Genomic DNA, 274710 nt, shown 5'->3' with positions numbered 1-274710 from the left:
GACAAACAGACAGACAAACAGACAGACAAACAGACAGACAAACAGACAGACAAAGAGACAGACAAAGAGACAGACAAACAGACAGACAAACAGACAGACAAACAGACAGACAAACAGACAGACAAACAGACAGACAAACAGACAGACAAACAGACAGACAAACAGACAGACAAATAGACAGACAAACAGACAGACAAACAGACAGACAAACAGACAGACAGACAGACAGACAGACAGACAAACATCCTGTTACTTTATTAAAAGGATATGCAGGGAGGGAGGTAACAATGAACTGTAAATTTGAGGGGTACTAAAAGTTTTTAAAGTATTCGTTGAACTGCAAATCCAATCTACAGTAATTTTGTTTATCATAATCGGGGGGGGGGGGGGGTGGGGGGTGAGTACTTATCCCTTAATACAAATGGGTAAGGGTCTTAAAACGCCAAATGTTGCTTAATTTAGAATTTTAATATCACTTTTATCGTGACATTAGTTTTAAGAAAGAATATAGGAATTTCAAAAATATAACTAATCAAAAATAGCTAGAAAATCTGAGATTAAAATAATCAAATCTCAGATTATCGTCAATTATCTATGGCTTAGCTATTTAAACCAAAAATATGGGAAAATATCAAAATATAAATAGAATATGAGTAATAATCTTGGAAATTTTTAAATACATATACTTATTTTGTACCTTTAAATAATAAATTAATGATTATCCAGATAAATAAAATTCAAAAGAAGAAAACATTTACAGGATTTATAGGGATAATAAAATGGCCGATAAATTGATGTACATCCCCAATGTTGATACATAAAAATATCCTTTCTGTAGATACCAGTAGTAGAGGAAACATTTGGACACTCAACTAAATGAACCAACCAATCTAAATAAAAGTTCCCAAGGTAGTTGAGCAAACGAACAAGATAACGTTATTGTAAGACTTTGGGAACTATTGTAAACAACCCAATTTTCCCTTCCTCCCTGCGATATTTATTAAAAGAAGTGACACCTTTTCTAAAAATGCCTATGTCTGTCATTAACGCCTACGTCACTTAAAATTTAAAAAAAATAAGTAGTTAGTGCAGTCAAGAAAATTCAATAAAAATTTCTGAGGCAACCCTTTTTAACAAACTTCCTTTCTATTAAAATCAAGCTTTAAAGGAAACAATTTTATATGGCTTCAAAAACGACCATACCATGAATTAGAACCAGCTCTCAATCATACTAAAAATCTTGTATAGCATCGTATTACATACAATTTTCCACAAATATTGAAATAAAATTAATACCATTTTTGTTAGCCCCTGCCTACAGTCTCTCGGGTCTAACAAAACTGTTTTTATCATATCCTATATTCTATAATACGAAATGAGGAAGTGGTGAAATTGCCACATAACAGGAATGGCCACATCCATCAAAACAAAGCTAATAAATTAGACGGAAAAACAAACATTAACAATCATAGAGTTGCTGAGCGTTTAACATTAAATTAAAACTTTTCAAAATCCAAACAGAGAAGCTTTTCTTGTTACATGGTTCCTAATTGTCTTAGATTTCATCCTTCCAAAACTTATGATCCACTAAAATTAGTTTCAAAATGTCTACAGGAATTAAAATGTTTACAATGGATATTCTGGTAATTAATTATGGAGTAGCAGCTTTCTAAAATGCATTAGGTATCACGTCATGTTCAAAATCGATAGGACAATACCTAACAAAACAAAACATTGCAAGTCATTTAACGAAAACCAATCAATTATAAGCAGCAGAAACCACAACTACTAGATCTGAGCACAAAAAGTGACACAAATTTAATCACTGAGGGGTTTCTTTTCCTTGCAGTGCCTTTACTTGCAGTGCCCTTGATTGATTGATTAGCCTCTAGAGCTTCATCAAGTCAGTTTTGTAGAATCATCTGTTTAGGTTATGCCCTCGTCAAGTTGTAGAAAATCTGCCGCCATTTTTGGTTGGGTCCATCCATAGTGATAAAACATTAAGGTTGGTTGGGTTGTTCGGGCATTCAAACAGATGTGTTGAAGTGTGAGCTGATTGGTTGCATAATGGGCAACTATCGTCGGGTTTTTCTTCTAGGGATGTCGAGGAATGAGACGAACCCCAAACTGTCCCACTTTGAGAAAGACGATTCCAGTGACGTCATATACGTTTAGGGAAGGGGGGAAAGAAATCTCTTCCCTTTCCTCCCATCTCTTTTGAAGAGATTTTCTTCCCCCCTTCCCTTTTTCTTTCCCGAAACGTATATGACGTCACTGGAATTGTCTTTCTCAAAGTGGGACAGTTTGGGGTTCGTTGGGATGATCCTGTACATCTACCTGAAGCAACACACCACAACCTGCCCCAGCAAAGTCTTCTACCTTACTCCTCTCAGAGGATCTCAAGTCTTGCAGTGCCCTAACCCTGTTTGGCTACCGAATACCCAATAACACCAAACACAACCTGACCTAAAGTAAATAATACAAACAGGCCGCCCCCCCCCCCCCCCATTAAATTTTATTCAAAAGAGGGGGGGGGGGTTGAGGTTAACATCAGTGCTCACCAGGGTACTTTATGTGAAAGCCTTATATCCAGTTTGAAAATTACTAGAATTTCCTCTCTAATATTACTGTTTCCAACATAACATAGTTTAAATATAATTACAGTAAAGTAAAATTCTCGAGCAGTCAAAAATTTATTGTGAATTTGTTGTATCAAGCAATTCTGAGACATGAATATAAAATTGTATTGCTCTCTTAATATTTTGGTTTCATATCTCTGATTTCACACCTACCGTTTTCGGTGTTTCTGCGACTCATCAAATAAAATACAATGCTCTTTTTTTTAGATCCGTATAATAAAGTAACAGGATGTCTATCTGTCTTTCTGTACCGAAGGATCTCGAAATCCCCCCAAAAAAGAAATAAAATTATTTTTATAATACTAAAATTGAAAATAGGAGGTTGTTCGACCTAGCCCCTCCCCCCACCCACAAACAAATCCCCTTTTTTTACTTTTTATTTTTTTTCTAAAATAAAAATTGGGTTATTGAATTTAACTCCCCACTTCTGAAGTTCCCTTGGGCCTCTAGAGGCGTAACCGCTAGTGTCGATCTAATAAGGCTTTGGGTGTGCGAAAGGGGGTTTTAACAGATAGTCATTAACTCCCATAAACTTTTAGATTTATATAATACTCATACCTATCTTAGGACCTTGGTAATATTTTATTGACCAACAAATATAATAAATACTCAATTTGTTATCTAAATTCTCTATTTTGTGGAAACTTTTCTAAACATAAACGTTTTTTATACTGGAATCTTCTAACTCTTTTAGTCCTTTTTATCTTTAATTCACCTCCCCCCTGCCTTAAAACCTTCCCCATTTTACACCCCGCCACTTTACATTATTTCCCGCCACTTCCCCATATTTCCCGCCAATTTTAGGTATAAATAATGTGAGTGCCATGAGTTTGTTGCGGAGTAATTAAAGAGCTGGTATGGTAACAGGAACTAGAATATCAGGCACAATATCAATATTATGGACTCTTTTTTATTATAATATATTTAAACTAGCGGCTTCGCCCCTAGCCTCTAGGGGCTTTGCCCAAGAGGTGATAAAAAAAAATTATTGCGAGAGACCATAAAGGACCATGGAAACTCCTTCAAAAAAAAAAAAAAAAAAAAAAAAAAAATGGGGGGGGATTTTTTGGTTTTTGGGGGGGTTGGGGGTGTCCCACCCCCCGAGAAAATAGCTTAAAACCACCACAGGACCAATAGGTAGATACCCTGAAGAGTAGAATCCGATCGGTTCAGTGGTTACCGAGATCTTAAGGGACAGACAGACAGACGGACGGACAGACGGTCAGACGGACAGACAGACATCGTTCTACTTTGTATTATAGATAGACATTTACATATTACAAATTGGGCTTTTTGAAATTAAAAAAAATTATCTATTACCTTTTTCATAGTGATTTGTTATCAATAATGAGTATGATTTAAGTTTTTTGTTCAATAAGTTCAAATTATTAATTTACTCACCTCTTAGTATCTTCTTAATAACAATTAAACAAAGGGAGTCAGTTATTATGTTGCGATAACGTAATCCAAGAATCGAGAAGATTTATAACTATCCTAGCAGGCTAAAAATCCTTTTAGAACTTTATAGAAACACGATTTAGTTAGCCTTATTTATTGAATTTAAAAAAATTATACTTCCAAAAAATTTTGTCAAATTTAAATTTCCATATCTTATGTTTTTTTTAACTATGTAATATGTTTCTTAATGTACTAAACAATGGCGTACGAGGGATTTTTGTTTCTGGCAACAAATATTTGGATTATGAGTTCGCTATTTGTAAGCTGTCTCTCTGTAAACATATCGCAAAAAAATATTCATGACACTTTGACCTTAGAAAAGCGTTTGATTGTATTCATCCATAATATTCATTATTATCAACAGGAATAAGAGTTTTGTCATCAGTAACATGTCTTATTTTAATCATATCAATAGCTCAAGGTGCATATAACAGAAGGTGGGTAAATTTAGTAGCTCATCGTTGCTTTATAATTATGGTCTGTACGTCAGTCAATCATAGGCGACCACCTTTGGGGTTGGAGGGAAGGGTGCATGCAGGGGGGTAAAAGAATTCGACTCAGTTCATTTAACTAGAAAGCAATGCGTTGAGTTTTAAATGCAAAGGGTTTAATAAATTAACTTTATTACAAAACGTGATTCTATCAATTTAAATGCTATATGCTATTATTTAAATTAGCAAGATTATTTTTTTATTTCTAAGATTTGAAATGGTTTTAGGCTTTTTTACTTTCCTCTTTGAATATGAAACCTCTAGATGCTATGGTATATTAGTTTACTAATATAAGACATAGTCAATGACAATAATCATTTAAGATATATCGACGCGATGTTTCTAGATTTAATGGGGAATTTCTAAGCACCTAAGTTTAGCGGGGTAGCTATCTATAGTCACAGTGCCCTAGTAAAATGGGGATAGATGTCACTTCTTCTGGCATATCTATTCTATTGACGTCAGGAAATACCTTAAATATCTTTCTTTCCCCCTTCCCTTTCTCTTTCCCTCTACTATGACGTTAATAGAATAGTTAGGCCAAAAGCTATGACATCTATCCCCATTTCCATGGGGCACTGAACACAGCTACTTAGCAGTTGTACAGAAACTCTTAAACGATTAGAATTAAGAAGGCTTGAATAAAGCGAAATATATTTTCTACTTAAAAGTGTGTTCTTGTTGTGTAGTATAGCTCTAGCCGCGCGTTTTTAAGGAATGTTTTGTTGCAGGTCTGTTCCCTCAAGCAGGGAGATAAAGTCTCCCAGTTCCTCTGACCTCTATTCCCAGTACCGCAGGATCCTGGGCAAGCGGGCCGCCCAAGGTAAGTGCCAAACCCGCGGCATTTGCGCAATTGGTAATCTACCTGGTTGTAGTCGTCGTATCAACTAAATTAAATCATACTAAAGACGTTATATGGGCAACTATGAAACGAAGAAAGTAGCTCAAAATAATTATGACGTCATAAAAATGAGGAGTGGGGAGAGGAGGTGTGGGAAAGAAAATCCCTGAAAAAGAGATGGATAATCCTCCATTTTTATGACGTCAAATGCTGATTTTTTGAGGGACTTCGTAACTATAGAAGGTACAAACTTGTGACATTAATGATAAAAATTGGGGAGACATTTGACCAAAACAAGACGGTATTACTCCCCCTCCTTCTGAAAACCCACCAATCTTAATTAAATAAAGTAGTAAGGTTTTTTTCTCTGTAGCTTAAGATTTCAAAAACTACAAAACCGATTGATTTCTTCATTTTATGGAAGCTTTTCATAGGTCCCTGGATTATTTTCTGGCTATTTAATTCGTATTCTAAGTTTTGTTTCAGGCTATTTAGATTTTAATCCTTATATCTACGGTTTGTTTTAGGCTATTTTCTTACTTTCCTTACCCTTTCAAATACAGAGCCCCTAGATGCTAGGAGCGCAGTCGCTTGTTCAAATATAAAGAAATTTGTTTTTAGATTCTAAGCCCAGTTCAAATGTGTATTCTGATTATCGGCGGATAATGGGCAAAAGATCACCAACATTTCTTGAGACAGGTACAGATTTATAAGAATATCTTTTTTTAGTATCGAAGCTACTCTATAATTCACTTTGTCTGTCCTCTGTGGGGGGAAACGTGACTCTCTCTGCTCCTATACAAGATAGACAGCTGATACTTTTTAGTGAAGATACCTATGACATATGCCCTTCTAATCTATACATTGTTTTGTCCATCTGTCTGTTAATTGGGGTGCTGGATCGATTCCTAGATTTTCAAGTGATTTTCTCAATTGATTTTCAAGATAGAGGACTGAAATTTTCAGGGATTATCAATATTAGATTTTACTTTTTTTTACGAAGTTTTGATAAGATTTGTCTATTAATTGGAGTGCTAGATTGATTCCTAGATTTTTAAGTTTTCGTGATTTTCTCGATTTCTATTCAGGATTAATTGCTGAAATTATCAGGAATTAAATATGCTCATATGTTACATATTTCCATCAAGTTTCATTAAGATTTGTCTATAATTTGGAGTGCTAGATCGATTCCTAGATTTGTAAGTTTTTGTGATTTTAAAGGTTGCGTGATTTTACAAATTTTATCATGTTTAATGTTGATTATATGACACTACTCTATTGTAAATTTTTTCTTGATATTCATTCATAATTTTTGAGCTTTGCTACTCATGGATGTTGTCATCCTTGTTTTATTTATGCTTGAAAGGAGAAAAAATATTGCTCAAAAATATCTTTTCTAATAACAGCAGGCAGGTATTCAAAAAAGAATTATTTTCAGCACACTATTCTAAACCATTTCATTACTCATTACAAGACCAGTGGTTTATTTAAAAATGTTAAAAGCTCATCCTTTTCAAAATAAAGCTTCAGAAGATATTTGTTTTTAGATTCTAAGCCCAGTTCCAATGTGTATTCTGACTACCGACGGATAATGGGCAAAAGATCAGCAACATATCTTGAGACAGGTACAGACTATTTTTCCTCTAACTTTTACTCCGATCATAATCTTTTTAGTATATATTATATTTTCGTTTATGCTAAAAAGAAGAAAAAAATATTGCCTAAAAAATCTAATTTCTACTTACAGCAGGCTATAAATACATTATACAAAATGGTAACTGGACAAAGTGTCTCAAAAATCAGCCATGTGACGTCACAAAAATGAGGAAGATGAGTGGAGAAGTGGGAAAGAGAACCCCTAAAAAAGAGGTGGATAATCACTCATTTTTATGACGTAACATAGCTGATTTTTTTGACACTTTGTCGAGTTACTAAAAATAATGCAAAAAAACAACAATCTCGAGCGAAATGATAATAGTTTTCTTGCTAGAGATTGTCTGGTTTTTACTGGTTTAAATATGAATTCAAAATGAAATATACATTCCCATATAAACAACCCCTTAAATAGTGGATGTAAATATTCATTTATTTCCCGGAGGTAACCATTCATTTCCCCGAGGTAGATATTTTTAGAAGATTTTAAAATTTTTTTGGAAGATTTTTGAATTTTTATTGATTATTAAAAGAAACTTGATATCAGGGATAAAAATGATCATAGCCGGGTAATAAATGAAAATTAAAAACCAAAATTAAACCACATTTTAGCATAAAAAAATTAGTTTTTTGTTTAAATGAGAATGATATTCCTGTCCAGTTTTTTGTTTAGGAATGAATATTTCTTACCCGAGGGAATAAATGATGGACCCAGTCCATCATTTATTCCCTCGGGTAAGAAATATTCATTCCTAAACAAAAAACTGGACAGGAATACCCCATTTTTATTTAGATCAAATAGAAGCTTTGCAAGAATTATTAAAAGCTCAGAGTTTAGATTTGAGACAGGTGAATTTTATTTTTAGGATGCTGTGAGTATTGGTGCAAAAAATATGACGTAACAAAGAAAAATTAGCCAATGAGAGGCCACTATAAATTTTACCATTGGTCAATAACGGTCTCTCAATGGCTAATTTTTTTTGTTACGTCATATTTTTTGCACCAATACTCACAGCATCGTTTTTAGAAGAACAGACGGACAGACACAATTATCAAGTAGTGGATGATCATCTATAATTTTATGTACATTAAAATCTCAAAATAAACCGGACTGATAAGGTCTAAAAATTTTGGTAAATCTGTATATTATTTTGACACTAGCAGTATACATTTTTATTTAAAAAAATCTTCTTATTCATCTAAATTCTAAGTGTTTGAGAATAAGATCTTTATTAACAAGGATGAAAACATCCATAAAAGCAAAGCACTAAAACGGTAGGACAAACGGACGTTAACATTTGTATAGTGGCAGAACTGAATAATCAGAATATAAATGTATAAGAGTCAAAGCAAAATTGTAAGTAAATTTGTTGAAAAACTGCTTGATTCAGGATAATATTTATGGACATACTTACATTTTTAGGACTTGATTATAGAGTTGCTTCGCTGATTACATTATACTTTGTTGTCCCAGCAATCAATATACCAAAAATCAGATCAATCGGATGATTAGATCACATAAAAATTTGTTGTTAAAAAAAAGTAAAAAAATCAACATGTTTAAAATGGACGTACGGACATTTTGGTGATGATTATAGAGTTGCTACGCTTTCTAAATCGTACCTAACTATTAAAGAAATCACCATGCAAAATTTGAAATCGATAGGTCAATTCTAACATGCCTAAATTAACGAAAAAAGCTATCCGTTAAGGACGTACAGACGGACGGACGGACGTACGGACGGACCGACCCTAATTATAGAAAAGCTTCGCTTTTAAAAATATAGTGGATTGCTGTTAAAGTTAGGGGAGTGGATACCAATAAATTGAATATAAAACACTTACTTAAAATCAATATTTATTGCAATTTGGAAGAGAAAATAAAACTTGAATAATTTTAGTATGAAGCAGAGTCCTCTAATCCAGGCGTGTATCGCAAAAAGCCATGCAGAAAACTTCGCCAGGTATAAAAACTAGCAATGCAAGACAAAAGTGATGATTTCAGAGGTTTTATAATTCCCCAAAAAAGTTTTACGTTTACACCTCTATACATGCCTTACCTTGAAGCCTTTTACTAAAACACAGCCTCAAATATGTACTATGAACAATATGGTGAATGATTACATCTTATATTCAACATTTAAGACAAAAAGTTGCATCTGAATAAACCATTTTCTTTACATTTTACATTATACATCAACAATTTTAATACATTTCAGTTGCATCCCGAAAATGTAGTTCCAATCATAGCTCAACTCCACCAAATGTACCAAAATCAGAACCATTACGCCAGACTTCGACGGTCAGCCGTGCCCAAAGAGAGGCTTCGCTCTGCATCACGGTATGTAAAGGACGAGTCAGACCCTCAGGCCTGGTTTGAGGACATTGAGCAGCACCGTTTCCCGCCAACTGTTCACTCAAAGTCGTCTTCACAACAGAGTTTTGTTTTGGCGCCAAAAATATTTGCTGATGAATCTTTAATTATTGATTTGGATCAGCTGAACAAAGGAGCGGACAGAATGACTGAACAACAAATGGACAGACAACGCAAATAAAAGGGCTGAGAAAAAATGTGCCTACTCTTAATGAAACCAGCAAATTGGAACTACCCACTTATTTTTAAATTTCCCTAATTTTTAAAATAGCCCGTTTGTGAACTTTATTATTTTAAATCATAAATGTAAATCTATGAAAATTATTGATAGTGTACTTAAACTAACAAATTGTGATGTATCATAATAAAAAATACAGTTCCTTACATATCTTATTTTATAACAATTTAACGATATATGTTACTAATTAAAATATATGTAGCAATATTTGAAAGTTTTTGTAATATTATTGGAGGCTGGATTGTGTATACTAGTAGTAATCAATGGAATATTTTATAAAAATGTGAGTATCTCTAGCATATAGTAATCAAATAACAAACAATGTTTTTTATTAATATTATTATTTCTTTATATAAAGCTGAAAAATGTGATCAAGATTTATTACAATAAAGATTTAAATTTGAGAGGCAATTTGACTTTTATAAAACATTTAATATTTTGCCATATCTTACTAGGTATCGGTACATTAACCATCACATACAAACAAGGATGACAACATCCATAAAAGCGAAGCTCTGAAACGATAGGACACACGGACATTAACACTTGTATAGTGTCAGAACTGAATAATCAGAATATAAATGAATAAGAGTCAAAGCAAAATTGTGAGTAAATTTGTTGAAAAACTTCTTGATACAGGATAATGTTTATGGGCATACTTACATTTTTAGGATTTGATATTTGATTATAGAGTTGCTTTGCTTTTAATATTGTACTTTGTTGTCCCATGAATCAGTATACCAAAAATCAGAACATTCGAATAATTAGATCACATAAAAAATTTTTGTTAAAAAAGTAAGAAATCAACATGTTTAAAATGGACGTACGGACATTCTGGTAATGATTATAGATTTGCTACGCTTTCTAAATTATGCCTAACTACTACAGGAATCACCATGCAAAGTTTGAAATCGATAGGACAATTCTAACATGCCTAAATTAACGAACCGTCCCTAATTATAGAAAAGCTTCGCTTTTAGAAATAGAATCTAATTTTTCCGGGTCAATAACAAATTTCTATTCCTATTTTTATTGTCTGAAGCTTAAGAGTGTAATAAAACTAACGAGTTATCTTTTTAGGGAAGCTTCACATAGATCCCATGTTGGTTTTGGGCTATTTCATTCTTGAATTTAGTCCTATGACTTGTTTTAGGCTATTTTGTTGGGTATTTTAAATGCCTAAAGTTTAAAATAGTTCTCATTTTAGTATATTGATTATCTGCATTTCACTTGTGTTGGTCAATAAACAGATCTATAGTATAGATGTATATACAGACAACTACCTCCCTTCATTTTTTTAAAGACCTCTTTCGTCTGCTTCTAAATTATTTTCTGCTACTTGGTTGTGTTAATATAAGCGATACCATTGGTTGATTTTCAATGGCCCAATAGAAAGGTTGCACAAGACGGTTGCGATGGGGAGATACAGTTATTCATCCCTTTCTCCCTCTAGTGTTTTACTCTAATGGCTAATATCTTAAGTACATTTAAAAATATGTTAAATAGGATCTCTAAAACGGCTGGAACGACAAATAACTATGGAAGGCACTAAGATAGTCCAGGGCAGGTTGTCAGTTATTTCAGTTACCGCCCTCAACCCCCATTTTTTCCACAAAGCCACAAGCAACATAAAAACTGGATTTACTGGTATATTTCTGGATAAAATAGACAAAACATCAAAAAGATGATAAAAATATATTAAATATAATTCTATTATTATTTCACAAAGCGTTATTAAATGCGAACTTGACACAGAATTGAAAATACAGGGTGCTACTTTTATTAAGATTTTTTATAAACTATTTATTTTTAAATTTTAAACTATTTCATGTGAGTAAACATTTTTATTGTAATGTTAAAAATAATGCTAGGGGCACACAAAAACATAATGAATTTACGTAAAAAAATAATAATTAGAAATAAGAATTTTTTTTAAATTAAAAAAAACTTTCCCCAAAAATTAGAAACACCCTGTACTTCATATGTAAAAATAAAACTATTTATGGCACTTAAGTACCATTTTATGGATATTACAATAAAAGATCTGGAATATTTTTTTAAATCATAGAAAATTATTTTTCATAAATATAGAATTTCTGCTTTAAAAATAAGTTAACTTTAAAACTGCGATGAAAGTAAATAACAGAAGTTTAAAAATGATCTTACAGGTTTAAAAGAATGTTTAGTATATTTTCTTTAAAATAAAAGGTCTATATTAAAGAATATATTTTTGAGTTGAATAAAGAAAGTAGTTAAAAACAATGTTTCAGATCTTTACTTTGAAAAAAAAAATCTTGAAACTAAAGATAAAAAAGTCTGAGTGATAATATATATTGACTACAATACTTATGTATTTCAGGGAGTAAGGGAAGGGACAATGGATCGAATATTCAATTATTTAGAGTCTTAAATTTTGGGTACCTGCCCAAAGTGTTTGTAAAGGATTTACTAAGATTATGGGGACTTTGGGTACTAGCGCGCATTTGCCGCTGAATTTGTTATATTCCTAGTAGACGAAAATCAATTAAAATAAGTTACACAATTTCTAGTGAACAAAAAATCTATATCAAAAAGAATTAATTCGACTGGTTCTAACAAATTTTTTCCAAAGAAAATGTCATTTTCTATATAGTAAATCTACTGTGATATTTGTGTAATAAACAATCTACACACTTATTTAAATTCAAGCTTTATTGAATATCAGTTAATAAAATAGTAGTAGGGTCATTTTTTTAATAATTAAATACAGAATTATACTACTTTTTGAGTACTGTTTACCTAATTTTTAAGTAAATGCTTTATTTCTTAAAACTAATTATTTTCTTAATTAGATTACCATGAAAACTTTACTATTTTCTTCAAATTTTCTGGATAATTCTGGTTTTTATTGCCTTTCAGCGAAAACTCTAAATTGAATAAATTGTCCATTGTCCCCTCCCTTACTCCCTGTATGTATTATCTTTAAACTAATTATATTAAATAAGTATATAAAATTTCGTTGTAAAAATCACAATTTCACTGAAGATATTATTTTCATTATAAAATGGCATTTTGAGATTATAATAGTATAATTTATCACTGAGGTTTAGTCCGATTTTCAAATTATAAGTTTTCACAAATTAATGCTCAATAAACTAATTTTTTATAAAAAAAGGTAGATTGAAACATTGTCTGTATTTTTTTTTAAAAACCCTTTTATATAAGATTTCCATATTTTGGATCCGTATTAGGTCTGGGTGGTGATTTTGAAGCGTTTTGGCTAACATTTGCATCGCCATTTGTGGTTCCATTTGGCGACCCTGAAGTGGCACTTTGTGCTGAGAACCCTGTTTTAGAATTAGAACCAGTTTTGGTGTTATTATTATTGCTACTCTTATTACTCACTATTGCAAGATCACTGTATGAAGCGTCAGGGTTGTAACTATCATTGGGTGCACCTTCCGCCATTTTGAAATTGGAAGACGACATTGTATTCATAGCATAGGAAGAATTATTTTGCTCCGCGGCACCATTTGTGCGCGCAACCAGGTGAGGCTTTTCTCCGGTGCCCACAGTTGAATCCTTTTTGCGCTTCCGCTTGGACCGGCGATATTGACTAGACCGATCAAAGCTGTTGCGCTGCATGGTATTGTTCTGATCCCCGCCATTTGCCGCCTTGGAGGGGGTAGCAGCTGTTTTGGCGGGAGAATTGTTGTTCACTGGAGATCTGGACTGGTCGTGCCTGGAGGAAGGTCTGAAAAAGTACAAATATGTGTTATAAAAATAAAAAAAATTCAAAAGTGCTTTGATCAGCTCGCTAAATGAAACCTATGTGCGACATAGGGCTAAAGATGCCGACATAAGTTTATTTATGTATTGATTCTAGTAATATTGGAACTTTTTATCTCATAAATAAAAATTTTATATTAAATTATTAAAATTTTTATGTTATAATGTTTGTCAGTAAATACAAGAAAACATTACTGTACTGGCTAAAAGTCTAAAAATTAAACTCCTTTTTAATAGTCTTTGATTTACTATAGTCTACAGTACTATGCTGGAATTGTTACTATCAAAACAAAAAATTTCAAAACTGTTTTTTTAGGAAGACAAAACACGAATTACATTCGTTTATTCTTTAAGAGATAATTGATTTATAAATTTGAACTTTTAATAAAAAAATTTAATAAATTTTTAATTACAAATGTTTTATATTTTTAAAGAATTACCTATTTACATTATTTGAAGAAGAAGATTTGTCCCCATCTTTTCTCCTTCTAAATAGAAATCAAATATTAAATAAACTAGGATGACAACGTCCATAAAAGCGTTGCTCTGGAACAGTAGAACAAACGAACATTAACACTCGTAGAGTATAAGAATGAATAATCAAAATATAAAAGTCAACACAAAATTTAAGTAAATTTGTTGAAAAACTGCTTAAATACAGTATACTTATATTTTTACGACTTAATTGTAGAGCTGCCTCGCGTAAAAAAATGTACTTTGTTGTCTTAGGAATCAGTATTCCAAAAGTCAGATAAATAGAATAATTGTTTCACATAAAAATTAGACACTAGGAAAAATAAAAATTAACATGTTTAAAATTGACGTGCGGACATTCTAGTAAAATTTATAGAGTTGCTACGCTTTTTAAACGCACTTAACCACTATAGGAATCACCATGCAAATTTTGAAAGCGATAGGACAATTCTAACATGTCCAAATTTACATACATTTTTGTTTAGACTTATACATAAATATATTCTGCAGTTCTGAAACTCTTCAAGTTTTAATGTTTGTTTGTCCAACCGTTTCATAGCTACGCTTTTAGTTTTAAGGATGTTTTTTTTATCCTTGATTGGGCCTTGCCACCTTCACAAGATGAGTCATCACTTTGGTACATTGAGAGACAAAATAAAACACAATTGGTTCATTTGGATTTTAATTAGCTTGTCAAATGCCTTTTTGCAAATCTTTAATAAGCCGAGAGGTTAATAAGCATAAATAACAAAAAATATATAAGATTACTAATATTTAGCAGAGTCAAGATAAAAAAGTTTTGATATGTCCAAAATCATTTTAGCTATGTCCCGCCTAAATCCAAAGGTGGATTACAAAAGGACAGAAACTAACATGTAAAGAGTAACTGCGATTAATTCTTTTTCTGGGTTATGAAACTAAACTTTAATTTATATTTTTTTTGTATTTTGAATTATTCATCACAAAAAAACTAATGTATCATACACAAGTGTTTTCTGTTAAATTTAGATGATTTATGATTTTAAAAAATAAAATAATTTAAAAGGGAATTATTATCAAAAAAGATAATGAAATAAAAATGAGAAGAAAGGGTATATAGGCTTATAACTATCGCAGACAACCTGCCCTTTGATTGAATAATCTTTGTCTGGAAACCTTAACTGTATTCTAACTAATAAGTCTTGCCTTTTTGGACCAAGACATTTCCCCCTAGATTTATAATTAACGTTGCGCATATGAGAAAGAAGCAGTGTGTACAACATTAGAGTAAATTGATAGAGGGAAGAAAGAGTTAAATAACTGTATCTCCCCATCGCAACCACCTTGTGCAACCTTTCTATTGGGACATTGAAAATCAACCAATGGTGTCTCTTATATTAACACAGCCTAGTAGCAGGAAATAGTTTAGAAGTAGACGAAAAAAGTGATTGAAAAAGTAAGGGAATTAGTTGTCTGTTAATACATCTATACTATAGATCTGTTTGTACATCTTATAAAGTCTATAGTTATGATGCGAAGATTTAAACCAATCACATCCCCAACAACTAGTGGATGCTCTACATGTTACGCTAGTGCCCCGCGGGTGAAGTCCTGAGCTTGATCTTTAAATCGTTTAGAGGTGATTTAAACCGGGGCGATTCATTCAGCGCACCATCAAATTATTAAATACCAATCTTTATATCGAATTTGCATGGGCGATTTGGCGCGCCCAGTGGCGCGGTACCGGCGCGGCAATGCCACTCACCGAGTGGCATTGCCGAACCAAATTGGGGTGATTTATTTAATAAATAAATATGTTTTTTTATTTACTTTAATATTTCATTGCAAAACATTTATATAGTTATTTTTAAAATAAATTATATATTAATGTTTTATATAAAATACCATACTGACACGGCATTTTATATAAAATACCTTACTGACACTGCTTAAGTAATAAAGTTGTACTGGCGCGGATCGATATTTTAGTGAGTGCGGAAGCGATTTAACAACACCGCGCCGAAAATCTTTTAAAAATCAGGTGTGCTGTGGCTTACCACCAGCGCACCTACGGTTCACCTCTGAATCGCCCCGATTCAGCGCACCATAAAAACGATTTAAAGATCAAGCACTTATTTACCTGTCCATGCTTTGAGACCACCGGTCCCCTGAATGAATTCCATTGTTGGTTGTCTGACTCTTGGGTAGTGTACTACTAGAGATTAGCTTTTCCTGTAAGCAACCAGAAAAAAAGGTCAGCCATTTTGTATTATGAGGTAGGCCATTTTCTTTTTTAAAGAAGGCCATTTTGTTTTTTGAAGAAGGCCATTTTGTATTTTGAGAAATTAGGCCATTTTTTGAAGGAATTTAGCCTTTTTTAATTTAGTAATTATTTTTCAATTCTGCCTAACCCTAAACCATGCGGGGCTTATTTCTGCAGTGTCATAGCCCTGCTACCTAACTTAACCCAACCTAACTTGGTCAAATTTAGTTTATCAGTAATGGTTTTATTATTTTAAATATGACAAAAAAAATTATAAAAAGTTAAATATTTTTTCCTTTTACAGATAAGCTATTAGATATTTTGGTAATTTAAGTCCTAATTTTTCAATAAAAACGTTTTTTAATATCTGATAATTTTGTATACCTTAAATTCTTACTAGATAATTCTAAATTGAGAAATAATAGCTTTACAAAAAAAGGTTTATATCAGACTTTCTAAATTGGAATTGATCTTAGATTAAGGATTTATTTAAAGATATTAATGATGGCTATTTTTACTATTTTAAACCCTAATTCACAAGTTGTTATTTAAAATCAACTAAGAATAACCTATTAGTAACATAAAATTTATGGAGAATCTTTCTATTTATAGTCATAATGCCATTAAAGATTATCAAAATTGCCAATATTAAGTTTGTTACGGCCACTTTTACTTTAAGCCAAAAAGTCGACATAAAGAAGATGATTAAAGTCCCTCAACAGATGATGACGTCATACGATATAATAGCCAATGAGAGGCTAGTATACACTGTAATTGACCAATGGTAAAATTTATGCTGGCCTCTCATTGGTTATTTTATCGTATGACGTCACAATCTGTTGAGGGACTTTAATAATAACCATCTTCCGACTTAAACTATAAAATACATTGTATATTAATGGAATTTCAAAAGTTTTGACTTTGTAGGAATACAATATAACCTATAATGAAAGAACCTTTCCATGCCCAAAATAAATCTCTTATATAATTTGAACATCCTATCAATCCAGTCGTTTAGAGATCATAAGTAACATGCATAACAGATCCACCCTAAGGGACTTTAGCCGCTAGAAAATCGCATTTGATTTTTAAAAAAATGTTTTTTCTTCTGTTCCTGGTTGTTTTTAGCAGATTCGTAGCTTGAGTTCTGACCTCTTCTAGCTCTGGAGCTTGTGTCATATCCATCCGAACTAACAACTTTTGTCCTGAAAAGCATATTATTGAAAATTACTTAAAACTTTATATATTTCATAATTTCTAGGAAAATAGACTTTTAAAAATCATGTGATTTGTGTATTTCTATTTCTTTAATGCACACAAACATAATATGATTAAAATATAGCCATCAAAACACACAAACAACCATTTTATTCATTCATAAACAAGCCTTTAACCTTTAACTAAGTCCTGCCTGCTTGACGTAAAGTACTGAAATTAACTTTCACTTTTACCTAATGAAACATTTAAAATCTTGACTTCTTGCTTCTTGCTTTGCTTAACTTTCATTATTAAAACTTTTCTCCGTTTTGGGAGAGTTTTTTACTTGTTTTTTCTTGTTTGCTCTAACAGTCCTTATAATAAAGTAACAAGATGTTTGTCTGTCTGTTTGTACCGTAGGATCTCGTTATCCCCTGAACCTATATGTTTCTCCTTTAGCTTCTCATAGGTTTTGGCAAGGTTTATATATACTATAACTATAACTAAAATTATACCTGGAGAGTGTGTGTTGACCCGGCTGCTGGCTGGTGGCATAACCTGGAGGCGGATATATTGGTTGCACACCTGGAGCTGCTGGAAATTTTAGGTCCTGGAATGTTTTATGCATTAATATCTAGTATCCTTTTACTTGTATGTAAGTAAGTAACAGGATGTCTGTTTATCCAGGAAAGTTTACAACAATTTTAGTGAAAGAGAAATCCCCCTTAGAATTTTATTCTATCCAACCCTTTTTAATACGTTTAAAAAATTAAATTGGACCTACTTTAGGGGCGAGCCACTTGTATATAATGAAATAACAGACAGGCTAAATCTTTTCGTAGTCAGTCAAAATAAACATTTCTCTTTAAAATTAATAATATTATGTCGATTTAACATTATTTTCATGTTTCAAGTATCAAGAGAGGGGATCAAATGCTTTGTTAAAGTTTTATTCGTCAGGTTATTTGACCATTTAAAACAAACCCACAGTAGCATAAATAGGCTTTAAGTTCATTTGCTGAAAGGAATTAAAAAGAAAGTAATAAAAGGTGAAGAGCGGATGTAATGAGAGAAAATATACTCGAGACTTAACAAGGAATGTTTTACCTTTCTTGGATTAAATTCTGAAGAAGATTGAGGTCGTCCTTGTCTGTATACGGGATCTTGTCCTGTGTCATCATACCTGGATATACATAAAAATAGATAGATAGATATTATGGATATCCTTGTCTGTACACTAGGTCCTATGTCATCATACCTGGATATACATAAATATAGATAGATAGATATTATGGATATCCTTGTCTGTACACTAGGTCTTGTGTCATCATACCTGGATATACATAAATAATAGATAGATAGATATTATGGATATCCTTGTCTGTACACTAAATCCTGTGTCATTATACCTGCATATACATAAATATAGATAGATAGATATTATGGATATCCTTGTCTGTACACTAGGTCTTGTGTCATCATACCTGGATATACATAAATATAGATAGATAGATATTATGGATATCCTTGTCTGTACACTAGGTCTTGTGTCATTATACCTGAATATACATAAATATAGATAGATAGATATTATGGATATCCTTGTCTGTACACTAGGTCTTGTGTCATCATACCTGGATATACATAAATATAGATAGTTAGATATTATGGATATCCTTGTCTGTACACTAGGTCTTGTGTCATTATACCTGGATATACATAAATATAGATAGATAGATATTATGGATATCCTTGTCTGTACACTAGGTCTTGTGTCATTATACCTGGATATACATAAATATAGATAGATAGATATTATGGATATCCTTGTCTGTACACTAGGTCTTGTGTCATCATACCTGGATATACATAAATATAGCTAGAAAGATATTATGCATATCCTTGTCTGTACACTAGGTCCTGTGTCATCATACCTGGATATACATAAATATAGATAGATAGATATTATGGATATCCTTGTCTGTACACTAGGTCTTGTGTCATTATACCTGGATATACATAAATATAGATAGATAGATATTATGGATATCCTTGTCTGTACACTAAATCCTGTGTCATTATACCTGGATATACATAAATATAGATAGATAGATATTATGGATATCCTTGTCTGTACACTAGGTCCTGTGTCATCATACCTGGATATACATAAATATAGATAGATAGATAGATATTATGGATATCCTTGTCTGTACACTATGTCTTGTGTCATCATACCTGGATATACATAAATATAGATAGATAGATAGATATTATGGATATCCTTGTCTGTACACTAGGTCTTGTGTCATCATACCTGGATATACATAAATATAGATAGATAGATATTATGGATATCCTTGTCTGTACACTAGGTCTTGTGTCATCATACCTGGATATACATAAATATAGATAGATAGATAGATATTATGGATATCCTTGTCTGTACACTAGGTCCTGTGTCATCATACCTGGATATACATAAATATAGATAGATAGATATTATGGATATCCTTGTCTGTACACTAGGTCTTGTGTCATCATACCTGGATATACATAAATATAGATAGATAGATATTATGGATATCCTTGTCTGTACACTAGGTCTTGTGTCATCATACCTGGATATACATAAATATAGATAGATAGATAGATATTATGGATATCCTTGTCTGTACACTAGGTCCTGTGTCATCATACCTGGATATACATAAATATAGATAGATAGATATTATGGATATCCTTGTCTGTACACTAGGTCTTGTGTCATCATACCTGGATATACATAAATATAGATAGATAGATATTATGGATATCCTTGTCTGTACACTAGGTCTTGTGTCATCATACCTGGATATACATAAATATAGATAGATAGATATTATGGATATCCTTGTCTGTACACTAGGTCTTGTGTCATCATACCTGGATATACATAAATATAGATAGATAGATAGATATTATGCATATCCTTGTCTGTACACTAGGTCCTGTGTCATCATACCTGGATATACATAAATATAGATAGATAGATATTATGGATATCCTTGTCTGTACACTAGGTCTTGTGTCATCATACCTGGATATACATAAATATAGATAGATAGATATTATGGATATCCTTGTCTGTACACTAGGTCTTGTGTCATTATACCTGGATATACATAAATATAGATAGATAGATATTATGGATATCCTTGTCTGTACACTAGGTCTTGTGTCATCATACCTGGATATACATAAATATAGATAGATAGATATTATGGATATCCTTGTCTGTACACTAAATCCTGTGTCATTATACCTGGATATACATAAATATAGATAGATAGATATTATGGATATCCTTGTCTGTACACTAGGTCTTGTGTCATCATACCTGGATATACATAAATATAGATAGATAGATATTATGGATATCCTTGTCTGTACACTAGGTCTTGTGTCATCATACCTGGATATACATAAATATAGATAGATAGATATTATGGATATCCTTGTCTGTACACTAGGTCTTGTGTCATCATACCTGGATATACATAAATATAGATAGATAGATATTATGGATATCCTTGTCTGTACACTAGGTCTTGTGTCATCATACCTGGATATACATAAATATAGATAGATAGATATTATGGATATCCTTGTCTGTACACTAGGTCTTGTGTCATCATACCTGGATATACATAAATATAGATAGATAGATAGATATTATGGATATCCTTGTCTGTACACTAGGTCTTGTGTCATCATACCTGGATATACATAAATATAGATAGCTAGATATTATGGATATCCTTGTCTGTACACTAGGTCTTGTGTCATTATACCTGGATATACATAAATAAAATAAATATAGATAGATTGAGCGTTGCCGCCAGTTTTTAAAAGCGAAGCTTTTCTATAATTAGGGTCGGTCCGTCCGTCCGTCCGTCCGTCCGTACGTCCGTCCGAGATAGATAGCTTTTATTCGGTAATTTAGGCATGTTAGAATTGTCCTATCGATTTCAAACTTCGCATGATGATTCCTGTAGTAGTTAGGTACGATTTAGAAAGCGTAGCAACTCTATAATCATTACCAGAATGTCCGTACGTCCATTTTAAACATGTTGATTTTTCAAATTTTTTAACAGCAAATTTTTATGTGATCTAATTATCCGTTTGATCTGATTTTTGGTATATTGATTCCTGGGACAATAAAGAACAATATTTTAAGCGAAGTAACTCTATAATCAAATCCTAAAAATGTAAGTATGTCCATAAACTCAATAAACATTATCCTGTATCAAGAAGTTTTTCAACAAATTTACTTACAATTTTGCTTTGACTCTTATAAATTTATATTATGATAATTAAGTTCTAACACTATACAAGTGTTAATGTCCGTTTGTCCTACCGTTTCAGTGCTTCGCTTTTATGGATGTTGTCATCCTTGTTATATTATGTATTAATATTTTAAAAACCTACCTTCCCCCCCTGGATTTGTATTCACTGTTGCTACGTCCATTTGGATGCTTCACTACCTGAATATAATATTTTTTTCTCGTTTTCATTTGAATCCGGTGGATAGGAGCCAGTTCTCATCCATACGAAAAAACTATGTCTAGCATAAAAATGTACAATTATAAGATTAAAACCAGTTTTTTTAGCCTGTGCCTTCGGCATTTCGGGGCTAAAAAAAACTAGTTTTAACCTTATAATTGTACATTTCTATATCCGCGGAAAGCCGTTTATAATACGATGCGAGAAATAACTATTTAACGCATCATAGACGGCTTTAAGTGGATGATAAAATGAAAAATAAAAGATTAAAACCAAAACTGGTATTGTTTTTTTTTTAATTTTAATAAAAAATTGTCTGTAATACGATGCTATACATGATTTTTCTGTATGGTTCTAATCCATTTATTAATCGATTTCGAAGTCATATTAAAAAAAATATAATCAGTAAATTGGCTGTTTTACTATTTTTTTCATTTGTATATCTTTTCATATATGTTTCTATAATAAATGATTAGATTTAAATTGTATAAAAACTGAAAAGCAATTAATTGATCTATCTATCTATCTATCTACCTTTGTATTTTGTCTGGTGGCCCCTGGGGGTTGATGACGGCCCCGGGGGTCGTTGGTTCGACCCCCACCCTTCCCTCGAGAATCTTTACTCTCTACACATCCCATTTCTGAAAAAAAACATTTACAAATTTAAATTGTTTGCTTTTACTTAAATAAAAAAAGTGTAGATCCGATATAAAGCTCTTCTTGTAAAGAATTTTTCAGGGCTATAGGAGGTGAGGGGTGATGGGGTTCAATCTCATATTAATTTCTTCAAGAGGATATCGGTTTGCCTACTCTTATTCAAAAGAAATTTGTCACTTTGTATGTCTTGATATGATATCTTCCCCTAAACTGATATGGTTCATTTATGGTGTTTCTGAAAGAAACCCTCCAATAAAATTAACCCCCCCCCCCACAATAAAAGAATATATTAGATGATAAATAAGGTGGTGGGTTGACCCCCTACTCCCTCTCGCTTCAAGGTTCCCCTAGAAGCTAGGGCGCAGCATCAAAATATTTTTATTAAGTATATAATTGAAATAACAATTTAACATATGAACACACAAACAACCTTCAAACAACTGATATAAATAAAAGCTAAGCCCTATAAATTACTCAATATTTACTTTTAGATTTAACAATTACATACAATTAAACATTTATACCTTTTATTTACAGTAACAAGGATGATTTTATATGAAAATGCAAAGCATAGCTAAACGTAATTAATAGTATTTTTTTCAAATAAATTAACAATTTAAGAAACGTATTTTAGAATATTATCATAGCTTAGGTAAAATCTTCCCATAAATTGATGTACATCCTCAATGATTATACACAAAATTACCCCTTCTGTAGAGTAAATTTAGTGGTTGAAACGTTTTAACACTCAACTTAATAAACCAACCAATCAAAATTCACTAAAGTCCCCAAAGTTGTTAAGACAACGAATAATAAAATGTTACAAAAAAAAAACTTTGTGGACTAGTGTAATAAACAGTCCATTGTCCTCTCTCTCTTTCTGGCCTTTATGGATTTCTTCTTTGTTAAAAATTGCTTACAAAATCACTCTCACATTAAAACTCACAGCTGTATTTATATTTAACTGAAATTGATTTCTATATAAGTAATAGAATACTACTTAGAAGTAAAATACATATATATTATACAGATGCAGTTATATATATATTTTGAGATAGAATCGCACTAACTAATCTTTCAATATCTTACAGAAAGAGTTGTAAAGTAAAATTATCCCACATAATATTGAATTTAGCAAAAAAGTAACTATTATTTTCATGAAAAATTGATTTTTAAATAAAAGTTATGTCTACTATTTTAAAAAATTTAATAAATCTTAAAACAGTAAAAGCTAATTAATTTAATAATAAATTAAAACTTTTAAATTGACATAAAATTTGAGAGGTCAAATATAAATCTAGAATCATATGTATATGTTGAAATTTTTAAAATCAAAAGGTAAAGGTTTGACGTTCTATAAACTTTTCTAAATATCTATTAAGAAAAGGCAATAATATCCAACTACAAGGATGACATCATCATTAAGTAGCAAAGCTTATTTTAAAAAATACTGTTATTTTAAATTAAAATTTGTGACATTGGGCTGTTTGTTACACTAGTCCCCAAAATTTTTATCGCTGGCTACAGAAAGGGTAATATTGTGTTTCATCATTAGGGTTGTTCATCAATTTATCGGCCATTGACTTATGTCTTTAGGTCTCTTGATCGTCTTTTTTTTTTCTTATATGAAAGTTTGCATTTTCACTTCCCTTTACCCCTTTTCCCTGATTTTGTAAGTTCTCCTTTTTCTGGGTAAAAGCCTATTAATCAGGGATCTTAAGGGATAAGACAATGGACGATTAATTGATGTACATTCCCAACGATGATGCACAAAATTACTCCTGTTGTAAAAGTGTAAGTTTGATTCTGAAAATTATTCCTTGAAGGATCTAAAGTGAATTATTTAGTAGCTTAATTCCTTAAATCTTAAACTTTAATGTTAATCTTCAACAATTATACTTTCTTTAGAAAAATGCAAATTATTAATAGGTCTGATTTAACATTACAGGTAGTTATGAAGGAATAATTGTTTATAGGCTGATAAGTTGATAATATAGAAATTCTTTATCAAAGTAGGAGCATTCAATATTATGATATCTAAGAAATAAAAGGCTATATAATTCATATGAAAAATTTTTGAGGCCTACAGCGGCACTTGAGGTATAGGGAATTTGAACTCTCCTCGTTAAAAAAATTTTAAGGGGGAGAGGGAGGGGGAAAGGGACATTTTTTCTAGGGGCGATGTTTCTTGTGAGGGTGGTGGTGGTACCCTCTCCTTAATTAGCTATAAACCTTTCATGACCTCTGAGAAGGAGGAAAATTTGGTTCAGCAGTTACCGAGATCCTTCAGTAGATACAGACATTTTTATTTAAGAACGCATACATAGAAATTTTAATAATTATAAAAGTTGTTTGAAGCTGAGAACTTTAATAAAGTCGCTTTGATCTGTAAAAGGTAAAGAGTGTAATTAAACCCAGGGCAGTGGGGATAGGTAACTTTATGATAATAGATATTTATTGTTACTTGGATCTTACACCAGATTATAATGTACTCTAATAAAATTAACTTGTAATGAGCTAAAATAACGATCTACTCCTTCCCCTAGCCTTCCCTCCTACTGAATGAACGAACTGACCAAACTTTATGATGCATTCAAACTATTCTGTCAATACAATTAGTATTTTGTAGTCATACAATTTCAATGTTTTTCGTTGTAATTAACAAAAGTGGCCATGGTAGACACCCAAAACCCTTGTGATGATATGTTAAAAAGAATGATAACTTTAATTTAGTGGTTTAGCGCAGCCTAATCTAGGATTTTTACTTGGTTGACCAAAAGGGCACCCCCCCCCCTTTTGGCTAGGCATATGGAAAATGAAATCTATTAAACATTCTGGCGGCTAAAATTTTCATTGTGGCTTTGGCTTGATTTTCCATTCCCATATAAATGACCCCTTAAATAGTGGATGTAAATATTCATTTATTTCCCTGGTATCTCATTTATATCCCTGGTATGATTTTAGAAGATTTTTAATTTTTTTTTGAAGATTTTATAATTTTTATTAATTACTAAAAGAAAGAAAATAATCTCCTTTTTTCATATTTATAATATTTTTTTGAAAAGAACACTTATTTTCAAAATATATAATTTAGCACAAAAATGAGTTTTTTGTTTAAATGAGAATGATATTCCTGTCCAGTTTTTTGTTTAGGAATGAATATTTCTTACCCTCGTGAATAAATGATGACCTATCGGCCCATCATTTATTCCCTCGCGTAAGAAATATTCATTCCTAAACAAAAAACTGGACAGGAATACCCCATTGTGTCCCTTGAATCTTCTTAGCCTTTAGTGTGTAGACTTTTGGGGGGTAAAGAAAGAACTTTTTGTCTTATGTTTGTTTTTCTTTTAAGTAATAGGATGAGATGGAGGAGGGGTCGGGGGGTTAAACATCGTCAATAAATTATTGGAAGGACTGTACCAAACTTGCAAGTAAATACCTATTCCTATATCCTTTATAATTTTAGTTGTTAACAGATGTTTTGATAAGGAACTCTATACCAAATTAGTTCTCATATAAAACGGTAAAACGATTATTTTATTTAGATTTTGATAAAAGTATTTAATATCAAAGACGTTATTTGTATACTTTAAGGTATGTTCTCCTTGTTTGAACCATGCCAATAAATATTGCTGATAAAAATGATAGGTTGAGAGGGGGTGGAAGTAATGTCTTGGTCTTTAAACAGGGTAAACTCATAAAACTAAAAGGGTTGGTTGTTTAATAACCTAGATCTAAAATATTCCTATTTGATCCTACTCCAAAAGAATTACTCATACAAATTTTTGTTGTCTTTAATAAGCTATGTGTGTGAGTGTTTGTGTGTAGGCTAATTTAGACGACGACGTGCAAAACTAATTAGTATTTTTACAATACAGGGAATCATAAAAATTTTAAAAGACCACAATATTAAGGTGAAAAAAACCTTTAGTTTGTACAATTTTTTTACATTTCAGACACCATAATATGGGTTTTACCACTCCTCCCTTTTGAAAAGAGGAGTTTTGGCATCCTTGCAATTTTTTTTGCTATTTCCATTTACATGCTGTAATTCTGTTTCATATTTGTTAATTTGATAACGAAGGTAGGTAACGGGGTCGCTTCTTTGAAAAATCCGAAAATAGAAATGGCGCAAATGAGTACAAAATTTACGCAAATTCTGATGTCAATTTTAAAAATGCAACATATAATAATAGCTATTAAAACAATTTTCAAACATAACTTTTATCCTATTAGAATAACAATTATGTAAGAAAAATATTTTTACCATATGCAATTCGTGATCAAACAACTAATTGAAAAGACATAGCTTTTATTTACAGATAGACTAGAGGCAACGCCCCCTAGAAGCATTAGGTGTTCTTAAGGTGGGATGAGTAGAAGTCAACCGCCCTTCTACTTTTTAATTTGAGTTTTAATAAGAAATATTAAAAAAAAAATTGGGGGGGATTTTAAATTGGGAGGGTGGAGATATGCTCACTCAAAATAGTTAAAAACCTTCCCTGTACCTAAAAAAAGCTTAATAGCAAAAGAAAACCAAAAAAAAATTGGTGCATTTGTATAAACACCTATATATTTTCTAGAATTATCCAGTAAATAGGGAAAGGGAAAAGAGAAGGGGTAATACAGGATTGAAGAATTCTAAAAATATCTATGAACTCCAACTTCTTCCACCGGTAACGGGTAGGGAAAAGGGGGGGGGGGATCGAAGTAAATATTAGTATAAAGTGAATGGTTTTTATAAAATAAATGAATACAAAATATCAAAGTTGAATAAGAACCCAATAGTGTTGGAGACCTGCAGGGGTTGGACATGAAGTTTAAATTTAAATCATGAATTTTTAAGAGGGGAGGAGTAAAGAAGTGGTGATGTTTTTTTTTGGAATATAAAACTTCTTAATAAACTACTAAAATTGTATTCTATCATTATTTTTATTTGGCAGGTATATAAGTGCTAATTAGATGTATTTATTAATTTTAATTTTGCTTCTCATTTCAATTAAATTCAACAAATCATCAGACTTATATAAAACTAACATAAGTGTCTGTGTAAGTCTAGGGGCGAAGCAACTAGTTAATCTACACTTATAATGAAAATTGGTACTTTGTCTGTCCAGATGAAGCTTAAGATCTCGTTAACCGCAAGAATAATTTTTAGAGAATTACAATACTGATAAATAAATAGTTTTCGAAGGGGAGAATACATTCTCTCCCCCCTCCCAATAAAATGGTTAACCAAAAACGATGCTGCTAATGATTGTTTTCAAAAAAATATTTATGACTAGCGGCTACACCCTTAGACCCCTCTAGGGGCGCATGAGGGGGAGGGGGGATTGATTTGACTACCAATTTTTTTTAGTGAGTAGGGGGCCTTTTTTTGGTGGGGGGAAGGGGAGTCGACCACCCACCCACCTATTTTTAATTTTAATTTTAAAAAGTAAAATTTAATCATATTGGTTCAGCGGTTAGCGAGGTCATTCGGTACAAACATACAGACATCCTGTTACTTTATTATAAGGATTTAAATTTACCTGGTTTAAAGTTTAAGTTGCCAAGATCCTTTCAAGTCACTTTCTACATGGTAAAAAATCTGAAATAGATATATTGATAAAATGAAAGTAGTTAAACTTGATAACAATAATGTTTCAAAGTTAGTAAGTAATCCTAAACTTTTAAAGCATTTAAAATCGATATAATATTTCTTGGATGATGCACCAGATTTTCATGTACTATGAAAAAATGATGCTTGCAGCTGGCTAAAATAATGATAGATCACACCCCCCCCCTTAACCCATCTCCTACTGGATGAACGAACTGGCCAATAAATGAGGTCCATATTAACAATATTCCCTGTCAATATGTCCATGTATATCTTATATCCATTGCCTTTAGATAAAATCTATTTCTATCCATATATCCTTAATATTTTATTTTAACAATACATGAATATTAAAAAAACTGAAAATATATGTACTCATCCCCAGGGGCGTCCAAGCTTTTTTATTTGGGGGGGTAAAATTTAGAAAATAAAAATTTTGGGAGGTGCCTACGGCACCTCCAAGCTCATTTTTTTTTGGGGGGGGGGTAATCTTTATTTCATAGAGGCATTTTTTTTTATTTGGGGGGGGGGGGGGTGCAATCACCCCTTTACACCCCCCCCCCCCTTGGACGTCTATGCTCATCCCTAAATCCCTGAGGATATACTAGACATAACGCTTACAAAACCGTCTAAAACAGTTACGGACTTGGATTAAACGTTGTAAAATGAAAGTATTTTTTTCGTTGGCAAAAAATTGTCAATTCCTTCCAATGATGTTTTTTTTTCTAGGGATAATTTCTCTTGGAAGGTAGGTGGTAGGTACCCTCCCCCAAAAATAGTTACGAGAAGCTACTTGTAAAGGAGAACCATTTTAGTTTGGCGGTTAGCGAGATTCTTCGCTACTGAAATAAAGTTGAAATAGACCTATGAAATTAAATATCAATAGAATTGGAACAATTTGGTTGGAGTTTTTAAGTATGTAGCTGTTTAATCTACAACTGTAGTATAATAAAAATATAGTTATGTCAAACTTATATATTATGAAAATCTTATATATTTTTTTTTTACATTTTCAATTTATTTTAACTTTATTGCTGTTCTTATATCAACAAAGCATAGTCTTTGGGATAATGTATGTTACTATTTTTTTATATACTAGCAACTATGTCCCTAGAGGCCTCTAGGGACACTTGAGGAGCTAAGGAGAACCATAACGTTTCAGCAGTAAGCGAGATTCTTCGGTACAGACAAACAGAGGGACATACAAATAGACATCCTGTTACTTTTTTTTATACTGAATAGTTGATTTAAAAATGAAATTGTATGCTTTTATGATAACTTCTTATGAAGATTAAAAACAATGGTGGAAGAGTTTGTACACTGTTAATTTGTACAACCCAATCGGGATCTAATAAAACCCATTAAAGTTTTTAAGCCAACGAATATCAAAACGAGTTTAAACTTCAGAGCTGGATCTTTAAATCATTTTAGTGGTGAGCCAGATCGGGGTGCGCCATATTTCAGCCAATCACAGCGCGGCATTTCATACTATTCTGTGCTCTCATTGGTGGAAAGTTGGATCTCCCCGATCTGGCGCACCACTAAAATGATTTAAAGATCCAGCTCAGGTGTCAGCATTAATCCCTCCCTCCATGATTATTTTTGATTCAATTGTCGGGTCATATACAGAAAGATAACTGACGTTTTTCAGAAACAACTAAATTTTAGTGCTAAAAACATATCATTTTTAAAAGCGAATCTTTTCTATAATTAGCAATGTTTATGTGCATGTAATTATCCTATTCATCTATTTTTTGGAATACTGATTCCTAGGACAACAAAGTACAATGTTATAAGCGAAGCATCTCTATAATCAAGTTCTATATTCTGCTTATTCAGTTCTGACACAAGTGTTTATATTCGTCTGTCTTTTATTTTAGAGCTTCACTTTTATGGATTTTGTCATCCTTGTTTTTTTCACATGCTACTTAAAATTATATAGATTGTAAGAACACACACACAGATAATACTTCCAAAACTGGAGTATAATTTTTGACCAAATATGTACATTACTATCATACTATCTGTTTATAATTCTCTATATCTATCTATCTATCTATCTATCTATCTATCTATCTATCTATCTATCTATCTATCTATCTATCTATCTATCTATCTATCTATCTATCTATCTATCTATCTATCTATCTATCTATCTATCTATCTATCTATCTATCTATCTATCTATCTATCTATCTATCTATCTATCTATCTATCTATCTATCTATCTATCTATCTATCTATCTATCTATCTATCTATCTATCTATCTATCTATCTATCTATCTATCTATCTATCTATCTATCTATCTATCTATCTATCTATCTATCTATCTATCTATGGTTTTGTTGTCTTTGCAAAATTATTTGAGTTACTATCTGAACGGTTGTATTGTGCTTTTCAGGGAACAAAAGTATGAACCCCAATGTTGTTTTTAGAAGCGAAGCTAATCTATGATTCGAAATGTCCGTCCGTTTGTACTAGTTTTCTCAGCTCCCATTAAGGATACACGGCTGAAATTTTAACATTCCCATTATTATTGATCGTAATCTATAATATAAAGTAGTATGATGTCTGTCCGTCAGTCTGTCTGTCTGTCCGTCTGTCTGTCCGTCTGTCTGTCCGTCTGTATGTCCGTCCCTTAATATCTCGATAACCACTGAACCGATCGGATTCTACTCTTCAGGGAATACACCTACTGGTCCTGTGGTGGTTTTAGGCTATTTTTTTGTGGGGGGGGGAACACCCTCAACCTCCCCAAAAATGAAAAAATACCCTCTCAATTTTTAAAAATTATCTAAAATTTGTGGGGGCATCTCCAGAGGTAATTATTTTTTTTCTTTAATTACCTCTTGGGACATAGCCCCTAGAGGCTAGGGGCGAAACCGCTAGTTAACTATAAAACATCAATGGCAGTCGGACTGCTTTTGGCAAGTTTTGCTATTTTCTCATTTTTGCGTATTTCTCTGGTGTTTTTAGTCCGATTTTAAATTTTTTTGATGTAAGGGTATCAAAATTAAATTGTTTTGGTCTATTTCAGTGGTTTTAGGGACGCTAGGGGCCAAGTCAAAGATTTGTTGTATTTACCCGATAATAATTGTTTAGTGATAAAAAAATATTTTGTAGAAATATTTTTTTGTGGGATTTAAAAATTGTTGAGGCACACCCCGTAATGAAATGATGATTAGTGCATGATGATATGCTTAATTTGTTTCAAAATGCATTTATATCTGGATTGTACACTGTAATATTAACATAGCTAAATTTTCATCACCTAGTATTATTATTTCCCCATATTACTTTTTTTAATACTTAATACTTAATAAATGGTAAATTTTAAAATTTTTCCTTATTTCAAACACAGGTTGATATAAACCTATACACATCAAAAATAAAAAATAATAAAAGATGAATTTAAAATAATTAAAATTTAATATGAAAGCCAAAAAAGCCTTTAACATTCTAAAAAATAATTATCATGTAGGATTAATTTTTTTCTGAGGAAATATTCCAAAGGAAGTTGTCCTACTCCCCTTCTTAAATAGTATAAAACCTTCCCTCCCAATGACCAATATTAAACTTCCCTGAAAATTTGGGCACAATCGTTTCATTAATAAGACTCTCTATTATAGAACTAGCGGCTTCGCCCCTAGCCTCTAGAGGTGATCAAAATATTTTGGCGAAATTCTTAAAAGGACCAAGAAAATCTCCAGCAAAAAAAAAGAAATAAAATGGGGGAGGTATTTTTTTGTTTTTGGGGAGTTGGGGGTGTCCCACCCCCCAAGAAAATAGCCTTAAACCACCACAGGACCAGTCGGTAAATTCCCTGAAGAGTAGAATCCGATCGGTTCAGTGGTTACCGAGATCTTAAGGTACGGACAGACAGACGGACAGACGGACAGACAGACAGACAGACGGACGGACAGACATCATTCTACTTTGTATTATAGATTAACAGAAATTATAATTATTGGGAGAATTTTTGTCATACAGTAAATCTAAATGACAAACTTTTATATAAATAACTTTGAAATAATATGAGGAGGAGGTAAAAATGTCTGATTAACGGGGCCTTGAAAAAAATCTGAATATTCAGATCAACGTTTATGTAAAACCACCATTTTTGAACATTTTTTGGGGATTGGAAATGAAGAGATTCTTCTTATTATGGGTGTAATGTCTCCCCTAAACCCGCGACTGCGGCATAAAACGTCCTATTTCTGCAAGTCGCCAATTAAGGACTTGCAGGCAAAGGTTGTGTAATAAAAGAGTGTTGGTTGCCTATGAAACGTTTAGACACTCAATCATTCACTTAATTTCCGTAAAATACAAACCAATCAGTTGAGCCATTTTATAGACATTAGGTACAACTTTTAAAAAAATATCTCAAGTATAAAATATAGATTTTCAAAACTTAAAATTCTCTCAAACTGAAAATAGATATAAATTCTTTTTTTCCACTAAGTAATTTTGTTGCATTATAAAAACATACTTTTGGATAATTTAAACTTTTTAAGAGACATCAAAAAAGATATATGCAGAGAATAAGAAAATACAAAATTGCGAAAATAATTTTATTTAACAAAAATGAATATCCTAGATATATGTAGATTACAGATAAGCCAAATAAAATGTTTTTTCTCAAAAAAATTCATTTCATTCATATATAGACTCAAAATTGTACGATTGTGAATTATTAAAGGGCCATTAGCTTTTTTCGGCTTATAAACGAAATGTTTATAATAAATTTATCATCTTTCTCCTTTATTCAAAACTACCAAATGCAGAATAGTTTACGTTACTTTTGGGAGGAGATTTAATTTTCGTACATTGTCCTTTCCTATATGTCCGCTGGTCGTCAGGGAGGTGACAGGTCGAATCTAGGCCAGTCAATGCGTCATTACAAAAGATGGTAAAAATGGTTCCTACGGCTGCTATGTCAGATGCACGACATAAATAGTTAGAATACAGGGAATGCCTTGGCCCATAAACAGGCGAAATTCATTACCAGGCACAGTTAGGACTTCTCGGACAAAGGTCGTGTAATCAAAGGGTTGGTTGCTTAACAAAATATCCTTGGGTGTTAGAGTATCACACGCAGATGATGCTCTGGATTATCTTTAATGGTAAAAGAAGAATCCTACTATTGCGAGGTAAAGTATGATATAAAACAAGGATGACAACATCCATAAAAGCGAAGCTCTGAAACTATATGACAGACGAACATTAACTTTTGTTGAGTGTCAGATTCTGGTAACGATTATAGAGTTGCTGCGCTTTCTAAATCGTACCTAACTGCTACAGGAACCATCATGCAAAGTTTGAAATCGATAGGACAATTCTAACATGCCTAAATTAACGAAAAAAGCTATCCGTTACTGACGGACGGACTGACCGACCCTTATTATAGAAAAGCTTCACTTTTAAAAAAAACATAGGTACAAATTTACGTTAAAAGTATCCCTTGAAAATAAGTTAAGTGGGAGGGATAAAGGGCATAGAAGAAAAGATTTAAAGATAAATAAACAAGGATGACAACATCCATTTTCGACTTTTAAACAATGTATAGTTTCATTATGCTGAAGAGTATAGCACTTTAATCTTTTTACAAAGTTTAAAAATTAAACAATTAAAAGGGTTGAATTCCTGAGGTGGATTCTTAAAAAAAATTTGCTCCACTAATCGCTTAGTGGGGCAAAATTATTTTCGTGAAATATCCTACAAAATCACATTAGAAATCTACAAAAATTTAATAAAATCTTATATTCATAAACCTTCTATCATTTTGTTTAATTTTTGTAGATTTTAATTGTGATTATGGTGGATTTTTCTCGAAAACATTTTTGCCCCACTAAGCGATTAGTGGGGCAAAGTTTTTTTAAGAATCCACCTCTGGTATTAAAAACTTAACCTATATAAATCTATCTAAAAGCTCATTTATCAAATTAACTTTTTCCTTTATTTCACATGTACGTACAGACGGAAAGACAGACAGACAGGCGGATAGTCAGACATATTTTATTGTATCGTAAAAATACCAAAACAGTGCTAAAAATTTGCAACCAATGTCTGAGATATTTAGGGGATATTCGCAAACTTTGAATTATTTTTATTTTCATTAATAAGAAAAATTAAAAATAATAATTTATTTATGAAATTTTACCGTTCAGTAATATAAACAGCATAAAAATATCCATAAAAAATCAATAGGATAATTCAAACAAAAAACTTCAATTCTAAGAGTATCCCTTTGTAGGTGCTAAATATTGACATTTTAATAATTATAAATCCTAAAAAGGTTTTACTATTTTACCATTGCTAGTTGCAAAAATATTTTTAATTTAGTATCAAAGCTTCTCTATAATTTACTGGTGGTTGTGTGTATGTAAGTTTGCTTGCTTTAGTTTTTAAAAACCAGAAGGAGAAGATGATTTAATTCTTCCATTTCAAAGGCATAATTTCCAGTATACAAATAAGAGTAAAAGTTGATTTCCAGTATGGCTACGAAACCGATAAATATTCGCTGGATTAGAACTGGTTCTAAGGCATACAAAATGATCATGTATAGCAGCGTATTACATACATTTTTCCACATATGATAAAGTAAATAACACGATGGGATAAATAACTATTATCGTCATCTGAATAGCACATTTTTTAGCATGGGTAAAACATTTTGCAAATCCTAAACCGCAAATGTGTTGGCACATTTGAGTAATTGTTCTTACTTAAAACAAGAATAATTATATCCATAAGCAACAAAGCAACTCTCATTTATCTTTATCTCTTCCGGAGGTTTATGGTTGGACAAACGAACATTGCAAGTGACAAGGTGCATGCTCATTAGACAGATATTTCTAACAATTTCTATCATCTATTTTTACTAACAGCCAAGAAAATTACATTTTACATTAACATAAAAATGTAGCTGGTAAAAGTGTCTAAAAAAACAGCCTTGTGACGTCATAAAAATGAGGAATTATCCATCTCTCTTTAGGGGTTTCATTCCAACTTCTCCTCACCTCTCCATCATTTTTATGACGTCACATGTCTGATTTTTTATTCACTTTCTCCAGCTGCATAAAAATCTAAGTATTGGAAAAATAAATGTAGACATCTATCTTATTTAGCTGCCGAGTTAATCACATTTACTAAATGTTACGAAATTAGGGACACTTATAGAGTAGCTTCGCTACTAAAAAGTATAAATAGCAATAACACTTATTTATGTTTATAACAAACCACTAAACAGTTGAAATAATATCCTAAAGTCATTCATAATTTTAGTAGCAAAGCTACTCTTCTAATCACTCGTGTAAGTAATTTGCCTTCGATATTAATTTCTTGAGCACTAAAATCGGGAGGGGAAAAATACGCCCCTCCCCCCTTTTCAATTTAAGATTTAAAAAGAAAATGAAAAAAAAATGGTGGGTTTAATTTTTATCGAGACGGTGGAGATATTCTCCCCCAAAACAGTAAAAATCTTTCCTGGACTTATAAGGAGCTATACTGTAATGGAGAACCATATCGGTTTAGCGAGATCCTTCGCTATATACAAAAAAGCTTAATAATTTATATAATAGATAGAAAGATAAAGTTTTAATTTATATATTGTACAAAATCAAATAAAGATATGTATTTTTGAAGTATTTTAGAGGCTAATTACCTTTAAACATTATTGATTTTCTGATTTAATTGTATTTTTTTTAAATGCTTCGCATCTATTGCACAAATTCATTCTTGTTAAACAAGAACAAAACTATGCAAAAGTAATGCAGCTATGAAGTTTTAAGCTCAATACACACATTCCTATATTAAAGTAAGAGGAGGCTTGTTTATCGTTGTGTTGGGCTTTTCAAGAAAGGATTATTTGCTAAATTACTTTCTAGTATGGCTTCGTAACCGATTATTAACCGCTGGATTATAACCGGTTCTGGGCCATACTAAAAAATCATGTATCGTATCGTATTAGTCAATTTTCTAAGAATAATAAGAAAAAAATATAAGAAAGATACCAGTTTTGTTAGCCTGGAACTTCGGCCAATCATGGCTAACAAACTTGAATTAATCTTACATTTTTTAAATTTTACTAACCACAGAAACCTGTCTATGAAACGATGCGACGAATAAGTATTCTAGAAATAAATAATATTAGAAAAAACTTCAAAAAGCTCAGCAACATTACATTTATGCTATAGATACAGTTGATTAAATATAATAAAACTTGAAAGGCCAATCATACCTAATTGTAGAGTAGCAGCGCTTATAAAAACTACTATAAACAATATTAAAATCATGTAATAGCAAACGGAAAAATGAGTCAATGACTAACAAAACTATAGAAAATCTTTGCTTTTGAAAATATCAGTTACTAAAATGTTCTCATGGAAAAAAACTGTGGTTCTTTTAATTAAATGTTTTGAACCAAAGATAGCTATAGATAGATAACCAGGTAGTCAATTCTATCAAAGTAAAACGATGTATGTGTGTCTGTCCGACTGTCCATTTGTCAGTCTGAAGCTTAATATCTAAACCCAGCCAACATCCCCCCCCCCAAAAAAAAATTGTAATTTTTTATCATTTCTAATTTATTTACGTTTTGAATTTTTTTATATATTTTTTTTCAAATATTTTCTTCTTCTAATTTTTTTTTAAAAATTCAAAAGATTCATTCATTTCAAAACTTGAAGGAAAAATAAAAAAATATAAATATATATAAAATAATATGAAAATAAACATGTTTGATATGGACGTCCGTACATTCTGATAACGATTGTAGAATTGCTACGCTTTCTAAATTGTACCTAACTACTATAGGAATTACCATGCACAGTTTAAAAGCGAAAGGACTATTCTAACGTCCCTAAATTAACAAAAAGAGATAACCGTTACTGCCTGCTGGACGTACGGACGGACCGACCATAATTGTATAAAAGCTTTAATTTAACTAAATCTTAAGTAAGTTAATATTAAAAAAAGTCTAAAACTATTAATTAAAACAATTTATGTGGAATTTTTTATTGTATTGTTCTGTATAATACATTAATTAGAAAGAAAAAGCTATTATGAATTTAATACTGGAATATAATTTTTTTCGCAAAAGGATTTCTTTTTATGCTGTAGTCTACCAGAGAGAGAAGGGACAATGGGCTATTTATTACACGAGTCCCCAAAGTTCAAAAATAACGCTTTCTTATTCGTTCGCTTAACAACTTTGGGGACCTTAGTGAGTTTTGATTGGTTTATTAATTAAGTGTTCAAACGTTTCAACAAATAATTCTAAAGGGTAATTTTGTGAATCATCATTTGGAATGCACATCAATTCATCGGTCACTGTCTTATCACTTTAGACTATATATCCTACAAATTTTCTATGGTTTTAACGCTTACTGATTCTGATATAATTTTCTCACTAGAGAATCCATGCAAATGTTAATTTATAAAAGCAGGGCTTTCCTACAGTTGAATTGTGTCCGTCTATTAATTCGCCTGCAACAGATCTTATCTTAAATTCAGGCTTATTTGAAACCTTGTATGAAATGCCTGTAACGACATGGTATAATCACTATTCATAGGATCTTAATAACTAAATATGTTAAGAGATTTTTTTTTCTCAATTAGACTATATTATTGAAATAATATATGTACTTTGCAATAATTTATTTCTACGGGTGTATTATCCTTCCTTGTTGATTAATAGGGATTATTTTACTATTCTAAAAGTGTAGAGGCCAATTAAACAAAGTTTTAAATAACTTTTCCTTAACCTTATACAGCAACAAACATAAACAAGGATGACAACATCCATAAAAGCGAAGCACTGAAACGGTAGTACAAACAGACATTAACACTTGTATAGTGTCTAAACTGAATAATCAGAATATAAAAGTATAAGATTCCAAACAAAATTGTAAGTCAATTTTTTGAAAAACTACTTGATACAGGATTATGTTTATGGACATACTTACATTTTTAGGACTTGATTATATATAGAGTTGCTTAGCTTATTTTATTGTTCTTTGTTGTTCCAGGAATCAATATACCAAAAATCAGATCAAACGAATAATTAGATCACATAAAAATTTGTTGTTAAAAAAAAGAAAAATCAACATGTTTAAAATGAACATACGGACATTCTGGTAATGATTATAGAGTTGCTACGCTTTCTAAATCGTACCTAACTACTACAGGAATCATCATGCAAAGTTTGAAATCGATAGGACAATTCTAACATGCCTAAATTAACGAATAAAAGCTATCTGTCTCGGACGGACGGACGTACGGACGGACCGACCCTAATTTTCCGTTGAAATTAGGAAATGCTTTGACAATATTCCCTAGTGGATGAGCTGAAAATGGATTGCCTATTTCTCATCTAATTTCCAAATGTGTACAGCAGATAACCCAATTATGGCGAACGCTATTTTCAGCTACCCCGGTCAAAGGGAAAAGCGATATAATGTATAAACGATTTATACATTATACATTCAAAATTTTAATTTTTAAAATTTAGATTTTTTTCTGAAGGTTTGACGCTATTTTAGCTAGTAGTAAATTTTGAGATAGGACGCGGACGCTAGGTACACTTTCGGAAACTAAAATTCAGTTCATCCCCTAGTGATAAGATGTAAGGGGATAAGGTTTGTTTATTTGAGAGGGATGGATTGGGGAGGGGGGTAGGTTTTGGTCCACTAAGCTTTAAAAAGGACTGTGCTAATATTTAGGGGTTTAAAGGGATAAGACAATGACCGATAAATTGATGTACATCCACAATAACGGTACACATAATTATCCCTTCTGTAGAATAAAGTAATGTTTGAACACTTGACTTAATGAATCAACCAATCAAAATCAAATCAAAAGTCCCAAAGTTGTTAAGCCAACGAATACGAAAAAGTTATTACAAGACTTTGGGGTCTACTTAATAAACAGCCTATTGTCCCCTCCCTCTCTTTGGCTAATAACTATTCAAACATATTTTAAATTGATTTGGTGTGGAAAAGACAACTCAGTAAAAATAAAATTTAGCCCCAAGATATCTCATTTTATACCCAAATATATTATTGAAGAATGTTTATTTGATTTTAATAAAAAGTCAAATTTTTAAAGGAATTTGAATTACAAAATAGATTTTCCAGGCTATTCTGCAACTTATAATGGTATAGAATATAATACTATCTTCGTTTCTGTGCAAATTTATAAATTTACTAGAGCTGGTTTGATTCCTAGCGGAATTAATCAGATTGTTTGCCGCGAGAGAATTTTTTTTTTTAAATTACAGTTTCACATACACGTTTTTTATGAAACATTTTAGTTTTTCAAATTTAAAGATTTTCAACAGTTTTTGTACTTTAATTGGTTACTGGAAAAAGTGTCTCAAAAATCAGCCATGTGACGTCATAAAAATGAGAGAGATGAATTAGACAAGAAGAAGGAAAGAAAACCCCTAGAAAAGAGATGGATAGTCCCTCATTATTATGATGTCACATGGCTAATTATTTAGACACTTTGTCCAGTTAACAATTTTTTTATGAAATAGTATTGAAATTTATAATATTGTCAATTTTCAAATATCTTATATATCTAATTGATTGTTCTTATTTTCTTATTTTTCGACTTACTGCCTTTTAAAAGAAAAGAGACTTCTAAACATCCGGTGGATTATAACCGGTTCTCAGCCATACAGATAAATAACATCTAGCATCGTATTATATCCAGTTTTCTACGAATATAAAAATGTACAATCATAAGATTGAAACCTTAATCTTATAATTGTATACATTTTTATAACCGCGGAAAGCTGATTATAATACGATGCGAGAAATAACTATTAACATACAATAAAATATATTAATTTAAATTGTTGTCATGGTTGAAAATTGAATGTTTAAATATTAAAGTCACTGAAAACTCGTAAGAAATTAATCAGTTTCAAAACAGGTTAGAAAAATTTCTAAAACTTTGACCTGTGGCCACTTTTCAAACTCATTTTCACATTCACAAAAGCAAGTACTTTTTAAGTTAATATATTTTTAACTTGATATTTGATGATAACATATATTTTATTTATTCTATTTTATCACTGTTTTTAAAAAATGTGTATAAATTGACATTTAAATAATAAAAAATGGGCTGTTGATTAGCAGGCTATAACAGAATGTGTGTATGTATAGATAATAATAGCCATTCTCACACACACACACACACACAGGCCCTGAGAGATATCTCAGCTGGTTTTAGGGTATTTCCTAGGCAACTCAATAACTTCCCCCTTTGTACCATTTCCCCCTGCTCCCCCTAAAACTCCCCCACCCCTCAGACAACCCACCCCATTTTCTCCTTTTTTGTATTATACAAAAGTTAAAGAACTATTTTTTGTTTTAGAGTCTTAAAAGCTAGGAAATAATAGTTTTTTTTGCCATGAAAAATTAACTAAAATACTAATTTGTTTTTATTTTTTGTATAAACACCTTTTCATCCCTCTCCCTTTAAAAAAATTCCTACACCCCATCTCTATTTGCGATTTTGCTTTACTAACCCCCCTCCCCTCCCCTTTCCCTGAAACCAACTTCTTCGACCATATACCTTGAATGTTAGGCATGTGCACAACGCGCTAACAAGATTAATGGTTATTTCTACAATAGTCTATTGTACCAGGGATCAAAAGGGATAAGACAATGGCCGATAGATTTATGAACATGATGATACAAAAAATCGCCCCTTCTGTAGATTATGATTAGTGATTGAAACGTTTGAACACTCACCTAAATTAACCAACCAATCAAAATTCACTAAAAGTACACAAAGTTGTTAAGGCAATGAATAAGAAAACGTGGTTATAAACCTTTATGGACTAATGAAATATAGGGTGTATGGAGATCTTAAAAATAGATTAAACTGATAGAAAAGGTTTAATTAGACTGATTCTCATGTACCAATCTAAGAATTAACCTAAGAATCCTCATATAATAAGCAACCAATGACTTTTGCTCATTTCCAAAATTGCACCCTTTTCTATTTATCCTTGTAACAAAGTAACAGGATATGGTTCTCCTTTACAGGTTAGCTTCTCATAGGTCCTGGGAAGGTTTACTACTATTTTGGGGAAGGGTACTACCCCCCTCCCAAGAGAAATCGCTCATAGAAAAAAAATTACCCTCCCCCACCATTTTTTTTTACTTTTTCTTTTTATATAAAAAAAATGGGTTATCAAATTTGACCAAAGTAAAAATATTTCTTATTTATTCTCTTTAGATGTTGTTGTGTAATTTATGAATTTATACTTTTTGGATTACACAATGCATTTATGTATTTCTGTTGAAATCTACTTACGTTTCTAAGTGCTGGATAAAGAAATTAATTCTTATGTATCAATTTCTATGAACCCCTCAAGCTAGTTTTATTAAAAAGATTCATGTTACGTATGTCTAAAGTTACCACTTCATTTTAAAATAAAATATCATAAAATCAATGTTTGTGATATGATCATATGTTTTTAAAATTGCAAGTATAATAAAGGCGTGCAAAAAAATGTGAAATGTTTCAAATTGTAAGAGCCCAGCTCCTAGTTATAGTACAAAAATGACCCTGAGATGCTGAAGGCACAGGATAAAAAAAAACTGACTTTAATCTTATAATTGTACATTTTAATATTCGTAGAAAACTGGATGTAATACAATGCTAGACATAATTTTTAATATGGATGAGAACTGGTTCTAATTGACTGGATATTAATTGGCTTCAAATGAATATGAGAATAGTTATTTCTCGCATTGTATTATAAACAGCTTTACGCGGATATAGAAAGTACAATTATGAGATTAAAACTAGTTTTTTTTAGGCTAAAAAAACTGGTTTTAATCTTATGATTGTACATTTCTATATTCGTAGAAAGCTGGATATAATACGATGCGAGAAATCGTATGGATGAGAACCGGTTCCTATCCACCTAATTGGAATGAATACAAGAAAAGGTTTTCCTGATGGTTGCAGGAGAAATTTTTGATCTAGCATAAGAACTTATTACTTTGACTTGTTTATTGTGAGTTGATAAAGTTAGTTTGAGCAAAAACATTATCAGAACTATCATTATTTAAAATTGTACCTTTGGAAAATATATGTACATGTACAGCTTTAACTATACATTATTATGAATTTAGGACAAAAGTTATGCAATCAAACGGAATTATTAAGGCTATCAAGAAACCTTGGCAGGTTATAATTTTCTTGGAAACTCCATAAGCTTGGCTAACTTGAAATATTTTTGTCCTACTTTTTAAAAAATTTTATGAATGTCTCTGGTTATTTAATAGTTTTGTGATTTTAAAGCATAATTAACGATTCATTCATAATGATGTTATTAAAAACCATATTGTCGTAAATCTATGCAATTAAGAATTTTCCGGTATTATCCTTTTAGAAATTTTTTTTTCAATATTGAAAATTTGAGTACCCCCCCCCCCCCCCCCCCCGACAGCAAACTATGAACTCTGGCCGCAGCGCTCGGCTCCCTAGCCTGCCTAGCCGCAGCGCTCGGCCCCCTTGCCTGCCTAGCCACAGCGCTCGGCTCCCTAGCCTAAAACCTAACCTAACCTAAAATAGTTGTTCGTCGGTAGTCAGGGGGGAGGGGGAGGGGGGGTACAAAATTGAAAAAAATTGAAAAAAAATTTTCTAAGAGGATAACGCCAATTATCCTACACACAAACGTAGCGCATAGTGAATGACTTGAGCTATGAAAAGGGAAAGGGGCGCATAGGATGGATGGTTAATCTTGCCTTATAAAGACAAAATTGAGGGGGAAGCCAAAGTCCAAGAAGGGGAAATGGGGTTTCTTTAAATTACATTGTTAACAAGAGATAGGGTAGGGAAGGAGTAATAACAGGGGTTAGGAGAGAAGGCATCCGCCGGCGATGAAAGTTGCATTTGGGGGGCTGTATACATCGAATAAAAGGGAAGTGGGGAGATTTTGGTTCGGGGTGGTTTTAAAATGGTTGCTCCTCCGTCTCTATGCAAAATTACCAACCCAATAGTTAAAATATATACCGTAAAAATCAACTATTTATACAAAAAATATTTTTTGCATGTAAAATGGTAGGTATATCAAATTTTTTTTATACTCCAACGAAGTAATTTTAAGAGGGAAGGATTTCTTGATAATATTGAATATTAAATGAGCTGTAAATGTTCGTTTGTCTCGTGTGTCTGGCTGATTTGGTCCACACCCAAAATATTAGGTTGGCAACTTGATTGAGTGGTAACCAGGTTCTTCATATGTGGGAATTCAAATCATGTCACGCGCCTACATTACAGCAGACAATATAATTTTTAGCAACAATTAGTAATCACAGCGCCGTTATATGTATATTAGGAGTGATAAGCTTTATAACTTTACAGACGGGCATTTCAAATTATAGAGTAGCTTCGCTACTAAAAAATTAAAGTTTTTCTTTTTTAAACAAAAAAGTTTGGTTAGTGTAAGGTTAAAAAGTTTCCCATAGGTTTAAATATATAGTTTTTCTTAAGGTTTCTTTTATGAATATTAGAAAATCTACACAAATAGGACTGATTGCGGTTTTGACTCTAAACTTTTTGAATTTACTATTTCAGACCATTTTTTTCTGCTGAATTGTGATACAACCAATTGAACCAATACTACGTATGTATATGTCAAGGTGTACTAATTAGCTGATAGTTAAAAACATATTATATATAGATAGATAGAAACATATATAGATAGATAGATAAAAATATGGATAGATAGGTAGATAGATTAACATCATATTATGTAAAGAATTTTTTTGTGTGGAAAGCTTAAGATTCCAATAACTACTACTAATGATAAATCTCCTTTATAGGGAAGAATTACATAGGTCAAGGGATGGTTTTAGGCTATTTTTATTTCTGGTATTATATCTACCTTTTTGACTAAAGAGCCCCCTAGATGCTAGGAGTGCAACTGCTAGTATATAAATAAATCACGGGAAAAAATGTGGATTGAAATGTACTAGTCAAATGACGTAGAAAAAGATAGATAAAAGACAGATGGAAAGATAGAAATATTGTAAGAAAGATAAATAGATAGATTGATAGTTAGATGATAGATTGATAATTAGTAGATAGATTAATAATGAGTAGATAGATTGATAATTAGTAGATATATTAATAATGAGTAGATAGATTGATAATTAGTAGATAGATTAATAATGAGTAGATAGATTGATAATTAGTAGATAGATTAATAATGAGTAGATAGATTGATAATTAGTAGATAGATTAATAATGAGTAGATAGATTGATATAAAAAAGTTGATAGATTCATATACAACAAACTACGCATAATAGACATATAGAAAAATTTATTGAAGTGGTTATGTATAGTTTTATTCCAGTATGGCTTCGAAACCGATTAATATCCAAGGATTTAGAACCTGTTCTCAGCCATACTGAAAAATCATTCATAGCATCGTAATAAAGACAATTTTCTATGAATATCAAAATAATAATCATAAAATTAATACTAGCTTTATTAGCCCGGGACTTAGGCCCCTCGGGGCTTACAAAACTAGTTTTAATCTTAAATTTTTCATTTTATATCTGCGGAAAGCTGTCTATAGTACGATGCGATAAATAACTATTATCAAACAGGAAAACTAAATACAAGAAAATGAAATGAAATATTTTATATATATAAGAAGATAAAAATATCCTTATACTAAAGTAACAGGATGTCTGTTTGTCTGTGTGTTTGTACAGAAGGATCTCGCTAAACGATGAACCGATCGGAGCTGGATCTTTAAATCATTTCAATGGTGATCTAAACCAACCCGCGCGAAATTTCAGCCAATCACAGCGGCTGATTTTTAAAATACGCCGCTGTGATTGGCTGAAATTTTGCGCGGGGTGGTTTAGATCACCATTGAAATGATTTAAAGATCCAGCTCGGGTTTTCCTTAACAGGGTAGCTTCTCATAGGTCCTGGGAAGATTTATAACTATTTAAGGGGGGGGGGGGTGTACCATCACCCTCCCAAACAATATCACCAAAAAATCAAATTTTTCTTTGCCTACAGACTTTAACGCAACATAAAGAGGTATCGTAGAGACTTGATCGCAAATAGATAGATAACTCAGATACTAGAACCAAAAAAAAAACCATTTAAAGTGCCACTAGAGGCCTCTAGGTGCGTAGCCGCTAAATAGACATGTAACGTAGAGACTTGAAAAAAAATATTTAAAGCGCCACTAGAGGCCTCTAGGGGGCGTAGCCGCTAGTAAGAATACAAAGGTCCAATATGGCAATTACTATTATTAACATGCATGACGTCGTACACAATACTTTGCTTCGCCCACTCTATCGGAATAAATATATGTATTACAAAATTCTTTCAACTCTTGTTTAATATTAGCAGAACAGCTGTATGATATACCTGCCCCTAGAGGCCTCTAGTGGCAGGTAATACGTTTCCCTTTAATCTATGTTAAGATCAGCTGTTATCAAAATTTCCGCCAAGCAGTGCTTTATATTTATATTTTTGCAATTTGTCTTGGGAGGGTGGTGTTATCCTCCCCCCAAATAGTTATAAACATTCCCAGGGCCTATGTGAAGCTACACTGTAAAGGAGAACCATATCGGTTCAGTGGTTAGCAAGATCCTTTGGTACAAACAGACAGATAGAGAGTTTTACTTTATTATAAGAATAAATTATGCTTGTCTAGATCAATGAAAGCACGTTAAGAAAAGTGTAAAACAAAAACATTTAAAAGTATACTTTGCTATGTTTAATATTATACGTGATTTTCAGCTGTTATTTTGGGGGCAACATATAATAGTATTGGCGCCTTTTTTTGCCCTTCAAATATTGATTTAGATTTATTTCGCTGGTGGGTTATTATACCTTATTTTTGAAATTATCTTGTTAATTGTTGCTGCGCTATATATTTTACATGGTTTTCCTTGTTATTATTATAAGTGGTCGGTATCAGGGAGTAAGGGAGGGGACAATGGGCAATTAATTCAATTTTAGAGTATTTGCTGAAAGAATTTGAAATCCAGATTAATCCAGAAAATATGTAGGAAATTTTAGAGGGAGAGTTAATACAATACAGATAACAATAAATTAACAAGAAAGTTTCAAAAAAAGCATTCATTTGAAAATTATATTACCAGCACATCAGACTGACGTAACCATTATGTAATTTAAACTAGAAAAATCTCTCTGGAACCCATTCAACCCCATAGCCCCATAACCAAAAATTTAATTAGATTCTTAAATTGTTTATTAAACAAATATCACAATAAAGTTTTTATCTATGAAGTGATATTTTTGGAAAGAAAAAATTTAAAACCAGCCACATCATAACAAATTAAGTTTATTGATACTTGTCTGCAATATTCAAAACTAACAAACAAGTTAGCGGCATTCTGTGCACTAGTACCCAAAGTCAGTCAGAAAGTGCTAAATTATTGCAAATTCCCTTTAAGCCAGTACCCAAAGTCTGAGACTCCTAAAAATTGAATATTAGATCCATTGTCCCCTCCCTCGGTATTGTATATATTTTCTACTTATTGTGTATATTCATATAATATAACTAAATTAAATATGACTCAATTTTGAACTCGTGTAAACAAATAAAATATCAGGAAACAAGTAAAATACGTTCAATAGAAGCAAAGCAATTTAAAATTATAAGCTAAACTTAATTGAATAAATAATAGAATAAAGAGACTTGAATTATAAACAAACTATAAATTAGATATAAAGTAAAGTTAATAGGTAACAAATGGACATAAATTTTAATGGCAATATACCAGATTCGTAATTAATTTTCTCGTATTCATTTGAATCCGGTGGATAGGAACCGGTTCTCATGAATACGAAAAAACTATGTCTAAAATCGTATTATATCCAGTTTTCTACGAATATAGAAATGTACAATCATAAGATTAAAACTAGTTTTTTTAGCCGGTGCCTTCGGCACCACGGGGCTAAAAAAACTAGTTTTAATCTTATAATTGTACATTCTATATCCGCGGAAAGCCGTTTATAATACGATACGAGAAATAACTATTATATATTTTTTCAGCAGTTTTGAAAAAACAATTGAAATGTCTACTTAATTATAACTTAGCAATTGTATAATGATTGACGGTAAGCCATCAAAGCAACAAAATTTATTCAACAAAATAGCAAAAATTACTAATTTATTTTTCCTTTACTTAAGAGGTCTGTTTAATCTTGATTTTTTTGGGGGGGAAGGGGTGTTTTTTTATTGGGAATTGGGAGTGTCCCATCCCCCCCCCCCAAGAAAAAAGCCTAAAACCACCACAGGACCAGTAGGTTTATTCCCTGAAGAGTAGAGCCCATTCGGTTCAGTGGTTACCGAGATCTTAAGGTACGGACAGACAGACGGACAGACAGACAGACAGACGGACAGACAGACAGACAGACAGACAGACAGACGGACGGACAGACAGGCGGACAGATAGACATTATTCTACTTTGTATTATAGATTAACAGAAATTAAAATTATTGGGAGAATTTTTGTCATACAGTAAATCTAAATGACAAACTTTTATGTAAATAACTTTGAAATAATATGAGGAGGAGGTAAAAATGTCTGATTAACGGGGCCTTGAAAAAATCTGAATATTCAGATCAACGTTTATGTAAAACCACCATTTTTGAGCATTTTTTTGGGATTGGAAAGGAAGGGATTCTTCTTGCGATTAAAGCATAAAATGTCGCACATCTACCATTGTCATGTAGCTAGGTGACAGGTTTGAATCTTGGCACATAGCCGCATCTAACATAAAGACATTTAAAATGGTATCTATTGCTGCAAATCGCCAATTTAGGACTTCCAGGCAAAGGTTATACAATCAAAGATAGTTGGCTGTCTGTGAAACGTTCAACCCCTCAATCATTCACTTAATATAAACTGAAAATAAATATAAATTCTTTTTTTCCCCTAAGTAATTTTGTGTCATTTTAAAAACATGAATTCAGATAATTCAAACTTTTTAAGAGACATCAAAAAGATATATGCAGAAAATGAGAAAATACAAAATTGCGAAAACAATTTTATTTAACAAAAATTAATATCCTAGACATATGTAGATTATAGATAAGCTAAATAAAATGTTTTTCTCAAAAAAATTCATTTCATTCATATATAGACTCAAAATTGTACGATTGTGAATTATTAAAGGGCCATTAGCTTTTTTCGGCTTATAAACGAAATGTATATAATAAATATATCAATTTTTATTCTTTATTCAAAACTACCAAATGCAGAATAGTTTACGTTACTTTTGGGAGGAGATTTAATTTTCGCACATTGTCCTTTCCTATATGTCCGCTGGTCGTCAGGGAAGTGACAGGTCGAATCTTGGCCAGACACTGCGTCATTACAAAAGATGTTAAAAATGGTTCCTACGGCTGCTATGTCAGATGCACGACATAAATAGTTAGTGTATAGGGAATGCCTTGGCCCGTAAAATCATTACCATGCACAGTTAGACTCAGAAAAACGTCTTGCAATTAAATGGTTGGTTGTCTCTTGGATGTTACTTAACAAAATATCCTTGGGTGTTAGAGTATCACACGCTGATAATGCTCTGGATTCTCTTTAATGGTCGAAGAATAATCCTACCATTGCGAGGTAAAGTATGATATAAAACAAGGATGACAACATCCATAAAAGCGAACATTAAATTTTGTTGAGTGTCAGAACTTAATATACAAAATATGAAAATATAAGGTTTGACAAAATTATACGTAAATTTGTTGCAAAACTTCTTAAATACATAGTTCTGTTTAAGGACATACTGACATTTTAAAAACCTTATTATAGAGATGCTTTGCTCATAATATTGTAATAGGAATCAGTAATCCAAAAATCAGATCAATCGGATGATTTTATCGCATAAAAAAATTGTTATTAAAAAAGTAAAAAATCAACATGTTTAAAATGGACGTACGGACATTCTGGTAACGATTATAGAGTTGCTACGCTTTCTAAATCGTACCTAACTGCTACAGGAACCATAATGCAAAGTTTGAAATCGATAGGACAATTCTAACATGCCTAAATTAACGAAAAAAGCTATCCGTTACAGACGGACGGACTGACCGACCCTAATTATTGAAAAGCTTCGCTTTAAAAAAAACATAGGTATAAATTTACGTTAAAAGTATCCCTTGAAAATAAGTTAAGTGGGAGGGATAAAGGGCATAGAAGAAAAGATTTAAAGATAAATAAACAAGGATGACAACATCCATAAGAATTAAAACAATATTCGACTATTGAACAATGCATATTAGGGTTCCTACGGATTTCATAAAGATGGAGTACATAATTCTGCAATAGTTCTTTTTATTTTGATGTCCAAAAGTAATTTTGTTATATGCCTCTTGTATAGCACTTTATCCCATTATATGAAGTAGTAAGGGTTTTTTATCCAAAGCTTAAGATCTCAATAACTACTGAACTGATTGGATTATCTATTTTAGGCTTTACATAGGTCATGTGGTGGTTTTAGGATATTTATTTTCAGATTTAATTCTTTAGATGGTTTTAAGCTATTTTTATTTTTGTTCCTTCGAATACGGTGTCCCTAGTAAACAGATTAAGCAAATTACCTTTTCCCTTTATTTCACATGTACAGACGGAAAGACAGCCAGACAGGCGGATAGTCAGACATATTTCATTGTATTGTAAAAATACCAAAACAGTGCTAAAAATTTGCAACCAATGTCTGAGATATTTAGGGGATATTCGTAAACTTTGAATTGTTTTTTTTTTAAATAATTGAATTAAAAGTGATAATTGTTCACCTAATATGTAATATAAACCATTGATAAACATCCATTATAAATTTTAAATCAATAGGACAGTTCAAACAAAAACTTTAATTTTAAGAGTATCCCTTTGTAGGTGCTAAATATTGACATTTTAATAATTATAAATCCTAAAAAGGTTTTACTATTTTACCATTGCTAGTTGCAAAAATATTCTTATTTCGGTAACAAAGCTTCTTTATAATTTACTGTGGTTGTGTTTATGTAAGTTTGCTTGCTTTAGTTTTTAAAATTCAGAAGGAGAAGATAATTGAATTCTTCCATTTCAAAGGCAAAAATTTCCAGTATACGAAACCTGATTAGATCTGGTTCTAAAGCATACTGAAAAATCATGTATAGCATCGTACATACATTTTTCAAAGAATAAAAAATAAAAGCTGGCTTTAATCTTATAATTCTTTATTTTAATACCCAGGGAAAGCTGTCTATAATACGATGAATTAATAACCTTTTTCGAAACAAAGTAAATCTGCCATTTCTTAGCATGGGTAAAACATTTTGCAAATCCTAAACCGCAAATGTGTTGGCACATTTGAGTAATTGTTCTTACTAGCAACAAGAAAAATCACATCCATAAGCAACAAAAAAAATCTCATTTATCTTATCTATTCAAAATAGTAATGGTTGGACAAACGAACATTGCAAGTTACAAGGTACATGGTCATTCGACAGATACTTCTAACAATTTCTGCCATCTATTTTTACTAAAAGCCAAGAAAATTACATTTTACATTAACATACAAATGTACCTAGACAAAGTGTTTAAAAATCAGCTTTTTAACGTCATAAAAATGAGTGATTATCCATTTCTGTTCAGGGGTTTCTTTCCCACTTCTCCTCTCATCTCCCTCATTTTTATGACGTCACATGGCTGATTTTTCTCCAGCTACATATATATCTAAGTATTGGAAAAATAAATACAGACCTCTATCTTACATAGCGGCCGAGTAAATCACATTTACTAAAAAAAAGTAACGAAATTAGGGACACTTATCTTGAGTCATAGAGTAGCTTCACTACTAAAAAGTATAAATAGCAAGAACACTTATTTATGTTTATAACAAACCACTAAACAGTTCAAATAATATCCCATAGTCATTCATCATTTTTAATAGCGAACCTACTCTTCTAATAACTCGTGTAAGTAATTTGCCTTCGATTTTAACCTCTTGAGCACTAGAATTGGGAGGGGAAAAATACGCCCCTCCCCCCTTTTTCAATTTAAGATTTAAAAAGAAAATGTAAACAAAAAATTGGGGGTGGCCTTTTTATCGGGAGGGTGGAGATATTCTCCCCCAAAACAGTAAAAATCTTCCCTGGATATATAAGAAGCTATACTGTAATGGAGAACCATATCGGTTCAGCGAGATCCTTCGCTTACTACTTTACATAATAGAATGAAAGAAAAAGTTTTAATTTATATATTGGACAAAATCAAGTAAATGTATTTTTGAAGTATTTTAGAGGCTTGTTGCCTTTGAACATTAAAATTGCTTTTCTGATTTAATTATATTTTTTCAAAGGGTTCGAATCTTTTGCACAAATTCATTCTTGTTAAACAAGAACAGAACTATGCAAAAGTAATGCAGCTATGAGTCGTTCTATGCTCAATATACATTCCTATATATAAGTAACAGGATGCTTGTTTATCGTTGTGTTGGGCTTTTCAGGAAAGAATGATTTGCTTAATTACTTTCTAGTATGGCTTCAAAGTCGATTATTAACCGCTGGATTATAACTGGTTCTAGACCATACTAAAAAATCATGTATCGTATGGTATTAGTCATTTTTCTAAAAATAATAAGAAAAAATTATAAGATAGATACCAGTTTTGTTAGCCTGGAACTTTGGCTCCTTGCAGCTAACAAAACTTGAATTAATCTTATATTTTTTTATTTTACTATCCGCGGTAACCTGTCTATGATACGATGCGACGAATAAGTAATCTAGAAATAAATAATATTAGGACAAAACAACAAGTAGCAAAACACAATTAAATATAAAAATACTACTTTGCCTGAGTTTTGTAATCATGAAAGACCAATCAACCCTAATTGTAGAGGAGCAGCGCTTGTAAAAAGAGAACTAAAAAAATATTAAAATCATGTAATAGCTAACGGACAAATGGGTCAATGACTAACAGACGTATACAAAACTATAGAAAATCTTTGCTTTTGAAAATATCAGTTACTAAAATGTTCTCATGGAAAAAAACTGTGGTTCGTTTAATTAAATGTTTTGAACCAAAGATAGCTATAGATAGATAATCAGGTAGTCAATTCTATCAAAGTAAAACGATGTATGTGTGTCTGTCCGACTGTCCATCTGTCAGTCTAAAGCTTAATATCTAAACCTAGCCAACATCCCCCCCAAAAAAAATTTTTTTTAACGTTTTGAATTTTTTTAACTATATTTTTTAATTTCAAACTTTTTTTTTTTTTTTTAATTTAAAAAGATTAAGAATCATTCCTTCCCCTATAGAAGCAAAGCACAAAAAAGAAAAATTAAAAAAAAGGAACAATAAAAAAATACAAATAAATATAAAATAATATAAAAATAAACATGTTTGATAAAGACGTCCGTACATTCTGATTACGATTGTAGAATTGCTTTCTAAATTGTACCTAACTACTATAGGAATTACCATGCAAAGTTTAAAAGCGAAAGGACTATTCTAACGTCCCTAAATTAACTAAAAGAGATAAAGAGACTGCTGGCCGGACGGACGGACCGACCATAATTATAGAAAAGCTTCAATTTAACTAAATCTTAAGTAAGTTAATGTTAAAAAAAAAATAGTCTAAAACTATTAATTAAAACAATTTATGTGGAATTTTTTTATTGTATTGTTCTGTATAATACATTACTTAGAACGAAAAAGCTATTATGATTTTAATACTTGAATATAATTTTTTTCACAAAAGGACTTTTTTTATGCTGTAGTCTACCAGAGAGAAGGGACAATGGCCGGGCTGTTTATTACACAAGTCCTCAAAGTCCTAAAATAACGTTTTCTTATTCGTTCACTTACAACTTTGGGGACCTTAGTAAATTTTGATTGGTTTATTAATTAAATTGAGTGTTCAAACGTTTCAACAAATAATTTTAAAGGGTAATTTTGTGCATCATCATTGGGTATGCACATCAATTTATCGGTCACTGTCTTATCACTTTAGATCCCCAGTAGTCTACATAACCTATAAATTTTCTATGTTTTTAACGCTTGCTGATTCTGATATAATTTTCTCACTAGAGAATCCATGCAAATGTTAATGAATAAAAGCAAAGCTTTCCTACAATCAAATTGTGTCTGTCTATTAATTCGCCTGTTAGAACAACAGATCTTATCTGAAATTCAGGCTTATTCCAACTCTGTACGAAATGCTTGTAACGACATGGTATAATCACTATTCATAGAAACTCAATAACTATGTTTTTTTTCTCAAAAAAGTTTGAGGTCAAATTTTGACAAGAAAGCTAAAATGCAATTAGACTAAATATATTATTGAAATAATATATGTACTTTGCATTTATTTATTTCTACGGGTGCTTGTTGAAAAATATATTAGTCCAAAAAAGGTTTAGTCAGTTTTCCGTTGAAATTAGGAAATGCTTTGACAATATCACATAGTGGATGAGCTCAAAATGGATTGCCTATTTCTCATCTAATTTCCAAATGTGTACAGCAGATAACCCAATTATTGCGAACGCTATTTTCAGCTACCCCGGTCAAAGGGAAAAGCGATATAATGTATAAACGATTTATACATTATACATTCAAAATTTTAATTTTCAAATTTTGATTTTTTTCTGGAGGGTTTGAAGCTATTTTAGCTAGTAGTAAATTTTGAGATAGGACGCGGACGCTAGGTACACTTTCGGAAACTAAAATTCAGTTCATCCCCTAGTGATAAGATGTAAGGGGATGAGAGGGATGGATTGGGGAGGGGGGTAGGTTTTGGTCCACTAAGCTTTAAAAAGGATTGTGCTAATATTCAGGGGTTTAAAGGGATAAGACAATGGCCGATAAATTGATGTACATCTACAATAACGGTACACATAATTATCCCTTCTGTAGATTAAAATTATTTTTTGAAACGTTTAAACACTCAACTTAATAAATCAACCAATCAAAATTCCCTAAAGTCCCAAAGTTGTTAAGCCAACGAATGCGAAAAAGTTATTATAAGACTTTGGGGTCTACATAATAAACAGCCCATTGTCCCCTCCCTCTCTGGCTAATACCTATTCAAACATATCAGAAATTGTTTGGGTGTGGAAAAGACAACTCAGTAAAAATAAAATTTAGCCCCAAGATATCTCATTTTATACCCAAATATATTATTGAAGAATGTTTATTTGATTTTAATAAAAAGTAAAATTTGTGAAGGAATTTGAATTACAAATTTAAAATACAGTTTTATATACATACACGTTTTTTATGAAACATTTTAATTTTTCAAATTTAAAGATTTTCAACAATTTTTGTACTTTAATTGGTTACTGGAAAAAGTGTCTCAAAAATCAGCCATGTGACGTCATAAAAATGAGAGTGATGAATTAGACAAGAAGTAGGAAAGAAAACCCCTAGAATATTAATATCAGTTCTCAGCTATACGGATAAATTACATCTAGCATCGTATTATATCCAGTTTCTACGAATATAAAAATGTACAATCATAAGATTAAACCTTAATCTTATAATTGTACATTTTTATATCTGCGGAAAGCTGATAATAATACGATGCGAGAAATAACTATTAACATACAATAAAATATATTAATTTAAATTGTTGTCATGGTTTAAAATTGAATGTTTAAATATTAAAGTCACTGAAAACTCGTAAGAAATTAATCAGTTTCAAAACAGGTTAGAAAAATTTCTAAAACTTTGACCTGTGGCCACTTTTCAAACTCATTTTCACATTCACAAAAGCAAGTACTTTTTAAGTTACTATATTTTTAACTTGATCTTTGATGATAACATAATTTTATTTATTCTATTTTATCACTGTTTTTAAAAATGGCCAAAATGTGTATAAATTGACATATGAAAAACAAAAAATGGGCTTATGATTAGCAGGCTATAACAGAATGTGTGTATGTATAGATAATAATAGCCATTCTCACACACACACACACATACACCCACACATACACATACACATACACACGCACACACAGGCCCTGAGAGATATCTCAGCTGGTTTTAGGGTATTTCCTAGGCAACTCAATAACTTCCCCCTTTTGTACCATTTCCCCCTGCTCCCCCTAGAATACCCAACCCTATTCAGACAACCTACCCTATTTTCTCCTTTTTGGTATTATACAAAAGTTAAAGAACTTTTTGTTTTTGTTTTAAAGTCCTATAAGCTGGGAAATAATAGTTTTTTTTGACATCAAAAATTAACTAAAATATTAATTTCTTTTTATTTTTTGTATAAACACCTTTTCATCCCTCTCCCTTTAAAAAAATTCCTACACCCCATCTCTATTTGTGATCTTGCCTTCCCATCCCCTCTCCCCCCTACCGTTCCCTGAAACCAACTTCTTCGACCATATACCTTGAATGTTAGGCATGTGCACAACGCGCTAACAAGATTAATGGTTATTTCTACAATAGTCTATTGTACCAGGGATCAAAAGGGATAAGACAATGGCCGATAGATTTATGAACATGATGATACAAAAAATCGCCCCTTCTGTAGATTAAGATTAGTGATTGAAACGTTTGAACACTCACCTAAATTAACCAACCAATCAAAATTCACTAAAAGTACACAAAGTTGTTAAGGCAATGAATAAGAAAACGCGGTTATAAACCTTTATGGACTAATGAAATATAGGGTGTATGGAGATCTTAAAAATAGATTAAACTGATAGAAAAGGTTTAATTAGACTGATTCTCATGTACCAATCTAAGAATTAACCTAAGAATCCTCATATAATAAGCAACCAATGACTTTTGCTCATTTCCAAAATTGCACCCTTTTCTATTTATCCTTGTAACAAAGTAACAGGATATGGTTCTCCTTTACAGGTTAGCTTCTCATAGGTCCTGGGAAGGTTTACTACTATTTTGGGGAAGGGTACTACCCCCCTCCCAAGAGAAATCGCTCATAGAAAAAAAATTACCCTCCCCCACCATTTTTTTTTACTTTTTCTTTTTATATAAAAAAAATGGGTTATCAAATTTGACCAAAGTAAAAATATTTCTTATTTATTCTCTTTAGATGTTGTTGTGTAATTTATGAATTTATACTTTTTGGATTACACAATGCATTTATGTATTTCTGTTGAAATCTACTTACGTTTCTAAGTGCTGGATAAAGAAATTAATTCTTATGTATCAATTTCTATGAACCCCTCAAGCTAGTTTTATTAAAAAGATTCATGTTACGTATGTCTAAAGTTACCACTTCATTTTAAAATAAAATATCATAAAATCAATGTTTGTGATATGATCATATGTTTTTAAAATTGCAAGTATAATAAAGGCGTGCAAAAAAATGTGAAATGTTTCAAATTGTAAGAGCCCAGCTCCTAGTTATAGTACAAAAATGACCCTGAGATGCTGAAGGCACAGGATAAAAAAAACTGATTTTAATCTTATAATTGTACATTTTAATATTCGTAGAAAACTGGATGTAATACAATGCTAGACATAATTTTTAATATGGATGAGAACTGGTTCTAATTGACTGGATATTAATTGGCTTCAAATGAATATGAGAATAGTTATTTCTCGCATTGTATTATAAACAGCTTTACGCGGATATAGAAAGTACAATTATGAGATTAAAACTAGTTTTTTTTAGGCTAAAAAAACTGGTTTTAATCTTATGATTGTACATTTCTATATTCGTAGAAAGCTGGATATAATACGATGCGAGAAATCGTATGGATGAGAACCGGTTCCTATCCACCTAATTGGAATGAATACAAGAAAAGGTTTTCCTGATGGTTGCAGGAGAAATTTTTGATCTAGCATAAGAACTTATTACTTTGACTTGTTTATTGTGAGTTAGTTTGAGCAAAAACATTATCAGAACTATCATTATTTAAAATTGTACCTTTGGAAAATATATGTACATGTACAGCTTTAACTATACATTATTATGAATTTAGGACAAAAGTTATGCAATCAAACGGAATTATTAAGGCTATCAAGAAACCTTGGCAGGTTATAATTTTCTTGGAAACTCCATAAGCTTGGCTAACTTGAAATATTTTTTGAAACACGGATCAAGGAGTTTAACAGGCGGACAAATAGAACCCAAGTAGAGGGTTGGTGTGAAGGGAAGTCAAGTGGGAAACCAAGGCATGTGGTTTCGTTGAAGGCTTGCTATAGTAGTAGCGGCAAAGTCAGATTGAGTGAATCTGTTAAGACCCGAAAGATGGTGAACTATGCTTGATCAGGGTGAAGCCAGGTGAAAGCCTGGTGGAGGCCCGTAGCAATTCTGACGTGCAAATCGATTGTCAGAGTCGAGTATAGGGGCGAAAGACTAATCGAACTATCTAGTAGCTGGTTCCAGTCGAAGTTTCCCTAAGGATAGCTGTAATTCACAAGGATAGTTTCATCTGGTAAAGCAAATGACTAGGAGGAATGGGATTGGAACGATCTCAACTCATTCTCAAACTATAAATGGATGAGAATAGCTTGGCGCTTAAGTAGAAGGCCTTGCTAAAGTCGGAAGGAATATGAAAGGACGTGTGGGCCATTCTTGGTAAGCAGGACTGGCGCTGTGGGATGATCCAAACGCAGAGTTAAAGTAACAAAGTCATAGTTCATAAGATACCACAAAAGGTGTTGGTTTCTTAAGACAGCAGGACGGTGACCATGGAAGTTGGGACCCGCTAAGGAGTGTGTAACAACTCACCTGTCGAAGAAAGCAGTCCTGAAAATGGATGTTGCTAAAACTATAGAAGGACTTATACTCCAGCTGTGCCTAGAGGTTGGCTAGGCACAAGTAGGCTGGTAATAACGTGGCAAGAAAGGGCCAGTTAAAGTAAAGTCGGGAGCAACGTTGTGTGCAGATCTTGGTGGAAGTAGCGAATAATCCAAGGAGGGATTGGATAGTCGAAGTGGAGAAAGGTTTCGTGTGAACAGTAGTTGAACGCGAGTCAGGCGGTTCTAATCTAAAGTTGAAGTATGTACAAGGCACAGGCAAGTGCAAGCGGAGAAAGGGAAACTTGTTAGAGTTCAAGTTCCTATACCAGTCTCATCCTAGCATATAGGCCTGGGTAACCAGGAAAGTGGATTGGGATTCCTTCTAACCCCAGAGAGAGAGTTGTCTTTTCTATATAAGCGAAAGGTCACCTTGAAACACTGTCAGAGTGAGTAAAGGTAACCCTAGCTAAGAACACGTCCGTTCAAGACGTGTCTCTGGTGGAAGCTGGACCTTGAAAACCAATCTTAAGGCTATGGTTGAACTGGTGTAGGCCGTACTCATATCCGCAGCAGGTCTCCAAGGTTAAGAACCTCTGACCAATAGAATAATGTAGGTAAGGGAAGTCGGCAAAATGGTTCTGTAACTTTGGGAGAAAGAATGGCTCTGAAGGCTAAGCTAGTCGGGTTTAGCGTGGAAGTGCCCTTGGATTGGAAGGACTGGATGTGGTTCGGACCTTTAATCTTGAAGGCATGGAAGCGCTAGGCTTCATATACTTACGTATATACGTCTAGCTATCAATAGCTTGATCAGAACTGACACGAGCAGGGGGAATCCGACTGTTTAATTAAAACAAAGCATCGAGATAGTCAAAGGGTGACATTGACTCGATGTGATTTCTGCCCAGTGCTCTGAATGTCAAATGGAAGAGGTCCCATTAAGCGCGGGTAAACGGCGGGAGTAACTATGACTCTCTTAAGGTAGCCAAATGCCTCGTCAGATAACTACTGACGCGCATGAACGGATTAACGAGATTCCCACTGTCCCTATCTACCATCTAGCGAACCCGCAGTCAAGGGAACGGACTTGTGGATATTAGCGGGGAAAGAAGACCCTGTTGAGCTTGACTCTAGTTTCGCTTGGTGGAGAGGAATACTTGAAGTAGGATAGAGAGGAGGTGTAAAAGCCAGTCTTGAAATACTCTCACACGTATGTCTTCTCTGCTTAAGAAGTCGGAAGGGAAAGACAGCTAGGCTTAATGCCTTGCTTCAGTTGTAGAAGGAAGTTGAAAGGGCAACCCTAACCTCAGAGAGAGTGAGGCAGGGAGTTTGACTGGGGCGGTACATCTGTCAAACGATAACGCAGGTGTCCTAAGGTTGGCTCCTCAAGGAAAGAAACCTTGAATAGAGTAGAAGGGCACAAGCCAACTTGAGTTCTCCTTTCAGTACAAGGAGAACCTTGGAAACAACGGCCTATCGATCCTCTTTAATTCGTGGTTTGAAGGAAGAGGTGACAGAAAAGTTACCACAGGGATAACTGGCTTGTGGCTGCCAAGCGTTCATAGCGACGTAGCTTTTTGATCCTTCGATGTCGGCTCTTCCTATCATTTTGAAGCAGAATTCAGAAAGTGTCGGATTGTTCACCCGTCAAAAGGGAACGTGAGCTGGGTTTAGACCGTCGTGAGACAGGTTAGTTTTACCCTACTAATAGGGAGGACTAGTCTTGAGTAAGGCTCTTTAGTACGAGAGGAACCAGAGCCTGGTACCGCTGGTGTTTCTGTTGTTTGACTTGTCAGAGCAGATGCGCTAAGTACTTTGGTTAATAGCTGAACGCCTCTAAGCTAGAGACCAGTCTTGAGAGCTATCTAAAATTAGTGAGATTGTCGGGAAAGGAGCAGCTAGGCGCAAGCCTGGTAGAACGAAAGCTATATCTATCTATCGCTCCCAATCACTGTGTCCCAAGGACACGACTTAGGAGGAAGGCCCCGTTGTTCATCATTAGACTCATACAGAGTCGAGTGACTGAGACGGTGAGCTGTTCCTGACACCCACCTGACGACTTAACAGGTGCCCACCAACCTTTGACACTCGGCAGATGAAGCCGTTGTCACCAGCTTGGGAGACTGGATTTTAGCGCTAGAGAGAGCGCACCTGGAGGGAGACCCCTACCGCTGTGTAGGGTGAACCCTGAGAAAGGTGCCCTCTCTGCGCTAAAATTCGTGTTTTTTGAGCTGGTGGTGGGGGATGAGGGATCCTGGTCATATTGATAAATTATTTGGCGTTTTTGCGCTTAAAACTTGCGCTTAAAGTCGCGCCCTTTTGGGCGCGAAGAATAGGCAACAGTCAGAGAGCCAAAACAAGCTTTGCAGCCCTGCCGGCGGCACCGGACTTTTTGGTTTTTTGAGAGGCCGAAAATATTGCGTGGTCTGTGTTAACTCACGACTAGAATGCGCCTCAAGAGGAGATGAACCTGTTTTTTATTGGTCGAAAATTGTGTGTGTGCAAGAAATTTTGTGAAAGTGAGCCTAAATGTGCATGCACTTTTTGGCTCACTATTTCTCCCTAGGGTTTTTTTGATTTTTTTTGGGGTTAAACGCAGATTTTGCGCTGCGACAGGCTGGCGCCTTGGGCCGAAATAGACAGTGAGCCTCAAGATGCATTGCACATTTAGGCTCGAGCCAAAAAGTGCATGCACTTCGAGGCTCACTACTTACAAGTCAAGGCTCAGTCCTAGGAAAAAAGAGGCAGTGAGCCTTGAGATGCATGCACTTTTAGGCTCGAGCCTAAATGTGCATATGCACTTCGTGGCTCACTAACTACAAGTCAAGGCTCAGTCCTAGGAAAAAATAGATAGTGAGCCTTGAGATGCATGCACTTTTAGGCTCGAGCCTAAATGTGCATATGCACTTCGTGGCTCACTAACTACAAGTCAAGGCTCAGTCCTAGGAAAAAATAGATAGTGAGCCTTGAGATGCATGCACTTTTAGGCTCGAGCCTAAATGTGCATATGCACTTCGAGGCTCACTAACTACAAGTCAAGGCTCAGTCCTAGGAAAAAAACATAGTGAGCCTTGAGATGCATTGCACATTTAGGCTCGAGCCAAAAAGTGCATGCACATTTAGGCTCACTAATTACAAGTCAAGGCTCAGTCCTAGGAAAAAAGAGGCAGTGAGCCTTGAGATGCATGCACTTTTAGGCTCGAGCCTAAATGTGCATATGCACTTTAAGGCTCACTAACTACAAGTCAAGGCTCAGTCCTAGGAAAAAGAGGCAGTGAGCCTTGAGATGCATGCACTTTTAGGCTCGAGCCTAAATGTGCATATGCACATTTTGGCTCACTAAACATTATAAAATGTAAAAAATATAGATAAATTTGAATTTTATTGTTAAAATAGAAATTTATGTTAAATATTTAATTTTACAAATTAACTCTAGATTCTTAAAACCTTCACCAAAGTAAGTAGGAATCAACGTAGACTTTTCAGGATAGACACACATCATAGTGCCCCTAAAAATCAATCAATAGAGGAATTATATGGCGCAGACACTTGTATTTAAGACACGATTAGACGGATTATCTTAGGGTTAGACGTATACTTTGCGCTGCTACAGGCTGGCGCCTTGGGCACCCTATAAGGACACTACGAACCGTAAGCGAGGACACCAAGCCTGGACACCACCCAAACCGAAGATAGAGGCAATTTTTTAGCATTTTTTTGATATTTCACTCTTTTATTCTCTATTATCCACTCTATTGGTACCCTCATTCCTATGTCCCGCTACGATTCTACGCAGTCGGGACATTAGAAAGCGGGTCAAATCTGCTTACGGTATGAAGGTTCCCTTATACCCGCTATAAGGACACCAAGCCTGGACACTAGCGCTCGTATAGGAAGCCTATATTCTTGTGGTTAGACGTAGACTTCGCGCTGCTACAGGCTGGCGCCTTGGGCACCTGGGTAGAATCTTTGAACCCCCGTATCTAAGGAACGGGTAGACGGATTTGAACGAAAATCTAGGATGACTCTTGTATATAGACGTCAAGTTTGCGCTGCTACAGGCTGGCGCCTTGGGCACCCTATAAGGACACTACGACCGTAAGCAAGGCACCCAAGCCTGGACTCTAGCGCTCGTATAGGAAGCCTATATTCTTAGGGTTAGACGTAGATTTTGCGCTGCTACAGGCTGGCGCCTTGGACACCTGTATACCAAGCCTATATGTTAGGGTTAGACGTAGATTTTGCGCTGCTACAGGCTGACGCCTAGGCACCCAAGCATGGACACCAACCTTGGTATACCAAGGGCTTATGTTAGGGTTAGACGTAGATTTTGCGCTGGTACAGGCTGACGCCTAGGACACCAATCCAAAGACAGTGAGCCTTGACTTGTAATACAGGGTAAGGCTCACTGTTACAAGTCAAGGCTCGAGCCTAAATGTGCATATGCACTTCAAGGCTCACTGTGTTACAAGTCAAGGCTCGAGCCTAAAAGTGCATGCATCTCAAGGCTCACTACTTACAAGTCAAGGCTCAGTCCTAGGAAAAAAAAGACAGTGAGCCTCAAGATGCATTGCACATTTAGGCTCGAGCCAAAAAGTGCATGCACATTTAGGCTCACTACTTACAAGTCAAGGCTCAGTCCTAGGAAAAAAAAGACAGTGAGCCTCAAGATGCACTGCACTTTTTGGCTCGAGCCTAAATGTGCATATGCACTTCAAGGCTCACTAACTACAAGTCAAGGCTCAGTCCTAGGAAAAAAAGACAGTGAGCCTTGAGATGCATATGCACTTCGAGGCTCGAGCCAAAAAGTGCATGCACATTTAGGCTCACTACTTACAAGTCAAGGCTCAGTCCTAGGAAATGAAAGACAGTGAGCCTCAAGATGCACTGCACTTTTTGGCTCGAGCCTAAATGTGCATATGCACTTCGAGGCTCACTACTTACAAGTCAAGGCTCACTAAAGGGCACCCAGGCACAGCAACCACGGTGCCTTGAGATTCTGCTGGACCCCTAGATTGGTCATAACGTGCAACAGTCACCCGAGCGAAGCGAGGGTAACAGTAAGGGGAGATAGGAAGGTAGGGAGACCCGTAGATAAGCCATAACGTGTCCGTGCCAGGGGGAAGCCGAGCGAAGCGAGGCTTCCCCTAGTGTCTTGAAACCCGAGCGAAGCGAGGCGTGATAGTAAGGGGAGATAGGAAGGTAGGGAGACCCGTAGATAAGCCATAACGTGTCCGTGCCAGGGGGAAGCCGAGCGAAGCGAGGCTTCCCCTAGTGTCTTGAAACCCGAGCGAAGCGAGGCGTGATAGTAAGGGGAGATAGGAAGGTAGGGAGACCCGTAGATAAGCCATAACGTGTCCGTGCCAGGGGGAAGCCGAGCGAAGCGAGGCTTCCCCTAGTGTCTTGAAACCCGAGCGAAGCGAGGCGTGATAGTAAGGGGAGATAGGAAGGTAGGGAGACCCGTAGATAAGCCATAACGTGTCAGTGTCACCAGTCTTGAAAACCCAGGTAAACCACCTCGTTGACAGGGTAAAGGAAGGCATCCATCCAAAACCATTTCAATGTCTGAAGTGCCTTCAGTTGCAACCGTTTTAGAGGGAGCCCTTACTCGCTCCGCTTAAGAAGAAGCTGCACTCGTGGTCACCCTCTAAAACGGGTGACTGAAGGCTTGCTTCAGAGATTGAAAGGTTGATGGATGGATAATAGCGTTGTCCGTGTCCCCCCTATACACGTCGCTTCGCTCCGGTTAAAGACACTTGAGGTATGGGACCCAAGCCAGCGTTACGTCGCTTCGCTCCGGTTAAAGACACTTGAGGTATGGGACCCAAGCCAGCGCACACAAGGTCTGTGTCTCGCTATTGCTCGAAACAGACACCTCACTGCGTTCGGGTTTCAAGACACTTACGGTATGGGAACCTGTAGTACAGTCACCCAAGCTGACTTAAGGGCACCTTGACTACTGTAGAGTGTTTGACAGTCAACTATACCAAGCTAGCGGGCACTTATACTCGTCTAAGGGGACCCTAGTCCAGTCTGAAGACACTTAGACACCCGTAGTCTACCCTACTGGCGCCCTTTACCAAGCCTAAGTATCCTTAGTCAACCGTAAGCAAGCCTAGAGTAACCCTTGTCAAGCGGGAGAAGGTTACCTTCCTCTATCCTGGTCTACTGTCTACTTATACCAAGCTAGAGGGCACTTATACTCGTCTAAGGGCACCCTAGTCCAGCCTGAAGACACTTAGACACCCGTAGTCTACCCTACTGGCGCCCTTTACCAAGCCTAAGTATCCTTAGTCAACCGTAAGCAAGCCTAGAGTAACCCTTGTCAAGCGGGAGAAGGTTGCCTTACTCTATCCTAACCTTCCTCTACTTATCCCTACTTAAGCGCCCTTAGACTGCCCTCTACTACCCTGAAGACAGTCTTACTTAAGCCAGGACACCAATACCCACGTTAGCTAATACCCAGCTACCTGTAGGTGACCCCCAAGTAGCCCTCTCGAAGCTAGAACCAAAGATAATTAACCGTTGTTAAGTTATAACCAACCGTTGTCCACTTATAAGCCTTCTATACTTCGCTATCTTCCCTCTATCTGCCCTCTATCTACCCTCTATAGGGCCTATTTACATCGTAGACTGCCTTAGTAGACACTTTTGTGTTGCCATTAGACACTAAAACCTCCACCGAGTCCATATAGGGTCTACGTAGACTTTCCGGTGAAGACGCACATCATAGTTCCCCAAGAAAATACACTAGAGTTCAAAATTACACTTATAAATGTTTAAAAACATTAAATACCAAGTTGACAAAATCCATGTTTCTTCGATAACTAGCGAACGGATTGAGCTAGAATCAATGTTAAGGTGTCTAAATGACCGTCTCGACCCCAGGAACTCACTCACAAAGTTTGAAGAGTCTGGGACAATTTTAAGATAGGCGGACCAAACCGTTTGTGTTTTGACTTGCACATTTTGGCTCACTTTTTTATCCAAAATTTATAAAAAATCAGTTTTTCCTAGGAAAACTTTTTTGTTTCTTAACCGATTTTGGACTTCAAGGTGGCAAAATGTCCGTCTTAATATGCTGGATTCACCCTATCAATTTGACGGAGCTAGTCCAATTTTAAGGGGGGCGGACCAAACCGTTTGCACTTTTGGCTCACTGAAATAGTGAGCCAAAAAGTGCAAACGGTTTGTCCCGCTATCTAAATATTGTCCTAGCTCCGTCAAACTTTGTGAGTGTGTTCTACTCATTGAGACGGTCATTTAGACACCTTAACATCGATTCTAGCTCAATCCGTTCAGAAATGGTGAAGAAAACTTACTTTTTTCAAATACGCGAGAGGCCGAAAATCTTAGGATAGTGAGCCAAAAAGTGCAAACGGTTTGGTCCGCCCCCCTTAAAATTGTCCTAGCTCCGTCAAATTTTGTGTGCTTATTCTACTCATTGAGACGGACATTTTGCCGTGTTTAAATCTTATGTAGCTCAAAAACTGACTGGATGGTGGACAAAACTTGGTTTTTTGAGCGGCACCCCTCGATACTTGAAAAATCCTTATTTTGTCCACCATCTGGACAGTTTTTGAGCTAGACTCGATGTTAAGGTGTCTAAATGACCGTCTCAATGAGCCTAAGACACCCACAAAGTTTGACGGAGCTGAGTCAATTTTAAGATAGGCGGACCAAACCGTTTGCACTTTTAGGCTCACTAGAATATCAATTTCCTAGGATTTTCGGCCTCTCGCGTATTTGAAAAATCAAGTTTCTACTCTCATTTCTGAACGGATTGAGCTAGAATCGATGTTAAGGTGTCTAAATGACCGTATCAATGAGCCTGACATATTTTATTAAAGGTTTTGGAAGATTGGGGCAATATTTCGATACGATATACAGGGTAAGGCTCACTTTGCACTTTTTGAAAAGTGAGCCTTACCCTGTATATCGTATCGAAATACTGCCCCAATCTTCCAAAGTCTTTAATAAAATATGTCAGGCTCATTGAGACGGTCATTTAGACACCTTAACATCGACTGTAGGTCAATCCGTTGAGATATGAGGGCAGAAACTTGAATTTTCAAAATACGCGAGAGGCCGAAAATCTTAGGATTTTCAGATTTAGTGAGCCAAAAAGTGCAAACGGTTTGGTCCGCCCCCCTTAAAATTGTCCTAGCTCCGTCAAATTTTGTGTGCTTATTCTACTCATTGAGACGGACATTTTGCCGTGTTTAAATCTTATGTAGCTCAAAAACTGACTGGATGGTGGACAAAACTTGGTTTTTTGAGCGGCACCCCTCGATACTTGAAAAATCCTTATTTTGTCCACCATCTGGACAGTTTTTGAGCTAGACTCGATGTTAAGGTGTCTAAATGACCGTCTCAATGAGCCTAAGACACCCACAAAGTTTGACGGAGCTGAGTCAATTTTAAGATAGGCGGACCAAACCGTTTGCACTTTTAGGCTCACTAGAATATCAATTTCCTAGGATTTTCGGCCTCTCGCGTATTTGAAAAAAGTAAGTTTTCTTCACCATTTCTGAACGGATTGAGCTAGAATCGATGTTAAGGTGTCTAAATGACCGTCTCAATGAGTAGAACACACTCACAAAGTTTGACGGGTCTAGGACAATTTTAAGGGGGGCGGACCAAACCGTTTGCACTTTTAGGCTCACTGAAATAGTGAGCCAAAAAGTGCAAACGGTTTGGTCCCGCTATCTAAATATTGTCCTAGCTCCGTCAAACTTTGTGAGTGTGTTCTACTCATTGAGACGGTCATTTAGACACCTTAACATCGATTCTAGCTCAATCCGTTCAGAAATGGTGAAGAAAACTTACTTTTTTCAAATACGCGAGAGGCCGAAAATCCTAGGATTTTGATTTTTAGTGAGCCTAAAAGTGCAAACGGTTTGGTCCGCCTACCTTAAAATTGTCCTAGACTCTTCAAACTTCGTGGGTGAGTTCCTGGGGTTGAGACGGTCATTTAGACACCTTAACATCGAGTCTAGCTCAAAAACTGTTGATATGGTGGAGAAAACTTGGATTTTTCAAGTGTATAGTGAGCCTCGACTTGTAAGTAGTGAGCCAAAAAGTGCAAACGGTTTGGTCCGCCTACCTTAAAATTGTCCTAGACTCTTCAAACTTCGTGGGTGAGTTCCTGGGGTTGAGACGGTCATTTAGACACCTTAACATCGAGTCTAGCTCAAAAACTGTTGAGATGGTGGAGAAAACTTGGATTTTTCAAGCCTATACTGAGCCTCGACTTGTAATTAGTGAGCCTAAAAGTGCAAACGGTTTGGTCCGCCTACCTTAAAATTGTCCTAGACTCTTCAAACTTCGTGGGTGAGTTCCTGGGGTTGAGACGGTCATTTAGACACCTTAACATCGAGTCTAGCTCAAAAACTGTTGAGATGGTGGAGAAAACTTGGATTTTTCAAGCGTATAGTGAGCCTTGACTTGTAAATAGTGAGCCAAAAAGTGCAAACGGTTTGGTCCGCCTACCTTAAAATTGTCCTAGACTCTTCAAACTTCGTGGGTGAGTTCCTGGGGTTGAGACGGTCATTTAGACACCTTAACATCGAGTCTAGCTCAAAAACTGTTGAGATGGTGGAGAAAACTTGGATTTTTCAAGCCTATAGTGAGCCTCGACTTGTAAGTAGTGAGCCAAAAAGTGCAAACGGTTTGGTCCGCCTACCTTAAAATTGTCCTAGACTCTTCAAACTTCGTGGGTGAGTTCCTGGGGTTGAGACAGTCATTTAGACACCTTAACATCGAGTCTAGCTCAAAAACTGTTGAGATGGTGGAGAAAACTTGGATTTTTCAAGCCTATACTGAGCCTCGACTTGTAATTAGTGAGCCTAAAAGTGCAAACGGTTTGGTCCGCCTACCTTAAAATTGTCCTAGCTCCGTCAAACTTTGTGGGTGTCTTAGGCTCATTGAGACGGTCATTTAGAGTACTTAACATCGAGTCTAGCCCTCTCCGTTCGCTAGTTATCAAGGAAACTTGGATTCTTCAGTATACGTAGTGAGCCTTAGTAGGTATTACAAGTCAAGGCTCACTAGTGTACCTCAATACTCGCTTACGTACATCAATACTCGCGTTCATACTTCACTCCAACCCTTCTCCCCCGTGTCTTAGGCGCCCTATACCGTGTCTTAGGCTTGACTAATTTTTTTTGTTAGAGATTTTCTATTTTGGGGGGGTATTTACCCCCCCAAAATTGTTTAGGGGGGGCAAATACCCCCTCCTAAATGGTTGGGGGTGCCTACGGCACCCCCAGGGTAGGGGTAAATTTTAAATGGGAGGGGTAATCGCCCCATTACCCCCCCCCCCTTGGACGCCTATGGCTAGCTAGTCTGTTGGTGTTTTGGTGTCTTATTTTTCTTGTCACTTGTAATTTTTATTGTTCTCTATTCAATATCTTCTCCTATTATGCTGTTAGATTTTTTATATTAACATTTTAAATTATATTATTTTTAATTAACGATTCATTCATAATGATGTAATTAAAAACCATATTGTCGTAAATCTATGCAATTAAGAATTATCCGGTATTATACTTTTAGAAATTTTTTTTTCAATATTGAAAATTTGAGTACCCCCCCCCTCCCCCCCCCAACAGCAAACTATGAACTCTGGCCGCAGCGCTCGGCTCCCTAGCCTGCCTAGCCGCAGCGCTCGGCCCCCTTGCCTGCCTAGCCGCAGCGCTCGGCCCCCTTGCCTGCCTAGCCGCAGCGCTCGGCTCCCTAGCCTAAAACCTAACCTAACCTAAAATAGTTGTTCGTCGGTAGTCGAGGGGGGGGGAGCGGGGGGGGTACAAAATTGAAAAAAATTGAAAAAAAAAATTTTAAGAGGATAACGCCAATTATCCTACACACAAACGTAGCGCATAGTGAATGACTTGAGCTATGAAAAGGGAAAGGGGCGCATAGGATGGTTAATCTTGCCTTATAAAGACAAAATTGAGGGGGAAGCCAAAGTCCAAGAAGGGGAAATGGGGTTTCTTTAAATTACATATGTTAACAAGAGATAGGGTAGGGAAGGAGTAATAACAGGGGTTAGGAGAAGGCATCCGCCGGCGATGAAAGTTGCATTTGGGGGACTGTATACATCGAATAAAAGGGAAGTGGGGAGATTTTGGTTCGGGGTGGTTTTAAAATGGTTGCTCCTCCGTCCCTATGCAAAATTACCAACCCAATAGTTAAAATATATACCGTAAAAATCAACTTTTATACAAAAACTATTTTTTGTATGTAAAATGGTAGGTATATCCAATTTTATCCTACTCTAACGAAGTAATTTTAAGAGGAAATGATTTTTTGATAATATTGAATATTCAATGAGCTGTTAACATAGGCGTCCAAGGGGGGGGGGTAATGGGGCGATTCCCCCCCCCCCCCCCAAACGAATTTGGCGGTGCCGTAGGCACCCCCAAAATTTTTTTCATTTTACCCCCCCTATTTAAAATTTACCCCTACCTTGGGGGTGCCGTAGGCACCCCCAACCATTTAGGAGGGGGTATTAACCCCTCCCACACAATTTTGGGGGGGTAAATACCCCCCCCAAAATAAAAAATCTGTAACAAAAGAAATTTTTAATACTAAATTTTTAATAAAATTTAAATTACCCCCCCCAAAAAATTTTACCCCGGGGGTAAATTTTGGGGGGGGTAAACAAATTTTACCCCTGCCAACAGATTTCAGGGGGGGTAATTACCCCCCCCAAGCAAATTTTACCCCCGGGTTAAAAAGGGGTAAAAAAAATTTGCGGCACGCTTCGCGCGCCATTTTACCCCCCCCAAAACCGAATTACCCCCCCCCTTAAAAAATTTTTACCCCCCCCAAAATAAAAAGCTTGGACGCCCCTGGCTGTTAATGTTCGTTTAAGAGGGAAGGATTTCTTGATAATATTGAATATTAAATGAGCTGTTCGTTCGTTTGTCTCGTGTGTCTGGCTGATTTGGTCCACACCCAAAATATTAGGTTGGCAACTTGATTCAGTGGTAACCAGGTTCTTCATATGTGGGAATTCAAATCATGTCACGCGCCTACATTACAGCAGACAATATAATCAGTGTATTTTTAGCAACAATTAGTAATCACAGCGCCGCTATATGTATATTAGAAGTGATTTATAACTTTACAGACGGACATTTCAAATTATAGAATAGCTTCGCTACTAAAAAATTAAAGTTTATCTTTTAAAAAAAAAAGTTTGGTTAGTGTAAGGTTAAAAAGTTTCCCATAGGGTTAAATATATAGTTTTTCGATAGGTTTCTTTTATGAATATTAGAAAATCTACAAAAAAAAGGACTGATTGCGGTTTTGACTCTAAACTTTTTGAATTTACTATTTCAGACCATTTTTTTCCTGCTGAATTGTGATACAACCAATTGAACCAATACGTATGTATATGTCAAGGTGTACTAATTAGTTGATAGTTAGAAACATATATAGATAGATAGATAGAAATATGGATACGATAGCTAGGAAGATAGATTGACATCATATTTTGTAAAGAATTTTTTGGCGGAAGCTTAAGATTTCAATAACTACTAAATTGATAGAGATCTCCTTAATAGGGAATATTTGCATAGGAAAAGGGATGGTTTTAGGCTATTTTTATTTCTGGTATTATATCTACCTTTTTGACTAAAGAGCTCCCTAGATGCTAGGAGTGCAACTGCTAGTATATAAATAAATCACGGAAAAAAATGTGGATTGAAATGGTCAAATGACATAGACAAAGATAGATGAAGGACAGATGGAAAGATAGAAATATTAAAAGATAGATAAATAGACAGATTGATAGTTAGATGATAGATTGGTAATGAGTAGATAGATTGATAATTAGTAGATAGATTGATAATTAGTAGATAGATTGATAATTAGTAGATAGATTGATAATTAGTAGATAGATTGATAATTAGTAGATAGATTAATAATGAGTAGATAGATTGATATAAAAAAGTTGATAGATTCATATACAACAAACTACGCACAATAGACTTATAGAAAAATTTATTGAAGTTGTTATTATAGTTTTGTTCCAGTATATCCGCTAGTATATAAATATACCATAAAAACACAAAGGTCCATGTGGCAATTACTATTATTAACACGCTAAATGTCTTACACAAAACTTTGCTTCGCCCACTCTTTTTGAATAAATGTATGTATTACAAAATTCTCTCTACTCATGTTTAATATTAGGAGAACAGCTGTATGATATACTAACGGCCACGCCCCCTAGAGGCCTCTAGGGGCATGTAATACATTTCCTTTCAATCTATGTTAAGATCAGCTGTTTACCAAAATTTCCGCCAAGCAATTTCTCTTGGGAGGGTGGTGTTATCCTCCCCCCAAATAGCTATAAACATTTCCAGGACCTATGTGAAGCTATAATGTAAAGGAGAACCATAGTGGTTTAGCGGTTGGCGAGATCCTTTGATACAAACAGCAAGATAGAGAGTTTTACTTCATTATAAGAATAAATTATGTTTGTCTATCAATGAAAGCACTTTAAGAAAAGTGCAAACAAAAATCATTTAAAAGTATACTTTGCACTGTTTAAGATTAAACTGCTAAATAATCTAAGCTCATACCAACAACAACATTAATAAATCACTAAACCTATATGTGATTTTCAGCTGTCGTTTTGGGGGCAACACATAATAGCATTGACGACCTATTTACAGGGAGTAAGGGAGGGGACAATGGGCAATTAATTAAATTTAAGAGTTTTTTAAGAAAGGCCATGAAATCCAGAATAATCCAGAAAATTTGGTGGAAATTGTAAAGTGATTGTTAATTAAATCTAGAAAACCATAACCTAAGAAAAAAGTTCCAAGAAAAAAAGTAATCATTTTGAAAATTAGATGACCAGTATTACAGACTGACATAACCATTCTGTAATTAATTACTAGAAAAATCTTCCTGGAAAGAGGGAAAGAGAAAAGAGATTTGGGGGCTAGTGATGTGAACACGGAAAAAAGGGGCAGGCAGGCGTGTAGGGTAACTGCTAGCTGGTTGGGCAAGAATATGACCCATACGCCTTCCTGCCCCTTTTTATCCTGTTTATTTCTCCACCTCCCTTCTCTATTTCCCTTTCTCTTCTACTTTAAAAAAGGAGGTGGGGGAGAAGGGAGTGAAATAGAATATGGGAGGGGGGCCGTGTATTTATATTTAAACTACTCTCTGTCTGCAAAACTATATATATTCAAAACTAACACAGTGAGTAGCGGCATTTCTGGCGCAAGTACCCAAACTCAGTCAGAAACTGCTAAATTCTTGCACATTCCCTTTAAGCCAGTACCCAAAGTCTGAGACTCCTAAAGATTGAATATTCGATCCATTGTCCCCTCCCTTACTCCCTGACCTATTTATCTGCCCCACAACTATTATTTTAGATTTATTTCGGTTGTTGGTTATTATACCTTATTTCTGAAATTATCTTGTTAATTCTTGCTGCGCTATATATTGATATGATTATCCTTGTTATTATTATAAGTGGTCGGTATTGTATATATTTTCTACTTATTGTGTATATTCATATAATATAACTAAATTAAATATGACTTAATTTTGAACTCGTGTAAACAAATAAAATACCAGGAAACAAGTAAAATACGTCCAATAGAAGCAAAGCATTTTAAAATTATAAGCTAAACTTAATTGAATAAATTATAAAATAAAGAGATTTGAATAATAAACAAACCATAAATTAGATATAAAGTAAAGTTGATAGGTAACAAATGGACATCAATTTTGATAGAAATATACCAGTTTCATAATTAATTTTATATATATTTTTAAGCAGTTTGGAAGAAACAATTGAAATGTCTACTTAATTATAACTTAGCAATTGTATAATGATTGACGGTAACCCATCAAAGCAACAAAATTTATTCAACAAAATAGTAAAAATTACGTATTTACTTTACTTAAGATGTCTGTTTAATCTTGATTTTTTTTTTCGGGGGGGCGCTTGGAATCCCCCCCCCCCCCCACCAAGGGAATAGGTTAAAACCAGGACCAGTAGGTATATTCCCTGAAAAGTAGATCCCAATCGGTTCATTGGTTACTGAGATATTTAGTTTCAGACAGACAGACAACTTTCTACTTTTTGTTACAGTTATATTTTTTAAGACGAGAGACGAACATACAAACATAGATTAGCTGCGCTTCTAAAAATTAGATTGGTTTCAGTTGGTTATTTTAAAATATTTTTAACATTGTAGGAAAAGCTTATGATTGGCAACTGAGCTAAAATGACCATTTTAGAAACAATGAAATTATAAAAGTAATGAAATTCAACTGTTTAAAATAACTTCGCCCTTAGCCTCTTGACCATGACTACTCATTATTACAGAATGGTTAATTTTGGTTATCAACATTGGGGATAAACATTAATTTATCGTCGATTGTCTTATCCCTTAAGATCCCTGATTTAGGCTCAATAAATTACATATCCTCGTATAAAAGTAACAGGATGTCTATGTGCCTCTGTGTCTATCTTATCGAAGGATTCTTAACCACTGGACCGATATTATTTTCCTTAAAAGTGAAGTATCCCGAAGGTCCTGTGAAAGTTTATAACTATTTTTTTCGGGGGGGGGGGGGGAGAGGATACCTCCACCCTCCCAAGATAAATAACCACTTATTTATTTAAAACGAAGATTGAAAGTAGGAGGTTGGACTTTATAATACCAGCGGCTACGCCCCTAAATGTCCTTAATACCACTTTAGGGGTTTAGCCTCTGGTATTACAAGTACTCATGGAAAAATCAGGTATATTCTCAACAAGATTTATTTTAAAATAATTGATAACATGTACCAATTTCTATAGAATATATAGATATTTTGACAGTGGAATTTTTGTCGTCAATTTAGGTTGCTAACGTAGTTCTCAGATATTGGTCATACAATCCCCCATAGTAAGTGGAGGGAATGTGGTGAGGTTATAAGGGGGGGGGGGGATATCGTTATATTTAAAAAGTAAAAGTAACTTATTCCAATGATAGCAATTGAGCTTTCTTGCAGATAATGGAGTAAAGCAAAAATTTCTAAAGGCAAACAATGTTATGCATTTTCTCGGTTCTCCCCTGTGTTTGGGGCAGTTAGTTGTCTCGAATATATGTACATTATTACTTATACGTTTACTGTTATATTAGCCAGCTGGGAGAAATATTTTATAAGGGTGTGCGAGAATCTCTCACAATATCCATGTATTTTATATCCATTCATGTACTCTAATGATGATAATATAACAATAAGCACAGTTAGAGAAATCCGTTTTTCAAGAAATTTCTATTAAAATTGTTACGTCATGTAAAACAATAAGAAACTGTAGTAGAAGAATCGGCAATAGAATGAAAAAATCACATTTTATACTTTCAACTTACCTTACATTATCCTATGATATAAAGTAGTAAGGTGTTTTTTTGTCTGTAGCGAAGGATCCGTTAACCACTGAACCGATACGGTTCTCCTTTACAGTGTAGCTTCTCATAGCTCCTAGAAAGGTTTTCAGCTATTTTAGGAAAAAGCTTTTTCTTTTTAGAACTAAAATATGTGGAAGAGGGTCTAATTTAAGCCAGCATTACCTAAAGTAACCCTAGAAGCATCTAGGGGCGTAGCTGCTAGTAGGAGATATTTTGGGACTCCTTGTTAAGCACAGAGCTCTTCCTCTCCCCCTTAAATTTTAAACAAATTTAAAATAACGGGGGTAGGGTTTTTTTTTCGTTTGTTTGTTTAAGAAGGGCAGGCAGTAAGAATGATTTTTAAAAAATTAAATAGATTAAAACAACCCTGCGGTTCATACACCCTATACTACAGAGTTGCCCTAACCCTGCGGTTTATACCCCTATACTACAGAGGTGCCCTAACCCTGCGGTTCATAACCCTATACTACAGAGGTGCCCTAACCCTGCGGTTCATACACCCTATACTACAGAGGTGCCCTAACCCTGAGGGATGACCCTGTCTGTACCAGATATAATTTAACCTAAACTATGGTAAAACATGTATTTCAAATTAAGGTTCATAATAAGGAGGGGGGGGGGAAGGAGGTGGAGGGTGTTCACTACTTAAAGGCCTTTTGAGGGAAAACTCCATTTTCTGAATAAATCTGGATTTCATGGCCTTTCCGTGAAAGCTCTTAAATTGAATCATTGCCTATTGTCCCCTCCCTTACTACCTGCCGTCTATTACATTTGTGTGCCTTTTATGCTTTGCTTCTAATGAAATAAATCGTCCTTGATTCTTATTAAAATATTTATCCCTAAATTCTTTATAAATGGTTAAGTTAAGAGAAAAGCAAATATACTTTTTGTTTGCGCAAACAAATCAAGTGAAAAGTGTTTATTCAAAAACTGAAATTTTATAAAGCGAAAATTTTCTATAGTTCTGTCGGTCCATACGTCTGTTACGGGTAACTTTTTTCCTTTATATAACAAGTTAGAATTAATTGTACTATCGATTTCAAACTTTGCATGCTGATTCCTATAACAGTTAGGCTTATAAAGTCCGTACGTTTATTTTTAAAACAAGCTTAATTTTTTACCTTTTTTGACAATTATTTTTTGTATGTCAAAATAATCCTATTTGTCTGCATGGTAAAATGTCATATGCGAAGCATCTATATAATCAGTATGTCTTTAAACAGTATCGTGTATTTAATCAGATTTGCAACAAATTTACTATTAATATTCAGTTTATTCAGTTCTGACACTCTACAAGCCCTAATGTTCCCTCCGCTTTTATGGATGTTGTAATCCTAGTTTCATTGTATATAAAGAAAATTTAGTGCTTTCCATCATAGTGTCAAGAGTGCACAGAAAACCCCTTCTCTTATTTTTATAATGAATTTTAAAACAAGGATGACAACATCCATAAAAGCAAAGCTCTGAAAAGGGAGGACAAACGAACATTAACACTTGTAGAGTGTCAGAACGGAATAATCAGAATTTAAATGTATACCAGTCGACACTTTCTTAAAAAACTGCTTAAATATAAATCATTTTTTTGTTGCTATTATTAATATTGAGTATATTGTATATCATAATGAAATGAAGTTGGTTTAAAGATTTCCTCAATTTAACTGGTTTTATATTTATCTATTATTATGTATCTGAATATTTTTCTCACTCTTTAGAAAGAGAAACATTTCAGTGATTTTGAGTGACGTAGGAAAAACAAGTTAACAGTTTACAGGAAAAATATGAGCTCTGATAAAGTTATGAAATTTGTGTAGAAGTATTGGAGAATTTAACCCACTTACCCCTGTTAGAAATTATTTATTAATATCTTAATATGCATATTTTTTAAATATAAAATTACCTTCGTCAAGGCAGAAAAAAAGATATTGATGATTAATCAGTGGTAAGCGGATTAAATTGAGCAATACTATTAGTTTAATACTGTACATGGCAAAACATTTAGGATTTAGTTTTAATAATGCCAAATGCGATGAAACGAGAAACAAACAAAACCTAGTTCTAGAATGGCTCTTTCGCCAAAAAAATATTTTTAAAGATGTTTATGATATATCAATTAAAGTTCCACATAAGGAAGCATGAACTTTGAAAAAGTCGAATGAGGATTTAAAATGTTTATTGTTCATATTTGGAGACTTATCTCGACCAATAGACATATTACACTTTTATTTCATATCTCACAGATGCGGCCACAAAAGTCGTTCAAAGTGTCATGGAGATCTGTAGGATCCTTTTTAGAAGTTTTTTATAGTGGTAATTAAAATGTATACTGACATGCCATTAGTAATTTATTTTGTGCATTGGCCTATCATTGGTCATTTGTAATGTATGACGTCATGTTTTTATAAGCGCTAAGAAGATCTTTATATTTTTTTACAATAACTTTAGGGATTCTTTAAGATTATAAAGTAATAAATATTTCTTTGTTTTCACCTCGATGACCAAGAAAGATTGGCTAGCATCCTATGATATGCCAGTATGGTGATATTAAATCTAAATCCCAATCATAAATGTGGAATATTTTATGGTTAAACCCACAAATTTAATACATAGCATAAAACCATGAATCAGATTAGTCTATTCTTCGTTATAAAACCCTTTCTAAAAATTATTCTATTTGATCTTTCAAATATTTACATTTACTGACTGTGGAACAAGAATTTAAAACTTTTTCTGTATTAGAATTTATTGTTCCCTTGCCATAAATATTTTTTTGTTTATTTTAAAATTTTATTGTACATATAAACAAATATTAATAGACTACCTATCTAATCTTAATAAATCTAATAGTCTTCGTCCGTTGCTAATTCATTGTTTACTTTAATGCAAAACTCATTGGATATTGCGACAAAAATGAGAATTTAAGAAGAAATGCAACTGCCCCCGTAACACTTAGTACATTTCATCTGATTATCAAATCTTAATATTTTCTAAGCACAAATCACTACACTGATCAACCAAAAACGTCCTATTAACAAAAATATCCAGGAATAATGCCTTGTTTTTATGGTATTTTGGGAAGGAAAAAAGACAATTAACTGCACATTTATATAGTCCGAAAATTTTCCCCCCAATCTTGGACATAGTAAAAATTGGCGGAAAAGGCCGTTTTTAAGGAAACGAGAGACAGTTTTGCCCTATATTTGAGATTATATGAATAAAATGATGTTAAGGTTTGATAATCTGAAGAGAAATTTTCTCGTTCACAGTCCCTTTAATACAGTATTGATTAATATGCTCTGTAATAATATGAAGCCTCTCTGAAAATTGTAGACACTTCAATGCAAATCAATTTATTTGCACAGGAAATACAATAGCGTTCGAAGTACTATGTCTACGAAATCAAAAGTGTGGACCAGCAATATCCGCGATCTTAAGCTTCAGACGAAAATGATCACCAATCATAAATCGCACCAAGACATTAATCAAATCAATATTCCCTAAAAAGTACAACTAATTTGGACCAGTATTTTCCGAGATCTTAAGCTTCAGACAAAAAATCTTATTACTTTTTACTATAGGATAATATTATATTTTTATATTTTACTGTATGTTCAATTTCAAAATTAATTTTGCTTTTGTAGAAAGCAGATTTTGCAGCTGCGAACGAACACTTTTAAAACTGAACAGTTTTATTTAATTAGTGATATACAAATTTTTTTGTTTTAATTATTTAGTTTGTTTATCAGTTCCTTATGTAAGCTTTATCAAGCTGTACACATTAATAAGATATAATTTTTCATTTTCGCGGTTTTTTATGCGTCCGCTAGTTTTCGGGGTTGGGTGAAAAACATTGTATTTAGACGTACGTAATGTCATTGTGAATTCATAAAGTCAATAAAATACCAGTCTTGTTATTTAATGCTAGATTGACATATGTAATAATGTATGTATACTTGGATCTTATACCAGATTTTCATGTTTCATAATAAAGTGAACTCTGTAGCGGGCTAAAATAATGATCTCTCCCATTCCCCTCCATTATATACCCCCTCCTCTATCCTCCTACTGGATAAACGGTCCGACCAATAAATGCAGGGAAAAATTGCAACCTAAATTGACGACATTTTTCTCATGTTATATCATGCACGTATATTCTACATCAAATGTTGTGTCTCGAAAATTGGAATGTCGATTTAAAAATTCTGAGGCCTACTTTAATACTTATCTTGTTAAACTAAGCTGGATCTTTAAATCATTTCAATGGTGCGCATCCCGATTTAGCGCACCATTGAAATGATTTAAAGATCCAGCTCTAGTTAAAACAGCTGAACTGTCAAAAGTGTGACGAAAATAGAATGACCAATAAGCTTTCAATGTACAGTTGAAACTTGCAAATAAAGGTCGTGTGATATAATTATTTAATTACAAACTTGCTTTGCTAATTACGAAAAATTTTATCCTTATATTTTGAAGAATATTTTAAGTGTCTTTCTTTCTTTCTCTCTTCTTGTCTCAAGTACCAGTATGAGTGATATAATAGTGTTTAATAGCATCGTATTATAGACAGCTTTCCGCGGATATTAACATGAAAAATTAAAGGATTAATGGTGGTTTTCAGCTATTTTCTCGTATTTATTCGAATCCGGTGGATAGGAACCGGTTCTCATCCATACGAAAAAACTATGTCTAGCATCGTATTATATCTAGCTTTCTACGAATATAAGAATGTACAATCATAAACTAAACAAAAAAAAACTGGTTTTAATCTTATAATTGTACATTCTATATCCGCGGAAAGCTGTTTATAATACGATACGAGAAATAACTATTTTATTGGTAGAGACAACTACACCCCCCAAAAAGAAAGGAGTAATTCCCATTACCTCTTTGAACGAAGTTTGGTTTTATATGATAAAACTCAATACAATTTTTTTTTAATTTTAACTAAAAAGTAAAAGCAGCCAGTCAGTCGGTTAGGCTCAAAGATATGTTCAAACATGGCCTATAGTTAGAGAAATCTACACTAAAGATTAAGGCATTTAACTTTAATAGCTAATGAGAAAATATATTTTATTGTTAACTTAAGGACGGACGAACCCAGGTTATCGAGTATCTGTGCTACTTTAAAGTTGCACTTATTATACAATTACACTCTTATCTCATGTAACTTTTTTTAGTATCGAAGCTACTCTATAATTCACTTTGTCCGTCCGTCCGTCAGTCAGTCAGTCCGTAATGCTATAGAGGAAACGTGATTTTCTCGACTCCTATATAAGATACATTGCTAAATTTTTTTTTGAAGATTCCTATGACTTATGCTCATCAAATCTATACATTGTTTTGTCCACCTGTCTGTTAATTGGGGTGATAGATTGAAACCTAGACTTTTACGTTTTTGTAATTTTCTCGACTCCTTTTTAAGACAGACGACTGAAAATTTTAGGGATTAAATAAGTTTACATTCTACATATTTTCACTAGGTTTCATTAAGATTTGTATTTTAATTGAGGTACTAGATCGATTCCTAGATATTTAAGTTTTCAGGGATCAAATATGTTTACACTCTACATATTTCCATCAAGATTGCTTGGGGTGCTAGAATGATTCCTAGTTTATCCAATTTTCATGATTTTCTCAACTCCTATTCAAGATTTTAGGGATTAAATAATTTATTTTTTTACATACATATTTTCATAAGTTTTAAGACTTACTTATTAGTTGGGGTGCTAGATCGATTCCTAGATTATCATGTCTTCCTGATGAGCTAAATGCTTTAGAAAATCATAATAAATTTTCGAAAGGTTTCGTGATTTACTTTCTTGAAGTTTTTTATGACAATGCTAAATAGATTTTTTTTCCGGATGTATTGTCCATATTTTTTTTAGCTTCGCTACTTGTGGTTGTTGTCATCCTTGTTTATTTGGCTGATAAGAAATTGGACAAAATTTGTTATCTTTTACAAGAGGATAGTAACGCTATATAATTAATTCAATCAAGTAATACTTATAATAAAGTAACTGGATGTCTGTTTGTATATTTGTCTGTTAGTTTGTGTGTCTGTTTGTTTGTACCGAAGGATCTAGCTAACCGCTGAACCGATATGGTTCGCCTAGTAACAATATAAATCTTATAATTGATTTGTCTAAAATGTTTAATATTTATCATATACAAGCTTTTATTTAGTTTTTTTTAACAACTTCAAAATATTATTAGTTTTGAATACATTTTATCCTTATTAGTTTCTTAATTCTATTGTGTAAAGAAGTATGGTTTTTTGTCTGAATCTTTAATAGGTCCTAGAAAGGCTTTAGGCTATTTTGATTTAGGTTGAATCTTTAAAAACAGAGTCCCTTGATGCTAGGGGCGCAGCCACTAGTTTTAAATAAGGCACGAATTAAGAAAAAACAGTAATATTTTATATTTGTGCTTTTAAAATTACAACGAATTTCTTTAATTTGAAATGATCCCGTTTAGGGACCCTAATTGTCTGAAACCAAATCTATATTGAAATTTCAGGTAGAATGTTTAGGCTGTTAGCTACGCTGCTATGTACAGCAGGTGTCCTAGAATCTGGCTCCGCCTATATCTATGAGGAGGACCTGCTCTATGATCATTTCCCTGAAGATTTTCTATGGGGCGCTGCCACTGCCGCTTATCAGGTGAGAGGAGGCTGTACTAAGTGTTTTAAAAAATCAGCCATGTGACGTCATAAAAATAAGGAAATAGAGGAGAAGTGGGAAGGAAAACCCCTAAAAAGGAGATGGATAATCCCTCATTTTTATGACGTCACATCGCTGATTTAAGACACTTTGTTAAGCTTCAGGTGAGAGCAGTGATGCTATTCTACATTTAGGGCACAGACATACGTCATTTCATCTCAGTGTCTGTGCGTCAAGAAAAATTTCATGAAATTTTCGGTGCTTCCCAACCCCATTTTCCCCCCAACAATAGTCACTAGGCATTCGTAGAATCTCCAGATTTTTATATTGCTATAGAATATAAAGATTTATTCAAGAACTATTTTGATTTTTCGATGCGGGGCGGGTATGCTTTAGGGAGTTTAAAACAGACAACAAGAGAGGGGTTATACATAATATCATCATGGGGGTGTAGGGTGTTATGTCCACCACCTCACTTATTTTTGACGGGGGGTGGGGGGGATTGAAACATCCACCCCGTTTGCAAGCATCTGAATTGTTGCTCCGATTTTTCTTCTTTATATTTTCCTTGTAACCTTTATGGTAATATTTATAACGCTTGGCATGTTCTATAAAGTTTTTTTAACAACTCTAAATTTGAATCCCGACAAAAAAAAAGGTTTTTCAAAATTTAACCTAAAACTAATGTTCTGTGTTTTATTTTAGGCATATTTTATATTTTTAGCTTCGTGATCGAAGCCCTTTGAAAATTTTGTCCTTTACAGACCTTTTAAGTGCTTATAGTACCTTGTAAAAAATGACGTAATACAATACAAATAACCAATGATGGGCCAGTATACATTGTAATTGACCAATGGTAAAATTTTTACTAGCCTCTCATTGGTAATTTGTATTGTATGACGTCATTTTTCATTCAATAAGCTGCTTCATGGGAGACTTACATACAATATCAGTGTCTAAACTTTTCCACCAATGATTTTAGTCTACTGAAAGGGTAAACATGTATAATTTTTAGTTATTCAAACTGCTTGCTTTATTCTCAAAGAAGATTATTAAAGTCCCTCAACAGATGATGACGTCATACGATAGAATAACCAATGAGAGGCCAGTATACACTGTGATTGACCAATGGTAAAATTTATGCTGGCCTCGTTATCGTATGACGTCATCATCTGTTGAGGGACTTTAATCATCTTCATTTTCAAAATCATTGATTGATTTTAAATTGAAGTGTTTTGAACGTATATATCCTTGTTTGAAATGGTCCACGTGGTTCAAAGTTTATTTTTGTTTGTTTCTGTCCAAGGTTAAGGAAAAGTTATTTAAAACTTTGTTTAATTGGCCTCCTCTACACTTTTAGAATAGTAAGCAAGATAATCTTTAATACTAACAATAATATTAACAAATATTATGCTTGGAGGGAGGGGACATTAAAATGAAAGTTTTATATAGCCTAAAACTGGAGCTACAAGAGGATTTTCTAAAATTTAGAATTCAAGCGATTCATTCAAAAAAAAACGTACTGCTTTATTTATTAGGACTAGCAGCTATGCCTCTAGGGATAAAAGAGTGGGTATGTATAAGAAGCTTCACTGTAAAGGAGAACCATATCGGTTCAGAATTATCGAGATCCTAAGTTACAGACAGAGAGACATCCTATTATTTATATATGAGGAGTTGGATTATTACTTACGTTAAGAAAAAGCTATTAAAACAAAAGATTACTTTAGATAAATCAAATTCTAAATATATTTTGTGAATCGTTTTTGTATCCATTTTATAAATATTAAAGTTTGGGGAATTTTCCCTCTCGTGACAACGCACCTTAAGGGGCGATTCGTCGTATTTTTAAACTGGCTTTTTATAGGTTATTTTAGGTTAGGTTAGGTTATATTGGGTAAGGTGATTGTCCCACTGGGTTAGGCAATTGGCCGCGCAGGGTTAGAGACCCCCGCAGGGGCTAGAAATAGGAGAAAAAAGCTACTGTGAAAAATACGAAGAATCCAGGAATAAGGTATAACCAACAAGTAAATTAAATTTAAAATGATATTTGGGGGCAAATGGAGAGGTCGTCAATTTTACGATGTGTTGTCCCCCCAACGACAGCTGAAAAATACGTATAGGTTTCGTGATTTTTTCCAAATTTATTATTTTATTGGTATAAGCTGCGAAGAATCGCCCATTAAGGTGCGTTGCCACGAAAGGGACTAAACCCAAAGTTTGATATAAGATTTATATTAAGTTATAAAATTATGTCCATGTTTTGAGTCGTTAGTATATTTAAATACCACCATTGATAGATTATCTCTGCTTTAACCTGTAAGTGAATCTTTAAAGTATCCCTCGAGGCCTCTAGGAGCACTCTAAAGAAGAGGGAGAAGGTCAGATTGTTTTTGTAAGAAAATTAACCCTCCCTACAAGTTTTTTTTATTTGTCGAATTTAACAAAATCATTGCCTTTAGTAATAATAGTTAAATGAAGTAGATTCAACAAATTAATTCCATTTAAAATAGCTGAAATTTAGATATTTTATGTTGACGTAAATCTTGTTCTGTGCTGTAACTAAAGAGAAGTGGGTAAAAAGGAAGTGGGTTGTAGTGAAAATTTTTACTTGGAATTGTTTGTCAGAATTAAGGTACTTTGTTCCTGATTAATAGGAAAGAAAAGAGAATCAAAGTCAATAAAACTAAATATTTTCTTTAGATAGAAGGTGGCTGGGATGCAGATGGAAAAGGAGAAAGTATGTGGGATGTTTTTACCAGGTTTGCCTGATAATTATAGAATCACCCTATCAATTTAAAACCTTTCTTGAAGATTCTGTTTTAAAATAGAGAAATTGTTGCACTATACAATTTTTATTCGACAGGGCTCAACCTTTTACAATATTAAAAAACAGCTGGAAGTCTAGACCTAAGCAAAAAAATGACAATCCATCTTTTCAAAAATTATTCAAAGCCTCAAAACGGTTTGAATTTGAAACTCAGTCCCGGCTAACGCGCGGGCGGTTGCCGAGCCCTGTTATTTGCTATTATGGATGTTGTAATCCTTGTCTTGTTAAGGATTGATGGGAAGATCAAGGATGGGAGTAGTGGAGATGTTGCCTGTGACAGCTATCATAAATATCAGGTATAATATTAAGATCAAGGATGGGAGTAGTGGGGATGTTGCCTGTGACAGCTATCATAAATATCAGGTATAATATATAGGGACGTGCAAATGACGGGTAAAATGAGACGTATGAAAGGTTTTAGTGGGGTAATCAAATGTAATTTTCAAAATTTTTAGGAGGGTAAAATTAGGGTTTTCAATGTTTGATAAACACCCCTCTACCCCAACCCTTGGAGGTCTATGATATTAGTCATAATAATAGTCATATCAATTATCAAATTGAATTTTAAAAATGCTATAGTTCGAACATTCAACAACTAGGTAATTATGTTCCTGTTAATTGTAGCTGATTAAAAGGTTAAAAAAATTTAACCCCAACAAGATTGAATACATTTTACAGGTAAAGTTAAATGGGCTTCATCGTGTTAGAACATTATTGGAATCCTATGATTTAACTTTGTACAAAATAAATGAGTTTAAAATAACCAAGGGAGTAAAGACTAAGATTAAAGTCAGAGTTATGGGGGGGGGGGGGAAGCAATATTTTAGAAACACAGTCAAAATAAAGAACCATTTGATTTCTAGGAAGATGTTTTATTGCTCAAGAATATGAACATGTCTGCTTACAGGTTTTTTTTCTGTTTTTTTCTTCAAAAGTTCAAACTTTTTGTAAAATATCCTTTTTAAAAGTGAAGCTTTTCTATAATTATGTCCGTCCGTAACGGTTAGCTCTTTTCGTTAATTTAGGCATATTAAAATTGTCCTATCGAGTGCAAACTTTGCATGATGATTCCTGTAGTAAGTGGGTACGATTTAGAAAGCGTAGCAACTCTACAATTTATGTACAATTTTGACAAAACTTGTTTATTTATATTTTGCATATACAGTTATGACACTATACAAGAGTAAAGATTCGTCTGTTATTCCGCAACAGAGCTTCGCTTTTATGGATGTTGCCATCCTTGTTTTTCTAAATAAATGGCATTTTTCCTCAAAGTCCCCCCCCCCCACATATCTTTTAAATAAACAAAAAAATGTTTTTCGTTTGTCTGTTAATTACTTTAAGTTAAGTTAGGTTAGGTTATATTGGGTAGGACCGAAAATACCCCACTTCATCCTAATTTTAAATTAATTTTTAAAAATAGGGGAGGTATGGGGTTTGCAGGGCTCGACAGGCATTTTGAGAGAAAGTGCCAAATTAAGTTTTTAATAGCCTGTCTCAAAGTTTACCGAATGATTTAGATTTTCAATAGCCTGTCCCAAAATGTACCGAATAATTTATATTTTAAATAGCCTGTCCCAAAATATACCAAATGATTTAGATTTTCAATATTCTGTCCCAAAATGTACCGAATGATTTAGATTTTAAATAGTCTGCCCCAAAATATACCAAATAATTCTGATTTCTAATAGCCTGTCCCAAAATGTACTGTAACATTTAGATTTTCAATAGCCTGGTCCAGAATCATTCCTGATGGAATTGGAGAGCTGAATCCTCTCGGAGTTCAATACTACAAGAATCTTATTGCGTAAGTAAACTTCTTGAATTGATAGATTACAATTAATCAACAAACAAAAAAATGTACTTTTGGGTTTACAAATGTAAAAAAACATTGAAATCAGCGATTTTTTGTATTCTTAGATTTCTTTCTATGTCAGAAAGCAATTGATGTTGGGATATGTACATGGCATGAGATGAGATATGCATCTAACATTTCTTGTGATGATTCATTTAACCAATGAGAATCTATCTATAAATCATGCTATCTATTAGAATATCCTATTTTATAAAGTAGTAACCAATATGGCTCTCCATCTTTTAGGTCCCGGGATGGTTTTAGGCTATTTAATTTTATAAAAAAAAGTTTTTGTATGGTTTTAAGCTATTAAGGGACGCAGCCGCTAAAATACTACCGTGAAAAACAGAATATATAAGAATATATAATAAAGCTATTTTTGGCATTAAATAACTTACATTGAAGTGCTTTTCCTCTAATATTGATGTTTTAAGCAAGTCTCAAATATAAACCCGTTTGGATGCTTTGAAAAGTTTTTAAAAAGAGGAATTCGAATTTTGGTCAGTTTTAAACTTATGATAATTTTTTTGTAAAATGCTGATTTTTTCGGCTTACAGGCCGCTGACGCGCGACTGCTTAGCCCTGTTTTTAATATTTGTTATTTTAGAGCTTTGAAAGAGAACAATATTGAGCCAGTGGTAACTTTGTACCATTGGGATCTACCACAGGCTCTTTCATTACAGGGTAATTATATTTTACAACCTCTTATATACAGCTGGTATGTTAGGCGCGTTACTTCAATTGTGTATAAGAAAGCCAGTTATTTTGATATTGTTGTTGTTTGTAGCTCTGATTCTCAGGACTCAGATGCACACTGAGACTGGAAGTGAGGGTCCTTTGGCCAATCTTAGATTGGTAAGCTTTGCTGAGCTGGATCTTTAAATCGTTTAATGGTGCGCTGAATCGGGGTGATCCAGTTCGGCTCACCTAGATATTATTAGATTTCAATCTTTAAATCAAAATGGAATGGGCGAATCAGTGCACCCAGTTGCTCGGTACTGGCGCGGCAATGACACTCAACGAGTGACATTGCCGCGCCAAACCGGGGTGAACTGGATCGCCCCGATTCAGCGCACCACTAAACGATTTAAAGATCCAGCTCTGAATACAGCTGTGTGTATTCCATGTTAAATTACAAGCTGACCCGCAATTCTCGTGGAAGATACTCAATTATTACATCACCCATTCCTAGAGTTTTGACGTCCCATAGTATAGTTATTAGAGCACTACGCTATGGTTAGGAAAATCCAAGTTTAAGTCCCCTGATAGCATTGTTAATTTGATGATAATACCTATTAAGCACTGAAGCATTCAAAATTAATTAAAAATAACAGGACTGGTTTTTTTTCCCTATGCTAATCCCTGTGGCAGGCGATGTCCTAACCCTGTGGGACTACCCTGTACCTAGTATAACCTAACTTAACCTGACCTAAAGTAATAAACGAATACCACCTTCCCCCTCCTACATTTTATTAAAAATAAGAGGAGAGGGGGGGGGGTTCTGTGTTCGACTAAGAACATTGGGGGAAATTTTTGTATCATAATTGTATGAGCAGGGGGATTGCATAGGCCCGGAAACAGGGCAGGTTAGTTATATATAAAAGCTATATCTTTCCTGTAATTAGTTCAATTATGACACTGTTATTTAAACAGATAGAACTACATATTTATATCATTGTATAATGGTGATTCAATTGGAATATGAATATAATCATTATTTTCAACCAAACTAAGTATAATGAAAGGATAATTAACTTGTATGATAAATGCCTATGCATAAAAGCTAATTAATATGATTAACATATATTAATTAATTAAATAATAGGATGTCATAAATCATTATCATAAAAAAGTCTATTAACACAGTAGATTAGGTTTTATCCTTTTTATGCATATCTTTTAAGTAGCGAAGCTACTCTGTAACTCACTTTTCCAACCTGTCCTTCTGTCTTCTAGTAGACTGAAGGGAGGTTTACTCGGCTGCTATGCTATATGAAATTTTTCAGTGACTCATCAATGACGCCTAAATGCCACTTTATCTCTTCTTCAGATTTTCACTCTCTATGGATGTAGTAAACCTTGTTAATTTTCATTTAAGATTTCGTAGATTTTTTTTTACTTTATCTATGACTTAAGTTAATGTGTAAGACTATTTTAGTTTTACTTTATTAATGTATTCTATACATCATATTAATTTTATTAGTGAAGCACCAGGGATAAGACAATGGCCGATAAATTGATGTAAGTCTCCAATGATGATACATAGAATTACCCTATCTGTAAATCAAAATTAGTGGTTGAAACATTTAAACACTCAACTTAATGAAACAACCAATCAAAATTATCTAAAGTAACCAAAAGTTGTTAAGCTAACGAATAAGAAAACGTTATCATAAAAACTTTGGGGACTAGGGTAATAAACAGCCCATTGGCCGCCCCCCCCCTCTCTCTCTCTCTCTCTAATAATTTCCTCACAATTTTTTATCAAAATATAATTCTTCGGCCAAAATTAACTACAGAACAAATTGCCCATTAGGAGTGATGCTGGCATTTCTACAACAAACAAAAATATATTTACTGCGTTTTTGACAATTAGTGGTTGAGTTTTTGTCAATTTTGATATTAGGTGTATAATTGGCAATATTCTTTAAGCTAGCTCTTATCATGAAAGACAACACGTTACAATTATTTTTTTTCTTAAGGGCTTTGTAATTTGTGGGGAAGAAAAGACCAACTACTGAGCTGGATCTTTAAATCATTTTAGTGGTGCGCCAGATCGGGGTGATCCAACTTTCCACCAATGAGAGCACAGCATTTTAAGAAATGTCGCGCTGTGATTGGCGCACCCCAACCTTGTTCACCACTAAAATGATTTAAAGATCCAGCTCTGTATTTATAGTATGAAATATAGTATAGTTGACATAGATTGGATGTAGAATGTAGGGGAAAATTGTCGTCAAATTAGATTGCTATTTCCCCTATCATTTATTGGACAGTTCGTTAATCCAATAGGTGGGGAAGGGATGGGGTAAAGAGGGGAGAAGGGGGAAATTGTTATTTTATCTTACTACGTGTTTCACTTAATTAGAGAACATGAAAATCTGTTGTAAGATCCGACGAAGGCCACCACTTTTGACGTCATATTCTCCATCTCTTTTTTAGGGGTTTTCTTCCCCACTTCTCCTCTTATCTTCCTCATTATATGACGTCCTAGGAATCAAAAGTGACACAAAAATTATGTATTTTGGTCTTCGTCGTAAGATCCAAGTAATGAGAAATCTATTGTGATTAGATGTACTTTTTTCAATTGCAGGTGGATGGTTAAACAGCAGTGTAGCAGATTGGTTTGAATATTATGCCAGGTTATTAAGTATTTGCAAGCAAAGTTACTCTTACTGTAGGGATCTGTCAGTCTGTAATTCTTTTAATAATGTTTTTAATATGATAAGTAGTGTTAATGGTGTTTATTTGACATATAAATGAAAAATAAGGTTTTTTTTACATATCACAGAAAGGGTCGAAAAAACATTTTTACAGAAATATTAACTTTTTTGACTTTGAATTATCATTTATGGGTTATGCATTGATTCAGGAACTGAAAAAATATCCTTAAACTATACCAAGACTTACAATTGAAATTGGAATAGCCTTAAACCATCTTAGAGCCTTCCCTGAAATGGAGAATTCAATCAAAACATTCATTACAGAGATCTTAAAACGCAAATAAAAACCTTTCTATTTTACAAAATATGATTATTTAGTACGTGTTCTTTTATCACTACGCCTCTGTACATAAATATTTATTCTTTAAAAGTTTTTGATTTTCATAAGTTTATGGATGCAAATCTGTAACATATTTTTTTCCACTACTAGTATGCTGGTTTGTAATAAGCTCCTAAAAAAAAACAAATTTTGTATAATAATTAATTCCTATAATAATTCAGTACGGTTTAAGAAGCGTAGCAACTCTACAATTGTTACTAGAAAGTTTACTTTTTTGATAGCCACTTTTTGTATGATATAATTATTCTGTTCATCTAATTTTAGGAATAATGATTCCTAGGACAACAATGCACAATATTGTAAGCGAAGCATCTCTATAATCAAATACTAAATATTAAAGTATGTCTTTTTATTGAATCCTGTATTGTCATCCTTGTTGAATAGAATATTCTGTTTAGAAATGTGTTCTCTGAATTTGGAGATGATGTTAAAAAATTCATCACTCTCAATGAACCAAAGGAAACTTCTATTCAAGGTAAAAACGTCATGAAAAAATTATTGAAAAAGTGTTCAATATGTGCAGTAGGATATATAAGTTGGAAGGAATTTTAATGTTAGGGGGAGATTTGAAATCTGCATCAATTAAGGATTTTAAAATTCGTTTTTTGTATAATTCTTTATCTAAAAGCGGAAATACAATTTAAGTTAATTAATTTTGACCAATAGGATAGGTGGATTAGAAACTACCTGCATTCTAATTGGGTGAATGATGTACGGCACTTAAGCTTCTCCAATCAGAGCGCAGATAGTTTTAAATCCACCAATCACAGATGTCAAAATTAGTTAACTTAAATTGTATTTCCGCTTTTAGATAAAGAATTATACAAAAAACGAATTTTATAAAAAAAAAATCCTTAAGATTTGATGCAGTTTTCAAATCTCCCCCTAACATTAAAATTCCTTCCAACTTATATACGTATCCTAATGTACAGTGATCCTTACCTAAAATGGACAGGATGTACAAAAAGATCTCACGTATCTGATTCGGTTCTCTTAATTTCATTCAAGCTTACCACAGTGAAAACATCCATAAAAGCGAAGCTCTGAAATGGCAGGACAAACGAACATTAACACTTGTATAGTGTCAGAAATAATAAGTAGAACATTTATTTGTAAGTCTAAATAAAATTGTACATTTGTTGCAAAATTGCTTATAATACCTTGTTGTCCTAAATATCATATAAATTTCCAAATCATCATATTTTTAATGGACGTATGGACTTTCTGTAGGGTTGCCACGCTAAATATTACCTAACTGTTATGAGAATCATCATGCAAAGTTTGAAATTGATAGGACAATTCTAACATGCAAAAATAAACGATAAGAGCTATCCGTTCAAGACGTACGGACAGACCAACCCTAGTTATAGTAAAGCTTCGCTTTTAAAAACAATGTACATATTTTTCACTGGAGTACACTGCATGTAAAGAAATACACAGAGACAACAGACATATGAGCAAAAGATAACTTTTTTCATATGTTAGGATATGGAACTGGTACTATGGCCCCTGGGTTGGAGGGTATTGGTACTCTAACTTACATAGCAGCTCATAATCAGGTATTTACTGGTACTATGGCCCCTGGATTGGAGGGTATTGGTACTCTAACTTATATAGCAGCTCATAATCAGGTATTTACTGGTACTATGGCCCCTGGATTGGAAGGTATTGGTACTCTAACTTATATAGCAGCTCATAATCAGGTATTTACTGGTACTATGGCCCCTAGATTGGAGGGTATTGGTACTCTAACTTACATAGCAGCTCATAATCAGGTATTTACTGGTACTATGGCTCCTGGATTGGAGGGCATTGGTACTCTAACTTACATAGCAGCTCATAATCAGGTATTTACTGGTACTATGGCCCCTGGACTGGAAGGTATTGGTACTCTAACTTACATAGCAGCTCATAATCAGGTATTTACTGGTACTATGGCCCCTGGATTGGAGGGTATTGGTACTCTAACTTATATAGCAGCTCATAATCAGGTATTTACTGGTACTATGGCCCCTGGATTGGAAGGTATTGGTACTCTAACTTATATAGCAGCTCATAATCAGGTATTTACTGGTACTATGGCCCCTAGATTGGAGGGTATTGGTACTCTAACTTACATAGCAGCTCATAATCAGGTATTTACTGGTACTATGGCCCTGGACTGGAAGGTATTGGTACTCTAACTTACATAGCAGCTCATAATCAGGTATTTACTGGTACTATGGCCCCTGGATTGGAGGGTATTGGTACTCTAACTTATATAGCAGCTCATAATCAGGTATTTACTGGTACTATGGCCCCTGGATTGGAAGGTATTGGTACTCTAACTTATATAGCAGCTCATAATCAGGTATTTACTGGTACTATGGCCCCTAGATTGGAGGGTATTGGTACTCTAACTTACATAGCAGCTCATAATCAGGTATTTACTGGTACTATGGCTCCTGGATTGGAGGGCATTGGTACTCTAACTTACATAGCAGCTCATAATCAGGTATTTACTGGTACTATGGCCCCTGGACTGGAAGGTATTGGTACTCTAACTTACATAGCAGCTCATAATCAGGTATTTACTGATACTATGGCCCCTGGACTGGAAGGTATTGGTACTCTAACTTACATAGCAGCTCATAATCAGGTATTTACTGGTACTATGGCCCCTGGGTTGGAGGGTATTGGTACTCTAACTTACATAGCAGCTCATAATCAGGTATTTACTGGTACTATGGCTCCTGGATTGGAGGGTATTGGTACTCTAACTTACATAGCAGCTCATAATCAGGTATTTACTGGTACTATGGGCCCTAGCTTGGAGGGTATTGGTACTCTAACTTACATAGCAGCTCATAATCAGGTATTTACTGGTACTATGGCCCCTGGACTGGAAGGTATTGGTACTCTAACTTACATAGCAGCTCATAATCAGGTATTTACTGGTACTATGGCCCTGGACTGGAAGGTATTGGTACTCTAACTTACATAGCAGCTCATAATCAGGTATTTACTGGTACTATGGCCCTGGACTGGAAGGTATTGGTACTCTAACTTACATAGCAGCTCATAATCAGGTATTTACTGGTACTATGGCCCCTGGACTGGAGGGTATTGGTACTCTAACTTACATAGCAGCTCATAATCAGGTATTTACTAGTACTATGGCCACTGGAGTGGAGGGTATTGGTACTCTAACTTACATAGCAGCTCATAATCAGGTATTTACTGGTACTATGGCCCCTGGACTGGAGGGTATTGGTACTCTAACTTACATAGCAGCTCATAATCAGGTATTTACTGGTACTATGGCCACTGGACTGGAGGGTATTGGTACTCTAACTTACATAGCAGCTCATAATCAGGTATTTACTGGTACTATGGCCCCTGGACTGGAGGGTATTGGTACTCTAACTTACATAGCAGCTCATAATCAGGTATTTACTGGTACTATGGCCCCTTGACTGGAGGGTATTGGTACTCTAACTTACATAGCAGCTCATAATCAGGTATTTACTGGTACTATGGCCCCTGGATTGGAAGGTATTAATACTCTAACTTACATAGCAGCTCATAATCAGGTATTTACTGGTACTATGGCCCCTGGACTGGAGGGTATTGGTACTCTAACTTACATAGCAGCTCATAATCAGGTATTTACTGATACTATGGCCCCTGGATTGGAAGGTATTAATACTCTAACTTACATAGCAGCTCATAATCAGGTATTTACTAGTACTATGGCCCCTGGACTGGAGGGTATTGGTACTCTAACTTACATAGCAGCTCATAATCAGGTATTTACTGGTTCTATGGCCACTGGACTGGAGGGTATTGGTACTCTAACTTACATAGCAGCTCATAATCAGGTATTTACTGGTACTATGGGCCCTGGACTGGAGGGTATTGGTACTCTAACTTACATAGCAGCTCATAATCAGGTATTTACTGGTACTATGGGCCCTGGACTGGAAGGTATTGGTACTCTAACTTACATAGCAGCTCATAATCAGGTATTTACTGGTACTATGGCCCCTGGACTGGAAGGTATTGGTACTCTAACTTATATAGCAGCCCATAATCAGGTATTTACTGGTACTATGGCCCCTGGACTGGAGGGTATTGGTACTCTAACTTACATAGCAGCTCATAATCAGGTATTTAACGCCTTAAACACCCAAAAAATTAATTAAAAATAAAATCCATATGGTGCAAAAATCTAAAACATTATAAATATTGAAGCATCTTTAATGAAAATAGAGTTAGAACATTTATTATATCGTAGGTCCGACCTTTTTATTTGTATTATATAAGTAAAAACATATTTTTCTAATAATATATAATTAAAGTATATTATATATAAAAATTACTATTTTAAATAAATATATATTTATTTTTTCAATAATGTATCTAGATTGTGTTAGATTTTGTAAAATAAAATAAAAATCATAAATTGAATTTCTGGTTATTGGACCAGGCCTTAGACCCATAGGTTCCAACAAAGCTAGAATCAATGTTATAATTTTTCATGATGCGACGAATAAAACATTTACAATGATTTTTTTTAGATTCGAGCACACGCCCAAGCTTACAGACTGTACCATGTAAGTAGAACTTTTGCTTCCCTCACCCTGTCTCTATAGAATTTAATAACCATCCGTCTATAATTAATGTCGATAAAATAATCTTAATATTATCTTAATCATATAAACTATCACTGTTTCAAAAGAGAAAATGGGCCAAATCCTATAATAGTTATTTATCGCACTGTATTAAAACAGCTTTCCACGGATAAAGAAATGTACAATTATAAGATTACAGCAAGTTTTGTTAGCCCTGAGATGCAGATGGTACGAGCTAACAAAACTGGTTTTAATATTATGAACGTACATTTTTATATTCGTAGAAAACTGGATATAATAAGATACGATACATGATTTTTCAGAATGGCTTAGAACAGGTTCTAATCCAGCGGATATTAATTGGTTTTGAAGCCAGACTGGATATTTTTTGACTATTCTATGACTTAAGGTTTCTTAAGTCTGATATTTTTTATATGTAAGGCTAAGAAAATCTAACTCCAGGCCAGCCTATAGGATTTTGGTTAATATAAAAAAAAGTTCCGGAATTTAAATATTTTTTTTAAGGCTGAGTTTTTCGAGTCCCAACAAGGGAAGGTTGGCGTCACCCTCAACACAAACTGGGGAGAGCCTCAGGAAAAGTTTTGAAAAAGTATTCCATAATGAAAAAACTAGCGGCTACGCCCCTAGAGGCTCTAGTGGTATTTGTGGAGGGGGGAGGGGGTTTAATTTAATCCATTCCATTTTTTATTTAAGTTTTAAAAAGAAAAATTTGTTGGGTTGGGGAGAGAAAAAAAACTATTTTGATAGGCACCATAAAGAGCTTCAAGCAGGGGCGTCCAAGCTTTTTCATTTGGGGGGGGGGTAAAAATGGCACCCCAAAGCTCATTTTTTTTTTTTGGGGGGGGGGGGGTAATCTTTATATCATAGAGGGAAGCTTTTTTATTTTGGGGGGGGGGGGGGTAAAATTTGAAACTCCAAAATTAACTTGGGGGGGGGGGGGGATAATCACCCCGTTATCCCCCCCCCCCCTTGGACGTCTATGGCTTCAAGTTTTGCATTATCGTCCTTGTTTTTCATTAATTTCTGGAATATTCTCAATCTTTACCTGACGTCACAGGAACCTGAAAATCCAGCTCATCTGGAGGCTTCAAACACGTAAGCTTTTTAAAAGCGTAGCTCTTCTTTAATTAGGGTCTGTACGTCCGTCAGGCCGTCCGTAATAGATTATATGATTGAAAGCACCTAAATTTGAATTATGATCACATATAAATTACTAAATATATAGAATTACAAATAGATAAAAATATGTAAGCATTTTAAACATATTTTATTAAGGTTGTCCTTGAATTTATAAAATAAACTTAAGAACCAGATATCTATTATGTAATGTTAAATCTAGGGCAGGGTAATATTTATAATATTTGTTTAAAATTTAGCAATGTGATTCAGACAAACAATTCTAAGTGATAATTACCTCAAAACCTGCTTTCCTTTTTTCTCCCCCTTCTTACCCATTGCCCTTCAGCTACATCAAAAAACAAGTTTTACCCCAACTCTACGCCAACTAAACATTAAATTTTCGGCAAAGTTCCTTTTATATATTAACCTCGCACTGGCGAGTCTGCTGCCCATGTTACGTTAGGTCCAACAACCAAGGATAACTGAGGACAGACAATCTCTCCTTTTCTGTCCAAACACACGTAGTAAAAGGCTTAGCAACACCCAAAAGACAATCAACTCTGAAATTCCTAAGTGTGCAATCATCATCCTCTAACTATTAATGTCTAATACTTGACATAGCAGCAGTAGGAACCATTTAGCTACGACTTAGTGATGAGCGATCAGCGAACCCATTAACTCCTTCAAGACAAGCGGATGCGCTGCGAGTTAAGTCACGGTTGCGGGTCTACTTTAATATTTTACTAACGGTTTCGCCCCTAGCCTCTAGGGGCTTTGCCCAAGAGAAAATTTTAAAAGATTATCAGAATCATTACATCTTCTATTACCTACCAAACCGAAAAAATTGCGAATGAGTCACCAATTTTCGCGAATAAATGGCGAAATCATAAAATGTATGCAAAATATTTCTTTTCAAAAAATCTGGGGGTATTTTTTTTGTTTTTGGAGGGTTCGGGGTATCCACCCCCCTTCCCTAAGAAAATAGCCTAAAATCACCACAGGACCAGTAGGTATATTCCCTAAAGAGTAGAATCCAATCGGTTCAGTGGTTACCGAGATCTTAATTGACGGACGGACGGTTAGACGAACAGACATCATTCTACTTTGTATTATAGATATTTATAAGATTATTAATTGTTAATTACTACATTTCATGTTGTATCCTTATACTAAAGTAACAGGATGTTTGTCTGTTTGTTTGTCTGTGTGTCTGTACCGAAGGATCTCGCTAACCGCTGAACCGATCGGGTTCTTCATAACAGGGTATATTCTCATAGGTCCCGGGAAGGTTTTTAACTATTTTGGGGGAGGGTACCACCACCCTCCCAAGAGAAATCACAAAAGATCGAATTTTTTTTACGTTTCTTGATTTTAGAAAGAGATTTTAACGCAAACATAAACGTCAAACGCAACATAGACATATTTTATACATAAAAAAGGAACATTTAAAGTGCCACTAGAGGCCTGTAGGGGCGTAGCCGCTAGTAACAAATATTGTATTGAGAAAAAATATAGTTTTATAGTTTATAGACACACGGGTCTTTAAATTCCAGATCTATCTACCATTAAGGTGGAATATGTTTGAAGCAAATGTCAAATTGTTAAGTATTAATAATGGGCCGAACAAAACTAAATTTGCAGATTTTGAACAACATTTTGACGGATTTTTGAGCATTTTTTTTCAGTAGTATATGATAATACTGTATAATTAAAATAACTTAAAATTTTGTCTACGATTTGGCCTATTTGTTAAATTTGAAAGCTTCTTTTATTTTTTATAAATATAATTGTCTTTTTATTTTGAAAATATTTCTAGCTCTCTGGATAAATAAAAGAGTAGAATAAATGAAAAGTAATTTTAATCTGACATCAAATGATGAAAGTCTGACATAAATATATTGAACAAGGAATATTATACTCATTAGCAGCGGAGCTGCAATGAATATAGGATATAAGATAAACGTGGTATATTGATACATTTGTCATCAATTTAGCTTGCTAATATTGACCTCATTGATTGTACAGTTCGTTAATACAGTAGAGGGGAGGGGCTTGGGTGAAGGCGGTGAAATGGGGGGGGGGGGGGGAATTATTTTAGCTAGCTGCGAGCATCACATTATCAGAGTACACGAAAATCTGGTGCAACATCTAAATAATTTTTATGTCCCAGTTTTTGTTCTTTTTGTCAAATTTGGAATCTTCTTTTGTTTTGTATGTAATTGCATTATAAGTTAAGTAAAATATTTTTTGGGAATAGACCCTTTCGTGGCAACGCCCCTTAGGGGCCGATTCGTCGTATTTTTAAAATGGCTTTTTATAGGTTATTTTAGGTTAGGTTAGGTTATATTGGGTTAGGTGATTACCCCCACAGAGTTAGGCAATAGGCCCCGCAGGGTAAGAGCCCCTCGCAGGGGCTAAAAATAGGAGAAAACCTAATGTGAAAGATACGAAGAATCGCCCCTTAAGCCACTAAATGGACCCCATTTTTAAAAACAAGTTGAATATAGGATAAATAGATATAAGAATCTTTTGAACAAAAGCAAATAAATTGAAATAAAGCATACATGCGAAGCATAACAGATCAAAAGACAGACTAACATTTTGTATTGATCCCAATAGTAGAATATGTCATTTTTTTCAAGTTTCTTGTTTATAAACAGGTTATCAAAATGTCAAAATAAGGGCAATACAATTTAATATAAAAATATCATATTTATTTAAATATCTATCAAAATTTTAAGTTTCTTTAAAGCTCTACTAATCAAAATTAAGGTTAGTTTTTATTGCTGCGCTTCTCATGAAGAAATATGTCCTCAGTTTCCATTATTTTTTATGTTTCTCACAGTTATATATTTTGTTATTGTATTTTTAGTAGCGAAGCTACTCTATAATTCACTTTGTCTGTTCGTTAGTCAGTCCGTAACGGTGTAGGAAATTTTTTTTTCAAGATGAGCACCCAGTATATAATTTTCTTTGTCCGTTTGTTTGTCAGTCATCTTAAAAGATATATGTTATTAAAATTATGTGTGGAAGGTTTTGTGATTTTAATAAATGCTCTTTAAATCTCTTTGTTTGTATTCCCATCCACATTTTTTTGTGCTTCGATACTTTTGGATGTTGTCATCCTTATTTGAACAAATATGACATGTAAAAATTAGGGTTGGGCCGGATATCCGGTGAGGCCGGATATCCGGCCAGATATCCGGCCATTTTCAATATCCGGCCGGATACCGGATATCCGGCATTTGAAATCGGCCGGATATCCGGTATCCGGCCAAAAAACTATCTGGCCCAACCCTAGTAAAAATCATAAATCTCATAATGTTGTGTAATTTCATTTTTGATATTTCCATTAGAATTCAGATGTGTTTTCTTCGGTTACGTAAATGCAAACAAGGATAATTTGGTTTCAGGCAAGGCGGTCGCGCTTAGTCACTGCGGCTAAGGCTAAATTAAAGTTATAGTTGTTTATTATAATGATTTAGAACCTTTCATCGCAATTAGAATCATCAGTCAGACACACAAAGTAAATTATGGAGGTGCTTCGAAAAAAAAGATATTAACAAAGGGGGGGGGGTGTATCACCCTGTGCACGCCACTGTACTGACAGAAAACATGGCAGGGATATTTAGGAATAAGGCAATGGACGATAAATTGATGTTTACACCCAATTTAAAAAAAAATAATCTCCTTACTGGATTAAAATTATTAGTTGAAAAGTTTTGATACTAATAGTTTTGAACCAACCAATCACAATTCACTAAAATATCTCACGTGTATAAGCCAACGAATAAGAAAAAAAGTTTACAAAAATTCGGGTACCGTATAATTTACAAGTGAATGTCCCCTCCCTCTTTGAAACATTGGCAATTTGGTAATCAAAGAAACAAAGAAAAGTATAATTTGTTGACTGGCGAAAACTTGGAACAAAATTTGGGTAAAACAGTTTTCCTTAAGATGAATCATCCCTTTTACCTGGTGATGATGCTATACAGCAGCTGCAGAACGATGTAATGTACTAACATACCCTAGTTACAGAAAAGCTTTGCTTCTAAGTTAAATTGAATCCTTTTATTTAGGTTTATGCAGTTTAATTATGGTTGGTTCGGACACGCTATCTTCAAGGATGGAAAGTATCCTCCTATTATGAGACAACTTATTGACAGGTAAAAAAATGTTTAAAACACAAAACAAATGGAAAATATGATAAAATTATTTGATCTTTTTTGCTCAGATTTTTATGAAAATAGAAAAGATTATCCTTGTGAAAAAATAAACAGACCATAGAAAAAACGAAGTAGCAGGTTTCGTCGTATTTTTACTATTTTTTTCCTCCTATTTCTAGCCCCTGCTAGCCCCCCTTACCAAGAGCCTCCCTCTAACCCTGCGGGGCAATTAACATTTCCCTAACATAAAATAACCTGTGAAAATACTACGAAACCTGCTACTTTGTTTTCTTTCCAGAATACATTCCATCTTTAAACGTACATTGCTTGATCACTTGTTGTTTTGACCTTATCAACTCATTTGATATTGTAAATATTGCAAAAAGTTAAACAAAGGCAATTTTTTAACATTTAAATTATTCATTTCATATAGCAAAACTTTTCTAAAATATGTTCGGTCCTTTCCGTCCATAACAGTTAGCTTTATTCGTTAAAGTAGTCATGTTAGAATAGTCATATCGATTTCAAACTTTGCATGATGATTCCTATTACAGTAAGGTATGATTAGGAAGCGGAGCGCCTCTATATAGAAAGAATATCCTTTCTCTGTTTCCTGTATTTTTTCAATTTTTTCACAAATTTATGTACAATTTCGTTTAGACTTGCAAATTAATGTACAAACACTCTACAAGAGTTATTATTGGTTTGTACATCCTTCTGATTTTAGAGTTTCACTTTTATGCATGATTTCGTCCATGTTATGAGATAATTAAAAAGGATTTTAAAATCCTAGGAAAAGCGAAGAAGCTGGATTACCAGAATCAAGGCTACCACACTTTACAGAAGAGGTCAGTTGTTCTATCCTATTATAAGAAGAATTTTTATTTTAAACTTAAGATTTCGATAACTACTGAACCGATTAAGTTCTCCATTTTAGGGAAGCTTCAAATAATTACCACTATGGTTTTAGGTTATTTTTCTCTCCTTCCCTATCCCTTTAAATAAAGGGCTCGTAGATATTAGGTTAAGCGGCATCAAACATTAAAAAAAATAACCAACCTTTGAATTACACGACATTCGTCTGGAAGTCAAAATTGTGCTTGTAATGTCAAGGTATTCCCGCTACTCTTACTATTTAGTCTTTAGGAAACGTTTTTAAAAATGTAATGTAGCGGGCATATCACTTTGAAGAGTAGCTATGCGCCCCATAGTAATAATATCCTATTTAACCCATCCTAATTCTGTAAATATTTAAATCAGTATTGTTTTGTTTGTGTTTAAATACACTTGTTTATTATAACTAGGGTTGGGCCGTTACTTTTTTGGCCGGATACCGGATATCCGGCCAACGTTCGATATCCGGCAAATTACCGGATATCCGGTCGGATAACCGGGTATACGGCATTATAAATCAGCCGGATATCCTGTATCCTAATTATAACCTCTGTGTTATTAAGGATTGAAGTGTGGTATCCGCCGAGGATAAATGGCAGACACCGGAGTTCAATTAGATTACGGCAGTGTGACAGACGTGGACACCTTACTATAGAGAAGCTACGCTTCTCTAGCATTCACTAGATAATAATCAACATCTATTTCAGTTGTCACTTTATTGAAGGTTTAAAGGATACTAAAGCTATATACAACAAACAATAACTACATGGATAGGAATAAATAATCATAACATAAAAGCATTATAATACATATACATTGGTCAGTTTGGGCAATAATGATCCCCCATCCCTGAAAAGGGTGGGGGAGAATTAAGAATACAGTTAACCATAATAAACATGACAGATTCAATCATTAATTTTAAGCATAGGGAGGGGGTCGTCAGACCCCTTCCCCAGGACTCGGGGGAGGGCCATTGACCCTCCACCGAACCCTAGATCAGGGGTGCCATAGGCATGGCTCACGGTTGCCGAATACCACAACTCTCCCCTCGGAAGGCTGGGAGAGGGTTTCCCTACCAGACTTCCGACAGTGGTTGAGGCCTTCGGTCCGCTCCTTAGGGCTAAGATATATACAAACGATAATGATTCAATGGAATCCTAGTGGTGAGTGTTTTCTCAGGGTTGATGGGCTCCCAATGTGGGATAGAAGGCAGAGGTTGGCTTGGGTTGGACACGTTGGTCTGCGCCGGCAGGTGTCAGGTTGGCTGGTGGCACAGTTGTTGCTGGAATGGTCAGCAGTGGGGCCTGCTGGTTGTTGTTGGCAGCGGCTGGGGCGCTGGCTGCCAGGTTGATCGTCTGGGCAGCGGCCTGTCCTCCTGAGGGGCCGCGGGGTCTGCCAGAGGGCGGTCCTGGCCTACCTGGGCGGTCATGCCCGCTATCAGCTGATTGCATAGACACCATCTCCTCGGCTGCTTCCCTGCCGATGGGAATGGCATCCCAGTCTACTGAAAAGTCCCGGGACTTGGCATGGGTGAGCCTGGCTCTAGCCAGAGCTTTCCTATACAAAGTTGGATGGTACAGGAACACTTGTGACATCGCATTCAGGGCTGCTCGGACGCCTCCTTGTGCTGCTGCCAGAGAAATGATGGTTAGGTCCCCCAGCAGTTTGAGGATCAACAACAGCAAGCACAGTATGGCTGCGCCATCTCCCCACTCGTGGATAGCTTGTCTAAATCCAGCCCAGACATCCAGGGCGGCCTCTCCTTCCTCAGCCAGTCGGTCAATGTTGTAGGACACTATCCCATGGTCTCCTGTGGCCGAACAGCTGCCTTGCTGAACGCAGGAGCCATAGGATAGGCCGGTCAGCATGGCGCTCTTGTAGGCTGGGAACGCCAGCAGTTGTTGCCAGTCGTTCAACTCAGCCTGCGAATACAAGCCCCCTGAACTGAAGTCATCTAAGGGCTCTGTCAACAGTTGCTTAGGCGTATCCAGCGGGGGTGGCCTCTTCTTAGGAGCGGGGGTTAACTCTATCCAGCCTTCCTCCGCGTGCACAGTCAGGGGGTATGTGGAGGAGCAGGGAATCTTGGTGGCGTGTTCACTATATACTCGTGTCACAGCGTCTACAAATCCTGTGGGTTCTACTGGCACTTTGTCCCAACACTCCTTGTGTTCGCGGACAACGTATTTATGGCGTTGGCAGGTCAGCTGCAGCAGGATGTCTCCCCTCAGTACCGAGAACGTGCTCCCCTGGACACGCACCGGGTGGGCCGGGTCTAGTTGCTGAAGCTTCCAGCAGTTGGCCGCTACTTCTTCTGCTGCTGTGCTTTTCATGCGCGTTTCCAGGGTAAACCCAATATAACCTGCATGTATTTGGGCTTGTAGGGGGACGTCAACATCCCTGGCCGACACTCTGGGCAGCGCAGCCGCGGCTGGGTCAGCTGCCATGAACAACGCTGGATGGTTGGTGGCATGGGCCTCGAAGTCGCAGTTCACAATCGAGGTAGGGTTGGTCATGTTGATGAAAAACTGGGCCTGATGGTCAACCAGGTATGCATCCATCACCAGGCTGGGCTGGAGGCTGCGGATCAGCCTCAAGGGGCAATCTCTCCCCAGGTGGTCCCACACGTAGGTTGCTTCCCCAGTGATGCAGGACAGCTCAGAATGGGGACACTCCAGGGTCAGGTGGTCAGATTGGGACTCCACCCGTCCATCCTCTACCACATAGGTCTCTTCCTTGACCAGCAGCCGTTGCTCCTGGAGCACTAATTCATTGCGGTACAGCTGGCCCTCAAAGTGGACGTCCTCCCCTTCACACCCCACCCCCTCGGGGCTGTTGACGAGGGCGCCCACCATGTCGATGGTGAAGAACAGGGGATGGTTCAGCTGGAACGTCAGTGGCTGGGTCTTGCCTGGCAGTGTGTAGACTCGGTTCCTGGCCAGGTCTCGGCACGCTTCTGGGTCTATCTTGGTTGGCCTCATGAGGGTGGGGATCGAGGTCACCTTGAGGTGACCCCATACCCCACACCTGAATGTCCACTGGGACACGGTGAGCTGGCAACTGTACCCGGTTGTTTCCCTCACCTTGACTTGCTGCAGGACGTGCACTTCATGGCCCAGGGGCACCTCCTGGTGTAGAGGCTGCGTGTTACACATCTTTTCTTTATTGTAGGACGTGACGTGGGTGGGGTTGGCACAGTCCCATCCCACCAGGACGTAGCTGGTTGTAGGCCACACGGCTGCCAGCAGGAGGCCCCACAGGACCATCCACCAATGGGAGAGGCTTCCAGGCAACCATCTACCTCGCACACGCGGCTGGGGATCTTCAGCTCTGGTCACGGCTGCTTCTTGTGGCTGGACACGGCTGGGCTGCTCCTGGCTAGATACAAGTTTCCATTGAGCGTTATCTTTGTGCGGCCGGGGCATCCCGATACCCTCCCCAATGACAGACTGGCAAGCGACTGGCACTTGCCTGGGTGTCGGCTCCCCTAGCCCCAAGTGCTCCCTTCCCTTGTCCAAGGCATGCCCAGTGGCATGGGGCTGAAGTGCATGTGGCACAGGCTCGCCCTTACTCACTTCCCTCCCCTGCCCTAGGAACTCAGGTGCATGGGGCACAGGCGAGTCCTTATTTTCCCAAATTTCAATCTCCCCAGCCTCTGGTGCAGGGGGCACAGACAAGGCTGGGGTTTTACAATGGCTTGGATACAACACATTTAACAAATTCAACTTATCCTGGTGTTGAGCAGCTGGGTTCCTTCGGCTGGCAGGGGGCTCTGGATGGCATGTAGCTGGGCTCTCCCTGCAGGCTGGTGGCGCTGGCTGACTGGGGGTGACGGGTGTCACCCCTTCCTCTGGGGTTGCTGGCTCGCTCCAGGACTCAGGTCTCTCGGTGGCGGCGACGGTTGTCGCCCCAGACATCAGGTTGGAGGCTGGCTCGTTCCAGGATCCAGGTATCTCGGTGGCGGCGACGGTTGTCGCCCCAGGCACCAGGTGGGAGGCTGGCTCGTTCCAGGATCCAGGTATCTCGGTGGCGGCGACGGTTGTCGCCCCAGGCACCAGGTGGGAGGCGCTGGATAGCACCCCCCCGTCATCCCAGGTGGCGACGCCGGGTGGCGTCCCATACATCGATGCTGAGGCGCTGGATAGCGCTTCCTGTCTCTCTCGTTCAGCGGCCGCCAGGGCCTCCCCGTACACCGTCTCAGGGACGCTGGGTAGCGCCCCTCCACTCTTGCTGGGTAGGCTCGGCCGCGCAGGCTCCATCATGTTGAGGCTAAAAGGCTGGGGCCTCAGGACTTCTGGCTCGGCTATGTTGTAGGGTTGCACCAGCTCCGGCCCCAGGTGGTTGAGACTGAAGCCCAGGCCAACCCGGTTGGGTTCAGCCGCGCCGCCCAGTACGTTGATCCTGGCTGGAACGGTCCCAAACTGCGGCATCCCGTCGGCTCGTTCCGCGGCTCTGGGGGCGGCTGCCAGCTGCGGTGGTGCTGGGGGCGCGCTCCCTTCCATGTGGGCCACTCTGCTGGGCTTCCCTGGAGGGGCACCCTTGTCGGCGGTGCGCCTGCGGCTGGCTACCTGGGCCCAGTCAGCTCTGCACTCGGCCGCCGTGTGGCCGTCGTAGTGGCAACGCTCGCACTTGGCAGAACGGTCACGGCGTGGCTGGGTGCGTCTCTCCTCTAGACTAACTTCCATCGGCGTCGGGCAGTCTCGAATTCTGTGGCCTCTCCCCTGGCAGCGGAAGCAGCGACCTGGAACCTTGTCATCTGGAGCGACCTTCCCCATCTGGTGGAGACCCGGAGCCAAGGCGCCAATCTCCATTGGCTCCGACTCGTCATATTGGGGCAACTGGATGCAAGCAGATCCAGTCAGCCCGTCGGTCGAGTCCACTAAGCACACACCTTCCTTCAGTTGCTTAGTAACCATGGTGACGGTAAACATGGCCTTACGAGTGTACTCAGGTACACTCGTAATTTCATGGCCCATCATGAGGCGTTTTACATTGGCGTTACGAATTCCACGATTTAATTCGTCCACCAACAACTCAAGATCCTCATGGTTGTAGGCGTCCCTATACAAGGCACACTTAGTTGATATGTACGCTTGTATAGGTTCTGTCGAGTGTTGCTTGTAATCCCTAAACGCTTGTTTAAGCGTTTGGGATTCAAAAGCAGGGCGAAATAGCAATTCACACTCGGCCTTGACCTGTTCGTAGGTCAAGGCTTGGCCTGCCTCGCCAAACAGATGGGACGCCATTTCCGCCGCTTGCCCTACCAGTGACAGTAGAAGGGCGTTGCGGCGGTTGAGGGAGTCATGGGGTGGCACGCGATAAGCCGCCCATGACATCTCGAGTCTGCGGATATGTGAACTCCAGGATTGCTTGGGCGGTCCTCTAAACTCTGGCAGGTTACTCAGCATCAGCTTGCGGTACTCGGCTGGAGCCAGCTGAGGGTCATCCTGGAGCCATACTGGGGCTTGGTCACCTCCTGGCGCTTGCGGCTGATCCATCGGGGCAACGGTTCAACGGCGGGACGCAAAGTTATAACGTAAATAGAATAATTGGTTTGTCACTAGAGGCGGGCTAGCCTAACAGCCAACACTGTTTTTATCACTAGGTTGGTAGTTTAGTTACAAAATATAGCTTAGCTGTGTTTATCACTAGTTGGATTCTGAGGTGGTAGAGTAGGCTGGTAGGTGTAGACAGATGTTGAGGGTCTGAACTGCTGTCAAGAACTGATTGGGTTTTCCTTTATCACACCAGAGCTAGAAGGAAGGAAGCTTGTAATCCTTTATTTGCTAAAAATACCCCTGTTAGATGCTATGGAGTAGCTCCGCTCCGGTGTGTGTGTGTGTGCGTGAAATCTCCTGTCCTTGCAACGCGCGTACGCACTGTCAAATCCGCGCACACGGGGAAAACGCGCACTTATCCCGCAACTCGCTCTCTCATTGGTCCGCTTTGTCCGTTGAATTTATGATATTTCCGCACTCTGTTGCGCTGCCCGTGAATGGCGCTCTGTGTTCCCGGTCGCTAGCCCCACACTACGGACGGACTTAGTCTAGTGTGGGTAGGAAGGGGGGAAGCGCGTGAGGGGACGGGGTAACTCCGTCCGTTCCCCCTGTGATGGAGGGGGGGGGGGGTAACTGTGTGCTGGTGTAATGGTGCCTTTTCTTCTTAATCCTAGGCTTATCTATTATATCACCCTGATTGTATTTGCCTTCAATGGAGAGGGGCTCCTCCCTTTCCTCTGGAAGAAGGGGTGTATTGTTGTTGTGCTGTAGGCTTGAGGTGATTAGATTGTGTATCAGGGTCTTTATTTTATTACATCTAGCTTCTATTTTTGTCCTTATCACAATTACATAACAGATTTGTTTACTAACCCTGTTCTATTTTTAGTTATTATCACAATACACAATAAATCCAAGCCTGTTCTATTTTTAGTTTTATCACAACACAACAATTTGTTTGCCAAGCTTTGCTCATAAATCTATTGTTTAGCCATCACACCAGGGTGGTAATCCCTGCAAATGTGATATAATATCTGTTTTTCTCGATGGGCGGCTGCGTTGTAGCCTCTCAGGATACTTGGAGTTGACGTAGTTTTCTCTGTTTTGGTGCACTACACTCGTATGTTGGCTCGCAGCTCGCAGCTATATGGCATGTTTCAGCCTATCGGCGGCAGGGAATGTCCCGTCCTGCTGGCGCCGCTGATCCAAATCCGGCTGATGGCGGCAGGGAATGTCCCGTCCTGCTGGCGCCACTGGTTCGGATCCTGCTATCTCTTGCAGTAAAGTTGGCCTATTTTCAGCCATTTACACTTGTTTGGCTTGTTTCAGCCGGTTCTTCGTCAGGTTTCGCTGTCTCGCTTCCACAACTGCCGGATGCAGAGTTAGACTTTGCTGTCCAGGGTGGGTAATTCAGGTTGCTTGTGTCAGTTTTGCCAGTTTCACTGCTGGGAGTACCTTGGCCTCAGATGCGCGTCTGCTCTACACTTGTGGTTTGCCGTAATCTCACACAGCTGTCACCAAAAGTTGTGGTATCCGCCGAGGATAAATGGCAGACACCGGAGTTCAATTAGATTACGGCAGTGTGACAGACGTGGACACCTTACTATAGAGAAGCTACGCTTCTCTAGCATTCACTAGATAATAATCAACATCTATTTCAGTTGTCACTTTATTGAAGGTTTAAAGGATACTAAAGCTATATACAACAAACAATAACTACATGGATAGGAATAAATAATCATAACATAAAAGCATTATAATACATATACATTGGTCAGTTTGGGCAATAATGATCCCCCATCCCTGAAAAGGGTGGGGGAGAATTAAGAATACAGTTAACCATAATAAACATGACAGATTCAATCATTAATTTTAAGCATAGGGAGGGGGTCGTCAGACCCCTTCCCCAGGACTCGGGGGAGGGCCATTGACCCTCCACCGAACCCTAGATCAGGGGTGCCATAGGCATGGCTCACGGTTGCCGAATACCACAGAAGCGAAGATTTTTTACAGCTAAAACTGAGTAACGTCCGTCCGTGGTGTCCGCCACTGATGCTCTGTAAGCTAGAGTAACGTTATTTAATAATTCAGGAAAGTGAAATGATTGCAGGATCTGCCGATTTTCTTGGACTTAACATGTACACTTCTGAAGTTGGTAAGATCTTAAATTTTTTTAACAACCGAATATTCTGAAGTAATAAGCTATCTATATGTGGGTGTATCTGTCTATGGGTTCAGTCTAGTTTCATAGATAAACTTTGCATATGGAAAAGATTTTATAAAGACTATTCTTTTTCTGGTTATATGACAATCCTTTAAATAGAAAAAGCATCATAAAAGAAAGGGGGAACTTCTCAATTTTAAAAATATATTTATTTCCTAAATAGGATAGTTGAGATATTCATTTAAATTTAATACTGTTGGTATCATGGATGGGTTTCCCGGCCATAGTTTTGGTAAACATCTTGGCGCAAATATTAGTAAACTCTACGGTTTTTAATGTGAAACTTTAATATTTAAATGTTTTCTGTGTGTACTCTCTGAAATCCCACGCTCAAGAGTGCGGGGGGGGGGGTTTCGGTGCTCCGGTCTTCACATGTAAGCAAGCACCTATAAGACAGCAATCAGTTGTTGTACCTAACCACAACCTCTGTTTAGTATTCCCAGCAGGAGAGGAGAGTACCCAGCCAAGCTATTTCACTAACCATAACCTCTGTTTAGTATTTCCAGCAGGAGAGGAGAGTACCCAGCCAAGCTATTTCACTAACCATAACCTCTGTTTAGTATTCCCAGCAGGAGAGGAGAGTACCCAGCCAAGCTATTTCACTAACCATAACCTCTGTTTAGTATTCCCAGCAGGAGAGGAGAGTACCCAGCCAAGCTATTTCACTAACCATAACCTCTGTTTAGTATTCCCAGCTGGAGAGGAGAGTACCCAGCCAAGCTATTTCACTAACCATAACCTCTGTTTAGTATTCCCAGCAGGAGAGGAGAGTACCCAGCCAAGCTATTTCACTAACCATAACCTCTGTTTAGTATTCCCAGCAGGAGAGGAGAGTACCCAGCCTAGCTATTTCACTAACCATAACCTCTGTTTAGTATTCCCAGCAGGAGAGGAGAGTATCCAGCCAAGCTATTTCACTAACCATAACCTCTGTTTAGTATTCCCAGCAGGAGAGGAGAGTACCCAGCCAAGCTATTTCACTAACCATAACCTCTGTTTAGTATTCCCAGCAGGAGAGGATAGTACCCAGCCAAGCTATTTCACTGATGATGATATACAAACTTTTCAGGTTTATAGATTTATTTTATCTTGCGCTACAGACATACAGATAGAATAAATACCCCTTAGCTTATTCTTTTAAATATAATTCCCAGAGGTTTGAAGTTATATTGAATTTGAACTTTTCTTGAAACAGCGTATAGTGTCCAATGAAAAATGACGTTTTACAATACAAATGACCAATGATAGGCCAGTATACAATTTACCATTGGTCAATTACAATGTAAATTGGCCTATCATTGGTCATTTGTATTGTATGATGTCATTTTTATTGGACACTATTCGCTGTTTCACCCTTCTTAAAAAAATAAAATTGTATGGCTTTTGCTCTGTATATTTCCACAAAAATACATAACGAGAAAACAGATTCATATTAAAATTCTAATATCTAAAATTTAGGACGAGACTTGGTATGCCGCTGGATCTTCTTGGCTAAAGGTTACAATCATAATGGATATATTATCACTTGGATCTTACACCAGATTTTCATGTTCTAGAATAATGTTAACTCTGTAGCGGGCTAAAATAACGATCTCCACCATTCCCCTCCTTTATCCCATTCCCACCCCTCCCACTGGATAAACAGCCCGACCAATAAAGGCAAGGGGAAATTTCAACCTAAATTGACGATAATTTTTCTGCTGTCAGAGAATTAAATCTGTTAAATTCCAAACTTGCTCACGTAAGGGCCTTTACATGCTTCAAAGTTGTGCAAATAAATATGTGAGTCAATTTGTTTCCGAGATATTACTGGACATTTTATGTATGTTTCAAACTTATTTAGGTTACTCCCTGGGGTCTTAGAGAAGTATTAAAATGGCTGAACAATGTAAGTTTTTTTTTAAAGCGAAGCTTTTCTATAATTACTATCGGTCCGTACGCCCGTGACGGATAGCTTTTTTCGTTAATTTAGGCACGTTAGCATTATCCTATCGACTTCAAATTTTGCATGGTGATCCCTGTAGTAGTTAGGTATAATTTAGAAAGCGTAGCAACTCTATAATCGTTACCGGAATATCTGTACGTCCATTTTCAACATGTTGATCTTTCACTTTTTTAACAACAAATTTTAATATGATCTAATTAATAGATTGATCTGATTTTTGGAATACTGATTAATAGGACAACAAAGAACAATGTAATAAGCAAAGCATCTCTATAATCAAGTCCGAAAAATGTAATTTTGAATGAATAGGGTACGACCAACAAGCGAATAAATCTGAAATAATTTGGGGGGCAAAGGGAGAGGTCGTCAATTCTACTATGTGAATAAGCTTATAAACATTTAAATCTAGGAATATGAAGGCAAATATGATATTTATGTGACTGAGAATGGATTTAGGTAATATTTATCTATTATTGTCACTAAAACAACAATTATTACATATTATTTTTAATTGCAAAGCTACTCTATGATTTTAATGTCTTTCAGTTAGCTACGCTGAATTAAAGATTTATCTATTTCCAACTTCTATAAAAATTGGTCCTCATGACCAATTGACTTTTTTTTTATTTGATTGATTGATTTGATTTATTATTCTTGGGTGTACATACATAGAATAAAAAAAAATAACAAATGAATTAAATGAATATTATATACATTTATATATACAGTCAAATTTTATTGATATGGTTAATTTATAAAAAAAAATTTCTTCCCAAATGGCAGTTTCCTAAAAAGTAGGAAGTATGCAGTAATGTGTATTCACACATTGTTTTCATACAGGCCATATAAATAACACAAAAAAAATAAAAAAAAGATAATAAGCAATAAATAAAATCATATTGGAGAGGAAAATGATAATAGGAAGGATTGATTAGGGCATACAAGTCTCACACCATTATTGCAATAATAGTAAATTTAAAAAAAATTCAACAAATAGATTTTGATTAATTTATCAGATTTCAAACAATATTGAAAAGAAATATAAATTTATCTACATTCTTGACATAATGGGTTGTTACACACTAGAGTTAAGCTTGATAACAAAAATTCTTTTTTATTTTAATAAATTTTTTTCTTGATTGATTGTGGGTTAATAAATCATTATTACAATGGTTATTCCATAATTCTTGGAAATGATACTTAGGAAATCTTTCAATAGATTTAAACTTCGGTTTTTAACATCAAACATATTAGAGTTTCTAAGATTTCTGGTATGTAATTGATTACGGCGAAGCCATGTACCTTGAAAGGAAATTGGTAGCTTACTGTTTATAAAATCATTTGTTTATTTGTTGATATCCTTGTTTATTTCTCAATATTAGTTTTTTATTCCCTATACTTAAGATTATCATTTTTTCTTTCTGTTGGTGTAGTTTATATGCCAGAAACATGATGGAATTTTTCGACACATTACAATCTTTCCCGATTTTGTATTACATTTGCGGAACATGATTCCAGTTACGTCATGTTTTTCTTTCCCGAAAAAGGGAAGGGGGGGGGAGAAAAAAAAGGGAAGGATGGAAGAAAAAAGATATGGGAGAAAAGGGGGTTTTCCCCATCTCTTTTGAAGAGATTTTTTCCCCCTTCCCTTTTTCGGGAAAGAAAAATATGACGTAACTGGAATCATGTTCCGCAAAAGTAATACAAAATCGGGAAAGATTGTAATGTGTCGAATTTTTCAAAATATCAAATAATTCTATCTAGTCGTCAATCATGGTCGTGCGAGGGAAGTAACATAGCCCAATAATAATTTAGTTTTTTTGCTTCATATTAAACTTGATTATGGAATGCCTTGGCCCCAAACAGGCGCAACTCATTACCATGCACAGTTAGAATCTCTAGACAAAGATCGTGCAATTAAAGGGTTGGTTGTCTGCAATGTACTGTACCACGGGTATGAGGAGAAGGACCAAGAGTCTGGCCTTGAGTTGACAAGTTGACTGTTCAGTCCGGGTGCAACTCACCCATACGACATTAGCATGTTTTAACAAACTTGATTATTACTATTAACCTGAAGAAAAAGTCAATTTACAAACCCCCATACCCTTGGGTTTTTTTTTTTTTGGGGGGGGGGGTGTTTGAAATATCCCCCATGAAAAGTTTGCAGGCGCCAGGTATTGATTTGTATATTAGTGACAAGCTTGGTAACCTGGATGACCTGCAGAGAACCTACTACTACAAGCACTACCTCAACCAGATGCTGAGGGCCGTCAAACAGGTCAGAAAATACTTTCTCGTATTCATTCGAATCCGGTGGATAGGAATCGGTTCTCATCCATACGAAAAAACTATGTCTATCATCGTATTATAAACGGCTTTCTACGAATATAAAAATGTACAATCATAAGATTAAAACCATTTTTTTGCCGGTGCCTTCGGCACCTCGGGGCTAAAAAACTAGTTTTAATCTTATAATTGTACATTCTATATCCGCGGAAAGCCGTTTATAATACGATGCGAGAAATAACTATTATTGTACAGCTTCTAATTTGGACACTAGCGGCTTTGCCCCTATAGACTATTAATTTAGAATTTTAAAAAAAGAACAAAATCTTTATTTTTTTTTGGGGGGGGGGGGGAGATTCAATTTTTTTTTCTAAGGAAAGTCGACAACCTCCCAACATTTACAATTTTATTTTAAAAAATACATTTTTTTGGGGTGGTCTAATTTTTTCTAGGTGCGATTTTTCTTGCTACCCTCCCCCAAAGTAGTTATAAACCTTCCCAGGACCTATGAGAAGCTACCCTGTAAAGGAGAACCATAACAGTTCAGCGGTTAGCTAGATCTTTCGGTACAAACAGACAGACAAACAGATAGACATCCTTGTTACTTTATTTTAAGGATATTGCCAACCTTATTCAAATATTTGTAGGATGGGATTTTATCCCTTTAATGCAATGAATTAAGCGCAAGGATAGCTCTATGGTGTATAAGTATATATTTCTTGTATTCATTCGAAACCGATTACTATCCGGTGAATTAGAACTGGTTCTCATCCATACGAAAAATAATGTCTAGCATCGTATTATATCCTGTTTTCTACGAATATAAAAATGTACAATCATAAGATTAAAACCAATTGTACATTTTATATCCGCGGAAAGCTGTTTATAATACAATGCAAGAAATAACTATTCCTGAATTGAAAGTTTTGCAGGATGGAGTACCAGTGAAGGGATACTTTGCCTGGTCATTGATGGACAACTTTGAGTGGGGCATGGGCTACACTGAGAAGTTTGGACTTCATGCTGTTGACATGAATGATCCTCAGAGGTAAGATTCAGCCGGATCTTTGGATAGGACAGGACAATGGATTTAAAATTCATATTTCTGGCTGTCCTTGACTTTGGGTACTGAATCATGTGCAACTTTTCTTATTTTGGCTAATTTAAGACAAGTTTAATTTTGATATGAGGTAATAAAGTTTTTTTTTGTCTGAAGCTAAGATTTTGATAACTCCTGAACCGATTGAGTTCTCCACTTTAGGAAAGCTTCACATAGGTCTGGGATGGTTTTGGGCTATTTAAACTTTTAGATTCAAGTCTTGGAATGGTTTTAGGCTATTTTCCAATCTTTAAATACAAAGTCTCTAGATGCTAGGGGCGCAGCCACTAGTAGAAATAAAAAGTAAAAAAAATAATGGGGGGATGATACTTTTTTTCCAGTTGCAACTTCTCTTGGGATAGTGTGGGTACCCTCCTTTTAAAAAGTTACAAACCTTCCCCAGACCTATAAGAAGCTTCACTGTAAAGGTAACCATATGTCCAGCGATTAACAATATCCCAAACTACAGACAGACATATTGACATCCTGTTACTTTTATATAAGGATTATTTCAAAGTGGTATGGGGTATGTATGAGAGCATACAATGAAATGAATCAAAAAGAGAATAAGTCAAATTGAAAGTATAAAGACAGATTTCTAACTTTACATTTCGACAAAAGACCAAAAGATCACTAAGAGTGACTTTTACAGTAGCTTTGCTAGAAAATATTGTTTTTGTAGAACCCGAAGTGTGAAGCATTCTGCCAAGTATTATGCCAAGATAGCCACTGAAAATGGTTTCATCCCCGAGGAACAACCCTGCAGGGCTTAGTGTATAATATATATACCTAAACTCGAAAAAATCATGGAAACTAATTTATTATTTTTTTCTTCTAATTGTTAATTTGTTTTTGTTAAATAGCTAAATATGTGAATTAAAAAAAGCAAAGTAGTTATTTTATTAAAATAAAGTTTGTTCTTAAAAATATGTTTTTAAGTTTGATGTATAAAAGTAATCGGATGTTGGTATGTCTATAGCTAAAGATTTCGTTTATTATAAAGAATATTCTAGAACTAGGCGTTTTAGGTGTATATGAAGGGGGGGGGGGGGAGATCGCCCGACACTGATAAGTACACATATTAATTTTAAGCTTCAGGCAAAAAAAAACAATAATACTTTATTTAAAAGACTAGAGACTACGCCCCTAGCATCTTGGTGCTTTGTGTAATCAGAGGGCCAAGAAAAATAGCTTAAAACCATCCCAAGCTTTCAATTCGATTATATAGTATAGCTTTAGACAAAACAAACCTTACTAAATTACATAAAAGGACTAGCACCGGCTACACCCCTAGAGGCCTTTGAGTTTGGGGGGAAAGTATTAAAAAGAAAAAAGTTTTTAGAAAATATTTTTTTTATGGGGGGGGTCATTTTTTTAGGTTTGATTTCTCTTTGAAGAATAATGGTACGTCCTCCCACAAGATGATTATAAACCTTCCCATGACCTATGAGAAGCTACCATGTAAAGGAGAACCATATCGGCTTAGTGGTTAGCGAGATTCTTCGGTACATAGACACACATATATCCGGTTACTTTATTATAATGATGATGGTAAAGTACATAAGTATCCATTATTAAATGTCGTATTTGTAGCTGGAGAACCCCTTCGGGCAAGGTTGCGTGAAATTTCTAAAATGTCCACCAATAAGAATTCAGCTGAAAATAACAAACACCAATCAGATTCAATTTAAACTGGTTGAATGAAACAGGAAGTATTTTCAGCCAATCAGAGATTATTATGAACGCGAAAATCCGCCAATCAAAATATAAAAACAAATAAATCCACGAATGAGAGGCCAGAACTTTTCACAATTCATTCAAAACACCTTTTTCAAGCTTTTAAAACGCGTTTTTAACTTGCGATAACTAAGATTTATATGTTTTGGGCATTTTTATAACGTAAAATGTGAAAAATAGTAATTTTTAGTGAAATTTATATATAAAAGTTATTGTTTTTATGTAAATTTTGTATTATCCAAGATTTTTCAAAGATGAATAGTTTTTTTAGTGTTTTTCATAAAATTTGATAAATGTTATGATCTTTTTAACATAATTTAACTTTGATTATTTATTTATAATCAAATGCTTGTAAAAAATTAGAGAAAATGTTATATTATAAGTTTTTTTTTTACATATTTTGTATAAAATATATTTAAAGCACATGTTCTCATCTCATTTTAAAATTATTATCTACACTTTTATGATTTATTTTATAACTTTTTGTCAATCTTTCATATTTTCAAGAAATTAGACTTTCAATTTCACCTAGTACTGTAACATTTATAGTCATGGTTACCTAATTTATTAGTTGGTTTTAAGACTTTGAGCACTTTCATTAAATTTTGAATGCTATAGTTCATATCAAGTTCAGTGTCCTAGCGTTAATTTAATTTACAGAAGGAGTAATTTGGTCTATCATCATTTGGTTTGTACATTAATTTACCGTCCATCGTCGTATCCCTTTAGAAACCTGACTTCTGTATATAATTGTGTTATTGCACTCTATATGTATTAATAGATTAGTGTAATTATTTCACCATGCGCGCATGCATTGAAATATTTAATATCCATTTTAGATCATCCAATTGCCATTTTACGTTGATATGAATGAGAATGATTTAATTACACTTTTTTATGATTGTAGTTCTATTTAAGTATCTAAGTTTTCTTCTTCATAAATCATATTCTTTTATTACGGATTAAATGTAAAAAGTTTTAAATTGTTGTTTTTGAAATATAAGACTTATTTTTTAATTATTTGAAATGGGATTTAGTTTTCTATGTTTTACTTATAGTACCTTCCCTTGCAGTTTAATTAACGTTGTCAATTAAAATTTGAGAAGAAAAAAAAGAAATTATGGCAGTGACATATTTTAATAGCTAGGTAGCTTATTTTTATATTCTGGTCTTATCTGTTAAGATAATTTTGTGTACTTGCTAGGTACCTAGTTTTAAACTTTTTTTTCAGACTAATTTCTAAAGTCTCTTACGGGAGTGGTGTATTGCAGAGAAACCGCCTGAAATTCACCGGCGTCGTGTTGTCGCCAAACTAACCACCGTTCGCTCGTAGCGGCGGTGATAATTCCCGTGAGGTGGAGTCGGCGGATCACTGTTCAAAATGACGCCGCCCCCTGCCTCTCGTCAGTGGTACTTCTCTGACGAGAAGATTCAAAACACGCCGAGTCGCAAACATGGCGTTTCGGCGGACAAAGAGGAGTCTTACCGCCAGCAGGCGGCTAATTTCATACAGGACATGGGCCAGAGATTGAGCGTGTAAGTATTGTTTACTGTTCTTTTAGGTAAACAAGTTCTTCTATGTATTTATTTACTTATAACTACAAGCTTTTCTAACGTGCATCTTTGCGCTTATACAGCATGACCCTCGAAAAAGTATTTTTAAGCATCTGCAGCCCTTATTTCTCAATGAATTATTAAAAAATGCATATGTCCTTGTTTTCTATAGTATTCCACGTAAGTAGATATAAAAATATTTTTTTTTACCTCCATTAACACCGGAGATTTTTAGTGCTAAAGTTTTGAAAAAGGGACTGAGGAAAAAGTAACTTTTAACATGAAACGACTTTTTTTTAGCAAAATTAAGCTAGAAATCCTTTTATTTTTGTTACTAGCAGAAACTTTATACAAAAATGACATAAAAATTTAGTTTTTGAGTAAAAAGCATTTTTTCACACATATTTTTTGAGTCTTTTTAGTTTAATGATATTTTGAAAAACTTACTTATTAGGCAAAATTGTTTAAGATTAAAAAACCAAATAAATCTCTATGAATATAGCAGGAAAATTGTTTTTGTTTCACAATCCTAACTTTAATAACAAAAAAGTTATAAAGAAAATAAAAATAAACATAATGATTTTTTAGTCTAAAAAGCTTAATTTACCCCCTATTAAATAATTGAGATGTCAGAAAAGTAGGCGGAGCAACTGTCATAATTAATCCTTTTCTATAAAAAAGGGTTAATAAATAACCTAAAATTTGCAAATAATCAATTCATTCAGTAGTATTTTTTGCCATTAAAAATTTATATTTTTTGGTGGAATAAAAAAGAAATATTTAGTTAACTTGTTTTTCTCTGTGTCTCATTATTCAGTTGCCAGAAAACATAATATAACCATCCAAAAAATAAGAGAAACAAAAAAAAATACTTTTTCTCAGTCACTTTTTCAAAACTTTAGCTCTAAAAATCTCCGGTGTTAATGGAGGTAAAAAAAATATTTTTATATCTACTTACGTGGAATACTATGGAGAACAAGGACATATGCATTTTTTAATAATTCATTGAGAAATAAGGGCTGCAGATGCTTAAAAATACTTTTTCGAGGGTCATGCTGTACTTTTCATAATGTTTATATTATTATTTAACACATTTTGTTAATAAGAACTGTTATTTTCTATTATTTTTTGGATGATATTATTAAAATATTAGGGTGTATATTCTTCATAAGATTTATTTTTTCTTCGGCTACAAAAATAATTCATTTTTTCTCCCTCAATGAGGAAAAATTGGATAAATCAATGAAGTAGCTTAGTCCCCCCCCCCCCCCTTTAGCAGGGGATCTCATGTAGAATATACACCCCTGTAAAACCATGCATAACATTTAAGTTTTAAATCAGTCAAATTAAATAAATTGATAATACTTTTACTATTTTAGGACCCAGTTATGTATAAACACAGCTATTGTGTACATGCACAGATTCTACATGTTTCATCCTTTTAGCAGATTTCATAGAAATTCAATTGGGGCCGCAGCTCTTTTCTTAGCTGCTAAGGTAGACTATTGTTTTGATTCTATGGCCGTACTTTTTTTGCATATTATTTCTGAATAGTGCTACAACAAAAAGTTTAAAGAAAAAATGTTAAAACTTTAATGATAGGTAGGTACTTATACATAATTAAACTTAATATCCACTAAAAGCAAGTATAAATGGCACGAACTTCGAAGGCAAGTAACATCACAGCTGTTGCATATATGTGTTTGTTTAGTATGGAGATGATCCTGTACTTGATTTTTAGAAACCTGTGGGAATAACTGAAAAAATGTTTTAATTGTAGGTTGAGGAGCAGCCCCGTAAACTCGACCATGTGATAAAAATATCTCACCAGTGTATATACCGTGATCAACCTACATTGGACTCAAGATCTGAACAGTACCTTGAACAGGTCAATACATTCATGTTAGGATAAATTCATAAGCACATAAATTGAATAAGGGGGGTGGGTTAATGCAACCATCTCGTAATCAATGATTTAATGGCACTAAAAATTCGAATTTCGATCTGAAATTTTTCATGAGTAATCCTTGGTAGGTCTATTTTCCCTAAATCGAACAAAAAGTTAGAAAAGTAACGGCTGGCGGCTCAGCCGTTTAGCCGTTTTATACCTATTTTCAGGGCAAATTCATCATTATTTACGTAGGAATCAACTTTTTAAAACATATTTTTGGTTTAATTCATGTTAAATTATAGCAATAACCATATTTTAAATTTCTAGTACCAACAGCTACCGGCTAGAACCGTTTGATAAGGTTTTTGAGCGAAAAAAAATATTATGTGGTGATAGGTTTCGTGACTAATATGCTCTTAAAGATTGGCAAAAATTGGCAAAACGGCTGAGCCGCCAGCCGTTAACCGTTACTTTTCCAACTTTTTATTCGATTTAGGGAAACTAGACCTACCAAGGATTATTCATGCAAAATTTCAGATCGAAATTCGAATTCTAATTGCAATTTAATCACTGATTACGAGATGGTTGCATTACCCCCCCCCCCCTTAGTTAAAAAAAAAACATGTGAATATTAAGTTTCTTCAGTTTAGCCTTTTCAAATTAAGATATTCCTAGTAATTTTTAACAACTTGGATATTTTTTAGGCACAAGAGCTTGTGAGTAATGAGAATATGTTGCTTCAAACCCTCGGTTTCGACGTTGTTATCGACCATCCACACACTCATGTCGTCAATTGTTGTCGACTTGTCAAAGGTACAACACAAAGTGTGTATTTGACGAGTAGTGTTGTCGATTTTGGACACACGAGAGGTGGTGATGGTATTATGGCAATTATGATTAATCTTAAATTTAGATGGTTAAGACTTTATTTCATAAGTTCTATTTTATTTACAAGGTAAGAAAAAATAATATATATTGTAATAATAAAAGATTACTTAAGTAGTTTGAAAAACAGAATTATCCATTATATACCTAGTAACCTAAAGTATTATTTTGCCTAGCTTGAGATATCAATAACTACTATATTAATCTTCACATTAGAAAAGTATCACATAGGATCCACTATGGTTTTAGGCTATTTTTTCCCCTCCTATTCCGAATAAAGAACATCTACAAGATGCTTGGGGTGCAGCTGCTAACTCCTGTAATATAAAGTAGAAAGTTTCATTTGTCCTAAACAAAAGATCTCCAAACATTTAGGCCGATTGTGTTTTAATTGGAAACCAGTAGCTTTTTTTTATCCTGGAATGGTTTTAGGCTATTTTCCTTCTCCCCTTCGCTATTGAAGTAAATCCAGGGGTGTATATTCTGCACAAGATTCATTTTTTTCCCCCGGCTACAAAATTTTTTATTTATTTTCCCCCCTAGTTTTTTCTCACCAATTAGGGGGGAAAATGGAAAAATATTTAAAGAACTCTATATTTTATTTATTTCATCCCTCCTACCACACATTTTTTTTAGTTTTTGTTCACTAAGGAGGGGGGGGGGGATGGAAAAAAAGTTTTCAGTTTTCTTAATTTTTACATTATTTTCCCTCCAACCACTTATTTTTTATTCCCCCCCCCCCCCTGAGCAGGGGATCCCATGTAGAATATACACCCCTGAGTAAATCTTTACAAGGCAATGTTGCTCATTTGAAATATATAATGAAAAAAAAATATTGAAATCCCCACTTAATTTTGCATTTACTTTTAGCTTCCAAAGACTTGGCTCAGACGTCGTATATAATGGCTACTAACTCTCTTCACCTGACCACCATGTGCCTACGCTATCCTCCCACGGTGGTGGCCTGTGTCTGTATCTACCTGGCCTGCAGCTGGTCCAACTACCACATCAAAGAGTCCCTAGAGGTCAGTTGTTATTTTACCTGATTTTGTATTATATTTGGCAGAATAAACATTAAGGGATATAAGTTTTCCGGAATTTTAATCTAGGGAGTAGATTTGAAATCTGCATCAAATTTTAAGGATTTTTTATAAAATTCGTTTTTTGTAAAATTCTTTATCTAACAGCGGAAATACATTTTAAGTTAATTAATTTTGACCAATAGGATAGGTGGATTTTAAACTACCTGCGCTCTAATTGGTTGAATGATGTACGACATCCAATCAGAGCGCAGATTTTTTAAATCCACCAATCACGGAGGCCAAAATTAATTAACTTAATTTGTATTTCCGCTTTTAGATAAAGAATTATACAAAAAACGAATTTTATAAAAAATCCTTAAAATTTGATGCAGATTTCAAATCTACTCCCTAGATTAAAATTCCGGAAAACTTATATCCCTTAATAAACATCTAAAAATTCAGATTTTTAAAGTAAGACAGTTTAAATAATTCAGATGAGAAAAAAAACATAAAATTACATATTTTCGAAAAGTTTCCTCATCCCATAACCATTTCGTTAGGTAGGCTTTTTAATTTTTTCCAACTAGACTACGAATAGAAAACAATAATCCTTGATTCAGATTGTTAATTGAATAAACATACCTATGTCTATTCGTCTATTCATCAATTTTATTTTGTTATTTAATGCATATTTATTAGAAATTAATATTGTTTTTTTTTATTCAGGGTCGTGCCTGGTACACGTACGTTGATCCGGATGTAACTTTAGATCAGCTGAGACATCTTACTGATGAGTTCCTTGCAATATTTAAAAAGTGTCCATCCAAGCTCAAGAGAAAGATTCTTCAAAGTCAATTGGAGGTTTGGATTATTTTAACGCGCTTACCGTATTCTATAACAGCTTTGATTCCCTAACTATCAATGTCTGTATTGCTATTATTATTATGTAACTAAGATATCCTTTTTTTCATCCAAATTTCTATGAATACAAAAGTTTTTTTTCTTTTTCTCAGGATGTAATGGATAAGACAGTGAATGAATAAATAGTTTTCCCTCTAAAAGATTATCACTTTTTCCTTATTATATATAAGTTCTTTCCTTTACAATCATAATTGTGTTTACCCTCTTCTTTCTTAGTTTAATAGTCCTATAGCTAGTTTACAATTAAGTCCATCTTGCTGAATATTCTTAAACTAAGTGGATTTTAAATAATTTGTTGAAAATATATTTAAACATGCAAAAGTATTTTCAAACGTTTTGATTGACTTGGACTTTGTAGTTTGTCTTGTATCTATGTCTCATAGATAATGTAAGTATTCAGAATTTTTCTCAATTATAAGCCAGATCTCTTTGGCATTTAATTTTTGTTCAGAAAACCTATATTTTTTTATTAATTTAGACAAAGGATGAAGAAGAGAGACGAGCCAAGGACAACACATTACCCAGCTCTTATAAATTAGACTTAGAACAGGTACTTTCTCATAAATATTATTAGATGTAGTTTCTATTTAATATAGGTAAGGTACATATCTATATATTTTATTACTATTTTTAGTAGCGAAGCTACTCTATAATTCACTTTGTCCGTCCGTCCGTCCGTCAGTCAGTCAGTCCGTCAGTCCGTCAGTCCGTAACGCTATGGGGGAAATGGGATTTACTCAGCTCCTATAAAAGATAGAAGGCTGAAATTTTTTGACAACATTCCCATCATCAAGGAGCATAATTGACCATAAAACATCATTGGCGGTCAGACCGCTTTTTAGCAGGTTTAAGGCTATTTTTATATTTTTCACATTTTTCTCCATATCTTCAGTGTTTATGGACCGATTTTCAATTTTTTTTCAGTTATAGATATCAAAATTAAATTTCCTGTCATTTAAAGAAAACAATCATGAAGGCCTGACTGTCTTTTAGCAGGTTTTAGGCTATTTCTATATTTTTCACATTTTCTCCATATCTTCAGTGTTTATGGTCCGATTTTCAAAATTTTTTCAATTATAGATATCAAAATTAAACTTCCCGTCTTTTAAAGAAAACAACCATGGCGGCCAGACTGTCTTTTAGCAGGTTTTAGGCTATTTTTTTTATTTTTTTTACACTTCTCTCCATATCTTCAGTGTATATGGTCCGATTTTCCAAATTTTTTAAGTTAAGGATATAAAAATAAAATTTTCTGTTGTTTTAAGAAAAAAACTATGGCGGCTAGACTACCTTTTATCAGGTTTTTGGCTATTTTTATATGTGTTTATTTCCTGTGTTTTGAATGTTATGATTTCTGTACACATCTTACATTGTAACACTTGAACATCTATGATGAAAAGGGAAACAGGAAACGCAAAAGATTCCTAGAACACTATATTTTTAAGTTCATAGTTATCTTTTACATCACCCGTAGGTTTTTTTTCAGTCCAGCTTCTTTAAACACGGGGGACTCTTCAGCTAATCACTTTCTTACAGGATGCAATTCACTCTCTTACAAGATATAGTATATCATGGTCAAAATAAGAAATGCTTTGGTGAACAACTTTACACTTATAGTTAATGTTTCGAACATATACATGGTCAATTATATTTCCTTTGATATGTGTGGCTTTATTTATTAACTGTTGAAATTTGTTTTCTTTCATTTTAGAAATCACAATATTGTTTGAATCTTCTGAATAGTGAATATTAAAATCACCGCAAATAATAGTTTCCTCATCTCCAGACAAATTATTTTTGATATAATCAAAAATATCCTTGATAAAATCTGTGTGGTTGGCACGACTTGAACAATACACATTTATGATAACTCTGTTTTGAGAAGAATATGCAGAAATTTGGTAATCCATTTTTGTAATGTCGAATAATTTACTGTAATTTTCACTTAAGTAGGCCCCTACACCATTTCCTCTTGATAAACTGTTCAGCATTAGCACGTAGCCAGAAATATTATATTCTTCTGTTACTAAATAATTGGATTTTAGAAGTATGGTTAAATGTTAAAAGTCATTAAACAAAGAAAAAATAAAATTCAAATATCTTTTTTTATGTTTGAAGAAAAGTTAAAAATAATTTAAGACATCTTTTTTTTGAATATGGTAAATATCATTTAGCAAACAACAAAATTATTTAGAACATCAAAAATAAAGTATTTATCCCTTTAGTGCATATGTTTTAAACAGAAAATATTTTTTAACTAAGTAAGATGCTATGAGTATTGGTGCAAAAAATATGACGTAACAAAAAAAATTAGCCAATGGGGGCCGTTATTGACCAATGGTAAAATTTATAGTGGCCTCTCATTGGCTAATTTTTTTTGTTACGTCATATTTTTTGCACCAATACTCACAGCATCCTAAGTAAACTTAAAAAATAATTCTGAAAATCCAATCTAACCTGAATTTGAATTAAACCAAGTTTCTTGCAATAGAATAGCTTCATTTGAAAAGTTTGATATTTGTTTCTTCAGAATGTCAAAATTCCTACTTAGGGAATATACATTACAGCAAACCAATATAATTTTATCCTTATTTAAATTTGTAAATGACGTCATAGCTGTGCTTTTTAGGTTATTTTCCTCATCCAAAGCTTTAGGGCAGTGTCTAATTTTATTTTCTTTAAAGTCACCAAATACTTTAATTTGTGACAATTCTTGAACACGTGACAGCATAACATATGCTTGAGCAGGCTCTAATGTTGAATTTATATCTACCACTAGTGCTGTTGGTTTCTTGACTGTGATACCTTGTATTTTGTGTGTAGTAGATGCAAAAGCTAATCTTACTGGAAACTGAATAACTCTGCCTGAAGAAACATGTGTATTTTCTCTGTAAGGAAATTCTATTTTCCTTACAGGAGTGATACCATTATTAACTCCTAATTCTTTTCTTAGTTTTTCTCCTACTCTAGGATCATCAAAGTGAACAAACAGAGTTACAAGATCACCATGTGTCTCTTCAAAGTCAATTATTGTCCCAAATGCACCATTTGTTAAACCATCAGAGGTATCTATGTTAAATGTCAACATAATTTTACAACCTTTTTTAAGTCTGAGATCAAATTTTAATGGTGTATTTTTGACATTTAGGGTACCATTTTCCAACCTTGGGTTATATATCTGTTTTTCAAACCTTTCTACAACAGCCAGTGACTGTTTTTCTTCTTCATTTATTAGTTGAAGACAGTAAGCATTATAGTCATTCACTATAGCATTGGTAGCAGTAACAAATAAAACATCTTCAGGAATAGATGAGAACTTGTTTTCAATTATCCTTTCTTTAAGTGTTTCAAGGTCAGTTGTCAAAGTTTCACCTACTCTTATTCTGTTCAGTATATCGGCATAAATTCTATTATTTCCTTGTCTGTGATTTTTTTTCAGGATTATAGGTTGAAACTTTTTCCAGATTGGATCATTATAATAAGTGAATTGAAATTTGCTGTTTTTTGGCTTTTCAAATATATAATTTGATTTGACAGGACGAAGTTGCATTATGTCTCCAAATAAAAAGACTGCCACACCACCAAATAACTCATTAGGCTTTAATTTTATTTCTCCTAGGCGGAGATGCAACTTATATAATAAGTCAGAATTTATCATACTTATTTCATCTATGATAAGAATTTTAAGATTTTTAAACTCATTTCTCTTCAGATCTCTTTGCTTATCACTCAGACTCTCATAGGATGATCCAAAACTGAAGGAAAAGGCAGAATGAAGAGTTGAACCAGAGATATTAGCAGCAGCTACACCAGTAGGAGCTACTTTAAGAATATAAGGACAATTTAATTCATCCCCAGCTGTTCTTAAAATCCTTTCAACAGATTGCTCTATGACATTTATAGTGTGACTTTTACCTGTACCAGCACCTCCACTTACTATAATTAATGGAGGTTTTTCTGGTTTACAGTGACCTTTGACAGATTTTCTTAATGAATTGGCATAGGTTGTAGCTATATCTATAACAAGAAGTTGGTCAGAGTCACACTTGAGGTACATGTCTCTTAATTGTTCATTTGTCACTAATTTTACTTTTTGAAACATGTCATGTTTTGATTTTTCATTGACAGGTTGTAATTCTGTCTCCAGGTTAAAGGGGTAATCAGTTATACCTTCTTCTTCACAATCTAATTCAAGTTGTTCATTTTCAGGATCTAACTCATCCCCTATGTTATTTAAAGCAATTTTTTCTTGTGCTTCTTCAAGATCTATGCAATGTTCTAATGTTTGTATCTTAACAGCATGGATTTTTGCTTTAACTTCACTGTATAGAGTTTTACACTTACTCTCATCATAAGGATGCAATTGATGTTCTTTTTCATGTGGTAAAAATAACTGCATTTGGGAAATCATAAATTCATGATTATTGGTTATTTTGTTATACTTGTGATACCGAATTACAAGTGGGGTTCTTAATTTCACATACTCAATTGTATCATTTATGTTAATTTCAATAAATTCTGGCAAACGAAATGATTTTTCTGCCTGTGGTAGCTGGTCAGTTTTAATGAAGTTACCTTCTTCAATGTCAGTTTCATCAGCCTTTTTACTTGGTGAGGGCAATGGTTTTTTATCCTTATACTTATAAGGGGTATATCTTTGACAAAATTGACTGAAACACAACAATTTTAAAGATGTGTTTATCTTAGTATTTCTAGCACAGTATCTATCATAATGTGATAGTTTCTCACAATACCAGCCTTCTTTACCTTCTACTTTAACAGCTCCTTTAGAAGTTTCACTTTTATATAGAAACTTACTTATATTTTCTTTTATGCCTGTAGCAATAAACACAGTATCCACATTAAAATAACTGAACATCATCCAGGGAATAAGACGATAAACTGCTTCACAAGGTCCTATTACATTTAATTACAACTTTAATCAGATTGAATCTTCAATATAAAGGGAATAGTAGCTTTTACAAAATTCTGTAAAGTTATGCATCAGATTTCTGTCAAATGCGCTTATTAGGTCAAACTGTTTTTAAATGTGCGTTTAATTATACTATGCATAATGTCAACATTAAGAACAGTTAGACTTAATAAGCGCATTTGACTGGAAGCTTGCTCACAATTTTACAGAATATGGCAAAAGCTACTTTATGTAAACTGTATATGAAGTAAACCTATTAAGCCAAAATTGTTTTTTTAGTAGAAAACATAAAAGAATAATAGTTTTTAAGCAAACAAGGACCTAAAACTAACTTTTCTAATCTTTATGAAAAAGAAAAAGTGTAATTTCTTAAAATCCAACTAAAATAGAGGGAAAGATAGTTGATTCTAAATTATAACTCCAAAATAGTTAAATAAGTTGTAGATTAGTACCTATTTGTCTGTTTGTTAAAAAAGTGCTGGCTACCAGTTTCAACCTTTCATTAAAGTCTTTGTCTTTATTGTTTGATATCATTGTTTTTATAGCCTCTGTTGTTCCAGTGTCATCTTTACTAAAATAATCAATAAATTTCGTTTAAAATTGATTATTTAGGTAAAACTTATGCTTTGTAAAATAGAGCAAAAATGCCTTTTTTCAACAATAATATAAGGTTTCAAATAGAAAATTAAATTGTTAAAAGCAAATTATTATGAAAATCAACCTAATATAAGTATTTAACCCTTTTAAACATAAATCAAAGAGTGCAATTTGAAAATTGAATGGGTAAAGCAAATTTCATTAAAATCGAAACATACCTATAATACTCAGAAATGTAGGTTATGACAGAATAATAATCTAAGCTCAGTTGAAGATCCATATTTGCAGACCAGGCATTAATCCATTCATGGTTGAAATTGTTAATGTATATTTCGTTTGATTTTCTTTTTAAAATGACTGAATATCCTTTTTCATTGATTTTCAGAGCATTTTCATAAATTTTTATCAAATTTTCATCTGATGTTTCATCACTAATGTTGGAATATTTTAACACTGCCAATAGCCTTTTTCTTACAATAGAGTCTATCAGTTTGATAACATTTTTCAAATGTTCTGTTTCTTGATTACATAACAATTCAAGTTCTGGTCTAGTCAAAGATAGCTTGTCTGAGTTCCATTTTATGGAAGATCTCAGGGGAGAAAAATCTTTTTTTTCCAGAAAAATTTTCTCTAAATTTTCATTTAAAAGCAAGGACAGTTTGTGCACTGTTTTCTTATAGAGATAGCAATTTGTTAAATCTTTTTCATCAATATTATTGATGCTTTTCATAATATCCACATTTGTTAAAGTAGCTTTAACTTTATCTAAGATAACATGATTTTCCTTTAACAATTGTTTTCTTTTATCTACATCTCTTTCAATCACTCTAGCTGGTATACTTATTATTGTTTTTAGAGAAGGATAACGAGGAAAATTAAATCTACAAGAATGACCATGTTTACGACAACTGTTAGAATGTCTATGCATATTTACCTTTTTAACTAATTCCTCAGTCAATGGATTGTAAATATCACATGTTATGTTTTTGTCTATGAAAGATGTTAACGCATCTTCTTCATCACATGTTAATGTATTTTCATTTTTAATTTTATCAAATGAAGCTTTAATGAGGTTAGTTTTAAAATTGCCATTTTGTTGAGCCATTGCTTTCCAGTCAATCCATAGAGTTCCATGCACATGTGGTGATCCACGTGCCTGGAACTCTACCTGTAAATAAATACCCATTTTAATCAAATAAAATACTGGATGATCTCAAAAACCGCCCATTTCATTAAATGCTTATCTCAGAAAATGCCTATCACAAAAAAAACATATCTTAAAAAACACCTTTTTCATAAAATTTCTACTAAATTTTTGAAGAAAAAAAAACATTATTTCATATTTAGTATTCAATAGTATGAGAAGACTATATTTTGAATATTTAACTAAATTCTTTTGGCATAAAGACATGTCTTCTATGATCTCTCTTTAAAAAAACAAACAAAAAAAAAAGTTAATAAATCAACCAGTAAATAAACTATGTAAAAGGTGTATAAACTTGTAAACTAAAGAGTAGCTTCTAAAGAAGGTGTATTAACTTTTATTTTTATAGCTAGCCGGTGCTTTTAGTAAGTAGTAGATGTAAAAATTTCTATAGAATTCAGATATGCAATCGGTTTTTTTGTAGACCTCTTATTTTTAAAGTAATTAAGTTTTTTAAAAAACAAAATTAAGTCGTTTTTAAGGTACTCAAACGCAACAAAATAAAAATAAAAATGCCAGTATGAACAAAAATAGTAAGATCTTTAATTTGACACCTTACTTTTTAAATTCTATTGAGAAATTATTGAAAAAAATAGATTTTTAAAATCTTGGTTTAATCAAAACTTTAAACAAAAATATACTCTACCACAGGCATAAAAAATATGGGTTCGTGTATACTTTTAGAATCAGAAAAATATTACAAATTCATTGTAAGCAAAATTGAAAAAAAAATTTAAAAAATTAAAAATAAAAATGGCCTAGCATATTATTTTGTACAGGCAACACTATTTTTACCCGCTCTTTACCCCCTTCCCATTTTTACCCCCAAAACAAGGTTTAAGATGGTTGCCTGTACAATATAATATAATAGTTTCATATAATTTCTTTTATTGTAGTTTATTTACTATTTTGTAAACTTTTTATTTCAATTTTTCTTAGAATCGATTTGTAATATTTTTCTGATTCTAAAAGTATATATGAACCCATATTTTTATGCCTGTGGTAGAATATATTTATGTTTAAAGTTTTGATTAAACCGAGATTTTAAAAATCGATTTTTAAAAAAATTACTCAACAGAATTTAAAAAGTAAGGTGTCAAATTAAAGATCTTATTACTTTTGTTCATACTGGCATTTTTTTCTTTTATTTTGTTGCGTTTTAGTACCTTAAAACCGACTTAATTATTTTTTAAAAAACTTAAATTACTTCATAAATAAGAGGTCTACAAAAAAAACGATTGCATATCTGAATTCTCTGGAAAATTTTACATCTACTACTTACTAAAAGCACCGGCTAGCTATAAAAATAAAAGTTAAGACACCTTCTTTAGAAAATAGGGATAGTTTGAATTTATAGACAAATGGTGATCAAAATAAGCAGAGATATTTGAATAAGAAAAGTACATTAATTTCACCCTTATCTTACCCAAAAGGCATAAAATTTAACCACTATGAAAGGTAAATCTAATAATCAGCTATAGATTCTTTTAAAAATGTTGTAATGAATATTACTTCTTGTGTTTAGAATACACTGCATAGTTTTCATTTATTATATATTCTTATGAAAATAATAAAAATTTTGTGTTTTCCTAACTATTTATCCCTTTCTTACACCTTACCCTACCCAAATCTCACAACCCTATTTTAGGTTATCTTAAAGCAAATTTACAAGGTTTAGTCATATTAACAATATTTTAATTAAGATTTATTTTATTAAATGATTGTATTTTATTTATCGAAAACTGTTATTTTATTTATCGAAATCTGTTATTTTATTTTTAGTTGTTTCTTTACTCAAAGATTTGTAGTCTTATTTAACTGAATTGTAATTTAATGAAACAATGCACTTATAATGTAGTAAATGCATGACTTGATATGTTAAAACTTAAAGCTTAACCTAATAAAGAACAATATTTTAGTGGAAAAGATTAAAACCATTAGTATGTTTCCCAAAAAGCCAAAAAAATAAATAGCAGGGAAAGTACTTAAGACGTTTTATCCACAATACCTTTTTAGTGCGATATTTTTAAATACAACTATAATTTTAATCTAATTTTATCATCATTTGTTATGTACATCAATTTATAATCCATTGCCTTATCCCTTATGAAAAACTTTGTAAAAACAAGGGGGGGGGAAGTTCTGACACATTTGCGTAAACGGTGAGTATAGGCTTGTTCTTTGGACTGAGAGGATAGGTTATCAGGGATAAAATCATTCTTATATGATGAATTTCCCCCAGATTTAAATTTTTTGGATAGGCCTCCAGGTTCCGGAGCTCCAGGCCTCCAGGTTGTCTCTCTACAGGTAAAAATAAAAAAAAATAAAAAATTTTTAAGTTAAAAATCAACTTCTAAAACAAAATATGCATATTTTTTCTTCAAATATGTGAATAATATTAAAAAAGATGCATATTTTGTTTTATAAGTTGACCTGTAACTTTAAAAAAAAAATTTTTTTTTTTCAATTTTACCTGTACAGAGACCACCTGGAGGCCTGGAGCTCCGGAACCTGGAGGCCTATCCAAAAAATCTTAAATCTGGGGGAAATTCATCATATAAGAATGATTTTATCCCTAATAACCTATCCTCTCAGTCTAAAGATAAAGCCTATACTCACCGTTTACGCAAATGTGTCAGAACTTCCCCCCCCCCCCTTAATATAGACGATTATAAATTAAGTTTACATTTAAATATACTTTAAATTAAGCAAAAAGAAAAGAGTTTACATAAATGGGTAGTGAAAAGTTTATTGGTGGAAAAGATAAAAACCTTTAAAATAAATAGTAGGGAATATATTTATTCATCTTAATCAATTAATTGTTTTAAGTAAAATGTGTATTAGGCAATTTCCATGAGTGGCATTTTTGTAGATGGGCGTTTTTTGAGTACAACCAAAACACTATGCTATTAAAAAAGTATACTTTACATTAGAAACTTTGAATAAAATATGAAAGATTGATTTTCACAATTAAAAAGTGATTACCTTGTACCCATAGTATTTAATCTTTAATGGACTACTTGGAGCCATTACTATGAATTTGATGAAATTCTTCAGACGATGTTGAAAATTTATGGTGGTTGTTACCACATTTTTTTGGATTAACTCATATTTGTCAAAATTACTGGTTATAAAGTCTTCTAATAACTGGTCATTCACATAGACAAACTCCTTTCCAAGATTGAGCTTATATTGAACATCATAATCTTCAAGATGTGATGTAAAATTTTCATAAAAAAGGGAATCTGCGCTGCTTAAAGTAAAAAAAAAATGGAAAGGTCCATGATTCTCGAGTCTACCCATCAGCTCTAACCTTTGATATATGCAATATAAAATATTTAAAATATAATTAGGTTTTATGTGATAGCTTTTTAAATGAAAAAAAAGAATACTCTCCATGAACAGACCCTTACCCCTTTAATTGAAACTAGCGGCTACGCCCCTAGAAGCCTCTAGGGGCATTTAAGGTAGTAGGGGGGAAAAGTCGACCTCATCCCATTTTAAATTTGAGTTTCAAAAGAGTAAAAAAATATTTTTTGGGGGAGGGGGTGAAGACACTCTCCCCAAAAATAGTTTAAAACCTTCCCAGGACCTTTAAGAAGCTTTACTGTAAAGGAGAACAATATCGGTTCAGCGGTTAGCAAGATCCTTAAGGACAGACAAAAAACGCTTACTACTTTATATAATAGGATAAATTAAAAATAAAAGGAAGTGAGGTGTTTTTTTCCTATGCCTTAACCTTCAGCATTAACATTACGGCATTAGAAATTATTTTAATAAGTTTTTAACCAAAGAACAATCAAGATTCAAAATGAAATTAAAAATGGCAAAGTCATGCAAAATCTCATATTGACAGAAAAACATACATGCTACTACAGTGACAACTTGAAATTATATTTTAATGCTTTTTAATACTTTAATGAAACCTAAGTAATGTATTTTTTTATTTTATATATTGAACATTCCTCATTTTCTTCCAATAACGAGGGGTATTTTTTATATTCTCTAATACACTATAATGATCTTCAAGATGGTAAGTGGCAATGTTATCTGAATTAACTTTCTTTTTACCACGTAAAAATGAAATATGAATATTGCGCTGAAGTTGAAGCTGTTCTACAAAGCATGTTGCAGCAAATAAATATTGGCTGTTGGTAGCAAAGCGTGGATCTATGTTCAGTATTCGCTGTACGAAGTACTGTTGATCTGTAAGTTTAATCTGACGTTCTTCATGTAAACTATTTTTACCATCAGGAAATAAGTTTGCAAAAGTTTTAGATTCCCAATCTTTCTCATATAAAATATTTGTAGGTACTTTGCCTTCCCCTGGAGCAAAGGAAATAATCCGATTGTTTGAAGACTCAGTATTAACTCTAGACTCAGGATAATCATCAATCATGAAAGTTGATTCATCACTTTGAAAATTCCACTGGCCTATTAAATTTTAAGATATCAGATAATTAAATTGATCTATACCCTACATTTTATATATTATTCTTAAAATATATAGCTACAAAAGTGAAGTAATGTAGTTTTACTTTAGATTTTTTTAAAAGCTTGATTATCAACCAAACCAAAATCTATTAGGTGTAAAGTATTTTTTATATCAATTTACTTAATTAATAATAATTTACCTATTGCATCATAATTTTCTTGAATATCTAAATTTCTTAGTTCAATGTCGGCAATTTCAGAATTTTCAGAGGTTGTATCAGATGAAATTTCATGGTCAGGCTTAAAATCAGGGTCAATATCAGAGTCATCATCACTACTGATGATATTTCAATTAACTTATTTATATAAAACAACAAATGTTATGGAAACAATGTTTTATTTTAAACTAGCAGCTATGACCCTAGAGATCTATTTATTTTTTTAATTTTAGATTTAAAAATCAAAGTAAAGAATTTATTTTGAAATTTACAATTTAAAAAATATTATCTCTTTTTTGAAGGGGGGGAGATAATTTTTTTCTAGGGACATTTTCACTTAGGAGGGTGGTTGTATCCTCCCCCAAAATATACATAAACCTGCCCAGGACCTATGAGAAGCTACCATGTAAAGGAGAACCATACTAGTGAAATCCTTTAGTACAAACAGACATCTTGTTACTTTTTATAAGGACTAGCGGTTTCGCCCCTAGCCTCTAGGGGCTTTGCCCCAAGAGGTTTTTTCAAACCAATTTTTTGTAATTTAGATTTTAAAAAATCAATCTAAAAAGAAATTTTTTTTTTTGGGGGGGGGTGGGTATTTTTAATTTTTTTTGGAGGGTTAGGGGTGTCCCAACCCCCAAGAAAATAGTTATAAACTTTCCTGGGACCTATGAGAAGCTACCATGTAAAGGACAACCTGATCATTTCAGCGCAGTTAGCGAGATCCTTCACTACAAACAAACAGACACACAGACAAACAAACAGACAAACAAACAGACAGACATCGTTCTACTTTGTATTATAGATATAATTAATTGTATTCCTGGTAAATTGATTCTCAGAATTTATATCCTTTTCAAATATTTCTAACTCAACCTCTTGTACTTGACTGTAGTGTGGATTACCAAGTTTTTTAAAGGTCTTGATGGCTTTATATAATCTTGAAGTTTTAATATATGACTGGAGATAACTATGTTTATAACTTAGTTTCCGTTTAAATGAAACAGGTATGATATCAGACTCTGTATTGGCTTCTGGAACTGTAAAAACATTGGCTTGACTCAAGTTTCGTGGTAATCTATTTATAGTGCTATTGATATCCTCAGTATTAATTGGTACATTTACAATTTTTCCACGTAAACCCTTCATTCTTGACTTAGGCAATATAACAAATTTTTGAAATAAAAGATTGAGTGATATTAAAGAGTTTTCTAACTCTGTTAGCATTAACTCTGGATAGTTCTTCAAATCAACAAGTTCAAGTTTATTTTTATGACATGTGGCTGGATACTTTCCAATCTTCAATTTTAGTCCACAAGTATTGCATAGATATTTCCCTTTTAAATCATTTGGATCTGGATGACTAGTACATACACTCAAATTATCCAAATCAATAACATTAGATATCCAAGTATCATTTATTTTAAAAAGTCCAGTAAGATGTAACTTTTTGTGACAACATTCACACTTGTGCATTCTTCCAAATTGAAGCGATTTTCTGAAAGCTATGAAACGTTCATATTCAGAACATTTTGAAAGTTTTGACCTACTATTTGCTTTAGATTTTGTCTCTTTCTGTTTAAATGATTGTTCATCTTGACTACGCAAATTTGACCTACTATTTGCTTTAGATTTTGTCTCTTTCTGTTTATATGATTGTTCATCTTGACTACGCAAATTTGACCTACTGTTTTCTTTAGATTTTGTCTCTTTCTGTTTATATGATTGTTCATCTTGACTACGCAAATTTGACCTACTGTTTTCTTTAGATTTTGTCTCTTTCTGTTTATATGATTGTTCATCTTGACTACGCAAATTTGACCTACTGTTTGCTTTAGATTTTTTCTCTTTTTCTATATACAATTGTTCGTCTTGTTTTCTTTTATTTGATCTACAATTTGCTTGATATACTTTGTCTTTCTCTTTAAGTAATTGTTCATCTTGTTTTCTTTTATTTGATCTACAATTTGCTTGATATACTTTGTCTTTCTCTTTAAGTAATTGTTCGTCTTGTTTTCTTTTATTTGATCTACAATTTGCTTGATATACTTTGTCTTTCTCTTTAAGTAATTGTTCATCTTGTTTTCTTTTATTTGATCTACAATTTGCTTGATATACTTTGTCTTTCTCTTTAAGTAATTGTTCATCTTGTTTTCTTTTATTTGATCTACAATTTGCTTGATATACTTTGTCTTTCTCTTTAAGTAATTGTTCATCTTGTTTTCTTTTATTTGATCTACAATTTGCTTGATATACTTTGTCTTTCTCTTTAATTAATTGTTCATCTTGACTACGCAAATTTGACCTACTATTTGCTTTAGATTTTTTCTCTTTTTCTATATACAATTGTTCATCTTGTAATCTTTTATTTGATCTACAATTTGCTTGATATACTTTGTCTTTCTCTTTAAGTAATTTTTCATCTTGACTACGCAAATTTGACCTACTGTTTTCTTTAGATTTTTTCTCTTTTTCTATATACAATTGTTCATCTTGTATTCTTTTATTTGATCTACATTTTGCTTGATATAATTTGTCTTTCTCTTTAAGTAATTGTTCATCTTGACTACGCAAATTTGACCTACTTTTATGCTTGGCACTATTCTCTTTTTCTCTATAGTTTATTTCATTGTTTACTTTTCTTTTCTCTCTAAGCAATGATATTCTTCTCTTCCCACTATCCTTAAATGCTTTGATTTGATCTTGTTTGGAATATAAGTCTTTGCAGGCTAAACTATTGTTAAGGTGTTTACCAAGCTGTTTGAAATACCTACTACAACCATTACATTTTACCAAGCTTTCTTTTTCCTCCAGTCTTAAATCTACTTCTTTTCTCTAAAATTTCTTTTATTAAAAAAACGAATCTTTTTGAATTTACAGTTTTCTAGAAATCAATTAAAGTTAAAGATAATATCTACATCAAAAAAAGCACAGTAAGTGTAAATTATTAGAGTATTTTCATCGAGAAAATTATATTAGGCCTTCATTTAAAATTAATTACAAATCCCTAATACCCTTAAAATTTTGAAATCCCTTCTTTTGCACCCTCAAAAAAGCTGAGACATCCTTGACAGAATCTATGTTTATATACACTATTACTTAAAATTAATTCTAATCATCATTTAAAAAAACATTGAATCTGATATTAAAGTTTTTGGATGTATTGATATCTAGGTAGTTAGAAAGCAAAAATTAACAATGAACTAATTTTGAGCTAGAATTTAAAAAAACTTAAATTGTTAACTTAAACTTTTTTATTCTTTAGCACACTGTGTATTTGAAATTTTGGAATATTTCATATTTGGCATCAAAGGCTTTCTTTCAGTCAAAAATTTTATCAGTTTGTTAACTTTATTAGTAAAGTAAAGTTGAACTAAAATTATAAATAGATTTATCTTATCTACTTTTTGGATGAAATCATTACATTGAAAACAAAATAAAAGAAATTTCCTTGTATTTCTGTTTGGATTTTTTAATATTGTTTATTTTGATATTGTCAAGTTCTTCATCAGTATATTTTAATTTGCATGGAGGCGATGATTTGAAATGTGAAAATAATTTAGCTTGATTGGTAAAACAACCCTTGCATAATTCCTAGATATTTTACTCTTAAATGTAAGTGTACTTATAGAATTAGTTTAAATCTTTTTTTATCTTATATTTATGTTGCTAGTTTTGATAATTCTTAAACAAATTTAGTCGACTGGAATATGGAAACAAGATTAGTTTTCATGAAAACTTTTGCCGTTAAAAAAAAAATACTATCCATTTTTGTACAGACATATCACACATCTGATAGTTTTGGCAATCTAATTGAATTAAAGAGTAAATGGCTAAAATTTTTAAAAAATCATAAAGACAGAAATAAATAAGATACACATAATGTGTTTATTTTTCCTTGTAGCCATACAAATCATAAAGCAAAAAGACAAACTTAAAAAGTTGTAATTATATTAAGAGTTTTCCTGGTCATTGTTGATATTTATCATAGGACTCATATAACTAGATTCTTCGTTATTTGTTTCAATATTTTTATTTGTCCTTTTATTCTGAATGTAAAAATATGCTATAAAACTGAATAAATATAATATCTAAAATCAAAAAGCATGGCAAATCTAATCATTAAATTTTGAGTAATTAATATTTTTTTAAAAAGAACAGATTTCAGTAATATATACAGAAGCAATGCACAAAAATTAATATGTCTCCTGCTGTCATGATTTTAGAATTTTACTTTAAGAAGTAGTTATTCATAGACAAGTAAATGCAAGATAGAATTATGTAATCTTGAATCAAACTGTTTCTAACTAAAGTCTATCTTAATACCAGTATATTAAATTAAAGTTTTATAGCACCTGTAGATTTTTATCACAATAAGTTTTCATTTGGTCATCAATATTTACTATCAAATCTTTTTTATGAAGCTCATGGGAAAAGTAATATTCTCCACATCTTTTTGATTTTTTCACGTGGGTTAAAATGTTATGTATTTTTACATAACAACCCCTACAGGTTTCTGTATTTTCATCAGCCTTTAGACCTTGATAATCATCTCTTGAATTGTCAATTAATTGTGGGTTTAAGTCAACCCAATCATTCTGCAAAGGTGACAAAATGATATTGATTAATAAAAAGATTTAAAACAAATATAATCTTGAATTTTCTTATCCCTGCTCTCCTTCTATTCAAACACGTTGAACCCCCCCCCCCCCTCCCCCCCCACCCGCTGAATGAAATGCTGAAAAGATTTCAGAGGAAAACAAAAAGATCTCTAACCTCCCTTCCCACTTCAACTTAACCAATCTATATCTTAAGTACGATTGGACACTTACACTCAAACCTACTTTTGGACCACAGAAACCCCATCTTTTATTTCTTATTTAAATTTTTGGCCACTGCGGGGGACTCTAAACTCAGGGGCGTCCAAGCTTCTTTTTTGGGGGGGGGTAAAAATTTTTTGAGGGGGGGGTAATTTGTTTTTGGGGGGGGTAAAATAGCGCGCGAAGCGCGCCGCAAATTTTTTGTACCCCCCCCCCAAAATTTTTACCCCAGGGGTAAAATTTGCTTTTGGGGGGTAATTACCCCAACTGAAATCTGTTGGCAGGGGAAAATTTAGTTTACCCCCCCCAAAATTTACCCCCGGTATAAAATTTTTGGGGGGGGTAATTTAAATTTTATTAAATATATAGTATTGCAAAAATTTTTTTTATTAGAGATTTTTTATTTTGGGGGGGGTAAATACCCCCACCTAAATTGTTGGGGGTGCCTACGGCACCCCCAGGGTACGGGTAAATTTTAAATGGGGGGGGAAGGGTAAAATGAAAAAAAATTGTTTGGGGGGGGGGGGGGTAATCGCCCCGTTACCTCCCCCTCCCTTGGACGTCTATGTCTAAAATATAGGGTTTTCAAATCTTTATTCCTAACCTGATCTAAAAAAATCAATGGTATGTTTCCTTTTTCCAACTACCAAAAAAATTATTACTAAACCAATATTATTTTATCTCTTGCCTGGGAGGGACTTATTTGCTGCAACAATCGACACTTTGTTAATGCATATGAATGCCAGAAATTAGTGTCTGATGATAAAAGGATTTGGTAATGAGCATCTTGTTGAAAACCACCTCTTTCTTGGCCAATTAATATTCTGGCGAGTAATATTGGCTCATCATTTGTCACATTTAGAGTATCATCAGGTACAAGCGAATTGCCACTTTGAGGTATGATTTTTTTGTTTTTTTCATCAAATATTAAAAAATGCCTTTTAAGAATGTGGGACATAAATGGAACTATTAAATCAAATAAGTCATGGGTATGGTCTTTTTTGGCTTCCTCCCATTCACTTTCATCTTCTAACATCAATCCTGTATCAGTATAAAAGTGTCTAGCTTTGTCAACTATTGCTTTACGCAAAATTTTTAAAAACTTATGTGGGCTTTCATTGGTAGATTCTTCACTTTCATTATTAATGTCAAAATCAACATTTTCATATGTCACATTATATTCATTTTCAACGTCTCGTATAAATGAATTTGAGAATATATATTGGAAATGGGATTCATTTTGTTTTTGATAACCACTTAAAACTTTATGTTGAAGTAAACTTCGTAAAAAGCAGTCACCATCACCAAAAGTTTCCAAAGATGGAATAATTACAGGTAAACCAGAAAAGTTTTTCATCATCAAGCTTTTTACTTTCTCCATTTTGAGACTAGAAATGAAAATGACTAGTAAGAAATATTGTTTTGATACAATGAGATAAATATTTTTGTTTTTGTTTTGATATGCTATAAGAGATAAATGTAAGACTTAAAATATATTAGATTTTTACTTTCTGCAGATCTGCAGTATAGTTAATTTTTGATTAACAGAAAATATTTTAATCAAAAACGAGATTTAATCAAATTCTCCCCTCCCAAAAAAATATGGTGTATAAATTCTTACCTCGTAAAAAGTTCAAGCTATGAATAATTTTCTAACAAAAATCTCTAATATAGAGAAATTATTATATTTAATATTCGATTGTCTGTAATTGTTGAAATGCTGTTAATGTTCAGACTATCTCTAATATAGAGAAATCAGTATTCAACAATATTATTGTCCACACTATCTCTAATATAGAGAAGTTATATTCAACAATGTTCAACACTAATGACAAGAATCGTCTATAGTTGTTGAAACACTGTTATTGTCCACACTGCACTGTGTAGTTTCAATATTAAACTATTTAAATAGGTAAGGAATATTTTCTACAACCTAAAATTATATTTATGTCTAAATTACAACGTTATATAAGGATGAAAATTAAAGAATAAATTTCTTCTAGAAGAAAATTGTTTCAGATATATTTCTATAAAAGTGATCATTTACTAGCCTTACTACGTAATTTTGCACAATAAACAAGAATGACAACATCCATAACAGCAAGGCTCAAAAGAAAAGACGGAACATTAGTTTAATATTGATTAATCAATGTATATAAAAAATATCAGCCCTTAAATTACATAGATAATTAATGCATATTATAGAAGCACTTATCTAAATATTAACCTCCCTATATTGATATCAATATAAAATATCATAAAGATTCTAACATCCCTAAACTTTTTGTAAGAGCTATTCAGTTGTACAGTCACGCTCAAAATATATAAATAGCTTTGTTTTTTAAAGTAAGCAACTAAATTTAAATAAAGCATATTTAAATACATATACGATTATATATTCCTTACCTTACCTCTTCAACTATAATCACTTTTATTCACTATATAACACACATATAACTCACTTATTGCTTATATAAATTTGTAAACGTAAGGATCACTATTGGTATGATAGGATTATAACTTAATCAAATATATAATTAGAACTAATTAAAAGGGATAATATGTGTTCTATTTATAGAAATTTAATAGTAAGTTCTAGAAAGTTCGTGATATTTTGAAAGTTTTTTTAAAAAGTTTTTGGGGTTAGGGGGTGAGGGGCAATTGGATAATTTTGATTGGTGGAAAATTTTCTAGAAGTTTCTATGAAAATCGTTGGTATTCTAGAAGTTTTGATGAATTTTTTTAAATTTCCTTTTTGGTTCTATAGAAATCTTCAGTGTTCTAGGAGGTTCCATGAAACATTTCTTGTTTTTTAAGGTTATAGGGAAATATTTTATATTCTAGACGTTTATATAGAAATATTTAGTGCTTTATGGTTCTCTGAAACATTTGTTGTTCTAAAAGGTTCTATGGAAATAATTGTGTTTTAAAAGTTTCTATGGAAAAATTTTGTGTTTTAGAAGTTTCTACAGAAATATATAGTGTTCTAGAAGGTTCTATGAAACATTTATTGTTCTAGAAGGTACCATAGAAATATTTGGTGTTCTAGAAGTTTCTACATAAATATTTAGTTTTCTAGAAGGTTCTATAAAAATTTGAGGTGCTCTAGAATTGAAAGTTCTTTTAGCATTTTCTTGAATCTTTCTTTAGACTCTGCTTGTATTTCCTACTGTTTTTTTATATATATATATAATTGATCATTATAACATCAACTTTCTTTTTATATTATTTTCTTACAAGCTTCGCTACTTATGGATGTTGTCATCCTTGTTTGAATCTTTATTTGTCTTAGTTATTTGATAAAAGTGTACATTAAAATTATAAGAGTCATGATAACAATTTAAATCTTAGGTTTAAGAAATAAACAAAGGGATGTGGCGTTAAAAAAAAATGTTTTGTTGATACATTTTAAGTATATTTAATTTCAGAGGGCCCAATCCTCATCAAGAGAGAACAGAGGCTCGAGCTTAGCACCCCAACTAACCGGCGGCAGTAGCAGAGACAGCAGCCGTTCCAGTAAAGAGCGGCCAATTTCCAACCAACTGCCTTCAACTCTGGCAAAGCAGTTGGCTGGCAGCAGCTCGATGCCGCCAGGTATTAACGTTTTAAAATTTATCTATTGATATAATAAATTAACAGTATCTCTATCTGTCTGTTTGATTCTTCTTGACAGTGTAGCTTTACACATGGGTCATAGGAAGGTCAATAGCTATTTTGGGGTAGGTTACCAGTACCACCAACCTCCCAAGAGAAATCACAAAAAAATAATATAACTAACCCCAACTAGCAGCCGAAAAATATATTTTGGTAAACAGCTGATCTTAACACAGATATTATACATGCCCCTAGAGGCCTCTAGGGGCGTAGCTGCAAGTATGAAATATTTAACCAATACTATTATGATCAAAGAATACATATATGAAATTATGAATAGAATATATATAGTAACAAAATTTCGTTTTTACAATTTTTAACCAAAGTCCCCAAAATTCGTTTTATTAGTATGTTATTTATGTTTTATCTGTAGGGTCCCATTCGAGCAGCAGTAGGCACCCTCAAGAACAACACCCTAGGTAAAATTTTAATAGCATAGCCATTATGATTATTGTATAAAATACCAAAATCGACATCTATCCTTATTGTTTATAAAATTGTTAAAAATGTAATTTATATCAAGGATCTAAAGGGATAAGACAATTGCCGATAAATTAACGTACATCCCCAATGAATGATGATACACAAAATTATCCCTTCTGTGGATTACAATTAGTGGTTGACCTTTATGAACTAACCAATCAAAATTCAATAAAAGTTCCCCTAAGTTGTTAATCTAACGAATAAGAAAACGACATTATAAAACTTTGGGGACTAGTGTAGCCGTAAACAGCCAAGTTTCTCCCCATCCCTGATTATAATTCTTCTTTGTTTTAGACAAGATTCTCATTCCCGCCATGTTGACCCACATAGCAGGCACAGCAGTAGCCAACAACCTGCAGATGGGCATCATAGACAACAGTTACCCTCAGGTATAAATACATGTGTGTGTGTGTCCACATAGCAGGCACAGCAGTAGCCAACAACCTGCAGATGGGCATAATAGACAACAGTTACTCTCAGGTATAAATACAACATGTGTGTATGTGTATTGGATTTATTATTACTTGGATCTTTCATTAGATTATCGTATACTCTAATAAAGTGAAAAATGTAGCTAGCTAAAATGTCGATTTCCCCTATCAACCCCCTTTACCCCATCCCCTCCCCTCTTACTAGATGAACGAACTAACCAATAAGTATATTCTATATGATTGTCTGTGTGGCCATCTATCCAAACTTCTCAAGTATCTATTCACTTTTCACACAACCAGGATGATGTTGCGTAAATGTATCGATATATTCGAGGTACCACATTTTAACGACTTAAACTTGGTCAACGTGACAAAGCACTACGAAGCCTTGATATTTATATAGATAAGTTATAGTGGCATCTAGCAATCTTCGGTTGTACACCAAAATAGAATATAGATAGAAAATAGTTAAAATACAGTAAAACAAATAAACAAACAAAAAATTAACCTCCCCATCATTTGGAATTTATCTCGTGTTATCGGCCAGGCACTTTGTGTTAAATCGCTGATTAATGTAATAATGTTTCAGGTTACAGCCAAAGTTCTGGAAAAGTTGGTTCCTCCGGTTCTAGTCACAACTCGTCGTCTCGCAGCAGCCAGGAAAATATACCTCATTATGACCGTGAACCTATTTCCAGCATGGCTTCGAAACCGATTAAAAGGGGGGGGGGGGGGGGCGCGAAAGTGACACTTTTTGAAACCAAAACTAAAAGTCAACAAAGGAACCACCGAAAACCGCCGTTTCCCGCCGAATTTTTTTTGCCATTTCTCGGCGGTTGTGACGCCGTTTCTTCACAGTTCCATATTGTACCCCTATAAAGCAACTGCCATGCAAAATCTCAGACCTGTAACTCTTTTTTTAGTTGAGTTCCTTTGACTTTTAGTTTTGGTTTCAAAAAGTGTCACTTTCGCCCCCCCCTCCCCCTTTTTGCTGGATTAGAAAAGGTTCTAAACCATATGAAAAACAAATTCATTGCAACATTCACAATTTTCCATTAATGAAAGAAAAAAAATCAAAAAAATAATGCCAGTTTTGATGGCCTGATACCAACAAAACAGGAATTATTCTATAAAAAGTGGACCCGTTAAAAAAGAAAGCCTAGGTATTAAATAACAGTTATTTCCTCTTTTAGATATTAAACTATTAATTTCATAATTTAATATTAAAAAATTTAAATTTTCTACCACGTAGTTTTTAAAATATTGAAAATCGTCTTTTTAAATTGCATATATCACAAAAAGACGATTTTCAAGTCTTGATATTTTCAAAACTACGTGGTAGAAAATTGAAATTCTTTCAAATATATGCCATATAAAATATAAATATAGTTTAACCCATTAACTAGCAAAAAATATGCGGTTCACTAAATTAAGTTCAAATGCATTTCGTGAAACTACCCCTTTACATTCCAGAATGTTGAAAACGTTTATATCGACGAGAAAATAGAGCAAAGGACCTTGATAATCCCATCTGTACTTTGATACCTCGTTTTTTCCTTTTGACTATAAGGTACCTAGGTGGTAGATAGTAAGATAGATAATTCTTATGTTTTTTTTGAGAAAGAGAAAAAATAACGTTATTGATGTATATTCTGAAAATGTAGGGAGGGCATCCACCTTCTGGAAGTTCTGGCCAGCCTGGCATGCCACCTAGCAGGTAAAAAACTTTTTTTTTAAATAATAAACTATTCTCATTGGCTATGAAAAAAAGGGGTGTTATACATTTTTGTTACAAGTTATGGGTATTAGGATTATTAAACAATTCTGGAAAGCTTAAATAATTATTATTATTTTGAATTTTAGAAGTCGACATCCAGGATCATCGTCTATGCCTGGAGGAGGTGCTGGTAGTGTACCTGGCAGACAGGATAAGGTTCCACCTCCCAGCAACAGTAGCAGGTACCCAAACATTTATAGATTCCTCTGCGGTTCTCCAGTTAAATAAGAGGATATAGAATTGGCATACCATATGTAGCTACCAGCTAACTAAATATCTTATAGAAATCAAATATCATTTATTTACAATTATTATTGTTTCAGCCGAAGCAAGTACCCGGACGCAAGGCAGCAACAACGAGATTCGTCCGCCAGTCGGCGAGATCAAGAGGCGCGAGATCACGCCGCGAGACGAGAACAAGAAAAGAAACGTGAGTAGTTTCATATATATTAGCTACTAAAACTTTTGCGGTGAATTAAAATTCTTTAAAACTTTATTAAGGGGGGTTTTTTTAATGCAACCATCTCGTAATCAATGTATAAATGGCACTTAGAATTCGAATTTCAATCTGAAATTTTGCATGAGGAACCCTTGGTAGGTCTATTTTCCCTAAATCGAATTAAAAGTTAGAAAAAGTAACGGCTGGCAGCTCAGCCGTTAAGCCGGTTTTTGGCTATTTTCAGAGCATATCCATCATCAATTACGGAGGAATCAACTTTTTGAATGATAGTTTTAAATTATTCGGTCTAAAAATGATACTCTTGGTATTTTATAGCTTCTACCAGCCTTTTTTAGTCGATTCTAGCTGTTAAACAGCTGGTACTAGAAATTTTTAAAAAGTTTATTGGCGTTTTTATCGATAATTTTGCCCTAAAAAAAGCCCCAAAACAGCTAAACGTCTGAGCCGGCAGCCGATAGCCGTTACTTTTCCAACTTTTTAATCAATTTAGGGAAAATAGACCTACCAAGGGTTCCTCATGCAAAATTTCAGATCGAAATTCGAATTCTAAGTGCCATTTATACATTGATTACGAGATGGTTGCATTAAAACCCCCCCCCTTAGGTATTTAAGTTATTATTCAATTTTAACTGGTACAGCCTAAACTTAAGAGTTAGATATATGTTATCTAATTCTAAGAAAATATTAGGTTATTTCCCTCAATGAACCAAACAACCGCAAAAAAACACCCTCCCACCACCTTTAATGTTGAAATAAATAGAGTTAGGGAGCTTTTCAGATCTTTTTTTTATCAACCTTTCGGGAGTCGAAACCCTGCGGGGCTACTCTGTATTAAGTTACTAAGTATAACCTACCTAAGGTTAATCGATAACATACGTTTATTTTAATTTATTTCGCCTCTTTATTTTCAGTTTACTTTAAATAAAGGAGGGGGGAGGGGCTGGAAGTTTCCTTTGATCACTAGATTTTTTATAAACCTCCATTTATTTTTACTCTTGATATATTTTACAGGTGAATATGCTAAGCAACAAGCTATGCAGCAACAGCAAAGGGGAGGTGCTCCCCCCGGTCAAGTGGCTCCGGGAGCTGTACAGGGTGGGGTAATTGTACCCCCTGGGGGATTTTCACATCAAGGTTTGTTTACATTTGTTAGCTCAAGTTAATAATGTAATTTGTACTCCTTATTCTAAAAGAATCTGCCATGTGACGTCATAAAAATGATGAATTATCCATCTCTTTTTTATTGGTTTTCTTTCCTACTTCTCCTCGTATCTCCCTCATTTTTATGACGTCACATGGCTGATTGTTGAGACACTTTGTATAAAGTTAATTTTGATATAAAATAGTAAGGTCTATTTGTCCTAAGCTTAAAATCTCAAAAGATAATTGTCCTTACTTCTCAAATGTCTTGGAGTCAGCGTTGTGGAGCCGGAGCCAGGAGCCGTGGAGCCGCACCAAAATCAAACGGCTCCGCAACGCTGGTTAAAGTAGTATAAGGTTATTTTCTTGAAACAGCTTCAATGCTCTTTCCCTGTTAGCTTATCCATCTAATAAAGCTGTTCTTGTTAAAATGTAAAATTTTATTGTCTTTTATCTAACTGATAATTATTTTTTAGGATTTTCAAGTAGTAGTGGAAGCCACCAACCACCTCCACCCTATGCCACAGGAAAAATAGTCAACTATTTGCTGTAACGAACACTAAATAATATTTTTTTTTGGTGGGCAACCTTAAGAATTTCCCGCGACTGAAGCTTTACAGTTAACACGCTCGCTGTCTTGTAGATTATGGGTTCAAAAATTGGGAGGTTGGAGATACCTTCCTACAAAATTAAAAGCAAATCTTAACTGGACATAGAAGAAGCTTTACGTTTTGGAGAACCATGTCGGTTCGGCAGTTAGCTAGAGCATTCGATAAAGATAGACAGACAGTTGCACAGACATTCTGTTACTTGTATTTATATGATTACAACACAGAAACATGGAAAGTTGACTGTACAATGACACTAGGCTCTAGCAATCAAGCACAGCAACAACAACAACCTCCACCCTCATATACCTCATCTTCCAACAACACCAGTTCATCTGCCCCACATCCCCCGGGATACCAGACCTCGGGGGGACAACAGCCTCCACCACCACCCTACCCAGGTAAACAAATAGGATTGAAAAAAAATGATGGAAATGAACATTTAAGTTCAAGGTTGCGGTAAAGGTGTGCGGTTTATCCTTTCAAACTTTGAATTCCCTCATGTTACCCCCTCAGGTGTAAAAGCTTAGACGTCCCTTGAAATGAATGATAAAGAGGCACAGATGTTAAGGCCATTTATAAACATCTTACAGTGTTATTTTTTTATGAGAACTTTTTTGAAAGCAATTTTACCCTTCTTATAGTTATCAGAATTTAATGATTAATGGCTTATTGTCTTCGTTTTTTAAAGCAATTAATAGAACAACAAAAAGATATTTCAGTTTTTATTTAAAAAGTACAGTAAAATCTAAAATTCAAAACTTAGGTGTCAACATCTAAAAATGGTTTTAGCGCATTTTTCTTATGCTCAAATTATCAACCTTTTGCAAGAATGGCTGCTAAACAATTCAAAGTTGAGATATAGAGCTAAAAATGTATACAGATACTATTAGGGACAGGTACTAGAACATATCAAAGTTTGAAGGTCATATCTCAACCAGGGAGGGAGTACTGGCCCCCCAAATTCGACTACAGAAAATCCACTTTTTAAAGAAAAATACGCTGAAAATATTTTTATATGTTGACACCTAAGTTTTGAAATTTAGATTTTACTGTACTTTTTTAATAAAAACTGAAATATTTTTTTGTTGTTTTATTTATTTCCTTAAAAAACATAGAAAATAAGCCATTAATCATTAAATTCTGATAACTATAAGTGGGGTAAAATTGCTTTCAAAAAAGTTCTCATAAAAAAAAACACTGTAGAAAGCTAAAAATTCTAGTATATTTATACTTTGCATATTCATAAGTAGGTAGGTACATAACTAGAATCTAGATTATGATTTAAAATCATTGTGTATATGTACTAGTGTAGCCATGGTTTCTTAGTGTGTGGACCTAAATAGTCATGGAGTTAGTCTTTTATCGTTTCGTTTATAGACAGCTTTCCACTGATGGTAAAATAAAAAAGTAATAAGATTAATCCCGATAGATGATTTTTTTAGTATGGGTCAGAAACTTTTCTAATCCAGCAGATATTAATCGGTTTCGATTCTCGAATTCATAGGGACTGTAAAATCATATTCTAACATCTCCTTTTAAGAGAATAATATTAGATAATCATTTGCATAACTGTAGGTCATGGAGGTAGCAGCAGTAGCCAAACATCGCATCACCACTCCTCCTCCCACCACAAATCGTCATCGAGCTCCTCTAGCGCAGCCGCCAAAGCTGCTAAACAGATGCTGCCGGCGGTCAACACGGCCGCAGCGGCCGGTCATCAGGAACATAAACTATGGAGAAAATATTGTTGGACTTTGATTTGGCTTTATTATTTTTATGCTTTTTCAGGGATGTTTATTTTCCATTGTTCTCCCAAGGGGGGAATTCTAAATTAGGAAATATACTGTTTTTTAATATATTACTTAGGTAAAGAAATAGGGAGAGGCGGGGGAAAGATTTTAAAATAAATTGGAAAATATACACTCCTGTTCTCATTTTTTTTGCTTTAAAGACGAAACAAAAATAATACCTACCTTGCAAACTATTTTTAAAGGTCCAATTAAAATTACCTATATTTTCTCCATAAATAATGTTTCTGACTGTAACAGGAAAAGTCAATTTTCGACCTGTCCCCGGAGAAGCCTTCGTCCCGTGGAGGGAGGCTGAGCGGCAGCTTCATGGACTCCGTGCTGGGCAATTCCTCTGGAGGGAGTGGCACCACTACATCGTTACCTGGACCGCCTACCTTGCCGCCCCCGCCCACTTTGCCTGGAATCCAACCATCCTCTATTATGCCCCCAAGGTAAATTATTTTCTCGTATTCATTCGAATCCGGTGGATAGGAACCGGTTCTCATCCATACGAAAAAACTATGTCTAGCATCGTATTATATCCAGTTTTCTACGAATATAGAAATGTACAATCATAAGATTAAAACTAGTCTTTTTAGCCCCGAGGTGCCGGAGGCACCGGCTAAAAAAAACTATACATTCTATATCCGCGGAAAGCCGTTTATAATACGATACGAGAAATAACTATTATTGTTATTGATTGCCTTAACTTGAAGAGCTTTTAAATGTATTTTTGTAGTCGAAGCTCCTCTATAGTTTAAATGTCTGTCCGACTGTGTGAAATTGGATTTGTGAGCTGTTAAGATAATGTATTTAATTTTTGCTTTAGTTAATAACTTTAAATGATATTCTTGAATTATAGGATAAAAAATCACACTTTTAAAATAAATAATACCTAGGTAATATAAATATATATAGGTATATATATAAAAATAGTAAAAATATTTTTGTTTAGTCTTTGACATTATGATTTTATTTCTTTTTTTTAGATTTCATGGTAATAATATGAACAGTCAAGGGCCCCCATCTACAGTGGCAAATAGTAGCGCAGCATTAAAACCTGACAGGGGATCTCCTCCGCCCCCTTATAACAAACAAGGGATGCAAACAGGTAAGTAACGTTAATCACTCCCCCCCCCCACGGGCCACCCCCTTCCTTAAATAAAAATCCTTCCTTTTTAACTTTTATAAATTATTAAGTATAATATCTTAAAATACCATATTTTATGAAACGTGATTAAAAAAATTCCCAAAGGGGGGGGGGGGGGGGAAATGTGGTGACTCGTGCCACGACATACCAGCAATTTTATTTTGGGTGCTACTCCCTTAGTTTTAGAGATAATTGGGTGAAATCTTTTGGGCTGGGTCACTAATTACCCCAACTAGAGGTATCTTTCAAAAAAAACGGCGGCGGGTCCGCCGCTCCCGCCGTTCGCCGCCATTTTCCGCCGCCGCCAAAAAAAATTTTTTTATTGCATTTCTCGCCGAATTAGGCAATTTGGAATCATTTGAGACCATGTTATTTTTTTCAAAAATTTTTCCCCTTATAACCAACCCTGCAGGGGGACTTAGTCATTTTTTTCAAATTCTCGTTTATTAAGGTATATCTTAAATTCAGTGCCTCTCCTAAGCTTTTAAAGATATTGAGACAAAACCTTTTGAGGTAAATCAGTAAAAAATATTTGAATAAAAAATGGCGGCGGTACCGCCGCTCCCGCCGTCCACCGCCATTTTCCGCCGCCGCCGCCAAAATTTTTTTTATTGCATTTCTCGCCGAATTAGGCAATTTGGAATCATTTGAGACCATGTTATTTTTTTCAAAAATTTTTCCCCTTATAACCAACCCTGCAGGGGGACTCGGTCATTTTTTTCAAATTCTCGTTTATTAAGGTATATCTTAAATTCAGTGCCTCTCCTAAGCTTTTAAAGATATTGAAACAAAATCTTTTGAGGTAGATCAGCAAAAAAATATTTGAATAAAAAATGGCGGCGATACCGCCGCTCCCGCCATCCACCGCCATTTTCCGCCGCCCGCAGGGTTGGTTATAAGGGGAAAAATTTTTGAAAAAAATAACATGGTCTCAAATGATTCCAAATTGCCTAATTCGGCGAGAAATGCAATAAAAAAATTTTTGGCGGCGGCGGAAAATGGCGGTGGACGGCGGGAGCGGCGGTATCGCCGCCATTTTTTATTCAAATATTTTTTACTGATTTACCTCAAAAGGTTTTGTCTCAATATCTTTAAAAGCTTAGGAGAGGCACTGAATTTAAGATATACCTTGATAAACGAGAATTTGAAAAAAAATGACTAAGTCCCCCCGCAGGGTTGGTTATAAGGGGAAAAATTTTTGAAAAAAATAACATGGTCTCAAATGATTCCAAATTGCCTAATTCGGCGAGAAATGCAATAAAAAAATTTTTTTTGGCGGCGGCGGAAAATGGCGGCGAACGGCGGGAGCGGCGGACCCGCCGCCGTTTTTTTTTGAAAGATACCTCTAGTTGGGGTAATTAGTGACCCAGCCCAAAAGATTTCACCCAATTATCTCTAAAACTAAGGGAGTAGCACCCAAAATAAAATTGCTGGTATGTCGTGGCACGAGTCACCACATTTCCCCCCCCCCTTTTACCCTTATTTTAAGAAGTTTTTTAAGGTGTTAAGAAAAAGAATAACTATACATAATTGATCTTGTATTGACTAAAATTATAAATAGAAAAAGATTATGTTCAAGCTTTGGTAAAAAATAAATTGCCTTTTTATGAGGATGGTAAAGTCAAAAGTATAGTGCAGTGTCTCAAGAAATGTGTAATTTGTATTTGATGGAAGTATGTGTTTTTAGATCCAAGTGGACGGCCGTCACACCAACAGCTGCCATCTGACGATCAGTTTGGCCTGATAAAGCCCTGCGGGGAGCTGTTACGTCATCACGGGGATTTGCCTGGCTCTGCTGTGGAGCAGCTGGCCGCAGCTTCTCAAGACCAATCTCTGGATGCTATCCTTGGGTTTAGTACCCTGAAACAGGTATTTACAGGGAGGGAGGAGGGGACAATGGACTTTCAGATATACTGGTAACCAATGTTACCTTTTCTTATCCGTTGAAAAAAAGCTTTTGGTTGTGATTGATTGGTTCCAAATCAATAGTGTCCAATTTTTTCAACCAATAATATCAATCTTTAGAGTTATTTATAATTTTCGATTAATATATATCTACATAAATATATTTACTCTATTAGTACTTTTGTTAACAATTGACTTAGTTTTAAAATTATTACTCCATTCATAAAAGCAGTGAGTTTTGTCAGGGGTGTATTTCTTGAGGCAATGAAAAAAGGGGTAGGCAGAACTTCCTTATTTTCATTTGACAGGATGTTGAAACCCGCTTAGGGATAAATAAACAGCTTTCCGCGGATATAAAATGTACAATTAAAAGATCAAAACCAGTTATTTTAGCCAGAGATTCCGAAGATGCTAGACATAGTTTTTTTTGTATGGATGAGAACCGGTCCTAATCCACCGGATATAAATCGGTTCGAATGAATACGAAAATATTTATTTTCGCATTGTATTATAAACAAAAACAGCTTTCCAGATTAAAGCCAGTTTTATATTAGTTGAAAACTGGATAGAATATGTTGCTAAATATATATTTTTTCATATGTATGAGAACCGGATATTAATCGGTTTCCAATAAAAACGAGAAAACAAAATATTTATATCAGGAGTCTGAGCTGTCAAAGACGTTGTTCGACGACGATTTCGACTTGGACATGAACAAGGGTCCCGCCGGGGTTAGCGAGGCAGTTTCGGACTTCTCCGAGCTTTTCAATAATTCCGATACATCGACCCTCAGCCTTCTTGATGCTAAATACGCTCAAAAGCCGCAGCAGCAGGTACTAGACTATTATTGGACGATGTTCTATTCATTTGACACCGATCAGATTAATGCAAACTTCTCGTAAACTTTTTGTATGATTTAGGGGAAAATAGGCATACCAAGGATTACTCGTGCCAAGTTTCATAAGAGGGGAGTTTTAATGCAACCATCTCGTAATCAGTGATTAAATGGCACTTAAAATTCGAATTTCGATCTGAAATTTTGCATGAGTAATCCTTGGTAGGTCTATTTTCCCTAAATTGAACAAAAAGTTGGAAAAGTAACGGCTGGCGGCTCAGCCGTTTAGCCGTTTTTTTTTGTGCCTATTTTCAGGGTAAATTCATCATAAATTACGTAGGAATCAACTTTTTAAAACATATTTTTGGTTTAATTCATGTTGAATGATAGCAATAACCATTTTTAAAACTTCTAGTACTTACAGCTACTGTCTAAAACCGTTTGATAGCGTTTTGAAGTTGAAAAGAGTATTATGTGAAGATAGGTTTCGTGACTAATTTACACTACAGATATCTAAAAAATGGCAAAACGGCTGAGCCGCCAGCCGTTAGCCGTTACTTTTCCAACTTTTTGTTCGATTTAGGGAAAATAGACCTACCAAGGATTACTCATGCAAAAGTTCAGATCGAAATTCGAATTCTAAGTGCCATTTAATCACTGATTACGAGATGGTTGCATTAACCCCCCCCCCCCCCCCTTAAATTCGGATTCTAAGTGCCATTTGCGCATTGATTACGAGTTGGTTGCATTAAAAAAACCTTAAAAATACTTTCACCCAAAAATTACAAAATAGTACTTATTTTAAAAGATAAGTTCTTATTTAGGCCAAGATGAAAGTAAATCCCTAAGTCCGTATATCCTGCCTTACGTTATATAGTAATAAGTTGCGCCTGTCTATAAGCCAAGACATTTACCCGTACTCTTACATTTTCGGTCACGCCCCAGATATTACAGTAGACCGAAATTTTTTAAACGTCTTCAGTCTATTGTTCCGTGAATAAAACTTTTTTAACATGACAGAATCTTGAATTCCTTTTATTTATAGGATTTTAATATTTTTAAGCGGCAAATTAAATTTCTGATTATTTCAGGTACCAAACATGAATAACAGTAGCAGTAGCAAACATCTGTCAGCGGCAAATAATTCAAAGCCGCCATCTCAGCAGCTGCCACCTGGCGCTTATAACAGTAACAAGCAGCCGCAGCCGCCGCAACAAATGTTGAATAGCAGTTCACAGCAGCAATCGAGTGGCAGCGGCCGTACCAATTCGCCATTAAAGGTACCTACATGATTGTATTTTTCGATTGGGTGTATTGTATATTTTATTGTGTAAATTGTTTAAAGAAAAGTAAAGGGGTGGTGAAATAATTGAACCTGGTTGATAATAAACACCTGGGTAAAAGTGTTAGGTATAACTTTAGGGCTACTTATGTCTGCTGAAATTTTGAATCTTAGGCTCTATTCAATACTCCAGTTGATTTTATTATAGCTTTCTTGGCAGTGGATACTGATTGCCTTGTTGAATGTTGAATGTTTTTTTTTAAATCGGATTTAGAAAAAAATTGTATACTTAATTATCTTAAAAATAAAATTGAAATTAAGGGGTAGACTAACCCTAACCTCCTCACTTCAATTATTTTAAGAATCAATCATAATTTCTCGTAAGAAACTTCAAATATTATTTGATTAGATGAAGAAGGAGAGTGGCCAGTCACCAATGAAACAGAGCAGCAGCAATGTGAAACGTGAATCAAGCACCAGCTCTCCTCATAAACCATCAACTAATACCCCCACCAACATTAAACAGGTTAGAAAAGATTTTTACTAATTACTGGCAATGAAATTTGCATTTTAGCAACTTTAAAAATCGATGCAAATACCTTTTTCCATGATAGAATAATTGTAAGGATTTAGAGACCTAATTAATACATAGGTACTTTAGAGGGAAACGTCGATTTTTTAAAATTCATCAGCTGAACATATGACAATCAAATCGTATTTCAGGAGTCTTCAAGAAGTTCAAGCAATATTAAGGAAGAGTTTAAAGATCCCATGATTAAACACAGTCATCTTTTCACACCATCCCCTGAAAAACAGGTAAAAAAATAGGGGTGTAATTTCTGCGCAAGATTTTTTTCCCTGCTGCATAATTTTTTATTTTCCCCTCCTGGTTTTTTTCAGCAAGGGAGGGGAAAAAATGAAAAAATGATTTCATAATTCTTTATTTTATTTATATTTCCCCCCTCCCACATTTTTTTTTATTTTTTAACCAAGGAGGGGAGAAAAATTGAAAAAAATATTTTCAGTTTTCTTATTTTTTACATTTTTTCCCTTAATTACATATTTTTAATTTTTTTGCCTTCTCCCCCTTTTTGCAGGGTCAAATTTGCAGAATATGCACCCCTGGAAAAAAAATGACGAAAGGAAGACTATGGGACATCGTATTACTCGTTAATATGTTTTTTTTCTTGGCCCCAAACGAATTCTTCAAAAAATACACACATTAGGTAAACAATACAATAACATATCCTCTTCTTTATCGAGAATCGGACTTAATTTGTCGGATTAGGCCGATTGAAATACAAACCTAGAATCCGTGAAATTGCTCGAAATGCCATCTGTTATAAAAACTACATATGAATAGTTATATACCTATTAAATATTTGTTTGAAATCAATTTAAAATTTTATTTTAGATAAAAAGTGAACCCAGAACTGATTCTTCGCGCAATAGGACTCTGTCGAACAGTCAAGGTAGAATTATTACCTAGTTTATATCACATTTGTTACTTAGGTATTATTTATATTATTTCAATTAATTTACAAAAATTCTATAATAGAGAAATTCGACATTCGATGGAGAAGGTATAAATGATTTTTTTTTTTTAAAGTTGGTGCTTAGTTTTACTCTAAATCTTGGATGGTTCCATCTATAAAAGTAACATGATGTCCTTAGGAAAAGTTTTTGGCTGTACCGATATGGTTCTCCTTTACATTGAAGCTTCTCATAGGGAATATTTATAAATACTTTGCGGTAATGTAACCCCCATCCTTTCAAGAAGTTCGCCCCCCCCCCAAAAAAAAAAAAAAATTTAAAGTGACGCTAGAGGCCTCTAGGAGCGTGACCGCTAATGATACATATTCAATTTACTCTTATTACATCATCTTATGATACATTAAGGTGGTGAGCCGGTGGTTAACGTACAGAAACTGGAGTCCATGGCTCCGGAGTTCCAGAACCTAACGGAGACCATGCGGCGTGGAGCTCAACCTTCATCAATACTCGTGGACAAAGATGGACATCCAAGCCCAACAAAGTCTGTGGGAGGTGGTAGCAGCCACAGGTAGGATAAGTAATAGACTTAAAGAAAGGTAGATAGATAAACGCAGACAGAAAACAAGGATAATAGGGGATACCTAGTGTCACAGTTCCTTGAGTCAATATGTAAGATAACATTGTTATTCATGAAATCGATGTTTATGTTCTAGGTCAGTGACTAACTAAGTTATAACAATAAGATGCATTCAGCTATTTAAGGGGACAAGACAATGGACGATAAATTTATATTATCTAATATTGATGTACAAAATTGCTCATTCTGTAAAAAAAGTACCCAAATTTTTTTGAGGCTATGAATAGGTACCTAAGGTAAAATGGTTAGGTATATATTTTTGGTTACCAGTGTAATTTCTTCTCACTCCCTCGATACATAAGATTGTTGTAAGGCCCGTAGTTCAATTATAACCACCAACTTGTATTTTAGAAGCAGCGGCAGTGCCAGGGAGAGTGCACCTCCTGTTTCGGTGGCAGCTCCAACGGCTCCCAGTGGCGGCTCTGGGAGTTCTGGCAGCGGGCGGGACTCATCCTCCCCAGGAAAACATCATCATAGGTCCGACTCCAGCTCAAGGTGGGTTGAAAAAATTAGGAATGGGGGGGGGGGGGTTGTCAAATGGCCTATACAATTGAATTCCGAACCCTTGGGAGGCCACCTATTTCTCAATATAACCTAACCTTATGTACCTTAAGAAATAAACAAACAATCGAAAAACTACCCTTTGTATTAGTAATCAAAAAGTTATTTTTTGTCAAGCGCCTAAATATTTCACTCTTCCCAAAAGTTAAGATTGAGGGGGGGGGGGGTTACTAGTAGAAATTCAACATAAGGAAATATTCCTTTCTTTTTACTATATAGGTAATAATAATATAAATCTAGGAATGAAATAAAGAGGGCTTTAGGTAAATATACACCCCTGTTCTAATGCATAATTTTTTTATATTACAGGGATAAGAAGCATAGTAGCTCCTCCTCCCATCACCACAGATCCTCCTCCAACTCCTCTACAAGACAACCAGCCCCACCAGAGGCCTTGCTGGAGCCAGAAAAGAGCAGACCACTGCAGCAGCCACCCTTCCAGCCTCAGCCGCCACCGCAGCAGCAAACGGCAGCTGTCCCACCTATGGTTATTCATGGACTTAAAGAGGAGACGACAAAACTGGATAGTTTTGATAGTGAGGTATAAAATTTTCTCATTCATTCGAAACCGACTAATATCCGGTTTATTAGAACCGGTTCCCATACATAAGAAAAAATTATGTCTCGTACATCTTATATAAAAATAACAGGATGTCTAGGCTGTCTGACTGAAGCAAATAATTTCGGTAACTGCTGAACCGATTTAGTTTTCCTTTACAGTAAAGCTTCTTGTAGGTCAGGAAAAAAGTTTACTTTTTCTTTTATAAAACAATAATTGAAATTGGAGGGTCTTATTTCTCCCCCAAGGGCCCTCCAAGGGCGTAGCCGCTAGTGATGTCTAATTGTAGCTAAAGATCTAGAATTAACAAAAAAATGAAGATGGAAGGTTACAAATCAAAGTGTCCATTTCATTTAAATATAATATAACTCTCATCTTTAAAAAAAAATTAAAAAATTAAGATACATTTGATTTAAATATTTTTTAGGTTAGTCAAAATAATAATAAACAATACTTTTTTTTCTTCAGGGAAATAACAAGCACGACAGGAAACACAAGGAGAAGAAAGAAAAGAAAGAGAAAAAGGAGAAAAAAGAAAAGAAAGAGAAGAAAAAGGATAAACATGGTGAAAGGGAAAGAGATAGCAAAGAAAAGGTATATAGTATTGTTATTATAGTACAGTTGTCTATAACTGACAAATTATAACAATATTTTTATTTTCAATTTAATTAATTTAAAGCCAGGGCTTTTATGGTTTTATTGCTAATATGTTTACCTGGATTGGTTCATTTTATTCTAAATATGTCAATCTTAATTCAAAATAAGAAACTTAAGTATCATTTACATAAAATATTGAATTTTTCTTTTTCATTTTAATTGAAAAGAATAGGTAGTTAAAAACTTTGATTTTTGTGGTAAATGGGGTTATTTTAGCCAGCTACAAGTTTGACTTTATTACTTAGAGTACATGATAATCTGGTGTAAGATCCAATTAATAATAAAACCATTGTTATGCAGGACGATGAGCATAGAAAGAGGGACAAGAAGAAAAAGAAAGACAAGGACAGAGATAGAGACAGAGAGCGGGGCTCTGGGGATCAAGAACATGTCAAAATTGTTATCAAAGGAAATTACACTCAACGCCTTTTTTTTATATAAATATTGCACTATTGTCATATTCAAGAAATTGAATTGATTTTCTCGTATTCATTTGAATCCGGTGGATAGGAACCGGTTCTCATGAATACGAAAAAACTATGTCTAGCATCGTATTATATCCAGTTTTCTACGAATATAGAAATGTACAATCATAAGATTAAAACTAGTTTTAATCTTATAATTGTACATTCTTTATCCGCGGAAAGCCGTTTATAATACGATACGAGAAATAACTATTCTTTAACTGAAGATAATTTAGTTTTGTGAAGATAGGTAAAAAAATATTTATCTGTAAACCATGGGGAAGGAGGGATCATTGTACTGTTAATTACACTGGTACTCAAAGTTTTAGAACCAGGTTTTCTGATCCGGTGGATCAAAAACCCTGAATTTTCATTTGATGATTCAGAACAGAAAATGTTCAAACTTTTCAACCAATTAATTTTATCGGCATATTGGCTTATTTTGTTTTATCATCATTGGAGTGGGGATGGTTTTCTATTTATCGTGCATTGTCTTATCTTATGGTGAACCCAGAGAGTGAGGGGTCATTGTGCTCTTTATTACACTAGCCCCAAAAGTATTTTGTTAACTTTTTCTTAATCACTGGCTTATTTACTTCGGGGGACTGTTAGAGTTGTTCGGTCAACGAATAAGAAAACGTTATTATGTAACTTTGGGGACTAGTGGAATAAACAGTCAAATGTCACTCACCTTCCTGTGACCATGTAGTCAGGGCGTAGAGTGTAATATTGCCTGCAGGCACTGGAGGCCATCACACAGCCAGCACAACCACCCCGGCCAGTTCTCCCCCACATAAACACATGCCTCTGCCGAAGCTCAAAATTAAACTTGGTGGAACACCTGCCGTTGAGTAAGTTTAATTCAATTTTAATCATTGATAAGATAAAGGGTGTGCAAAAAAATGCGTAGATTTTTAAAATTCAAATTGCACAGCTTGTGTTAATAGTAGATAAAGTTATACATACCTTTAGAACCGCTGTAAGCTCTAGTTTTTAGAAATGTAAGAATCATTCCTGTGCTGCGCATAGTTTAGAAGTTACATGTTAAGATGTCCCAACTGACTTTAAACTTGACTTGCGAGTAAATCATTAAAAACTACTTTTACTATCAGAATATTATTTAATTTGTCATGTAACTATATCTTTTCTACCCCGTTTTATTGGATACTAGCGGCTTAAAGGAGAATCATATCGGTTCAGGGGTCCTTCGAGAATGAGATCCTTCGCTACAGATAAAAAATGCTTACTACTTTATATAATAGGATAGCATACGTGGATATTGTGACAGGGGAATTTTTATCGTTAATTTGGGTTGCTTATATAATTCTCAGATATTGTTCAATACGTTCAGGGGAGGGGATCGATTCATAAAAGTGGGGAGAGGGGTATCATTATATTAGCCAGCTGGAAGAAACGTTTCATTATCTTAAGATAATAAATATAATTGTTATAGGTCATCTGATAGAAGTAAGAAGAGAGAGAGAAGTGAAAGCTCTGCAAAGTTGGATATCCCAGCGGCTAAAATGGCCAGAGTTATGGGCACTTCTAACCAACAGGTAGTTTTTACAGGGATATAAAGGGATAAGACAATGGCCGATAAATTGAAGTCGATCATAAAACCCCTTTTCCTATTTTTAAATATGGGTGAGTCACATTGGGATTTTAAGTGTTCAATTTATTCTCTGAGGGAAATCACCCAACTTTTGGTCAATTTAATACGATATCGTATTCTTTCATCTCAGCCCTGCCCCCACCCCCCTCACCCTGGCAAACACACACAATTATATTTTATGTTTAAACTAGTGGCTATGCCCCTAGAAGCTTCTAGGGGCACTTAATGTAGGATGGGGAAAAGTCGACCTAATCCCATTTTAAATTTGTGGTCAAAAGAGAATATCTTTTGGGGGGAGGGATGTGAAGACACCCTCCCAAAAATAGTTTAAAACCTTCCCAGGGCCTATTAGAAGCTTCACTGTAAAGGAGAACAATATCGGTTCAGCGGTTAGCCAGATCCTTCGGAACAGACAAAATACGCTTACTACTTTATATAATAGGATTATGTTTCTTATATTTGTGAAGTAGTATCTAGAGAAGTTATACAAACTAGTTCCAGCATCATTGCTTTGACACCGACTAATTTCCGCTGGAATAGAACCATTTCTCAGTCATACTTAAAAATCGTGCATCGTATCATATTACAACTAGTTTTCTACGAATATTGAAATTTAAATATAAAAAGGTCTAAATGTTATAATTTTTAATTTTGAAATCCGCAGGCAGCAGAAGGCTGTCTATAACACGATGCAATAAATAACTATTACAATGTCAAACATTGATAAGAAATCTACTTGTGGTTTTTTTAGGCCGAAGAAGAATTTTTGCACCACAAGCTTGGAACTAAGAAGGAGAAAAAATCCAGCAGATAATTGTTGAAAACATAAATTAACATTATTTTCATATAAATACTGTAAAAGTTATAAAACATATATTTTCTGTTATAAATATAACATACAGAAATAACCTTACTATGTATGTTTTATGGGTGTGATTCATAAAAAAAAGATTTCCCACTTGTTTGTCTAATATTTAGAGTAGGGTTGGGCCGGATATCTGGCCAACGTTCGATATCCGGCCGGATAACCGGATATCCGGCGTTAAAAATCAGCCGGATATCCTGTAACCGGATAGTTTTAATATCCGTTATCCGGCCGGATATTGAAAATGGCCGGATATCCGGCCTAACCCTAATTTAGAGCATTTGTTAAAGCTGCAAAAACAAAAAAAAACACGTTAAAATCTTTTTGGTGATGTAAATTTAATTTTATTATGGTAATTACATATTGAAAGCATATTCTTATATCTGTAAATATAATCTTTAAGTTGCCTAGAATTAATTTTATTTTTATTATAGGAAATATTGTTTATTGATTAATAATACATTTTTTAGCTTGAAAATGATAAAAATAAGTCAGAAATCGTATTAGGCATTATCATTTATTTGAAATAATTTCATTAAAAAGCTTAATAAAATTCTATATTTATTTCTTGACCTAAAACTATATTAGAGAAAATGGTCAGGGGTGTATTTTCTGCAGGGGATCCCCGGCAGTGGGAAATATGGGGGGGGGGGGGGGGAATTAAGTGTACTGAAAACATCAGCTGATACTATACAGTAAACAGAACATTTTTGAAAACGCCAAAGATATTTGGAAATATTTTTAAAAATAAGCAAAAGGCTACTTGTCCTCTCATCTACAGACAAAGATTCTTAAAACGAAGGAAATTTAAATTTTAACCTAGGGGAAACAGGAAATATTTTATTGTAGCAGGGGAAAAAATGAATCCTTTGCAGAATATACATCCCTGAAAATATTATTCTATAGGTATAATATTATTATCAGTTTTATAACTTTGTCTTTTGCTTTTTTAGATAATTGAGAATAATTTCTTTCAAATTGAATATTTTGTCAATTCTACATAATTGGTAAAAAAAGCCAAAGCAAAGTTGTAACTGTAACCTATCTTTAAGGGAAAAATTAAGTTTATCTTCTTACAATGGGGGATGGGGATATAGCTTCGAAACTGATTAATATCCGTTGGATAAGAACCGGTTCTGCTGGGCCATACTGAAAACTCATGTAACGTATTAAGGACGATTTTCTACGAATAATAACAAAAAAAATATTACCAGTTTTGTTGGCCCGGTGCTTTTGCAACAAAACTGAAATTAATCTTATAATTTTTTAATTCTACTATTCGTGGACAGATGTCTATAATACGATGCGATTAATAACTATTCTATACCGCACTTCTGTTTTGTTTTTTTCTATCATTTTCATTAATGAGGAAAGTGGAAGCTTTTCTATAATTGTAACTTTGAATATATGAGTTAATTTTACCAAGTTGGTGGTAATTTCAATCACCCCCCCCCCCCCGAAAATGCTCAATATCTCGTTTGCTTTCTTTGTTTTGATAAGAAAGATATGTTACCTGAATTTTGGGGCTGTTCATGCCTTTTTTGTTGTTAATAAAGCTATGCTTGTTAGTTCGCTGTCATTCTTGTTTTTTTTCTTTGTTCAGTTTTCAAGCATTTTGTTTGGCGAGTAAAATTAAAAATATCTATTTTATGCCTTAATAAAATACTTAACTGAGTGTTATCTTAAAATATGTTAAATAATAAATATAAACTTATTTTTTTTTGTTAAGAAATTAATTTTCTTTGGATATTTTGATTTCTCTGGCTAAATTGTACTACCGCCTTTAATAAAATTATTATTTAAAGCTGCTAAGCAAATCTATGTTGTATGAATTATTTCTAAGTTACATTAAACATTGCTTAGTCGCTTATAATGATTATATTACTTATCATATAAATTTGTTTTCAGTGGTACTTTGTATAATTATGAAAAAATCTTAAATATACATTCAGAAATTGTTCAATGCGTGTTTTTTGTATTACTATGCTTTTTTTTTTAAAAAGGTATCTACTTTTTACTTCTTCCACTAAAGATTTTGTTTCAATATCTTTAAAAGCACAGGCTAAGTACTGAATTTAAGTTAAACCTTGATAAACAAGAATTTGAAAAAAATTACTCCTGTCCTCCCCCCCCCCCACAGGGTTGCTTGTAAGAGAAAAATTATTGAAAAAAATAACATGGTCTTGAATGATTCCAAATTGCCTAATTCGGTGAGAAATGAAATTTAAAAAAATTTGGCGGCGGCAGTGGCGGTCTCGAAGCCGGTTTTTTTAAAGATACCAAAACTTGACTAATTAGTGACACAACAAAAAAGATTTTACTCAATTATCTCTAAAACTAAGGGAGTAGCTCTCAAAATAAAATTGCTGGTATGTCGTGACACGAGTCACCATATTTTACACCCCCCCCCCCCCCCTTTAAGCTTTAAGATTATGTTTTTAGGGGGTTATTTTTTTCTATGGTGTGAGATTTCTTGGGAGAGTTGCAGTATTTTCCCAAAAATAATTATAAACATTGCCTGAACCTATTAGAATCTTTACTGTAGTGGAGAACCATGTCGGTTCCATCACCCCTTAAAACATTTCTTATTCCCTTTTAAAAATTGGGAGAAATCGACTCCCCTGCCCTCTAGTGCACCTAGAGGCCTCTAGTCCTAAAACTACTAAACCAATTGACCTATAAATAGTAAGGAAGCTTCACATAGGTCGTGGAATGGTTTTAGGCCTGAATTAATTTTTAGATTTTAATTTTGGGATAGTTTTAGGCTCATTTCGGCACCTTACTATCTTCTAAAATCCGTAAAAAATTAAGTAAAACAATATTTAGGTACCTATTAGTTGAAAGTTTAGCCGCTAGGTGCCTATAAAAAAAGATAAAAATTAGCGTTTAGTATTAAACAAAATGTAATTAATAATAAATTTATTACTTATAAATCTTTATTTTACATTTTTAGAATTAAATGATAAGATTTTACTTTATAAAAGTAAATTTTAAAGATAAGGAAATAAAGAAAAAATAACAATTAAATATAAAAAATAAATTTGGGTCCCACATAGGTGTCTTCAGTACTGAACATCTCAGTCTTTACCTTTTCTTTAATCCCAACAGGATTATCAATCTTAGACAATGAGTCCTAGGATAATCGATATTCTATTTAGAGTTAGACCGGATACTGGATATCCGGCTGAATACTAATTCCGGATATCTGCCAACATTCTATATCCGGAAAATTACCTGATATCCAGCATTACAAATCAGCCGGATATCCGGTTAGTTTCAATATCCGGTCCAACCCTCATTCTATTAGTTGAATGATGCACCAGATTTTCATTTACTTCAACAAACTGACACACACAGCTGGCTAAAATAACGATACACCCTCTTTATAAATGCCCTCCTACTGAACGTACTAACCAGTTAAAATGAGGTCCATATTAACAACCTAAATTGATTACAAATTTTACCCAGTCAAAATATCCACGCATGATCTATATCCATACCTAGAATGTAGGTGCCAAACTGGAAAATGACCCTTTCCCCCCCCCCCCCCTGAATTGACTCCATAATTGTAATATTAAATACAATGGAGAACCCACTCAGTTTGATTTTTTAACGAGATTTTAACGGACAAGCAAAATTTTTACAATAATGTAATCAGATTACAGGATCTTAATAAACATTAACAGACATAGACATACGTACAACCTATTACCTCGGCACTTGCATCTAGAGGCTCTGTAGGAGATAAAGGGGGTAGAAAAACAGCTTAAACCCATTCCAAGACTTTATTTTGATATTAAATAGCCTAAAACCACTCAATAATCTATGTGAAGTTCCTAAAATGTGATTTAAAAGTAAAGCAAAATATTAACTAGCAAACAAAGTAACAGGATCTCTATCTGTCTGTGTGTCTGGACCGAAGGGGGGAGGTTCAGGTCTACAGTCTCTGTGACCATAATTTTTTACTTAATGACTTCAAATTTTAAACTTCAATTTTTCTAACATGACATATCAAAATTTCTTGAAAATCCGCTACCGTTTTCCCGCCAACAGCCAAAGTCAATAATTCATAATTTTCTTTTTGCCAATCCATGATTTTTTGGAGTCTTCGCTACTTATGGATGTTGTCATCCTTGTTATCTTGTTATTGATTTGAAGTTTGTTGAATTAAACTACAATCATTTTGATTAATATCAATTGTTAAATTATTAAAAGCACAAAATATATTTTCATAGTGGCATTTTTATCAATTTTCTTTTTTTAAAAGAAAATTTCGTCTATTTATATAATTGTAGAAGAATTAATTTAATATAAAATAGTAATAAAGATACATCATTAATTTAGCTTATGAAAAATTTAAAAATATAATGTTTAATATTACTAAAAATACTAAAGAAAACAAATAAATAGTAATTGATATCCAGAACAACCAAGTTTCCCATTTTCTCTCTATCAAATTTCTAAAAAAAAAAAATAAGTAGGATTTTCAAGGTATTGAGTACTTCTGGTGCCAGGAATGCTCCAGGTACTGAGTACTTCTAGTTCCAGGAATACTCCAGGTACTGAGTACTTCTGGTGCCAGGAATGCTCCAGGTACTAATTACTTCTGGTGCCAGGAATGCTCCAGGTACTGAGTACTTCTGGTGCCAGGAATGCTCCAGGTACTGAGTACTTCTGGTGCCAGGAATGCTGACAAAAATATTTGTACCTCCAATCCAACCCCTTTACACCATCCCCTTCCCTTCTACTGGATGAATAAACTTAACTGACAAATAAATGAGGTCCATGCTAGCAACCTAAATTGACGACAAATTTTAACCTGACAATATATCCACGTGTATTCTATATCCATTATTGCAGATATAAAAAGAATTAAATTCAAATGTTTATATTCAACTCTTACCTAAGGACAGAGAGACCAAGAACAAGCCCAACCAAAGCCCCGGCAATGTGAGCCACATAACTTATTTGAGTCTTCACCCCAATGTATCTATAGTACAGGGCTACACTGAAGTCGGAACCTTAAAAACATTAAGATTTTATAATATAACTGGCGGTTACGCCCCTAGAGGCCTCTAGGTACACTTGAGAGACACAACCCAATCTTTCCCGATTTTGTATAATTTTTGATGGAACATGACTCCAGTGACGTCATATTTTTCCTGAAAAAAGGGAAGGGGGGAAGAAAAAAAGAGATGGGAGAAAAGGGAGTTTTCCCCATCTCTTTTGTAGAGATTTTCTTCCCCCCTTCCCTTTTTCGGGAAAGAAAAATATGACGTCACTGGAGTCGTGTTCCATCAAAAATTATACAAAATCGGGAAAGATTGGGTTGTGTCCACTTGAGAGAATGGAAGATGCCTATCTTCACTTTCAATTTTAGTTTTAAAAAGGGAAAAAATGGTTTTATTATTTTTTTTGAGGGGTAGGGTTTATTTTTTCTAGGGGTGATTTCTCTTTGGAGGGTGGACGTACTGGACCTATAAGAAGCTACACTTTAAAAGAGAATCATTTTGGTTCAGTGGTTAGCGAGATCCTTCGCTACAGACAAAAAAAGCTTACGAAACGTTTTCTAAATTTTTGGCTTAGCAACGTTGGGTACTTTTATTAAATTTTGATTGGTTGGTTTATGAAGTTATGGTTTCAAACGTTTCAACCACTAAAGATTATCTAGGGAAGGGGCAATTTTGTGCATCATTTTGGGGTTATCTATCAATTTATCAGCCATTGTCTTATCCATTTAGATCCCTGCAATGAATCTGACCTGCCAGAATGATGAAAATTGCCAGTCTCAAGCCCGGATACTCCATTTCTGACCAGTTTGTTATCACATTTGCCAGGTGGGCTGTGATCAGGCTGTACACACCTCCGCTGGCACCTGCCAGGTACGAACTTGGATCTGTCAGGGTAACTTGAAAATATTCAGAAATAGGAATAAGGTATAGCCAACAAACAAAGTAAATATAAAATAATATTTGGGGGCTGATAAAAAGGTTGCTAATTCTACTATGTGTTGCCCCCCAAAGACAGCTGAATATCATGTTTCAAGTTTCATGATTTTTTCCCGTATTAATTTCGTTGTTGGTTTAAGCTGGAAATTAACAAGGACAGGTATGTCAATATGAAATGCAGCTGAAAATTATAGATATTTATAAAGAATATAAAGACATCCATAAGAAGAAAAACACCAAAATCCAAGCTTAGATAAACGAAGAAAATGAGCTGTAGGCAGATGTTAAGTGGTCATAAAGAAGACGAAAAAAATATGATAAACAAAAGAAACTAACGAAACCTCTAAATATAATTTTAAATTTTTTTTGGGGTGTGGGGAAATTTTTTTCTAGGGGCGATTTCTCTTAGTTGGATGGTGGTACCCTCCCCAAAAATAGATATTAACCTTCCCGGGACCTATGAGAAGCAACCCAGTTAAGGAGAACTAGATCAGTACAGCGGTTAGCGAGATCATTTGGTACACACAAACAGACATACAAACACACATCTTATTACTATATTATAAGGATAATTTTGCTTGAAACGTAAGTTTTTCAAATATCATTAACCTAAAAAGACTAAAAAAAATATGTGAAAAAAAACTTTAAACTTAAAACCTAAATTTTTTATTGCACTATTGTATAAAGTTTCTCCTGAGCTGGATCTTTAAATCATTTAGTGGTGAGCCAGATCGATGTAAGCCAACCCGATATGGCTCACCACTAAATGATTTAAAGATCCAGCTCTGGTAACAAACATAATGGCATTTTTACATTAATTTGCTAAAAAAAAATCGTTTCATGTAAAAAGTTACTTTTTGCTCAGTCAGTTTTTCAAAATTTTAGCTCTAAAGATATCTGTTGTAGATGGAGGTAAAATTACAATTTTTATATAGTCTTATGTGGAAATATATAGAGAACAAGGACATATACAACTTTTGATGATATATTAGGAAATATGGGATGTACGTACAGTACACCCTAAAAATACTTATTCGTGGGTCTTAATGTATTTTCAACAGATTAAATGTACTGCATTAAATGATAATATCAACCTGTGAGTGAGCCAAATAAAACTCCAGAAATATAAATGAATAAAATTCTCCACCACCTGTGAACCATCTCCAATGGTATACCCAGAACCAACTAAAAAATCGGATCATGGAAAGAAAACAAAGTTGCGGGTTTCGTCGTATTTTCACAGTAGCTTTTCTATTATTTCTAGCCCCTGCAGGGGGCTCTAGCCCTGCGGGGCATATTTTCTAACCCTGAGGGGCAATTATTAACATTAACTAAAGCTAAAATAACCTTTCAAAAGCTGCTGTGAAAATACGATGAAGCCCGCAACTTCGTTTTCTTTCCATGACCCAAAAATCGGTCACAAGAGGGGCTGATGCATTGAACGCCCCCCCCCCTCCTCCTTTAGTGGTACCCTGTTTGATAATGAGTTTCCTATTATGAGTGAGTCAACCAAATTTTACCTTTTATTTTAGATCATTAAAACGGCTGTAATTTTGTTAATATTAAAGCTAGAAAAATATTTTTTTTTCAGAAATTATGTATTTTGTAAATTTAAAAAAAAATTCAAAATAATTTTGGCGGCGTTTGTTCTTGTTACCTGCGGTAAGCGGAAATATGGTGCGAACTTTCATTAAACTTTAATACGTCATTTATATGTACAATATACATAGATATATACATATGGATAAATAGATAGATACCTGAATTAGAATATTAAAGAAAAGATGAAAGTATCCACTATGAACCAACATGTAACTCAATAACCTCCAGGTTTCATGCTTCTTATTTGGGTCTAATATCAGTGGACTCTAGGAAAAAAACAAGGATGATAACATCCTTGAAACCGAAGCTCTGAAACGGTAGGACAAACGGACATTAACACTTGTATAGTGTCAGAACTGAATAATCAGAATATAAATGAATAAGAGTCGAAGCAAAATTGTGTGTGAATTTGTTGAAAAACTTCTCGATTCAGTATAATGATTACACGCATACTTACATTTTTAGTACTTGATTATAGAGTTGATTTGCTTTATAATTATATATTACTTTGTTGTCCTTGGAATCAGTATACAAAAATCAGAACAATTGGAAATGATTATAGAGTTGCTACGATTTCTAAATCGTACCTAAATATCACAGGAATCACCATGCAAAGTTTGAAATCGATAGGAGAACTCTAACATGCCTAAATTAACGAAAAAAGCTATCTGTCTCCAACGGACGGGCGTACGGACGGACTGACCCTAATTATAGAAAAGCTTTGCTCTTAAAAATATGACAAATAGAATTGTCAGTCAAACTACATAAACATTAATATAGTATCAGCACTTGAAGAAACTGAAAAAAAATGTAATGTATTTTTTTGCAAAATAGTTCTTGTATAATACTTATATAAATATGAGTTGGTTAGTGTCTAAGGTGTACCACATTGTTACATGAATCTTTAGTAAGTCAATTATCAATTTTAGGGTTAACTACTTTGATTAGTACTGATACTACTTATTTAATTTTATAAGCTTTTAAGTTTTTAAATATTAGGAGCTAATATATGTACTTCTATCCTTTTCTATAACAGCATGATGCTTTAAAGGATTTTTTTTATAGAGATTTTGACTATGAATTATTGTAAAATTATAATCAGTTACTGGTATTCTAACTTTGTGCACAAAATAAACTTATAATTTTGCTTCTAGTTGGCGTAATTTAATATTGAAATTTAAGCGGGCTTGAAAATTTTAAAAATTTTCAACTCCCTAAAATGTCATTTTGAGATGCCTATAACTTTTTTGTTATTATAGCTAGAGGCTTCAAATTTGGGGTATTGGGTCTTCTTGTGGTAGTCTTTTCATCAATTAAAGCGGTGTATTTCCTGCAGGCTTCCTTTAATAACACTTTCCCATATCAGTGAATCACGAATCATTATATTCATAACAAAGGGTGAAATTTTTTGGCGTAATTGTTTTGTGCAAAATTGGTGTCAAATGCGCTTATTAGGTCAAACTGCTCTTAATGCTGACCAACCTCATAGGATGCTTGCAGAATAACTTTACGGAAAATACGCAAAAAATGACCCACTTTATGTATTTTTAGTGGCTACCCCCCCTATAGGCCTCTAGGGGCCCTTGAGGAGTGGGGGGGGGGGGGTTGAATTGGATAACCCAATTTCTTAATTTAGATTTTAAAAGAAAAAGTTAAAAAAAACTTTTTTTGGGGGGGTGGAGGTGGAATTTTTCTAGGGGCGATTTCTCTTGGGAGGGTGGTGGTACCCTCCCCCAAAATAGTTATAAATTTACCTGGGTATAAGTTGGGCCATCAATACTGACAGTTATCCCAAGTAGAGATAATTCATATACTTCGACAAAGAAAACAGCTACCTAATGGTTAATCAAAATTACGGTTTAATTAATCTATACTAAAATCAAGTAAGACAAACAAACAAACAGACATTTAAATAAACATAATATACTTTGGTTAATTTACATATGATTTAAGTAAATATATATTAACAAGGATTACAACATCCATAAAACGAAGCTTTAAAATCAGAGGTTAGATCAAACGAAATTTTAGTATGTCAGAACTTAATAAGCAGAATAAAAATTTGTAAGTCAAACTAAATCGTATGTAAATTTGTTGAAAATTGCTTTAATACATGATACATTTCAAGGACTTGGTTGTATGTAAAGATACGTTGCTTATAACATTGTACCCTGTTTTCCAAGGAATCACTGTGCCAAAAAAATCAGATGCATTGGATAATTATATAATATAAAAATTTGCCTAAAAGAAAAAAAAATGTTAAAAGAGACAATTATATAGTTGGGCAGCTTTCTACATTATACCTAACTTTTACAGGAATTATTATGCGAACTCAAAATCACATTTCCCGTATCTCCTCGAAACCGATTAATATCCGGTGGATTAAAACCGGTTCCCAGCAATATTAGAAAATTATGCCTAACATCGTAAAAATTACAATCATAAGATTAAACCAGTTTTTTTAGCCCGTGCCTCCGAACTCGGGGCTAAAAAAATGGTTTAAATCTTATAATTTTACATTTTTATATCTGCGAAAAGCTGTTTATAATACAATGCTAGAAATAAATATTCTTAACCTGAGCAGCACTAATTGAGAATAAAAAGATGGGCGGGGGTTTACAACTATACTCGTTCAAATAACTCACTCGATTTTTCCTAAAAATAAAATAATTTAGATTTTCTACCACGTAGTTTTAAAAACATCAAGACTTGAAAATCGTATACTTATTCTATATGCAATTTAGTGATGTCTAATTGTTTGTTATTCATTGTAATACACAATTATACATATATGTTTGATGGTAAACTTGTAACTCATGCTTGAAATCATTTTTCTGAAATGCACTTCATGCAACTATCACTTTATGTCCATAAATAGAGCAGCAAAGTAATCTGGTAAGAAATTTATAAGGAAATTAAAAGTATCCTATAATATAAATTAATAAGCTTTTTTTATTATGTACCTAAGTATCTCACTAGCAGTAGCCACTGAACCGAAATGGTTCTCCTTTACAGTGAAGCTTCTTATAGGTCCTGATATGGTTTCAGGCTATTTCATATCCCTTCGGATATAGAGTCCCTATATGCTAGGGGCGCAGTTGCCATTTCAATACTATAAAGCAGTAAGTTTTTTTTTGCCTAAAGGCAAAGACCAAATTACTGATCCGTATTGGTTGTACTTTTTAGAGAAGGTTTATAAATGTCTTAGGGTGGGTTTAGGCTATTTATCTGACCTACCCCACCCTACCCTAGCTAGATAATACGCCACAGTTACGGGTTCAAGAAAAACTCACCCATAGTTATTATTTGGAAGAGTAATCTGAACAGCTGCGCTGTTTATGGAGTTCCGTTGCTTGTTATACATTTCTTCTGAAAATTTTATCTAAAACAAGAATAACAACACCCATAAAAGTTATATTCAACAAGTCAAACGGTCGGCAAACCAACATAAACAATAAATAGAGTGGCAGCGCTTTTAATTTAGAATAAATCAAATATTATTGTGCCAAGTCGGTTTAGGAATTGACATCACACAATTTTTAAAGATAATTATTTATATAATAATATAACATAACTAATTATATAATGTAAAAAGTTAGTGTCAACATATTTACAAAAAAACTGTCTTTCTGGTAACGTTTATTGAGTTGCTACACAATAAAAATTGTACCAAATTGCTATAGGAATAGTAAAAAGATAAGGTATTCCAACTTAATGATATTCTTATGTCAAAAGTTTAAACAGACTAAACCTATCTTTTTGAAATAATTAATTTAAAAAAAACCTTCAAACACACACATACACACACACCGACACACACATTCACACACCCACACACACACACACACGAGCACACACCCACACAATCAACAGATACACACACACACACACTCAAAAACACAAAGAAAATCCATAGTAACGCCAATATTAAAATCTACAGTCCAATTTTGGATAGATATGGTAGAAAGCAGGCGACAGATACTCAATAGTCGGAGAATACACGCAAGTTTTTAAGTACAAAAACAAATAACCAACCAATAACTTATAAAACAATCTTTGTTTTGTTCATTTTAATAAAATAAACTATTTCAATAGTATTTTTAAAACTCAAGTAACTAAATGTACACAAAATGTATTTACAAAGTTTGACCCTTAATTGTCCAATGATCAGAAAGCTTAAATTCTATCACTTTCGCATATTGCCATAACCGCAATTGGTCTCATATTCCCCCCCCCCCCCCAAAAAAAAAAAAAGGTACATATTCAAATAAATTATAACTAGTGCTACGCCTTGGGGGGGGGGGGGGAGAGGGGAATGTTAATGACCCAATATTTTAAAAGAATGTTGATTATAGAGATGCTTCGCATACTACATTATTCCTTGTTTCATGAAAAGTACAGCCTATGAGAATCAGCATTTTTAGCGATATTTTTAGCTCCAGACAAAAAACCTTATTACTTTATTCCATTGGAGGATAGCTTTTTTTAAATATATTAATTAGGGAGGGAGGGGACAATGGAGTGTAAATTATACTGGTACCCAAAGTCTTTTAGCATTTTACCCTATCTGTTGGCCTAAAAACATTGGGTATTTTTGTCGAATCTTTATTGGTTGGATTCAAACCAGTAGTTTCCAAACATTTCAACCAATAAATTTTATCTACAAAAGGGGTAATTTTGTTTATCACATCGAAAATTTATATAATTAGAAGATGAAGAAAGTCTCTCAAAAAATCAGCATGTGACGTCATAAAAATGAGGGATTATCCATCTTTTTTTAAATAGTTTTCTTTCCCACTCCTCATCCCTCATTTTTATGACGCCAGAATTTTTTTTGAGAGACTTTCTTTGTCTTCATATAATTGTCTTATCCTCTAAGCTCACTGATATTATTGCTGCGCTTATTAAGCACAAATTCGACCTTGTAGTAATTTATTCTGCATATTTCTGTATTTTTATTGCGTAATCATTGTGGACAAATATTCCGTCAATAATTCTGTTTATTTGTAAAATTCCATTTATTCAAAGTTTCTATATCATGAAGTAGTAATAGTTATTTATCGTATTATAGACAGCTTTTGCGGATAATAAAAAATATAAGATACGATGCAATGCATGAATTTTCAGTATGGCTGAGAACTATGAAGCCCAATCTGTACCACTTTTGATTCCTGTGACGTCATATAAATGAGAGAGATGAGAGGAGAAGTGGGAAAGAAAACCACTAAAAAAGAAATGGAGAATCCTTCATTTTTATTGCGTCACAGGAATCAAAAGTGGTACAGATTGGGCTTTGTCCTGAGAACCGGTTCTAACCCAGCGGATATTAATCGGTTTCACAGCCATATTGGAAAATGAAAGGGTAGTTTGTCTAATAATTTGATATCCTTTGACGTTTTGCTACACTATTGAGTATATGTGGATTTCTGTAACAATTAGGTAGGCTCAGAAAAGCATAACACCTCTATAATGACTTTTGGAAAGTCAATTCTTCAATTTTAAACTAATTTACTTTAAGGGACAAGACAATGGCCAATAAATTGATGTATACTGATGATACATAAAAGTACCCCTTCTGTAGATTACAATTAGTGTTAGAAACGTTTGGAAATATAATCAAAATTCAATAAAAGTCTCAAAAGTTGTTTTAAGCCAATGAATAAGATAATAGTGATTGTAAAACATTGGGGACCCTTCCAATGTCCCCTCCCTCCCTGCATGGTAATAGGTGACCAGAGCTGGATCTTTAAATCATTTTAGTGGTGAGGCAGATCGGGGTGAGCCAACTTTCCACCAATGAGAGCACAGCATTTTATGAAATGCCGCGCTGTAATTGGCTGAAATTCGGCTCACCCCGATCTGGCTCACCACTAAAATGATTTAAAGATCCAGCCCAGAAAAGAAAAATACATATAATCATACACAATTGACAAAAAGGGCAGCTCATTATGTCAACCTGTTTCAAATCTATATTACAAAGTAGAACGGTGTCTCTCTGTCTGTCTGTTTGTACCGAAGGATCTCGCTAACCGCTGAACCGATAGGGTTCTCCTTAAAAGGGTAGCTTCTCATAGTTCCCGGGAAAGTTTATAACTATTTTTGGGGAGGGTATCACCACCTTTCCAAGAGAAATCACAAAAAAATCGTTAAAAAATTTTTCACGTAGAGACTTCAACGTAACATAGAAAATAATTAAATATTTGAAATAGAAAAAAAAATTAAAGTGCCACTAGAGGCCTCTAGGGGCGTAGCCGCTAGTATTTTTAAATTACCTACAAACTTTACTCAATTGAGATACTTTTCTTTACTACTCTGATTTTTAGGCAAAAATATTAAAAATATTGAAGGAAGACAATTTTTTAGATATATGCATAAATCTATCTATCTATCTATCTATCTATCTATCTATCTATCTATCTATCTATCTATCTATCTATCTATCTATCTATCTATCTATCTATCTATCTATCTATCTATCTATCTATCTATCTATCTATCTATCTATCTATCTATCTATCTATCTATCTATCTATCTATCTATCTATCTATCTATCTATCTATCTATCTATCTATCTATCTATCTATCTATCTATCTATCTATCTATCTATCTATCTATGAACATAGTGCACCAATGCAAACAGAAATGATAGATTTCATTTCCTATCAATCACAGTGAAGTAAAATTTTATGGAAAATGGAATTTAAAAAAATAATTTTCCTTTTTTGGCAAAGTTTTGCATATTATCTATAATACAAAGTAGAATGATGTCTGTCCGTCCGCCTGAAGCTTAAGATCTCGGTAACCGCTGAACCGATTGGATTCTACGCTTCAGGGAATATACCTACTGGTCGGTCCTTTTTCAGTGGGGTGGGACACCCCCCCAAAAATGAAAAATACCTTCCCACTTAAAAAAAATTATTTTTAAAAATAAAATTAAACAAGAGGGGTCGAATAACCCCCTCCCCCCCTCAAATCTTATTTTGTTCTATTAATACTTATACTTAAACAGTAATGGAACCAAAGACTGAGTATCTGTCTAAAGTAAAATATCTCAACTGCCAAACCACCAAAGGATCAGTGGTTATATTTCCTGTAGAGTTTAATTCAATCGGTTCAACGGTTACTGAAATCTTGACGGACGAACAGACATCATTCTACTTTGTATTATAGACTAGCGGCTACGCCACTAGCATAAAGGGTCTTTGAATTCGAAGGGGTAGATGAAGAGATTAAAAATAGCCTAAAACTATACCAAGAATTTTGATTTTAAAACTCTAGTTTGTTTTACAATGTGCATTTTCTTACATTTATTCCATTTCTCCTTGTCACAAGTCTAGTTCTAACTCTATACTTATTCTTTTCCCTTAAGTTCTGGGTATTTTAAAATTTTATATTAGTTTTGACCATTTCAAAAAGTTGTTGATCAACTACAAATTATATCGGTGTCTGTCTGTTTGTCTGTCTGTCTGTCTGTCTTTCTGTCTGTCTTTCTGTCTGTCTGTCTGTCTGTCTTTCTGTCTGTCTTTCTGTCTGTCTTTCTGTCTGTCTTTCTGTCTGTCTTTCTGTCTGTATTTCTGTCTGTCTCTCTGTCTGTCTTTCTAAAGCTTAAGATCTCAGTTACCACTGAACTGATTGGGCTCTACTCTTCAGGGAATATACCTACGGGTTCTGTGATGGTTTTGACTTTTGACTTTTTCTATTCTAATCTAAAATACAAAAAATTGGTTTATGGAAATCAATCAGATACTTTTTCAGGGTTTAAATTTTCTGTATATTTTTTGTGATTAATTAAGATCTTCTATAACTTACTTTATTTCTTTGTCTATCCATAATTTATTTACTTCCCAATTTGTGGATGTTCTCATTCTTGTTTATATACATACTAGTAGAGTCGCCCCTACCGTCTAAGGGCTTTTCCCAAGGAAAAAATGTTGGGAGGGGGTGGGGGGTGTTTGATTTCTTAGGAGGGGCTGTGAGTGTCTCCCCCTCTATAAGCTTAAACTACCACAGGACCAGTTGGTATATTCCTTAAAGAGTATAATCCAATCGGTTCAGTGGTTACCGAGATATTAAGCTTCAGACGGAGGAACGGACAGTTATCATTCTTCCTTGCCGCAATCATGTATAATCTTTGTCTTGTTTCTAATATTTACTCCGTATTTTCAGAATCAAATACAATTTTATACAGTTTCACCATAAGAAAAACTCGCAGTATATTTTAACCTTTAATCAGATAAACAACTATTTTATTGGTTGCACAGTTAATATATAATTGGTCTGTATGTTTGTGAGTAGTTAGTGCTTTGCTACTATAGTCATAATTGTCTTTGTTATCCCTCCCATCCTATCTTTCTCCATATTTCTTTCTCTCTCTCTCTCTCTCTCTTACATATTGTTAAAAGCAAGGCTTTCCTAAAAATGTAAGTATGTCTTTAAACAGTGTCATGTACTAAAGCAGTTTTGAAACAAATTTACTAACAATTTTGTTTAGACTTATGAATTAATATTCTGCTTATTCAGTTCTGTCACTCTACATGCAAGTGTTAATAATCGTTTGTCCTACCATTTCAGAACTTCGCTTTTATGGATGTTGTCATTCTTGTTTATATATAATTTTTTTGCCATAAACAATTGTTTCCTTCTTGATAAAAAGTACCGGGTGTTTCATAACGGTATGCATAACATTTATCTACTATTAACACAAGTCGCGCACTTTTAATTTTAAAAATAAACGCATTTTTGAACACACTTTAAAATTTCCATGGTCTCTCGATCTTACAAAAATCGGGCAATTTGGAAAAACCGGTTTTTAAGGCATAATTTGTTGAAATAGTCATTTTAAACATTTGAAACATAAATGGACTTCAACAGGTTTTTCAAATATATAAAGCATTTGATATAATTTTTTTCTATGCATAATTTAGCTTTTAAAAATGACATTTCTCTTGAAACTCCCTGTAGGTTTTAAAGTAAATTATTCTATTATTCAACTAGGACATGTTTTGTCTGTCATTAATTCAGTCCGTGACAATATGTAGGTAATGATATTTTCTCAGCTGCTATTAAATATAGACATCTGATATTTCTTGACAACATTTAACATCTATAGCAGTCCCACTGCTTCAAATAGCTGTTTGACCGCTTTTATTTTTTTCACTGTTTTCCACATATCTATAAAGGAAGTTTGGTTCGATTTTAAAAATTTGATGGTGTTAGTATCAAAATTATAATTCTTGCCATTCTATAGAATTTTTTTGTTTATAGATGAAAGGACAAGTAGCTTTTTTCTTTTAACATATTTTTAATTCATTCTGCTGCTATTTAATATAGAAAGCTTAACTTGTCTGTAAGTCCAAAGGTCATTTAAAAAAAAAGAATATTATTATTTTTGATGAAGGTTTCGTGATTTAATTCATCCACAATAATATATATGTGTATGACCACAGAATATTTGCTTGATTCGCTTCGGCAATCAATTTTTGTGCTTCACTACTTGATGATGTTGTCATCCTTGTTTAGTTAAAAAATGTCTGAAATTGCTACACCTAGGGACGATGGCGGTAAAAATGGAAAAAAGGTATTTATATAATATGTTATTGTAGTGACGGTAGGAAACAATAGGTTAGACAAGGCAAGTTACAGAAAAGCTTCGCTTCAAAGTGTCAGGTTATAGAGCTGATACGCTATAGAATCCAGGGATAAGGGATGGGAAACGTAGGAAAATATTATTTCAGGCCTATTTCAAGCCTAGGCCTATTTCTAGCCTAATAAACCAGTTTTGGGATGGCGCAGTGCTTCGTATAAAACGCTAATAAAAAAGCTGTGTGTGTGTGTGTAGTTAAAGTATAGAATCAAATTCAGGTAGCTAGTTTAAAGTAAAAAACATAACCTTTTATAAACCTATATATTAATGGCTTTTGTTAAAATGAAGTTTTTTCTTTCCCAAAATTTTTTTATCTTTTACTTTGGTAATTTGAACTGTCAGAAAGCTATCGTTGGGTTTCCCTCAGACAGATTTTAGTTTGTATTATTTGCATTTTTATTAATGAGTAAAAATTTTATTTGAAAATTTCATTGCTAATTAAAATTCAAAATAAATAAATTAATATGCACTTGGGTAACATTCTATCAAGTATTCTTTGGATACTATTATGTAGTGATATATTTGTACTGTGTTGTATTGTGTATTGTACATATATTAGGGTTGAGGTGTTGTATCAATTCCGTATTAAATTTTTAAAATTCAAAATACAACATCTAATTTAAAAACTACCAAATGAAAATTCGTAGCTACCTCCTTTCCAAAAAATAATCCCGTTATTTTTGTTTTTTCTATATGGCCCTTTTTTAATGTTTAACTCTAAGCAGATTTAATAATTAAGCTAATGTGATCTAACACCATTTATAATTATTTTTTAGTAGCAGACGAAATCATTTTTTTTTCTAGAATTGTCTGCTTCTAAAATTTTCGCCAATTGGTGATTGGTTGTTAAAAACAGGCCGATTCTTATTGGTTTAGAGCGACAGCTACTTGGGAGCGTCCGCCAGTTTGATAGTAATTTGTAATAGTTGCAATATCCCTTTAGAATCTAGGCCGGGACCTAATTAATGGACAGGTTTCCTATCCCTTATCCCTGATAGAATCAAACACAGGTTGATTGAAGGATTAATGTCTTTATTGTTTAAAAGTGCAGACAATATATGGTTAACATAGAAAAACCTCCAAATCTTTTTACAAGAAAGGTGGTTATTCGTCCTAATCTCTCCCTTTCACTCAAAATTGTAAAAACAGGTTTTTTTCATTTTGTATAGCCTTATTGTTGAAAGCGTATTCATTCTTTTCAGTGAAGTTTTCAGCTAGTTATTAATCTGTATTTATTAAGGGGATGCCTCGGAAGAACAAAGCATTCGCAATCATACAGAATGAAATGCAGGAGAGAGAGAGAAAGGCTAAGAAAAGCCTAGAGAAAACTAAGGTTTTTATTTTACTATATATCTATCTAACTATCTATCTATGTACCTACCTACCTATCTATAAATAATCTATCTATTTATCTATTGGCTTCCTACCTACCTACCTATCTATCTATCTATCTATCTATCTATCTATCTATCTATCTATCTATCTATCTATCTATCTATCTATATAACCATCTATCTATCTGTCTATCTATCTATCTATCTGTATAGATTGTAGAGGAGGTATATGTGGATAAAAGTAGAAACATGGCTGTAGTAGTTGGAGCTAAAGATGTCAAATCTGATATCAAAGATAAACGGAGGTAATTAGAATAAACCTCCAAAAAATTTTATTCCAGGGAAAAGGGAATGTGATTCTGACAAACAATTCTAAAGGAAAATTTCCCCACAACCCCCTTCCCGTTTTCCTCCCTTTCTTACCCACCCCTCTTCAGTTACATTAAAAAACTAAGTATACCCCAACCTTACTTCAAAAGGTTTCGCGATTTTTTGTAGAATTGATTGTTAGAATAGCCAGGCCTGATGATATAAAGCTGATGCAGGACAGAATAATTCACATAATTGTACAGGAGTGACAGAAGGTCAGTTACAGTAAACATGGAGAATCAAGATCAGGATGATGCCAGTGCTTTTCTGGAACAGGTAATATTCATGTATCTACCAATGTCTTTTATAATATATCTATGGTTTGATCTTTTGACTTATCTATCAATGTATTAATGTATCTATCAATGTATCTATTGATGTATCTATTGATGTATCTATCGATGTATCTATCGATGTATCTATCAATGTATCTATCGATGTATCTATCGATGTATCTATCGATGTATCTATCAATGTATCTATCGATGTATCTATTAATGTATTGATCGATGTATCTATCGATGTATCTATCAATGTATCTATTAATGTATTGATCGATGTATCTATCGATGTATCTAGTGATGTATCTATCAATGTATCTTTTGATGTATCTATTAATGCATCTATCAATGTATCTATTGATGTATCTATTTATGTATCTATAAAGGTATCTATCAATGTATCTATTGATGTATCTATTTATGTATCTATAAAGGTATCTATCAATGTATCTATTGATGTATCTATTTATGTATCTATAAAGGTATCTATCAATGTATCTTTCAATGTATAGATTGTTGTGTCTATTAATGTATCTATCAATGTATCTATTGATGTTTCTTTAAATGTTTCTATCAATGTATCTATTGATGTATCTATCTATGTATCTATCAATGTACCTATCAATGTACCCATCGATGTATCTATTGATATATTTATTAATGTATCTATCATCGTATCTATTGATGTTTCCTTTAATGTACCTATCAATGTACCTATAAAGTTTCTATTGATGTATCTATTAATTTATATACCAATGTATCTAATGATGTATCTATCAATTTATATACCAGTGTATCTAATGATGTATTTATCAATGTATCTATTGATGTATCTATCAATTTATATAACAATTTATTTAATGATGTATCTATCAATTCATATACCAGTGTATCTAATGATGTATTTATCAATTTATATACCAATGTATCTAATGATGTATCTATCAATGTATCTTTCACTGTATCGTTAACATATCAATATATGTACTATGTAGGGAGAAATTGAGGTGAGAAATGGTGGAGACCTAGAGAAGGCTGTAAAATTCTTCTCTAAAGCAATTGCTTTGGATCAGTATTCTGAATCAGCTTATGTCCAAAGAAGCAGGTATATATCTGTAGGTAGATAAGTCCCAAACAAACCTTCCTTAAAAGCTAACCACATCATTGAGCAATTACAGATACATTTAGCATTTAATAGGGATTCTTTACACATAGCTTTAAGGAAATAGTAATTGTTAAAATATACTAAATAGTTGGCAGACATAATAATAAGCTTTTAAAGTATTGCTTATTATGTCAGGTGTTACCTGAAACTGAATAGAAACCAGGAGGCCATAGTGGATGCACAGGAGGCTGTTAAGCTGGCCAAACATTCTATACAGGCTCTGGAGGCTTACGGTAAGTGTTATTATTATTAATATGTAGACTAGTTGCTTTGTCCCTAGCCTCTTCTAAAGGTCGTGGATCGTAGGAAAAAAATAAAACCATCCAATGATATAAGGATATATCTTACTTGAAAAGCGAACATTTGATATGGTCAGCAATTTTTGAGATCTTTAGCTTCAGACAGAAAAAAACCTTACTACTTTTCATGACAGCCTTGTGCATTAAAAATTAACTTATGAATTTACTTATTGTGCTCTTCCTTACTGGAAATTTTTTTTTTAATTGTTTGGGTGTGTATCAACCTATTGAAAAGAATAAGGGGTGGGGGAATTGTTCCACTTATAGATAACCCCATAAAGAATATATATACTGAAGAAATAAGGTTAAGGGTAAGAATGTTGACTCAAACTGTAATGATCTTTATTTTGGCTCGGTATCCCCAGTCAAGAATTCTTTTTATTTAATTTCTTGTTAATTTTTTTAAAGTTTGAACTATAACTTTTTTTTACTACTAGGCAAATAAACCATAAATATTAAATGCTTTGTTGAAATCAAACTGCCAATTTAAAAATAATACTTCCTTTAATTACAAAATACATGACCGACTAACTGACACAGGTTAATTATTGTTGAACTATTATTACAAATGTATTTTAGGAAGATGTTTATATGCTTCAGCACAGTTTGAGCTAGCACTGGTTATGTATCATAGAATTTATAGGTAATTTATAATCTTTATAATTAGCACTGGTTATGTATCATAGAATTTATAAATAACTTATAATCTTTATAATTAGCACTGGTCGTGTGTCATAGAATTTATAGGTAGTTTATAATCTTTATAATTAGCACTGGTTATGTATCATAGAATTTATAGGTAGTTTATAATCTTTATAATTAGCACTGGTTATGTATCATAGAATTTATAAGTAACTTATAATCTTTATAATTAGCACTGGTTATGTATCATAGAATTTATAAGTAACTTATAATCTTTATAATTAGCACTGGTTATGTATCATAGAATTTATAAGTAACTTATAATCTTTATAATTAGCACTGGTTATGTATCATAGAATTTATAAGTAACTTATAATCTTTATAATTAGCACTGGTTATGTATCATAGAATTTATAAGTAACTTATAATCTTTATAATTAGCACTGGTTATGTATCATAGAATTTATAAGTAACTTATAATCTTTATAATTAGCACTGGTTATGTATCATAGAATTTATAGGTAACTTATAATCTTCATAATTAATTTCTATTAATATTTATCTATCTATCTATCTATCTATCTATCTATCTATCTATCTATCTATCTATCTATCTATATATCTATCTATCTATCTATCTATCAATCTATCTATCTATCTATCTATCTATCAATCTATCTATCTATCTATCTATCTATCTATCTATCTATCTATCTATCTATCTATCTATCTATCTATCTATCTATCTATCTATCTATCTATCTATCTATCTATCTATCTATCTATCTATCTATCTATCTATCTATCTATCTATCTATCTATCTATCTATCTATCTATCTATCTATGTATCTATCTATCTATCTATCTATCTATCTATCGATCTATCTATCTATCTATCTATCTATCTATCTATCTATCTATCTATCTATCTATCTATCTATCTATCTATCTATCTATCTATCTATCTATCTATCTATCTATCTATCTATCTATCTATCTATCTATCTATCTATCTATCTATCTATCTATCTATCTATCTATCTATCTATCTATCAATCTATCTATCTATCAATCTATCTATCTATCTATCTATCTATCTATCTATCTATTTATCTGTCTGTCTATCTATTTATCTGTCTGTCTATCTATCTATCTATATATCTGTCTGTCTATCTATCTATCTATTTATCTGTCTGTCTATCTATCTATCTATTTATCTGTCTGTCTATCTATCTATCTATTTATTTCTCTGTCTGTCTATCTATCTATCTATCTGTCTGACTACCTGTTGAATATCTATCTATCTGTATGTCTGTCTGTCAGTCTACCTATCTATCGGTCTATCTAATCTATCAATCTAAAAATCTATCTATCTATCTATCAATTTATCTATCTGTCTTTCTGTTTATGTATATCTATCTAGATTAAGGAAAACTAACACCACACTAGATTGGATTGAACGTTGTGAAGAAACAATAAAGGTAGACATTTTATGTAATAAATAGTCTAAAACCATTTTAGGAAAGTTATAAGTTAGTTGTTAGAAGTCTCAAGCTTGCAGAAAAGGATATGGACACATACCGTTTATCTTTAATAGAATAAAATGCCTCAAAAACTAAGTAAAGATACTTTCTGTATATACCCAGGGGCTGCTATTCAGCCAATCAATTACAATTGAAAATGCCGCAAAATTTAATAATTTATTAGAGTTTAGTTGGATTAAAACTGTTTTTTTTTTTAAACGTAGCTGAAGGGGAATGGGTAAGAAGGGGAGGAACCTTTTCCCTGTATATTCCTTAGTATAAAAAGTAGTATGATTTTTTATCTGTAGCTCAAAATTTTCATAACCTCTATTTTAGGGAACTTCACATAAGTCCCTGGATTTTGTTAGGCAATTTTCTTTCCTTATCTACCATTTCAAATGCTTAAGACCTCTAAAACTACTGACTCAATATTACTAATCTGTCTAATAATCTAACAACGAAAGCGATGCTTTCACTCAAAGTGCCTGTCAGGCACTAAACCCCCCTTCCTTTTTTGATAAAAAGTAAAATAAGAGGGGGGGGGGGATAGTACTTTTGGTCTATGCCTAACCCCTGTGGATTGTTCTATCCCCACATGGATTCCCAGTGCCCCTGAAACCTAACCTAATCTCACCAACCATATTTTAGGTATTTTTGGGGAACGTGCTTTTTGATCAAGAATTTATTAATGGTAAAAGGTAAACTAAAATGAGCACAATTTTGGTCATAAGTAGCGCAGCAATAACAAGCTATCAATTAAAGGATCAGGTGTTTTTCACGGTAAAATTTTCCAAAAATCGATTATCTCCAAAAATCTATGAACATTTATACATTTTATATATGATCTAGACATTGTGTATTAATATGCAATTTTAATAGTATGCGTCGACAATATGGATTAAATAAAAAGTGGTTAAATCTGACATAATATCGACGCTGTTGACATTTGATCATTGAAATAATAATATATGATATTTTATGACTATAACAATCCTATGATGTAAAGTAGTAAGATTTTTTTGTTTGAAACTTAATAACTCATAAATTACTGTTCCCAATTGGGTTGTACTTTGGTTTTTCACTGACCTCTCTCGCTTTCCCCTAGAGGCTAAATTCAATGCAAACAGCTCCTCACCCCCCCCCCCAAAAAAAAAAAAATAGATAAAGCGGCTGGCTAAAATTATCCGCAGCCGGTAACAAATAAAATATTAAGCATATTATTTTATTAAATTTTTATTTTTAAACATATTTTATAAAATATTTATAATAATTATTTTTAGTGGGAAGTCATGTGATCAAATTTTCGAAGATGATGAGAAAGGAAAATAAACCATTTTTGTTCATGTTTGAAAATGAAAATGATTGATTAAAACATTCTAATTTGATAAGCCTATAATTTTCTAATTTTTTAATGGTTCGAGTTGGATCCTGGAAGTTATTAAAATGGTACATATTGACATCCTTATAATAAAGTAACATGATGGGTGTCTTTTTATATTAAAATATCGCTAACCACTGAACCGATGTGGTTCTACTTTGCAGGGTAGCTTCCCAGTTGTCCTAGGAAGATTTATAACTATTTTGGAATAGGTTCCCCCATCCTCCCTAATCGTTCCTAGAAAAAAATACCCCTCCCCCCCCCAAAAAAAAATACTTTTTCTTTTGAAATCTAAAATAAAAAATTAGGATATCAAATCCAACTTGCACCTCCTCAAGTGCCCCTAGAGGCCTCTATGAGAAGCTAACCTGTTAAGGAGAACAAAATCAGTTCAGACGTTAGCGAGATCCTTCGGTACAAAGAGACAGACAGAGAGACATCCTGTTACTTTATTATAAGGATTAATTTATGGCTTTAGTAAAAAAGTAGTCTTGTCTGACATAGTATCAACATGTAATTTTAAAAATATTATTATTTACGTCGACTATATTTCATTTAATAATAGTTATTTCTCGAATCGTATTATAAACAGCTTTCCGCGGATATATAATGTACAAATATAAGATTACAACCAGTTTTTTAGCCCCGAGGTGCCGAAGGCACCGGCTAAAAAACCTGGTATTAATCTTATGATTGTACATTTTTATATATGTAGAAAGCTGTTTATAATATGATGCTAGACATAGTTTTTTCGTATGGATGAGAACTGGTTCCTATCCACCGGATTCGAATGAATACGAGAAAAATAGTTATGGCCCTATTCTAAGATTTGCCCAATGATCAGGGATCTAAAGGGATTAGACAATGACCAATGAATTTATAACATCCCACATAATTATACATAAAATAACCCCGTCTGTAGATTACAATTAGTGGTTGAAACGTTTGGACACTAAACTTAATAAAGCTACCAATCAAAATTCGAGAAGAGTCCCCAAAGTTGATATGCCAACGAATAAGAAAACGTTATTATAAAACTTTGGGGACTAGTGTAATAAACAGCCCAATGGCCCCTCCCGCCCTTTCAAATGATTGTTAAAAAACTGGTTTTAATGGCCGCAAGAAAAAACTGGTTTATTTTATCTTTAGAGAAAAGTGAGGAGCAGGAAGCTAAAATGTATTTAACTCAACAAGAAATAAAGGCTATAAAAAGGTAAGCTTAATAAAAATGTTCAGGATTTTCATCGATATCCAAGAAACCGAATTTGGACCACTAGGAAACTTTTAAATATACCACCAGATACGCTCTTAGAGGCCTCTTGTATTTAAAAAAAAATATCTATGTTAAAATCAGCAGTTTACTAAAATATCTTTTCGCCACTAAATTTTTATTTAAATTTTTTATTTTTGGCGATTTCTCTTGGGAGGGTTGCGATACCCCCAAATGAAACGATAGCTAAACTTTAATAGAATGTAATCATACTTATTTTACTTAGGAAAGAATTTCAAGAGGAAAAGATGACAACATTACTGATGGGTAAACTTAAAAAAGACATGGAATTTTTAGGTATTGGATAATTTTAGAAGCAAAGCTTATAATAGCTTACCTCGTTAGGGCAGGATTCTACTTCGATATCAAGTGATCAGCTAGAAAAGCCATAGTATCGTCCGCTACCAATGGGCTGTTAGGACAAATCACATACAACAGACAACCAATCCTTTGATTCCACCTCATTTGCCCTGAAGTCCTAACGGTGCATGTTATTGAGTTTTGCCTGTTTTTGATTCAAAGCATTCCCTTTACTCTTACTATTTGTGTCACGTGACACACATAGCAGCACTAGGTATTATTAAAAGCGAAGCTTTTCTATAATTAGGGTCGGTCCGTCCGTACGTCCGTAACGGATAGCTTTTTCCGTTAATTTAGGCATGTTAGAATTGTCCTATCGATTTCAAATTTTGCATGGTGATTCCTTTAGTAGTTAGGTACGATTTAGAAAGCGTAACAACTCTATAATCATTACCAAAATGTCCGTACGTCCATTTTAAACATGTTGATTTTTTTACTTTTTTAACAACAAATTTTTATGTGATCAAATCATCGGATTGATCTAATTTTTGGTAGATTGATTCCTGGGACGACAACAAAGTATGATGTAATAAGCGAAGCAACTCTATAATCAAGTCCTAAAAATGTAAGTATGTCCATAAAAATTATCCTGTATCAAGCAGTTTTACAACAAATTTACTTACAATTTTGCTTTGACTCTTATAAATTTATATTATGATAATTAAGTTCTAACACTATACAAGTGTTAATGTCCGTTTGTCCTACCGTTTCAGTGCTTCGCTTTTATGGATGTTGTCATCCTTGTTTTAATACAAGCAGGCACTCTATAATTCACCCTAATGACGCGTTTTTTTGTATCAAAGCTACAAAAAGTCAGTAGCGGGACAAAGTGTTTGAAAAATCAGCCATGAGACGTCATAAATTAGGGAGTCTCTTTCCCACTTCTCCTCTCATTTCCCTCCTTTTTATGGCTGATTTTTGAGACACTTTGTCCCGCTACAATAAGTCATGGAAGTAGTGATTAATATCAGGTTTTATAATTTTAAAATCAGCCTAAACCTGACCTAAATATGGCAATCCCTCTTCTTTATAACTTATTATAGGTGTTATTTAATTTGGAGATACAAAAAGTTTCAGGCATGACGTCATAAAAATACATCTAAGACCATCTCTTTTTTATTGATTTCATTTTCCACATCTTCTCTTATGCCTCCTTTTAAGACGTATATTCTTGACGTCACACATGACACTTTCCTTTAATTTTGTAGATAAATTGGTAAACGGGTCAGGACTACATAGTCATGTGGATAAAAATCTTCATAAATATTCAGAGGTATAACAATAGTTAGATATATACATAAACTTTACATAAACAAGGATGACAACATCCATATAAGCAAAGCTCTAAAATCAGAATGAAGGACAACCAAACAATAATTCTTGTAGAGCCTAAACGAAATTGTGCATAATTTTGTTGCAAAATTGATTTAGTTATAGAGTTAGCTCGCTTATTATACTTTACCTTTTTGTCCTAAGAATCATCATTCCAAAAATCAGTAGAATAGGTAATCATATCATACAAAAAAATTGTTGTCCAAATATTAAAAAATCAGCATGTTTTACCGTCTTGCTGGTAACGATTATAGAGTTGCAACGCTTTCTAAATTATACCTAAATTTTAACTATACCAAATTTTCATGCAAAGTTTGAAATCAATAGGACAGTTATAACAGTTATAAGACAACAGATCTCGGTAACGGCTGGACCGGATTGAACTTCCTGTAGAGTGAAGCTTATTTTAGATCAAAGGAAAACTTAATTACTATTTTCAAAAGGGCTGCATCAACCCCCTTCCTCCCGAGAAAAATAACCCCTTGAAAACCCAATTAATTCTAATTACAAAAAACTAAACTTAAAGTGGGCGATCACTCGACAAAAAGAATGACGGCATAAAAAGCAATAAAATTGAGTGGCTATTGCAATTTTAGGAGCGCGGCTTCTCTATAACTTGTCCCTGGTACTAAAGTCTGTTCCCTCATAAAATAATGTTTGAAATAAGTTTTTTTGTGCCGTTTTTATTTTCTCTTACAAACACACAGCATCATATTTCTTTACATGAGGGGCGAGTTTAACGATTTTTCCTTGTGGTACAATTTAGAAAGCGTAGCAACTCTATAATCAAGACTATGAATTAATGTATGTCCATTTTCAGCATCCAGTACTGTAAAATTTTTGATGTTTGTTTATCAGATAATCTATAAAAAGCTGCACGTTAATGAATATTGCCATCCTTGTTTTGTTACATTACAAGCTAAAATGTTGTTGGCTTATTGTTGCTGCGTTGCTAATGGACAAAAATGCCTTTGTTTTAAATGCATCGCAAAAGTTCAAAATAAACAGTTAATATAAATAGACTTTTTTTGCCTTTTATCCAATCAGATAATATTAGAAAATTAAAAAAAAACAATAAATATTATTATAGCCCCTTCCATTTCAAACCTTTTTGGAAGATCTCTATAATTATAAAGTATAATATAAAAAGTGTATTGTGACACTAAGTTATGATCTAATGTAATCAAAAATTGAAGATTCTTTTGAGCATTAGGCATAGTATTGTAAGTTTAGCACCTCTTTAACTGAAAGTTAAAACGTTTTTAAAGCATCTAAGGGGGAGGGGGAGGGGGAGGGATAAAATAACCTCTAACTTTCTCAACATTTAAATTTAAAATTAAATAAGCAAAAGTATCTCAGAACCATTGTAAAGCTTTCCTACAAGGGAGAACTCAATCGGTTAACGAAAAACAAGAAAATTAGTAAATGAAGATCACTCAAAAATCAGACATGTGACGTCATAAAAATGAGTGATTATCCATATCTTTTTTAGGGATTTTCTTTCCCACTTCTCCTCTTATCTCCCTCTTTTTTTATGACGTCACATGTCTGATTTATCAGTGATTTTCTCCATTTATTTTACTGCTTTTTATAATTTGAGACAAACAAACTTTTATCTTTATTTTTCTTTTCTTCAGAAAGAAAGATTTGAGGGAAAAGTGAAAAAGGCGGCGGAGGAAGGTCTTCATTTCTTAAATGTAAGTTTTAAAATAGATGAACTATTCTAACATTAAGAATTCTATAAATCACTTTGAAAATGATAAGACATATTGGCATTGCTATCTATGAATTAAAAAAATTCTAAATAAATCTTTAAATGATCAATTTATTATTCTATCTTTCTTTCTATCTTTATATCCATCTGTCTATCTACATAACTTCTCATATCTCTCTATCTAGAATCGAAGACGTTTTTGGGAGACATCGGAACCACCTTCGGCTAAGAAACAAACCCCACCTACTCAAGGAACAACATTGAAAAAAATGAGAGTTGGGGGGGGGGGCCGCGGGCGGGGGGTAAAAATAGCTTAAATCATGGTATGAACGATAGGTATTTTTATTTTTACTAAAAAGTGGAGCTAAATTGGTTCAGCGGTTACCGAGATCTTTAACATATACATCTTTCTAGGTTGAGTAATCTCTAAAATATTTTTAAGTAGTTTAGAAATTATTTTAGCTGGTTATTGCTTGGATGCTTATAAACATAATTGTCAGGGAGGAAGGGAGGAGACAATGGACAATTAATTCAGTTTAAGAGATTTCGTTGAAAGGTCAAGAAAACCAGATTTATCTAGAAAATTGTAAAGTTTCTATGTATATCTAAATCAGAAAACTCAAAATGAGAAAGAGTTCTAAGGAAAAAAACATCTCCTATAATATTAAATTCCACCAAAAATCAAGTTTACACGAAGGGTTCTTAGACTGTTTATTACATAAATATCACAGTGGAGTTACTAGACATGAAATGACATTTTCTTGGAAAAAAATATTTGTTAGAACCAGCCGAAATAATTTTATACTTTATAAATTGTGTTAATTGTCTGTTTTTTTAAGTTTTGTATGTTAGATTCATAACAAATTCCATGGCAAGTGTGCGCTAGTCCCCAAATTCAGTCTAAATACTTCACGAACACTTTAAGCTGGTCCTCAAGGTTTGAGACCCTAAAATATTGAATATTCGATCCATTGTAACCTCCCTTCCTCCCTGCATAATTGTTCTTGTTTTTATACAATTAAGTGCACTTTGACCTTTACAGTGCAATTGACGAATAACAAATCAATTCAAATTTAAAAAAAAAATAATAATGTTTGTTTATTTATCACTTTATATCACTGTTTTTTTCAGTGAAGCTTTTCAAGTGTACGTGGTAGGTTTTGATCTATTTTTAGGGGGTATGAATTCTACCAGCGGAAATCTTTTAAAAAAATTTGCAAGGGGAAAGGAAGTTGATAATATTCAATTCTTCAAGGCTTAGAATAATAACAAGGATGAAAACATCCATTAGTAACGCAGCACAAAAATTATGGATGAAAATACACAAAGTTATTTAAAGAGCAGATGTTATAATAAAAATACATTTATGGGGGAAAAATTACAAAACCTTACACATGTATTCATTTTTTGTAGATATACTGACAGACCGACGGACGAATTATATTAAATATTGAATACTCATTGTTATAGGTATCTTCACATAAAAAAAATCAGCCATTTTTCTTTAATAGTAGCCGAGAAAAATTACAAATCTGCCACAGCGTTACGGACTGACGGACGGACAGGCAAAGTGAATTATGGATCTGCTGCGATACTACAAAAGTGGGGTAAAGCCCAAAGGGGAAAGAATTATGCATATTTCTTGCCGATTTTATCAATATTTTGTCATAGGGTGAAGTGAAGTTATTACGTCATAATTTGTTTGTTTAGACGCGAAGCTGTTCTATAATAATGTTTGCTCGTCTCCTAGTTTCATTAATGACGGTTTGTTTCTTTTTCTTTTTCTTGTCTATTTCAAAAACTAATTTATTTAATTTAATGGAATATCTGACTTAACTGTCATGTTTAGTGATTTATTGACATCTAATACTTAAAATGTTATCTATCCATTTTAATTACTATTAGATTTGACTGTCTTCCACAAAAATTTGTGATCGCTATTTATGATCACTACGAAATTTAATAAAGAATCGCTAGCTATAAAAATCATATGATAAGATAAGATAAGATAAGATTTATTTCCGAGGAGATTATATCCTGAAAGAGAGTGCATACATAATTTAATAATATAGTTTGATAATTTGAAATTGACTGTTATTGTTTTAAAACTAAAATCAATGTTGTTCATTCTTTATAGAATCGGTGAGCTATTTTTCTTTACTTCTTTCTTCATCTACTTGTGATAAGTATTATTTTATAGAAAGCCAAGCTACTCTATAATTTTACTAGCGGCTACGCACCTTAGAGCCTTCTAGGTGTACTTGAGAAAGGGGGGGAGTTGATTCCCAAACCCCATATATTTTTTAAAAAAATTCTCTTGGGAGGGTGGTGGTACCCTCCTCCAAAATCGTAATAAACCTTCCTGGGACCTATGAGAAGCTACCCTGTTAAGGAGAACCCGATAGGTTCAGCGGTTAGCGAGATCCTTTGCTACAAACAAACAGACATCGTTCTACTTTGTATTATAGATTTGTTTTTCCGTTACGCTATTAAGGAAATGTGATTTTCTGGGTTGCTTTTCAAGATAGACGGCTGTTTTTTCATGTGAAGATTCCCTATATCAATATTCAATAAGCATCTAGTATATGATTTACTTTGTCAATCGGTATTTCAGTCATGCTACGAAATAAAAATATAACATATAACAGACGTGAAAGGTTTCGAGATTTTCAACACAATGAATCTATTCTGGATTTAAACAATGCACTTATAAATCTCCTGGAAACAATGAGATTATTAATAAACATTCTAACTATTTTGTTTATTTTGCATATTATAACCCTTATTATGGACGTATACTTTTTAAAATCATAAACTTCGTATTTTATAAAAAAATATGTACTTTAGACAATTTTTCAATGTTTGGTTTCTTAGAAATTTAACCTTTGCAATAGTAAACAAGGAAAATAATTTATATAAATAGCGCAGCAATAACAGTATATTTATGACATTTTATTTTGAAAAAAAATAGTGAAATGGAAATAAAACATTGATAGAAATACATGAAAGTTTAAAATTCTGGACTACGCAAATAAAATAATAAGTTTAGACTACATATATATTCTAGACTGTGTAGATACTGTAGATTCTAGACTGTGTAGATACTATATAGTCTAGACTGTGTACTAGTGTAGATGATACTGTAGAGTCTAGACTGCTTAGATACTGTAGAGTCTTGACTGTGTAGATACTGTAGAGTCTAGATTGTTTAGATACTGTAGAGTCTAGACTGTTTAGATACTGAAGAGTCTAAACTGTGTTGATAAACTTTGTATTTTATAAAAAAAAAATTCTGTACTTTAGACAATTTTTCAATGTTTGGTTTCTTAGAAATTTAACCTTTGCAATAGTAAACAAGGAAAATAATTTAAATAAATAGCGCAGCCATAACAATATATTTATGACATTTTATTTTGAAAAAAATAGTAAAATGGAAATAAAATAATAAGTTTAGACTACATATTTATTGTAGAGGATAGATTTAATTGACTGTATATAAACTAAAGAGACTACAGAGCGTTGAAAAAGTAGAGTCTAGACTGTTTAGATACTGAAGAGTCTAGATTGTTTAGATACTGTAGAGTCTAGACTGTTTAGATACTGTAGAGTTTAGATTGTTTAGATACTGTAGAGTCTAGATTGTTTAGATACTGTAGAGTCTAGACTGTTTAGATACTGAAGAGTCTAGATTGTTTAGATACTGTAGAGTCTAGACTGTTTAGATACTGTAGAGTCTAGATTGTTTAGATACTGTAGAGTCTAGACTGTTTAGATACTGTAGAGTCTAGACTGTTTAGATACTGTAGAGTCTAGATTGTTTAGATACTGTAGAGTCTATATTGTTTAGATACTGTAGAGTCTAGACTGTTTAGATACTGTAGAGTCTAAATTGTTTAGATACTGTAGAGTCTAGACTGTTTAGATACTGTAGAGTCTATATTGTTTAGATACTGTAGTGTCTAGACTGTTTATATACTGTAGAGTCTAGACTGTGTAGATACTATATAGTCTAGACTGTTTAGATACTGTAGAGTCTAGACTGTTTAGATACTGTAGAGTCTAGACTGTTTAGATATTGTAGAGTCTAGACTGTGTAGATACTTAAGAGTCTAGACTGTGCAGATACTGTAGGGTCTAGACTGTGTTTATACTGTAGAGTCTAGACTTTATATTAACTGTAAAGTCTAGACTGTTGAAATAATATAGATTCTAGACTGTTTAGATACTATATAGTCTAAACTGTTTAAAAACTGTAGATTCTAGACTGTTAAGATACTGTAGAGTCTAGACTGTGTTAATACTGTAGAATCTAGACTGTGTACATAATATATAGTCCGGTGTAGATACTGTAGAGTGTAGACTGTGTTGTTACTGTTTAGTCTAGACTGTGTTGATACTGTAGAGTCTAGACTGTGTAGATATTATATAGTCTAGACTTAAAATGTGAAGATAATGTAGAGTCTAGACTGTTTAGATACTGTAAAGTCTAGACTGCGATGTTAATATAGAGTTCAAAATGTTTTTTTTTACTTTTAATTGATACTCTTTAAGTGATTGAACGTAGAGACATGCGGTCACTCCTCATTTTAGAATTACTGTGCTGCTAGAACGGAAATGCAATAAAAAAATAATAAATATTACAAAAGTATTTTTGACAGGAAAATTGAAGTCTTCTGAAAAAAAAACAATTTTTGAACAAGAATATAAAGTGATTTAAGGATGACAACATCCATAAGTAAGAAAGCTCATAAACAGAGGAAACAGGGGAATTTTCCAGATATCTAAAGGGATAGGACAATGGCCATTAAATTGATGAACAGTCAAAAATGATAACACAAAATTACCAATTCTGTAGATTCAAATTAGTAGTTGAAACGTTTGAATGCCAACTTAATGAACGAACTAATCAAAAGTTTACAAAGTTGTTAAGCCAACGAATTACAAGACGTTGTTATCAAACTTTGGGGATTAGTGTATAAAACAGTCCCCATTCTCTCTAGGAATCTTCACAGATGGACTGACAAAGAAAGTTGTAGTATAGATTAAATATTCAACTTTCATTTTAAATATCCAAATTTCTAGCCCGTAGGGACCTTAAGGCATATGACAATGGGCGATATATTGAAGAGCATTCACAATGATGACAAATAAAATCATCCCTTTTGATGATTACAATTATTGGCTGAAGAGTTTGGACACTGGTGATAAACCAACCAAACAATATTCAATAAAAGTATCCAAAGTTTTTAAGCAAACAAATAAGAAAATGTGATTGTAAAACTTTGGGTACTAGTATAATAAACAGACTAATGCCCCACCTTCTCTACAAATCCTATTAACATGGACACATTAGGTTACATACAAATCTCTTAAACGGCTGATTATATCGATGTAATAGGACTTGATATTAGTTTATTTCAGGAAAATTCAGAAATACCCAAGCCAAATCGTCCAAAATCAGCTCCTTTTAGAGTAATACAAGGTATAACTAATAATTATCCTCATGTAAAAAGAAACAGGATGTTGTCTTTGTGTCTGTATCTTAAGATAACCACTGAACCGATATGGTTCAACTTCACAGTGAAGCTTTTATATATCCAGGGAAGATTTCTCACTATTACTCTCTTTTTTTTGGAGGGGGGGGGGGGGGTGTTACTATGCGGAGAGATATCGACCTGGACAAAAAAACACCCCCCCCCCCTACCACCAAAAAAATGTCAGACAAAACATTAGAGTAAATTTCTTAATAATATGTTTTCCTGTAAAGCTTCGAAACTGATTAATATCCGAAGGATTAGAACCGGTTCTCAGCAATAATGAAAAAATATGTCTAGCATCGTATTATTTCCAGTTTTCGAAGAATATAAAAATGTACAATCATAAGATTAAAACCAAGTTTTTTTTAGACGGTGCCTTCCTCATCTCGGGGCTTAAAATACTGGTTTTGATCTTATATTTGTACATTTATATTCACGGAAAGCTGTTTAATTACCGTTGTATGAAATAAATATTAAACTTTTAGCACGAGAAGCTGCAAAAGCGAGAGCCAGCATCTGTCTACAGACACCTTTGAAATTAGCTGCAAGGTATTCATCTATCTATCTATATATCTATCTATCAATCAATCAATCTATCTATCTATCTATCTATCTATCTATCTATCTATCTATCTATCTATCTATCTATCTATCTATCTATCTATCTATCTATCAATCTATCTATCTATCTATCTATCTATCTATCTATCTATCTATCTATCTATCTATCTATCTATCTATCTATCTATCTATCTATCTATCTATCTATCTATCTATCTATCTATCTATCTATTTATCTATCTATCTATCTATCTATCTATCTATCTATCTTTCTATCTATCTATCTATCTTTTAAGCTATCTATCTATCCATCTATTTATCTACCATTCCAAGGGGAGAGGGGTTAATGTGTGTTTACCCACCTCAAACTTTGAAACTCCCCATTCTCCCCCGTCTCAATTCTTTTAGATTACCCCTCACAATCCTAGCTTTGAAACCCCTCATTTAATCCCTCCCCCCCACATAGAATTATTTGGGCGTCCTTGTATTTATCTATGTATGTATGTTTAGAAGGCCTAAATCAGCCAAGCCTGTTAAGAGAGTGTCTATTGCTCCACATACGAGGTAAGGAGACAGCATATATATAGTGTGCCCAATAAAAATTTATGTCATTCAATACAAATGAACAATAATAGGCCAGTGTATAATATCATTGGTCAATGACAATGTATACTGGCCTACCATTGTTAATTTGTATTATATGACGTCATTTTTTTGCATCTCTATACTTTTAATACTATAGGAATTGTGGGCAGTTTGGACTGTTAGTTTGGTCTCCAAAGTTAGCTTACAGACTTTAGGGACTTAGTTGGAATAGTAGCTTTCGCAATAGTCTGTAAAATTGTGAGCAACCCTCCAGTCATATACGCTTATTAGTAGCGAAGCTACTCTATAATTCACTTTGTCCGTCCGTCCGTCCGTCCGTCCGTCCGTCAGTTAGTCCGTCCGTCAGTCAGTCCGTCCGTAACGCTATGGGGGAAATGGGATTTACTCAGCTCCTATAAAAGATAGAATGCTGAAATTTTTTGACAACATTCCCATCATTAAGGAGCACAATTGACTATAAAACATCATTGGCGTTCGGACCGATTTTTAGCAGGTTTTAGGCTATTTTTATATTTTTCACATTTTTCTCCATATCTTCAGTGTTTATGGTCCGATTTTCAAAATTTTTTCAGTTATAGATATCAAAATTAAATTTCCCGTCGTTTAAAGGAACAACCATGAAGGCCAGACTGCCTTTTTAGCAGGTTTTAGGCTATTTTTATTTTTTTCACATTTTTCTCCATATCTTCAGTGTTTATGGTCCGATTTTCAAAAATTTTTCAGTTATAGATATCAAAATCAAATTTCCCGTCTTTTAAAGAAAACAATCATGACGGCCAGACTGCCTTTTTAGCAGGTTTTAGGCTGTTTTTTTTTATATATTTAACATTTTTCTCCATATCTTCAGTGTTTATAGTCCGATTTTCAAAATTTTTCAGTTATAGATATCAAAATTAAATTTCCCGTCTTTTAAACAAAATAACCATGATGGCTAGACTGCCTTTTTGGCAGGTTTTAGGCTATTTTTACATATATTTAACACTTTTTTCCATATCTTCAGTGTATATGGTCCAAATTTCCAAATTTTTAAGTTAAGGATTTAAAAATTAAATTTTTTGTCGTTTTAATAAAACAACCATGACGGCCAGACTGCCTTTTATCAGGTTTTTGGCTATTTTTAAATGTTTTACATATTTCCCCATATCTTTGTTTATTTTGATGCAATTTTCAAACTTTTATGGGATATCAGTATCAAAAGAATTTTTCCCATTGTTATGAGCATCTTTGATATAATTCACTTTGACCATCATCATCATGCAAAATAAAACAAGGTTTCATGTCTATTTTATCCAATAAATCTATTCTTGATTTTAGTAAAAACCTTTTAAATCTACCTGTACGTATTCCCATCGACGATTTTTTGTGCTTCGCTACTTATGGATGTTGTCATCCTTGTTAGGTCTAACTTTTCTTAATGTTGACCAAACGAATAGTATATATGAACCCATATTTAAAAACAGTTTGACCTAATATGGGCATTTGACTGGAATCTTACTCACAACTTTACTGAATTTTGTAAAAGCTATTATTCCCTTTGTACAAACTTTTTACAGTTCGTTTTAATTTATAAATAATTCTGTTTCTAACATGAATTTATCGTCCATTCTCTAACCTTAAGATCCATGATAATTTATGATTATTTTTGGCCCATCCATCTTTCCGATCATGTTATTAGTTATTTATGGCATATTATTACAAACTGCTTTCCGCGGATATATAAATGTACAATAATTAAACACAATTTTTAGAAGCGATATTGGAATAAACTTTCCGAAACTTTGGTTTTTGCTGCGCTTTCTATTATATACATTTTTATTAGTGATAATATTTCCAGTATAGCTTCAAAACTATTTAATAACCGGTTTTCAGCTATACTGAAAAATTATGTCTTGTATTATATCCAATTTTCTACAAACAAAATGTACAATCATAAGATTAAAACCCTTTTCTTTAGCCCGTGCTAAAAAACTGGTTTTAAACTTTTAATTGTAGATTTTTTATACGCGCATATAGGTGTTTATAATACGATGCGAGAAATAACCATTATTTTTCTTTTCAGGGGAGGAAAACGGTCGAGTGAAGATGTACCTTCCATAATAACTGATGAGAAACATGTCTATCATAGCTAATTGTCATCCATAATTTTTAAAAGGAACAAGGATGACAACTTCCATAAAAGCGAAGCCATAACATCAGAAAGAAGGAAAAACGTACAATAACTCTTGTAGAGTATCAGAACTTAATAAGCAGAACATAAATTTCTAAAATAAAGGATACAATAAAAGGACATACTTTCGTTTTTAGGATTTGCCCCGCTTATAATACTTTACCTTGTTGTTCTATGAATCATTATTCCAAAAATCAGATGAATAGTATAACCATATCATACAAAAAAATGCTGTCAAAATGTAAAAAATTTTTAAATGGACGTACAGACTTTCTGGTAACGATTATAGAGTTGCTACGCTTTCTTAATTGTACCTAACTGTCACAGGTATTTTGACGCAAAGTTTGAAATCAATAGGACTATTTAAACATGCATAAATTAACGATAATGGTTGCGGACGTAGGGACCAACCCCAATTATAGAAAAGCTCCGCTTTTAAAAATAAGAATGACAACATCCATAAAACCAATCAGAAAGTCAGACAAATGGACATTAACAAATATAGAGTAACAACGCGTTTGATATTTAATATTATTTAATATCATGGTTAAAATGGAAATACAGACGTTCTAAAATTTAGTATAGAGTTGCTACACTTTCTGAATTGTATTTAATTGTTACAGAAATAAGCATTATAAGCTTAAAATCAATAGGACAATTTTAACGTGTCTAATTCAGTAGTAAGATATACCATTATGTACAGACGTATGGACTGATTCTAAGAGTAGAAAAGCTTCGCTTTTTATAAACATAAAAAATATATTCATTTAAATTTTGTGATACTGTATTTTGATTTTCTAAAAATGTAATAATTATTCGATATTTATTGTTAAATAGAATTACATATCATAAACTTGTAAAATTTAGGACTTTGCAGCCGCACTTTCCGCAGCTTTGTGCGGCTTTAGATTCGGCAGCGGCCATTAGAATTAGAAAATAAATGTAAGAATATAAAATTGTGTTTCATTCTATAAAGTATAACAGTGGCGTGCACAGGGTATTGCCAGAGGGGTGCGCGAAGCGCACACGAAAATTTGACACCCCTCCCCGAAAAAAACATAATCAATGGGGGCGTTATCTTTAGGGGATATAGGTTTCACTACATCCCTCAATAAGTAACAAATTTAAAAAGCAAAAAAGGTGCTAAATTTTGACTGTTTCAACTTGATACCCTGCAGGGCTGAAAAAGGGGTTGAAGATCCTTGTCAATGAAGGTCTAGAAGGGTGGCAACTTACGGGGGTGTATCTATTCCCTTGATTTTGCCAGTGGGATGGGTATAACCTCTTTCTGCATGCCTTTGTGCTAAAGTATCAAGTTGTATGTAGGTACGATTAACTAAAAAATCCTTTAAGTTGAAAATTATTCCTACACAATTTTAACGATTCTTCATAAAAAGTAACATTTGAAAGATTTAAAGAAAAAAGCTATGAAAGACTACATTTTAGATATAATAATTTTAAATTATAAATACAACCTAGAGTTTTTTATCGTGTTGGATTAATTCTGAGGATTAGGTAACAGATCTATAGCATAGATGTATATACAAACAACTACCTTCCTTCCTTCTTCAAAGATCTTCCTCGTCTGCTTCTAAACTATTTTCTGCTACTTGTCTGTGTTAATATAAGCAAAACCATTGGTTTTTTTCAATGACCCAATTAAAAGGTTGCACAAGGTGGTTGCGATGGGGAGATACAGTTGAGTTATTTAACCCTTTCTCCCTCTAGTGTTTTACTCTAATGATTAGGTTTCAGTATGGCTGAGAACTGGTTCTAATCGGTATCGAAGCCATACTGGAAAAGATATTGCATAGCCCGGTGAGGCACTTTTTCTTAAAGGTTTCTATCCCCGCATGGCTCTCCTATCCCTTTCTTTCTTATCTTGACCTAAAACAACCTTACAAAGAATATTTTTTTAAAAGCGAAAGGGAACGGATAGTTTTTTCAGTTAATTTAGGCATGTTAGAATTGTACTATCAATTTCAAACTATGCATGGTGATTTCTGTAGTAGTTAGGTACGATTTAGAGAGCGTACCAACTCCATTATCGTTACCAGAATGTCCGTATGTTCATTTTAACTATTTTAACGACAAATTTTTATGTAATATAATTATCGGTTTAATCTGATTTTTGGAATACTGATTCCAAGGACAACAAATTACAATGTTATGAGAGCTAAGCATCTCTATAATAAATTCGTAAAAATGTAAGAATGTCTATTATCCTGTATTTAAGCAGTTTTTCCACAAATTTACTTACAATTTTTGTGACTTTTATATTCTAATTATTCAGTTCTGACTTTGGTTTTATGGATGTTGTCATCCTTGTTTTAGAGATAGCTCGATTGTAATTCAGCTACGATAATATTATGGTACCAGCTATTTTTTGCGTACAGGAAACTGGATGCACCGCTAAAATGTGTTTTATTTTATCTCTAAATGCAATATGAAAACAGATACAAGGACATTCATGTTTATAGGTGGCGCAACAATAACAATAACAGTGGAAAAATCTTAATGATTTCTTACATATCTTAAAAGTCTTTTTTTTCATATCTATATGAATATAAAGGAATCGTTTTTCCTAGGATAGCCTATAACATTTTATATGATTTGGTTTGATACTTATAAAATACTAACAGTAAACTATTAATAGAAAATTAATTTTTGTTAACCTGTATTGGCGAATTTAAACGTTTTTAGGGTTTATCCTAATCCTAAAGCAGCTTCGCCACTAAAAAATATCTTTTTATGAGATATTTGATGAGAGCCAAAGTATATTTTTCTTGGGTGACATTGAAAGGAGTTTTTACCATGTAGCTAAAGTTTTGGAGATTTTTAAAATAAAATAAAAATTGGTGGTGATTTTCCTCGTGAGCATAAAAAAACCTCCCTCTTTAAAAAAAATAGATTGAAATAAAGGTAAGCAATGACGTTAAAGCATTGTTGGAGGGAGTTAAAATGTGAGATTGAAAAGGTTTATTAGGGTAATCTAATGTATTTTTTTAAAAATGTTGAGGGGGGTAAAATAAGGGAATTCAAAGTTTGAAGGTCTATGAAGGCGTAGGTAACCCCTGCAGCCTCTCATTGGCTTCCCAATGGTTCCTTTATTATAAGATTTAATGATAGAGGAATTAACTCACCTTGGCAGAAGCTGGTGGAGGCCATGGCTGAAGGAGGAGACAGGAATATCAACTTATTCCTAAACTTCAACCTCACCAGGAAGAGGTTGTCTTTACTGGCTGAAGTGCGAAGATTCAAAAAGGAGAAGAAAATTGAAAAGTATGAGGTGAATGAGAATGGACAAATTTCCATCAGAATTAAAAGTAAATGGATGAAAATAACACATCATTATTCTAAAAAGACTGACATTCAACCAAGTGAATTGATCTACACATACTCCAATTATAAACTTCAAACAACTGTAGAGGATTTGTATTCTCGCTCATGATTGGTATATAGATAATAGTTATGTAGATACTGCCGATACTCTAAATTATTTGCTCTATTATTTGTTATACAATATTTTAAATCACACACACACACACTCAGGCGAGCGCCGCTTCACATACTCACTTTATGCTTACACTTACACTTTTTTTTACTCACACGCGCAAGCACGCACACACACATACACTTCCTCTTTCCTTTACTCACATGCACACAAATACATTTTCATTTTTATACATATACCCACACTTAAATTTTTCTTTATTTATGATTTTTTAATTTCAATTTACAATGTTTTGTCAATTTCTAAAGTTTTTTTCATTGTCAAACGGCTTATATTCTACTTTTTGTTTTATCAATCCTTAATGTTTATATATATATTTCAAACATATAATCTACTTAATGATTTTATTTATTCTCATAAGTATAATTTTCTTTTTCTTAACTCCTATTTTAAACTAAATTTTTTTTATATCATTTGCCTGAAATGTTTTATAAATGGAGCAAAATAGGATTCTGAATTTTGAATTAAACAGTAATTTTTTCTCAATTTTAAATAATGAAACGATAAATGAAGATTTATTGTTTAATCCATATGAAAATATTGATATAAAATGCCAATACTTTGATATTTGTAAAGTTATAAACCACTTAAAATCAAAGAAAGGTCTAAAAATTATAGGTTTAAATATTCAAAGCCTTCAATCTAAATTTATTGATTTTCAAGAATTTGTTGATGAATTCTTGAGGCAAGGTTGTTATCTTGACATTATATGCTTAGGGGAAATCTGGAATATAAAAAATGATGATTATGTTAATTTAAAGGGGTATGATTTTATATACAAATGTCGATCTCAATCTAATGGGGGTGGGGTTGGTATATATATAAAAAAAGGTATTGCATTCAAGGAAATAAAAGCTTTATCTAGATTTGAGGAAAAAATAATTGAAAGTTTAACTTTAGAGATTAGTATTGGGAAAAATGATAAAATATTTCTAACAAACGTCTATAGATCAAATTGTAAACATCCTAATCTAACAGAAAGTGAGCAGTTAGACAGGTTTATCAACTTGTTCTCTGACTTACAAGCAGATCTAAATAGCCGCAAATACCCTTCCTATATTATTGGGGATTTAAATTTTGATCTATTAAAATTTGAGCAACATGATAAAACTAGATCACTACTTGAAAATAGCTTTGCAAATGGTTTCTTAGAATTAATCTCATTGCCAACTAGGATCACTCATACCAGTGCTACTCTCATAGATCATATTTATACCAATGATAATAAAAATAAGTTTGAGTCATTTATTATTACAGCAGATATTTCTGATCATTTCCCTACTTGCACTATTATTCTTGACAAAGTTAAAGAGTCTGGTCCTGTCTTTGTTCAAACTCAAAATTTTAGTGAGGAAAATATTTCCTCTTTTAAACACGATATGTTAAATGCTGATTGGAGTTCAGTGTCTAATAATTACAGTGCTCAAGATGCATATAATAAATTTTATAGTATTTTTAATGAGTCATACTCAAGACATTTCCCATTTAAAAAAGTTAAACTAAATAAAAATATTCATAAAGTTGAACCTTTTATGACAAATGCTTTGCTTAAATCTAGAAAGACAAAATTTGAGTTATATGACATTAAACTTAGAGAACCAACTCAAGATAACATTTCTAAATACAATGAATATAGAAAATGCTATAACAAAGCAATTAAAACAGGGAAAAAATTGTATTTTCAAAAATCTTTTGAAGAAAATAGGAATGATTTGAGAAAAACATGGTCAATATTAAGGGAAGCAATAAGGAAGCACAATGACAAAAGTTCAGTCATAACTGAAATTTTTAGTGATGGGGTTTGCTATGAGGAGGGGAAAGATATTTCTAACAAATTTAATGAATTCTTTACAACCATTGCAGATGATATAACAACTAAAATAAATCCATCAGATAGAGACTGCACTTATTATACCACTGCATCTGACTCCATATTTTCATTTACTCATATTCAGCCTAAAGATATAGTAACAATTGTAAATGGTCTAGAGTCTAAATCAAGCCAAGACATGCTAGGTGTTTCTAATAAACTTATGAAAAAAATCATTGAAAATATTGATATTCCTCTTACTCACATTATAAATTTATCCTTACAGTCAGGCAACATTCCAAATGAGCTCAAAATAGCCAAAGTTTTGCCAATTTTCAAACTTAAAACAAAAGAATCTGATCTTTTAAGTAACATGTCTAATTATAGACCAATAAGTCTTTTGCCAATCTTTTCAAAAATCCTTGAAAAAATAGTTGCAAATAAACTTACTGCATATCTTGATGAAAATAACCTTATTTACAAACATCAATATGGTTTCCAGAAAAAAAAGTCAACCATACAGCCCATTTTTCATCTAATAAATGAAATTGTAAAGAATAGTAATGATAAAAAGTATACAGTTGGAGTTTTTTGTGATTTACAAAAAGCTTTTGATTGCTGTTCTCATAGAATCTTGCTGGACAAACTTTCTAAGCTTGGAATCAATGGTACAGAATTGACATGGTTTAAAAATTACTTAGCAAATAGACAACAATTTGTTTACATCAACAATGAAAAGTCTAATATGAAATATATTAACAAAGGTGTACCTCAAGGATCTATTTTAGGACCCTTACTATTTTTAATTTATATCAATGACTTAGCTAAATGTACTACTCTATTTACATTACTTTTTGCTGATGATACCAGTTTTTTAATTTCGGGTAAAAACCTTCATGATATTATTGATATTCTTAATATTGAATTAAGAAAAATAACTTATTGGTTTAGAACAAATGAGTTAAACCTACATCCATCAAAAACTAAATTTATGATATTTACAAAAGATGAATCAACAATTGACTTTGATAGCATTAGTATTAATCTTGATCACAATAATGATAACCAAAATGATCCAAATTTGGTACACAAACTTTCATATGTCAACTCAAGGAGTGAAACTCCTGCAATTAAATTTCTAGGTGTTTATCTAGATCCTAAATTAAACTTTAAATATCATATTGATATGATAAATAAAAAGATTTCACGCTCATTATTTGCTATAAATGCTGCAAAACATATTATTGGTGGAAAAGCATTGCAAACTCTATACAATTCACTTGTCCATAGTCATTTTACATATTGTGCCCCTATTTGGGGAAGTGCAGCAGCATCAACTCTTGATAAAATTGTAAAACAGCAAAAAAAAGCACTGAGAATAATTACCAACTCAAAATATAATGCACATACTACAATTTTATTTAAAAATTTAGAAATTCTTCCTGTAACTCAACAAATTGTCTATTCTAAATTACAATTTATGTTTGATTACGTTAATCATAGGCTTCCATGTTCTTTTGATAACTTATGGATTAAAAATAGCACAAGAACAACAAGAGTTCTTAGAAATAATCAACAGTACAATGTTCCTTTTGTTAGACTTGAGACATTTAAAAAATTCCCTTACTCTGATCTACCAAAGTTATGGAATGAAATCATTATTCCTAATACTAATCCTAATCCTGAAAATGATAATAATAATGACGAGGTTATGTATACTTTTAGCACAGTTATGTCAAGAAAACAGTTTTGTATGAAACTTAAAGATTTTTTGTTGGAAAAACTTAATTTTATTTGTAATAGAGAAAACTGTTCTGAGTGCATAAACAGATCTTAAAAATTGATTTCATAAAAAACCTAGTGATTTTTTTAAGGAGGGGGGGGGGGAGTTGTCTTTTTGTCGGGGAGGGGAGTGTTGTTGTTTTTTTGTTTTTTTGGCGGGGAGGGGAGGGTTGAATACAGGGCAAAGATCAAAGTGGCATTCTTTAAAAAGATATTATTTTGAATTGAGAAATTTCTGTTTTTGAAAAATAATAAAATAATAGAATGACAAAGTCTTGAAGTATTGCTTTTTATGTGTTTTTTTTCTTTCTCCTTTCTTTTTAAATAAAAACTTTACTTATTAATCTTCAATGAAATTTTAAAACTTAAAATATGGTATTAAAATTATGATCTATCTTATAATTTTTTCCTTTTATACTCTCTTTGCTTTCATAATTGATTCATTTTGTTTTATTTTTCTCTAAAATCCTTAATCTATTTTTTTCATCCTTCTTATTATTTACTGATTTCTCTAACATAATATAAATGTTTATTTGTGTTTTTTCTTTTTTTTACCATCCTCACAACTCAATTTAACTAAATTAAAGTTTCGATTTTCCCTTTAACATTTAATTTTTTATGTTCTTTTTTTCTTTTTGTTTTCCTTAAAAAGGGGCTTCAGGAATCAAATACACTATTCCCATTTTGGTCAAGATAGTACTTCTGTAGCTCCTGGTGCATATCCTGAAAATTTTCCTTTTATTCCACCAATTTATATTTAGTTAATAATTAAACTCTTAGTATATATTATTTTATTTTTGTATGAGACTAAACATCATAATGTAAACTCTAAATTGTCGATAGATAGCAGCAATTTAGAGTATTGTATGTGCTATCTCCTAAGCTAGGGGGTACCTAGCAGCACCAAATAAACATTATTATTATTATTATATTATTATAAGCCTAAATATTAACTAACCCAACATAAATAAACTTAACACAACATAACCTAAAACTAACAAGTTTATATACTTTTTTAGAAATCTAATATCCATTCAGATATACTTTTTCTTGTCGTTTCAGACTTTTTTATAGATCATAAATAAAACAAGGATGACAACATCCATAAAAGCGAGGCACTAAACGGTAGGACAAACGGACACTGACACTTGTATAGTGTCAAAACTGAATAATCAGAATATAAATGTATAAATGTCGAAGCAATATTGTAAGTAAAATTGTTGAAAAACTGCTTGATGCAGAATAATGTTTATGGACATTTTTAGGACTTGATTATAGAGTTGCTTCGCTTATAATATTGTACTTTGTTGTCCCAGGAATCAGTATACCAAAAATCAGATCAATCGGATTATTAGATCATATAAAAATTTGTTGTTAAAAAAGTAAAAAATCAATATGTTTAAAATTGACGCACGGACATTCTGGTAATGATTATAGAGTTGCTACGCTTTCTAAATCGTACCTAACTACTAAAGGAATCACCATGCAAAATTTGAAATCGATAGGACAATTCTAACATGCCTAAATTAATGAAAAAAGCTATCCGTTACCAACGGACGGACGGACCGACCCTAATTATAGAAAAGTTTCGCTTTTAAAAAATAACTAATATTCTTCTAATAGATTGATCAGGTTAAAATTTCTAAATATGAACCCAAAGTTTAATAGCTACTAAGTAGCTGCACCCTTAAAACTAAATGCACTGTTTACATACTTATCAAACACACACACACACTCACATCCACACACACCTACACACACACACACAAACACAAACACACACCCATACACATACACCTACAAACACCCATACAAACACACACAAACACACACACACTTAATGAAAAATACCTTTCCACAGAAAATATTTACTTTTGGCAAATTACTTGGAGAGTAACCAAAATATAGATAGATAGATAGATAGATAGATAGATAGATAGATAGATAGATAGATAGATAGATAGATAGATAGATAGATGGATAGATAGATAGATAGATAGATAGATAGATAGATAGATAGATAGATAGATAGATAGATAGATAGTTTAATTTGATCCTTTAAACCTAATAGATAGATAGATAGATAGATAGATAGATAGATAGGAAGTTTCATTTTGATGGTTTTATAACCTCACAAATTTAATTTAAACATTCTGAAATAACAAAAACTTTCACACAGATAGATAGATAGATAAAAACCTTTTGGTGGCGTGCTAAGGGTTTTGCAAGGGGAGGGGTAAACCGTGAAGGGATAAAAAAGGGGAAGGCATGGGTTGCAAATTTTAATCAAAAGAGGGAGGGGGGGGGGGGTTGCAACCCTCTTAAATATATCTGTTCTTCAATATATATCTATCTATTTATCTATTTCTATTTTCTGAAATCATGTTTAAGTTATATCTAGGTTTTAAAACTTATTGAAACTATTTTACTCCATCAGCTATTTCCGAAATTTTACTCTATTTATACTTCAAATATATACTATGCTTTATTGAAAATATAATTAGTCCATGTTTTATTGGCTCTGGCCCTGTGGCCCTGTGGCCAACAAAATAGGAATTAGCAACATATTTTTTTGTGGATACAATAATAATAGTTTTTTGTGCATTTTTTCTTTGTAGATAAAACAAGGATGACAACATCCATAAAAGCGAAGCACTGAAACGGTAGAACAAACGGACATTAACATTTGTATAGTGTCAGAACTGAATAATCAAAATATAAATGCATAAGAGTCGAACCAAAAATGTAAATAAATTTGTTGAAAAACTGCTGGATACAGGATAATGTTTATGAACATACTTACATTTTTAGGATTTGATTATAGAGTTGCTTCGCTTATAACATTATACTTTGTTGTCCCAGGAATTAATATACCAAAAATCAGATCAATGGGATGATTAGATCACATAAAAATTTGTTGTTAAAAAAGTAAAAAAATCGACATGTTTAAAATGGACGTACGGAAATTCTGGTAATGATTATAGAGTTGGTACGCTTTTTAAATTGTACCTAATTACTAAAGAAATAACCATGCAAAGTTTGAAATCGATAGGACAATTCTAACATGCCTAAATTAACGAAAAAAGCTATTCGTTACGGACGGACGGACGTACGGACCGACCCTAATTATAGAAAAGCTTCGCTTTTAATAGGTAGATTATAAATGTTTGTTAATTGCTTTACGAAAGTCAAGCTGCTCTAAATTACCATATAACATTATTTGCTATAAAACTGCGTTGAATATCAGTTAAGTATATTTTTATTTATAAATGAGAATACAAAGAAAGTCCATCAAAAAACATTCTGACGTCATAATAATGAGGGAAAAGGAGAGGAGGAGTGGGAAAGAAAATTCCTAAAAAAGAGATGTATAATCCCTCGTTTTTATGACGTCTTCATTAATGATCCACTGAGGTCATAATAAGTAATTTTAAAGAAATTACAATGCGCTTTTTTTTTATAATATATAATACATGCAAAAAAATTTCAATTATATTAAAACTTTATTAGAAATCATTTAATTTGACCTATTTTCAGTAAGCTTACTATACTCCTTCTCTAGACAACGTCATACTAGATAAATAAAATAGTATCTAGTAAATTACAGAAAAAGATAAGAGTTGGTTGACTGTTAGGGGTTAAGTTCTCATTAGAGGGAACAAAGCCTACCAAACCATTTTTTTCGACACCTAATGTTATATATTATGTTATTATTATAAAAAAGATTTGCTGCCAAAGTGGAAAAATGGTGGAAATTAAATATGTGAGAAAAACAAACAAAAATTCTGATATTTCCAAATATTTGTATTCAAAATTTGTATTTACATAATATAAAGAAAAATATTTTATTTTACTAAAGGGAAAAAATTATCACCCCATATCTCAGTTTTCTAGTGGTTTTAGGCTACTTTTTAATCCTCAGCAAAAATGAAAGATCTAACTCATTCGGTCCAATCCAAACGTTAGCCTTAATATAAATAAACAAGAATGACAACATCCATAAAGCGAAGCTCAAAACGGTAGGACAGACGAACATTAACTCTTGTAGAGTATTAGAACTGAATAGGAATCAGTTTACCAAAAATCAGATCAATCGGATGATTTTATCACATAAAAATTGTTGTAAAAATGTTTTAAATGAACGTACGGACATTCTGGTAATGAAAATAGAGTTGCTACGCTTTTTAAATCGTACCTAACTACTACAGGAATCATCATGCAAAGTTTGAAATCGATAGGACAATTCTAACATGCATAAATTAACGAAAAAAGCTATCCGCTACAGACGGACTGACGGACCGACCCTAATTTTCAAAGACATCTTTTGTTTGCTTCTAAATAATTTTCTGCTGTGTTAATATAAGTGACACCATTGGTTGATTTTCAATGACCCAATAGGAAGGTTGCACAAGGTGGTTGCGATGGGGAGATACAGTTATTTAACCCTTTCTCCCTCTAGTGTTTTACTCTAATGTAAGGGAGGTGATATGGTCAATGACCATTTGTCATAAGGGGGGGGGGGGATAAGCCGGGAGAAACATTTTATCAGAGTATGCGAGAATCTCTCACAATATCCACTTATTCTATATTCCTTGATGTAACGTATTTAGGGGTTAGGTTTATTCCAATCTCAGAATTTGTCACTTTTTTATACGACTATATACATACAGTATAGCAAATTTTTATTCTTCAATATAAAGTAGTAAGTTTTTTTGCAATACTGAACTGACTAAGTTCTTCATTTCAGGAAATATTCAAATATGTTCCAAAATGTTTTTTTTTTTACTTCAGATCTATGTCTTGGGATGTTTTTAGGCTATTTTTTCTAGAATCTAGAGGCGCAGCTACAAATTTTTCATAAAATGTTTTTTGATGAAATCTTCACATACAATAGACTATAAAAGTTGGAAAGATTTTTAATCAATATAATAGATTTGAAATCTGCATAAAATTTTAAGGATTTTTCATAAAATTAGTTTTTTATATAATTCTTTATTTAAAGGCGCAAATACAAATTAAGTTAAATAATTTTGAGATCTGTGATTGGTGGATTGAAAACTATCTGCGCTCTGATTGGAGAAGCTTAAGTGACGTACATCATTCAACCAATTAGAGCGTAGGTAGATTCCAATCCAGCTATCCTATTGGTCAAAATTTATTAACTTAAATCGTATTTGCGCCCTTAAATAAAGAATTATATAAAAAACGAATTTTATAAAAAAATCCTTAAAATTTCATGCAGATTTCAAATCTATTATATTGATTAAAAATCTTTCCAACTTTTATAGTCTAACATACAAGTCTTAAAACATAAATAGTAAATTGCTACATACAGCTTTTCCGTAGTACAGCTTCTTCAATCTCTTTGATTTTTGTTTTTAAGTTCTATTTATGTAGACAATGAGTTAACTTGTTTTTTGACCAGGCATTCCTTTTCAATAAGGCAATAGTATTAATTTTTCCAGTATGGCTTTAAAACTGATTAATGTTCGATGGATAAGAATTAGGCCTAAGCCATACTGAAAATTCAGGTATCGTATTACAGACAATTTTCAATGAGTAATAAAAATAATGCCAGTTTTTTTTTGCCCGAACCTATAGAGATAACAAATTGAAAAAAATCATATAATTTTTTTATTCGCTATCTGCGGAAAGCTGTCAACAATACGATACGCGAAATAATAGTCTTTAGGTGTGACGCAGATGAGATCAAATTTAACACTTTAGCTTTTCTACCAATAGTTTTAGCTTTATTGTAGAAAATAATTTTTACATAATAAATGCACACACACATATACATCGTCTTAAAGTACATATCAGGGAGGGAGGGGACAACGGATGATAAATTAATCTACACTTCTTTCCCTCCCCCTTTAAAATTTCCTACAAATGTATAGGAAATACTATTTCTCGTATTTATTTGAATCCGGTGGATAGGAACCGGTTCTCATCCATACGAAAAAACTATGTCTAGCATCGTATTATATCCAGCTTTCTACGAATTTATAAAAATGTACAATCATAAGATCAAAACCAGTTTTTTTAGCCCATGCCTTCGGCAGCTCGGAGCTAAAAAACTAATTTTTATCTTATAATTGTACATTCTATATCCGCGGAAAACTGTTTATAATACGATGAAAGAAATAACTATTCTTAATCACTGTCCTATTCCTTTATTCCTGATTACAAATATATATTTATTTCTGTTTTGAAATCTAAACTGTTACAAATTTTATCATTCTACAATTTTGAAGCATTTTGTTTACAGCCGTGTTGTTCACTGTTCAGTTAGGGACATGAAACTAACTTTTTACCAATATTAAAATATCTTTTTTTCAAAATAGCGGCTACTCCCTTAGATGCATTATAGGGGTGTCTATTCTCCCCTACTTTCGATTTAAATTATAAAGAGAAATTAAAAAAATATTGTTGGGGTAAATTTTTTTTTCTACAGGTGATTTCTCTTGGGAGGGTGGTGAATAGTGTGGCCCAAATGAAGGTCTAAATCACTTTTCAATGTGCGTTAAGTACAAATAGGTTATGCATTGTTTGTAGATTTTAGCCTTAATTGAATTTAAGAAAAAATCTATCGCTATTTCGTCAAATGCATTTTTATTTTCATTCTTTCTTCCCCAGTTAATATAGCCTTACACCAGATATAAAGCAAAACATCAAATTTTCTGTCTGTTTGTTTACAAAAATTGAAATAAAATATTAAAATCACCAGGAATAAACATATGAAGAAAGAAAGTATTAAATCTTTTTATGTACAATTACAATAACTTGGGAAAGCTAATTCATACAGCAAAATCATTGAAGAAAAATAATTAAAGATATGCCTTACTCTTTATTCCTGGTTCAATAATAAACAATCAAATTATTTTTTGCAATATTAATTTTTTTATTAGTATCCTTTTTTTAAAGTTGGATATAAGAATAAGTGTTTTACATATTTTTAACCTTCATTTAATTTCTTATTTAAATAAATTGTCTCTTTATTGGCGAGAGTGTCTGTTGAGACATGAAATTTATTAAAAACTCTTTTTCCTATTTTATGTCTTTAAAATGTAGATTTTTTAGAGTTTTTCATCATTTCTCTTCTCATAAGACTAATAGCTACTGTTTTAGTTCAATTTCTTACACAAATTATCAGTTTAAATAAAACAATGTTTTTAGACGTTTTTTGGAATTATTCGGCAGGAATGGCGGTTCTGTCTACTTTTTATGATTGCTTATTATTTGAACTCTTGTTACATTATTTTAGGTTGGCAGTTCTTTACTTATTTCTTATTAAAATCATGAAAATATGAAGTTTTTGATAAAAAGCTTAAGATTGAAATGTCGAGATCAATTTTCATTGTAGAGAGGTCTAGTTTTCACTAAAAGGTCTACTTTTGAGCAGGTAACAACTTTAAGGTATACGCAAATTGATATGGTAAAGATTTAAAAATGCATGTTTTTTTTGGGCCAGTCTAGTGGTGAAATCCTCCCCCAAATTTACACTGTAAAGAAGAATCATATCTGACACACAGACACACATACTTTTATATTTTTATTTTTAAATTTCATTTTTTACCCTGAAACAAACGAGTGTACCATAAAAAACCGATAGATTTTTGTAAAGAAAATTCAACAAACCAAAATATTAATAATAATAAGTGTTTTTTATACTTTTATTACTATAAAATCAGATTTAAAGCCAAACTGATGGTTTACATAATTATTTTCAATGTTTTAAGCATTTTGAAGCAAAAGCACAAGGCCATACAAATACATTTTATAATATTTTAAATTTATTATTTTTGTACTATTTAAAATAATCTTTCAGTTATTAATTTTAGTTTTACTTAACATTTATGAAAAATTTGATTCAATTTATAAAATTTGATTGTCAAAATTGTGTTTAAGAAAGTTCTTAAACACACAATTTTTTACTTTTGATATGACTTTTATATAACTCATAAAATAAGATAAAAGCAAGCAAATACATTTTAGAACTTCATAAGTTCTAAAACATCCGTCAAAATTTACACCACATGTGTTGTTTAAATATAATTATTTGATTTAACTAATATTGAAAAAAAATAACACAATCTGTCTCGAAAATGATTATTTTGAAAAAATAAAACGTTTAAGACTAAATAATGTAAATAATAATGAAACAAATACTTAATAGTTTTTGACACACTCTTTTTCTGATAAAGCCAGGGAAATAGGGATGGATCAATGGATTTAAAATTTTATTTTTGGATATCCTTTCTTGGACTTTTAGCACTACAGCTAAAGCAACTTTGACTTTTTTGCTAATTCAATAGACTTTGGGTAGTAGCACATAGAAAGCCGCTAAAAAACTTCCTACAAGCTGATAATATTAAATAATTAATTGCCCATTGTCCCATCCCTTTATTCGTGGATAAAGACTGTAAATGAATGGCACATAAGACACTTCCAATGTCCTATTTCTTTGCTAGATTTATTTTTATTTGGCACATCAAAACTGTACATTAATATTTCTAAAACAACTGTATCATAATAAATGTTTATCAAATTCTATCTAATGGCACATAATATATAAAAAAATGTGCTATTTGTATGCTTTATCTTATTCAATGGAACATAAATAATCAAAATAAGTACAGTTTCATTAATGAACTAAAGTACATAAACTGATGACATGTCAATTTTATTTAAAATCTACTCAATAGCACATGAGACAATTTGAATGTGCCATTTCTGTGCCATTTTCTAATTTATGGCATACGTGTAACTTTATAACATTGAGTAATAACATTTCTCGTACTCATTCGAATCCGGTGGATAGGAACCGGTTCTCATCCATACGAAAAAACTATGTCTAGCATCGTATTATATCCAGCTTTCTACGAATATAGAAATGTACAATCATAAGAGTAAAACTAGTTTTAATCTCATAATTGTACATTCTATATCAGCGGAAAGCCGTTTATAATACGATGCGAGAAATAACTATTATAAATCATTATCAAGTTCTGTTTAATGGCATATAAGATAGTTGGAATGTGCCATTTCTGTGCTATGTTCTGTTCACCCCTGTCAGGTATTTGTTCACCTCCATAGACCAACAAAATTCTGAAAGGGAAAAATAAAATTAGAACGTCGTGTTCATTAAATTTGCAAAAAAAGAACAACTATTTTAATAAATAACGCAGCTATAATTATACAAATCAAATTATTGTAAACATATCATAAAAAGTTTATTCAATGATTCGAACCCGATTATTATCTGATTAGAATCCTAAAAATAAAATAGTCTCGGTCCAGTGCAGTGTGTTAAATCAGTTCATTAGTTACAGAAATTTTAATCTTCTGACAATTCTGATTTATCATATTATATACTAGCGGTTTCTCACCTTAGCTCTAGGGGCTTTGGCCCATGAAGTAGTTTTAAAAAAATATAAAATAAAAAATAAAAAAATTTCTGGTGCTCCGAACTCTACTCTCCCCCCATTTTTTTTGAGGGGGGGGGGAATTTCATTTTTGGGGGGGTTCGGGGTGTCCCATCCCCAAAGAAATAGCTTAAAACCACCACAGGACCAATAGGTATATACCCTGAAGAGTAGAATCCGATCGGTTCAGTGGTTACCGAGATCTTAAGGGACGGACGGACGAACAGACAGACAGACACCATTCTACTTTGTATTATTGATATAAATGTAGACTTATTATTCCTCTTTAGAAGTCTTCAGTAACATTGAGAAAAAAAAAACAGGCTTCAACTTTGTTATATAAGATTATTTCTTATTTCTCTAACCTAGGTTTAAGCCCTCGGGATAAAAAAGCCTTTGAAAGGGAGGTCTTACAAAAAAGTTAAGTTTATCAAAATAAAAAAATGTTTTGATAGTAGATTAAGATCACTAAAATAACTTCTGGGACTGTACTTATTAACTAATATAATACCTAACTTTTTATAATATGTTATTTTATTTTTTAAGTGTTTTTTAAAAACACTTTTCAAAGTTTATCATACATAGAAATTTGAAAAAGTTTCTAAAATATATTTATAATTTCGCTAACCGCTGAACCGATATAATTCTGCTTGTGCAAAGTAAAGCTTCATCTAGGTCCTGGGAATGATTATAGCTATTTTTTGGGGATGGTACCTCCGCCCTCCAATAAGAATCGCCTCTGGGAGAATATTCCAAGTTTGAAAAACTCTTAAAACTATATTGTAAAGTAGAAGATCAATCTCCGCCCCCCCCCCTATCTCTCAAACTTGTGATGTATTTAGTAAATGTAATCTATGAAGATAAAACTAATATAATAAATAAACTTATTATACTTATAATAATATAAATTATTATTTATTTTAAATTCAACTCATCATTTATTTTCAAGAATGTACTTCCCTTTGCATTGCTTAGACACAAAAGAAAAATGATTCTCTCATCCTATGTTTCATATGTAGCAAAGCTACTCTATAATTTATAGAATATGTCAATATAGTCTGTAAGTTAAGTTAAAAGGGTTGTTCTGAGAAGATGATTAAAGTTCCTCAACAGATTATGACGTCATACAATAGAATAGCCAATGAGAGGCCAGTATACACTGTAATTGACCAATGGTAAAATTTATGTTGGCCTTTCATTGGTTATTTTATCGTATGACGCCATAATCTGTTGAGGGACTTTAATCATCTTCTTATTCTGATCGTTAGAAAACACGTTAGAGTTAGTACCTTTAAAAATCGTGATCACTTTAATTTGAAGCCATTTAGTTGTCAATGACATACACAATATTCAATAATATAATTAAAAACTGATTTCTTTCTATTTTAAATCTAGTATATATTTTTTTGTTATTAAGTGTGAATGTTTATATAATAAAAAAAAGTTTTGTGACTTATAGAAATATTAGGGATGAGAAAGCTCAAAGTGCCATGTGTGACGTCATAAAAATCCATTTTTTTAGGGGTGTCCTTTCCCACTTCTCCTCTCATCCCTCCCTTATAGACGTATTTTTATGACGTCACAGATGACACTTTGAGCTTTCTCATTAGGGATGATAGCAAGATCGTAGCAGCTCAATACATATGACCCAAAGATAAGTACGACCAAATTTGGCTTCTTTTTAAATGTTGCTACTCTCTAACGATTGCAAATAAAGGCTTTATATCAAAGGCGTGCATAATGGGGATGTTCCTCACCCTCCAAAACATCAAAGAGATATAAAGGAAAAAAAACCAATCCCCAAAGTCTAAATCTAAAAATTTGCCTGCTCTGTGCGTATATTTACCAAGCAAATGATGCTTTTTAAAAATTCAGTATGCTGATTAAGTACGTGAGTGAACCCCACAGGGAATGTATCCACCCCCCCAACTCTAAAGAACACCCTTCTTGTTTTTTGATACCCCATCTATAGCTCACACTCACCTCGATATTGGTTTAAGGGGGATGGTATTAGGGTTTGGTCGGATACTGGATATCCGGCTGATTTCTAATGTCGGATATCCAGTATCCGGCCGGATATCTCCTCAACGTTCGATATCCGGCAAATACCCAAATATCCGGCCGAATAACCGGAAATCATCCAGATATCCGGTAACTGGATAGTTTTAATATCCGGTATACGGCCGGATATTGATAATGGCCGGATATCCGGCCCAACCCTAGTTGGTATAGCACTGTAATACACACTACTGCTCTATATATTCTATTATGATTTTTTTAATTTTTACTTCTATAAATGCTGTTATCCTTGTTTTTAACTATCTGAACAAGTATGTCATTCAAAGTTGTTATAATAAATAAAGATTTTTCATATAACATTTTCCTTAAATCATTTTAAATAAGTATGTTAAGATCTTCCCTTCGACATAACTAATTGAGATTACAGTTATATATAGGTCATTGACAGGTTCTAAGCTATTTTTTTCAAAATAAAGATACCACATCGGCTAATAGACTATTTTTTTATATGTCAGTAGCTAAAGCTCTTGCTAACTGCTTACTAGGGCCGTAGCCGCTTGTAGACACATAATGAACTAAATTTTTGATTATAAATTAAATGCGCATTCTAATATTAAACCATAAGAGGTAATAACCACAGTTTTATTATTTAAAAAAATCTTTTCAGCAAAAGTTTTAACTGACTTATTCATCCCTCTCTTCATGCTGAAATACTCATTAGAATAAAGAGAAAAGTTTCATTCAATTTTCAAAACTTTAAAAGGAAAAATTCTATTTGGAAAATTTGTCAAATTGAAATTATGATAATTGATTTAAGCAAAATTTTGTTCCAATATCAAATTTAAATGTGTTGCTTTTGAAAATCGAAGCTTTTCTACCTTTAAAATTTATCTTTCAGAAGCATACAACATTAATAGAATCGTCAAACTAGAACTATACTATATATGCTATTACTTTATTAAGATTACTAAATATATTACCTATTACTAGTAATAAAACTGGAACTATGTATAATAGACAGGTCACTAACACATGTTATTACTATATATATATTACTAAATTACTAAATTATTACATATAACTGGTAATAAAACTAGAACTATAACACACACAGACATGCTATTACTTTATAAATATTACTAAATATAATACCTATTACTAGTAATAAAACTAGAACTATAACACACACAGATATGCTATTACTTTATAAATATTACTAAATATATTACCTATTACTAGTAATAAAACTAGAACTATAAGACACACAGAGACATACTATTACTTTATAAAGATTACTAAATATATTACCTATTATATAGTAATAAAACTAGAACTATAACACACATACAGACATGTTATAACTTTATAAAGATTACTAAATATATTACCTATTACTAGTAATAAAACTAGAACTAAAACACACATAAAGACATGTTATAACTTTATAAAGATTACTAAATATATTACCTATTACTAGTAATAAAACTAGAACTATAATACACACACACAGACATGCTATTACTTTATATATATTACTAAATATATTACCTATCACTAGTAATAAAACTAGAACTATAACACACACAGACATGCTATTACTTTATAAAGATTACTAAATATATTACCTATTACTAGTAATAAAACTAGAACTATAACACACATAAAGACATGTTATAACTTTATAAAGATTACTAAATATATTACCTATTACTAGTAATAAAACTAAAACTATAATACATTACACACACAGACATGCTATTACTTTATATATTTCACTAGATATATTACCTATTACTAGTAATGAAACTAAAACTATAATACACACACACACAGACATGCTATTAATTTATATATTTCACTAAATATATTACCTATTACTAGTAACAAAACTGGAACTATGGATAATTTACAGGTCACTATAACACAAACACAGACATGATATTACTTTATAGATATTACTAAATATATTACCTATTACTAGTAACAAAACTAGAACTATGGATAACAAACAGGTCACTATAACACACACACACACAGATATGCTATTACTTTATAAATATTACTAGATATATTACCTATTACTAGTAATAAAACTGGAACTATGGATAACAGACAGGTCACTATAACACACACACACAGACATGCTATTACTTTATAAAGATTACTAAATATATTACCTATTACTAGTAATAAAACTAGAACTATGGAAAACAGACAGGTCACTATAACACACACACACAGACATGCTATTACTTTATAAAGATTAATAAATATATTACCTATTACTAGTAATAAAACTGGAACTATGGATAACAAAGAGGTCACTATAACACACACACACACACACACACAGACATGCTATTACACTTTATAAATATTATTAAATATATTACCTATTACTAGTAATAAAACTGGAACTATGGATAACAGACAGGTCACTATAACACACACACACAGACATGCTATTACTTTATAAAGATTACTAAATATATTACCTATTACTAGTAATAAAACTGGAACTATGGATAACAAAGAGGTCACTATAACACACACACACACACACACACAGACATGCTATTACTTTATAAAGATTACTAAATATATTACCTATTACTAGTAATAAAACAGGAACTATGGATAACAGACAGGTCACTATAACACATTCTATCAAGAAAATTTTCCAGGAAAATTTGACCTGAAACAAAAATGATAAGAAAATTATCAGTCGATATACGTAAGGTTTAAAAGATATGCATCAAATAGGACTGCTGGACTGTAACAAATAACATGTATTTAGTATCTATTTTTAGTACTGTTATGTCCTGACTGACGGACGGACGTGCAAATTCTTGTTATAGATTAAGATTTTAACAACAAAAACTGACCATATGATTAAAGTTAGGCTTTTGATGATATAAAACACACAAAAAAGAATGAGAAACCTTAAAGTTTAGACCGGACTACCATAAACAACCTAACCAACGCCACCAAGGACGTCCACGCTTTTTATTTAATAGGTGGTAAAATGGGGGGTTTCAAAGGATTAATGCGGATAATCTAATGCATTTTTAAAAAAAATAGGTGAGTATAATGAGAAGTATATGATCGCCATGGAAGACTTATAGAGTATCTTGGCTGCAACTAAAAAATACCTTTATCCCATCTTCTTTCTTTGTCTGTAGTTCTCGTAGAGTCTCCAGTCTTAGGTCTCTCTCCTCTTTCTGTTTTAGATAGTCTGATCTTCTAGATAGATAGATAGATAGATAGATAGACATATAGATATATAGATAGATAGATAGATAGATAGATAGATAGATAGATAGACATATAGATATATAGATAGATAGATAGATAGATAGATAGATAGATAGATATATAGATAGATAGATAGATAGATAGATAGATAGATAGATAGATAGATAGATAGATAGATAGATAGATAGATAGATAGATAGATAGATAGATAGATAGATAGATAGATAGATAGATAGATAGATAGATAGATAGATAGACAGATAGATAGACAGATAGATAGACAGATAGATAGATAGATAGATAGATAGATAGATAGATAGATAGATATATAGATAGATAGACATATAGATAGACATATAGATAGATAGATAGATAGATAGATAGATAGATATATAGATAGATAGACATATAGATAGACATATAGATAGATAGATAGATAGATAGATATATAGATAGATAGATAGATAGATAGATAGATAGATAGATAGATAGATAGATAGATAGATAGATAGATAGATAGATAGATATATAGATAGATAGATAGATAGATAGATAGATAGATAGATAGATAGATAGATAGATAGATAGATAGATAGATAGATAGATAGATAGATAGATAGATAGATAGATAGATAGACAGATAGATAGATAGATAGATAGATAGATAGATAAATAGATAGATAGATAGATAGATAGATAGATAGATAGATAGATAGATAGATAGATAGATAGATAGATAGATAGATGGATAGATAGATAGATAGATAGATAGATAGATAGATAGATAGATAGATAGATAGATAGATAGATAGATATATAGATAGATAGATAGATAGATAGATAGATAGTTAGATAGATAGATAGATAGATAGATAGATAGATAGATAGATAGATAGATAGATAGATAGATAGATAGATAGATAGATAGATAGATAGATAGATAGATAGATAGATAGATAGATAGATAGACAGATAGATAGATAGATAGATAGATAGATAGATAAATAGATAGATAGATAGATAGATAGATAGATAGATAGATATATAGATAGATAGATAGATAGATAGATAGATGGATAGATAGATAGATAGATAGATAGATAGATAGATAGATAGATAGATAGATAGATAGATAGATAGATAGATAGATAGATAGATAGATAGATAGATAGACAGATACATAGTTAGATATATAGATACATAGACAGATAGACAGATAGAAAGATATATAAATAGATAGCTGGAAAGATAGATAGTTTAATTTCTAAAATATTCTCTAACCCCTATTGAAATAGTATCATGCTGTTATATAATATTATTGATAATATTGTATACCCTAGTATAACAGTATTACTTCTGCCTAAACTTGTCTGTAAATGTCCTATTATATTATGAAATAAGTGTCCTTAGAAATCCACCTATAATCTGTGAAAGCTAGTTTTAGAGTTTTGGTATATAGATATAAGTTTAGGATTTAAAACTTATGAAGTTCATGTGAAACAACTAGATTTTAATTTAGCAGTTTTCTTAAAATTTTTGTTTATAGATAAAAAACCCCTTTGATTGTAAAACTTTTTTCTGTACACCTTATTATGCACTAGTGGCATCACCTCTAGCCTCTAGAGGCTTTATACTCGAAGGTGGTTGAAGAATGCATAAATATAGCTTAAAACCTGCTAATTAACAAAGAAGAACTAATTTAGTTCAGTGGTTAGCGATGTTTTAAGAAAACTACTTCTTACTTTTTCAAATAACATAGGATAGAAGTTCACAAACAAAAAATTTCAAAATATCCATCAATCTATTAATAGATTATCAATTGATTAATCATCAATTATCAATCTACACTAATCAAATTTATGTCTGTCCATCCATTTACTTATATATCTATCTAAAAGTCTATCTATCTGTCTAATCTGTACATCTATCTATCCATATATCTATATATATATGTGTAAGCTTAGTTTATGGAAGAGTTAATATAATTCTCAGCTACTACGATTTTCATCAAAACTATACTATTCTAGTAGATAGTAGAGTTTTTTTTTCAAAAGTTTTCATAGCAAAAAAAAGCAAGGAAGATAACATCTATGCAAATAAAGTTTAAAAAAAATATTGAATACTCTTAGCTGCGCCCCTAGCATCTAGGAGCTCTGCATTACGTTAAGATTGTCAAAATGTGACGCTTCAAAAGGTTAGGAACTCAATCAGTTCAAGAGTTATTGTAATCTTTGGCTATAAAAACTTACTACTTTAAATAATAGGATTATTTAAAGTTTTGACTAAATTTAGTCAAAGTAAATTATATTCAAAACTTTCTTAAAATCCATTATTGCTACCTGAATAGTACCAAAATAGTTTTGAAAACAACAATCTTTGAAATCATTCTTTTGGACAGGAAAGTAGAATTATAGAGGGGCCAGGGGTTAAATAATTGGTTCTTTGAAAATCAGGCAATAGCGTCGAAAAAATTAACACAGCCGCTACAAAAGAGAATAAAACAATTTGTTAGCAGACGATAAAGGTCCCCTCTAATAAAACCAAGTAGTTGTCTAGATTATACATCTATATGTTATTTTTGAACTTTAAAACTTGTTGATATTTCTAGAATGAATAAGTCTACTAGTGTATATTTCTCCCCTCGCCCTAAAGTTAACCTATTTTCTAAAAGTTGGCCATATATGTGGTGTGCCCTCAATTTCGTATATTGATGGCAGGCACCCATTGTACAGAGAATGAAAAAAAAAGACAAATAACCACAAAAATACTCTAATTAAAAGTCTAATTTATATTTGACTTTAGTAAATAGACCCTTTTAAAACATTTAAAAGTTCAAGAAAACTAGCTAGTTAATGTCTGTAGCGAAGGATCTCGCTAACCGCACAACCTATATGGCTCATCTTTACGGTTAAGCTTCTAATAGGTTCTGATATGACTTTGAAAGTCTGGGTATGGCTTTAGACTATTTTTCTGCCCTTCCATACCCCAGCTGCTAGTGTACAAATAATTTACTATAGAAAATCTGGCCTGATTTACACCCTAAAAATTATTTTAATTTGGTTGCTTGATCATTAGTTTGAAAAAAGGCAGTTTCTGTTGTAGTAATAATTTGCGATTGTGATTTTATAGTGGGGTATTTTAAGTGGCTGTGATAATACACCAAAATAGAGGAGAGATTTTGTTTAATAATACATTGATTCATACAGGGTGCTCTAAAGAAATGTTTGAGTAGTTTCACATACATAGAAAAAAACTATCCAGCCCTCCTCCCTTACTTTTTACTTGATAGTGGACAAAATAATGTCATTTCTCCCGGTCATACGCCGTCATGCGTCATGTTGGAAGGGTGAAGCAATATTTCAGATCTCAGTTTAAGTTATTTGATTTACTATTTTCTCTGTAATATAAAAGCGATGCTTGCAAGATTATTTAATTCGCTATAATATAAAGTAAATTTTTTCTCAAATCGCAAATGTGGAATCTAAAACTTGCGTCATCCTTCTATATTGACGTATGACCGCTATGAGAAATGGCATTATTTTGTCCAATATCTTTACCTTATTTCATCGTAAGAAGGGGGTTAAGTACGTCTGGAATCGTTGTATTTCAATCAAAGTTTATATGATGATTCCTGTAACCGGGAAAATTGAAAAAAGCATGGAAGCCTCTATATAGAACATGTCGATATTTTACATTTTTTTACGCGAGCGAAACATTGAATTGTGATCTAACCTTAATATTTTTTTAAATAAAATCATTATACCATAAATTTTGGAATAATATTTCTTATGAGATGAATAGGTATAATGTTATAGGCAAAGCATTTATTTTGTAAAAATCTAAAAAAGAAGTAGGGGTGCATTGTTCTCTGATACATAAAAATTAATAATTTTTTTTGTTAAAATTTAAACTCGTTTTGGGGATTGGATAGTGTAAGGGGGATCGTTATTCTAGCCAGCTAAAAGTTTCACTTTAATAGAGTACATGATAATCTGTTGTAAGATTTAAGTAAAAATAAACCCAACATCTAAAAAGACTTGGAGACACCCTGTATATAAATATTTGATATCAGGACGTATTACGTCACAGATGTAAACTTTAATAAAACAAGCATGATAACTTGATAACGTTCACAAGAGCGAAGCTCATGAATTAGGAAAGAAATAATTATAAAACGTTGGCTTCTCGGGGCTAAAAAAACTTATTAATTTTATGATTTCTATATTCGTGGAAAATTGTCTGTAAGCCAGCGGATATCGGTTTCGAATCCATACTGGAAAAAATATATTAAATTTAATGGAGGAAAAGTTAGGACACATCTAGTTTCTACCAACCAATCAAGATTAAATAACTGCATTCGTGGTTTTATAGTTTTAAGTTTTTGTTGTCAAATTTCATAAAAATCATTCAAGTGTACGAAGTAAAGACCCTTTGGCAGAAAATCTTCGCTTTTAATATTTTTAGAACATTTATATTTTATATCCTTTCATCTAACAAATTAATTGTGTATCTTAGTAAAACAAACAAAAATTCATAATAAAACAAGGATGATAACATCCATAAGTAGAGAAACACAAAAATATGGATGGCAAACAGACAGCGTGAGTTACAGAGTAGATGGTCAGTTTTCAAAAAAGAAGGAAAAATGCTAAAAAAAATCACGAAACCTTTTTATATTCATTAGAAAATTTGTAAAGTACCTGACAAAGCATGAAAAACAGACAAACGGCAAACAGAGGATATTAATCGGTTTCGAAGCCATACTTGAAACCTGGAAAGCCTTAATATTTTTTTAAAACGTTTGATATATAAACTTCTAATCCGATTTCTGTTGAATCCAACCAAAATCTTTAAAGGGCTGGGTAGCGTCCCGAAGGTCAATTTTTGGACCTCAACATCCCCACCCCAAACCTTCACTTTAGTATCAATCTTTTTAGACCCTGAATTAGCTTTGCCTTGCATTACTTAACTAAATCTTAAAAAAAAAAGTCTCTGATAATCAACTTTGTGAACCACCCATTCAAAATTCAATAAAAGTTCCCAAAGTTGTTAAGCTAACGAATTAGAAAACGTTATAATAATATTTTGGGTACTAGTGTAATGGTACTGGGCAATAGAAGAAATAAGAATAAAAAAGGAATTAATAACATAACAAAAAGTAGCTGCAATAAAAAAAAAAGCCGACGCATGTGGTGTTTTGGTGGCGGTCCACTATCAACTGAAGGGAGGTTACCAAAAGTTGATAGTTTAATCTTATAAATCAGATTAACTAATATTTTATAAAGATATTGATAGATAGAAAGAAATAGGTGTATAGGTAGATAGATAATTTGAAAATTATAACTGATATTATAAATATGCTTTATAGTATAGATAGCAGCTGCATCCATAGCAACTGTAAAGAGAAGGGGGGGGGGGGGAGTAGAAAAACCTAATCCCGAAACATAAGTTTAATAGTAGCCTAAAACTATCTGGATCTTATTTGAAAATTCCTAAAATTAGGAACTCAATTTAGGTTCAGTGCTTAAATTTTGCCGGTCAAAAAATCAAAAACAAAGGGAGGGAGGGGACATTAGAATGTAGATGAACAGGGGCGTCCAAGCTTTTTTATTTGGGGGGGGGGGGTAATCACCACTCCCCCCTCCTTGGACGTCCTTGTAAATGACACTTGTATACTAAGTTGTAAAACCGTGTTATCGCATTCGTAGTCTCAATAACTTATGTCCAAACTTGTAGCGTTAATTAACGATAACCTACATGAGGGGTAATTTTATTTTACCATCGCAGGGAGTTTATCATCCATTGTCTTATCCCTTAAGATCCCTGATAATACTACAAGTGCTTTCTGAACTGTAAAATTGTTCATGTTCGAATGTTTGACCATTAAATATGGATGTTTCTAGAAGGTAAACAAAATTTCCACGCACTTCACACACAGGTGAATACCCCCCCCCCCAAAAAAAAATAAATAAAAAGCTTGAATGTCCTTAAATGTTTTATCCTTGTTTTTCATGCTTATAATAAATTAAAGTTAAATTTCTGTGTTTCTGGTCTTTGAGAATTAATTTGATGGAAAGTTAAGGACTTTACAATTAGTTCTCACAGCCACTTCATTAAGTTTATATCTATATATCTACCTTTACATCTAATTTTCAAATGAGATCTAACAACCACTTCATTAACTATCCAACTTTCTATTTATCTATCTAACTTTCCATCAAATTTTCAGCTCTAACAACCATTTCATTAACTATCCAACTTTCTATTTATCAAATTATCTATCTTTTTATCTCTCTCTTTATATATATACATATATATATCTGCCTTTCCATCTAACTATCTAACTTTATATCTATCTAATTATATATAACCATGGGGGTTTTCACTTTCAAATTATATATATCTGTTAGATTTATTAACTTTCAAACTAGTTCTCATAACCACATATCTATCTATCTAATAAACTATCTTTCAATCTATTTTTATACAATCTATCATATTTGTTTCATCCAAAGATCTAAAGAGTTAAGACAATATTGCCGATAAATTGATGTTCAGCCCCATTAATGAGACACAAAATTAACCCTTTCTAAAATTACAATTAGTGGTTGAAACGTTTGGACACTTAATTAACCAATCAATATCAGAATTCAATAAAGTTACCAACGAATAAGAAAGCTTTTGGGACTAGTTTAATAAACAGCCAAATGTCCCCTCACTCTCTCATTTTATAATTTACCAATTAACTAACTATCTTTCTATCTGCTTATTATCATATATCTCTCTATCTAGCTACCTATAGAAAGTTTAAATTTTAATCATCTAAATACTTTTATACTAGCGCTACAAATCATTTCATATCTTCAACTTTAAAATTTCATTTTAAATTATGAACACTGAATAAAATTGAGAAAAGCTTCACTTTTGAAAATGCAGAACTAAAATTGAATCTTGTTTCGTGTGACATTCAAATGACATTTAATGAAAGGTTATTTTAAAGGTACACAAATATTAAAGTACAGATAACAGATAGTTGGTGCTTTACCTCTAATTACCTGTCAAGCAATCCCTCTCCTCCCTTATTTTAGGAATAAATCAGAAGTAAAGTATATTTTTAAAAGCGAAGCTTTTCTATAATTAGGGTCGGTCCGTCCGAGGCGGATAGATTTTTTCGTTAATTTGTATGGTGATTCCTGTAGTAGTTAGGCACGATTTAGAAAGCGTAGCAACTCTATAATCATTACCAGAATGTCCGTACGTCCATTTTAAACATGTTGATTTTTATACTTTTTTAACAACTAAATTTTATGTGATCTAATTATCCGAATAATCTTATTTTTGGTATGTTGATTCCTGTGACAACAAAAGCAACTCTATAATCAAGTCCTAAAAATGTAAGTAATGTAATGTCCGTTTGTCCTACCGTTTCAGTGCTTCGCTTTTAAAAATAAGGAAGGTTTTCTGTGCTCAGCAAGAAACTTTGGAGGGGGGGGGGGGTAGATATACCACACTTTTCTGGGATCTTGCTGAGTCAAGTATCAACTGTTGGGAATATCAAAGGATGACTCCATGCAAAATTTGAGCCGGATCCGGCCAAAACCGGCCGTGAATTTTATGAAAAACCGTTTTTTTCCGGTTTTTAAGGGGTATCTGTAAATCGATTCAGCTGGAGCAAAACCGGTTAGAGGTACAAAAAATTTTACTTCACATGAAATTTAGCCAATGCAATTGCCTACAAAATTGTACTTCATCATCAACTTGATTGGACAACTCTTTCCCCTCCTAAATGTCCATTAAAACCTCGGAAACGGCAAAAATCGCCAAAAATCACGCCTTCGGCGGCAAATAACGGCTAAACGGTCAGCCGGAGGCGAATGAAACATAAATAAAGAAATGTCTGCCTCAAAAAGTTGTTCAACATCAAAGAGATGCTTAAAGTCTCTAAAACGACTCCTTCCCCTCCTTTAAGGGGAAAAACTGAAAAAACGTGATTTTCAAAAGTATGCCCACTTCGTGGGTGTGGGGGGCACTGAACCCGTCACCCCAGGGTCACCAAATATAAAGTCTAGGCGGCCCACAATGCTGAATTTTCACCAAGTGAAAGTCTTGTGTCATTATCTCTTATGAGAAAAAAGTTATTAATTAATTAAAATTTCAAATTGTGATTTTTTGATGGATTTCTTTGATGAAATGACAGGCTGGTCAATTTTTAGGCCATTTTTTGCTGTTTTCGGCCCGCCACGCCCAAACGGTTTGAGATAATCTCACGGGACCTTTTGCCCGACCTAAGCCTGGTTATTTGTAAGGTCTAAGAAAAAAAAATCCCGGATTGGATGTAGCACGACGTCGCTGCGTGCCGTCAAAAATTGCTGGTCGGCTCATTTTGCCCCCTCAAACCCTCACCTCGTGCCATTTTTCTGTGTAAAGATTATAATTATAATCTTTTGCGTAAGTATGTTTTTTTTCCTAGACCTCACAAATAACCAGACTTAGGTTGGGCAAAAGGTCCCGTGAGATTATCTCAAACTGTTTGGGCGTGACGGCCCAAAAACCGCAAAAAATGGCCTAAAAATTGACCGGCCTGTCATTTCATCAAAGAAATCCATCAAAGAAATCACAATTTGAAATTTTAATTAATTAATAACTTTTTTCTCATAAGAGATAATGACACAAGACTTTCACTTGGTGAAAATTCAGCATTGTGGGCTGCCTAGACTTTATATTTGGTGACCCTGGGGTGACGGGATCAGTGCCCCCCACACCCACGAAGTGGGCATACTTTTGAAAATCACGTTTTTTCAGTTTTTCCCCTTAAAGGAGGGGAAGGAGTCGTTTTAGAGACTTCAAGCATCTCTTTGATGTTGAACAACTTTTTGAGGCAGACATTTCTTTATCTATGTTTCATTCGCCTCCGGCTGACCGTTTAGCCGTTATTTGCCGCCGAAGGCGTGATTTTTGGCGATTTTTGCCGTTTCCGAGGTTTTAATGGACATTTAGGAGGGGAAAGAGTTGTCCAATCAAGTTGATGATGAAGTACAATTTTGTAGGCAATTGCATTAGCTAAATTTCATGTGAAGTAAAATTTTTTGTACCTCTAACCGGTTTTGCTCCAGCTGAATCGATTTACAGATACCCCTTAAAAACCAGAAAAAACCGGTTTTTCATAAAATTCACGGCCGGTTTTGGCCGGATCCGGCTCAAATTTTGCATGGAGTCATCCTTTGATATTCCCAACAGTTGATACTTGACTCAGCAAGATCCCAGAAAAGTGTGGTATATCTAGGGGGGGGGGTTGCTAAATAGTTTCCCCAGTGGTATAACAACCAAACAGGATTCTTACCACTAAATTACCCTTACTTGACTAATAAATAAAACAGATTAATCTTTTCTGCTAGTCTGTAAGTAGCTTAGGTCCACGCCTAACTTTATAGGTATGAAACCTGCCTTCAAATAGAAAACAGGCAGCCGCCCCCCACCCAAATAACTAAAAAAACTAAAATCATCGTGGGGTTTTAATCATTCCCCGTTTGAGAACAACAATGTTAACAAATGTATGTTGAGATATTTGTTATGTGCATTTAAGGTTTATTTATGGTTTTACATCTTTTTAATAGTAAATATTTTTCCTAATTCAACAATAATATTTTCCTTTTCTAGTTTTTTCCTTTCTCATGAGCGAATCTACTTAATAGTCGTACGTTCGTCTGTCAAAACCTTGTGCATACCACTACGTTTGATTTATTTACAGTAGAATTGACATAATTCACTCATATCAAGTGATTTATTTACAAAAAAAGAAAGCAAAATAAATTCAATAACAAATCGATTATTTATCAATATCAACAATTTTAAAAGCAAAGTTTTTCTATAATTTGGATAATAATAAGTTGTACATCCGTTGTAACGCTTAGCTCTCTTCGTTGCAACAATACCGTTGCCAGTAAGTCCGTACATTTATTACAAACATGTTCATTTACAACTTTTTTGCGAACTTTTTTATTTGTTTTTCTGAACATTGATTACTAAAACAATGAAGTACAATATTTAAGCGAAGCTAATTTATAATCAAGTCCCAAAAATAAAAGTCTTTTTCATTCATGGTCATAATTATCCTTGTTTAGTATGATAGATAAATATTTATAGTGTATCAATATTTCCTTTTAACTTACAGGATATCAGAAATGCAGAATCGATACGACTTGACCCAATAATTACAAAACTTCACAAAATTATATTTTGTTTGCTTTAAAATAGTTAGTTATTGCATCGTATTATGGGCAGCTTAAATTGAAAAATGAAAATGAAAAATATAATATCATTTTATGTTTTTTTTTATTGTCGTTTTCGTGAAACTAAAATACGATGCTTTACATAATTTTTCAGTATGGCTTAGAACCAGTTCAAATCCAGGGAATATTAATCGGTTTCATTTCCATACTGGAATAATTATTTCTTGCATCGTATTATAAACAGCTTTCAGCGAGATTATGAGATTTAGACCAGTTTTTTAGCCCCGAGAAAATACTTTATAAAACGATTTGCTTGTCCTATAGTTTGAAACGTTATGTGATGCTGTTTTTATTGCCTGAAAAATTAAGCAATACATTACAAATGACCATTAATGGGCCAACATACAGACTAAATTACCAATGGCAGGCCAGTATACATTTTTAATGACCAATGGTAGGCCCATATAAATGTAATTTTTTATAGGCACTGTAAAAAAGCTTCCGGTAATGTTTTTAAAGTCTAAATAAATTAATTTCAAAATTATATCATCATTGAGTAGCGAAGCAAAAAAAAGAAGTTATACAGCAGATGTTCAGTGATCATAAAAATGAAGGGACAATTAAAGAGAAAAGGATGATTGGTAGATATAAAATCATGAAAACTTTATATGATTTAAATGTATTTTGAAGATGATTGAAGTCCCTTCACAGATTATGACGTCATACGATAGAATAACCAATGAGAGGCCAGCATAAATTTTACCATTAGTCAATTACAGTGTGTACTGGCCTCTCATTGGCTATTCTATCGTATGACGTCATAATCTGTGGAGGGACTTTAATCATCTTCATGTATTTTGTATCATCGAAAAAGTTATAAGTTAATGGTCGGCTAACCTCCCTACCCCCTACCCCCTCCTCAAGTGCCTCTAGAGGCCTCTGGGGGCGTAGCCCCAAGTAGATAGATAAACAAAGAGAGAATTATAACTGATTTGTATTCAGTAGTAAATGCTGCTCTTCATACACAGAAAATAGAAATAAATAGGGTGGATAAGATACATCTTAGTAAAAGTAGGATGGTCAAAATTAAACAAAAAATCTTAAGTTGTACCCCGATGGTTGATTAAAATCATTGGTGGAAAAGTTTCATCACTTAACGTAAAAGTTACCTATGTTTTTTGAGCCAACAAATGAGAGATTGTGCTTATAAAATCTTGGGGACCCGTATTTTTTACAATCCAATGTCCCTTTCCTCTTTGTAAAATAGCTTAACGTATCCAATGGCCAGGCCGTTCTAGAGATATTAGTTTTGAACTAACATGAGTAATTTCTATTGTATAGGTGCTTTCTACAACAATAACTAAGTTATAAGTTATAAAACTTCCATGGACCTATAAAAGTTTGTAAAAGATATCGGTCTAGTGGCTGTTACTCCTATATAATTGCATTTTTCTCCAATTAAGATCACTTTGAATTTACCAAAGCATTTGATGACTTTTTAAGGATTTGATTCCAAGAATTTTTTAGTACCTGATTTTTTAATATTTGTTCATTTGGACTAATATAGTTTCCCCCCACCCCCCGGGCCCCCTCCACTCTCTGACTATAAAGGTCCGGAAGGGGGCCAAAAGAATTTTCTGTATTTTAATTAAAAAATAAATACTAACTTCCCCATAAATGTAACAAAAGATTAGTTTGTCATTCAAGATCTGTTTTTTTATGAACTTTAAGACGTTTTTTCCTAATTTAGCCACCCTAATTGATTTCTTTAATATACAAATAAAGCATAAAAATGCGGGTTATAATATTTTTATTTACAATAACATTACATTTGCTTTTTCAAGCAAGAATAACCTCGAGAAAAATACAGACTTTTAACTATTTCTTTACAGTTTAGAGTTGCAAAAACGATTTAAAGTTTATAGACCGATTCCATCAAAATAAATTTACTCCTGCTCCTTCCCCTTTCGCTATACTTTATTTTTGCGGTTATGAAACATAACGCTACTGCGATAATATGCTCAAGTGAAAGCGCACTAGAGAATATCTATATGAGAGTTATTACACCAATATTTTATATTTATACTATAAAGCTAAATTTTTAAGAAATAGCTTAAATTATCAGTGAGGGAAGATTTATTAAACTATTTTTATATTAGTAGCGCTCTTATACTCGTCAACTAAAAATCTTTGGGGTCTTTTGTTGTTGATTTTTTATTGATTGGTTCAATCAGTTGAGTGTCCAAACTTTTCAACCATTAATTGTAATCTACAGACGGGTTTATTTTGTGTATCATCATTTGGGATGTTGTACATCAATTTATCGGTCTTTATCTTATCCATTTAGATCCCTGTTAAATTATACTATTTAATTCTATTAACAAACAATTTCAAGAGTTTTTTTTATCGTTTTGAAGTGGCGAAACATTGTTCTGCTATACAAGGGGTCAATGTTAATTATGGCAGGTTGTCTGGATTTAACTATATTACTTAATTGCTACTATAGAAATATTATTTGGTTGGTTTATATGACATTTAGCATGCACATACACGCATACATAATTCAATAGAGATACTTTATATGTCAATTTCTAGGCTAAATTAGCGTTCTTTGTTTCCATATATCTATATATCTATCTATCTATCTATCTATCTATTTATCTATCTATCTATCTATCTATCTATCTATCTATCTATCTATCTATCTATCTGTCTATCTATCTGTCTATCTATCTGTCTATCTACATATCTATCTATCTATCTATTTATCTATCTGTCTATATATCTTTCTGTTTATCTATCTATCTATCTATCTATCTATCTATCTATCTATCTATCTATCCATTTTTATATGTCATTTTCTACACCAGATAAGCTCTCTTTGTTTTGATTTATGTATTTATCTATCCTATTATATAAAGTAGTAAGCCTTTTTTTGTCTGTAGCTAAGGATCTCGCAAACCGCTGAACCGATAAGATTTCCTTTACAGTGAAGCTTCTCATAGGTCCAGTAAAGGTTTTAAAATATTTTTTTTGGGAAAGTATCACTAAACGTTCAGTTTATTTATCATCTAGGGGCACTTGTGGTTGGAGAATAGGGGGAAGACGATTCCACCATATTTAATTTTAGTTTTAACAAGGATGACCAACATCCATAAAAGCGAAGCACTGAAACGGACAATCGGACATTAACACTTGTATAGTGTCAGAACTGAATAATCAGAAAATAAAAGAGTCAAAGCAAAATTGTATGTAAATTTGTTGAAACACTGCTTGATACAGGATAATGTTTATGGACAAACTTACATATTTAGGACTTGATTATAGAGTTGCTTCGCTTATAACATTATACTTTGTTGTCCGAGGAATCAATATATCGAAAATCAGATAATTCGGATAATTAGATCACATAAAAATTTGTTGTTAAAAAAGTAGAAAAATCAACATGTTTAAAATGGACGTACGGACATTCTAGTAATGATTTTAGAGTGGCTACGCTTTCAAAATCGTACCTAACTACTACAGGAATCACCATGCAAAGTTGAAATTGATAGGACAATTCTAACATGCCAAAATTAACGAAAAAAGCTATCCGTTACAGACGTAAGGACGGAAGGTCGGACGGACGAACCGAACCTAATTATAGAAAAGCTTCGCTTTTAAAAAGAAAAATATAGAGGAATAGAATTTTTTTCTTTTGTCGGTTTTTCTTGGGAGGGTGGTGTTAACCTCCTATAAAAAAAGTTATAAACTTTCTCTGGACTTTTTAAAAGCTTCATTGTAAAGGAGAAACATATCGGTCCAGCATACCTTGTGCATTCAGACAGACATTCTGTTACTTTTGTATTTACAAACTATTTATCTTATCTAAATTATTTTATTTTATCTGTCTATGTCAAAATTACAATTGAATTTAAAATTAGCATTTCTCTTTGTTTCAAATTCTCACTATCATTTTCTATATTTCTCTCTCTCTCTCTCTCTCTCTCTCTGTGTAAATTACACTGGTACCCAAAATTTTTAAATCCCATCATCCTATTAGTTGGTTTGTTGTATTCCTTTATTGAATAACTAGCGGATACGCCCCTAGAAGCTGCTAGGGGCACTTTAGATGGGAGCAGTAAAGCCCCCCCCTTTCATAATGAGTTTTAAAAAGAAAAGATAACAAAAATGGTATTTATTTGGGGGGGGGGGATCATTTTCAAGTTTGAGGGTTGAGATACCCTTCCCCAAAATAGTTAAAAACTTTCCCTGGACCTATAAAAAGCTTCTTGAAAAGGAGAACAATATCGGTTCAGCAGTTAGTGGAATCCTTCGCTATAGACAAAAAAAACTTACTACTTTATATAATAGGATAATTCGTTGGTTCCAAACCATCAATTCAAACTCACCAACCAACAATTTTTACCACAGAATGGGTAATTTTTTTATCATCATACATATATCGTTCATTGTGATGGATGTTGTCATCCTTGTTTCTCTGTATTAGTATGCAGTAATGTAAATAAGTAATAATGTACTTTCTACACCGTTGTAAAATTTTAATATTAAACTATAATGTATATTGTATAAATTTAAGTAAAGTCCCTGCAGCCCCCCCTTTTCATATTTAGTTTGTAAAAGAAGAATTAAAAATAATATTTCAAAAGGGGTAGTAATTTTATATGGAGCAATTTCACGTTGGGAGATGGAGATACTATTATAAAAATAGTTTAAAACCTTCCCGGTATCTTTAAGAAGCTGCAATGTACACGAAATGTAGAAGTTAACGAGATCGTTTGGTACAGACATTTTACCTTTTTTAAATACAGGTACTCTATATTAAGCCATTACTTCCTATCTATCTGATTGCTATCTAATAGCAAATACGCACTAGGCTATGAAGGTGGTAGTCGCCCCCCCCCCCCCCTGCAATTTTCTGAAATTTCCTGCACAAAATTTTTAACAAAATTGGGGAGGTAATTTTTTTAGTAGATATTTCTTTTCAGAGGTTGTACCCTCCCCAGAAATAGTTAGTATCCTTCCCAGTACCTATGAGAAGCTATACATTGTAAAGGAGAACCATATCGGTTCAGTACTTAGCTGGATCCTTCAGTACAGAGAGACACACAGATAGTCATCCTGTTACTTTTATATGAGGATAATTACCTTGCAAGATATTTATTATGAATCTTGGGATCAAAATGTGGATCAAATGGTGGAAGTTCGTACATACATTTTGACGTCTCATATCTCTTCTTCTTAGCCCGTTCTCTGTCAACACACAAACAATTTTAATTAAAATCGCTCTATAGGTTTAAAACCTTATTTAAAATAGATCAATGTTTCTTTATGTACTTTTAAAATGCATAAGGATTCCTCTAACAAAAAATGGTAGAACACATTAAGAAAAGTGATTCCTTTGACGATTGATCACAATATCTGTCTGTCTCTTTGTCTGTCTGTCATTATGTTGTTTATGTTGATTCCTGGACTGATTTGATTCTCATTAGCAGTGATGCTTTTATATGTCCCAGGAAGTTTTTTTTTGCATATTATGGGGAAGGTAGCTTAACCCTCCCAAGATCACCCTAGAAGAGAAAATATCCACACTCCAACCCCCTAGCTCCAAAATTAAATTTTTATATATTTATAATTATGAACAAAAATCTCGGAATGGACAAAAGGACAAAGCGAGTTACAGAGCAGATGTTCAATTCTCATAACAAAGAAAATAATATGACAATACTCCAAAAAATCACATATTTTGACCGACAGCTGCAGGCGGACAATACAATCTATAGAATAGATGCACATTGCACATATGTAATAGGAATCTTCACTAAAAATATCAGCTCTTAACCTTATTAGCGGCCAATAAAATTCCCCCATAATTTACGGACTGACTAACGGACAGACAGACAGAGGAAGTGAAATATATTCACTACTAATAAAGATTCTTTTGTTTAAGAACAGAGTAATAAAAGATATGAAATACTCCCTCATTGCTAGGGAAGAATCATATATTACTTACAATTTTCTAATTAATGAAAACCAACATATACAACATATTTGTAGAATGTAGATGTTTAGTATAAATTAGTGACACATATTGTCTTTTCATATTAATTAAATAAGACATCCCCCTCCTATTTCTACATAATTATATATATATTTAGTGGCGTGCACAGGATTTGCAAGGGGGTGTGAACATTAAGGGGTAAAAAGGGGTAAATAACAAATTAAATGTTTCAATAAAACCCTCTTTAACAATTTTTAAACTGAAAAGTTTTTAAAAATCAGATATTTAACTGTAATATTAATCACTAGCGGCTACGCCCCTAGAGGCTTCTAGGGACACGTAAAATTGTTTTTTTTCAATCTGTGTTAAAATCAGCTATTTACCAAAAAAATTGTTTTCAACGCTACATGGTTAATTAGTTAATTAGAAAACATCCCGCAGGGCGGTGTTTTTTTTCATTTTATTTATTTTTGGTGATTTTTCTGGGGAGGATGGTGGTACCCTCCCCCAAAATAGTTATAGACCCTCCCGGGACTTGTGAGAAGCTATCCTGTAAAGGAGAACCAAACCGGTTCAGCGGTTAGCGAAATCCTTCTGAACAGACAAACATACAGATGGACATCCTGTTACTTTATTATAAGGATAAGAAAGGGATAGTCTTGTTCATTTAAGTAGCGCAGCAAGATAAGGCATACAGGAACGGGGAGGGTGGATGGGCATGGTTATTAGCCCCCCCCCCAGTGCTAAAAGTATATAAATGTTTTATATGCGGGGGGGGGGTTAATTCTCCATCTCGTACCTAATTTCAATAGAAGCATAGTTGCTAATATCTAATTATATGGAGACACTCTACCATGACATTAATCAAATAAGACGCTCACCACAAATTATGAACAAGAATGACAACATCCATGAAAATTAAGTCTAAATAATCACAATAGGAAAAACGAACATTGACTCAAAGTGTCATATTAGCATTGAACCACATACCTTATTTTTGAAGCAAATTGAAAATTAGGGGGCGGAATTATTTTTCCTCCTATGCCTAACCCCTGAAGTGGCCCAAACCTGCAGGTCCACCCAGTACCCAATACAACCTTAATTAATAAACAAACAAATAAAAATTTACCCACAAGGGGGTGGGATTTTGTGCACGACAAAGAACATTTAAGGGATATTGCCGGCTTTTTAGGGGATATATATAAATATGAATAGAGATGGATAAATTATTATTTTTATTCTGTAAGTGTTTTCTTTCTTTTAGCTAGTAGCTGTCAATAAATTGATTAGTAATATATGAACGCAACATACACATACACACACACACACCCATACACATTACCATAAAGGTGCATTTGTAAAAAAATGTATGGCTATTTATAGCAATGATGTTTTTAGTGTAAAGCAAAAAAGGTCTACTTTTTACTGTTTTAGATATATTTAAAACTTTTTTGAAATTAGATTGCCAATATGATTTCTGAGTCAGGTATATCTTTAAATTGAAGGGAATATTCACAAAAAACACTAATTAGCGACCTTTCTTATACAGAAAGAGACCAAATTTATGGTTAAATTTTTAAGAAACTTGCTTAAGGGTCGTCGAAAATGATTGTCCATTGTCCCATCCCTATATTCCTTCATCTAGCAGGGAGTAAGGGAGGTGACAATTAATTAAATTTAAGAGTTTTCACTGAAAAGCAATGAAAACCAGATTTATCCCAAAAATTTGATCAAAATTGTACAGGGATCATGGTAATATAATTTAGAACAAAATTAGTTCTAAGAAAAAAATCATTTACTTGAAAATTAAATTTCCAGTACATTACAATGTAGTAAACATTCTGTAATTACATCACTAGAAAAATCACCCTTAGAACTTCGTCAACCCTTCTCATATATTTTTAACTGCTACCTAAATTAAAGGTTTTCTTAGATCGTTTAATACATAAATATCACAGTAGAGTTTTTATGCATGAAATGACATTTTCTTGGGAAAAGCATTTGTTAAAACCAGTCATCTAAGGACAAATTTTTCTGTCTGTTATATTCAAACTAACTCAGCTAGTTAACAGGGCATTAATGCGCAAGTACCCAAACTCAGTCAGAAACTGCTGAATTCTTGCACATTCCCTTTAGGCCAGTACCCAAAGTCTGAGACTCTTAAAAATTGAATATTCGATCCATTGTCCCCTCCCTTACTCCCTGTTCATCTAGAGATGCAGGGTGAATAAATGAGTGGGTATTTTCAGAATAACTAATTAGACATGCAGGGAACCTTACAGGGATCTAAAGGGATAGGTCAATAGTAAATAATACATTTTTATCACATCGTATTATAGACAGATTTCCGAAGTTATCTATAATACAAGTTAGTAGCTTGATGTCTGTCCGTCTGAAGCTTATGATCTCAGTAACTGCTAAACTGATTGGACTCTACTCTTTAGGGAATATACCCACTGGTCCTGTGGTGGTTTTAAGCTATTTTCTTGGCGGATGGGACAACCCCAACCCGCCTAAAAATAAATCCCCCCCCCCAAAAAAAATTGTTTTTAGGCAGTTACTTCACATAAATTGGCAGCACCAGAAATTTTCTTTTCTTTTTTAAAGTTTTTGAAATTTATTTTTAAAAGATTGCCTACAAGAAAAACCTGAAATCTAGTATCCCTTTTCCTCCCTGAATATATATAAAAGCATTTACACATGAGTTAGTAAAACAAACATAACAAAAAATAATAGTAAAGTAATATATGATATTTTTACCCCCCCCCCAAAAAAAGCTTGGTGCTTGCTTACATGTGAAGACCGGAGCACCGAAAACCCCCCCCCCCCCCGCTTAGTTTTGACAAAAATCAAAAATAAGGGGGGGGGGTAGTTTTTTAACCCCCCGCTTAGTTTTGACAAAAATCAAAAATAAGGGGGGGGGGTAGTTTTTAACCCCCCCCTTAATTTTGAAGAAGATCAAAAATAAGGGGGGGGGTAGTTTTTTCACTGTACAACACGCCAGAAAGTTGAGTGAGGTAAATCAAGAAAATCCAGTATACCAGAGGGGAAACCTTATTACAGGGATATTCATGTTTTGGGGCATAATTTCCTTATTTATTGACTGATTTTAGTAATTGATGTATCCCTGAACAGAAAATGAAAATAAGGAGGAGGGGGGCCAGTAAAAGGTTTTAATTTTGCGCAAAATTAGTTTAACAAAATAGGCCCAGTGGTTAATGATTTTTTTAGTAAAAACAGTTTAAGGAAGGTTAAAGTATTCTATTTAATTTAAAAATTGTTGTGTTCCTGTTTTGTCTTGTGATCTGTGCAATAATAGCCGCCATGATTATGGTGTTCTGAACACACACAAACAAATATCTCCCTTATTCTTGTGATTTATGGAATATAAGAATCCATGATAAAAATGTTTTATCTATTCACACAAATAGTTTTCAGCCATAACTTCACTCATAATTCAAATTTAAATCACTTTCTGTGTTTCAACATTTTTTATAAAGTTTTCGACTAATGATATCTGAAAAAAATATAAGTTTAATTTGATACAATAAAATACAACATATAATTAGTACTTAGTAAAAAGCAAAGATGACAACATCTTTAATTACCACAGCACAAAATAAGTCATTGGAATAAAAACCTACAAAGGGAGTTGTATAGAGTTATAAGATAGGAATAGGAAATTATGAAACAATTATCATTCCATTGCAAAAAACGCGATCTTTGGTTTGTTTAAATGTCCATTTATTTAGCATTTTTCAAGAATGTCAAGCGTGGGAAAATTTTTAGAATGTGGGAACCATTAGTTTGATTTAAATGGTACATATGATTTTCATTTAAATTCATTTTTTGGACCTGTGAGAAAATTTTTTTAACATGAGAACCATTTAATTTTCATTGAATTTCATTTTTTGGAAGTGTGGGAAAACACAGGAGAAAAAATATGTTTTAGTATAAAGAAATGTTCAGTTTCAAACCTTTTTTATTCGATAGATCATACTGACTTAGGAAAAACTGTCAGACCGATATTTGAAATTCAATCTGTGAAAAAAGATATTCAAGTTTTAATTTTTTGTTTTGAAAATATTATTTTACATGTATTGACGCCATCTTGGATTATGATAATTTTTTTTTTGTTAGAAGATTTTTTTTCTAAAATATTTTTTAAAAATAAACTTTTTACAATAAAATAATCTTTGAACTTAAATTGACCAATAATTCAAAGATTTTTTCTCTTTGATTTGGAAGATTTTTTATGATTTTTATTTTTAATGTCAAATAAAAACACAACAGTGAAAAAAATGAAAATTAAATGAAAAAACGTTTTATGATTTTATTCAAGAAATTATTTGCTAACATCACCTTTTTGTTGCAATAGAATGTTATTTAAATAATCTTTGTACCTTGACCAACAGACCAGTAATAATTATAAAGTGTTATTTTTGGTAAGTGGTAATTATCTTCATAAAACAAATCAGTAGTCTACCTTAAATAGCAACTGAGAAAATCAGCGTTGCACCATAGCGTTTCCGAGTGACGGAATGGCGGACAGACAAAGTTAATTATAGAGAAGCTTCGCATTTCTTCAATTACTTCAATAAACACGATGCACAAAGTTACAAAGTAGCTGCACCACTATTAAAGCTGTATTTAGATCAACTGAATTTGTGTACATAGTTTCCTCCGTGTTTCCTCATCATATCTGAATATTTACTACTAAGTAAAAAAGCTTCAAACTTCCAAAAAATTATAATTTTTCAACTTTTTTTTGGAGATTTGAAGCTTTTTTAGTTCGTAGTAAATATTGAGATGAGGAAACAGTAAATATTGAGATGAGGAAACACCGAGGAAACTGTGTACACAATCAGCAACTCAAATTCAGCTGACCTGTATTTAATAAAGAATTACGGCTATTAATATTCAAACAAGGAAGAAAATATTCTTAATTAGGAAAGCAATTTAATATAAAAAAGAGTTTAGACAAGCAAATCAGGGAGTAAGGGAGGGGACAATGGATCGAATATTCAATTTTTAAGAGTCTCAGACTTTGGGTACTGGCGTAAAGGGAATGTGCACGAATTAAGCAGTTTCTGACTGACTCTGGGTACTAGCGCATCAATGCCCCGCTAACTAGCTGAGTTAGTTTTTAATATGCAGACAGAAAAATTTGTTATTGATGGCTGGTTTTAACAAATATTTTTTCCCAAGAAAATGTCATTTCATGTATAGAAACTCTACTGTGATATTTATGTATTAAAAATCTAAGAACCCCTTGAATTTAGGTAGCAGTCAAAAATATACGAGAAGGGTTGACAAATTTCTAAACAAGATTTTTCTTGTGATTAATTACAGAATGTTTACTACATTGTGATGTATTGGTAATTTAATTTTCAAGTAAATGGTTTTTTCTTAGAACTAATTTTGTTTTAAATTATATTACCATGATCCCTCTACAATTTTGGTCATATTTTTTTTGATAAATCTGGTTTTCATTGCTTTTCAGCGAAAACTCTTAAATTGAATTAATTGCCCATTGTCCCCTCCCTTACTCCCTGCAAACAAATAAAAAAATTGAGCTTTAGGAATGATTCTTATTAGAAATATTATTATTTACAAGAAATTTAAAGACAAAAATCCCAACAGAGCAAATTCATTTCTTCCATAGAATTAAAATCATCAGTAGACCGTTTAAAATTAACAGACGGACATCAATAAATAGGATTTATAGAGTAGCTTTGCTACTAAAGAATCATTTACACCTGCTGTATAATTATAGCTATTTATAACTATATTGGCTATATTACTATTTGAATCTTACATCAGATTTTTTCATGTTCTATAAACTTATAGCAGGTTAAAATAACAGTTCCCGCTTCCAACCCGTTAACTCCATCCCATCCCATTCTACTGTCATAATATCCAGGTATATTCTACAGGGAGTAAGGGGGACAAAGGATCGAATATTCAATTTTTAGGAGTCTCAGACTTTGGGGACTGGCTTAAAGGGAATGTGCAAGAATTTAGCAGTTTCTGACTATGTTTGGGGACTTGCGCATAAAATGCCGCTACTCATTATGTATGTTTTGAATATTGCAGACGGGGAGAAGGGATAAGGGAAGTGGGTGCAAGGGAAATAAACACTCGTTGTGTTAGTTTGGAATGTAGCAGACGGGGAGAAGGGAGAAGGGAGGTGGGGGCAAGGGAAATAAACAGAATAAAAAGGGGCAGTCATATTCTTGCTAGCAGCTGGCCGGGTCCAATAATCTTTTAATATAAAAATCACACCAAAAAACCTCAATATATTTCATCAAAAACAAGTTGTGATTTCACTTTACATGACGCTATGGAAATCTATTATTCAATTAACAATCCCTTTATAATTTCCTACAAATTTATTGGATTAAACTGGATTTCATGCCCTTTCTTTGATAACTCTTATATTGAATTAATTGCCCATTGTCCCCTCCCTTACTCCCTGTATATTCTATGTCCATTATAACTAAACAGGTTATCAGGGATGGTACTATAAACGGTAATTGATGTTCCTCTGATTAAACAAAACCACTTTCCAACTGTTTTCTAACATTTCCTTTAATAATTCTATATATCATTATATTTTTCTATATTTGGAGGTATATTTTACTAAAAAAATTTGTTTTTCTATCCTTCATTTGAATTTTTCTTTTTTTTTCTTTCTTTCTCTCTCTTTCTCTTTCTCTATCTTTCTATTTATTTATCTCTATCTCCTTTTCTCGCTTTCTTTCTATTTATCTATCTTTCTATCTCTTTCGACATCTCACGCACTCACTCTCTCTCTCTCTCTCTCTCTCTCTCTATGTCTACCTATTTTCTCTCACTCACCTTTTCCAAGAAAATTATAAATTATTTAACTAAAGTTTTGCCAGAAACACATCCACGAATAAAGAAGGATATCATAATATTTTTTTTCCATTATGGCTTTATTAGAACCGGTTCTCAGCCATATCTAAAAATCATGCATAGCCTTGTATTAAAATATTAAAATAAAAATTATATTCGGACACTCAGGGCTAAAAAAAACTCATTTTAATATTATTATCCTTTAATAACTATTATTCCTTAATATGTTTAGTTGTACAAATAGCTAGTCGGTGTTTTTAGTAAGTAGTAGATGTAAAATGATAGAATTTAGATATGCAATCGTTTTCTTGTAGACCTCTTATTTTTGAAGTAATTTAAGTTTTTAGAATATTTAAAGTTGGTTTAAGGGCACTAAAACGCAAAAAAATGGCCAAATAGTAAGATCTTTAATTTGACACTTTACTTTTTGAAGTCTGTTGAGTAATTATTGAAAAAAAATCAATTTTATTGAACCCTGGTAAATCAAAACATCGAACTTTGAGAGCTCGTCACGAATGGGTTAAAATAAAATCACAAAAGTTAGGACACGTTCTTTATAAAAAATTATCCTTTATATCCAAGCATATGAAAGCATAACCCTATTTTTTTTTTTCTCCAGTCTTCGCATCTTGTATAATATTATTTACATTTTGATAGCACTTTTTCATTATAATAACTAGAGCATGTTTTATAATATTATTCGCATCTTGTATAATATTATTTACATTTTTGATAGCACTTTTTCAATATAATAACTAGAGCATGTTAGTATGTCAGGTTTCTTATATTCAGTAGGCATCATAGGCATCTCCTTCGTGGACGAAGATGGTAAAAAATAAACTTTAAAATGGACGTACGGATATTCTGGTAACGATTATAGAGTTGCTACGTAAATTGTACGTACGGACCAAGCCTAATTATAGAAAGGCTCCTTTTTTAACAATGATAAAAGCGAAGGTCTTAAATCAAACGATCATGAACATATCAACTAAATGACATAAGATAAAGTTGTTATGACCAGCATAATATCTAAATACAATTGTTAATGGCAATGGCTGTTATTACTATAAATTTTGCTGTGCTACTGATATAAAATCATATGTTATTCTCTTTTTGTCTGACATTGATATAAAATTGATATGCATCTACTCGTTGGGGATTACAAGACCTTTGACTAGAGGTCCTGACTGATCATGGTATTAGTGTCACGTGCCAGACATTTTCAACGTCTCTAGTATGACGCAGTGTTTATCAGACTCGAAACCGATAGCAAGCATGCACACTATAATTTAGCTAATACTACAGGGGTTTGTCTATGCATATACTCTGTAACTAACTTTTTCATTTAGAACTTCTTGTTCTTTCTGTATAATCTATATTCTATTATATTTACAAGCTTCGCTTCAAACTAATTTTCTTTGGACTCGGCAGCTGCGCTAACCGCCGCCTGTAAATCAGCTGGAAGTCTAAAACTACTCCAAATGTATGTTCGTCCCTCTATAAAAAAAAATTCAAAGCATACAACCGTTTTTAAATTTTAGGCTTAATTTTGCCATTCTTTTATCTGTTAGTTCTTTTTTCTATATAAAATTAAATTGTTGTTTTTACAACATAAAACAAATTAAGCTTGTTTTTCCTGAAAATTTTGCAGCAACTTGTTTAAAATTTGTTTTTTTTTATAGCGTCATAATAAAATTTTCTGCAATTTCCTACATCTTTGACTATAATCATAATTTTAAAATTAGGGAGAGGTATTCTGAAGAAACAATAACAATAGTGTTTTTTTTAAAGACAGCTGTTGAAGCTTTCAATACGGCTGGCAGCTGGTGATTGATTACAGCTGCTAAACCTTTTTTTTTATTTTGATTTAAAATGGTTTCTAAAATTACAAATTATATTTTACATAAACTATACAAGAAAATCTAAGCCCTCAATACATAATAAGAGCCTTTGACTTAGAGACTAATTTTCTTGATATATTTAATTTAAACTATGTTTATCTAAAAATATGTAATTGATATGTTTTAATTATCAACCTTTTACAATTTTATAATCATCTAGAAATATTGAAATTCCTAGTATAAAAAAATATAATCATCCAAATGGGTACGCGCGGTTGCCACGTCAAGTTTAATTCTTTGTCTGTAATTATAGAATCATTGTACCTAACCTAGAGTATTACACAAATAAAGGTGTGTGTGTTGCACTATTTTCAAGGATAAGGGATAAAAAAAATCCTTTGCCTTACTTCTAGATTTTAAAGAAACAAGGATGACAACATCCATGAAAGCTAAGTTCTGAAGTCAAACTATATAAAAAAAAGAACATAACACTTGTAGAGTGTCAAAACTTAATAAGCATAATATTAATCAAAGGTATCAAAGTATTGTATATATATTGCTGTGTTATTATTTCCACATAGCGCAAGGGTGATAAGAGTAAAATTAAGGGTAAAAATTTTATAAAACATAGGACTATAGGTGCCTTGTCCCTGGTTATTATATCCACCATGGTGCAGGGGTGATAATAGTAAAATTAAGGGTAAAAATTATATAAAACATATGATTATAGTTCCCTAGTTCCTGGTTATTATATCCACCATGGCGTAAGGGTGATAAGAGTAAAATAAAGGATGAAAATTAAATTAAACTCATGATTATAGGTCCCTTGTCCATAGTTATTAAACCCACCATGGCGCAAGGGTATTACGAGTAAATTTAAGGATTAAAATTATATAAAACACATGACTATAGATCCCTTGTCCCTGGTTATTATATCCACCATGGCGCAAGGGTGATAAGAGTAAAATTAAGGGTAAAAATTGCATTTGCATAAAATATTAAAAGTGTTGCAACATCTGCAAAAGATGAAGTGTGCACAAAAAACAGAGAATTTTTAATGTTATCGTAAAATCAAAAAAAAAACTTATCATAATTATACGTCTAGCCATGAAATTCTGTTGATAATGATTGATACTGCTACAAAGTCAGGCACATGACAATAAAAAGTCCCTAACCTTAACCTCATAACTAGTTGCATTGCAAAGTCTCCAGGGATTAAGGGAGGGGACAATCGATCGAATATTCAATTTTTAGGAGTCTCAGTCTTTGGGTACTAGCTTAAAGGGAATGTGCAAGAATTTAGCAGGTTCTGAATGACTTTGGGTACTAGCACATCAAATGCCGCTAACTTGCTTTAGTTTTGAATATAGCAGACGAGTATCAATAAACTTAATTTTTTATGAGATGGCTGGTTTTAACAATTTTTTTCTCTTTTCATAGATAAAAACTTATTGTGATATTTGTGTAATAAACAATCTAAGAACCCTTTAAATTTAGTTTTACTGGGCTATGGGTTGAACAGGTTCCAGGGACGATTTGGTCTTTCAGCAAAAACTCTTAAGTTTAATCAATTGCCCATTGTCCCCTCCCTTACTCCCTGAAAGTTTCAGACAAAAGGCATTACAATCAAAGAGTTGGTTGTCTGTAGGATGTTGACTAATAGAGCTCTTATCAAGGTAAACTAAAATGAGATCTAGTGGTGTATCCATATCGGTTAAACAATTTAGGCTTTTTGTTAATCCTTTATTTAAGACGTACATGCAAAAAATCATAAATTTTACAACATTAAAGGCTTTTATAAAGTCAAACTGCAAGAAATTAATAAAATTAAACCATTTTGTATAATTTTAAATACCTATTTGTTCTTTTTAGATTATACAACCCTTCAAAAACCTTTGATTGCACCCATTTTTATTAAAAGGTATATTATTTGATCGTTCCTTTTTGCGGGTCAAGGCATAATTATATTAAAATTTGGAATATTATCGATTAAAAAATAAGAAAGGTGGCAACACTTAATACACTTATGACTAAAGTTAATAAACTTTTATCGATATATTAGCATTTTCAAATGGACACTTACATATATAATTTGCAGATGTTGTTTTGAGTTTGTGTGTGTGTGTGTGTGTGTGTGTGTGTGTGTGTGTGTGTGTGTGTGTGTTGTGTAAGTGTGGGTATAAATAGCAAGAAAGAGGTAAAATAGAAAACACCCGTTGACGGACAATTTAATGGTTAAAAATCGTGTCATACTAAAAGACATTAAAAGGTTTCTACAATTGTTATATCAGACGTGTATTGTAAATTTAAAAAAAGGTAGTCTCAAGTAGCCTTTGAGAATGGGATACACAATAAATCTTATTTTGATGTAACTCTAAACTAAATCTTGCTTAATGATGTGTCAAACACCATTCAGACAACCAAATTTTTGATTGCACAAACTTTGTCTGGAGGTCCTAACTTTGCATGGTAAGTTGTGGGACAAGTCCTTTCCCCTACTCTAAAATTTTATGTTGCGCACCTGACATAGCCTCCTGTAGGAACCTTTTGGATGTCTTTAGATTTATCACCGTGCTGGGCCGAGATTCGAACCTATCACCTTACCGACAACGATCAGACGTTATAGTCGCGGGTTTGTTGTAACGGTATGTTATATGTAACAAGGATGACAACATCAATAATATCGAAGCTCTGAAACGGTAAGACAAACGAACATTAACACTTGAATTGTCAAAATATAGAATAATGTATAAAAATCGAAACAAAATTGTAAGTAAATTTGTTAAAAAACTGTTCAAATACAGGATATTTAAAGACCTAAATATCAAAATCGTACCTAACTACTACAGGAATCACAAAAAAATTTAATTGATAGGACAATTCTAATATGCCTAAATTAACGGGGGAAAAGCTATCCGTTACAGACGGACGTCCATAATAATATTTGAGCAGACCAAAGTTTTCCTGTTAAAAATAACACATTTGAAAGTTGAATCAGGAAATAAAGAAATTAAAAGAAAACTCGTAGATTTTATTTTTAATTTTATTTTCAACTTTTAATATTTTACCCAGAAAGAATGTTTGTAGTTTTTTCATTATTTAATAGGATGGATGGTTTTGGGTTGTTATAGCAAAACTTATTTAGCTGCTTTGTTTTATAAATTTGATCATAATAATTTAAAATAATACCATTTTAGAACCTTTAAAACTTCTTAAAGGATATGATATTTTTATAAGCTAAAGTTAACGAGTGTACTTTTAACTGAAGTCATATCTTGACTTCTTACGGCTATTTTAACTAAAGATAAAACTTTTATTTTTAAACTCAAGAAAAACACTTGTTTAATCTAAAATTCTTTTAAAATAGTAAGATGAATTTTACTTTTTTCTTTATCTTTTTGTACTCTTATATCTCATAGCCAATTAGATAGATAGATAGATGTATTTCAACATAAGCATACAAAATGATAATAATATTTCTTACACATATTTACATAATTTTATGCATAGTTTGGTACTTTCATAACCTGGGTTGGCCGTTGCAAAAGCTGGAAGTACCGATTTAAGAAAAACATATTCAAATAATTTTTTAATGTTTCTAGCTACATAGAAATTTTGATCAGATAATTATATTGGATATATACATATAACATGTAAATAGGTTTAAATAGAATGAATAAATAGTAAGGTATTAATGATGCTATTTACACTATGACAGTGGGGTTAGAGAAATTTAAATTTTTAGAGTAAATTAAGGCAAATTTTAAATTATGTTTTATTGTCATGGAAATCTTTATATTTTTCCTTTTTCCTTCCCTATAATAATTGGTATTTTTAAAAGTGATCTTGAGTTATTCTTAAGAATAATATCAATTAAAATTCTAAGTCGACATATCGGTCCAGTGATTAGTCAGATCCTTCGGTACGAACAGAAACACAGAATATCAGACATTCTGTTACTGTTAAAAATAATCTTTTTTAATAGCGAAGCTTTTCTATAATTAGGGTCTGTCCGTCCGTACGTCCGTCCGTCTGGAACGGATAGCTTTTTCGTTAAATTAGGCATGTTAGAATTGTCCTATCGATTTCTAACTTTGCATGGTAATTCCTGTATTAGTAAGGTACGATTTAAAAATCGTAGCAAATCTATAATCATTACCAGAAATTCCGTACGTCTATTTATAACAAACAGATTTTTTACTTTTTTGACAACAAATTTTTGTTAGAATTATCCCATTCATCTAATTTTTGGTCTAATGATTCCTATTACAACAAGATACTGTGTTATAAGCGAAGCATCTTTATAATTAAGTCCTAAAAACGCCAGTATGTCCTTAAACAATATGGTGTATTTAATCAGTTTTGCAACAAATTTACTAACAGTTTTCTATAGACTTATAATTAAGTTTATTTAGTTCTGACATTCTATAAGTGTTAATGTTCGTTTGTCCTTACATTTCAGAGCTTCGCAATTATGGATGTTGTCATCCTTGTTATTTTATCATTTCTCAAAACTTTTCTAAAATACGATCCAATACATGATTTTAAATATAGCTAAAAGCCAGTTCTAATCCAGCGAATATTAATCGGTTTCAAAGTCATACTTGAATTAATTACAATATTAAAAATTCTAATTTGTTGAGTTATGTATAAGTCATCCTTGTTATTTTGAGCTTATTTTCAATTTCAAAGTTTACTTAACTTTCGTGGTAAAAGTTTCACAACATAACATTAGCTTATATAATATCATTACTGTGCTTTTAAAAAGCTTTTCTATAATTAGGGTACGTCTGTATGTCCGTAACGGTTAGTTTTTTCGTTAATTCAAACAGGTTAGAATTGTTCTATTGATTTCAAACTTTGCATGGTGATTCCTATAACTGTTCGGTACGATTTAGAAAGCGCGGTAACTCTATAATCGTTACCAAAAAGTCCTACGTAAATTTAAAACATGTTGCTTTTTAAGCTTTTTTAATGAGATATAATTATCCTCTTGATCTATTTTTGGAATACTGTTTCCTATTACAACAAGGTCCAATGTTATAAGCGAAGCACCTCTATGATTAAGTACTATAATGTAAGTATGTCCTTGTTAGACTTGCTTTACTGTTACACTATCAACATAAGACTTTATCATTAGTCATATTATTATGGTTCTATAACGAGTTAATGTCAAAATGTTGAAACCTCTATAATAAAGTAGGAAGGTTTTGTGTTTGTCCGATAGATCTCGAAAACCACTGACCCAAATGGATTATCTAAATTAAGGAAGCTTTAAATATACCAGTTATGGATTTGTATTATATAAAGTAGGAAGGTCCGTCCGTACGTCTGTCCGTAACTGATAGCTCTTATCGTTAATTTAGGCATGTTGGAGTTATCCTAAAATTTTGAACTTGGCATGGTGATGCCTATGGTAGTTATGTAGGAATTAGAAAGCGTAGCAAGTGCAAATCTATTATTGTTACCAGAATGTCCGTGCGTCCATTCAAACATGTTGTTTTCTTAACTTCTTTGACAACAATTTTCAATGTGCTATAATTATCCTATTCATCTGATTTTCAAATGCTGATAGTATAATGTTAAAGGCGAAGCTTCTTTATAATCAAGTCCTAAAACTGTAAGTATGTCCTTAAATTAACAGTTTCCTGTATTTAAGCAATTATAATTTTATTTAGGCTTATACATTTGAAGTCGGCTTATTCAGTTATGACACTCTTCAATGTATTTTGTCCTACCATTTTGGAGCTTCGCCTTTATTGATGTTGTCACCCTTGTTTAAATAAGCATTTAAAAACAAAAAATACAGATAATCATATCACTATATTGAAAAGGCGAATAGGTAAATTATAGAATTTACCAAGATATCATGGAGACAATAATTTTTTTGACACATTAAGCTTTTTTTTGATGTTCATAATCGTCCTATACACTTGGATTACGATAACAATACAATGATTGCCACCCCACTTTTATATCTTTTGATATGTAATTTTCGGATGGTTTATATTTCGTAACTAAAGGTGTGTAACTTATTTTTGTTTCTCCTTCTCTTTCACACTTACTCACACACACACACACACACACATATACACCCACACACACACACACGTGTATATATAAACACACACACCCACATTCACTCAAACATACACACACACACACTCACTCACTTACACACACACACACAAACACACACACATATACACACACACACACATATACACACACACACACGTACTGGCTTTAACACGCCCCTTACACACCTCTTAGAGAGGTTCTATCAAACTGCAAATTATCTGGCCTTGAATAGCAAAGCAATAAATAAAATTTAATAGTGATAATATTTTCTTTTATTCTTTACCATGTATGGCCATAGAATAGCTTTTTTATATATATATCATTACTACAAAGTACATATTGCCTTTTATGTGTTATATAAGAAACATTATTGATAGTTAAATGCCCAAATTTAAATACCTCAGAGCCTTCCTGTCTATTTATAAACCAACTAAAGATTGTTTTAACATGAAACACTGGGTATTGGACTTATCAAATAAAAATAACATGTTTAATTAAACTGTGTTGATCACTCTATGTTATGGTAGTTTTTTTTATGGGTGCTGGAAGTTTTTTTCTATTATAGCTTTGAACCCGAATAATATCCGCTGGATAAAAACAGGTTCTCATCCATACTGAAAAATACTGTATACCATCGTATTACAAACAATTTTCTGGGAATATCAAATAGATATAAGTATTGTTAGCCCAGAACTTTGGCCCCTAAGGAGCTAACAAAACTGCTTCTTATCCTTAATTTTTTTTATTTTAATATCCGCGGAAAATTAAACATCCGTTTAAATAAAAAAGAACCATTTTTCTTGCTTAGGATTTATTTATGTTTTGATAATGTAATAGTGTATAGAGCTAGGTAAAGAACAATGGAAGATAATTTACATTCCTTTCGATTCTTAAATTGTGTCTCTGGTAGCATAAAAATAGGTAAATTACATTTGTGACACTTATTTGGTTGGCTGTTGAAGTTTTTTATTTGTTTTGCTAATTTTGTTGACGGTTTCGTATGAATATTTTTGGTATAGCGTTGAGAGATTTTTTATATATTGTATTTGATTCTGAAGAGCATATCTCCGATGGATATTATATTCTTTCACGGAGATATTCTCTCTTTATCTTTCTTTCTATCTCTCACTCTCTCTTTTCCTTTCCCTATATATTCCTCTCTTTCTCTCTCTCTTTCTCTCTCTCTTTCTCCTTCTCTCTCTCTCTCTCCCTCTTTTCCTTTCCCTCTTTAATCCTCTCTTTCTCTCTCTCTCTCTCTCTCTCTCTCTCTCTCTCTCTCTCTCTCTCTCTCTCTCCCTCTCTCTCTCTCTCTCTCTTTCTATTTCATTTAGCACTTCATATGTTAAAACTTCTATATAAGTCTAGGATTTTAAATCTTCTGGATATGGTTTTCATTTATAAGAAAACAAGAATAGTTATTTCTCGCATCGTAATATAAACAGCTTTCCGCGGATATAGAATGTACAATTATAAACAAAAACTGATTTTAATATTATGTTGTACATTTTTATATTATTTGTAGAAAGCTGGATATAATACGATGCTAGACATAGTTTTTCGTGTGGATGAGAACCAGTTCTTATCCACCGGATTCGAATGAATACGAGGAAAGATATAAAATTGCAAAAAAGCTTCACATTTAATAAAAAAAACAAGAATGTCAAAACTCCTAGAAATTAGAAGAAAAAATATAAACAATTGAATTGCACGACCATTGTCTAGAAGACCTAACCGTAAGGATGAGCTAAGGCATTCCCACTATTCTTACTATAAGTTAGAACGCAGTTCAAGTCTGGATTCAAACTCTTTACCATCCCGTAGTCGAGCATGTATAATAAGTGGTGGTTTTAAGCTATTTTCTTGGGGGGTGGGACACCCCCAACGGCCCAAAAATCAAAATCCCCCACCCCCAAAAAAATAGTTTTTAGGCAGTTACTTCACATAAATTGGCAGCACCAGAATTTTTTTTATTCATTTTTATTTTATTTTTAAAATTACCTTTTGGGGCAAAGCCCCTAGAGGCTAGGGGCGAAGCCGCTAGTTGTATATATTTTGTCATATGTTTCACATTATAAAATTATAAAAGTGGGAAAATTCTTACATGATATAATACAACCACGCAAAGCTTTATCCTAAGAAAAGCGACTATTTAGTGCTGACACAGAGTGTACGAATAATTGGACGGATTGTTCTTCCTGTTGACTAATTAAGAGATTGTGTCTCTGGGTTATCTCTATTATTAAATAAGCAAACGCTTGTAGTGTGTTGAAGAACCCTCGAAAATGCATTTTACAACCACAACTTTTTTTTTTATTACCGCACCTACTTTATAATTAATACTAAGTTGTATTTTAAACTTGTCCTTTACGTCCAAAGCTTCTTTAAAGGTTTTTCACTTTTTGATGTTTGTAAACATAATTGTCGCTTTATAGTTTTTTAATATTAGGGCCGTCTGTACGTCCACCCATAAAGGGTAGCTCTTTTCATTATTTTAGGCATGTTGGAGTTGTCCTGTCGATTTCAAACTTTGCATGAGGATTCCTGTAATAGTTAGGTTCGATCTAAAGTAGAACAACTAAATATATATTCGATATCAAAACGAGAACGAACATACGCCCATTAAAAACATTTGACAACTACTTTTTGTATCATAAAATTATCCTATTCTTCTGATATATTAAATAATGATTTCAAGCAACAAGATTCTTCATGCGGCGTATCTCTAGAAATTCAAGTCAGGAAAATCATATGTTCTTAAACAGTATTCTGATTTTCTACAAGTAATAATGTTCTTTAGTCCTAAGGTCCTATTTTAGAGCTTCGCTTTTATGGATGTTTTATATTTTTTATTTTCTAAAAATAAATATTTTATTTTGTGGTATAGGATTCTCGTACCTTTATATTATACACTAGCGGCTACGCCCCTAGGGGCCTTTAGGGACACGAAAAATTGTTTCTTTTCAATCTATTTTGAAATCAGCTAATTACCAAAAACATTTTTTTTTCGCCGATAGATGGTGTTAGTTAAGCTTTTAGCTAATTGCAAAATGTCCGCAGGGCGGTGTTTTTAAATTTTTTTTTTCAATTTCTCTGGGGAGGTCAGTGGTACCTTCCCTCCAAATAGTTATAAACCTATAGAACCCGATCGATTCAGAGGTTAGCGAGATCCTTCGTTACAAACAAACAAACAGATAGACAGTAAGACATCGTTCTACTTTGAAATATAGATAGTTTTTAGGAGATAGATGAATAAGTGCCGCTAGTTTGATAGACAGATAAATGGATAGATAGATATATGTTTATCCCAAGTAATGTCTAAGTACCGCTAGTTTGAAAGTCTTTATTTGATAGATAGACTAGACATACAGAGAGTTAGATATACAGATAGATAGATATACAGATAGATAGATATACAGATAGATAGATATACAGATAGATAGATGGATAGATAGACATATGTTTATCCCAAGTAATGTCTAAGTACCGCTAGTTTGAAAGTCTTTATTTGATAGATAGGCTAGACATACAGAGAGTTAGATATACAGATAGATAGATATACAGATAGATAGATATACAGATAGATAGATGGATAGATAGACATACGTTTATCCCAAGTAATGTCTAAGTACCGCTAGTTTGAAAGTCTTTACTATCAAACTTTAAATTGTTTATTCCAAAAACTTTCAAGATTTATATATTCAATAAATACCACAAAAAAAGTTTTACCTTAGCTGGTCAAAATGAGATCTGTTGACAATTATCGATTTGTATCAACAATCAACATGTTTTTTTATTTGTCGCTCGGGTTCTCCTTAACAGGGTAGCTTCTCATAAGTCACGGGAAGGTTTATAACTATTTTGGGGGAGGGTATCACCAGGGGCGTCCAAGCTTTTTATTTTGGGGGGGGGGTAAAATTTTTTTACCCCCCCCAAAATTTTTACCCCGGGGGTAAAATTTGCTTGGGGGGGGGGTAATTACCCCCCCTGAAACCTGTTGGCAGGGGTAAATTTAGTTTACCCCACCTAAAATTTACCCCCGGGGTAAAATTTTTGGGGGAGGTAATTTAATTTTTATTAAATATATAGTTATCAAAATGCGCGCGAAGTGCGCAAAAATTTTTTTTATTAGAGATTTTTTATTTTGGGGGGGTATTTACCCCCCCAAAATTGTTTGGGGGGGTAAATACCCCCTTCTAAATGGTTGGGGGTGCCTACGGCACCCCCAGGGTAGGGGTAAATTTTAAATGAAATAATTTTTGGGGGTGCCTACGGCACCCCCAAAATCGTTTGGGGGGGGGTAATCGCCCCATTACCCCCCCCCCCCTTGGACGCCTATGGGTATCACCACCCTCCTAAGAGAAATCGCCCTAGAAAAAAATAACCCCCTTTCCAACTTTTTAAAAAATTTTTCTTTTGAATTCTAAAATAATAAATTGGGTTATCAAATTCAACTCTCCCCTCCTCAAATGTCCCTAGAGGCCTCTAGGGGGAGTAGCCGCTAGTATTTAATGTAGTAGTGAAGCTACTCTATTATCAAATAGGCCTGTCCGTTCGTCCGTAACGCTATACGGGAAATGTGATTTCCTCGGCTACTATTTAAGATAAACTGCTGTTTCGTACACAATTTATTTAGTTCAGCAGTATGTCAGTCATGCTACAACAGACTAATATAATTATTTTTTTTTAGAAAGGTTTCGTGATTTTATACTTATAAATAATTCAATATTTTCTCTCTTTTTCGGTTTTATTACCACTGAAAACTTACTCTAATTTTACTTTGTCGGCTGACATATTGTTTAATCCTTATAATAAAGTAACAGGATTTTTGTCTGTCTGTCTGTATGTTTGTTTGTACCAAAGGATCTCGCCAACCGCTAAACTGATAGAATTCTCCTTTACATGATAGCTTTTCATAGGTCCTGGGAAGTATTTGTTCGCCTCTAGTAAACATTATAAAATTTTCCAAGAGAAACAACCCAATTTTAAACCATAAATGTCCACAGAAATGAAAATAAAAGGAAATTATTTTTCGGTATATATTTAAAATTGACTGATAATCTTATCCTTTTATTAATATTTTGATAATTTTCATTAGTTTATTTTGATAAAATATGGATTTTTTAAATAACAAGGAAGACAACTTGCATAAAAGCGAAGCACTGAAACGGTAGGACAAACGGACATTAACACTTGTATAGTATCATAACTGAATAATCAGAATATAAATGTAAAAGAGTCGAAGCAAAATTTAAAGAAAATTTGTTGAAAAATTGCTTGATGCAGGATAATTATTAAGGACATACTTACATTTTTAGGTCTTGATTTTAGAATTGTTTCGCTTATAATATTGTACTTTGTTGTCCCAGGAATCAGTATACCAACAATCAGATCCATCGGATAATTAGATCATATAAAAATTCGTTGTTAAAAAAGTGAAAAAAATCAACATGTTGAAAATGGACGTAAAGACATTCTGGTGATGATTATAGAGTTGCTACGCTTTCTAAATCGTGCCTAACTACTACAGGAATCACCATGCAAAGTTTGATAGGACAATTCTAACATGCCTAAATTAACGAAAATAGTTATCCGTTCCGGATGGACTGACTGACGGACGGACGGACTGGCCGACCCTAATTATAGAAAAGATTCGCTTTTAAAAATTATTTATGGACAAAATTGTCATGTTGTAGATTTGTTGTTTTGTAAACACAATGTCCTGGACAAAAAAATATATAAGTTGTGCTTGTAAGAATATATTATGTACCACGGATCTTAAGGACAATGGCTGTTAAATTGATGTACACTTCCTATTATAATTAATAAAATTACCCCTTATTTAGATTTGAAAAGTTATGTTGAAAATTTGAAACCAACAAATCAATATGTAACAAAAGTCCTCAAAGTTTTACATCAATTCATGAGAGAACGTGTTTATAAAACTTTGGGTACCAGTAAAAATACAGTCTAATGTCCATTGCATAGGTACATACACAAGAAGCGCAGCAAAAGAGATAAACTAAACTGCTAAAAATTAAAAAATAGCATTAAATTTAAAAAAGTATATCAATTATATAAAATTTAACAGTAATTGTTAATACAGTAAAAATTTAGAAACTTTAGAAACATATCTCAGTTTTGGCTTTTTATCTAATTATTATTTCATAAATATGTAATTTTTAGTAGCGAAGCTACTCTATAATTTGAAATGTCCGTCTGTCCGTCTGTCCGTAAGTCCGTATGTCTTAGTTTGGGGGAAACGTGTTTTTCTCGGCTCCTATAAAAGATAAAAGGCTGAAATTTTTTGACAACATTTCCATTATTAAGGAGCCCAATTAACTATTAAACATCAATGGCGGTCGGACCGCTTTTTAGCAGGTTTTAGGCTATTTTTGTATTTTTCACATTTTTCTCCATATCTTTGGTGTTTATGGTCCAATTTCCAAAAATTTTCAGTTTTAGATTTCAAAATAAAATTGCCTGTCATTTCAAGAAAACAACTATGACGGTCAGACTTCCTTTTTGCAGGTTTTTGGCTATTTTTATATTTTTCACATTTTTCCTCATATCTTTGGTGTTTATAATCCGATTTCAAATTTTTTTAGTTAAAAATATCAAAATTAAATTTACCATTGTTTTGAGCATCCAGTATGTAATTTACTTTGACCGTCAGTCTGTTAGTCACAGTACTGATATATAAGTATTGAAAAATTTAAAACAAAAGTTGAAAAGGTTTCGTGATTTTTCCCCAATATACATGTTTTTGACAACTAATCTTTAAATTCTTATACATAATTTTTGTGCTTCGCTACTTATGGATGTTGTCATCCTTGTTTTTATAGTAATAATATAAAAAATCAGCATCATACTATTAATAAAAAAAGAACATAAGAAAGTATTTTCCAGTATCGCTTCGAAACCGTTTAATATCTGGTGGATCAGAACTGTGTATAGGATCATTTTATATCCAGTTTTTTTACGAATATAAAAATTTAGCCCGTGCCTTAGGTATCTCGTGACTAAAAAGACAGGTTTTAATTATACATGTTTGTATCTGCAAGCAGTTTATAATCGATGCGATAAATAACTAATATAATTTTTAACACAATCAATCAACTACAAGCTTAAGATCAGCCAAGCCAATATAAAAAATTTTAACGAAAAAAATAATCTTTAAAACAAAATTATTTTTCATGCTATTAGAGTAAAACACTAGAGGGAGAAAGGGTTATCTCCCCATCGCGCATCAACCTTGAGCAACCTTTCTATTGGGTCATTGAAAATCAACCAATTGTGTCGCTTATATTTACACAGCCAAGTAGCAGAAAATAATTTAGAAGCAGACAAAAAAAGGTCATTGAAAAAGGAAGGGAGGTAAATTTCTGTGTATACATCTATACTATAGATCTGTTTTCCTGCCCCAATTTCTAGACGAAGTTACTAGTATTAGAATAGTTATTTCTTGTATCGTATTATAAACGGATTTCCGCGGATATAGAATGTACAATTATAAGATTAAAACTAGTTTTTTTAGCCCCGTGGTGCCGAAGAAAACTGGATATAATACGATGCTAGACATAGTTTTTTCGTATTCATGAGAACCGGTTCCTATCCACCGGATTCAAATGAATACGAGAAATAATAATAAATTATATAAAAAAGGGCCATTTTTCAAGTATAAAACATTACCTGCTATTATTTATTACATTTTGCGGGTATCTGTTATATGTTAACGGACATCAAATATATGGATATTGTGACAGATTTTTGCATACCCTGAAAAAAATGTTTTTCCCAGCTGGCTAATTTAACGGTATCCCCCCCCCCCCACATCTTCTCTCCTGACCCAGGGGAAACGTATTGATCAATAAATGTGGACTGCATTAGCAACTTAAATTAATAACTAAAATTACCCTGTGACAATATCCACGTATTCTTATATATCCACTTACATGTTTTATTGGAGAGCAAAGATACTCTATAATTCACAAAAGAGAGAGGTCATTGTAAAATACACTGTTACCTAAAGTTGTATAAACAACATTCTTTTATTCGTTGGTTTAAACATTTTGAGTACATCTATTTCTTATAGATTGGTTGGTTGATACTATTAGTATCCAAACTTATAACCATTAATCTAAACTATAAATAGTTTGGATCATGGAAAGAAAACGAAGTAGCGGGGTTCGCTATATTTTCACAGTATTTTTCTCCAATTTCTAGCTACTAAGGAGCATATTTTCTAACCCTGCGGGACAATCATTAACATTTACTTAACCTAACCTAACCTAAAATTACCTTTTAAAAGCTACTGAAAATAAGATGAAACCCGCAACTTAGTTTTCTTTCCATGACCCAATAGTTTTATTCATTGAGGGTAATCATCAATCGGAGCCAACTTAACTGAAATATGTCTTACAACTTTAATTCTACTATACGCGGAAATATGTCTATAATACGATGCGATAAAAAGCTATTACCAACAAAAACTTTTTATATCTGGTTAAATCTAGCTTTAACTGAACATTTCTTAGAAAATACGGGCCTTATTTATTTAGTTAGGAGGTTGCAAATTTATCTCTTGTCATAAAATCATTAGAGTAAAACATTAGAGGTAGAAAGGGTTAACTAACTGTAACTATCCATCGCAACCGCCTTGTGCAACCTTTCTATTGGGTCATTGAAAATCAACCAATGGTGTCGCTTATATTAACTCAGCCAAGTAGCAGAAAATAATTTAGAAGTAGACGAAAGATGTCTTTGAAAAAGGATAGGAGGTAGTTGTCTGTATATACATCTATACTTATGATCTGTTATAAAACCAACGAATGGGAGGACATTGGACTATGAATGGGAACGTAATCCTTTATAAACTCGTTTCCGAAACCCACAAAAAATATGGCTTTGGATCAAAGTAATTAGTGTGTTTTCCCCCCCTCCCCCTCCCCCCACCCCAGAATAGACAGAATTGAAAGTGGACAAAATAATTTCATTTTCCGGTCATACGCTGTCATGCGTCATGTTGGAAGAGTGACGCAAATTTCAGATATCATATTTCGCTATTTGATATACTTTTTTCTCTATAAGATAAAGTGATGCTTTCAAGATTATTTAATTCGCTATAATATAAAGATATTTTTTTTTCAAATCGCGAAATCTGGGATCTTAAATTTTCGCCACCCTTCCAACCTGACGCATGACGGCGTATGACCGGGAGAAATGGCATTATTTTTTCCACTATCAATTATGTCTATTTTTCTTTTTTTTTGGGGGGGGGGGGGGGGGGAGAAGGAAAAAAACATGTTGATTACTGACCGTGAGATATGGCATTATTTTGTCCACTATCAAATTAGCCTCCCAAGTAGATTTTACCCTTTAGGTTGAAAAATTTTGGAGGAAGCCCCACCCCCCCTCCCTCCTCTTATGAAAAATGATATTGGACAAAATAATTTCATTTTCCGGTCATACGCAGTCATGCGTCATGTTGGAAGAGTGATCTCAGTTTTCGCTATTTGATATACTATTTTTCTCTATAAGATAAAAGTGATGCTTGCAAAATTATTGATATAAAGATATTTTTTTTTCTCAAATCGCAACATGACGCATAACCGCGTACGACCGCGAGAAAGGGCATTATTTGGTTTACTATCAAAAAATGGTTCCAGGACAAACGCAGGAGTCCCAAACGTCGGAATATACAAACGAAGGAGTGTTAAAATATTAATATAATTATTTCTACACAGGTTAGGTTAGGATATGAATATACAAATAAGCCCCCCGCAGGGGTTAGGCAATTAAAAAACATTAAATATGGTTTAAAATAGGTTAGGCTAGGTTAAGTGTCCACTCCTACGTTTGTCCACTCCGACGTTTGGGACTCCTGCGTTTGTCCCCAAAAACTGACAGCTCAGTCGTCCTTGGAAAAGGGTTATTGTATTTATAGCCGACAACACGTATTTCATCTGCCAGCTGCTTGTATAGTCAGTAAGTTTACCTTAACTATTATAGAGTTACAATGTTTATTTTATTTATTAGCAAAACAAAACAAGCAGCAGGGGTGTTTTTACAATTCCGTAAAAAAAAAAATAATAGTAGCGATCTACTTCATTTTTTGGTTAAAAATCAAATGCAATTTAGTTTGTCGCTATTTTAGTCTTGGTCATTTCAGGGGCGATTTCTCCTTGGTGGGTGGGTATTATATCCAAAAAATGTTTAAAATTGCTGTGGATCTATTAATACATAGCTTCACTGTAAAGGAGACACATATCTGTTCAGCAGTTAGCGAGATCAAAACAGACAAAAAATCTTTCTACTTTACATTACACGAGATCCTTTGGTACATACAGAGACACACACACACACACACACATATCCTGTTACTTTATTATAAGGATAACAGGATACCAGGATATTAATTATTTTAGACTGCAGTAGCAAGTTATAATATGACGTTGTGAGACATGTAAAACTGTATCCTCAGACAATAAATGTAAAGTATAGATGTATAACACAGACAACTACCTGGCCCAGTGGTTGGGCCCTTTTTTGTTTGCAAGCAAATTGCGTTTTGCTTTTTGTAGCGACTTGGCTGTGTTAATATTTCCGACGCTTTTGGCTAATATTCAAAGACCAAATTAAAAGTTGGCATAGGGTCCTCGCCCAGTGGGTAGACTTACATATAGCTTATGTCCCCTCTATTTTTTACCTCACTCCTCAGACATATGTATATATTTCAAGAAACCTCATGGGAGATGCATATTTACTACTAAGGATATATACTCCAAAATTGTCAGTAAGGGATGGGACATTAGGCTGTTTTTTTTGGGTATAGTCCCTTTCTTGGCAACGCTCCTTAATTTTTCGTTTTTTCACAGTAGCTTTTCTCCTATTTCTAGCCCCTGCGGGGCCAATTGCCTCTCCCTGTGGGGCAATCACCTAACCCAATATAACCTATCAAAAGCCATTTTAAAAATACTACGAATCGTCGCTAAAGGGGCGTTGCCACGAAAGGGACTATTCCCGTTTTTTTTCAAGAGTCCCTAAAGTTTTATACCAACAGTTCTTTATTCATTACCTTAACAACTTTGGAAAATTTTATTGAATTCTTATAGGTTGGTTCATTAGGTTGAGTGTCCAAATTTTTTTTTATCAATAATGGTAATCTACAGAAGGGATAATTTTATGTACAATCATTGGGAAAATGTATAAATTTATCGTCCATTGTCTTAACCCTGATATTTACCTATCTTTCAGAATTGCGTATGAAAATAATATTGTAGTGTGTCAGAACTGAATATACAAAATATTAATATATGTATATGTTTTGACAAAATTATACGTAAATTTGTTGCAAAACTTCTTAAATATAGAATACTGACATTTTTAGGTCTTGATTATATAGATGTTTCGTTTATAATATTATACCTTACTGTAATAGGAATCAGTACTCCAAAAATCAGATCAATCGGAAGATTATATCCTGTAAAAAAAATCATTGTTAAAAAAGTTAAAAAATCAACATGTTTAAAATGGACGTGCGGACATCTTGGTAACGATTATAGAGTTGCTACGCTTTCTAATCTACTTAAGGAATCATCATGCAAAATTTAAAATCGATATGATATTTCTAACATGCCTAATTAACGTAAAAAGCTATCCGTAATTATAAAAAAGTTAAACTTTTAAAAAGCAGGATCTAATTAAAGAGATTGTGTTAATAAAACATTGAGGAACAGTATAAAAAATAGCAACAGTTTTTTTTTCTGAAGCTTAAGATCTTAATAATTATAAAACCGATTGGGTTCTCTATTTTAAGTAAGATTTATATTGGTCCTTTAATGGTTACTATTTGCTTCACCCCTAGCCTCTAGGGAAAGGGGTTTAAGAAAGTTGTCTAAAACCATACCAAGGCAATGACATAGCTTCCCTGAAGAGTACAACACTGTTGGACCAGCTATTTCTTAGATCTTTAGCTTCAGAATAAAAAGCCTTACTACTTTCAAGGCCCCAAACTCATCATAATGTGGTTGAGCTCTCTGGTCGAAATTTCATTCCTTACTCGTCATGGGGTAATGGCGCAATTTGTAGGGTGTTGGCTTGGTAATCTAAGGGTTCATGGTTCAAGCCCCGCCACGTGCAAAATTAACTCTGATGAATTGAGCCATACTGATGAGCTCTAAAAGCGCGAAACACTGTGTCTATGGATACTTAATATTATAGGATAAGCTATTTTATTCTCGGATCTAAATCTTGGAATGGATTAAAGCTGCTTTTTAGCCCCTCAGCCCCTTAGGATATGGAGCCCCTAGACTTCTAGGGTCATACCGTAATGAAAATATGTGATCAAAAATATACACTATTTATCTACATTCTTTTTCCAGCTTGTATGATGAATCATGTATCAATAAGGCATACCTTTGAAAACATTTTAAATCTACAATTATTATTATAAAATATTTAATCTTAGTCTTTAGGATTGATGAACAAAAATCATTTAACTTGAAGTAGCTAGAGGTGAGAAATTTATTTTTAAAAGCTAAGATTTTTCTATAATTAGGGTCGTTCCGTGCACTTCTGTACCGGTTAGCTCTTTTCATTAATTTTAACGGGTTAGCATTGCCCTATCAATTTCAAACTTTGCATGATAACTCATATAAAGTTAGGTAAGACTTAAAAGCGAAGCAAATCTATAATCTTTACCAGAAAGTCCGTAGTCCATTTAAAAAATGTTTATTTTTTATTTTTTACAAATATATGTATGTTAGAATTATCCGATTAATCTATTACAAATAGGTACAATGTTAAAAGCGAAGCATCTCTATAATCAAGTTCTAAAAATGTAAGTATGACCTCAAACAGTATCGTGTATTTAAGATGTTTTGCAACAAATTTAATCACAATTTTGTTTAGTCTTATGCATTAATATTCTGCTTTTTTAGTTCTGACAGTCTACAAATGTTAAAGTTCGTTTGTCCTTCCTTTTCAGAACTTTGCTTTTATGGATGTTGTCATCCTTGTTATCATTTCTACTTAAACCAAACTTTGTCGAAAAGAATAGGTTTTTTGGACTGAAATTATTAAACACAAAATCTCCACCCATTGGAAATAATAAGTGTACAATTTAGTAAAGATTATTTAGTAAATATTTTTAGAATATAGATTTATAAAAACAGACATATATTTCTATATTTTCACACGAGATTCGAACCTATAACACCTCTCCGACGACGAGCTGATGCGCTACTTGTTGAGCCCTGGACGCGGGTACATTCATCTGGGAGGGGCTTTAGGCTATTTTGCATTTTAGGTTATTTTATATTATAAATGGACATTAAAACATTACGTAATTTTATGTAAAAAAAAGTAGTCTATTCTGTATGAAATTGCTATATATATTATTTTGTAAGGTATGTAATTCTAGAACATCCAATATATGTCAAATATCTCATGTATTATATTGTATACATAAGATGATAGGTAGATAGAATTATTTGCAGATAGATATATAGATAGGCTTTTAGGTAGATAGTTAGGTAGACAGGGAAGTAGATAGGTATGTAGATAGGTAGGGAGATAGGTAGACAGATAGTCTGGTAGACAGATAGGTAGGTAGATAAGTAGGTAGATAGGTAGGTATATAGGTAGGTAGATAGATAGGTAGAAGGTGGGTAGATAGGTAGGTAGATATGTAGGTAGGTAGGAAGGTATATAGGTAGGTAAATAGGTAGATAGGTAATTAGTAGATAGGTAGGTAGATAGGTAGGTAGATATGTAGGTAGATATGAATATTTGTAGATCGATAGATTAATGGAAAAAGGTAGCGCAATACTTGCGCAAATTAATCTATAATACAAAGTAGCTGAAAACAGTAAAAGTGTCTGACTATTACGTCAGAAAAAATTAACAATTAACCAATGAGAAGCCAGTATTCACAATGGTAAAATATATAGCGGCCTCTCATTGGTTAATTGTTCATTTTTTTGACGACATAGTCAGACACTTTTACTGTTTTCAAGTAGCTTGATGTCTGTCTGTCCGTCCGTCCTTGTGTACCGGTAACCACTGAACCAATCGCATTCTACTCTTCAGGAAATATACCTACTGGTCTTGTGGTGGTTATAGGATATTTTCTTGGATGATGGTTACCCCAACCCCCCACGACAAAAAAATCACCCCCCCCCCACCATTTTTTCCAGAAAACTTCGAAAAAAATGAGTGCACCTACAATTTTTTTTTTAAATTACCCCCACCATTTTTTCCAGAAAACTTCGAAAAAAATGAGTGCACCTACAATTTTTTTTTTAAATAACCTCCTGGGGCAAAGCCCCTAGAGGCTAGGGGCGAAGCCGCTAGTATATAAATAAAAGAGCAACCTATGATAAAGTAAAATACAGATTATAGATTTTTTGGAAATCAAATCTCACGGGATTTCAAAAAAGACCTTGTTCCTATAATAGGGATTAATAACCACGCGGGAGCCTAACAACAATACAGCCATTAAATGAGAGTGCCTTTGTAGGACATACTGCCAAACCATAGTTATTTTATAAAGTAGATTTTCGCCTAACTAAAATATATTCCTTTATAGCTTCCGAACCAATAAATATCCACTGGATAAGAACCGGTTCTGAGCCATACTGAAAAAATAACGCACCATATTATAGACAATTTTCTACAAGAAATAACATGAAAATCATTTCATTTTACCACCTTTGAAAGCTGTCTAAAATAACTATTATAATTATTATACAGTTTGACTTTGTTAAAGCGTTTGATTACCAAATAAGTTCAATATCTGCTCAATAACTTGAGAATTTATGTATCGTCGATCAATGTCAGGTTTTAAGCTATTTTTTTGGTGGGAAAGGGTGAAACAACCATACATTTTAATAAAAAATGTAGTAAGGAACCCTCTCAACCTTCTCTATTTAGCAAAGACCTTTGAGGCTAACGGCGAACCTCTTATATGTCACAAAAAGATATTATGAATGGTTATGATTATCATTGTTTCAACTAAACTTAGTTAAAGTAAAGCTTTACTCCTTTTTTACAAGAATGGGATGGGGTTGTTATATCACAGATTCGCCATAGATGTTTATTTATATCCCAGCAGGGTTAGTTCCCCCCGAAGGGGCAAGAATATGAGAAAAGCTACTGTTAAACTACAACGATACGCCCCTTAAGAATCGTTGCCACAAAAGGGACTTTGCCCCTAGTTTTTTATATAGTGTTAAAGTTTTAAAAATAATTTTCTAGTTGGGTTTAGTTAAGGTTACTAAATCTAAAATGTTTAATAGAACATTTATCTAGTTTTATTAAACGAAATAAGGATGACAACATACAAAAAAGCGATGCTCTCAAATGGTATGATAGAAGAACATTAACCCTTGTAGAGTGACAAAACTGAATATAAAAAATGTAAATATATAAGTTTTGACAATATTATACGTAAATTTTTTGCAAAACTTCTTAAACACAGAATTCTGTTTAAGGCCATACTGACATTTTTTTACTTGATTATAGAGATGCTTCGCTAAAAATGTTGTACCTTATTGTAATAGGAATCAGCTAATTAATAATAATATATCAGTACTCAAAAAATCAGATCAATCGGATCAATATATCACATAAAAAATTGTTATTAAAAAAGTTAAAAAAATTAACATTTTTAAAATGGACATACGGACATTCTGGTAACAATTATAGAGTTGCAACGCTTTCTCAATCGTACCTATCTACTACAGAAATCATCATGCAAAGTTTGGAATCGATAGGACAATTCTAACATGTCTAAATTAACGGGAAAACTATCCGTTACGGACGGACGTACGGACCGACCCTAATTATAAAAAGCTTCGCTTTTAAAAAGGGGTAGTAATCTACAAGGGAAAGGAGGAAGATTACATTTCAATAATATGGACAAGTAAACCAGCTAGAAAATTTGTCAATAAAAGACAATAATGCCATAAGTAGCAAACAAAAGTCTAACAAACTTTTAAATAGAAATTGTTAGGATGTCAAAAGCTATTTGTTTTCATTTTTTTCGGAATATGTAGATTTATAAAACCAAAAGTACTTTTTAAACTTTCGTGCATTATTTATCTACTTGGATTTTATAAATTCCACTTAACTATCTGTTTATCCCTAAGTATAATTGATTAAGGAGAGGGGATCACCAAATTGAGACAAATGACTAAAACTAAGATAAGATAGGACACACACACACACACACACACACACAATATGGGATGGAACATGTCCAGATTTGGGCGCTTGTTTTATAGTATAAAGAATAGGATTTTTCTTTTATATGTTGCATAAAAAAGCAGCAGATTCATTGCAGTATATGATCTAATAAGATAGGATACAGACACAAAAAGGGAGGATTGCTTATATACAGATTGTGATGTATGGATCACATTCCTTATGACTAAGACAGCACAATTTTCAGATAATCACATCCAGAATAGGGTGCTTTGATTTAATGGCTTATTTTTTCTACAACTAGTTTTCTATTTATGTTAATTAGTATAACATATTCAGGGCATGCAGAAGGGGGGTCCAACTCCCTATATCTATCCCCTCCCCTTTACAGGGATCCACACACCAGATGCAACCTACTAATGCAACCAAGGGGAGTTACACGTTTTAAGTCACACCTCACTTAAAATCCATTTTAACAAAGAAAGTCATTAACCCTTCTAATATAAAATTTACATAAAGATAAACATTTTCTGCAAATAAAATTTCCTTCTGAAAATAAGAAAATGACAGCTGTTTGAAATCTTTAAGTAATAAAGGACCTAAAAACAAAGGTTGTTAAATAAAAGGGGGAATAAAGCAAAAATTGACTTTGACTTACTTAAAGTAGGATTTTTATTATCAAATAGGGGACTTCCACAAAAAATTTAGCCCTCTAGCTCCAATAGAAACAGAGATAATAAGGTCCAATTAAGGTGTGGCAAGGGGCCCGACTGTTAAGGGTTAAGATTCTATTATACTCCTGAAGTATTTTTGATCCCAAAACTGCACATGATCCCTTTGTTTTTGGGTAGCATGATGACTTGTTAAATGTTTCTCTAAACTGCACATGATCCCTTTATTTGTGGGTAGCAGGATGACTGGTGAAATTTTTCTCTAAACTGCACATGATCCCTTTATTTGTGGGTAGCAGGATGACTGGTTAAATGTTTCTCTAAACTGCACATGATCCCTCTATTTGTGGGTAGCAGGATGACTGGTTAAATGCTTCTCTAAATCTGATACAAAATTGGACAATTACTTTTACTCTTACAACTATTTAGATACCTAGAAAGGTAGAAAGACAGAAAATAATTGAATGGATAGAAAGTTTTATTTAAAATAATTAAAATGATGAATTTTATAAGTTTGCAAAACTGAAAAGTTTTCAAGAATATTTCTTTTCTTCATATCTCACTATCCTACTTATTTTATTCTTTTTTCTTACATATATTATTCTTATCTTAACCCTTAACAGTCAGGCCCCTTGCCGCACTTTATTGGTTGGGGGGGGAGGCGTCCCCCCCCCCTATTATCTCAGCTCCTATTAGAGCTAGAGGGATAAAATTTTGTGCATGTTCCCTGTATGATAATGAATTTCCGACTATGTGTGAGTCAAAGTCAATTTTCGCTTTCTTCACCCTTTTATTTAACAACCTTTGTTTTTAGATACTTTTTTACTTAAAAATTTCAAAATTTCAAAGTTTCATTTGTCATTTTCTTATTTTTGAAGCTAGAAAAACTATTTTCTTAGAAAATGTTTATCTTCATGACAATTTTTTATTAGAAATCTCAAAACATAATTTTGGCGGCAGCAGCTGTTCTTGACAGCTGCTAGCCGCAGCAGTCGGCGGTCGGCGGAAATATTGCGGCGGATCTTTATGAAATTTCAATACGTTATGTAGACATGTACGAAAAGCTTAAGTTTAAAACTTGAAGTCTCTAAGTAAAAAATTGCGGTCACTGGATGCTTTAAAAGATTTCTGGAGACTTGGAGGATCAGGACCTGCAGGATAATAGCTGGAACCTAAAATTTACTTGAACACCTATATTTTAAATAAGGGTTTACTACTAGAGTATATTTTAGTATTTTGGTAAAATAAATGCTTTGTTTAAGTCAAACAAAATTTTGTTCATTACATGGATGACCCTGCTAGGTTTGTTGGCATCCTGTGCCCGCCAGGATGAAGATATTAAAAAAAACTTTCAGTTATGTGTCATACCCATACTAAAAAAGTCACTAAGTTATGGCCCTCTATCTTTCACACACAGAAAATGAGATAGAAAAAACCGGAGGGGGGGGGGGGGCTCAACGCTCCCCCCCCTCGACCGTTAAGGGTTAATGTATTCATTGTTTTAGAAACAAAGATGACAACATCCATAAGTAGGAAAAGCTCTAAAATTAAAAAGTCATAATAACACCCATGCAGATCAAAGGACAAAGTAGACATAATGAGTTGTAGAGTAGATGCTCAAGGATTATGTAAATCAAAAAACAAATAACTTTAAAAATGTATTTATTCAATAGCACAATTGATAGACCCAAGATTTCATAAAAAATATATCTTATTCGTTAGCTCAAATACTTTTGATACACTAATATAATTTTCATTGGTTGACGTTAATCTAGTAGTGTTTAATCTTACCTACCAATAATTTTCATCCGCTTATTTGTTTATTATAATTTGAGATGTATATCATTTTACTTTCGATTGTCTTGTCCATTCATTGATTTAAAGAGAAAAATGCAAAGGTTAGCAAAATTTTCGCGCACAAAATCCTTCTATCATAAAAATCAAAAGAGAATTACACAGTTGGATGTTATTTAGAGCACTATAGATATACTGACGGATCAAATGTGTGTTATAAAGTTATTTCTCATTGGTTTTCTCAAAAAATAGAACAAAACCAACGCAGCGGTTTCCGAATTATTCGTACATCTTTCATATATATTTTACATGGAGAAAAGGGGCTGTTTATTACAGTAGTCCCCAAAGTTAAATAATAACGATTTCTTATTTGTTGACTCAACAACTTTAGGGACTTTTATTGCCTTTTGATAGTTTGTTTCATTAAGTTGACTATCCAACGTTTCAACCACTTATTGTAATCTACAGAATGGGTAATTTTATATGTATGTACACATATTTTGAACAGTTTTTCCTTGAATATTACCTCTCGTCTGGTAAAAAGTATGATTTATGCCTTTTCTTGTATGAAATCTATCAAAGTTTTAAACTCACTGCGTAACAGTAGGTTTATTTTTACAGGGATACAATGACAGGTAAATAGCAGATAGATCATGTTATATTAAACATGTATGTTACATAAAAGAACATAGAAATACGCATCTTACATAATTCTCAAAAAGCAAGGATGACAACATCCATAAAAGCGAAGCACTGAAACGGTAGGACAAACGGACATTAACACTTGTATAGTGTTAGAACTGAATTATCATAATATAAATTTATAAGAGTTAAAGCAAATTTGTAAGTAAATTTGTTGAAAAACTGCTTGATACCGGATAATATTTATGGACATACTTACATTTTTAGGACAAATTTGTTGTTAAAAAAGTAAAAAAATCAACATGTTTAAAATGGACGTACGGACATTCTTGTAATGATTATAGAGTTGCTACGCCTTCTAAATCGTACCTAACTACTAAAGGTATCACCATGCAAAAATTGAAATCGATAGGACAATTCTAACATGCCTAAATTAACGGAAAAAGCTATCCGTTACAGACGTACGGAGACGGACCGACCCTAATTATAGAAACGCTTCGCTTTTAAAAACTTCAGGGAATTTGCTTAAATAGCACCCCCTACTCACATCGTAATTAAATAGTAGTTAGTTATTGTGAGGTAAAAATAACTTTAAAAACAAATTTTGCTGAATAATGTGATAAATTCTTTATCACACAGAAAACAACACACTAAATTCCAACAATCTAGCTTTATCAGAAGCTTAAAAAAAATAGAAGGGGTGTTTAAAGTCCCCCCCTCCCCTATCTTTTTTGTCCTTTGTTTTTATGAGTTACTGTAGGCATAATATGTAATAACAAAAAAAGTTTTAATTCTTTTGTTATGCTTTTCTTTTGTTTTTTGGTTGTTGAGACATAAAGTATTAACATGTTTGTGTATATGTAACTACAGTTGGGCCGGATACTTTTATGCCCGGATACCAGAAATCTGGCTGATTTCTTATGCCGGATATCTGGTCAACGTTCAATATCAGGCAAATTGCCGGCATCCGGCATTATAAATCAGCCGGATATCCGGTATCCGGATAGTTTCAATATTCGGCATCCAGGCATGGAACATAAATCATAGAAAAAGAGGTTAAAACTTCGATTTCTAAGCGAAGCGTGAATTATATACAGAGATTTATACTTTTACCCAAGGTTTAATAAACACTTTCTCAAATGTGTTAGCTTAAAAACTTTGGGTACTTTTATTGATTCTTGGTTGGTTCCTTTAAACTATCTTTGTACTCAGTTTTTTTCACAAATGATTAAGACAATTAAAAGCGAAGCTTTTCTATAATAAGGGTAGCTCCGTCCGTCTGTAACGGATAGCATGTTAAAATTCCTATCGATTTCTAATTTTGCATGGTGATTCCTGTAGTAGTTAGGTATTAACAACATGTTTTTGGAATACTGATTCCTAGGACAGCAAAGTACAATGTTATAAGCAAAGTATCTCTATAATTAAGTCCTAAAAATGTAAGTATGTCCATAAACATTATCCTGTATTTAAGCACTGTTTCAAAAATTTACTTCCAATTTTGTTTCGATTTTTGTACAATATTCTGAATATATAGTTCTGATATTATACAGCATGACCCTCAAAAAAGTATTTTTAAGCATCTGCAGCCCTTATTTCTCAATGAATTATAAAAAAATGCATATGTCCTTGTTCTCCATAGTATTCCACATAAGTAGATATAAAAATATTTTTTTTACCTTCATTAACACCGGAGATTTTTAGAGCTAAAGTTTTGAAAAAGTGACTGAGAAAAAGAATTTTTTTTGTTTCTCTTATTTTTTGGATGGTTATATTGTGTTTTTCTGGCAACTGAATAATGATACACAAAGAAAAACAAGTTAACTAATTATTTCTTTTTTATTCCACCAAAAAATATAAATTTTTAATGGCAAAAAATACTACTGAATGAATTGATTATTTGCAAATTTTAGGTTATTTATTAACCCTTATTTGAGAAAAGGATTAATTATGACAGTTGCTCCGCCTACTTTTCTGACATCTCAATAATTTAATAGGGGGTTAATTAAGCTTTTTAGACAAAAAAAATCATTATGTTTTAATTTTATTTTCTTTATAACTTTTTTGTTATTAAAGTTAGGATTGTGAAACAAAAACAATTTTCCTGCTGTATTCATAAAGATTTATTTGGGTTTTTAATCTTAAACAATTTTGCCTAATAAGTAAGTTTTTCAAAATATCATAAAACTAAAAAGACTCAAAAAATATGTGTAAAAAAATGCTTTTTACTCAAAAACTAAATTTTTTATTTCATTTTTGTATAAAGTTTCTGCTAGTAACAAAAATGAAAGGATTTCTACCTTAATTTTGCTAAAAAAGTCGTTTCATGTTAAAAGTTACTTTTTCCTCAGTCACTTTTTCAAAACTTTAGCTCTAAAAATCTCCGGTGTTAATAAAGGTAAAAAAAATATTTTTATATCTACTTATGTGGAATACTATGGAGAACAAGGACATATGCATTTTTTATAATTCATTGAGAAATAAGGGCTGCAGATGCTTAAAAATACTTTTTTGAGGGTCATGCTGTACAAGTGTTAATGAACATTTCTTCTACCGTTTCAGAGCTTCGCTTTTATGGATGTTGTCATCCTTGTTTTATCCTACAGATAGGGCATCTTTCTGAACATTGGGAATGTAAATCATACATTGTCTTGTCCCTTTAGATATCTGGTGCGGAAATTTATGAACACTAATTAGGGTTGGGCCGGATATCCGGTCTGGCCGGTTATCCGGCCATTTTCGATATCTGGCCGGATATCGGATATTAAAACTATCCGGTTACATGATATCCGGCTGATTTTTGACGCCGGATATCCGGTTATCCGGCCGGATATCCGGTAAATTGCCGGATATCGAACGTTGGCCAGATATCCGGCCCAACCCTAACACTAATGTTATGGTGGTAATTGAGAAAATTTTAGGGAGAGTAAGGGATAAGACAATGGATGATACATTCATATAACTCCAATTCTCCAATGATAATATGCAAAATTACCCCCCGTCTGTAAATTAAAATTGTTGGTTGAAATACAATTCACTAAAAGTGCCTAATGTTTTTGAGCTAACGAATAAGGTAATGTGGTAATAAAACTTTGGGTACCAGTGTAATTCATTATCTAATATCCACTCCCTCCCTTAGAAATATGAATTATTTAGAAGGGTTAGTGTAAGAGCAAAAACATCCATTAACAACTTTTACACTAAACTAAACTCTTTAGTACAGCCAGTTAGGGAAAGGCAAATAGCTCGAAAAACTAAATTTTACAAAACAAGGATGACAACATCCATGAAAGCGAAGCTCTGAAATGGAAGAACAAACCTACATTAACTCTTAATACTGACAATTTTAGGACTTTATTAATTATTATATCACATAAAAATTTGTTGTTAACAAAGTTAAAAATCAACACGTTTAAAATGGACGTACGGAAATTCTGATAACGATTATAGAGTTGCTACGCTTTCTCAATCGTACCTAACCTTTACAGGAATCATCATGCAAAGTTTAAAATCGGTAGGACAATTCAAACATGCCTAAATTGACGAAAAAAGCTAACCGTAACGGACGGATTTACAGATGGACCGGCCCTAATTATAGAAAAGATTCGCTTCTAAATAGGAAACTTGGCGCTATTTTTTTTTCGATCTTATTGTTTAATTAAACTAAACAAGAGGGTGGGGATCAGGGGAAAGAAAAATTAATTGGAAATGGACATTGGGTGCTTGAAACACCCCCTTTAAAATTACGACAAGTGGAACGAAAATCCCTGCGAGGGGCTTTAACTATGCAGGGGCTATATTTGCGGTGTCCTAACACTTGCTAACAGATCCTTAAACTAAACATATCCTTATACTAAAGTATAAAGTAAAGTAACAGGAGGCCTCTAGGGGCGTAGCAGCTAGTATGGAATATAGGACAAAGGTTTAGTCCATACATTAAAAGAACTTAATTTCAGAGAAGGTGCAATACTTAAACGTATTCTATAAAATAAGCTTTACTATTCTATTTTCCCTGTGACTTTTTCTCTCAAACAGGTGTGAGTGTTTTTTCAAGAAGTGTGGCAACTTCAAATAAAATTTCTACAATACTTTCGGTATACTCTGTAGGGAAGCTTTATATTGGTATGGTCGTGTTTTGTAAATAAAAAAAAAACATTAAAGGGACTGAAAGGGAAAGTTAAATAATGGGAAAGAACGTTAGTTGTTTAGCTAATAGAAGGCGTTTAGTAAAAACAAAATTATAAAATTAATTGGGCGTTCTCCTCTTTTTCAACATATATATGAAATAAATAAAATAAACATTTACAGTGCCACAAGAGGCCTCTAGGAACGTAGCCGCCAGTCTTAAATATAAAAAAAGTATTTGAACAAAAGTACAAAAATGTTCTAATACATGTATGTATAGGTTTTCAATAAATATTATAAATGTACAAAATATCGTAAATTGGTATTTTCAAAATGCAACTAAAACTTTGGGGACTTTTTAAAGTCTTGAGTATCCAATGGTTATTTTGATTATGAAATGGCGTAAATTTGTTCAACATAATTGGGACTGTACATCAATTTGATGTACATTTAATTTTCATTTAGAATTTTTAAATGGCCCATTGAATCCTCTAGGGGCACTTGATGTGGGGGAGGGGAGATTGAAGGTTTTAAAAGAAAATATTTTGGAGGGGACATTTTTCTCTAATGGCGAATTCTCTTCAGGGGTGGTGGAATCCTCCCCCAAAATAGTTATAAACTCTCCTATGACCTATGAGAGGCTACCCTGTAAAGGAGAACCTGATCGGTTCAGGGGTTAGCGAGATCCTTTGGTACAAACACCTAGACAAACAGACAGAAATCCTGTTACTTCATCATAAAGATTTTTACGTGATTGTATGATATATTTTGTAAAATATG

The 274710-nt window shown here is 33.1% G+C and overlaps 7 protein-coding genes, 2 long non-coding RNA genes and 1 other non-coding gene across 17 annotated transcripts; 7 read left to right on the top strand and 3 right to left on the bottom strand.

Moving 5' to 3' along the window:
• Nucleotides 1-3406: 3406 nt before the first annotated feature.
• On the top strand, nucleotides 3407-10105 carry LOC145329860 (uncharacterized). 3 transcript variants are annotated; one of them, XM_080174299.1, is made up of 8 exons: nucleotides 3410-3521; nucleotides 4462-4534; nucleotides 5320-5411; nucleotides 6051-6128; nucleotides 6977-7054; nucleotides 7876-7931; nucleotides 8984-9046; nucleotides 9302-10105. In XM_080174299.1, exons 1-8 carry the CDS (start codon nucleotides 3497-3499, stop codon nucleotides 9635-9637), a joined length of 801 nt encoding a protein of 266 aa, XP_080030425.1. In that variant the 5' UTR covers nucleotides 3410-3496; the 3' UTR covers nucleotides 9638-10105. The 3 variants fall into 3 exon arrangements, with proteins under 3 accessions (XP_080030427.1, XP_080030426.1, XP_080030425.1); XM_080174301.1 differs by lacking the exon at nucleotides 6051-6128 and having other exon boundaries at nucleotides 3407-3521; nucleotides 9302-10103; XM_080174300.1 differs by lacking the exon at nucleotides 6977-7054 and having other exon boundaries at nucleotides 3408-3521; nucleotides 9302-10103.
• Nucleotides 10106-12687: 2582 nt separating this feature from the next.
• Nucleotides 12688-28173, bottom strand: LOC145329859 (uncharacterized). The gene is made up of 9 exons (XM_080174298.1): nucleotides 28112-28173; nucleotides 22455-22561; nucleotides 21846-21901; nucleotides 18483-18558; nucleotides 17891-17985; nucleotides 17296-17383; nucleotides 16056-16150; nucleotides 13903-13950; nucleotides 12688-13427 (listed from the first exon to the last, which is right to left on the bottom strand). The coding sequence occupies exons 2-9, from the start codon at nucleotides 22557-22559 to the stop codon at nucleotides 12890-12892; spliced, it is 1101 nt and encodes a 366-aa protein (XP_080030424.1). The 5' UTR covers nucleotides 22560-22561; nucleotides 28112-28173; the 3' UTR covers nucleotides 12688-12889.
• Nucleotides 28174-56704: 28531 nt separating this feature from the next.
• On the top strand, nucleotides 56705-59976 carry LOC145330929 (large subunit ribosomal RNA). The gene has a single exon (XR_013883599.1). It is a non-coding gene; the product is annotated as a large subunit ribosomal RNA (ribosomal RNA).
• A 20864-nt stretch (nucleotides 59977-80840) lies between these two features.
• On the top strand, nucleotides 80841-114269 carry LOC145329858 (myrosinase 1-like). 5 transcript variants are annotated; one of them, XM_080174293.1, is made up of 23 exons: nucleotides 80841-81015; nucleotides 83719-83777; nucleotides 84075-84141; nucleotides 84709-84752; nucleotides 85566-85652; nucleotides 86308-86384; nucleotides 89014-89062; nucleotides 89882-89958; nucleotides 90969-90996; nucleotides 91573-91618; nucleotides 94043-94078; nucleotides 94622-94693; nucleotides 95178-95212; nucleotides 99316-99402; nucleotides 100196-100250; nucleotides 107880-107943; nucleotides 109014-109081; nucleotides 109471-109509; nucleotides 109856-109900; nucleotides 110367-110413; nucleotides 112151-112235; nucleotides 113176-113291; nucleotides 114025-114269. In XM_080174293.1, the coding sequence occupies exons 1-23, from the start codon at nucleotides 80878-80880 to the stop codon at nucleotides 114113-114115; spliced, it is 1512 nt and encodes a 503-aa protein (XP_080030419.1). In that variant the 5' UTR covers nucleotides 80841-80877; the 3' UTR covers nucleotides 114116-114269. The 5 variants fall into 5 exon arrangements, with proteins under 5 accessions (XP_080030419.1, XP_080030420.1, XP_080030422.1 ...); XM_080174294.1 differs by lacking the exon at nucleotides 91573-91618 and adding an exon at nucleotides 91509-91546 and having other exon boundaries at nucleotides 90969-91004; XM_080174296.1 differs by lacking the exon at nucleotides 91573-91618 and having other exon boundaries at nucleotides 90969-91042; nucleotides 94622-94686; nucleotides 95171-95212.
• Nucleotides 114270-115684: 1415 nt separating this feature from the next.
• Nucleotides 115685-161888, top strand: CycT (Cyclin T). The gene is made up of 35 exons (XM_080174286.1): nucleotides 115685-116615; nucleotides 118013-118130; nucleotides 118414-118521; nucleotides 119229-119337; nucleotides 120280-120434; nucleotides 121158-121292; nucleotides 121831-121902; nucleotides 140987-141152; nucleotides 141586-141631; nucleotides 141990-142084; nucleotides 142716-142787; nucleotides 143792-143843; nucleotides 143990-144085; nucleotides 144227-144333; nucleotides 145375-145497; nucleotides 145980-146031; nucleotides 146373-146512; nucleotides 147690-147838; nucleotides 148166-148356; nucleotides 148894-149015; nucleotides 150742-150923; nucleotides 151622-151792; nucleotides 152886-153074; nucleotides 153486-153602; nucleotides 153800-153892; nucleotides 154491-154548; nucleotides 154976-155138; nucleotides 155559-155702; nucleotides 156078-156309; nucleotides 156796-156921; nucleotides 157285-157394; nucleotides 158189-158299; nucleotides 158902-159004; nucleotides 159812-160039; nucleotides 160202-161888. Exons 1-34 carry the CDS (start codon nucleotides 116461-116463, stop codon nucleotides 159872-159874), a joined length of 4125 nt encoding a protein of 1374 aa, XP_080030412.1. The 5' UTR covers nucleotides 115685-116460; the 3' UTR covers nucleotides 159875-160039; nucleotides 160202-161888.
• A 2272-nt stretch (nucleotides 161889-164160) lies between these two features.
• Nucleotides 164161-171213, bottom strand: LOC145329853 (rhomboid-related protein 1-like). Of its 2 annotated transcripts, XM_080174288.1 has the most exons (8): nucleotides 170769-171213; nucleotides 170052-170130; nucleotides 169230-169310; nucleotides 167634-167741; nucleotides 166968-167058; nucleotides 165687-165833; nucleotides 164829-164946; nucleotides 164161-164385 (listed from the first exon to the last, which is right to left on the bottom strand). In XM_080174288.1, exons 1-8 carry the CDS (start codon nucleotides 170837-170839, stop codon nucleotides 164271-164273), a joined length of 810 nt encoding a protein of 269 aa, XP_080030414.1. In that variant the 5' UTR covers nucleotides 170840-171213; the 3' UTR covers nucleotides 164161-164270. The 2 variants fall into 2 exon arrangements, with proteins under 2 accessions (XP_080030414.1, XP_080030415.1); XM_080174289.1 differs by lacking the exon at nucleotides 169230-169310 and having other exon boundaries at nucleotides 170769-170853.
• A 5787-nt stretch (nucleotides 171214-177000) lies between these two features.
• LOC145330369 (uncharacterized) lies at nucleotides 177001-184063 on the top strand. Its single transcript, XM_080175007.1, has 10 exons — nucleotides 177001-177054; nucleotides 178361-178453; nucleotides 178668-178759; nucleotides 179027-179099; nucleotides 180100-180209; nucleotides 180405-180502; nucleotides 181148-181211; nucleotides 182635-182692; nucleotides 183383-183432; nucleotides 184015-184063. Exons 1-10 carry the CDS (start codon nucleotides 177004-177006, stop codon nucleotides 184061-184063), a joined length of 738 nt encoding a protein of 245 aa, XP_080031133.1. The 5' UTR covers nucleotides 177001-177003.
• Nucleotides 184064-185265: 1202 nt separating this feature from the next.
• Nucleotides 185266-189429, top strand: LOC145330368 (uncharacterized). The gene is made up of 6 exons (XM_080175005.1): nucleotides 185266-185325; nucleotides 185609-185679; nucleotides 186951-187015; nucleotides 188712-188771; nucleotides 188974-189063; nucleotides 189403-189429. The coding sequence occupies exons 1-6, from the start codon at nucleotides 185288-185290 to the stop codon at nucleotides 189427-189429; spliced, it is 351 nt and encodes a 116-aa protein (XP_080031131.1). The 5' UTR covers nucleotides 185266-185287.
• A 4746-nt stretch (nucleotides 189430-194175) lies between these two features.
• On the top strand, nucleotides 194176-197678 carry LOC145329752 (uncharacterized). Its single transcript, XR_013883074.1, has 4 exons — nucleotides 194176-194270; nucleotides 194811-194874; nucleotides 195397-195450; nucleotides 197552-197678. It is a non-coding gene; the product is annotated as an uncharacterized LOC145329752 (long non-coding RNA).
• Nucleotides 197679-213553: 15875 nt separating this feature from the next.
• On the bottom strand, nucleotides 213554-234944 carry LOC145329857 (uncharacterized). The gene is made up of 4 exons (XR_013883149.1): nucleotides 234842-234944; nucleotides 219362-219452; nucleotides 218817-218904; nucleotides 213554-213873 (listed from the first exon to the last, which is right to left on the bottom strand). It is a non-coding gene; the product is annotated as an uncharacterized LOC145329857 (long non-coding RNA).
• Between the last annotated feature and the right edge of the window lie 39766 nt (nucleotides 234945-274710).

This window comes from Acartia tonsa, chromosome 10 (assembly GCF_053477335.1).
Source record: "Acartia tonsa isolate MP-2025a chromosome 10, ASM5347733v1, whole genome shotgun sequence".
Classification (NCBI taxonomy): domain Eukaryota; kingdom Metazoa; phylum Arthropoda; class Copepoda; order Calanoida; family Acartiidae; genus Acartia; species Acartia tonsa.
This window is presented reverse-complemented; position numbering and strand designations above follow the sequence as displayed.

Coding starts and splice junctions, on each gene's coding strand:
- LOC145329858 (XM_080174293.1), top strand. CDS start 80,878: ATGTTTAGGCTGTTAGCTACGCTGCTATGTACAGCAGGTGTCCTAGAA. Junction 85,653..86,307: donor TACTACAAGAATCTTATTGC/GTAAGTAAACTT, acceptor TTGTTATTTTAG/AGCTTTGAAAGAGAACAATA. Junction 91,619..94,042: donor ACATAGCAGCTCATAATCAG/GTATTTACTGGT, acceptor GATTTTTTTTAG/ATTCGAGCACACGCCCAAGC.
- LOC145329860 (XM_080174299.1), top strand. CDS start 3,497: ATGGTAACAGGAACTAGAATATCAG. Junction 5,412..6,050: donor GGGCAAGCGGGCCGCCCAAG/GTAAGTGCCAAA, acceptor ATTTGTTTTTAG/ATTCTAAGCCCAGTTCAAAT. Junction 6,129..6,976: donor ACCAACATTTCTTGAGACAG/GTACAGATTTAT, acceptor ATTTGTTTTTAG/ATTCTAAGCCCAGTTCCAAT.
- LOC145329853 (XM_080174288.1), bottom strand. CDS start 170,839: ATGTATAACAAGCAACGGAACTCCATAAACAGCGCAGCTGTTCAGATT. Junction 165,834..166,967: donor TTTATTTGGCTCACTCACAG/GTTGATATTATC, acceptor AATATTTTCAAG/TTACCCTGACAGATCCAAGT. Junction 164,947..165,686: donor AATTTTCATCATTCTGGCAG/GTCAGATTCATT, acceptor AATGTTTTTAAG/GTTCCGACTTCAGTGTAGCC.
- LOC145330368 (XM_080175005.1), top strand. CDS start 185,288: ATGTATTTAACTCAACAAGAAATAAAGGCTATAAAAAG. Junction 185,680..186,950: donor AAAAGACATGGAATTTTTAG/GTATTGGATAAT, acceptor TTAATTTTGTAG/ATAAATTGGTAAACGGGTCA. Junction 188,772..188,973: donor AAGGTCTTCATTTCTTAAAT/GTAAGTTTTAAA, acceptor CTCTCTATCTAG/AATCGAAGACGTTTTTGGGA.
- LOC145330369 (XM_080175007.1), top strand. CDS start 177,004: ATGTCTGAAATTGCTACACCTAGGGACGATGGCGGTAAAAATGGAAAA. Junction 178,454..178,667: donor AAAGCCTAGAGAAAACTAAG/GTTTTTATTTTA, acceptor CTATCTGTATAG/ATTGTAGAGGAGGTATATGT. Junction 181,212..182,634: donor ATGTATCATAGAATTTATAG/GTAATTTATAAT, acceptor ATATCTATCTAG/ATTAAGGAAAACTAACACCA.
- LOC145329859 (XM_080174298.1), bottom strand. CDS start 22,559: ATGGGATGTGTAGAGAGTAAAGATTCTCGAGGGAAGGGTGGGGGTCGA. Junction 17,384..17,890: donor GGTCAACACACACTCTCCAG/GTATAATTTTAG, acceptor TATGCTTTTCAG/GACAAAAGTTGTTAGTTCGG. Junction 13,951..16,055: donor TGGTCTCAAAGCATGGACAG/GTAAATAAGTGC, acceptor ATTTCTATTTAG/AAGGAGAAAAGATGGGGACA.
- CycT (XM_080174286.1), top strand. CDS start 116,461: ATGACGCCGCCCCCTGCCTCTCGTCAGTGGTACTTCTCTGACGAGAAG. Junction 141,153..141,585: donor CAGCAGCTCGATGCCGCCAG/GTATTAACGTTT, acceptor TTTTATCTGTAG/GGTCCCATTCGAGCAGCAGT. Junction 154,549..154,975: donor GACTCTGTCGAACAGTCAAG/GTAGAATTATTA, acceptor TGATACATTAAG/GTGGTGAGCCGGTGGTTAAC.